This window comes from Lepidochelys kempii, chromosome 1 (genome assembly GCF_965140285.1).
Source record: "Lepidochelys kempii isolate rLepKem1 chromosome 1, rLepKem1.hap1, whole genome shotgun sequence".
Taxonomy (NCBI): Eukaryota; Metazoa; Chordata; order Testudines; family Cheloniidae; genus Lepidochelys; species Lepidochelys kempii.
In genome coordinates, this window is record NC_136380.1 from 253,048,576 (window position 1) to 253,304,736 (window position 256,161).

The 256,161-nt window shown below is 42.5% G+C and overlaps 1 protein-coding gene across 2 annotated transcripts; it reads left to right on the plus strand.

Moving 5' to 3' along the window:
- Positions 1-1,839: 1,839 nt before the first annotated feature.
- CHST11 (carbohydrate sulfotransferase 11) lies at positions 1,840-233,059 on the plus strand. 2 transcript variants are annotated; one of them, XM_073324017.2, is made up of 3 exons: positions 1,840-2,192; positions 114,952-115,037; positions 232,123-233,059. In XM_073324017.2, the coding sequence occupies exons 1-3, from the start codon at positions 2,090-2,092 to the stop codon at positions 232,975-232,977; spliced, it is 1,044 nt and encodes a 347-aa protein (XP_073180118.1). In that variant the 5' UTR covers positions 1,840-2,089; the 3' UTR covers positions 232,978-233,059. The 2 variants fall into 2 exon arrangements, with proteins under 2 accessions (XP_073180118.1, XP_073180108.1); XM_073324007.2 differs by having other exon boundaries at positions 1,842-2,207.
- The last annotated feature ends 23,102 nt before the right edge of the window (positions 233,060-256,161 follow it).

A 256,161-nucleotide genomic window follows, 5' to 3' on the forward strand; every position in this document is an offset into this window, starting at 1 on the left:
AAAAAGCTAGTGCCCCCCGCCCCACACATGCACAAAAAGCCCTCAATCATTGGTGATTAAAATACTTTATTTTCATTTGTGTAACTGAACACTTAATAAAGAAATAATAAACAATATAAATCATTGGGAGAAAATGGACTTCTAATAGGAGTACCTCAACCATATCTGATCTACCAACACAAATATTCAGATAAATTATTTTCTATCTTTTTGGTGAGAGAGCCCCAAAAGTGAGTGAGTGATTTGTGTTCGTGGGCATCCCGTTTGAAACATAATCTGACATTCTACCCCAGCTGGCTGCACTTCCATAGAAGAGGTTATAAATTTTGCTCTGTTGCACTTCTTCACTCCTACTGATTTCAGTGGGCCACTGTATAACAGAGGGCAGGATTTGTGCCTTCCTCTTCAAATGCCAATGAGTGTGCATGTATGTAACAGAGGTGAGGCCCTTCATTTTCAGTTTACTGACTTTTAGTGAAAAATGTTCAGGCTTTACCAAAAAAAAAAAAAGCTACAATTTGGTTTTTACTGATTTTTTTTTCACACCTAAATTTCAGACCACTCATGTACATGAAAATATCACTTACCTTAAGAAATCAGATCCATTACATTAAGTAGATGTGTTATGTTAATAAGTTAGTCTGTGTAAATAGGTTTAAAAAGTAGGGCAATGTAGGGGAAGACACACACATGTGTATGTCCTGACTGTTAATGTACAGTTCATGAAATAAACCACAGCATTAAACTGCTTTACTTTCAGTACTCTTACTTTTTTCTACATGTTTTTTCTGTCCTCCTGTCTGCTACTATTAATCCTAAAAAGAAAAGGAGTACTTGTGGCACCTTAGAGACTAACCAATTTATTTAAATAAATAAATTTTATTTAAATAAATTGGTTAGTCTCTAAGGTGCCACAAGTACTCCTTTTCTTTTTGCGAATACAGACTAACACGGCTGTTACTCTGAAACCTGTCACTATTAATCCTGGTATTTACCAAGAAAACTGTAGTTATTTTTTGCACTTTTTTGCTTTTTAAAATTTTTGTAATAATCTGATACATTTCCAGGAAATTTTAATCAAAATAAAGACTGTAAAGGAAGTGCCTGGAACAAACGGTAATGCTTAGTCCTACCTCCCTTAGTGCCCTTGAAGTCTTTAGGGGCTGCACTGCTGAAAGTCCAGGGAAGAGATGGCAAGGAAGGGAGGGGTAGTGAATTTGGAACGCTCTCCCCCTCTCAGTATGGTGCCCATCATCATCGTATCTGGATTCCACACCCTGGAATTTTATTTCCACTTTAGCTTGTCTGTCGCGGTGGGAATTTATTTGCAGGTGTATCCAAGTGCACTATCCCATATCAGCTGTCAAGGCAAATAGCTCCTAAGCAGGAATCTTCCCATTACCTCCCGCTCCACCAAGAGCAGCGGGTCTCTGGGCAGGGAACCACTTCCTTTCCGTATGTGGGGGTCTCCTCTTTCCACTCTAGGGTGATAATGGACTCCCCATAGCGAATCGTCCTTTTCTCCCCCTCCTCTCCAAATTCCCTCTCGCTGGAGATCCTTTAATCTCTCCCTAGAAGCTGCCAAGTGTTTGTCAAGCTGATTTGCCCCGCCCTCAGGGTAAAAAAGCCCCTCTTTAAAGGTAGGGGGACGGGCTCCTGTTTAACTTGTCCTAGAACCTGACCTGAACCCTATGGAGCAGGCGCAGATAGGAGTGGCTTTAGGACCGCGAGGGAGCCCGCAGTCTTGCCAAGGAGCAGCTGGAAGCGACCATGTTCTTAGCAGGGTAGTACGCTCCGGCTCTCTCCTTCCCTCTGCGCAGACAACTCCTCCGCCCTCCCCGGCCCTGGAGCGGAGAGTGGTAAAGCCCAGCCTAGGACTATCACCCAGCCCCATGAAGTAGCCCTTGTGCGCTGCTACCCAGGCATCACCCAGAGCAGCCGCGGGAGGAGGCGCCAGGCAGGCAGCCGGCCGGCCGGCTTCCAGGCATCTCCGTGCGCTCCGAGCTCCTTCCACACCCCCAGCTCCGAGCAGAGCGCGAACCGGCTCCCCATCCCCTGTGCTCCTGCCCCGCAGCCCCGGGACCAAGCCATGAAGCAGGCTCTGATGGAAGTCATGAGGATGAACAGGATTTGCAGGATGGTCCTGGTCACTTGCTTCGGATCCTTTATCCTGGTCATCTTCTATTTCCAAAGTATGTTGCATCCAGGTAGGGCACCGTCACTTGCTCTCCTGGTCCGCCGGCTGTGCCAGGCGGGGGGACTCGGGCTGGCGGACGGTGCGCTCCCCGCCGCGGGATTCAGGCTGCAATATTGACTCTCTTTCCTGCAGCCCGGATGGGCGATAGTTTTTATTCTTTTTGTGTCTGAGAGGGAAGGGGGGGGGGGGGAGAAGAGTGGTGCTGCTGTGGGGGGTGGTGGTGAGATGTGGGGAGGGAATTGGTAGCGGATTAGAGAAAAGGGGTGTTTGAAATACTGAGGAGAGACGATTGGGGATTAGGATATTGGGGGAGAGGTGGGGACGGGGGATTAGTAGGAGATTGGGATTTTGGGGGGTCTGGGGGATTAGCAGGGGATTGGGATATTGCGGGGAGAGGTGGGGACGGGGGATTAGTAGGGGATTGGGATATAGGGGGAGAGGTGGGGATTAGTAGGGGATTACAAAAGGGGCGATATTAGGGGATTGAGATATTGGGGGATTATTAGGGAATTAGAGGAGGGACATTATTGAGGATTGAGCTATTGGGTGGACGCTGGTTGTGATGGTGGAGAGATTATTTGGGATTGGAGAGAGAGTGACAGAGGCCTGGGGGGGGTGGGGCTGGTCGGTCTGTCTGTGGGATCAACTCGGGTTGTGTACAGCGCCGGGCGCCGATGCCGTGAAATCCGGGTCCAGCGCTGCCTCTCAGCCCGGGAAGGTGAGCTGCAGGCCCGCGGGCTCTCGAATCGCTCTCCCCGCTTCCGATCCATCCTTGCCATGTGGATACAGGGACTTAAGCAGCTCCGGGTTGCGCTGCCGCAGAAGGGCCGGGATCGCGGTCCCTGCTCCCGCCTTGCCTCGGGGGCTGAGGTGCTACCGGGACTGTTGTTTGGGGGGCCGGGCGCCCCGCTCCTCCTCAGCCCACGAGGATTGGGGCGGCGGGGACGGGGACGAGGTTTTGCTGCTCCCGAGTGTGCTCTGAGGCTGCTAGCCCCGGTCCTGGCTTCTGCTTCCCTGGGGCGAGCCTACGCTGGGGCTCGGGGCGCTCCGGGATGGGCGCGCCGCCGGCTCTTGCCGCTGGGGCCGGCGCTGGCAGCGCGCCGCTCGCGGGTGGGCCGCGTGCCTGGGGCGCAGCAATTGCTGCCGCTCCTCGCCCCTCGCTTTCTATCCCCAGGGTGCGGCAGCCGCAGCGCTGGGGCGGGGGCTGGGGAAGAAGAGGGGCGGGTGGGAGCGATGCTGCCCCGCTCTGTGGAGCGGCTGGCGGTGACCCCAGGGCAGGGCGTGTAGTCAAGCGTACAGGGGTTGGGTCGCGGGGGCACCCGCGGGCTGCGGCGCCCCCGCGCTGAACTTCCAGCCGCTGCCCTCCGAGCGAGCCGGGGATTTCCTCTCCAGAGCCTTTCGCTGCGGCATCAACCCCCCTCAAGATGTCCTGCTAGCGCTGAAGCCAGCATGTCCGTGTCTCCCTCCACTCGGAGCTCCGGAAAGGCTCCCCCAGCCTGCCTACATCCCCCGTCCCCCCCAGTGACGGGGGCCACGCATCAGAACTGGGGGAGCCTGAGAAATAATCGCTACCCTCGGCCTGCCACCTCCCGTTCCCCCTCCCCGGGTTTTAGGTAAACAGTTTAGTGCTACACTGGTGAAGTAAAACAGGCTTCCCTGTTTAATCCTCGCTCTCCTGTCTACAGAGGAGCGAACAGATGGGAAGATCCTACAGTGGATTACAAAAGTTATAGCATAATGTGCATATGAAAAGCCGTTGAGTGTCCCGTGCTGTCAACCGGCCCGATCCTGCTGCTGAAGTCAACTGGAAGTGTTACTAATGCAGCTCGGTGAGCGCAGGATCGGGCTCAGTATTTTATTCATCGACGCTTTACCGGTTGTTTTGAGTGGAGTCCTTTTCATCTGCCAGGTTTCAGAGTGGCAGCCGTGTTAGTCTGTATCCGCAAAAAGAAAAGGAGGACTTGTGGCACCTTAGAGACTAACCAATTTATCTGAGCATAAGCTTGCATGAGCTACACTTGATCGGATGCATTCAGTGGAAAATACAGTGGGGAGATTTATATACACAGAGAACATGAAACAGTGGGTGTTACCATACACACTGTAACCAGAGTGATCAGGTAAGGTGAGCTATTACCAGCAGGAGAGCAAGAAAGTCTGAGGAACAGGGGATAAACATGGGGAAATAGTTATACTTTGTGTAATGACCCATCCACTCCCGGTCTTTATTCAAGCCTAAGTTAATTGTATCCAGTTTGCACATTAATTCCAATTCAGCAGTCTCTGGTTAGAGTCTGTTTCTGAAGTTTTTTTGTTGAAGAATTGCCACTTTTAGGTCTGTAATCGAGTGACCAGAGAGATTGAAGTGTTCTCGGACTGGTTTTTGAATGTTATAATTCTTGATGTCTGATTTGTGTCCATTTATTCTTTTGCGTAGCGACTGTCCAGTTTGGCCAATGTACATGGCAGAGGGGCATTGCTGGCACATGATGGCATATATTACATTGGTAGATGTGCAGGTGAACGAGCCTCTGATAGTGTGGTTGATGTGATTAGGCCCTATGATGGTGTCCCCTGAATTGCACCAGCCACCACACAACAGAACCACTAACCCAGGAACCTATCCTTGCAACAAAGCCCGTTGCCAACTGTGTCCACATATCTATTCATTATAACATTCAAAAACCAGTCGGAGAACACTTCAATCTCTCTGGTCACTCGATTACAGACCTAAAAGTGGCAATTCTTCAAAAACAGACTCCAACGAGAGACTGCTGAATTGGAATTAATTTGCAAACTGGATACAATTAACTTAGGCTTGAATAAAGACTGGGAGTGGATGGGTCATTACACAAAGTAAAACTATTTCTCCAGGTTTATCGACCCCCCCCACCCCCCGTTACTCAGAGGTTCTTTTCAACTGCTGGAAATGGCCCATCTTGATTATCACTACGAAAGGTTTCCCCCTCCCCTCTTGCTGGTAATAGCTCACCTTACCTGATCACTGTGGTTACAGTGTGTATGGTAACACCCATTGTTTCATGTTCTCTGTGTATATAAATCTCCCCACTGTATTTTCCACTGAATGCATCTGATGAAGTGAGCTGTAGCTCAGGAAAGAGTATGCTCAAATAAATTTGTTAGTCTCTAAGGTGCCACAAGTCCTTCTTTTCTTTCATCTGCCAGTTTCTTTTCTCGATGCAGGGTTTACTGGGGCGACATACATAATCTCTGGCCTATACATCAGTAGATCCATTGGTTTTCCCTCAGCAAGGACTGCAGAATCTGGTCAATAGCTGCAGAAAAAATTTATGATCCAATTCCATTAAAATGTAGGCAGGTGTTTAATTCTAAACACGCAAATTGTCCCACTGAAATCAATGGAATTAAGCAGTATTTGAGGTTACGTACCTGCCTAAATCTCTGAAGGATGGGGGGGGGGGCTTAATATGGGGGGATCCTTCAAGGAAATAAATTAAAGTTCGTTGAACAAATGTATTTTCAAGGAATTGAAAGACGTGGTGCTTGAATTTTGGACTGACAGTGAAAGTTCCACTGTTAGAACATGAAGAGAAATGATTCCCTCTTTCGACTATAGATTGTGTTCTCCTGAACCCTTTATGTGTAACGTGTTGGTGTTTCTGCGACCATTAAGTAGCCAAACCAATGCTATCGAATGCAAAGAGAGCTGGCAAGATAGCCTTATAAATGGGGTTTGTACTCCTGTGATTAGAATAGCGGAGTGAAAGTGTTTGCCTTGACATTCTAAAGACTTAAAATTAACTTCAGGTCGTGCTCCAGTACAGAAAAAAAGTATTTGAGATTGACTCCAAATTACTCTTCTCACTCCGCAGTGAGAAGAGTATTTTGGAGATTACAGGCTGGAGGAGTGAAATGCTCTGTACGTGGGGCTGGATCCAAAGTCAATGACAGTCGGCGGAAAGGTTTCCAGCGATTTCAGTGGGCTGAGGTTTGGGTCAGGACCTGAAAGAGAAAGTCATCAGTGCTCTGGATGAGGCTGGAATGTTTGCACGACAATGGCTTGACTTTATTTAATTTGGTGATAGGGTCCTTGAAACTAATACACGTCCGAAGTGTTGCAGCTCTGTGTAGTTAAGCGTCTGGTGGAAACCCTCAGTAAAAATGCACCCTTCAGTGAAGTGTAGGAATGTGATGTATGTTGGGGGGCGAGGGGGCTGATCCTGCTCCCGCTGAAGTCGATTGGGAGCTTTGCCACCGATTTCAGTGGAAGCAGGATCGAGCCCTTGGACATTAGTACGGAGTGTGGCTCTGCAGCTGCTCCAGGAACAGACATTTCATTGGCTCCAGTGACCGTCCTACGTGCAGAGTGACTGGGGCGGGCAGAAGAACATCACTTGCACACACTGTGCTCTGATTCCCCCCCCCACCCCAGCATGAGAAACGATGGGGAAGCTGACATTAAAATACTTAGAAGAATCACTGAATGATAGTTCAATGAAAACACATGCGTTCAGCGTCCCGTCCCCCCCCACCTTTGACATTACCACTAAACTGAGGTTGGTCAAAATGACCTTCATTAAGGCTCTTGGGGTCACTAAGCATTTTACATTATGAACTGATAAGTATTTTATGATGCAGTTGATCTCGGCTTTTGTGGTGATACCTGGTTCTCCTGAATACCTCCCTACCTCCAAACTCAACTGCTGGCTTCACAAAACTTGATATTTGCCTGTTGAATGTATTCCATTTCTTCGCCCATCTGGGTTCATACCTGCCAATCTCCCTTAACTAATACAAATTTATTGTATCATATTTTTTTCCTATCTGCCCAGTGCTCTCCACTCCCACTGACTTCACAGGGAGTGCTCAGCACATAGCAGAATTGGGGCCCCAACTGCCAATCATGTATTGGAAGGCTTCAGAACACACTGTAGCCTGTCATTCACAACAAATGTAATTTTTGCAGTGGTTATATCCAGTGGGCAGTATATTTAGTAGGTTTATTCAAAGGTAATTGGTCACAGATTTATTTTTCCGAGCTTCAAATAAAATATAGTATCAAAACCCGGAATCTGAACTCTATAGGCCAGAGATGAAAATGCTTTCTGGAATGCATTTTTTGAATACCTCCAAAAAGTACTAAATGCATTTTGTAGGGACAGTTGTTGAGGATTACTGTTTATAGTCTAACTTCTTTTAAAACTACATTTAAGTTGAGATTTCAAAGCAGTACAAAGGATTTAATTTAGAGACTTAATAGAAGAAAGTCATATTGTAGAATCACTGTTGTTTGGATAATGTGAACCTGATTGCTGTTTCTTACAGGTTTAGACTGCTGTAACTGAATTAATATCAGTGGAGTTTCACTGATTTACACGAGCAGAAGTGCAATTGGAATTTAACCTTCTGTCTCCAAGGCAGTGGTTTTCAACCTTTTTTTCATTTGTGGACCCCTAAAAATTTTCAAATAGAGGTGCAGACCCCTTTGGAAATCTTCAGCATAGTCTGTGGATTCCCAGGGGTCCGCAGACCGCAGGTTGAAAGCCACTGCTCTAAAGTACCTTTATGAGTGCAACTGGTTCTACTTTGTGTGGTATATTTCTGTGATGTAAACTACTCTAGAACTTTCATAGACTTTAAACTAGGACCATATATACTAGGTTCCAAGCCAGGTGTAGAGAAATGAAAGTGTAATGTGCAAAAATCTATTGTTCCAAGAGTTACCATCTATTTGTTACCTTACCTTACCATAACATAACCAGATGTCTATCTTGTGATACATGTGCATACTAGCCTAGAGTTCTTATATAAACTTGTGATAAGAGTTTTTCAACTCCAGCGAGTTTGGTTTGTTAAGCAAAAGGGCATTGGGTAATTACACAAATATCATATTCTAGAGATATGGATATGAGGCGAGTTTCAGTGGAGTTGCACTAGGGATGAATTTTGGCTCAAAAAGTCCTCAAAGAGCATGGCTCTGGAGAGTATGTGTGGGGAGTTGGGACTGAAGGTATTAGGAGCTTTCAAAGTCTTGGCATTTTCTCTGTTTCAAGGTTTTTCTTTTTATGCGAAAGTCCGTCTGCCTGAGTTCATGCAACGAGAAGCCAATAGTAAAGTGACATGTCTCTTTGCACCATGGTTCATCTCTCATGTCACTTATTTATTTATTTATTTTATTATTACAGCAGTTGGTATGTTAGGGACCTCACAATTAGGGCTGGTCAAAAATTTTCCACCGAAACATTTTTTTAATGGAAAATTGGGTTCTCAGCTAACTACCATTTTTTCACAAAAAATGTCTTTCCATGGAAATTGTTAGTTTTCATCAAAATCTTCCCAATATCAAAATTTTCTGGGGGTGGGAGAGAAGGAACCCATTATCCCACAAACTCATAATACATATTAAAAGACACATTCCTTATCCTAAGAGGCTTTCAAGGTAATGCTAGATGTGATACAAAAGAGGGAGAAGAGGCTGGGGAAGCATAGGGGTGACAGCAATAATAGTCTCCAATTACTCAGCAAAGGCTAGCATATATCATTTTTCTTTTTTGAGTTTAAATAGAGTTCAAATTTCAGGTCTCAAATACCTCTATTTTCTGGAACCACAAGCCCAAACCCCAGCAGGAAAAATCAGCCCTTAAGCTGTCAAGATAGATACATTGAATTCCGTGATGTTTAGTTGTGGAGTTTTTGAATGAGACATTTAAAAATCAAGGTCATGAGACAGATCATTTGCCTAGGATGAGTATGTGAAAGCTACCACAGTAACAAGAGCTTTAAAACAACAACAAAGAAGCCCTAGGTAAGTAGGTTGGTCTCTTTTGTCCATGGAAGAATGCAGTTCATGTCCCCATGTGCATGGGGAACTGGGTGCATTGTACTCATCACTCTCTGCTCTATACGTCTCTCCTCCCTTGGAAGTCAATAGTAAACTGCTCCAAGTTAATACATGGTGACTCAAGGTTTTATTAACTTCGGCACAAAATCCCTCCTTGCTGTGGAACGTGCCCTTTAATGAAGCTTCCCAGGGCAGCTGCTGGCCAGGGAAGCTGAGCAGTACTGATGGCTGGGGAATAGCTGCAGGGGATTGTAGGGCATTGTGGAGGCAAAAATGCAGATGGCCCTGGTTTCTGGAGGATTCCTGACATGTGTGGTTTCTAGGGAGGTTGAACCCACTACCTGTTCCTCTGGGAGGAAACTACAGTCCCTGATGGAATGATCTGATGGAAACTGAGAGGAAATCTGGGAAATTTCCCACTGCCTACATGGATTTTTCTATGTAGCAGAGCCGTCTGCTCTCCTGACTGTTCTGTGTGGATATTGAAGATCACAGGGTACTTTTGTAACTGTTTAGGGTTTATTTGAGTATCCTTCTTCTTAAAAATGTCTCCTTTCTCTATTGTTGTTAAATGAACTATACGCCGGTTGACTTTTGCTCTCTAACCATGAGGTTGCTGCATTTCATTGCAGCTCTGTCTGTGTATTATCTTTTGATCTTAGGGTTTTCTACTGCTGCCCATCACCATAGTATCTGAACCACCAATTGCCCAGTTATTAATGTCACACTTTACTGTTGGTACTGGTCTCTTGCTTGAACAAATGCTCGGTCTTTCCTTCTTTAAATGTCAAAATCTGGCCCACCCTGTACCACTGATTGACTTAAGAGCTTTTTTAAAAAAAATCCCAAACTCACCACTGGTTTCAGTGGTGGGTTCTGAGCAGTTGTGCAATAGTCCCTCTTTCTTTTCTCCCCTGCTTTTGAAGTGGAATGAGGTCCATGATGGTCTCTAGCAGTGGAAGGGATGGGAATGTGCCACTCTGCAGAGAGACTCAGATTTTGTTCTACTTGGGCTATTTTGTAGTCGGAACAACTGGGGGAGCATGTTTATCTGGCATATATTAATTAAGAGTCAGATTCTAGTGCAATCACATGGAGTGAAATCCTGTCCCCATTGGAGTCAGTGACAAAACTTCCATTGACTGACTGCAGTGGGGCCAGGATTTCAGACACTGAGTAGCTCCCTGCTCCTTCAGCCATTCCATTGACTTCAGTGAGACAACTTGAAGAATTTAGTACTACTCAATGCGAGTAAGCTTGTCAGGCTGACCCTGTGTGTCAAGAACACCTGTAGTCTGGGAATGCACTGACTTGGGCACCTAATTGTCCTTTGTGCCTTTTGAGAATCTCCCTCTTTAATATTAGCCCTCACTTTTTAGAGGGTAACTTTTTCATATGTGTGGCTATGAATATGGCTTTTTGGAAAAAACACTTCCTATTTAACCTCCCAAAAAAAAAATTGTCTGTTATTTCTGGAAATGTTGAAACCAAACTTACAGGGTACCACCCATGGCTACTTTCCATTAAATGGTCAGAACATCTATTACTCCATAATAACTATTTCCAAAAGGTAGATGGTATAAGTTTTAAAAAATTTTAATGGTCTAAAAATGTTAGCTCTCATTAGTACAGACATTTGCAAAACACCTTATAAATATTGTGGAAGTTTGCGCTGACTTTCATAGTATTAATGCTCTGCACTACAGACTTAAACCTGTCAACATTTGGCTCAAACCTCATTTTTTCCAAGACACAAAAAAATTCCATTCACATTAAACTTTTATTTTTTCTGTAAGAAATAGACATATAAATAGATGTCTAAAACAGAAACGCACAGTGCAGTGTATAAAAACATTTATAGGCTTGGTTAAGTGTAACCAGTGTGTCAACAACTTCATGTCTGTGCTGGGTGGGCATATTTTCTGAATGCTTAAATTGTTTCCATTACTTTTTCGCAGTGACAGAGTGGCTTATCTTGTATGAGACATGTAACTTTAAAAGCAGTTCAGAGAAGTGGAAGAAGCTGGATCCCTGTTGGCTTTCCCAAAGCCTGCACTTCAGTACAGTATTTAATTTGATTTTTATATGTAGCCTGAGATACTGTATCAGATCCCTGTGTATGAGGACGCTTCATTCGTCCTTGTGTGAATGTCATTATAATAGTATCACGATTGCCTTTCTCTGAAGTCTTTTGAGCTAAAACATATGTATTACGTATCAACTCGAAGGTAATCCCGAGACATTTAAATAGAAAGATGGGGTTGGGGATGGAGACACAGCATCTTAAATTTGATACAGTTTTATTTGTAGATAGTTTACATGGCTTAAGGCAGTTGTTTGGGTTCTTATTTGATTAGCTTAAGCATGAATATTTTTTATGTGTACAGCATAATAGTGTGTATGCAATTTAAGAGCCTTGTCCAGAGCCCATATAGGTAAATAGTCTTTTTATTGACTTCACTGGGTGCTGAATCTGACTCTAAAAAAATATTTTTTTTAATTAGAATAAAGGTTTGTGGAAATCATCATCCCAGGGTTCAAGGCCAACAGACATTTCTAGGGTGTTAGATTTGATACTTCATTGATTTATAAGGATAAAGTCCATTAGAAAACACATTCCCTGGGGTTTTAGCCCACAAAAGCTTATGCCCAAATACATTTGTTAGTCTCTAAGGTGCCACAAGTACTCGTTTTTTTTTCCTGTTCCTTTTGTAGCTCAACTGTCCCGTCTCTTTGTGGGTGGAGTGGATTTCATCCTTTATGGTGGCTATTCAGATTACAGCGGTTTGGCTGATTCCCCTTTTCTTCTTCTTTGTATTTAGTCAAAGATCATGGCCTCATTTTCTAGGCACTGTACACACATTGAGTGAAAAAATGCAACAAAGAGCTCACAGTATACGTTGTAGATGATAAAACAGACAGATGGAAGGCTTCAGACCCCAGTTACTTCTGCACCATTCCTCCACTCCTACCCCTGAAGAGAGCAAGTGTTCTGGGTTCTCTGTTCCCTTTTTTGTGGATATAACCATGGGGGGATATGCTCTGACCCTTTTTATTGTTAGTTGTTTACTTTGGCATCTGAAAGCCAAGACTTAATGAATACATCAGAACTCCACTGTAGAGTCATTAACATGAGTATTCAGTATGACTTGCTGTACGAACAACTTCAATTCTCTCTCCTCTCCTTCCTCCCCGCTCCCCATTTCCACTGAAGCTAAATCTAAGCTTTCTAGATCAGGGTTCTGTTTTGTAAACTTGTTACAGGATTTAACTTAATGAAAATGGTTATAGTGACTCTATGGCTAATAAACTGCCCTGATTCTACTGATTTATAAATATAACTCACTCTCCACATGCAGTTCCCCTACAGCTGCTGTGCTGCCTTGGGGTACTGTCACCACATCAGTTGCAGTGGGTTTTGGGCCATTGGATCTATGTAAATGTTCATCCCCTGTCCTCCCCCTCTGTTGGTCTTCTTTGTGGTATTCTGCCCACTCAGTGAAGGCCTGGTATACAGCCCCTTTCTGGGGATATAGGGGTTACACAGGCAGACAGGATGGCTCCAGCTCATTTTCTCTGCACATCCCCTACACTGGTCTTAAATGGGGTACTAATCCCACACTGCCCAAAGGCAGAGCTTGAGTTGGCTGGAAGGCTTTTAGAATGGCCTCCTTACTTTCTGATATACAAATGAACTGCTTGTCTGTGTGAATCAGAGCCGTTCTACTGCGTTAAATAAACAAATGTCCTTACTTTAGGTTAACATGCAAAGAATTTTTAATACCTCACTTACTTTTACCCTTTAGCTCTTTTTGCTTGCTGTTTGCACTGCACTCATCTTAGACAATAAAAACAGACTATCAGTTCACTTTCATCTTTTATTAGTTACTTTTGTAGGCTGGTTCTTATGTCCCAAACGTGAGGCTGTAATGTTTAGCTTGTAGGCACCAGAAAGGAATATTCATGAATGACTGTATACATTGTTTCCATTGAACATTTTACAATAGTTTCCTGATGATATTTCTGCTGAGATTAGAACTGGCTGACAAAATGGTTTGGAGGTTTTTGGTTTTTTGCGAGGAAAAAAATAGTTGAAAACGTTGACCTTTTTTCACTGAAATTTGAAATTTTGATGACAAAACCTTACCAGAATTGTTAAAAACATCCAGAAATTGTCAATTCTAGTTAATCTTTTGTAAAAGGTTGGGTTTGTTCGTTCGTTTTTTCCATACAAAATTTATAATTTGGGCCGACGCAGCCCAATCTGCCAACCTTCAAGGTGCACGCTTTTTCAGGAGGGCTCCCGACGAAGCAAATATTGTTCAGGCATGAGGTGTTCAGGGAAAATGGAGTTTATTTTATGCTGGTTTGTTCTTTGGTAAGATCATGTTGTTTTTGGTTGTATTGTATTTTAAAAATATTTGTCACATCTGACTAGACTTGCCATTTTACTAACTGAAAGAAATTTATTCAGCAATGTTCCTTTTAAGCTAAATTTCAACTAGTCCATCTCAACATATGTAGATATTTGAAGATGAGCTGCTCAGAAAAATTAAAGGTGTTATAAATTCTTCCAAGGCAAGAAATGAGAGTGCAGTTTTGTAAATGACATTAGCTTAAGCAAGAAGAGATGGTGTCTTTCAGGGTAGTATGAATGTTGTTTGTGCCACATTATAGACAGTGAAGGATGAATTCGCATCCTTCTGCCATCAATCAGTGGAGCTGTGTTTTCACACTTGTGTGAAGGAACTGAGCAGCACATAATGGGAGAAATGGAAAGTGCAAACAATATATTTGAGCAGAATTTCTCACTGCTTTGTGAATCCACTGGTATATTTTGTGAGACAGTATCTGTGTCCAAAGTGTAGCGTAAAGGGGACTGGACTGTGGCCATGGAAGAATAGACATGTCCTGATTCTGCTGATGCTTAGGTCTGTTCTTAATTTTCCTCCGATGAGTAGTCCCATTGATTTCAATGGGATATTCATGTGGTTGAAGTTAAGTGTGCTTGTGTTTGCAGCACCTTGGCTGGTTCCTCCAGGATGTGAGAAAGGGGCTCAGTCTTTCTCAGCCATGCTGGTTCTGCAGACGAACCACTTCTCCTTTGAACCCTGTGCACAGGCTGGCAATCATTGTCTCGGGCTGAAAGATGCTGTTCTTCGTAATCTTCATATCAAAAGATTGTGCCTTTTTATGTTACTTAGCTGGGCTGTGGGAGACTATCGTTTTAATTGTAGAGTTCATACAAGGAATAAAAGGCTCTGTTGTGGTTTTAATCCATTTCTCAAACACATTGTGTTCAATACAAAGCAGAGAACTATGTTCTTTTACTTTTTTTTTTTTAAAAAAAACTAGCATTTGCCATTCATTTATAAAAGGTCCTATTACTGGTGCTTAAAGTATATCTATTCTAAACAATGAAAATTGGAATTTTTTTAGAAAAGGGTTACTTTTTTTTTTTTTAAGGGTTTTAATTCCCTTAACAGATGGTATTCTTTTGTAGCTGGTAATTCACATACTTCATCTTTGCCAACAAATCTGGATTCTGTAAGGTGGGCAGAAAGCATTTAGTGCTTTTAAAATGACTAACTTGTAGGGATTTGGGGATTATGGAAAGATAGTGGTATAATTAATAAGGTATTTATAATAGGATCCCTCAGATAATATCTACTATAATGCCTTATCTTAAAACAAAGAGCTCTAGGTATTTAAAATCCTTTAAATGCTGTTTGCACTATTGTACTCCAATTTTTATTGGTATGCAACTGGGCCAATTTTGTGTCTGTAAACCTAAACGGAATTGCATGTTGTGCACACATACTGTAGTACTAGGAAGCGATTATACACCGTTCTGATAATCCATCCTAAAACAACCCTTGCTGGATGTGGGAGAGGAGAATTTTGTATGAGCTAAGGGTGTGTGTGTGTGTGTGTGTGTGTGTGTGTGTGTGTGTGAAATGTTTCAAATATTAAGTATGATCATTAATAATAACTTACATGCTTTGGGGTTGTAGGCATGAAAGGGTAAAGCTGGGCCATTTTTAATAGTGCAATCAGTATTGGTTATGCATGGTTAGCTTTGAAAAATGAATTAGATTTGTATGTTTCTAGATGAGGATCAAACTATATTTAAGTTAGGAGCTAAAGTCTGAACAATGGGTTTTTTGGGTAGGGGAGATAGGGCAGGGGGAGGGAAAAGTGGAAAAATATCTCTCAAATGCGTGCACAGATGTGTTAGTGTTAATATTCACATATGATCTGGTTCTAAGCATTGCCATGTATCACTCCCTTTGATAGATAATTCCTGCAGGGGAGAGAAATAATATTCCAGGATATGAACAAAATCTCCATTGCCTGATCAGGGGTAATCATGCAGAACATGCCTGCTGATCTTTATCCTACATGTCCCCTCCGCATCCTTCCAGTCTCTGTTGTGGAGGTACTACAAAGTGGCCCCCCTGAGTTTGGAAGACAGAAATAGATTGGACACATTCTGTCCAGCAGTTTGCAGCTATATGGTTTTGATTTATTTTTTTGTCACTCCTATGCACAGTTTCACCCAAAAGGGGCCTAAGATTTTAGGGCTGTCATGAAAGGGGTATATTGATGGGAGGGTTGAGTTTGCTAGAGTGGTGACTATTGCCTAGTGAAGTCCAATTGAAAGACACCCATTGAGTTTTGTGGGCATGGGGTCAAGCCTTTGGGAATGGAATAAATGTTTCCTAAATTATGTATAGGGCACATATCTACTGTAATGGGTAAATTGCAAGACTGGGACAAATTCTGTTCTGTTTCACTGGTGTAAATATGGCAAAATTCCAGTGACTTCAGTATATTGATTCTGGACTAACACCACTATAACTGAGAGCAGAATTTGTCCCTTTGTGTTCTTGCTTCTTCTTCTCTAGTGACTTGTTTAATTTGCTTTCAGCAACATACTTTTTATTAGACCCCTTCTACATTAAAGTGAACCGTGGCTTTTTCCATAGAGGTATGTGTTTTAAAGTACTGAAAGTTGCACTGTCCTCTATTCATTTTGGTGGAGATAACACTGATAGATTAAGAATACGTATAAAGTCTGCACACAGGCCATCCATATTATCACAGTCCACTGGTCCTGCCATAAAATTGCACACTCCAGCAGAAAAAGCTATTAATATTTCTGGTATGACAGCAAAAGTTTAATTGCCTTTTAGCAAAAATTACAAAAAAATCTTCCTAGGCTACGATTTCAAAATATTAAATAGACTGAAATGGTGAATGGTAAGACAGATGTGACTTAATTAAAACAAGGTTTCTGATTTGTCAGTCTGGATCCTGTTTTGGTTTTCAGAATGCATCAGATTTTCTGGTGAGTCTTTCAATACTTATTTCATGCTTTCTAAACATTTTCCGAAAACATTCCAGAGTGGAGAAGGAAGAATTTTGCAGATGATGCCAAACATTAGCAACAGCACTTTTAACAAAACAAAAATATACACAAGGCCATTGTGTCTAAACAAGTTAGTAATACCCAAAGTGTATGCACTACAGGAGGCTGAAAGTCACTTAGAATGAACTATCTAAAGAATGCCATATAGCCAATGTGGTAGCACATTACTGTGAGAATTCTTTGTACAGCGAAAAATGTGCCCTAGTCCCCTTTTCTGTCTGGCACCTATGGGAACAGGCAATAATTCTTGCTTGTCCACACTAGCCTGGGTCATTACCAATCACCAGTCTCTGCACTGAGTTTTCTTCTTTCTTTTCTCTGTCCCTTTCAGACCCTTTGCATGCCTCCACGTTCACTGGGGCATGGTGTGAAAACAATCTGAAGGTGTCTTGTTAAACCCCCCCTTTCCAGCTACAGAATCTCTTTTAATTAAGATTATTATTTCAACCAATTTTGCTGTTACAAAATGATTTCTCCCCAGTGTATTTCTATGAGGCTGGGAAACATTGCTACATGTAATACAATGCGTGTATTTATTAGTGACTATTCCAATTCATTCCCTTCTCGTAGCCACTTGTTGCATGGCATTGGTCCTAAAACATGCCCATTTAAGAAGGACGCAACCATTTTAGAAATCCTCACTGATAGTTTTGCTTGAGTCTGAACAACAATCTGGCTCTTTAATAATAATTAATAATTAGACTTTTCATCCATGGATCTCAAACCACTATATAAAGCAGACAAGTACCATCACTCCCTTCTACAGATGGAGAAACTGTGGCACAGAAAGGAAAAAAATGACTTGTCCAAGGTCACCCAGTAGGCTAGTGGCAGAACTGGGAATAGAACCTGGGGTGAGATTCTGTGCTATGTCTCTATGGGTGGAGTAGGGAGTTCTGGAGTCAAAACTTTCTGTGGGCCAGTGCTGTCTGGAGTCTCTGCAGTGCTGAATGCTGTGCCTCCTCTGGGACACTGCTTCTGCTAGGGCCTTATGAGGGGGGTCTTTGGAGGGCAGCCTGGTGGCTGTCTTCTGCAGTGTTTGTGCCAGGAGAATCTTCCCCTGGCTGGCTTTTAGGACCCTGTTACACTGCTCTGACACAAAGGAGCTGGAGAAGGGATGAGGATCTTGTCTGAGTCTCAATCCAGTGCCCCTTCTACTGGGACAAACTGCTTAAACATGTCGTAGAGAAGGGAAACAAACCAACCATTCTAGTTCATAATTTTTCATTGTTGATATTTACATTTGGGTTTTTGAAAGTCAAATCCACTGTGATCTGTTTTGTATGCATGCTGGCTAATATTAAATATGTTTATTTGGATCAGAAGTAAGCATTACCCTTGAAAAATCAAGACTTTTAGCTCTCTAAATAGTTGGAAGCAGTAGATTTTTAGGTAACAACTTCATGCAGAACAGGAAAAAAAAAAGTGAGTCTTCTAGAAGTCAAGTTCCATGAAAGAAGCTTAGAATTAAGCATCAAAATATCAATCTTTTCAAGGGGGGTACAAATAATACATCTCACTTCTGATGGTGCCTTTAATCTCAGGATTTCAAAAGGCTTAAAAAGTTACATGTGCATTATTACTGGAGCTGCAGCATGATCTAGTGAATCTGACATGGGCCTGGGAATTAGGAAACCTGGTCTGTAGTCCCAGCTCTGCCAGTGATCGGCTGTGTGACCCAGACCAAATCATTTCACTTCTGTGTTCTGCTGTTTCCTCTCCATCCTTTATCTGGCTTGTCTATTTAGATTGTAAACTCTTCAGTGTCTTTTGCTATGTGCAGGGCTTGATGGGGAAATGGAAGTGTATTGAGATTAGGGCCTTGTCTATGCTTAAAAGCTCAGCTGGTATAGCTAGACCGGCAAAACCCTCCTAGTGTAAACAGTTATGCCAGCAAAAAGTACTTTTGCCACTCTATCTTATACTGATTTGGCAAGTAGAAGAAACTATGCTGGCAAAAACACTCTTTGTGTGGCATGACTGCATCTGCACTAGGGCTTTGGTATCAAAGCTATTTCATTTAAAAAAAAAATTGGTACCCCTAGACAGTGAAACCATTAAGTGTAGGCTTGACCTGAGGAAATTGATCTCCTAGTACCACTTTGCTACTGATTCTGTAATACTATGTGTATTACCATGCCAATGCATAATAGATAACTTAACCATAAATTAAAACATTCCTGATACGGGAAGACAGGTTGCTGTAAAATCCCTGCAGTTTTGCTAGTTCAGCTTTTCTGCAAGTTAAGAGCAAAAGTCTCCTGTCTAGGTTGCACTTGCTGATGTCAGACAGGTAATATAAATTAAGGATGTTATGAGTGAAAGACTTGACTGATGCTTTTACAGATTCTTCCATTCTCCCAGCTGTGCCCACCAGATCTGCCTCTCTGTCTTGTTTTAGATGTTGGTGCTTTCTAAGCGGATGCGCTAAGACAAATTCTTAACATACCTTGTTGCTTGGCATTTTTTTACCAGCTGAAAACAACACAAATTAAATCGGGTATTGTGGAAAAATCTTTCAGTTTACTGGCCTTCAGCAGAAACATAATTATACTTCAGGTAATGCCATTCCAAGATGTGAAATTGATCATTATAATTACAACTAATGAGACAAATGGAGAACATTTTGGCCTCATTCCTGAAAAGGCAGCTGAAAAACTCTCTGCATGTGTGCCAGCAGAAGGTGCAAGAAACCCTGAAGCTGGGAAGTGGGCAGCTGTGGAAGAACTTGTTAGAAAAGAAGCTTTTTCCTAGCCACACTCCTCCCCTATCAGTTAGCAGTTGGCTTCTTCCCAGAAGCGTGAAGAACTTTGCTCTGAGTGTCTTGAGATGTTGCTGATACTGGATTGCCGGTATATTGTAGTTGCATTTTATTGCATGATCTATTGATTCAATATTGATTAAATGTTCCCAATTAACACTCTGAAATGTGGTAGGTTCTTGTCCCAAGATCAGGCCCAGTATTCTCAGAATTACTGCTTTGGGAGCTCTGTAGGGCACAGCAATGACAACACTCACACTCCAGAAAGACCTTTTGTAACTGTAAAGTTTTTATTACTACAGTGATTAGTCCAATAAGTAAAACGAGTCAAGTGAGATAATGCCGCTTTCTGAGAGCGACCAGCACCATTACGCTCTACTCGCTCTATCCTTGGGGAGAGCTCTAAGGGTCGAGACGGAGCCCAGTTTGACTCTGGCATGCTGACGAAGAACTCCAGTGACTGTACCTGAGACCAGATGTTGTTGATTAGGCCTTGGTGTCCCTCATGCACATACATGCATAGCTCTTTTCTCCTTTACCATATCTTAACTTCCCCACCCTCATAATGTCAGGGCACCTTTATCCTATAGGTTAGTACGTTAATTACGTTATATGCATCAAGTGAATTAACATGGTTACCTGCAGTTAGGCATCTGCTGATGTTCCCCTCCACAAATATTGTAAATTGGTACAGATTGTGGTCACCTGTCAGCAGTTTTTAACACCTGTGATTATTACAAAATAATAAACAAAGCCTTGTGCCAACTTGTGACTTAAGGTCACTGTTAGTTTACTTATTTATGCTAGCTTTATTCAGCAACTGCTCCTGCTCAAGCTATAAGGTAACTGCTTAAGCTATTCTTATAGGTCTAGGCCTATAGATCTCTTGCATTTCTGCTATCAGTTCCTTGCTCTTTCATCCTTTAATTCCAACTAGGATTATTCCATGGCTACAATTTGAATGGTCAAGATGGACCACTTCATATGTTCAATTATTGCCTAAAAATACATGGAGATTTTTTTAAACTTCCTTGCTGAAAATAGCAGGGTTGTGTCGTGTTTGTCTTCTCTTGTAGCTGCAGGCATTTGTAAATGCTATATAGTTACATAGCAAACTTGAAAAATGTAGATCTGCCATTCTAAAGTGATGGCATATAAAAACTGTCCTACAGCCACATCAAACACCGTGTATGTGGAAATTAGAGGAGTTGCTTTTGAGCAGATAAATGATGTTTACCCCTCTAGCTTAAGTAGTAGCCTTTTTCATTCCCATCTTTTTCTTGTGCCCCAGGGCAAGTGGGTTTACCATTTTTAGCAACAAACCTTCCCCCCTCCAAAACAAAGGCAACCCCCCCCAAAAAAACACATTTTTAAATGCAGAGAGTCAGAGGTGGATTCTCCCTTGTTGTCCTCTTTGGGAGGCTCAATAAGCAAGGAGGAGTTTAGTGGAGAAGAGCCTTGCTCAAGGAAGGCAGAAAGTTTTCATCAGCTGTCTTCCTGGTCTACATTTATTTATTTATTTTATTTTTCTGTTTGGAATTCTGTCCCTTCCTCCCTCTCCTATGTTAAACAGTTATCAGCCTGATCCCTCCTTGTAGCTTCTGTAGTTTGTGTCCAAGCGATGCAAGAATTCACAGACGCTGAAGAGTTATTCACATCATACGGCATGGGGTCACATTCTGCAAGCACATTATTCTGTATTCTTTTTATGCCTCCATGGCTAAACTGTGGCTTTAACCACCACCCTCGGGAGGGGCAGGTGTGGAGGTGCACTTTTCACTGCTGCTCCCTGGGGTATTGGATCTGTCTGTTAAACCAGGGCAGCTGTTACACCCACTGCAGGGTGGAATACAAGCTCTGGCCCAAATGGGACCAGCTCTGTCAACTGAGTGGGGAGGAGAACAGTGCTACAGCCGTATCATCATCTCTGCTCCTGGCAGGGGGCCTTGGAACACCACAACACTTCCCTCTGTGGCCAATTTAAATTAAGCTGGAGCAAAGTGGCCAAAATGTAGGGGTGGATTTCCCTCCTGAGCAACTTGCCCAAGGCCTGACAGGAAGCCTGTGACAGAGGTGGGAAATGAACCCACTTTGCCAGTATGGCAGTATCCCCAATCCTGTGCTTGAAGCACAAAACCATCCTTCCTCCTGTAGTTAGCACCCCCTGACTGCTGATGTTGCCTGAAAGCTACTCTATTTGACTGAAACACTCCAGGCTTGATAGGTTGAACAAACCTTGTTGTGAATCTGAAGCAGATTAGTATTGAGACCAACCTGTACTCTAGTTTGTGATTACGTTGGAGCAATAAATCATTAACATGGTAGCTGGGTTTTTCTCGCTTTCGCTCATGTTTGGGCCAAAAGAGTTTTCACTTCCTGGCCAGAATTTCGCGGTGGTTGATGTGTTCCTTACAAGTTCATGATATAAGTTAGTTTGGGCTTGGTTTCCATTTATTTTTTATATTAGGGGAACTTATGTTTGTAACTCCATATATCTTACTTGTATAGCAGTGATTCATCAGCTTTTGAAAAAAGGGAAACTTTTTTTTGAAGGGCGCCGTACATCTCTTTGTGCTTATAAAAGAATCTAAAGGTGATGAACATTGGACAACAGGAAGGAATGTGCTGTGTAAATGATCTTTTCTAGAAACATGTCATCAACTGCACAGCTTCAGGTTTTCTCTGAGAATAAGGTATTTTCATTAATCTGCTGTGTTTTTAGAATCTCTCATTTTTGGCAGCTAAATGTTAAGATGTTTGAGAGGCACACATGGGTGACCTTGTCCTGAAACACCGGAGTACATTTCCAGCTGTTAAAGCTGGTGGTAAACACTGTATGTGGAATGGTTGCTTCTGCAGAGCTGAGGAAGCAAAGTTGGTTGGCATAATCCAATGAATTGCACGATGCTGTCATTGTCATGGAAGTGGGTAAAACCCTGATTTATGTGAGGGAATTAGGAAAGAGATGACAGTAAGGAGGTGTGTTAACTCCCCCCACCCCCACTCCCTTTAAGGAAGAGTGAGAACACATTCCTTGGTAGAAGCTAAATGGTAATAGTCTCCTTAGAATAAATGCACTACAGTTGCGACTGCTGTCCTCTAGATGAAGACTTATATCCCTGGAACATACAGTGAAGTAAATTCTGCCCTAATGTGCAGACACGTGGTTCCCATTGAAGTTACTTGGTGAGGTATGTGTTCATCTTTTTGCAAAATGCAATGTAATATAAATGCTTTCATTAAATAAATGTACATGGGTTTACACTAAAAATCTTAAGGGTGGGTACAGTGAGGGCTTTGGATAACGGTGCAAAACACAAGGTTAAAAGCATGAGAATCGTATTTGTCTAAGCTGGGAAATAGGGAAGAATATTAATCAGCCCCACATTTTCTATTTTGATTTTATTTGTATGTCAGGGTGACCCCCTGACCTATCAAATTCACCACCAACAGAATCCATTGGGTGTATTAGGGTACTCGACAGAGAAGTTGTGAAATCTTCAATAATTTGTGTTTTATGTCCTTTTACTTAACTTAGTAACTAATTAGGATGCACAGTAATCCCATACCCTCTGCTTGGAGTGTTGGCGGTCTACCAGATTTTTCTCTCTTTCAGTCCCAATCTTAATGTTGGATTATCAGTGTTAACAAATGCTTCAAATAAAATTTGGAGGCAATAGTACAAAGAGAGATTAAATACATTGATTTCCAGTGGTAAGAAAAAGTTCCACGTTGCTCACCATAAATCACATCATAAAGGAAATAATTAACCTCCATATTATGCACAGTTAAGTATACCTGACCAGTCACCACTGTTAGATATTTCATTTCACAATATCTTACTACTTATTGTTTGTATGTTACCGTTTACTTTCCACTTCTCTCTGAATCTGCAAGTTTTGGATGAAATGCTGGCTAAACTCTATTGTGCTGGCACCTGACCTCTTTCTTTTCTTTCTCTTTTTTTCTTTCTTTAAAAGACTATATTTACAATGGCAGTTACCTGTGTTCTAGGGATAACATTCACCCCGTGCAGAGAGCCAGAAAATGCCTTGTTAACCACTAACATCCCCTGTTACTGTGGCCTTAAGTGGGACGTAAGTGCTTTCCAGAGCTTGTATTGGCCCACAGAACAGAGATGAATTTCACTGTGTGGAAATTGTAATCTGATTTCCCTCCCCCCCCCCCACACATTTTAAACCCTGATTTTGATCATTAAATTAAGTCAGTCTTACTCTTTCAAGAGGAAGTTTTAGTTGTTTTAAATTGCTTTAAACATACGAATGGTTATGTGTCTAATAAAATTCTAGTTGTTTTGATCTTTAAAATTGTCTGATCTCGATAGATAAGTGGGTTGCAGTGAACTTCATAGAATTAATTGTATTTTGGGATTTTGGTTACAATTTGTACCAGTCGGAGCTTTCTGTTCTCAGCAGTTGTGGTGCTTCCAAGAACCACTATGGCCTTGTTTGTCAGGATAGGCAAAGAAGATTGGATAAAAATCAGAACTAACACAAGTCTTGGAGTTTAATTTTTTTTTTTTGGATATCTCTTCCCCTACCCCCATTTCATGTTATAGCCTTGGTATTTCTCGTTTGAGGAGAGAAACGGAAGAACCAACATACTGGAATATGGGCAGCTCTCAAGCTATTTTCAGTTTATCCAAAAGCAGGGAGCACCAAAAATTTGCAGGAGAGTCTGTTTGACTGAGATTCTTACCTAGTGGGACTGGTCCAAAAAAGGGATGTGTGTTGGTGGTGGTTGTTTGTTTGTTTTTTGTTTTTTTTTTTCAAAAATTGTTGCAAAAAGATGTCTCCTACTTTGTCTACACCACTGCTATTTTATATGATATGCCATCATCTGCCCTGGCGATGAGAAGTACTTGCCTAGGAGGCAACTGCAATCTGCTGAAGATACTAGCTCTGTCATGTCAAAGGGAGGTAAGCAGCAAAAGTAGGTATCTGTTACTAGGGCCGGCTCCTGGCACCAGCTTTCCAAGCAGGTGCTTGGGGCGGCATTCAGAATGGGGCAGCGGTCTGTGTCCCGCGGTGGCAATTCGGCGGCAGCTCCGCCGCTCTTCCCGCCGCGTTGTCACGGAGTGTGGGGGAGTCCAAGCCCTGCACCCCTCTTCCTGGGATTCACCGTGACTCTCAGCCAGCCAGTAAAACAGAAGGGTTATTGGACAATAGGAACACAGTCTAAAACAGAGCTTGTGGGTACAACCAGGACCCCTCAGTCAAATCCTTCTGGGGGGCAGGGAGCTTAGACCCCAGCCTTGGGGTTCCCTGCGTTCCACCACCCAGCACAAAACTGAAACCTAAATCCCCCTAGCCAGCGTTCTCCTGCAGCCTTTGTCCAGTTTCCTAGGCAGAGGTGTTACCTCCCCCCACCCCCTCCTGGCTCAGGTTCACTGGGGATGGGATACCTGAGAACCTGTAAACTCCCCTGCCACATTCCCAGGTCAACACTCCCCCGTCCCTACTGCGTCACATCTCTCCCCACTTCGAGACTGAACTAAGCGGGGTCACTCTGACCATTGACCTGGGAAGTTCAGGGCCTTCTCTCCAGGACAAGGCATCTGCTATCAGGTTGGCACTTCCCTTCACATGGACCTCGTCCATGTCATAATCCTGCAGGGGCGCGGCGGCAATTCGGCGACAGCTCTGCCGGTGTTGTGGCGGTGGCAATTCGGCGGTGACTGCTGGGGGCAGCAAAATTGGTAGAGCTGCCCCTTTCTGTTACCCATGTAAAGAAGAGACTGCTTGTTGTTCATCGTCCTGTAGCATAAAAAAAGATTCCACCCAAGGTTCCTGGAGGGCCTGCCTCAGGATAGTTATCCCTGCAAACTAGAAATGGGCAGAGATTATGGGGTTCAGAAGTTTAGGTTGGAATTTGGGGTTCTGGCTGAAGGCCAAATCAGGGCTAGGGTGAACACTGAAATCTTGCAGGGTGATTGGGACACAGAATGCTAGAAATTAGGAACACGCATGTGGCTTTGCAAGATTTATGGCCTCTTTTAGAGTGGGAACTGCTGGAGATGGTTTTTTGGCCATCTTGGGTCACATCTGAAATAGATCCAGAAAATAGGTTTCAGTTGTTTCGGACCTAACCCCAAAACAGACCTGTACATTTGGATCTGGGGATTCAAATCTGAATCCCACTTCTCTAGACATTTTGGGAGTCAGATTTGAGATTCTAGCTAAAGCAGATATCTACACAAATGGTCATTTCCAGTGCATTGTTTTAAACCCCCCACCATGTGTCTTAGGTGTAAAAAGACTGCCAGAGAAGATAAAAGGGGATGTATATCCATAAGCATTATAACAAGGGACCTTCATGGGAATAGGAAGTGAGTAAAGTTCCACAGAGAATTCTTGCAACAGTGAAAGATTGGCAGGGGAGCTGGGTGCGTGGGTCAGAAGAGAACAGCTTGAAGAAGAGGGATATTTAATTAGAAGTGGTAGTAGTTATAGGTAAGGCTAGCCTGCATAGTCTCAATACGTAAGAAGGGTGTTATGATAGAATTAGTTGGCCCTTGTGAGGAGACAGCAGATGCGAATTTAAGAGAAGAACAGGAGAAGTAAAAAGGGGAGTATTTTGGCAGAAACTGAAGGATATGGTACCTTGTTGCCAGAACTGGGTAACAGCTAAGAAATTTAGCTAGTAAATGCTCAAGGAGCATCCAATACAGAACCTCTTAAATGTTGTTATTTAGAAACAAATCTGTTTGTAAACTCTGGGTAAAACTATAAAAGTTTTAAGCGCCTAAGTCACTCAGGAGCTTTTGGAAATGTTTACCCTAGGTCATTTTTTCTATCCTTCTCTTGCTCTTTATTATTAATATCTTGTGATATTTATGTCTACAGCACCATGTACAGTGTGTGTGCATAGAGTTTGCTGTACAGGCACATAAGACAGGTCCCTGCCCTGGGGAGTTCCGTGTTAGGCGCTGATCCTGTGAGATGCTTGCCTTTATTTTCAATGGTTTCAGAGTAGCAGCCGTGTTAGTCTGTATTCGCAAAAAGAAAAGGAGCATTGGTGGCACCTTAGAGACTAACCAATTTACTTGAGCATAAGCTTTCGTGAGCTACCGCTCACTTCATCGGATGCATCATGAAAGCTTATGCTCAAATAAATTGGTTAGTCTCTAAGGTGCCACCAATACTCCTTTTCATTTTCAATGAAGTCCATTGACCGCAGTGGAAGTTGAGCGTGTCCGGTATCTCTCAGAATGGGGTTCTTACTTATTCTGACAGTTATTGTCTCCTTTGAAGCTTTACGCTGACTGTAAACTAGAGGAGTACAACAAAGCATGTTGCATATTGGTTAATTAGAAAGTAAGGATTGTTTATAAATTTCAGGGTAAGGAACAGCTGTGGGTGAAAGATTGATTTTTTTTTTTTCCCTTATGTATTCTTGGCAGGCTCAAATTGCCCAGGAAACATGATGAGTGACCCAAATTATACCAGCACTTCCACAATTTATGAGAACTGTGTGTTCTTGCAAGGGCGGGAGGGAGAAGAGAGAGGTATCTCAGAAGTGGCCCGAGTAAATTGAGGAGAGTCCTGGAATTCTGTAGGTTATGCAAAGATATTGGCCGTGAGCTCAGTGCAGCTGAAATGGGGAAACAAGGGTCACCTGTACATCTCCCCCGATTCTGGTGGAGGTTGGGGGTAGGAAGTTGGAGGCCAAACCCACTCCTGGCTCAAGTTGGAGCAGCTACAGAGCTCTTTTGCTTGCATCAACTAGAACAACCTCCTAGAGAATGTTCTGCAATCCAGAGATCGTTGGAGTGCACTCCACATTTCTTAGGCTCCATCTTATGCTCTCCATGCATTACTTGCAACACATCCCATGTGTTGATAGTAGGGAATTTTCATTATCCCCTGCAGGTCAGACTTAAGGTCCCTTTGCATTTCTCCAGCAGTACAAAGGGACATTAGTACAATGGGCAGCTTTGTATGTTGTATTGTTTAATAGCTATAATATTTGAGTGTTTTGTTGTAACATGACATCAAAAGCTTTTATTAGTTAATAAAGCAAGTCTCCCTTGTGCTTGTTCTTCCCTCCTCTCCTCTGCCTTTATTCCACTTTTATTCCTTTATGACATATATCTTGCTGCATCTTTTCCTCTGCCTTTTTCTGTGTCTTTTCCTGCATAGTACTTTTTCTTCAATATTTATTATTCTTCCCTTTCTCTACCCTCCTTCCCCCACTCTGTTCTGTATTCACCTCACTCCTCCTGGCCTGTTCTTGTTCGCAATGTTGTAGCCGTGTCAATCTGAGGATATTAGAGACACAAAGCGGGTGAGGTAATAGCTTTTATTGGACCAACTTCTTGACCTTTTCTTAGGCTGAAGAAACTGACCATTGCTCAGCCACGTGGCCCTGGGGCTGCTGTGACAGAAGTATTAGGCCAATCCAGCAGCCTGTGGAAGTCACCAACCTGCCATGGGAAAATGCCTAGTTGGCTGGCATCTGGTCACTTCTGATTTTTCTCTTTCTCTACACAATGGGCCAAATCATGGGTGCTCTCTTGTTGACGTCAATGGGGTCAGAAGGATATAACTTTGATAGAATATGGCCTGTTGCTTGAGTATTTGGAGAAATTTGAGAACTTCATACTTCCCCCCCCCCCCCCATACTTGTGATGGACAAGTGTGTTAGGCTCCGGGATGACCATTGGTTTCCCTGTGCCATTCCTTTCTACTATCTAGCTACATGAATTTTAAAGAAAATTTTAAAGGAATACATTGAACTGTCAGGACAAATGGTGAACATTTTTAAAACCATTTGTTTACTGGCCTCCTTTGCTGGATGTGTGTTGTGTTGCTAGGCACAGCAGAAGTTAAACTAGGAGTGGACTAGTGAAATTCACATTGTGACACAATGTAATCTATGCTGAACCCATTCTCTGAAGAAACATATGAACTTGCATTCAGGACTCCTCTTTATGTTGAATACTTAATTGCCAAAGTGCCAGAAGCCTGTTTACATGTTTATCACAAACGGAACGGATCAAAGTAATTAATTAAATGAAGTAATTTAAATTAGCATTGGGTTAGATATCTAATGGTGCTGATGAGGTCCAGACAGTAAGTCCTAGGTGGTGTAAAATTAGTGAGTACCTATAGGTATTCAGAGTGCTTAGGAATTACTAGATTAGGGCCTGATGCGAGAAATGCTTACACATGTGTGTAAATTTACTCTTGTGTGTAATATCTTCCATTTTGTTTTAAATCTCTAGTATGTAATATCTTAGTATAAGTAAAGTAAATTACATTGAATGAGGTTGTGATGAAGAACTAAAATATGATGCAAGTTAATTTTGTTGTTGGGTCTTACAAATAATTCCCATATCTGATACAGCACAGAACTAAGTAAAATAGTTCATTATTTTTTACTTAATCCTTTATATAGGATCAACAGGATGCTGGACATCTATACTGCTCAGTGGCAGTGATTCTCAAACTTTGGACCACATCAGATTAAGTTCTCCATGTGGACCCCCCTGCTTGTTTCCAAATTTCATGCCTGCCTCATAGTATCTATAGTGTGTAGGACAAAGTTCAGGAAAGAAGATGAAAATAAACTCTTCAGTGTGATGGCTGTGTGTGCTTGGTTAAGAACATTCCTGTTTGTATTTGAACTGATCATTTCCTCTCCATGGGTTTAAGATTTTACATATGAGTACTAAATCTGCCCTTGTTTCCTGCCATTCTCATTGCTGTGATCACTCTGAGTCACTTTGCAGTTTGGTTCTTGTGTGTATTTGCTGCTGTATCCATTTTGGTGTCATTTGCAAGTTTGATTGTAGTTGAGCCTCCGCTTAAAACAAAAAGAAGTACTTGAAAAAGAAAGGTGTTAGGCAGCCACATGGTATGTGGAGCTGTGCATGGTATAGTTGGGTTTTGTTAGACAATCCTCCACAAACCCTTGAAGCCCTAAAAGAGTCCTGGGTGGTGCAGTCACAGCCTGGCCTGGTCCTGCTTTCTGGATGAACAACAATTTGTAGTGAGTGGACCTAACCCATGTTTCTTTTGGATCCCATATGCTTCTATGCCCCCTGATCCTGGATAGTGACTGTCAGGGTACTCCCAGGTGCACACCTATGTCTGACACCCATCTGGGGCAGTGGACCCCACAGTTCAGCCACCTCACACCCCAGAACCGGTGCCACAGCCCTCCTGAGTCCCCAGTTGCCTGGATATGTTTCCCCCACGGTCCCACCTTGAGAGACAACATGGCAGAAAAGCAAGGAACTCCAGGCTTAGCAAAATAATTTCTTGTCTACAAACATGTTAGTCAGAGCAGAGTTTCAGATCTGTGGCAAATCCAATCCACTGGTCTGATCTCACTCCAGAAATTCTTGGGTGTGGCCTGAGTTTTTTAGGAGCTCTAGCTCTTCCTGCCTGCTTGGCCCGGTCTCCTTCCTTCCGATGTTTGTGTCAGCATCTTTTGTTTAGAGAAGCACCACTTTTAAAACATATTCTGTCCCTTGCTTTCCAAGTGCTGCAAGCTAGGTGGAGGTCTAGGCTTCCACCTTTCCCTGCTATCTGTTGGCTTCTCAGAGTCAGTGGCCCTGCTGGTGGAAAACCCATTGTTCCAGTAGAGGAGAGTCATTCACTGTTGATGACCTTTGATGGCTCTGCCACAGCTTCTCAGACATAGTCCACTAGGTGTCAAACCCTGCTACAAAATGAATACTCTAATCCGCAGTAGAGATTGTGGATCACAAATGGCATTCACCAAACAAAATGGCTTTCATAATTTGACACAGGCAGCTCTCCAAACTGTCACAGGTGCTACAACTAAGGATATGTCTGTACTTTGAGTTGGGGGTGTGATCCCCAGCTCAAGGAGACTTATTCACCCTCGTTCTGATCAAACAAGCATGCTAAAAGCAGAGGGTAGCTGGGGAGGTGTAAGTGCCAGGTGTGGCTAGCTGTCCTGAGTAGGCACCCATCTGAGACACTGGGTAAGTACTCCAGTTTGCCAACTTCGTAATTTAAAAACTGGACACTCCAGGAGGAGTGCCAGAAATTTTTCTGCCCCGCCTCTTCCTCCCAACTCTCCACCTCCATTTGCTCCTCTTCCTCCCCCCTCCTATAGGTGCTCTCTGCTTTCCCCTCTTCCTGCTCCCTCCCCTTTGCCTGGGTCAGGATAATCTTGCTGGTAGAGCTCGGGCTGGGAGCTGCATCCACCCAGGGCAGGTGGGAGGCGGCCCTGACTGATTGATTAGGGGCTGGCATGAGTGATGACCTCACGCCTCCTGGACTCACTTGGCTGCAGTAACCAGACTTCGGGTGTCTGGTCAGCAGATCTGACCTACTCTGTCAGGTCCCCTTTTCGACCAGACTTTCCAGTTGAAAACTGGACCCCTGGCACCCTAATTCAAGTACTCAGGGTAGCTGGCCTCTCTCACCAATTGTGCCACTGTGGCTACATTCTATCTTGAGCATGCTCGCTGGGTGAATGTGAGTATATGTCCTTGAGCTGGGAATCGCTCCCCCAGCATGAGGTGTAGACATACGTCTTATTGGGGTATCACTGCTAAAAGACTGATAGATGCTTCCTCATAGTTAAGGAAGCTGCTCCATAGGTCACTTAGAATTGCACTGGGGAGCGCAGTCTTACCACAGCTCTGTGGCAAAGTCCTGTCCTATGATAGATTGAAGGCAAGGGAGTGTGTCCTTATGCCCATGGTGTTGTGTGCTATATCTCTATAAACTCTCGGAAATGGTGCATTGTCTTAATTAAAAAAAAACAACCCACAACCTCATCTCCTAAATGATTTCTGAGAATAGCCTGTGGAATAAATGCTGTCTAGTTTCTGCTTTACTTCTTGATAAGCAGTGCTAAGGCTATTTCTTCAGGATGCTGCCCTCCCAGTCTATTGATTGCAGATTCCGTTGGAGGATCCTTCATCCTTATGATGAATGCTTATAATAGTTGTTGGAGTCCGATCCTTCCCGGGATGGATGGTTAGTAGTAGGGAGGCACACTATGTACTGCTGAATCAAAAGTATAAACAGTGTATGTTTATGTATTTTAGGGAAGGTGTTTATTTTATTTAAAAAACAAACACACACTCTGCAAATGGATCCAGCTGGGCAGGCGACCCCTCTGGCATTTCTGTTCTTTGGAGACTAGTTACTTGCTTACCATACAAATAAAACTTCCATCAAAGCCAATGAGAGCTTTTCTTGAACAAGAATGGCAGGATTAGGCCCAAAACGTACAGGCAAAGAAACAGAATGCAACACAAAGGGTCTTTCCTTAGCATGCCCTGTTAGAACTATTTCAGAACTCTCAAAACAGCAGGTGACTAATTTTTCAGCCTTTATTTAATGGTTGTATCAAAAAATGAGGGGAAAATACCTCCCTTTATATAAGTGGTGTGTGTGCGTACATATGTGTGTTGATTAAATAATATAAAAAAGCAAAACTAAATAACCCCTAGCCTAACCATCCGATAGCATATTGGGCCTACAGCGCCTTTACATGCTCTCCTATCAATAAGAAAAGGAGTACTTGTGGCACCTTAGAGACTAACCAATTTGTTTGAGCATAAGCTTTCGTGAGCTACAGCTCTGAAACCTGTCTCCTATCAATGTAACTTCTACAAAACTGCACAGTTCTGGGAGCTTTCTGTACATGTCATATAGGGGAGAGGTATACTGGAGCCAGTAGCTTTGTGTGATTATACCAAAGGGCCCATCACAGTGATGGTCCCACTGTACCAATTAATTTTGGAGCCTAAGCAGAGTGGGGAAGGTATACATTGAGAAACAAGCATAGTACAGAGTCAATATGTTTGAGGATTGATCCAAATCCCATTGAAGTCAATGGAAACCTTTCTACTAAATTCACTGGGGTTTGGATTAGGCCCTTAATTGCTGGGGAGCAAACATTCTGATTCACATTTTAACAGCATATTATCACAATAGTATTTTCATTTATGGGCCCACTTCCATTCCGCATGGAAAGACAGGTACCTTTTAACAGTAAAGGTCTCCCCAGCCCTATTCCTTCGTATCCTACACCCTCAGGTGACATCCTTTCATGAGAGTAGCTGCTGTTAAGGAGTCTTACTTTGTCACTTTTATATTTGGCTCTTCTTGTGGTCTTGCAGGTGTTACTGGAGACTCGTGTCATTGATCAGCCACCACCATTAATAACCACAACCACAGTGTTTACATCTTGAGCCAACGAACTATTGTTATGTTATAGGCGAGAGCTCATTATAAAAGAGAGCAACCTAATAGCAAAGGGAGTGGAATGTATTTTGCTATTACTGCTTTATGAGGCCATTCCATTGAAACGTTGGGTCATTTGGATCTCCCACAATGTCAGCAGAACTCTTAAAGGCTCCCGTTGAAATAAAAATACCAAAGTGCAGATCATTTTTCTTTTTCCCGATTTAATAAATGAAAAAGATTTGGATTGGCTTGAAGGTAATAATAAGAGTTATGTGAACGGAGGATCTGTGCACTATATGTCATCCCCATGTAGTTTGAGAACCAACTAATTTAAAGGTGAAACTAATACGTGGGGAGAGATGGGATGAGCAATAGGAAACAGTAACTTTTTCTCACAGATGAGAGCACACTTTTTTGATATCAGTCTTGCTACTCTGTCTAAACTTAGGGATGTGTTCCAGGCATATGGGAATTCTCAGGTGCAGGAACAGAGAGAGCTTGCTATTTGATCCAAGGAATATTATATTGACTTCCAGAGAGGCTGCATGGGAGAGGATAGAACACTGGACTGACAGTCAGGAGACCTTGGTTCTAATCCCTGCGTTGCTACTAACCTGCTGCTGTGTGACCTTGGACAAGCCATGTCACCTTCAATCTCTGTTTCCATGCCCATTCTGTCTTGCCTATTTAGATTAAATTCTTTGGGGCTGGGACAGTCTTTTACTATTTCTATGTGCAGAGCCTAGTTTCATGGGACCTGGATCTCTGTTGTCTTTGTGTCTTGCTCATTTGGAATGCAATAGAACTCTCTGTTTACCAAAAACTGGGGGAACAAAATGGTTGCTGAACCAAAGCTTAGCATACGTGGAGGTCTTGACTTTTCACTGCACCTTGTTCACCCAAACCTGGAGCATATTATTGCTTAATATTTGTATTGAGATTGTGCTAGGAGGCCCCAATCAGATTGGCGTCCCATTGTGCTAGACACCATACATGCATAAGGAAAAGATGGCCCTTGCCCCAAGTATTTACAATCTGAGTGTTGCCATGTTATCCCTGCTCATATTGAAGGCATATGCTGGCTGGCTTTCCCAAGGCTGACAGTGAAGGCGGAGCTGACTGGCTCTTCCAAGGGCAGCCAGCTGGAACTACGGGAGGAAGCCTCTGCTCTACATTTCCCAAGCCAAAAGCACCATGAAGAGCTGTGGATTTTCAAAAAGAATTCAGTGAAAAGAATGACAGCCTCCTTTGCGTACCAGGTTGCTTCAAAAGAATTGAACTACTTGATGTAAGTCAACCAGGCCTCTTTCTCAGTGTTGGCTTTAAGTAAGATGGCCCACGTCCTTTTGTGGCTGGCCTTTGGTCAACTGGCTAGCAATTCTTTGCTCTGCACCAGTGTGCAGCAAATAGAGAATTTTAACTAATTCAGACCCTTCTATGCTGCTAGTCTGCAAAACTGGCTGGCATACTTGGTGTAGTATCAACCCCAAGTGTTCAAAAATCATTAGTTAAGCTCCAAAAATCATGGTCGGCTTAACAATCGTGAGATTTAAAAAAAATTGGTAAAGTTCTGTTCTGTATATTTGCTTTCTGGTGTCTAGCTTATACTAATGTCAAGTTTTCAACCTTTTCTCTGCAACCATGAGGGCTAGAAATGTACTTTTTAGAGTACACACAGATTTTCACATAATTACTTAACTGAAGGAGCTGAACCCTCTCCCCCCACACCCAAATATTGAGATTCACAATAAAATCATGAGTTGGCAACCTTAATTTGTAGTCTAAATTCGAGCAGCAGGGATTGCATCATTTTGTGTGCATGTACCTGAAATGAAAATGCAGTCTGCATGCCAGTATTTCAGCCTTGGCATTCTGTCAATCTATGCCACATCACTGCTAGCTTGTGGTGTGCCACATCCCAAAAGCAGATGTGTTCCATGCCTATAACATGCATGCCACAAAATACTCACTCTGGATAAGCAATCTGTTCTTTTTTGGTCTTACACGCATGATGTTTAAATTTTTTTAGGAAAACGTTACCCATTGTGCTCATCCTAAAAATCTGATCTTTTACAAGAAGCTGGCACGAGTCCATGGTCGTTGCAGAAAGGGGCCTTCTTTGGCCAAACCAGAGCTCCTTTCTGGGTTCTGCCATCTGAGGATATGTCTACACTGCAAAACAAAAAATAAAAACAAAAAACAAACACCCCCGTGGACGGAGTCTTAGAGCCTGGGTCAACTAAGATGCCCAGGGTTCATGTTACAGGGCTAAAAATAGCAGTGTAGAAGTTTCTGATCAGGCTGGAGTCCAGGCTCTGAGACCTGGCAAGAGGGGAGAGTCTCAAAGCCTGGGCTCCAGCCTGAGTGGAGTCATTTGCACGTTGCTATTTTTAGACCTGTAGCGCAAGCCCTATGTCAGTTGAGTCAGTTGACATGGACTTCGAGACTTGCTGCTGTAGGTTTTGTGTTTTTGTTTGTTTGTTTGTTTGCAGTGTAGCTATACCCTGAGATGCAGAACATGAGTATAGACTTAAGCACATTTTGGAGTATACCAGAATCTCAAAGCTCTTTTCAGAGGTCTGGTTGTAACAGTAGGTTTCACCAGGGCTTAAATTCAGCTGGAGCTGTCCAGAGTGGAGCTCCGGTAAATATTTTCAACCCCCCCACCTTCCCCCCGAGTTTTTATAGCATGTTGCTGGGGGGCTCCAGGAAATACTCTATGAGAGTTTAAGCCCTGGGTTCCAAATGGCTATTAGGGAAACAACAATGATTCTTTGCTACTACAAAGATAGCTAAATAAATACTTACTAAGAAATAAATATAATACTATCTCTGATAGTTCAAAAAAGGATTTATTAGTTGTTTGTATTCAGTGTTCTCTGTCTGTCTCATGGCCTCGATCCCTTTCTAATTGGTCAGTCAAAAGGCTCCCATTGACTAGGGGTCTGGTCGAGTCCTCAATGGGCAGTTGTTTTAATAACAGAGCATTGTCCTTCTCAGTAGAAGTAGGACTGCGAGAATTTAAATTCCACTTGAAAGCATTTTAGGTTTAAAACTGGTTAATTTCACAGTTGGTTTCAACATTGTTCAGTTGAACTGATTTTCTTCTCAACTATAAAACTTGGTTTTAACATTGTTAAAATGACCTAATTTTTAAAAAGCTGCTTTTGAAAGTCTCTGCTTTGCAGTGAGTTCTCAATTCTGATCCTTGGCATGTAAGCTCTTTGGGGCAGGGTCTGTCTCTTTGTTCTGGGTTTTGTACAGCACCTAGCCCTGTGTGGCTCTGGTGCGGGTCTGATTGGGGTGCTTAGGTGCTACCACAATACAAATAATAATGATGGACTTTACCTTAATCGTGGACTTCCGGAGTCAGCCTTTTTGGTGGGATGAATCTTTATTCTTTAAATTTAATTATAGTTACTCTGTTTTCTTGGACCATAATAGCTGCTTATACATGACCATCTTATGTTACTGTCAACTTGTCTGTGACTGGCCATTTCAACATGATAGAGCTTAAGAAGTTGAGTCTTGTGAGACTGCAGCATAGTAGAGTAGTTTTTTAAATTGCTGTTCATCTTTCTTTCCCTTTCCATATGGCAACACAGCTAGTATGTAATTCATACTACAACAGGATATTTTAAGTCTTGTACTTCAGTTTATTAGTCCTTGAATTACAGTTACAGCCTTCTTGCCTATTTATGGTCACCGGTTCTGTGTATCTTTGAAACATTTCAATAAAGTGAAATTCATTTAAAAAAAATGTAGTCACAGAATTACATATCATAAAATAGGGATGTAAAGAGCCAACAATGAATTTTTTTTCCAGATTGCTCTACATCAGATTTTGTTATAGACAATATATTTCATTGCCCCCCTTCTTGTAAAAACTAAGTAAGCATCTTTTCATAACCCCACTTCCTCTGCTTGGGTCCTTTCCATTCGAATTTGGAGTTTTTCCAGTGAGATTAGGAGATTTCAGACATGCCCTGTCACTTTAAATGGAATGTAATTTGATCTGTGTATAATTTCATCATGGTGACTGTGGGTTCAGTCCTACTAGGTTCTGAGTCAATTCCTAGAGGTTCTGGGATCCTCTCTGAACTCTTAGGCTTCACTGGGAGCTGAGTGGACTAAGAGTTGCTTAGCACCTTGCAGGATCTCGCCTTGTATACTGGAGGCTACATGCCTAGGCTGAGGAGACTCCAGAGTTCAGATTGCAGAGAGGTTTGTCATTTGTCATCAAAACACTAGAGCAGCGGAGACACTGACTCATCTACCTCCTAATGACTCACAATATACCCCACTTTTACTTATATTACTGAGAAAAAGAAAACCAGCATTACTTTTTTCACCTAACAAATAGCACAGAGAGCTGGTTTATGCCTTGCAATATTTGTTGTGTGTAGCCTTGCAACACGCTTGTGAGCTAGGGGAGTGGTGTTCTCACGATGGGAAAGATGGGGAACAGAGGCACAGAGAGACACTATGAGCGTGTCTGTACTAGGAGCTGGGGGTGTAATTCCCAGCCTGAGGAGACGTACTTGCACTAGTTCGGATTGAGCTAACGTGCTAAAAATAGAAGTGTAACCACAGAGACAGGAAGGGGTAGCCACCCTGAGTCTTTACCTGGTGGCTGGGATGGGAACATGTTCCGGGTGGCTGGCCCCTCCCACGGCTCGCATTGTCACAGCAACACTCTGTTGTTTGCGCTCTAGCTTGATCAGAACTAGCAGGGGTATATCTTCTCAAGCTGGAAATTACATTGGGGTCACACAAGAAGTCTGTGGTAGAGCAGGGACTCGAACCTGGATCTCAGTCTAACCACTGAACTATCCTTCCCCTTTATGCATATGACTGTTTATTTTATATACACCAACATAAACCAGATGGGTGGAATCAATCTAGTCGTCTTCAGTTTGTCACATTTCATGGACCTGCTGTTATTGGCAAGCTATAAAAAAAAATAGGTGAATCTAGGGAGAAAAATGGAATCTCAGACCCAGTTGCTGAGCTGTGGTTAAGGGGCCCAGAGTGCTGCTCAGCATGGGGTGTGCACAAAGGTGGCTTTAAGACCCTTTTGGGTGCCCTGTGTTCTGGGTGGGTGCCCCAACATGAATTAGAGCCATTCGAGGAAACCTGGAATACTGTGTGCAGTTCTGGTCTCCCATGTTTAAGAAGGATGAATTCAAACTTGAATAGGTACAGAGAAGGGCTACTAGGATGATCCGAGGAATGGAAAACCTCTCTTATGAAAGGAGACTCAAGGAGCTTGGCTTGTTTAGCCTAACCAAAAGAAGGTTGAGGGGAGATATGATTGCTCTCTATAAAATACTGGAGAGGGAGAGGAATTATTTAAGCTCAGTACCAAAGTGGACACAAGAACAAATGATATAAACTGGCCATCGGGAAGTTTAGACTTGAAATTAGACGAAGGTTTCTAACCGTCAGGGGAGTGAAGTTCTGGAATAGCCTTCCAAGGGAAGCAGTGGGGGCAAAAGACCTATCTGGCTTCAAGATTAAACTCGATAAATTTATGGAGGAGATGGTATGATGAGATAACAACATGATTTTGGCAATTAATTGATCTTTAAATATTCATGGTAAATAGGCCCAATGGCCTGTGATGGGATGTTAGATGGGGTGGGATCTGAGTTACTACAGAGAATTCTTTCCTGGGTATCTGGCTGGTGAATCTTGCCCACATGCTCAGGGTTCAGCTGATTGCCATATTTGGGGTCGGAAGGAATTTTCCTCTAGGGCAGATTGGAAGAGGCCCTGGAGATTTTTCACCTTCCTCTGCAGCATGGGGCACGGATCACTTCTGGAGGATTCTCTGCACCTTGAAGTCTTTAAACCATGATTTGAGGACTTCAATAGCTCAGACATAGGTGAGAGGTTTATTGCAGGAGTGGGTGGGTGAGATTCTGTGGCCTGTATTGTGCAGGAGGTCAGATTAGATGATCATAATGGTCCCTTCTGACCTTAATATCTATGAGTCTATGAGGGCTTGTTTTGGCTGCCATTAACCTCTTGGGGTCGAAATTAGGGCTAGTCAAGAAACTGATTTCCTGTCCTGTAAGAATTTTCATGCATTTGACTAATTTTCCTGTCCCAAATCAGGATTAAAAAAATTCAAAATCTCAAAAAGATTCATGGACTGACAAACTGAAAAAAAAAATCTTGGTTTGGGTGGATCAAAACATTTTGTTTTGCTTTAGACTGTTTTTCTTCCCCTCTTTTAACCTTTTTGAGTCTAAAATCACTAACATTTTGAAACAGTCATTTTGACTAGAAAGACCTAAACTTGTATTGAAAATGTCTTGAATTGGGAGATTTGGTGAGGTCAGCCCTGTTTTGCTAACAGTTTTGGCCTCAACAAAACAGGATTTTTTGGACAAAAAATCCCACCCCGTTTAGTCAAAAATTCCTGACCATGCATCAAAGTACTCTGGGGCACAGGGAAGACTGGCTATGTCCTTTGTCCCATGGCTTTGCCTGCCAAGGCTGGCAGCTGGTAGGAGGGTTGATGATGGCCTGTTTGTTGTGCTCTGCTGCTGGAGGACCATCCTGTGCTGGTTTGTTTCTCCCATAGCTGGCCAATAAGTCTTTAGGACTGTTTTGCACCAGCATCATGGCACAAAGCAACTGCAATGCAGGGGACAATCTACCCCACGCCTTTTAGCTCCATTGAAATACACTGGCCTAGACAGAGGAAGCTTTGAGAAGGCTAGAGTGGAAAATGGTGAATACTTTGCTAAAGAATAGGAACTGTCCTTTTTAAACAGGAATGGGGAGCATGGATGCTGGTCCTGTACCTTCTAACGAATCAGGATTTCTAACTGGAACAACTTTTCCACTTGATCAGAACAGACTGCAAGGTAAAATAGCATAGGCTGATTTCATTCAGGGTGTGAAGGCTGATGCGCTGCTTCTGATTAGGTGCTGAAGTGGAACAGTCTATGAACTGTGACTGCTTGTTGACACAGTGAAGATGACTCTCTTGGCTTTGAAACCTCTTTCCCTTCCTACTCCATAGGGCTCTGATTCTCAGACTGGAGTGCCTTAACCTATTTTCTAGATCGTTAACTTTCTTTCATTATATGAATAGGGTATTTTCCCACCTTACAAAACAAAGTGTTTGTGCAGTAAAGATAGATGATCCTTACTTGCAGTAATTTTCTTGTCCACTTCATCCAGACAGAATTTTGTTTTCAAATCAATAGCTGATTTATTTAAGGTTTGTAATGTGGTATTGACTTTTTAGTACTTTTATAACTCCATGGTTATTACATGTCAGATTAGTTCTCACAAAGTTAAATGTTTTTCAATTTGAGTTTTCGTACATAAACCTTGCATCATTTCACTAATCCTGATCTTTTTTCTTAAGGGCTTTTGTTCGTTTATTTAGAAATGAACCGCTCCCACCCACAAAACTCACCTAGGAGTTAGTTTTCTTTTGAGTCTCTCTCTGTTTAATTAAACACATATCGGTGTAAGATCTTCTTTGTTTTAGGTGCAGCTTTTATCCATTTTAATTTATAATTGCCATTGAAAAACTTAACCCTCCTTTTTTTCTTAATCTCCAGAGAAAAGTACATCCAAAATAATAGTTGTTGGAAATACGATAATACATAATACATGTGGGGCCAAATTTTTCAAATGCACTCTAAGCCAGATTTTGACATGTTCAGCACCAAGAACTGGAGTCATATTTTTCCAAATGCTCAGCTCCTGTTTAGGTCTCTCCCTCTCTCAAAAGGATCAGATTCTCCAAAGAGTGCAACTCCTAGCATGATGAGTTATTTTTACAATCTGATCACTTATTGTGATGCCTAAATAGGAGCTGATCTCTCTTGAAAATCTGGCCTAGATTGGGTGTGTTGAGCACTTTTGAAAATTGTAGCCTTAGAGTCTCTTCCATCTGAGGAATTCAAAGCACTTTTCACAATAACCCTGTGAAATGAGGAAGTAGTTCGGGCTCCATTTTACAGATGGATAAACAGAGGCACAAAGTAACTGGCTCATCTTTAGATAGTAACCGGGACAGAGAGCTGAGAAGAGGACCCAGGCTTCTGTTCTAACCAATAGGAACCCCAACATGTAGTGAAATGTCTGTCTGTCTGTCTGTCTGTCTCTGTCTGTCTTTAACTTTATTTTATTTTATTTATTTTTTAATTGCACCAGTCCCCCAGATTCTCAGTGTGACAAACTGTATGTCATCTTTCTGACAGCCTCTCCACTAGGCTCTGCTCTACGCTCAGCCTGACCAAAGGGGGTGCGTGGGAAAGAGAGCTCCGTTTCTCCTCGTCGTTATTTTTGAGCCATGTTCAAGAAATAATGCTGAGGCTGAAATCCTCCGGAGCCGTAAATCTACAAGTTTGCACATTATCCATTTTAAATCGCTTCTTTACATAGCGGGAGGCTGAAGTGAGTGGCTGTCATGTAGTGTCATTGCTCGCAGTGCTGGAGGCAGAAAAGTCCCTTTGTAATGGGAGACGGGAAGGAGACGTGAATTACTCATAGCGTCACTTTCAGTTGACAGAGTCTACTCTGGGGCATCAAGGAGAAGTTAAAAATGACATTGCATTACACCATGGTCTGTGCTAGACTCATAGACTTTAAGGCCAGAAGGGACCAGCATGATCATCTGGTCTGACCTCCTGCACATCACAAGCCACAGAACCTCATCCACCCACTCCTATAATAGACCCCGAACCTCTGGCTAAGTTACTGGAGTCCTCAAATCATGATTTCAAGACTTCCAGTTACAGAGAATCCATCATTTACTCTAGTTCAAACTAGCAAATGACCTGTGCTGCATACAGCAGAGGAAGGTGAAAACCCCCAAGATCTCTGCCAATCTGAAAGGAGGAAAATTCCTTCCTGACCCTAAATGTGGCAATAAGTTGGACTCTGAGCATGTGGGCAAGACCCACCAGCCAGACAGGATTTTTTTTCCTCATTATTTCCTTCTCCTTTATCTGTGGTTCTTACCTCCTCCCCAGCCCTGAAAAAAACCCAAACCTCCAAATCCTCAGGCTGGGGCTGGCACTACAGACTAGCAACTCCCCATGCTAGAGATCATGTCCTACGCTCTTCAGTCTCTCTTGCTTGTGAGTGCCTGGCCAGCTTGCGTGTGTCCCAGCACTGTATTTGCTCTTGAGGGCATGGATGCACTGTGGGCTGGTTTGTGGAGGGTGGGGGGTTCTGGCTTCAGCTGGCAGTGTTGTAACCAGGCAAGTTCTCAAGCATCTCAAACAGGTTATTAAGAGAGCAGAAATCCTACAAGGAATGGAAGACGGGAGGGATCAGTAAGGAAAGTTACCTCTTGGAGGTCAGAAAGTGTAGGGAAAAAGTGAGAACTCCAAAAGCCAGGCAGAGTTGGACCTTGCAAGGGGAATTAAAACCAATAGTAAAAGGTTCTTGACCCATATGAATAAGAAGAAAACAGTGAGAGGGGAACAAAGATCTGCAGATGGCTTTTTAGGAGGGGGAACTCATTTGCATGATTTTCCTATCCACCCTTAGTTAAAAGGCATTGCACCCCAGTTCCATCCTTGACCTGTTTAAAACTGGTGGTTGTCCCAGGACCTAGCCAGTTTATGTGGTACTATGTAGACTCGCTGCTCTTTACTACTGTGGAGCTAGTGATTGGGACTTATAATACAGAAATTGGGGTCTCATTGTGCTAGCATTGTACCAAATGCATTGTCAGAGACAGTCCTTGACCCAAAGAGCTTACAGTCTAAGTAGTCAAGACAGAAGAGGCTGCGATAGGAAACAAGCACAGAGAGAGAAAGTGACCTGCCCAAGGGGATGCAGTAGATCAGTGCCAATTGGGAATAGAACTCAGGTTTCCTGAGTCTGTCTAGTGCTCTGTGCACTAGACCACACTGCTTCTTTAACTGTCTCTTAAGAGCTCGGCTCCCTAAGAACTAACTTCTATTTTAAATTCTACATAGAGCTTGATATTTTATTATTTTAGACATTATAGACTTTTTAAGAAGTTATGGGAAGCTGCATCGCAACTTGCTCATGAGTTTAATGCACTGCAATTTTAATTTTAGTGTCTGTTAAAGGAAACACCTTTCTGGAACATTAACCTTATTTTACTTCCTTTGAAAAGCAAAATAAAAAACATATGTTGTTAGAGCTGTCATTTGCCTGCATATTATTACAGTGAAATAAAAATCATGCTGGATTTTTGTCCTAAACTTACAAAGAAAATTGTGAGGGAAATGTGTGTTTAAAAATAGAAAAGTGAGGAGTATTCCAAATCTAATATGTGATTGACATAGATTTTAAGGCAGATTTAGCTGTTTCCTTGATTCAACAGTCTGGCATTCATTCTAGCCTCAGCTGTGCTACAGCTTATTGTGCCTAAGTGGCCGTGAGTCATATAGGGTCAGAGTGAGAGCCTTACTTACAATAGGTGGTACCTTCCTCCATGGATAGTCAGTTTTCATGCTGAAACAGATTTCTGTCTGGCCCATAGTTAGCAACAACAGTCCAGGGTTCAGAATAATCATTTCTTTTCTGCATTTACAGTATAAGTGCTTCAGACATAGCAATATTGGACATGCCTATTTGTTCTTTAATCTCCTATTAAGACTTTGTATCCCTTGTATTAGCAGTGAGTGTCAGATTTTCTCACAGTAAGCCACATTACCAGCAGATCTGCATGTCACGTGTGTTTACTTAGATGTCCGTGAATATAAATTACAAGCTACCCAAAACTCCCCACTGTAAGTCTCATTCTTAATAGACAATCATTTGTCATATTTCTGATTTCATCCTGCTCTCATGCAGTGCTGGCCCATAGTGCTTGGTTCAAATAGATACACCTTCATTCATCAAGATCTGCAGTGCTGCATGTAAATGCAATTGGGAAGCAATAAACTGAACTTAGAAAATTGTAGTGATCAGTGAGGGCATTCTCCCCTTTGAAGAGATCACTGCTAGCAACAGTGGCAGGTTTTATGGCAGGACATTTGTTATCTGAACAGACCTGCAGGCACTGGACAGTTGGTCTACTGCTCTTTGGCAGGCTTCCATAGTCACCAAGATATAGAAATAACATGTGTGATGCTCTCTGCTATACAGCATTTGATGTGGGGTTTGTGCAAGCAAGTGCCTGTCTCAATCTCCTCCTAAAAGAAAGTCCACACACTATAGAGAGTTTAAAACTCGCCCCATTCCTGGTGTTTGACTTTATTAACACAGGAAGTAAATCTCCTTTTTCCCAGGTGTGGTGGCAGCTGCTGCTGTTACACCTCTTACCTCATGACTACTCAGTCCACACCCCGCCTAGATCCTCTCTCCTCTAGAGAACCACTCCCACATTCATTATACCCAAGTAGGGTAAAAAGCCACCAGCAACCGTGATTAGCAGATTAATTCTTTTCCCAGTGGGCTGAACATTGTCTCACAGGATAGGAAACACTGCCAGCCTGTCACAGTACAAAAAATATCAGACTGCACTTAAGGGCCAAGCGTGTCATGTTGGCCCAAATATAATTTGTGTGCTCTGCAGCGTTTCTAACTCTAAATATTGCGGTCGCTGTACCAATGTGAACAGTCTATAGCCAAGTTTGACTACACCAGGAAGGCATATATCTCTTTGCAATTTAAAGAAAATAGACCAAGTTGTTTACTCTGATGCCAACATAAATTCAGTGTCTCCACTGTTGCTGTTAGATTTACACCACTTTTGCATCAGTGCAACTGAGATAAAATCTGACCAAGTAACTGTGTGAGAGGAGCCTCATTTACCTGTATGAATGAGGCCTAACATATACAAAGGGCCATGGTCATCACTGGTTAGTTGAAATATCTGATTGACAGTCAGATATTTACAGTGCTCCGTTCTGCTATGGTAACCTCTGGGTTCTAGGAAGAACAGAACAAGATTCTGATAACACAAAGAACAAGCCAGAAATCTTTTCAGCCTCCACTTGCGACCACTGTCTGCCCGGTCACTCTGGTTTATGATGCTAGTGGCTTTTTGTGTGTGTGTGTTCAATTTCTGACTCTGACATCTAGTGTCAGTAATTCAGGGAAACAAACACACTGATTATTACTCCTGAGGGCATTCTGCACCAAAAATTAGAAATTCTGCGCACAATATTTTAAAATTCTGCAAGTTTTATTTGTCGTCAAATGCAGAAGCTCCAGCATGGCAGTGGGGAGCACAGGCCACTGGCTGCACAAAGGTGGGAGATCACCCTGCAGCCCACCCAGGACACTGACTCAGCGGTGAGCCTGCATCTGACCCTGACACAGTACAAGGCCTGGGCCTTCCCCAGAAACACCCTGGGGCCCTGCCCCTCTGCACCAGGTGCTCCAGGTGTGGGGCAGGCAGGCTCAACCAGGCAGGATTCAATTGTGGAGGGGATCCAGGTGTGGGGTGAGAGGATTCTGTGTGGGACAATCTGGGTGCAGGCAGCTCAGTAGGTGGTCTAGGTGTGGGAGGATCTGGAAGCAAAGAGGCTCATTGGGGGGGTTCCAGGTGCAGGGGCAAGGGGTCTCTGCAGAGGCTTCCAGGTGAAGGTGGTTGGGGCTCAGCAGTGTGGGTGTGGTGGGTCTTAGCAGCGGGGCCTGGCTGCTGAGGGAATGGGGCTTGGTGGGGTAGGGGTCTTGGTGCAGGTAGTTGGGGGGTCAGTGGCATGGGGGTATGGATTTGGGGGCTCAGGGTAGTGCAGGGGGGTGGGGCTCATTAGGATGGGGTTTGAGTGCAGGGAGGTCAGTGAGAGGGTGGTCTGGGGTGCAGGGGTGGAGGTCTAGAAGAAGGGAGTCTGGGTGCAGGGGGATCTAGATGCAGGGATTGAGGTTCAGTGGGGTGGGGTTTGGGTATGGAGGGCTGGCGGGCTTCTGGATGTACCTGGTGAGGCTTGGCAGGAGTGTCTGGGTATGGGAGGTTTAGATGCACTGGGTTTGGGCAGATGCGGGAGCAGTTCCCGTATGGTGTCCCCTCCCCACACAGCTGAGGAGCGATGGGGGCATGAAGCAAGGGAGGATGCTGAGCTTCCTGCAGCTGGGGGAGGTTTGTGGAGTGGGTCTGACACAGCCCCAGCCACTCCCTGCAAGGGAAGAGGAAGTCCTGTCCGCTTCTGCCTCCAGCCTAGTTGGGACTAGCAGCTGATCCCGGCTCAGGGTAGGAGCCACTAGCTGGGGTGCCCCAGCCCTGCAGTGATTTACCTCTCCACCGGCTGCTCCTGGTGCCTGAAACGATGTGCCTGCACTGCTAGGGAGTGGTGCATGACTGCTCTTGCAGCTTCCCTCTCAGAAGCAAAGAAATATGGAATTTTTGTTCCATAGGAAATCCTGACATTTTGAGGGGAAACCATCGTTATGAAGTAGAAAGAAAAGTCAAAATTTCAAATCTTCCCACAAAGTGAAATTTCTGAAAAAACTTCATTTTGGGTCAATCCAAACACTTCATTTAGATTGTTTGTTTGTTTTTTATATTTTTAAAATTAGGTTTAGTCTGTGTTTAAATTATAATATAAAAATAAACATTTTTTTGAAACAAAAGATGAAAAACCGGAAACATTCCATTCTGATAAGGTTAAAACATTATTGAAATGCTATGTTTTTTTTATTTTTTTTTCCAAAATGAAATTTCATTGAAATAATGTGTGTTCCCATGGTACATTTCAATGAAATTTGACAAATTGGCATTTTCTGACAGAAAAAATGTCAGTTGGAAAATTTTCAAGCAGCTCCACCTGTCAGTGGGTCCATGTCTGGAAAATGACAAAGAATATTTTCCTCCTGTAGTGTGCATGGGCATTTTGCCAAAACACTTTTCTCAAGCTCTTCTTGTAGTAAGTCTCCTTACTTAACCACCAAGGAAAATGGGCGTTCTTAGTAGTGGGGTTCATAATTTATTCCAAATATTTCTCTGTGTTAAAATGCTGCAGAGTTTTAAGAATTCTGCTCAAGAAACTTACAGCAAACAAATTTGGAGTTGTCAGATATTTGTTGTAGGAATCAGTATTTTCCCCTTGGGAACTGTTTTTAGACTGACTCTTTTGTTTGCTTTCTTACCTCTTGTTAAAATCTTCCTGTCTTTTATTTTCTATTCATCCTTAAATCCTCTAACCTTTCCCTGTCACCTGCTCTTTGCTTGGAGTCACTGCCTGTGTGTGTGTGTGTGTGTGTGTGTGTGTAAATTAAAGAGGCTGTTTTTTCCACATTTTGAGATGATTGATTGCAATTAGGATGACCAGATAGCAAGTGTGAAAAATCAGGATGGGGCTAAAGGGGGTGGGGGGTAATGAGCGTATACATAAGACACAGCCCCGAATATCAGGACTGTCCCTATAAAATCAGGACATCTGGTCACTCCAGTTGTAATCAACAATCAGTGTCTGATCCTGTACTAGCAAGGGATCAGTTTGTCAAGATCATGTGAGCACTTTGCTAACAATGTACAACACTTGCTTAACTTTCTTTACACTATTGGCCTTTGTAGTGATGTTTATCCTTTCCTGACTCCAACTTCTCTCCTACTCTGACTGTGCTATGTCTATAATGGCGAGTTGGTATTTATTTATTTATTATGGTGAACATGATATTCTTTATACTGCAAATCTCTTTTTTCTTAATGAGTTGTTATGATTATATGTATTTAAATGTCATAGACTTATTCCTGTCTATATTCATGCAGTGAAGAACCAGCTCGTTACACACATTGGACCTTAACCTGTAGTCTTGTCTTTCTCAAAACTCCTGTTAGCTGCAACTGGTGGTTTTTGTCCTTGTCACAACTGTAGGATTGGGCCCCAGTTGTCTTGAGCCCTGATCCTATGAAGATCTAAGTACATGCTTAACTTTACACACCAAGAATAGTCCCATGAATGTCAGGGAGACTACTCACAGGGTATAATGTTAAGCATGTGCATAAGACTTTGCTGGATTGCGGTCCTAAATTCCTATCCTCCCTGAGCTCTATTATTGAGTTTCTGAAAGTAATAGACTTTGAGCCTTATCTTGGTTTCCTCTCCCCTGGTGTATCTCCACTGATTTCATTGCCTTACTCCCAATTTATGCTGGGGTATGTGAGGTCTGAATCAGGTACATTCAGTCTAGTTTGTGTGGTTTAGGGGAAAAGAAAGTTTGTAACCAATTTTAAAATCAATCTTTTCTTCCCCCCAGTCACAGCAGCAGTTCTTGTTACTGATTTTTCATTTAGCTGAATCTTATGAGGATAGAACTGCTTGTTAACAGAAAAGGGCTAAAGGACAATAGAGACATTGTCTAGCAGCCTGCTCCCGAAGCCGACTGACTTTAGTGGGCTTTGGATCAGGCTCTAGCAGTGCAGTTTCCCCCTGCAAACTCCAGTATGTTCTTGTTTAGGGGGAAAAGCTAATAAATAGGTGGCCAGATTCTCACATAGGTGTAACTTCTGAGGATCTGTCCCTCAGTGGTATGTGCTGATGTAGGAGAACAGGCACAAGGTAATAAAGGCTAAGGGAAATAACAAATTGACTAAACTGAAGTTAACACTTGTAAACACACAAGTAATTTCTTGTACTCCCAATTCAGTGGAAAGCTATTCTGTTTAGGACTGTAGTTGCTCTGAGGTGCATTTTCTCAGCTGAATGGAATATTTTACAACTCAGAGCTGGTCTAGACAGTTTAGCCACAACATTTTAACATTCTTTTGAGATTATTAAAATTTGCTAGTCACGTTTGAACAAATGGTCTTTCACCAAGCCCCCTCCCTAGCCTCAGAGATTTCTAGGAATATAACTAAATGGGTTTGGGTTTTGCTTTTTTTTTCTTGTGGGATAGGTGGCAGTGTACTGGGGGATTATCTTGCTTGACGCCTGCTTATTTATTAATGATCAGACCAGCTACAGCTCAGGGCAGCCTTGAGCAGATTGCCCAGACTGTGAAGGCAGTTAATGTGGTAAATCTGGATAACTCCATTGATGGTGATGATGATCCTGGGTGATGGAAATGGCATGCCTAGTGAGAAGTGGCTGATCCAGAGCAGGCAGCATATACATTGTGTCTGCCCTGGCTTTCAGTCCTCTGCCTAAATTTCAGAGTAAAAAAGAACTCGGCAGAAGGCTAGGACCCAATCCTGCAGATCCTCCCATGCATGCTTCCCATTCCTCTCAGTGGGATAATTCGCATGCTTGATAAGTGCATGTTTAAGCATTTGCAGGTTTGGGGCCTAGAAGAGGGCCACAACCCGCAGAGAATAGCAATGTCAAGTTAGGAGGGCCTACCCTCATTCAGATGACACCAACCTGTTTGGCTCCATTCATAGAAGAATAGTTTCAGTTCTGAAGTTAGCAACCATGACAGTTTTGGCAGACAATTTTTGAATACTTTTTTATGGGGGGGCTGAAAATCTCCCCCCATGAAAATTTAATGAACAAATATTTTTTTTTCCTGTTTTTTAACAAAAACAGCAAAAAGCTTTGATTTGTTCTCTCCATTCCACACCCCCCGCCCATATCCGTGACAAAATAGAAAAAAGGGGCCTGGCTGGGCCGGGGGTGGGGGGTGAAGGGGAAAAACAAAATATAAAAAAAAAATTGTGATTTTCTAGAATTGTTTTTATCAGCTGATTTTTCCCCAGAACTTTAACATGAAGAAACATGTCTTTTGTTTTGGTGTGAATTTTCTCCCCCATGCTCTCCAAGCAACATTATACCAAGTGATCATGTTCAAGGTCGGTAGAAAGTAGTTTTTTTTCAGACAAAGCCTGGGGCTCCTAAGCAATCACCAAGACTAACCCTGTGTGTGAGAGGGGGTATTATAGCCTTTTTTTTAATAGATGGGTAAACTGAGGCACAGGGAGAGCATTAGATGTTTTGCCCAAGACCACACAAGCAGTATGTGACTGAGCTGGGAATTGAACCCAGATCTGCTGAGTCTCAGTCAAGTGCTTTACCCACTAGACCCTTATTCCTAATTCTTGCAAGGTGTCCTTACTCACATGGGTAGTCCCACTGAAGTCAATGTGACTAGAGTATTTGAATGAGTAAAGATTTCAGATTTGGGCCCCTTGTTTAGATCTAGTGTATTTGAACATTGTTTGAACAAATCTAACAAAACTTAGATGCCTTTTTTTCCCCCCAGAGAAAAATATAGCAGCCTCTGGTCTGAAATACTTAGAATGCTAGGTTCCAAAGATAGCTTTAAGATGAAGGGTTAGCATATATAGTTTTATTTTCTATTTTCATATGCATTCCCTTTCCAGGAACATTCTGAAGACCGTTTGGTGAAATAACACATTTTTTATTTTTTCTGGGCTATGTCCAAAAAGCTGTGGCCAAAATTTTCAAGTACGGGTGTGTAAAGCGAGGCACCTGCTGGTAAACCAGTGGTCTGATTTTTTTGAAGGTCATGAGGACTTATTGTTGCCATTGAGTTCAGTGGGTGCTCAGCATCTCTGCCCTGGTCTACACTAGGACTTTAGGTCGAATTTAGCAGCGTTAAATCGATGTAAACCTGCACCCGTCCACACAATGAAGCCCTTTATTTTGACTTAAAGGGCTCTTAAAATCGATTTCCTTACTCCACCCCTGACAAGTGGATTAGCGCTTAAATCGACGTTGCCGGCTCGAATTTGGGGTACTGTGGACACAATTCGATGGTATTGGCCTCCGGGAGCTATCCCAGAGTGCTCCATTATGACCGCTCTGGACAGCACTCTCAACTCAGATGCACTGGCCAGGTAGACAGGAAAAGAACCGCGAACTTTTGAATCTCATTTCCTGTTTGGCCAGCGTGGCAAGCTGCAGGTGACCATGCAGAGCTCATTAGCACAGGTGACCATGATGGAGTCCCAGAATCGCAAAAGAGCTCCAGCATGGACCGAACGGGAGGTACGGGATCTGATCGCTGTTTGGGGAGAGGAATCCGTGCTATCAGAACTCCGTTCCAGTTTTCGAAATGCCAAAACCTTTGTGAAAATCTCCCAGGGCATGAAGGACAGAGGCCATAACAGGGACCCGAAGCAGTGCCGTGTGAAACTGAAGGAGCTGAGGCAAGCCTACCAGAAAACCAGAGAGGCGAACAGCGGCTCTGGGTCAGAGCCCCAAACTTGCCGCTTCTATGATGAGCTGCATGCCATTTTAGGGGGTTCAGCCACCACTACCCCAGCCGTGTTGTTTGACTCCTTCAATGGAGATGGAGGCAATACGGAAGCAGGTTTTGGGGACGAAGAAGATGATGATGAGGAGGAGGTTGTAGATAGCTCACAGCAAGCAAGCGAAGAAACCGGTTTTCCCGACAGCCAGGAACTGTTTCTCACCCTAGACCTGGAGCCAGTACCCCCCGAACCCACCCAAGGCTGCCTCCTGGATCCAGCAGGCAGAGAAGGGACCTCTGGTGAGTGTACCTTTTAAAATACTATACATGGTTTAAAAGCAAGCATGTGAAAGGATTACTTTGCCCTGGCATTTGTGGTTCTCCTAGATGTAGTCCTAAAGCCTTTGCAAAAGGTTTCTGGGGAGGGCAGCCTTATTGAGTCCTTCATGGTAGGACACTTTACCACTCCAGGCCAGTAACACGTACTCGGGAATCATTGTAGAACAAAGCATTGCAGTGTATGTTTGCTGGCATTCAAACAACATCCGTTCTTTATCTCTCTGTGTTATCCTCAGGAGAGTGAGATATAATTCATGGTCACCTGGTTGAAATAGAGTGCTTTTCTTCAGGGGACACTCAGATGAGCCCATTCCTGCTGGGCTGTTTGCCTGTGACTAAACAGAAATGTTCCCCGCTGTTAGCCACAGGGAGGGGGGAAGGTTGAGGGGGTAGTCACGCGGTGGGAGGAGGCAAAATGCGACCTTGTAACGAAAGCACATGTGCTATGTATGTAACGTTAACAGCAAGGTTTACCCTGAAAGAGTGTAGCCACTGTTTTATAAAATGTGTCTTTTTAAATACCGCTGTCCCTTTTTTTTTCTCCACCAGCTGCATGTGTTTCATTGATCACAGGATCTTCTCCTTCCCAGAGGCTAGTGAAGCTTAGAAAGGAAAAAAAACGCACTCGCGATGAAATGTTCTCTGAGCTCATGCTGTCCTCCCACACTGACAGAGCACAGACGAATGCGTGGAGGCAAATAATGTCAGAGTGCAGGAAAGCACAAAATGACCGGGAGGAGTAAGTGGCGGGCTGAAGAGAGTAAGTGGCGGGCTGAAGACAGGGCTGAAGCTCAAATGTGGCGGCAGCGTGATGAGAGGAGGCAGGATTCAATGCTGAGGCTGCTGGAGGACCAAACCAGTATGCTCCAGTGTATGGTTGAGCTGCAAGAAAGGCAGCTGGAGCACAGACTGCCACTGCAGCCCCTCTGTAACCAACCGCCCTCCTCCCCAAGTTCCATAGCCTCCACACCCAGACGCCCAAGAACGCGGTGGGGGGGCCTCCGGCAAACCAGCTACTCCACCACAGAGGATTGCCCAAAAAAAAGAAGGCTGTCATTCAATAAATTTTAAAGTTGTAAACTTTTAAAGTGCTGTGCTTAAAGTGTTGTGTGGCATTTTCCTTCCCTCCTCCACCACCCCTCCTGGGCTACCTTGGTAGTCATCCCCCTATTTGTGTGATGAATGAATAAAGAATGCATGAATGTGAAGCAACAATGACTTTATTGCCTCTGCAAGCGGTGATTGAAGGGAGGAGGGGCGGGTGGTTAGCTTACAGGGAAGTAGAGTGAACCAAGGGGCGGGGGGTTTCATCAAGGAGAAACAAACAGAACTTTCACACCGTAGCCTGGCCAGTCATGAAACTGGTTTTCAAAGCTTCTCTGATGCGTACCGCGCTCTCCTGTGCTCTTCTAACCGCCCTGGTGTCTGGCTGCGCGTAACCAGCAGCCAGGCGATTTGCCTCAACCTCCCACCCCACCAAAAACATCTCCCCCTTACTCTCACAGATATTGTGGAGCACACAGCAAGCAGTAATAACAGTGGGAATATTGGTTTCGCTGAGGTCTAAGCGAGTCAGTAAACTGCGCCAGCGCGCCTTTAAACGTCCAAATGCACATTCTACCACCATTCTGCACTTGCTCAGCCTGTAGTTGAACAGCTCCTGACTACTGTTCAGGCTGCCTGTGTACGGCTTCATGAGCCATGGCATTAAGGGGTAGGCTGGGTCCCCAAGGATACATATAGGCATTCCAACATCCCCAACAGTTATTTTCTGGTCTGGGAATAAAGTCCCTTCCTGCAGCTTTTGAAACAGACCAGAGTTCCTGAAGATGCGAGCGTCATGCACCTTTCCCGGCCATCCCATGTTGGTGAAACGTCCCTTGTGATCCACCAGAGCTTGAAGCACTATCGAAAAGTACCCCTTGCGGTTTATGTACTTGGCGGCTTGGTGCTCCGGTGCCAAGATAGGGATATGGGTTCTGTCTATAGCCCCACCACAGTTAGGGAATCCCATTGCAGCAAAGCCATCCACTATGACCTGCACATTTCCCAGGGTCACTACCCTTGATATCAGCAGATCTTTGATTGCGTGGGCTACTTGCATCACAGCAGCCCCCACAGTAGATTTGCCCACTCCAAATTGATTCCCAACTGACCGGTAGCTGTCTGGCGTTGCAAGCTTCCACAGAGCTATCGCCACTCGCTTCTCAACTGTGAGGGCTGCTCTCATCTTGGTATTCATGCGCCTCAGGGCAGGGGAAAGCAAGTCACAAAGTTCCAAGAAAATGCCCTTATGCATGCGAAAGTTTCGCAGCCACTGGGAATTGTCCCAGACCCGCAACACTATGCGGTCCCACCAGTCTGTGCTTGTTTCCCGAGCCCAGAATCAGCGTTCCACAGCATGAACCTGCCCCATTAGCACCATGATGCATGCATTGGCAGGGCCCATGCTTTCAGAGAAATCTGTGTCCATGTCCTGATCACTCACGTGACCGCGCTGACGTCGCCTCCTCGCCCGGTATCACTTTGCCAGGTTCCGGTGCTGCATATACTGCTGGATAATGCGTGTGGTGTTTAATGTGCTCCTAATTGCCAAAGTGAGCTGAGCGGCCTCCATGCTTGCCTCGGTATGGCGTCCGCACAGAAAAAAGGCGCGGAACGATTGTCTGCCGTTGCTCTGATGGAGGGAGGGGCGACTGACGACACGGCTTACAGGGTTGGCTTCAGGGAGCTAAAATCAACAAAGGGGGTGGCTGTACATCAAGGAGTATTTCAGGCAGGACTTCACGGAGGGTTCCAATAAGAAATGGTGCACCTAAGTTATCGTTCTTATTGGAACAAGGAGGTTAGCCTGGCCTCTGATTGATACATGGCTAGATTTACCTCGCTGCACCTTCTCTGTGAGTGACTGCAGTGTGACCTAGAGGAATGAGTCCCCTAGACAGGGGAGGAGGCAAATGAGTACAAAACAAATCTGGTCTATTTCTTGTTTTGACCCACTCCATCTATCTTTTACATCTTTGGCTGGCAGCAGACGGTGCAGAAGGACTGCATGCCATCCACATCTCATGGCTGCTCGGCAGAAGATGGTACAGTACAACTGCTAGCCATCCTCATCTCTTGCCTGCCTGGCAGAAGATGGTACAGTATGACTGCTAGCAGTCCGTATCGCCTGCCCGCTCACCATAAGATGGTTCAATAGGACTGACTGCAGGACTAAAGAGAGTGACCTGGTCAAGTCACTCCAAATTTAGTCCCTGCGCCCATGTCTGCCCAGGCGCTCCCAGCCGACGTGGCCAGGAGCACCTCGGACACGACGAGGACGACTACCAATCGTATTGCACCGTCTGCTGCCAGAAGGCAATGGGTTGCTGCTACTGTGCAGCAAAGCCGTACCGCGTCTGCCAGCACCCAGGAGACATAGGGTGATGGTTACCTGAGCGGGCTCCATGCTTGCCGTGGTATGGCGTCTGCACAGGTAACTCAGGAAAAAAGGCGCGAAATGATTGTCTGCCCTTGCTTTCACGGAGGGAGGGAGGGAACGGGGGCCTGACGATATGTACCCAGAACCACCCGCGACAATGTTTTAGCCCCATCAGGCATTGGGATCTCAACCCAGAATTCCAATGGGCAGCGGAGACTGCGGGAACTGTGGGATAGCTACCCACAGTGCAACGCTCCAGAAGTCGACTCTAGCCTCGGTACTGTGGAAGCGCTCCGCCGAGTTAATGCACTTAATGCACTTAGAGCATTTTCTGTGGGGACACACACACTCGAATATATAAAACCGATTTCTAAAAAACCGACTTCTATAAATTCAACCTTATTCCGTAGTGTAGACATACCCTCTGATAATCAGGCTGCTTTCATTTAGTAGATAAACATGGATATGCAAAAATGTGTGTTTAGTCATGGAGTGTACAGTGAGTGTTTGCATGTATTGTTACTGAACTAATCAGTTGTATTGATTTGACAGGCTTTTTAAATACTTAAAGATACCTTGTTTATCAATCAAGAAGAAAAGCAGGGCTACAGAAGCCTAACTATTTTCTACAGTGACTTTTCTGACTCCTGAGGAATCAGTGCCTCTCTCTCTCTGTGATAGAGTTGAATGTAACTTAGGCTGAAACACTTGTAAAGTATAACACACACAGAGAGTGGAGTTACTGCAACAGAACTGCTATTTTCTCTTTGAAGTATAAGAGCCCAGTGGTGCAGGTCTTGAACTCTGTTGGAGTTCTGGATGCATCAAGACTGATGAATTAAACTGTAATGTTTTAGGAAGGCAAAGTCATCAGTGAACATTCAGCACCAGTTCGGTAATAGTGATCTTTTTCTTATCTTTATTTAAAAAACAAAAAACCTACAGACCTGGCAATGCAGCCCCTAGAATCTCAAAGGATGCTACTATCTTCAAGTGTTATTACAAAAGGTTAAAATTTAAAAACCAACGAAACCCCAAGTCTATATTTCGGTAACTAAGTGGCCTGATTTTCAGAAAAGTTTGAACATCTGTAGTTCTCAGTGAAGTCAATGCAAACTGTTGTGTACTCAGAACTTTTGAAAGCCAGGTGACGTTCCTTCTTTCAGATGCCTAAATATGGACTTGGAGTTCTAAATGTGGACATCCATTTTTGAAAATTGTAGTCTTAATTTTTATTTTTGTTTTCACCAAACAATCTTTACTATTAATTTTTTTTCTCAAAAGCCAGGAAATGGCTTTCATTTTACACATTATAACTGCTGCATATGTTTACACTGATGTAGAAATGATTATCCTTGATGAAGGAGAATATTATGTCAGTATTTAATACCTGTGATACAGCATGGCCAGAGGGCAGCAGGAGAGTGTTAGAAGGGAGCCTTATTCCCTGTAGAGGAAAGAAAGTTTGCTATAGATTAATTAAAGCACCAGAAGCCAATTAGAGCATCTGAAGCCAGTCACATGATAAACCCCCCCTGTTTCAATGAGACAAGGGAAGGAGCTGAAGCAGAGTGGACTGGTGTTGGAGCAGAGAGCAGTTTGGAGGGAAGCAGAGGAGAGTTTGGAGAAGTGCTGCGGTGGGCTAAGAAGACCAAGACCCTAGGTAAAGGGAAACCTGGTTTGTGTAGAGGGAGGGTAGGAAGCCCCACAAGCTGAAGGGCAGGAGAGGGAAGTAGCCCAGGGCAAGGAACTGCTAGTTCAAGCAGTTTACCGCTATCCCTAGGGCGCCTGGGCTGGGACCCGGAGTAGAGGGCGGGCCCGGGGCCCTCCCTCTCCACTCCCCTCCTCTAGGACGCTAGTGGGGCAGTTAATACCCCAGTTCAGGGGGTGAGAAACGGTGCCCTGAACACTCCCCAAGCAGAGAGAGTGCGAGACCCATCAAAGTAGTGCTGGCAATTTGCCACATACCTTACAACCAGAACAGAAAGCAGACTAGCTGGTCCCTGATCCACAGAGAGTTTCTGTAATAATCTAAAAATTGCTGTGAAAGAGTCTCTCTTGTTCAGACACATCCAACAGCCTAGAACACAGAAGGAGAAAATTCTTAAAACACTGATACAGACCCTTAATAATCAAGCTTCTGACAATCTTTGCTACATGTAGCTGAATCTTGGGCTTGATCCTGTTGCTGCTTCAGGCTTAATTTCTACTGAAATCAGTTATGTGCCTCATGTGGGGCTGCAGGATTGGATCTTTTGTTCGTATAACAGTGTAGTTTTTACTGACTTTTGTATATGCTATACACACACAAATATATATAGTACAAACTGAGAGAAACTTGGCCAAATGTAACCCTCAGTTACACCCATGCAAACCCCACTAAAGCCAGTGAGATTTATACTGGAACAGGCTCCACAGCAGTTCTACAGGAACAGCTGCTATAAGATTGGGAACTACATCTGGGCACTGAGGCATACAATACTGCATATGTCAATGCAGAATAGAGAGGCTAGTGGTTAAGGCACTGGTCTTGGATTTAGGAGATATGGGTTGAATTGTTGACTTTTCCACAAACTTTGACACTTTGGTCAAGATAATCTCTCTGCCTCAGTTTCCTGTCCGAGAAATGTGGATAACAATACTTCCTTGGTCTGTCTTGTCTATGTAGAGTGTAAGCTCGTTGGGACAGGGACTGTGCCTTATGATTTTCTTTATACGGCACCCAATACAATAAGGTCACAATCTCTGTGGGGTCTTTGGGCACTAGCACAATACAGATAATATGTGAACGTTAAACGTTATAAACATCGGAGGTTATTTTACCATAAATACATTGAGGATTAGGGTTCAGAAGTCTGACACAATACACACACTGGATCACATTCTGTCCTCATTGATACCTGTACAAATTTCACTGACCCTAGTGGAATTTGCATGGGTGTAACTGAGGGTTACAGTTTTGGCCAAGTATTTCTCTTGGTGTACACTGAGGCCAGAAGGGCTGTAACTCCATTGTCCCCAACATAGTTGCACCAGTTTACATAAGCTCTGAATTTATCCCTGAACTAGATTCATCAGAGGTTCGAGTCTTTTCTATCATGAACTCTGTGTGCTAATTTAGGAGGTCCTACTTTTAGCTGCAGAAGTCCCCAGTTCAGTCACTAGCCATGGCAGTCATCACAAAACGCGGGGGCCTCTCCCACACTTGAACTGTTGTGGGTATTAGGCACTGGGGATGAGCTACCTCTGTCCAGGTGAAGAATGTAATCCTTTGTACAATGTGTGGTACATGTCTCCATCTGTGCCCAAACCACAGAGGAGATGCATCTGTTAAAGCCCAGAGCTTAAGTTAATATATCCCCACCTAACTTCCACGATTTTTGGAGTTAGAGGATGATTCCCAATGCTTGCCTGGGTTGTTGCTCCTGTTGTGTCTATATGTAGAAGTCTGGTTTGTTTGTTTTGTTGGTGGTTATGTCAAATTACTCATTTGCAGTAATAATGGATTTTGTAGCAGACCCAGAATCTGTGGAAAGGAAGAATTAGTGATGGGGGCTTATATGCATGTGATATGCAGTTTCTTAATACTTCTTTATTAAATACTTTTTCCCCCATGCCATTTTTTGTTTTTGTTTCTTGCTTTTCTCAGAACCATGACAGGCATAAACAATAGTTCAGCCAAGTGCCCAGCCTGGAAAACACATCAGAGCCACAGGTCAGACAGTAAACACAGGCACATCAAACGCCAGCTGCTGGAGGAAACCAAACACTTGAATATGAAGTAAAAGGAGTATGTGTGCATAATGAGAAAGCAGAGAAATAAAAACAAATACACACTACAACACCACCCGGAAGGGTTGTCTGTCTCTGGGATGTGCGGAGCAGTTCACGTTATCCTCTGGAATTACACATAAAGACGAAAGGAAATGTGGACTTTCCCTTAAAAACCAACCAAACAGAAGAACCCCTTAAGGAAAAAAAATCTTAACTACTGGATCAGCTTACTAAGGGATGTGGTAAATTCTGTCACTTGGCTTTAAATCAAGATTGGATCCCTTTTTTAAGATACACCACAGTTCTGTGTCAGGTTATTGGATTTGATGTGGGAATGACATTCTGTGGCCTGTGTTATGGAGGAGGCCAGACTAGGTGATCATCCTGGTAATTTCTGGCCTTAAAATCTCTGTATTCCAAAATCTAGAAAATGCATATGCGCTCCTCTCTGATTCCATCCTCTCTAGCTAGTCATTATTTCTGCTTCTCACTGGCTTTGTGAAGACAGGCTGTACATACATTTATACAGTGCTTTACATCTTCAAAGTACTTTCTCACTACATTGTTGTGAGGTAGGTAAGCAAATATTTCCATTTTACAGCGAATCACGCACCTTTAACAGAGTACCAAAACAAGCAGGCTAGTGCAGAGGTTGTCAATTTTTTTCTTTCTGAGGCTACCGCAACATGTTTTAAAAAAAAAAAAAAAAAAAAAAAAATTCCACGGCCCACCTATGCCACAGCAACTGGTTTTCTGCATCTATCCAGGAGCCTGCATTAGGGGGCACCAAGCATGGCAATTGCCTGGGCCCCATGCTACAGGGGGCCCTGTGAAGCTACGTTGCTTGGGCTTCGGCTTCAGCCCCAGGCAGGTGGGTTTGGGCTTTCTGCCCTGGGCCCAAGCCCTGCTCTTTGGTTTATTTTGGCAGATTCCTTGAAACCTGCTGGTGGCCCCCAAGGGGGGCCAGGGCCCCTATTGAGAACCGTTGGGCTAGTTCATGGTTGCCCACAGTTGAGGGTGCATATAACACTTTTTTTTTTTCTTGCCTGGGTGCACAGAAAAAAGTGTTAAACTTGTGTTGATTAATGGTCTTGTAGGCCAGGCTAGGGTTTTATAGTTGAGGCCGAGCTTGCTTGCCCGCCCAAGGTCTCATCTCAAGTCATTGTTAGATGCTGAAGGTGTTTTAGGCTAGTTGAAACAGCTTGGTCTTCACCGTACTCTGTAGAATAGTTGATTTGAACATTGACAATTTTACCATATGCCTGCATGCATAGTGCCTTTTGCTGTAATCATGTCAGGTCTCCCAAGTTAAGCAAGGTTCTCTTGAGTCCTATTCTGAGAGGAGACCCTTCCAAGAAGCACCTAGATGCTGAAGTAACAGGTGTCCAAGGGGTAAAAATTCTTTTTATTCCCCTTTGTCTTTACTGAGTCCTTGTCAGATCTCATAGTAGCTTTTGTAAGAGAATGAGTATCCCTGCCATGCTCCAGATTACGTTTGGTTTACCTAAATTCTCCCTGCAGCTTCCATTGGTAAAGGTTTTATTTACTTTCTGTGCTAACCTGTTGTGTCCTCTGTGAAACTCTGCCTAAATACAGGGACAGAGATGTCACATGCTAGTATTTCCCCCCTATATTTTCCTAATTATGAAGAACATAAGGCCAAATTGCAAGCTTCTGCCCAACAATCCTCTAGCACCTTTACAATGCAGCTAGAGAAGACAATGAAGTGCCTAGAGCCAACACCCACAGCAAGAGGTGACGTGTCTGATAGGTTCATTGTGGAAGTAGTGAGTCTGGAGTTTAATGATCTAGAGAGAAAACTCTTGTATGGTGCTGTTATCTCACAAAAAATTAAAATGGATTGGGACTCATTCATTAAAATGGCAATTCCTCAGGGCAGGAACTGTGTCTTTTCTCTGTAAATAATTCCATGCACACCTGTTGCTTTATACAAATATTAAATAATAATTAACTAGTGAAGAAGGGATTATGTGACTGTCACTTTCATTGTCCTAAAACCATATGCAACCAATTTACTGTTTTATTTTTAATTAACCCACATCACTTTCATCATCGAGCTTTTTTCCTCTCTTGTCTCAAATAAATGTCTCAGAGCTAGCTACTAATATTGATGCCCTCCTCTGGGTGGAGTGAACAACTTATATAAAATACAATAGTATTCTGACCATATCATTTACCTTCCTTCACACGTCAAGGCAATTCCTCTTAAAAGAGGGAAAGAGAATAATTAACAAAGCCAGGAGTGAAAGTAAAATGGTACTGTTACCTGTATGGAGCCAGCTCCATGCCCCCCCCAAGGGGCGGGGTCTTGGGCAGAAGGGGTGGGGCTGGGGGGGTCAGTGTCCCCCAGCCAGCCCTTCCTCACTGCCTGTGGCTCCAGCAGCAATTTAAAGGGCCTGGGGCTCCTGGCCCTTTTAAATCGCCAGCCGCGGGGCGGCTGCTTCTTTTGCACACACATCCCCTGGCCGCCGACGTGGGGGTGTGTGTGCAAAAGGGGCAATAACATTAAAGCGCTGCCATGGCAGTGCTTTAAAGTCAGCTGTATGGGCCGGTAGCACTGGCCACTTTTTTTGCCGGTTCTCCGTACCGGCCTGTACCGCCCACCCCTGAACAAAGCATAAAACATATTAGAAAACACATTATTTAATTCGGAGCCAAATTCTGATGTCACTTACAGCAGTGTAAATCTGGAATAACTGTTGAATTCAGGAAAACGCACCTTATAATGAAAGATTGAGCTCCTTTAGTTTATCCAGTTTATTAAAGAGAAGGTTTAAGAAGATACTTGAGCATGGTTTATAATTATCTACACAAGGAGAACATATCTGACAGTAAAAGGATCTTTGCACTAGCCGGCAATAGTTGGAAGTTAATGTCAGCAAAATTCAAACGTGAAAAAAGGATGTAAATTTAAACAGGGGGCAATTAGCCAGTGGAACAGATTACCAAGAGAGGTGGTAAATTCTCAGTCACTTGGAGACTTTATTCAACACTGAATGTCATTCTAAAAGGCATGCTTACATTAACCTTGAGCTTAAAGCAAAAATCACTGAGTGAGAACTATGTCTTGTTTTATGCAGAAGGTCAATGATGATCATAGACCCTGCTGGCCTTAAATTCATAGATTGCGGGTTGATTTTATGTAGTCACTGGAGGGTTTTTTTCTTTAATTTAAATGTATGCAGATGAGATCAGAATCTGGCTTTTGGTCTTCGATTCATAAATGGTAGTCGGAGGGAAGGAAAGTAAACAAAATAGCATTCATTGTAGGAAAGTCTGCTGGTTCGATGCTTGGTCTGTCTTTTAAAATCCTTTGTCTCATAAAATCTTAACTGCCCAAATCTCTGGGCCCAATCCTGCAGTCCATATCCATTGCTCTGTTAAAATTCCCATGGACTGTGAGAGGTATGTGTGATATGGTTCTATTCTTGGTCTGAAAGTGCTCAACTAAATGTGGTTCCAGAGCTTTGAGAAGTTTTGCAGCTCCTTGGCTATTTTTAGATTGATCTGACACTAAAGGAAAATAAAATTCATTTCTCCATTTGAAATAAATATTAAATTGTGAGAGACAAAGTTAATTATTCCTCTTGATCTGAAAGGGCTAAAAATGAGTGAACACTGTACAATTATCATGCAACACGGGCCAATGACTGAAGTTGCACTCATTCTACCCTCCTTCACAATTATAGTATTTTTCAGATGATTGTGGTGGTGTCTTGTATTAGTTGGTTAACTAGTGGATGGCTCCTGTAAAATGCTGAGCACCTTCTTCGACCAGTTTCAAGTCCCTGGGCATGAGCACCTTTCAAGAGAGGCCCAGTAGTTATGGCCCTAACCAGGCAATTGGGTTCAATTACCCACTCTGCGAGATACTCCGTGTGTGACTTTAGGCAAGTCACTAATGTCTTTGCCTCAGTTTCCCCCTCTATAAAATGGAGATAAGGGGACTCCCTGTGAGGCAGGGAGGATAAATGCATTAAAGATTGAGAGGTGCCCAGATACAGTAATGTGGACCATGCAAGTATCTCCGATAGATACAGAGAAGCATTTAGCATCTCTCAAGATCTGCCCCTAAAAGAGACGCATTTGCTTTTTCTAGATGAACTGTTATGTCGTCCTTGTCATGAAAACAAGGACCTTTTGTAAACTCTGGGAGAGAAAAATATAGCGTCTTTTACTCCTGCTCAGATGATTAGCAATATTTCTTCTGTGGAACTGCACTAATTTGTTCCATAAACCATGGAAGGTAATTGTCATGGAAATTTTAGGGGTAAAGCAAATCGCTCAATGAAAATGAAATGATTCCCCGTGGCAGATTAAGTAGCTTAGTATGGAACATTAATTAATATTTATGGAGATTGGTCGTGATAGAATAGGTTGTGAGAGCTAGTCTGTGTAACTTTATATCCGTTACAGATATAATTTGTTAGCTGTGTAAATATACAATAGCAGTGCATACAGGACATGTTAACACAGTTCAAGAGATAAAAATACCAGGCAGTTTTTATGCTTGTACAGTTTATTCAATCAACAATTACATCTTATTTTGGTAGTGCAGTGAAATAAGCAAAATGGGACCTATCCTATTCCTGTGGAAGTCAGTAGCAAAATTCCTATTGTCCTTAATGAGAGCAAGATCTGGCCCATTACCTACATTGTCAAATAATGACAGGTTTCAGAGTAACAGCCATGTTAGTCTGTATTCGCAAAAAGAAAAGGAGTACTTGTGGAACCTTAGAGACTAACCAATTTATTTGAGCATAAGCTTTTTGAGCTACAGCTCACTTCATCGGATGCATACTGTGGAAAGCGTAGAAGATCTTTTTACACACACAAAGCATGAAAGCTAAGCTATTACCAGCAGGAGAGTGGGGTGGGGGGAGGTATTTTTTCATGCTTTGTGTGTATAAAAAGATCTTCCACACTTTCCACAGTATGCATCCGATGAAGTGAGCTGTAGCTCACGAAAGCTTATGCTCAAATAAATTGGTTAGTCTCTAAGGTGCCACAAGTACTCCTTTTCTTATTGTCAAATAACCTTTTTTCCAGGTACCAATATAGTAAGGTTTATAATTTTTCTATTTTAATGCTCAGTTGAATTTCTATTATGATCACAAAAATACAGTTTTTAACAATTCTAGGTACATTCCATCATAATAAAGATGACACTTCAGTAATGGTTAAGTGGATTCAGCTTTGGATAGCAGCAAAAACTAAAACCAAAACGCCCGCCTGCCCCCCGCCCCCCCATAAAGGGACATTTAGATTACAATCCCTTTTATTGGATTTATTTAATTTCTATTTTGATCTGCAAAATCTACAGGAACTGAATGACATAACTCAGGCTATGTTTTGATTCTGAAGATTTTTGTTAATTTAATTGTATTTTGGTCTATCTTGATTCCCCCCCGCCTGCCCCCGCTCCAATGTGTTCTTGCTTTAGCTCTTAATTATTCTTAGCCCAGGCAACTAGTTTCTGGTTAGTCTTGCTTCCAGTTTATCATTATCTACTCCTAAATATGTAGGCCAAGATTTTCAAAAATAGGTGCCTAAATTTGGCTTCCAAATCCACATGTATATTTAGGAATCTAACTTTAGGCACAGGGGACTGGACTTGATGACTGACTTCTGGAGGTCTCTTCCAGCCCTACATTTCTATGATTCAGACACCTACCTGAAAGCTGCTTGATTTTTCAAAAGTGCTGATCCCTTAGGAGCAGCCATGGAAGCCATGGCAGTGACTTGTACTTAGACTTAAAGTAGGTGGGAACTGCTGGGTTGCCCAGCACTCTTGAAAATCAGGCCACTTTTATTTAGATGTCTAAATATATATTTAGGAGCCTAACTCTAGGTACATCTTTTTGAAAACCTTAGCCACAGATTGTACCTTATCAAGGGTTGGATGTTCAGAAACATCTTAGTGACTTAGGAGCACAAGTCCCATTGAGCGACAAGTGGAGTTGTATGCCTAAGTCAGTTAGGCATTTTTGAATATCTCAGCGCAAATAGTTAACTATAGAAAATATGAGCGAGGTGCATTAGAGTGGCTCCTCTGGACACTGTAGGTGTGCTTTATAGGAGAATGCCTTGCCCAGGGCCTGAAGCATACTAACCCTGGTGTACTGGCCAAAGTCTAATGAGGGTGATTTAAATTAAATTCAGCCTAAAAACATTTTCTCTGCAGTTTCAGTTGAAAAAAATATTCCTGTCCTAAATGATTGTGCAGATGACTACCTGATTTCATTCCCGAAATATACAAACAATAGGTTGGATTTATAGGTGACATTGCTGGGTCATTGAAGTCCCAAAATATGTGGACCATGTTTCCAGGCCCTTACATCCAACCCTGCAGTGCCCCCTCCTGTTGTGGATGGCTTGTAGGTTGGGTTTTTAAGGCAGCAAGGATGGGGGTGGAACGCTTCCTCCATTGGTTCCTTGCTAGATGCTAATTGTCGGGTTGCAAGGCATACAGAATTTGGCTTGCAGGGCTCAGATAAACCAGCTGTTGCAGGGTACAACAGTAGAACAAGTCAGAATCCTTGGCGGTGACTGAGTTTTTCCTCTTGCACATCACGTATTAAAGTAAATACTGTTCAGTAGCCAGAAGCCTTGTGGGACACATTAGTCCAGATGAAAACTGAATTATCGTTACAAGTGTGAACTTTTTGGCTCTCAGCATGGTCTTTATGTATTGCTTTACAAAATGGTGTGTATATGTTTGTGTGTGGCTTGTTAAAAGCTAGGTAATAAGGTACACAGAGGAAGCCATTGGCAGCATACAATACTTTTTATTGGGTCTACCATAACAGGAACTATGCTATGTGTTCTTGAGTGCCATCTACTGGCACTTTGTAAATCTGTAAATAGTTGTTCGAGAGTTCTCTTGTAACATGGACTGGAAACTAGAAGTAGTTCTTTTCCCATCCCTTATATCCATCTATAGCTCTCAACCTGCAAAGGCCTAAATGTGGGACACAATGTGTGACAGAGAATCTGGATCAGATCCACTATTAGCTTAATGGGGTGTGAGAGACAACAACGATGACACACGCAGAAAACAAAACTCATTCCTGAAGTGTAAATAATTCTATTACATCAGTTTCGTGATTCTTTATTTCTGACATAAATAATTTTCAACCTTCAACAAGGAGGGATGCGGGTACCAAATTTCTGTGGATTTAACATAGCACTAACATCCCATTCAAATTACAAATGACTCTAAAGGACTATTTAGATGATGGTTCTTAATACATGACAGCAAGGACCTTTCTCTAAGATTTCATTAATTTTACATGTACAAAACCTAAGTTTTCACAATGCTTTCCCCTTAACATACTAATAGATGCAAATGCATCTTATCAGTGCATTTAGTTGCTTAGCACTGAAGTCTGCATTTTCTCTTCCTCTGAAAATTGTTGTTTGAAACTATTTTGTAAGGAAGCATTTAGGTAGCTTTAACTGACTGTTGAAGTGTTGCACAAATTGTTCCTGTTTTTAAAGGCTTATGGAGAACCACAATCTCCAACAGCTATTTACGAGCCTAACTCAATGTATAGTATTTGATTCTTTGTATAGGAGAGCAACTGGGAGAATAATAAGAGAAAATGAATCTGGGGACTAGAAGGACAGAAAGATAGGTACAGTGTCTCCTATTGCCTTCAGCAAGCAGGCATCTGTAATAGCTCATCATTACAGTTGTTCTCACACAGATCCTCTGATAAGGTATTGAAAGATGGGGAGAAGCCATTTATAGGGCGAAGAGAGTGGAATCTAAGGAAGCAGATGCGAAGAAATTAAAAATAATGAAAGGGCGGAAAACCCTTTGTAAAGATCTTATTCTGTGTCATGCACAGTTGCTAAGAGTGTGGGAGATGCCAATCTAGGGCTGGTGGAACAAAGGATCCCACCTCCAGGAATTCCCACCATAAGTTCTGCCTGCATTCAGAATGGAAACAGCAGTTCAGTGCCCTCCTGCTTTCACTTATTCAGTTCATTTTTTGCTTTGAGACAGCAGTGAGTTTTTTAAAAAAAAAATGTTTAAAAAAAGTGGTTTTAATTTGGTTTAGCTTCCTCTCCCCCACTATAGTGTCTTCCAGATTCCTTGAAACTGTCAATTTCCTATCAGCATACCTTGGAGTGCTTTTTCCCAATCTATCCCTTTAGCCTGGTTCATGAGATCTAGAAATAACACAGTGCTTGGAGCACAGTTCTTCATCTCTGGATAGAAGATGTTAAACATTTATTCTGTGCTAAGAATGATTCTAATGTTTATGTTTAGCGTGGAGTATTCAAACAAGCACAGGTTAAAGCTGGATGTAACCCAAGTAGATCAAAAATGTAGGGCCCCAAAGCCACGCTCCGGAAAGGGTAGTGAGAGAGGCAGGGCTAGAAAAACCTCAAGTTGCGTAGGTGGGACTAGGGAAAAAAATACATTCCCTGCTCCTTGGGAGCATCGGCAACCCATTTCACCATGTATTCGGTGGGAGATGGATTTCTGAATTGGAGGGTGGCCAGCATGGAGCATGTAGGTTTTCCTTTCTTGCTGGTGAATCTTGACAAACAAACAACTTCAAGGTCCTGGTTCAGCAAAGGACTTAAGTATGTAGCTAATTTTAAGCACATGAATAATCAGGATGAATTGTATGCTTAAATGCTTAATTGCGTTGAGTGAAGTCCTCATTAAGGAAACTGAAGAGACCATTCATCTCCATAGAAAAGAGCCACACATTTCAGAAGAACTAGTGAGTATATGTTCCAAGTACTTCTGCCTATGTTACCGGAGGACTTCATGTTAACAGGCCTAGGTCTACATCTGCATTCATGATAAGTAGCACTTACTCATACAAGTAGTCCCCCTGAAGTCAGTGGAACTACTTGTATGAGAAAGTGTAACTCAGCATTAGGAAGGGGTGTGGAATCAGGCTAAAAGATTTTAAGTTGTTCAGGGCAGGGATATTGTCTGTTTTATGCAGTGCCATGTATATTTATGGTGCTGTATAAATAATGATTAACAGTTCCCTGCTGAAGTAATGAGCTGGGCACTTTGAACTATGGAAAAAGAGAAATCTTTCATTTTCCTTTCAGAATAATACTCCCTAAAATCTCTGAAATCAAAATTAATTATCCCTGACTGATTAAGTACAGATCCTGTACACTACATATTTGCCTCAATCTTCCCAAGCCGCTTCCTTATACAGGAGCATTTGTAGCTCTGTTCAAGACCTGTGAGAGTTCTGCTGATAAAGAGAATATTTAGGAAATGCAAGAAAAAGAAAAGTAACTAGAAGGTTGTGGCTCTTCGCTTCAGAATCACCATGTTTCTACACAGGGAAAAGAACCTGAGCATTCTGAAAAACTAGTCCACAGAGCAAGGAAAGACTTGTTCCAGTGGAAATACATGAGACCATGATTAAAGCTTTTGGTTTTCAGTCAGATGGGGAGGAGGAAAAGGAAAGAAATCAAGTTTTCATTTTAAAAATAAAAACCCAGTATGTTGCAGTGGGTTCCATTGCATTCCTCTGTATCGTTAATGCCAAGTGAGAACCACCAGATACGGGTTTATATCTGAACAGGTAACGTGCAGTTTTAAAAATAAAAAGGGACAAGTCAGACTGATGTCATCTAGTTCAGTGGTTCTCAAAGCCGGTCCGCCGCTTGTTCAGGGAAAGGCCCTGGTGGGCCAGACCGGGCTGGTTTATTTACCTGCCGCGTCCACAGGTTCGGGTGATCGCGGCTCCCACTGGCCGCAGTTCACCGCTCTAGGCCAATGGGGGCTGCGGGAAGGGCGGCCAGCACGTCCCTTGGCCCGTGCTGCTTCCCGCAGCCCCCATTGGCCTAGAGCGGCGAACCGCAGCCAGTGGGAGCCGCATTCAGCTGAACCTGAGGACGTGGCAGGTAAACAAACCGGCCTGGCCCGCCAGGGGCTTTCCCTGAACAAGCAGCGGACTGGCTTTGAGAACCACTGATCTAGTTCATTATAATTAATATAATAAATTGGCCTATTCCTCTTAGCAGTGGTGTTCTTCTAATGTCTGTAAGTACAGTATCAGAATTGGGAGGCATGATGGAATAAAGACAATTTCACATATTTCTCCAGGATAAAGTCTTCAGAACTTCACTGCACAAGATTTCCAAGATCAACTCTGTTTTACAGATCCCATAACGATTTATCTTGACTGCTTTTTTTTTTTTTTTTTGCCCTCACCCAAAAAAGTAAAAAGGCAAAATGTGGTATTTGGTTAAATGATGAGGATTCATTTACACCGTGCTAAATATTGTAGACATCTCAATTTCCTTTCACCCTAAATGTAAGGGTTATAAAGCTGAGAGAGCTGCTTGAGCCAGATGGCTAGAGTTGAATTATAGAAGCATGCGCAAAGCTGTGAGGAAAGTCTCCTTGAGAAATTAAATCCCATTACACTAGTTCTTCCTCTTCCTGAGCAGAAAGAACATGTGTGTCAGTTTGGCTCACTGTGCATATTTTCCCTGAACACAATGGGATAAATTGTGGATTTATCACTAGCTCTGAGTAAGGGACCGTGTGTATTTGTGCTATCCACTGAGCAGACCTGGACCAAATTGTAACTCAGTTGAAATTTGGTCCCTGACTCCTCTCTTACTCCAGGGGCAAATTATCAGTGCCTTCCCTTTTCATGGTGTAGATTACTGTAGTAGAGAGAGCCTGGAGCACTGGGCCTGGTGCAAGATCTGAGGCCTGAACCAGAGGCTGTGAACCAAAGTCAGGCCATGTATTCAAGTAGTTGTTTACAAGTTCACTGTCCAGTACATGAACTCGGCAAAGTTGTTGCTAGTGTACTAGGCACTCGATATTTACATAAAAATATTACAGCTAGTACAGATACATCCCAATCTAGTACAAGATAAAATGGTTTGACAACACAATGAATAAGGATGTTTTGTCCAAGATATCAGGAACAAGGGGAAGTAACAAACAGATGTCATGATATACATAAGGTGGTATGTAATTTGTTTGTTTTAGTCTATAAATGTAGGGGTCCTTTGCCTTTATTCTTTGCCTGGCCTGGGGACGGCAGAAACTCCCGCTGCTGACTGAGCCGTTCCATGCTACTAGGAGCTCATGCGTCATTGTACTTGTAACCACAGAGCCAGGGCACTAATACTGTGGTTAGGGGGCAATTAACCTGGCTGAGTGCCTTTGTCACTGAACCGTGCCTGTGGTCTTGTGTTATGAGTAAGATTGAAGTCTGCTGAATGAGCAAGCTGCATTGTTTGCTACTAATAACATTGAAACTCAAAGGATAGAAGCACTGAGCAACCTAGACAGCGCCACCAAGCCAAGGATGTTCCAGCTGAACCAGCTCTCTGTGCAGAGCTGGGGACAGCACCCGGAAAGAAAACACCCCATTCAAGCCAACTGACAACATTTACTTCCCCTACATGTTTGCTCATCTGTACAGATTAGCACATTTGGGGGTTGTCAAGGCTCCACCCACCTGTTTGTCTCCTAGGCCACTCCTCCCCTGCCCCTAGCTGCACAGAAGGGAGTGGTAGCCCAAAGGGCTGCTCTCCTGTCACTATGATGTTCTGTCTTGTTTGGACAGATAGATCACATGATATGTTTGTGTCCAGACCTAATTAATAGAATCAGGTGCAAATACTTGTGATTATGAATTCAGATTGTGCATTTCTGCAGCATTCTCCTCAAAATGTGCTGTTATCTCCTTCAGGAGAACATTTGTGAAAAATGAATGCAGACGAAGCATGTTTGTCATGGATTATTTTTTTTCAGCGTTCACCCAGCTTTATTAACGAGGTCCTATCTTTTCATACACTGCATACTACCATTTTATGTACTACAATCTCATAGCAGAGGTGGTTTTTGATACCTGGTGTCAGTCAGATAGATCTCCGCTTAAAAGAAAAATTTGGAGTGTATGAACGTGTGTATATAATAGATATTATCTCTTTGTCCCTCATGACTACTTAGATTAGATGCTTCGTTGCATAGATTGTCTACTACTCTGTTTGAACAGTGCCTACTGCAATGGGGTTTCTCCTTTGGTTGGCCATTAGTCACTCACTGCCATAATAAAATATTATATGTATATTTAGGTATATGCTTCTATAACACACACACACACACACACACACACATTCTGTATATAGTATAATGCAACCAAATGGCCAATATTTTGGTAATATGTATGCTTCATACAACACTTTGCATTACCAAAGTATAGATTCTTGCCAGGTAGTCAGCAGAGAACATAAGAAAGGCCATACTGGGTCAGACCAAACGTGCATCTAGCCCAGTATCCTGTCTGCCGACAGTGGCCAATGCCAGGTGCCCCAGAGGGAATGAACAGAACAGGCAATCAATCAAGTGACCCATCCCCTGTCACCCAGTCCCAGCTTCTGGCAAACAGAGCATAACACTTTTTGTATTGGGGCTGAGGTACTCGTTTGGTATCCGATAGAATGAGTCCGGCATTCGTTTTTCTGGTTAGTTATCAGTCTGCTACAAACATTTGAGATGAAGACGGAAAATTTGCAACCATTGATTAACTCTGAGAGTTCTAATCCTCCTCAGTACATATGAGTGGAAGGAAAAAAAAATCACTCTTTGCTTTCTTTTAATGAACAAACTTGGGGCCCTTCTGAAAATGGGGGTTTCTGCCAGAGGGCATGTACAATAGGCTGCTTCCTTTCTTTGTGGTCCAATGTCTGCTAATGATTGATGGGTTCTCCAAATGGCTTTATCCACCGAACTCCTAATGGTGGTATTTATTAGTACAAGCAAAACAAAGAGAATGTATCTTGATAACCTTTAATTTAGGTCCATTAATAAACCTCACCCAATCATCAGCGCCTTTAATTCTGTCAGACGTGCGTGATCACCCTGGCTGTACCTTGTTTATATCTCTTCATTCCTTATTCATTTTATCCTTTCACACTGTAAATGGGAAGGCCAATCATCTGTTCAGAACTCCAAAACTAGACCTACAAATTGCCTAGACACCGCAGATGCACTGTCCCAGCATGGGAAGGGTTTGCTTCGTGGTCTCAGGACTATTTATTTTGTGCAATAGGAATACACCTCCTAAAAATAGTGAGCAGTGGAGCTATGTTGACCTATATGATCTGAGGATTTAGCCCATTTATTTAATCTGAAAGTCACTTTTGTCCATGAATGGAGAGCAGCCAAACAAGAGGGGAGAAGAGAGGGAAAAGAGATTAAAACGAAGGAGCTGAGGAATCAGAGGAGAGGAAAAAAGACAGAAGGAGCAGAAATAGAGTAATGATTGTGTCGGTTCTGTAGAGACAGAGACTGAGTGTTTGAAAACTGAAGGGGAAACAACAGGGATATTTCTTTACCAGAAAAACCATCAGAAGGAGAGGCTGACAATGTGTTTTTGTTTTAGAGAGACTATGCTGGAGAAGGGCTTGACATGCTTTGTCTGTCTATGGCTGGAGGGCCTTTAGGGTTAACAAAGTGGATGTGTAAACACTGCTAGTTTTTTTATAAGAGAAAGGAAAACAAAATATTCACTCTAGCCTGGCAAAGTTGGGAGTGAAAGCCCCACGGAGATATGCTGCAAGTGGAAAGTTGATTCTTCAAACCAATTTCTATCTTCAGGAATTGAATGTATTTTTTCCATCAGTAAAACATTGTAATATGATTTAAAATGAGTGTTTATTTGTATGTGTTCCCCACAGCTAAGTAGGAGTGCAGGCTTGGGATGCACTCAGAAGCCTGAGAGAAGTGTACAGTCTTGCTCAGTCTGAAAGCTTCTGAAAGCCCTTCGCAGACCCGGAAGATTAATTTGAAAAAGTTAATAAAATTGACCCAGTAGCCATAATTTACTTGGATATTCAAAAAGCTTTATATAAGCAAAGCTCCCTGAGCAGAGGCTATTACAGAAAATAAATAATCACAGGTAAAGAGGCAAAGACTTGTCATAGATTAGGAATTGCTTAAGTGATAAGGGGATTAAAGTCATAATGAGCAAACAAACTAGGGATGTTAATGGTTGGTTACCATAGGGGTCCATATCGGGCCAGTGCTCATTAAAGGTCTGATCCAGCTTCCTTTGGAGTCAATGGGAATATTTCCATTTATTCTCATGGAAACTGGGTCATGCCCTGATACAGTAAAGATTTGAAATAGGAAGCAGACAGCAAGATGGCCAGGTTTGCTTATGGCAAAAAGTTGGATTGGCTAGTCAATACTTTGGAGGATTGTGAGAAATTCTGAAATGGTATAAATGCTTCCCAAAGGATGGTATCTATCATGATGGTGTATTAAATTGAACAGGGAAAAAGTAATGATTACAGGCAACAAATAATTTAAATTTCTCATGGATACAATTAGGCTCTGAACTTGCAGCAATATCTGGGGGGAAGTGAAAGATTTGGAAATCGTGAGTAGCTCACTAAAGATGTCTGGCTAATGTGAAGCAGCAGTTAACAAAGCAAGATGCTTGGGTGTCCCCTCCGCCCCTTTTTTTTTTTTTTTTAAAGAGGGCAGAATTTAATACAGAAAATATTGTGACATTATATCAAGCACTGTGTGTCCACTTGTCACTGAATTGTAAGAAACTTCAGCAGAAACAGAAATGATCCAGAGACAGAGGAAGAGAGAGTCAGCAAAGAGGTTTAAAGGTATGACAGGACATACAAATGAAAGAGAGAGCATGGGCAATTTTAAAAAAAAATCCTGGGAATAGAAAGAACTTGATTAAAGATCATGAATGTGACCTGTCACATTGAAGGCTGGTCACTTTTCTCCTGTCAAAGAGAAATCTTATGTGAAGTATTTCTAAAGGGTAATCTCTAGCATTCACTGTCCCGGGAGGTTGTGTAGTCAAATACTTTTGCGAGATTTTTAAAAGGGTTGTTATGATCACTAGAAACAACTGTAGCTGTGCAAGCTGAGATGATAAGGTCAGTCAGTTCTTGTGCTTTGAAAGACTGTGGTGGGAGCTAGAGAAGCATTAGAAATGTGCAGCATTGCCCATTTGGCAAGGTGCATAATTGGATATCTTTACCTTCTTCAGAAGCATCGGATGCTGGCCACAGATATCCAATTGGGCGGACTAATAATGTGCTTTTCTATGGCAAATTCTATATCCATAGCCACAATTTTGCGGGTCGTTTGTATGTTTGTGTAGCTCTCCTGTCCCTGTTATGGGTTGCCATAATTATGAGTGATTGAGATTACATTCTCAATCTGAACCTTAGTGAGTGTCCTTTTCTTCTTCAAAAACCTTCTTTTGAAGTTTCAAAGGCCTTTTGGATCATAGAAGTCTTCCTCTTTATCTCTGCTTTACAGCCTCTGTCCTGATGTACAGTATCAGGCTCCCCAGACCCCTTTGCCTTTGTACTATTGTACTGTAGCTGTGTGTGTGTCTATTGCCTGTCTCCTTTTCATCTGTGCATTCAAACTCTGCTTCCTCTGGTGTGATGTCTCAACATGTCATTTCATTCCATAATAATGACAGAGGGCTTTTTTCCATGGTTCTTTTTTCCTCTGTTTCTGTTCAAAGGTTGTGATTCAGAGACACTGAACGTACTTTTCCTTTCTTTGATCTCTGTATGTTCACTGAATTTGTCCTTGCCTACCTTTTTTTTTTTTTTACATACACCTCAGTGGACATCTCTTCTCTTTGCTACTGTAAGCTTTGTTCACCAATTTGAAGACATACTTGCTCACATTTACAGTCCAGTCCATTCCTTGTATGCTAGCTAACTCCATCTTATTCTCCTTGACTGTTGTCTTCTCTTTTTCTGTGCCTTCATTCTTTTGCTTCATCTTTCTCACAGGCTTTCTTGTGACTTTAAAATAGCTAGCGGAAGAGAGAAAGAGATGCCTCTTGTCATTTCTTCTTCCTGGACTCTCTTCATAAACTCTTTCACAGTAGTTGCAGTTAAGCCAAAATGGGTAACAATGGTATCTCTCATGCTATGGAGTAGTACATTTCTGGTAAAAGCTGACTTTTTAATAGAGACCACTAAAGAGCTTGACTCATTAGTTAGTTAATGCTACAGATCCTTCATGGTCTAGTTCCTTGAATGACTCGTGTGTCTAGTCAGACAATTTCTGTGGAAAAGCTTAATCCAATTCCAATCATGTACATGCTGAAGGCAAAATCCTACATATTTCTATTTCCCAACCCGTATGAACATGATGGCAGATTTTGACAAGGGAAATTAAATTTAAAAATCATGTATTTTAATACACTAGTTTTCCTACCTAGATTACTAGTAACATCTCAGATTATTAAAAGTGTAAGAAATTTAAAAATCTTATTTTTTGCTGCTTATGCTGTGGTTTACTCTTTACATTTCTCTCAGTTTGTGCTATGGAAGTCAACAAAGTCAGTTTCTTTCTGTTCAGGCCCTGACTGAAAAGAGTAGACAACATTTAAGCACACGCTTATCTTGAAGCACACATTTCAGTGCTGTACTGAATGAAGGCCTTAGTCATTTTCCTTTTCAAATTGGTAGTGCTTCCATGTTTGGCTTGCAGGCTAAAGGAGAATGTGTTTGTCTTGGAACAAAGTGGATCGTTTTTGTTGATCCTGGGTTTTATAGAAGCTTGTTTACAGAGAATCTAAATTTTGGACCAAATCTGAGTTAAGTGTCCCATTAGCCTATCCAGCTACATTATTGATATATATCCTGCCTCCAGCACCTCGGCTGATTTACTAAGCTGGGTTCTGGCAATATCTGTGAGATCTGTCCAACACACACGGAATGGGTCCCATTGACTTCAGTGAGCATTGGATCAAGACTCCCTCCGTGGGGAAAAAATCCTGACCCCAAGTCTTTTGGATGGAAGTAGAACCACTCCGTAGCTGTACCTCTAGCCTGATGGCTCTGTGATCTTGGAACCCCATCTGAGGGGAAGGGGAGGTACAGAGGATCCCTGCTGCAACCTACCCTCCTTCCCTATCCCCAAAGAACTATTGTGTATGGCAGTGCCAGGATCCTCCAGGAGCTGGGCTTCACACCATGCAGGTGATGTTCACCCCATGAGAGGTCTCCTAACATCCTATACCTCTCTGCTCAGCAGAACCCCGGCAGCTCCACTGTGCTATGAGCTCTCTGTGAGGAGTGGGCAGAATTTTATTCCAACGTAAATAAGTTTTTGAAGGACCGTTCTACCCTCCATTGTACATGTGTGTTTTCATTGATTAGATTTCAACTGTTACGCTGTATCCTGATAAAAGCATGATTTACATAACCTGTGTGATGCTGTAATACCTAGGAAAGCTGGCATTAAGAACAAGTTTATAATTGTAACTTTTGCCTTTGTCACTTTCTTACAACCTTAGTGTTATTTTGGAGGCATTTTTTTTTGTGGTGTTTAATTCACCGTGGGTATCCTATTTATGGAAATTAATTGGAAATTTCAAAGTGGGTGAGAATATCTTTTGTTGAACCAAGTTCTGTTGGTGAGAGAGACAAGCTTGTCTTTCACAATAGATGTTGGTCCAATAAAAGATATTACCTCACTCACCTTATCTCTCTAATATCCTGGGACCAACATGACTACAACTTACACTGCATACTGGAAGCTTTAGTAATCAGTGGGACTTCCAAGAGAAGCTGTGCAACCCTCGCCTTATCATGTGTGTTCTGTCATCGTGGTTTCTGCAGCCTTCCAAATTAAAAAAAAAAACCAAATCCTGATGTATGTTATATTTTCTAAAGACAATTGTCATGTATTCTACCTATCGCCCGTTTGTCTCATAATGATGTCATCAGTGTGCTTGTTTTTCATGTTAGCATAACAGTCAGGTTGTTTAGAGTGTGTGAAACGAATGGATTATTTAAGTAAAGATGTTATAAGCTAGATGGGTGGGCTTGGTAATGGGGCAGAAAGGCCAAGGTTTTCAAAATTTGGCTGCCTAAGATTGGGCTCTAAGGTCCTGGTTTTCAAAAGTGTTCAGAAGCCCCAAGAGGACCAGACTTTTCCAAGAGAGCTCAGCTCCCTCTTAGGCACCTAGGTGAAGTAGCTAGGTTTTCAGAAGTGCTAACACCCAGCAACTCCTGCTGAGAATAAAAGGAGCTGGTGGATGCTGAGCACTTTGCAAGTCTGACCCATTCATTTAGGAACCCAGCTACAGGCACTGGGTTTTGAAAATCTTTGCCAGTCTCTTAATGCTAGGATACCAGTTTAAACTCCATGTAGTAGCTGAAAATCATTTCCATTTTACTGCTTTTAGGCAGTCCCAAGGAACAGGTTGGTGGCCTCAGTCTAATTCCTGTTTGACAGCTATCCTTCTCACCACACCAGTTGCCACAATTGACAACTTGAACAGAGGGTCCAAGGTTGAAATGGGCATAGAGACTGAACTACCTCCTCTCTACATTGGCCTCTTAATGATAGGGCTGAAATGTTTTTTCACAAGGCGGTAGGTAGAAAGCTTATGCTTCTGTTGGCCATGCTATTCCTTTGTTGGATGGATGAGTTTGATCCTGATAGGTGCTTGATTACACAGCCATCAGGAACACCAAAATCACTAAAAACTAATGTTAATTGGCTTGTGTGCATATGTAACTTCTCTCTCATTTTATGTTTTAGAATTTTCCAAGGAAACGTAGGCACAAGATAAGATACACAAACTATATGTTGTCAGTATTGAAAGGGATTAGTAATAAATATTTTGTCTGCTTATGCCATATCACACATGGATGTACGTGTTGGAGTAGGGGGAGGGATACTTTTGATCACACTCGGGTAAGAATAAAGGAAAGTTAGTCTGGACAGTATTTTCATGGAGCAGTACTGGCTGATTTTGAAATGGGATGTAAAAATTACAATGTTAATTTTTAATTGTTAAAATTTAGGGGGTAGATCCTCGGTGTAAATCCATATAGCTGTGTTGAAGTCAGTGGGATTTACACGAAGTGAGGATGTTTTTAGATGTTCTTTGTTTTTAGATAGTCCTGGAAAGGAATATTTAAAAATAAAAATCCTTTTTTTCCTACACAAATACAAGCACTTGCTCACTTTTTAATTAAAAGGAAACCATTCCTTGCAGTTAGAATCATAGACTTTAAGGTCAGACGGGACCATTACGATCGTCTAATCTGACCTCCTGCACAATGCAGGCCACAGAATCTCACCCACCCTCTCCTGTAACAAGCCCCTAACCTATGTCTGAGCTACTGAAGTCCTCAAATCGTGGTTTAAAGACTTTGAGGTGCAGAGAATCCTCCAGCAAGTGACCCGTGCCCTACGCTGCAGAGGAAGGCGAAAAACCCTCAGGGCCTCTGCCAATCTGCCCTGGAGGAAAATTCCTTCCTGACCCCAAATATGGCGATCAGCTAAACCCTGAGCATGTGGGCAAGACTCACCAGCCAGAAACCCAGTTGACCCATGGTGCCCAAAGTGACCAAAAATACAGAAAGCTCAAACAGTTCTTTGCTCCCTGCAGTGATGATCAGAATTACCCTGCCAGTGGAGTTACTCTGCTGCTCCATTAAACAAGTGTCATGGCAGAGCTCTTGGCAAATGGCTCTTCCTGAAGCTGCCAGTAAGGCTGTTGATGCAGCATAGGTCACTCAGCAAAGGTTGCTCCAGTGAGAGGTTAACAAACACCACCTGAGCAGCGTTATCAGATCACTGCTCCCAACACTATCTCCTAGCCCTTACACAATGTGTGTTAATGAAATGCACATTGCTTTGGTGGTGTATTGCTAAAGAAATTTCAACAAGATGGGTATGGGGGAAGGGAAATCTGCCATGATTTACTATTTATGTTATGCTGTTGACTTCAGTGGAGTTGATCAGGGTATAAACCAAAGCAGATTTATAGTATGTTTTTTTGCTGGAAGGCTAGTGCACTAAGCAAATTTAGCCGACACCAATATTGCAAGGGAGAAATTGTTTTTCCTAGATCAGCCGAGCTTACATAGGTTTGGTATATGTTGCTCTGAAACAATCTGTAAGTAACATACACCTATATCAGCATGAGACTATATACCTATTGTATATGATTTTACAAAGGGTGTAAAGATACAAGGATGTAGTGAACTTTTAGCCATTGATTTAGAACACTTGAAAATACTACAGTTTTGCCAACTCAGGCCTCTCGGAATGTAACTGTTATGGTGAAAGGGGCTAATGGTTGCAATTAGGTGAGTCTTTGATCCACAGATTTAGGGCTTGTCTACACTGGAAATTCACTGGCATAGCTACTGCAAAATAATTATTCTGCAATAGCTCTTCCAGAATAACTCCTCATGCTGAGTCACTGTTCCAAAATATGACTTTATTCCAGAATAGTATCTATCAGGGGAGTTATTCTGGAATAGCTATGCTGATGAATTTCCCAGTGTAGTGGTGCAAGACAAATGGGAGCTCAGAGATAAGCTGTGTGAGCTGAGAGGTTTCTCTGATTGCTGAGACAGGGGCTAGGATATTGGTTTTGCTGCTTATGTGTGTTAGAGGCAGAAAACCTGGACAAGCAATTATGAGCATGATGTTGACAAAAGGGAGTGGGACAGAGCTGCTTGGGAATAGAGCTCACCGGAGAGGCATATTTGGGAATTTCTGAGCAGCAAACTGCTTGCTGTTTGATTCTGCTGTGTTCAGGGAAAGAGGACTTTGTGTACATTCTTTGTAAATAATTAAGATTACATCAACAGTACACCTGGCTTGTCATAGAATCATGGAACTGGAAGGGACCTTGAGAGGTCATCTAGTCCAGTCCCTGCACTCATGACAGGACTAATTATCTAGACCATTCCTGATAGGTGTCTGTCTAATCTGCTCTTAAAAATCTCCAATGATGGAGATTCCACCACCTCCCTAGGCAATTTATGCCAGTGCTTAACCGCCCTGACAATTAGGAAGTTTTTCCTAATGTCCAACCTAAACCTCCCTTGCTGCAATTTAAGCCCATTGCATCTTGTCCTATCCTCAGAGGTTAAGATAAACAATTTTTCTTCCTCCTCCTTGTAACAACATTTTACATACTTGAAAACTGTTATCATCTCCCCTCTCAGTCTTCTCTTCTCCAGACTAAACAAACCCAATTTTTTCAACCTTCCCTCAGGTCATGTTTTCTAGACCTTTAATCCTCCATATCTCTTCTTATAGAAACAGCTTTGCAAGATCTCAAATACTGGCTAACCTCTTGGGCCAAAGGGTCAACCTAATGCAGGCCCCTATTTGTACTCAATCAAGATCTTTTCCCTACAACTCCACCTACCTACCTCCTCATTTATTACTAATGAAACAGACATACCTATGAGACATACGTAATTGTAGTGGGTGGTTTCCATCCTTTACAAGTAGGTACTAAGAAGTGATTATTGTCATCCTTTCACTGTACTTTGCAGCTGGTCTCTCTTGCATATGGGTAGTCCACTGACCCTTATGTTAGTTGTGTAGGTATTGCTGGCAATAATTTATACTGTCGTGCACATAGAAGGGAATGCATCATTAGAAATGTGGACTGTTTGTATCTTTGGGAAGTGTCTGTTTGATAGAAATACTGAAGGTTGGCATCCTTCTAAGAGACCAGTGATTGCTTAATGGTGAATAATGGCTGCAGATGGACACATATATTGGTAAAAGAAAATCCTTAAAATACAAAAGTGGTACTAATGTGATGTAATTCATAACTGGTTGCTGTTATCAAGAGTCCCTTTAAGGCATCTGACTATCTTCTTTTACCCCCACTGCAAGTGATTTTACTTCGATGGGTAATGTACCAAAGGTCCCTGATAGGAGTCAGGTGGTTTGTCTTACGTTGGCTGGTCTGCATCAATTCTCTCATGCCTTCACCTGGGAGAGCAAAATAAGGCTGACTGGGCTAAATGCATTGTACAAATGCTTTTGTCAGGGTACAGAAGTTCAGATATTAAAAATTTATTTCCGTGGAGGATGAAATAGCATTTTAAAAATGTAAATGGGTCATTTATGTAAAGGGAATGCTGATTGCTTCATAACATGATCATTTCTCACAATTTGGGCTTAACATTTTCATATCCAATTTATCTAAAGCGTCTATTCCCTGATTATCCCTGTTCTCTCACTTTAACTCTCTGCATTAAAATATTTTCTCTCCTGTAAGCTCACTGGTTTGTATACTAAACTAATTACAGTTGTCCATCATATCTGATTACTTGTTCCTATAGTCAGTGCTTTTGAATGATATGGAGGGCAGAGGCTAGGAATTGTAATATGAGCTTTTGGCCAACAATGTAACAAACAATGACAGCACTAAAACAAATTATAAACCTTACCAGATGATTCAGAGCATAGGTGCTGGAAGTAAATGGTTGTGGGGGTGCCACCACACCCTCTGGCTTGAAGTAGTTTCCATCATATACATGGTTTACAGTTTGGTTCAATGGCTCTCATCACCCCACTATAAAAATTGTTCCAGCACCCCTGATTCAGAGACCTGGCTGCTTGCAGATTAATAACTTTGTGTATTAGCTCAAGTGAGTATTGTCTAGTGGTTAATAATCGAGACTTGGAATCAGGAGATCTGTGTTCTGGTTCCAGTTTTCTCCCTGATTTGCTGGGTGACCCAGAATAACTCACTTAGATCTTGATTCAGCAAGATACTTGTATTTAACTTCATTAAGGGCAACTCATATTCTTAAATTAACACATGCTTAAGTACTTTGCTGAACTGGGAAATTTGTGGCAGAACCCACAACAGTCCTCAGCTCTCCTGTGTCTCAGTCTAGTACCTTAATCATGAGATCGCCTTTTCTTCTTGTGTAGAAATTTTGCCTTGAGCATCAGGCCCATTAACTCTTGGAGAAATGTGTACAGATTAAAATCACTATACGTTATTCTCTGGATTCATTTTTATCTTTTATAAAACGTTTAACTCTAATTCAGCCAAACATACAAGTTGGGGTTTTTTTCTCCCCCTTTTCTTCCATCATTAAATCTTGCCTTACGTATAGGGATTTTTTTCTGTAGGAATAAAGAACAGACAAATGATGGGGGGAATTTATTAAAATTGTTTTAAAAAATAGAACACCTGGAAAGTGCTTTAAAGTGAGTTGCTGCTGTTGAAGCTGCTCGTGAACACTCCAATTTAAACAGAGTTAAAACAAACCATATTCTTTTATATTTTTAAATGCCGGAATCTCTCTTCATAGATACTTTTCAATAGAGTAACTTACTGCAAAATTCTACTGACACAAAATAAAATGTGTTAATTTCACTTGACTAAGAAAAAAGTGAAGCGATGATCGTTTCGCTGGGGTAATCTAAATATGTGTGAAAGTAAAATAACAATAGTGCTGCTGTTATTTGATACTTCTTCAGTTCCTTCCATCTGAGGATCCCAAAGAACTCTGCAAACATTAGTGAATTGGGCATCTCAGCCCCCTTGTGATGTAGTTAGGTTTTCCCATGAGGCACAGAAAGGTTGTGATCCTCCCCCACAAAAAATCAGAGGGACAGCCAGAAATGCCTAGTGGTGTGTTTCTGTTCTGTGCTTTTGCCTATGCTACTAGAAGTAACCCCCCACGCTAATTTTGTAAGGTATCTTGATTTTTGGATTAATCTTATTGCAACAAGTAACTTTAAGGAATGTAATTATTTCAAATTGACAGGTAATTTTACGCTCACCCAATTAATCTTCATTTTCACTTATCAATGTGCTGACTAAGTTTGATCATGACTTTCACCAAAGTAAATTGCTCCTGCATTCTGTACAAACGTCGTCCCTCACCAAAAGTGATGGTTTTTTTTTAATGCCATCTCAGGTCTTTGCAATGATTTCTTTGGCCCTGAGTCAGATTCTAGACATAATTTGTGCATTCAACCAGTTTCTTTGGAACAAGGCTAAGAACATTTGCAGACACTAAGGAATTTGGCTGTGCCCTCAGTAGCTGCCTTGGCACGTACAGTCCCAATTGCTGCAGTGTCATGCGCTCATTGTTTTTCCCCAGTGAGACTGCGTGTCCCTGTGAGACTCTGCTTCATTGGGCCCACTTGGTTATCTGAGTGGTCCTATTCTGTATGAAGCCGACTGACTCAAGCATGTCATAGCTTCAGGGAAAGTTGTGATAATCTTTGTGTGCAGCAGTGATCTTTTGGTACTTACTTATCCCTGTGCTGTGTTTAAGGATTCTGGAAAAGGGAGTAGTCTCTGGGAACAGACAAAGATAGAAGCCAGCTTGTTTTCTTTTGTTCTCTGCTACTGTCTCTAGTAAATGCCTTCACTTTAAAGACTGTGGCTCTGTATATTATATGACAGAAGACCCTGCATGCTGCTGCTGCTTGCTATGTAATTGAATTTTAGAGCAACAGAATTACTTCTTCAATTCAGTTGGATGCCACTTGTCAACATAGCCAAGTGGAACTTTGACAGCATCTTGTATCAAAGTAGGTTGAGTATTGTAAAGGAAAATGCATTTCATTTTTGTCCAAAGCACCTAAGGTATTGGACTGGCACTTTTTTATTTGTAGTGTAACTCAAAACGAAGAAAGACTAGAGATAAAATCTTCTCTGGACTCAAAATCTGCGTTGAGTATGTATGTACTCCCAGTACCTCTTTGTCACTCTTGTTGTTGAAGCTGCTATATGGATTGACATCCTCATTTTTGCAGATGACATGCATTTGGCTCCTAACTGAGGAGGGCTCTTTCATTCGGTGACAAGTTGGATAACTAAGGTAACCTCCTTTGTACGACTGCAGATAAACTCAATGACTTTGCATAATGTCAGTCCAGTGACTTCCGTGACTTCCAAAGCTAAGTGACAAAGAATATCCTGGAGAGTGGGTGATTCTTTAGTACAGTAGTTGCCTTAAAGAGTAAAAAGTTGGTTGAAATTTGGGGGGGGAGGTGTACAACTTTTTTTTTTTTTAAGTTTTCATTTCATTCAAAATTTGGTGCTACTTTTTGTTTATATTTTGGCAAAAAAATCAGAAGGAATGGAAATTTTTGAAATGGCATAGAAGTCTTCACTTAGAATAGTAGTATTTACATTTTTGTCTTGTTTTTCCTCTCTCTCTTGCTTTTGTACTCCCCCTCCCTTTTTTCCCCAGTGTGGGAAAAGAGGAAGAAAAACTAGTTTAAAACAAAAGTGAGAAGAAAAACAATGGGATCAATGGAGTATAAGTGGATACAATGTTTTTGTCCTCACTTTTTTTTTTTTAAACTGGTTTTCTTCCTCTTTTCCCCCATTGGGGGGAAAAAACGTGGGGGAGTCAATGAATATCCTAAGAAGCGCATGGTTACTTTGGTATGCATTTTGATAGGCACTAAGGGCAACTGTGGTGGGTCTTATTTTTATCATCAGTCCTGCCTTGTATGTTGAACTTGATGTGGCCAGTACAAACCATTTTGTGCTTCAAACAGTTTTTCCCGTTATTTCCTGCACAACCTGTCTTTAGGATGGAAATCGTGCTATTTTGGAAGTGTATGGTAGAACAAAGGGGCTGTTTCTGTGGAGTGAGATTCCCTGGCTTGGATAATTGGTGCTCAGCTATTTCCATGTTATGACCATGGGTGGTGTGTGACTCCTCCACTGGGGAGGCTGGGCATGCTCAGACCATTCTCCCGTCACGAGCACCCCCTTCCTCTCCCCCCAGCCTCTCATGCCCCTTTTCCCGAGGGTCCCACTTGGCCGCTGCTTGCACCTCTTTGCTCCCTCCCCTGAGGCTCCCCGTGGGCAAAGTGGAGACGGGAAGCGCAGCGCGAGGGTGGGCCTCGGGAGGAAGAGGATGAGAGGGAATGGTGCCTTGGGGTGGAGTGTGGGCGAGGCCATGGACCCGGTGCCCTTTCAGCACACTCCAAAGGCGGCGGGCTTGCTGTTTGGGGAGGCTTAAGCCTTCCCTGGCCTCTTATCCCTGCCGCCCATGGTAATAACTATTCACTTTCACAGTTGGTTGGAAAAATACTGTTTGGGTTTGGTATCATCACTTTGGTAATATTAAATCTGTCTGAATATTTTATCCTCTTGTTTAAAGGAGGGAAGGAGAAGTTTGTTATGCTTTTGTCTGTGTTGAGCAAACAGACATTACTTGAAACAGTAACTATTCCTTATTTACTGTCTCCCATAATCTTTTGAAAGTCATGTGGCTTTCTTCCAGCGCTGTCATTGCTATACAAAACCATTATGTAACCGGTTGGTTGGTGATTGGTTTTTTGAGAAGGGAAATTATTTGGCAAAACCCTTCTCCTGCAAACACTAACTCATGTGTATAACTTTACTTTTATGTCTTGGGTGTAAGAATGGCTCCAGGATGAAGGAGAGAGCTCCTTACACTTGGTTAGTTTTTATTATTTTTTGTTTTGTTTCCTTCTCCCCCATCAGCAAAGTGTTTTGGTAGGGTTGACTTGGTGATGGGAGTTGGGCATGTCACTCCTTTCACTCCCCTGGATGATCTCAGACCAAGTGAGCTGTGCATTGCAATCTGGGAGATATAAAGTCAATGCCGTGGCTTGGGACTAAGCTGTTTATCAGGAAACGTCTGCATAACAAAGCAGAAGAGTTTAACTAAAGACACGGTTAGTTCAAAATATATTTGACTAGGGATTTCCTCATTTGGGCCAGCTCTTTTCTTTCATATTTTTCTCTTAAAGCTCACTTTGCTGAGGTGCTGCACATCTTCAGAAAGGCTCCGGAAAGCCTTGATGCTCATAATGGCATATAGAGGCCTGGAGGCCTCTCTGCACCTGTCAGGGTTGGGCTGCACGGGTATGCAGCTCTTGCAGAACGGAGAGACTTTTCAAAGGCAAAAGCAGGTTCTGCGAAAAAGACTGCTGACTTTGCACAATCCAGCTAGACAGATGCTTAGCAACAATGGTTTTGTTGTTGAAATTCTATGAAAATGGGAAATGCACATGCCATGCATACACAATAGAACCTGAGTAGTGCAAGACAATCCAATGATATTTATTTCCAAAATTAGAAGAAAACAGCAAGTGAAAACATTCAGATAAACTGACACCAAATACGTAACTGTTTGTTAATTCCAGGGGCTTGAACTATGTTTAAGGTGAGATAGTTTATTTGAATACCAGTGCTACGCATATAGTATGGTGATGGCCATAGTAAGAGTGCTACACGTATGGTAAGATGATGGCAGTAAGGCAATGTAAAGACTGGTAGGTGTGGAGAGCAGAAACTTTAAAACAGTGGCTCTCAAGCTTTCCAGACTACTGTACCCCTTTCAGGAGTCTGATCTGTCTTGCATATCTCCAAGTTTCACCTCACTTAAAAACTACTTGCTTACAAAATGAAACATAAAAGTACAAAAGTGTCACAGCCACTATTACTGACAAATGGCTTTCTTTCTCATTTTTACCATATAATTATAAAATAAATCAATTGGAATATATATATTCTACTTCCAATTCAGTGTATAGTACACAGAGCAGTATAAATAAGTCATTGTCTGGATGAAATTTTAGCTTCTGTGGACTTCCCTGGGGCTTTTTATGTAACCTATTGTAAAACTAGGCAAATATCTAGATGAGTTGATGTACCCCTGGAAGACCTCTGCCTACTCCTAGGAGTACCGTACCCCTGGTTGAGAACCACTGCTTTAAAATAACCTCTTTCTCCACTTGAAACAGGGGGGGAAGCATTTCTTAAAGGAACATTCCTCAGCCAGACAAAAGTTAAATGAAGCCTCTGAAGTACTTGTGTTCGCGGTACAGCTCTCCGAATGCTAACTCATCAAAGCTGTTCTACTGTGTTTTAGAATGAAGTAGCTGAGGTCAGACAGAAACAGTTAAACTGTCTTGACATATTGAGCAGAGTACATAGCAAGCCATCCTACACATTAATTTCCCCATAGTATAAGTAGAATACAAAATGAACATCTGTGGAGCATGGAAATAATTCAGTTCATGTAGGAGCATCTAAATACAATCACTGGTTACCGTCTCTGTTCTCGTATTACAATTAACTTGCTATGCGTGAAGACACAGATTTTTCAGATTCTGTTTTATCCTCACCTATGTATTCTCTATTATTTTTGGAACAATTTTTTTAAAAGTGGGGTTGACTAATCTCTCTGGCAGTAAAATTATGCCCTGTCAGTGCTCTCCTTTCATTAATTTGCTAAGTATCTGAATATTTGACAGTTACAGAAAAGTTGTGACAAATACTTTTTAAAGAAATAAAAAGAACCTTGCTGATGAGACCTCATTACATGTGTTCGCCTTTCTCTGGATTTGAAAGACTGGGGAATCACTCAGCAAATTAAAGTAGTCTGGTGAGGGTGCCTCTGTTCCATAAAGACATTTAAGTTACACAAACAGATACGATCCCAAGAGAAGAATGAGTCTGCAACAGGTGATGCACAGAACACTGGGTATTGTGCTATCAAGGCTGGTAGGTCCATTATTTCAGCAGGCAAAGAATTTGTTTGAGAAGGTTATGAACAATTGAAAAAGGGGCTTAGAATGGAAAATGCATACCTATTTCTTCTAGCAGTTGTGTGCATTACTAGCAACTGCTGTGATTCAATGGAGATTACTGCTGGTCATCACAATTTTTGCCCCTTCCATAGGCATCTGCCCTGTCAAGGCACTGCTGATTACAAAGTCATAATCCTGTAAATCTCAGATCTGTGTTGGAATGGTTCCTGTTAGGTATGATGATCAATTTAGGCTGAGTCACTTATCAGCTTATGAGAATCTTTTTATACCTCAGGAATGAAATGAAGATTTGATTTCAGATTTGCTTTACTGTGGTCAAATTGTAGTGGAAATACTGATTACAATCTCCTAAACTGTACTATACTCCAGGCATAGGTATTAATATGGCCCATATCTGAATCAGTTTGTATGAACTATTTGAAGGCAGATAAATTGAAAGTGTATTTTATACATGCCAGACATACAGTACCTGGTTTGTTGTACACATGTCTGTAATATAAATGAGTAAAATTGTAATAACCTGCCTCAAGGGGTGTGTGGGTGGTGGCTTTCCTAATTAATGTTGGTAAAATACTTTGAGATTCCTGGAGAAAAGGCATTACAGAAGTATAAAGAGTGTTTGCTGCTGTTTTAAACCCACTGCTGTTTTGTTAGTGGTATGGTATTTCATGTAAAGAGTGGATGAGATTTGGCTGTTCTGCATATTGATTTGTTGCAAAGGAAGCCCCCCCCCCCCCAAGTATATGTTTTCTAAAAATAGAGACAATCTAACCAATGAAACTGTTGCCATGATTTTGGGGCCAAAGCCGGGTTCTTGGCCACAGCTCTTGCAAATGGGCCGTAACCAAGGAAGGTCCAGGAAGAGGAGGAAAGGATCTTCTCCCCTACGCCTCAGAGTAGCAGCAGAGCTGTTACCAAACTCCATTCTGAAGAAAGGATCTGTGGCTGCTGCACTAGCCCCTGCTTTCATCAGTGGGGATCTGCTGAGTGGCATGTTTATCAGCCTTGCCCTCCTCTCCCCTGCCCCTGAATCCCTTCTCGGTGCTACAGCATATGAAGCCTCTGCAGAGTCCTCCTGCAGAGGAGCTTCATATCCTGCCACCTCACTCCAATTACAGCAAGACTAAATTTTTAGTCACTGGTGTTGGAAGGAGACTCAGGGCCAGTGAGGGACCCTTCTCCTGCCTTCGAAGTAGCCCAGGGAGCTTCTGCTGTGGAATGTCTCTTTCTAGTAGAGAAACTTCCTCGGTCTCTCTTGCCACCTGCTGAGCTCAGCACAGCCCCGTCAAGGCGTTGCCTTCTGATACTCGAGTGCAGTCCATGAGAAGAGTCAGAAGCAAGTGCAGTAGGTTCTTGATTCTGTTTCTGGCTAGCCTTGCAAATTAATATTCTCCCTGGTTCACGGCCAACACGACCTACAAGGAAGGTATTTTTGAAACTCTGGTCCCTTTCCTACCTCATTTTGTCTCAAAGCAATGAAGTAGAGGATGCTTCTCACTTCTTTGCTGTGGGCGCCACGTCAGTTTTCTGAAAGCTGCCCAGTGAGTTTATGCTGAAAAAATTCTGTAATAGGAGGGCTGCTCAAATGTTCACACATAAGAGCCAACTCCCTTCAAACTGGCTAAAGAAACTCCAGCTCAGTCAGCAGCAGCTTAGCTAGCTTCATCCAGAAAAGTCACTTCTTCAGGCATCTGCCTGCTTGTTTTAGGATTAGTTTACCCCACCTGTGCCCCTAGTTCTTCACACTTCACTTTCCTCCCCTTCTGTGTCCGTGGAGACACTCACACCACACAACTGGTGTTTCAAAACTAGAATCACCTCAGGTATATTAATAAATGCCACAGTCTGCTCAACCCTTCACCCTCTGCTCATGACTCCCCCGTCTCCCCTGTATCAGGGCCACTGCTAATCTGTTTTCCTGGGCTCATGTCTAGCTCCCTTTCAGTGGGGAACCCTGCCATTGCAGGCAGTGATCCTTTTGCATGGTGCTGTGGAGAAGCCCACAGCAGACTTCCCCAGTCCCCCACTTTCCCTTGATAAAGCAACAGGGTCTGCTTTTTATTTCCTACCTTGTATGTACGACCAGTCACATGTTCCACATGAGTGTCTGGGTGCAGAGTGCAGGTACCTGTGGCTCTTTCTGGACAGAATAATAATAATAATAATTTCCCTGTCAATCCAGGGATGGGATCTGGCACCCTGTCACAGTATACGCTTGTAATAGCACTTCAGGGCTAAATCAAGCCCAGGTTCGTTAGCATCCCGCTCACTAGTGATGCAGGACAACCCTGATTTAAATCGAGAATAATGCAGTATTGATCCTGAATTGGTCTATTTGTAATGGAGGGGGATTGTTTTTATATTTATGAGAATGTCTGCAATGTGTTAAGATGTTTAGATAGTTGTATTATACACTGCCTACCGCTGACTTCAAGATTATCACAGTAGTCGAGATCAATGTAAGTTTTTAATGAATATTTAGATTCACGTTTGTGGTTAACACACTCAGCAAAGGCTACAGAAGCTGTACAGTTATATAGCAAATGATCTTCCAAATGTAATTTCTCCCCTTAGTTTTTATATAGCTTCTTGAGAAATAAAACAAATGGCCCCACTTTATTGCCATATCACATTGTCTCTATTCTATTCGTACCTCTTTGTGATTGTGATGCTCATCAAAATTTTCCATCACTGACCTCCAACCCTGTCCTCTTTCCCAAGTCCTTGTTAATTAAAATAAAAACAAAGCAGCAACTAAACACTAACAAGATACCTAACGATAGGCATGTCCCATGGTGTCTGTACTGTATCTTGTCCTCCCCGGCTGCCTCTCACCCTTTTGTTCTTCGTCCTTTTTTCCATCTGTTCTATCTCATTTCGGGTTTAAGCATGGATGAGGTTGTTGGGAGGGGAGGAAGGTGGTTCACTGAGTAGCAGTGCCTGAGAGAGGCATTTTTCCTCTGGATGCTTGCATGGAAGAGCACCACTTGTTGCCTCTGTTGAACAGCTGAAGCCAGCATTTCCTTTAGCATGGCCATCCTTGCATGGGCCCCTGGACCATTGTGCTGCTCTCTACTTCTCTAGCACTGAGTACACTGCTGGCAATGCTAGCTAACCAGTCTCACCCAACCCTTGTTCTCCAAACTCTTGAGAGCTAGGTGGAGGGGGGATTTGATGGGGATGGTGATCAGGAAAGTAGATGAAGGGAACAGAAGTACAACAAGGTGCAAGGGAACATGAGGTAGCAGCAGAGAACCGAGGAAAGATAGAGGTGTGTATGTGTGTGTAAGGGTAGGACCAGAGGATTAAGGGGAATAATTCAGGAACTGGGGGATGGGGAAGAAAAAAATAGGAGAAAAATTTAGAGATGGGAGGGGAGAGAAATGGTGACAATTTTATTAAATTGAAGAGGGAGGAAGAATTGGAAAAGAAATGGGTTCTGAAATGAAAGAGTATCTGAAAAAAGAAAGGTGTTAGAGGAAAAATTAACATGACCTTTTTAGAGTACTAACAGTTAGAGGTGAAAGAGCCTGGGAAAAGCTGCAATAAAATACACTGAAAGAAGTGTGTGGGGGGGAGAGAACAAACAAAGGAGACCATTAAAATGTATATTTCAAAATGATGCAAAAATAGAATGATAAAATACAATTGTTTGATTTCAGATATATAGACAAGACAAAATATGTTATGGTATATACGGATGCCACTCAAAAGGAAATCTCTCACTAAAGTGTCACTTTAAGTTGTAGTATTTACCAGCTGTCAGATAGAAATATTATGGTGAAATAGATATTAACTCAATCAGATTTATATTCTGGACAAAACTTTCAGAAGTAACTAGTGATTTTGGGCACTCATCTTTAGATATTTTTTAAGGGGCCTGAGCTTTTTAAGCTGAGCATCTGCCCCCTAAAAATCCCCCTTTAAGGTGCTTCAGAAATTGAGGCATCCAAAATCACTAATCAGTTTTTAAAATTTTGGCCTCTGGTAATAAACAAATATGGTACTATGTTAAGTTAATGTCAATATAATATCAACATTCCCTTCAGAATTTCCACTGTGTAACAACACATCAGCATGTGCGCTATCGTTCCCAATGTGAATGTTAGTCATGCTGCTGCTGAGGACTTATGTGGGAAATCTCAACAGATCCCTCCTTTGACAAATTGAGAATCTGGCCTGGATTGTCTTTGTTTAACCAACAGAGATCCATTTACTTCAGTGGAGCTATACTGATTTACATGAGCTGGGGATCTGGTCCATAATTTATAATGTGAAGTCAAATACATTTTTTTCATTTGAGAAATAACACCTAACACAGCCTTTCATATGTGTCTCCCTGACAACCACTGATAAATATTTAATCAAGACAAATGGAATTTTCAGCATAAAATGTAAAGATTGCCCAGAAGTGATAGACTTATGAGACGGCTATTCAAAGGTCATTTATACCTGCCATTCCTGTCAATGGCTGACATAAAGCACTAATTAAAGAGTGATTTTTATTATGTTTTATGTATTTGAGATAAAACTGTACACTTCTTTTAAATTAAATGTAGTTTTCTTATTTCAACTCATAAGGACTATGGACAAAATCAGCCCCAGTGTAGAGCACTGCAAGGTTTTCTTATGCCACATAAGATTTTAGGAGAAAATCCTGCCCACGCATAAGTAGACTTGGAAATTTAGAGACAGGTAAATAGTGCAAAACATTTTTTTCCACCCAATATTCACTCACATTTTAAAATGAATTCCCCTTTCCCTTGTTTGTATCCCGCTTTGTGTTAATGTTTCTGGAATAGTTGAATGGCTGAGTGTTAATGTAAATGGTTGTGGAAGGTAAATTTCAAAGTCTGCAAGTATTTTAAGAAACCAAAAGTGAAGCTGGCAAATGCATGTACTTAAACACTTAGCAACAGGGCTTTGCAACTGCTAAGGGCTTTGCAGTGATTGGGCTGACAGAGAGATCTTCTTTGTGGACTCCTTGTCACTGATCCGACTGTTCTACCGCTGGCATTTGGCATGTCACATCTCCTTTAGGCTCTTCTGAACAGGTTCCAAACTGGCCAACACTAAGTGCAGCCAACTCTGCACCTGGGGTCCGCTCGAAGATCCACTTTGTCAATGAGGCCTCCTTTAGTCAATGGGGCACGTTGTCAATGGGTGTCACCTAGCCAGACTTCATGGTGGCTTTAGGGCCCTTCATTCTGCTGATGAAGCTGCTGTCAGGTGGCTCGGCAAGCACTGAAAACGCAAGAAGAAGCGTGAGGAGGAGCAGGATACAACTGTTTAGCCACTAAAGTGAGGATAGAGGTGAGGTTGAAAGAAATAAGGCAGGCAGATGTGTACAGGTGCTCATGGTGGATGGATACAGTCCAAATCACTGTTGCTCTGCTACCCCTTCTGATTTGGTGTAGTTTTACAGGCATGTTGCACAGGTTACATGACTACACAAGGTGAATGGCATTGCTGAACTGAGCCCACAATCCTAAGCTGACTTAAATGATCCCAAGTAATAGGAAAATTATACTTGGGGAACTTGTACGCTGCAGCTAGGAGGTATGATTTCCAGCTTTGGTAGAAAGATTTGCACTAGCTCAGCTCAAGCTAATGAGCTAAAAATAGCGAGTATGGATGTGGTGGCACGGGTGGCAGCTTGGACTAGCCATCCAAGTCCAAGCCTGCCCGACCCACTGGGTCCAACCTCAGGTGGTTAGCCCAAGCCACTGCGGGTGCTGCAACATCCACACTAGTATTTTTTAGCGTGGTAGCTTGAGCTAAGCCAGCACGAGTCTGTTTGTCCATTCTGGGAATCCCACCTCCCAGCTGCAATGTAGACATACCTCTATGGAACCTGTTCTCTCCTTTCTCTTCTGCAGTGGCTCAACACATATGGACCTGGACTTGCATGCATTCTAGACTATCTTGTAGTGGTCTTCATGTCTGTGTTAACTTAATTTGGGACAGATGAACCAGCTGAGATGGAAAAAAAACCCAAGGTGAACCTTCCTGAGGGTTGAAAGTATTGAGTTTCCTTTCCTTTCCTCTCCCTGTTTTTCATTCACTGTGCACTTCCTGCATATTGTCAGGATGTAAAAAATGCAAGAAGGTCACAAGAGAGACTAGTCTCATAGTACATCTGGCTTGACTGGGATCAAGGAGTCCTTTCTGATAATCTTATACAGGGGAGGAGGAGAGAGAATGCACGCCTGTTCCCATGGGATTTATTTGTTAAAGTTTATACAACACTTTTATATAGCAATTTATATTTTAAGTGCTATGTCTTACTGTTAGTTTTGCAAAATTCTGCTTGCCTGGGGTGGGTAATCCTTTTGGATGAGTGAGGAATATATAATGAACCAAATCATTCCTTTGCTTGTGAAAACCCACAGGAAGGGCCTTTTTGGAAGGAAATCTCCCCAAGGGTCTCCTTGCAGAGATCCCCTCCGCCCATCCACCCTCCTCTCCCCTCCCCTCCCCGCAGCATTTTCACACTAAATAGGTAGAGTTTGCCCCCCATGGGAAAAGCCTGAGGGCCTGGCCCAAACCTGAAGGATCCTGGCTAGGCTTGGATCATCTGCCCAGAGACTGTTTGCCAAAGCAGCAGCTTTACTCAATCCCCTGGTGGCGTGGCTCCATTGGAGTCAAATTGCCAGGGACTCACCTGGCAGTTTAATGCTTCAGGATTCACTATGGGGAAACAGAAACTCCATGGAAAGGTTAATGAGGGGCAGAGCTGTGCTATTTTTTCCAAAAACTTTTTTTTTAATGGGGGTGGATGGAGGTCAATGCGAGTCTGTCCCAGATCCACTCATTCCTCCCACTGCCAATACATGGATCCTAGATGCCCGGAGAGGCATCTTGAAGGGTCCAGGCATGTGGGTGGAGAGGCAATGTTGCAGAAGAGGCTGAGCCTTCTTTCAGTGCCAAAGGGGGAGAGCCACACATCTGAAGGCCTCTTCCACATATGGATCAGAGAAAGGTGATCTTGCCTAGTTAGATTTTGAGGTCAGAAGGGACCATTATGATCATCGAGTCTGACCTCCTCCATAAAACAGACCATAGAACCTCCTCTAGTAATTCCTGGATCTAGCAAAGTCATCCATCACCCCACCATCATAGCAAAGAGGTGTTTCACAAGTTGGAGGCACTTAATGATTTTTTGTGTGTGTTAACATGACAAAAGTATACTAATAATGAGATGTGAGTAATTCAAATGAGGTTTGGGTTGGTTGGTACCCATACTTTCTAGTGATTAGCAAACTGAGCCTCCAAAACCCAGAGAGGTTCCTCTGTTGCTATTTAATGCACAGGAAGCCACTGTATTTAAGCAACTCCCTTGCCTAAATTACCATGGGGAACTTTGATACATAGCATGTATCTGAGGTGCAGAATAGAGCCCTCCGTCAGTGTCAAATTCAGAATCTATCCAGCACCCAACTGGGGTTGATAGCAGAAAATGGGCCTTTCGTGATGGCCGCTTTTGTGAATGGTCACGTTGAAAGGAAAATAGCTGGAAATGCTTTCAGATCTCATTCATTTATTTATTTAATCTCAGTGGTGCCTTCAGGACACAGAATGATGTATTTAGCCCATCCATTTATGTGCCTGTAAGATATATGATAGTGTGGCATCTGTGTCCAGAAGGAAACACATCACAAGATTTTAATTGAACTCATTGAAATGAAGGGGGCAGGGGAGGTAGATAACGAAGGGAAATAGAATTGCTGAAAGATAAGCAGGCACTGAAAGCTAATGCAGTCTGGGAAGGTGTAGCTCTGAATGGTTTTTCTGTGTTTTTTGCAGGGTTCCCTCCCCCCCAGAAAAACAGATCTTAAGTGCTAACTCCATCATCCAAGTACAGCAATAAGGCTGTGTCCCATAATGGAAATACAAATTATGCTCAGTGAGATGAAATTTTATAGTGCTAATGTCTATTTTAGTCTTTTATGCACTGAAGTGCACTGTGAATCTAGGGAAGTTGACAATGTGTTATTCATATGTAGAATCTGTGGTTTGGAATATTTCAAAGCTGCTGCATGAGGGGGAATCCATGATCTTACATATGAAAACAATATCATTCTGTATATGGCTGGACGTTAAAGCAGACAGGGGAGAGTGCGAAAACATCTTCCTCATCTCAAATTCTGAATTTTCAGGATCTACTGGAATAAACTAAGAGAATTAAAGAGCTTCTGGTGTATTGTAAGGGGGAAAAGAAAAGCATATTAAGTCAAATCCCTCAGCTGGAGTAAATAGATGTAACACCATTTTTGAGTCCATGGAAGTATGCAGATCTACACCAACTGAGATTCTGCCTCATTGTATAGAAAAAAAGTTCAGTCTTCACTTCATATAGGGTTTGATCCTGCAAGGAGCCGAGTGTCTCTCACTGTCTATTGACTCCTTGGTGATAATGGAAGTTGATTGTGCTCAGCACCTCTTAAGTGTTCAGCTATCCCATGGGGCTGAACATGGTTTAAACTCCTAGATGGAAGGTGCTGAATCTCACAGGATCAGGATCTTAATTTCTGCGGCCCTCTTCTAATTCTTTGATATCTACATTCGGTTCTAACATTAGCGAGGAAAATAGGATCCTTGTTTCTTAAGAGTTCATCTGCTCCTGCTGCTTATTCTCTAAGCTGCAGCCATAATCGTCTTTGACATAATGAATGATTGCTCTGGGAATGATTACTATAGGATTTAATATTTTATCTTTCTGCCTCATGAAATGTTTCATTGTTTTAAAAGAAAATTATTATTATTATTATTATTATTATTTTTTTACTACAGTAAAACATGGAAAGGTGTGAGTGCACTAAAATACCAGAGATACAACATTATGTTTGCTATGCCTTTATATATCTGAATACATTGCGGGTGTGCCATTATTATTGAAGATACCTCTAGTGCCCCCATTTCTCGTTTTGCTTTACAATAACGTCCGATGAGCAGTATGTGCACTTTGGTTAGAGATCCTGTCTTCCTGGACCTCCTACCAAAACCAAAAGTTTGAGGACCTGGCTCTGGCTTAAAATTGCCAGTGCAGCTTTATTCCCTTTTCTCTTTGACTCAGGAGAAGCCCTGCTGGGCCTTTTAGTATCACCGTGTCAAATATGATGATTCCCGGTTTCATCTTGGATTCATATCTGTTGAGAGAGAGCACAATGTAGTAACTCAAATAGGATGCAGCTGGAGCAGCCATCTTTCTCATTTTGACCACATTTCAGGATGAATGCTTTTAAAATTATACTTCACCAAAGAAACCCTCTTCCTTTAAAGTTTCCCTCCCCTCTTCTTAAGTGAGCCCCACTCATTATATTTTATAGCCAGTCTGGTAGTTCATGGTGATTAATGATTGCTGGGGAAGGGGGAAATGAAACATGCAAAACACTCTCTCTCTCTCTCTCTTTCTCTCTGTGTTTTCAAAGACCCGGGGCCAAATGTAGCTGTTGTAAAAGTGAGTGCAACAACGCTACCGATTTCAGATGAATTCTGTCCTACACCAGCATAGAACTTGGCTCACAATGTTTATTGGAATTGATGTTGCCAAGATGCTGTATAATGTTTCTTTATGGAGTTGAAAACTCTTGCTGGATATCACTGATAAGAACAAAACAAAATATTCAGCACTTTGTTGTAAAAAGATTCTGCAGGCACCTTTGTCTGCATTTGCTAGTAAAAAGTACCTGGGAAATTTAGAAAGAAATGTGTAGAAATCTATGTGTCTCCAATAGAAATTTTCATACCTGTCTGTATTGTTGGACCTCTGTGCAGAAAAACAAAACAAAAAATTGGCTTGTGCTAGCTTGCACTGAGCAAGTGGAGACAAACTATAAGGAACAGAAAGGGAATTTTAGTTTATACTTCTGATATACCAGCAGTACTCTGACTGCAAATTTGTATAATTTTGTGTCTGTCTGTATAATATATAGATGAGAGCTAGCTGGAAAATAGTTTTTCCCTGCCATGAAAAATATAGAATCTTTGAAAAAACTTTTATCCTGAACAGGGACGAAAGGTCAAAAAGTTGACTTGTTTTGGGAAAACAGAGAAATTTTCAGTCTGCTTCCGCGCTGCCTTATGCCCCAAGGATGCAGCTTCCACAGAAGTTGGGGATGTTAGTGGTTGAGTGGACAGAAAAGCAGGCCGTTTTCTGTTTCTGAAAGTTTAAATGAAGTCGACATGTTCCCACAGAACCTGTTGATTTAAATGAATTGGTGTTTACAAGGGAAAACTTGTGACTTGCTCTAATATAGGTTACATCCAAAAAACTACATTAGAAGAACATTGTAGCCAAGTCAAGCACTCAGTAGTTAGTAAATGTCCAAATTAAGGTAGGATGTGTCTGCTCTGTGGTATAGACCCTTCTGTTCCTATGCCCTAGTCCAGGAGTTCTCACACTTTATTCCACCATGACCCCCTTCTGACAAAAAAAAATTGCTACATGACCCCAGGAGTGGGGGGCCCAAAGCCAAAGCCCAAGGTCTTCAGCCCCAGGCGGAGGGCCTGTATCCTGAGCCCGGCAACCCAGGGCTGAAGCTCAAGGGCTTGGGCTTCAGCTTTGAGTGATGGGGCTCATGCTCAGGCTTCAGCCCTGGGTGGTGGAGCTTGGGGGGCTTCAGCCCTGGACCCCAGCAAGTCTAACACCAGCCTTGGCAACCCCTTTAAAAAGGGGTTTTGTGTCCCGACCCACAGTTTGAGAGCCACTACCCTAGTCTGTGTCTGTCCCATTCTGCTCCCTACCCATGTCCTCTATTTCTATCCACCTCCTACTCCTTCCTCTGCTCCTTCCATTCCTCCACTTCAGCTCCTACCTCCTTCCCATTCTGCTTGTATCCATCCCTCTCCCTCCAACCTGGTGCACTCCCCTTCCACTTCTATCCACCACCTATCACTTGGCTCCAGGCGTCCTCTCTACCTGTTTTCCCACTCCTACCCCCATTGCTGACCCCTTAGCATTTAAGTGAGGCTATTTCCTCCTTCCCCTTCCACACGGCCGGGGTGCCAGCAGGGAGAGCTCTGACACTCTCTCTGTTCGTAGTTCTCTGGTGGCCAGGAGGAGCAATTACAGGGAAAGAACTGCTCTGCCCTTCAAGTCTTGGGCTGGAGCATGCTTGTTTGCTCTATGACGATGCTGCATGTGCAGTCCAGGTGGCTCATAGGAGCAGTGAGGATATGGAGCATGCTCAGTGCAGACAGAATCTCTGGAGAATTTAGCTGCCAAACTTTCAAACAAGTCTCTACTAATTGTGTGCAAACTGAGACCTTTTGAGGCCTGTAACTTGTCCAAATTTGGCCGTTTCTTTATGATGACAGCAAAAGACACATTTTTGACACCAGAGCACTCCCCCTGCAGAGTTTCAAATCCCTGCTCCACAGAATGGGGACGTTAGGGCTTCTGAACAATACAGTTGAATTTTTTTTTGTTTTTTTTAATATGGGCAAAACATTTTTTCCCCTAAGCTCATTCTTGAAAATGGCTAAACCATTTTAGCTCAAACTTCCCCCCTACAAATAAATAAATTAAATTAAATCAGCATAAGGCAGACACATGGCATGGAAAATCTTCAGCCTGAACAATTTAAGTTTGGCAAAATAAAAAGCAACTGCAAACAGGTCTTACAACAGGATGTGTTAGACAACCTTAATAGTGTTACCATCCCTGCCTATAATATATATATAGCTTCCCAACAGAGGGCTTTATAGGATGATATTATGCTTATGTACAGGGTAACCATTAGGAACTCAGAGAACTCTACTTTCAGGACTGACTAATAAGAGAGGACTGTATGTGTGGAGGCAGGAATAAAGCCTGAATGTTGCACTGTTTTAGGTCTCTCTCTTCTTCTATCTGAACATTGTGTGTGTGTGTGTGGTCAAAAATTACTGGAAAACTTACTCAGGAGTCATTGTTCATTTAGCCACAAATGCTGTGTTAATTTATACCACATGCAAAGCTGCATAATTTGACCCATAGAAATGAACTTTCCCACTGTGCCTAAATAAATCTACCCCCATGCAAATCTTAGAACAACACAGGATAAAATGCAAATTAATTTCTGGAAAAGCGGCGAGGGTGAAAAGCAATTAAACAATGCTTTGTTCTTTGGCAAGTGGTCAGAACTGGCACTCAAGGCTAATAGGGTATATAGGGCTCAGATCCTGAAAGGTATTTAGGCAGCTAATTCCTATTGATTTCCATGGCAGCTAGGTACTTAAATACCTTTGAGAATCAGGGCCTACTTGACTTACTTGCTGAATGACCTTAGGCAAGTCTCTTAACCTCTTTCCCATAGTTCCCAGTCTATAAATTGGAGTTAATAAATGCCCCTCTCATATACAGGTTGCAAACCAAACTTAATGACCCTGCTACTTATATCAAATATAACTATTTCACTAGTACCTTGTACTCCCTTTTCTTCCTTCATTTTTGTTGTCTTTTGTCATACACTAAGATTGTAGACTCTTGAGATTGTCTCTTTTGTTAAATGGACGTACAGTGTCTAGCACAAGGGGGGTTGGTCCCTAATTGGGGCCTCTAGGCACTGTTGCAATACATATAATAATAAATAATGTTGGCAGTACTTTGATATATTTTTGCCCCCCATTCTTACAGTGAGTAGTACCTTACTCCTTGGGTGGTAAATCACTGTTCATTGTGAGTAAGGATGGCAGAATCTGTCTCTATATAAATGCAGATTAAAAGTATAAACTCACTGTGATGGGTTGGATCACAGAAACCCCCTTGGGAGCTGCCACCTGATGTGCCAAGACTACTTCTGCTCCTACTTTCCTACTTTGTCGGCTTAGGACTTCAGTGCCCTGCCTGGTTTGAGCCACACCCGCTAGCCTGCTGCAAACCCAGACCTAGGTCTGAACCACGTCCCCTAACAGCTGTAGGCTTAACTGAGAGCAGCTTACAGAAGTGTGCCTGTCTTTAATACTCAGATGCCCAACTCCCAATGGGGTTCAAACCCTAAATAAATCCATTTTATCCTGTATAAAGCTTATACATGGTAAACTCATAAGTTGTTCACCCTCTATAACACAGATAGAGAGATATGCACAGCTGTTTGCCCCCCGCCCCACGTATTAATACATACTCTGGGTTAATTAATAAGTAAAAAGTGATTTATTAAATACAGAAAATAACATGTAAGTGTTTCCAAGTAGTAAAAGACAGAACAAAGTGAATTACCAAGAAAAATAAAATAAAACCTGCAAGTCTATGTTTAATAAAACTGAATACAGACAAAACCTCACCAGTTCCAAAAAGAAAAGGAGTACTTGTGGCATCTTAGAGACTAACCAATTTATTTGAGCATAAGCTTTCATGAGCTACAGCTTACTTCATCAGTAAGCTTCCTTTTACAGACTAATGTCCTTCTAGTCTGGGTCCAGCAATCACTCACCCCCCCTGTAGTTATTGTCTTTTGTTCCAGTGTCTTTCAGGTATCCTTGGGGGTGGAGAGGTTATCTCCTTAGCCAGCTGAAGACAAAATGGGGGGTCTCCCACAGGCTTAAATAGACTTTCTCTTGTGGGTGGAGACCCCCTCTTCTCTCCTATGCAAAGTCCAGCTCCAAGATGGAGTTCTGGAGTCACCTGGGCAAATCACATGCCCATGCATGACTCACAGTTTTTACAGGCAGAAGCCATTGCCCACATAGTATCTTGAATGTCTCCAGAAAGACTTCTTATGTGGATTGGAGCATTTCAAGATGCATTGTTCCTTAACTAATGACAGGTTTCAGAGTAGCAGCCGTGTTAGTCTGTATTCGCAAAAAGAAAAGGAGTACTTGTGGCACCTTAGAGACTAACCAATTTATTTGAGCATAAGCTTTCGTGAGCTACAGCTCACTTCATTGGATGCATGGCATATGTAGCATAGAATATATTCCAGTTATGTCATATATATTCATAAGCATGTTTCCATAAAACCTTATCGGGGCACCGTCACACTCACTGTATGCCTATAACACTTTTGTATGCAATGCATACAATAAAAAATGCTTTGCTCTACAAATACGTCTCTCAAGTCCCAAGAAGCAACTATAGTACTGCCTTAAAAAAAAACCGGCTAGACAGGCATTTAATCATAAATACTAGCAGCTATAGTTTCCAGACCAAGGACCAATAGTTTTGACTAAAATCGGCGATTAAATGTAACAAATCACAAAGACCCAAGATTTTATCGTTAATAAATCTTAGCAAACCGCTGCTGAATTATGAAGTGCTCAAATTCATTGTGGGGGAAAAACAATACAAAGCTATGTTACCTTAAGCATTAAATGTATGTGCAGTAGCAATACTTAATGCATTTGGTCACAATGCTTGAGATTCCTGTTACAAAATAAACACTTTAAAAATGTTCAATCCTTAACATCATGTGTTTGTAAGTGGGCCCTGGGAAAGTAACAAAGCTTGAAATGAAGGTGGTCTTTGTATTGGTTAGCTCCTGACTTCCTTACTGGTAAGTTTCAGAAAATTCTTTATAGTTGGCTACCAACCAACTAGACTGAAATCTTACAGAACAGTTTGACATGTTTAGTGAATTATTAGGGAACACTTGTGTTTTGCTGCAGCAGAGAGCCAGCTACTAATGGCACGTTTGTTCAGCACAATTTTAATTTGAGAGACAGAAGATATCTACAGAACTGTCTAAAATGCAGTATATTCAGCCCTTGAGGCTCTAACAAACTTTCTGGGAAAATTTCAGTTCCTGTGAGACTTCTTTTCAAACATTTTGAGTTTCAGCTGTGCAGTTTCAAATGTCATGGGTCTTATGCATGCAGAGTTCTGCAGGATTGAGCCCCATCGATAGGGTTGCCAACTTTCTAACTGCACAAAACCAAACACTCCCGCCCCGCCCCTTCTGAGGCCCTGCCCCCCCCACACACACTCCAGCCCCTCTCACTCCATCACTTGCTTTCCCCCACCCTCACTCACTTTCACTGGACTGGGGAGGGGGCTGGGATGCAGGAGTGGGTGAGGGCTCCAGCTGGGGGTGCGGGCTTGGCATTAGGGTGCAGGCTGGGGTTCTGACCTGGGGCAGGGGTTTGGGATGCAGGCTCCGGCTGGGTGGTGCTTACCTCAGGCAGCTCTTGGTTGGCAGCGCAACGGGGCTAAGGCAAGCTCCCTGCCTGCCCCGGCTCCATGCTGCTCCCGGAAGCAGCTGCTATGTCTGGCCTCTAGGTGGAGGCATGGCCAGGTGGCTCTGAACGCAGGTGCCACCCCCGCAGCTCCTGTTGGCTGCGGTTCCCGGCCAATGGAAGCTGAGGAGGTGGCGCTTCGGGTGGGGGCAGCACGTGGAGCTTCCCTGATCGCGCCTAGGGGCCACAGGGACATGTCAGTCACTTCCGTGAGCTGCGCAGAGCCAGGGCAGGCAGGCAGCCTGCCTTAGCCCTGCTGCGCCACTCACTGGACTTTTAATGGCCTGGTCGGCTGTGTTGACTGCAGCCACCAGTGTCCCTTTTCAACCGGGCGTTCCAGTCAAAAACCGGCGCCTGGCAACCCTACTCATCACTTTGTGCACACTGTGAAGCTAAATGGATGGCCCTTGAATCTGTATTGAAAACAGTTAATGTAAACCCAACAGCAGAGTTGTCAATACCATTTCCAAGAGAGAGACTGAGACTTGTGGAAGTTGTGGGTGGTCAGCATCTAAGAATCTGTCTACTTATTAGTATTAATTATTATTAATATTACAATAGCGCCTGGGAGCCCTAATCATGGACCAGGACCTCATTGTGCAAGGCACTATACAGTAGGTGAATGTGGATTTCAGTACCTTGCTTTAGCCATCCAAGTTTGAAAACCTTGCCTTGGCTTGTTCAAGGTCACAGTGGAAGTCCTGTGGCAGAACTTGGAATAGAAACCAGCTCCATGCCTTAACCACAAGAGCATCCTTCCTCCCTGACCCATCAGTGCTGGTGTAATTTGGGTGTTGTTTTTTTTTAATGTTTAACCTGGTAGTAATTGATGAATAAATGTAGATTGTGCCGCTGAAAACTTCAGTTACTTTCTTGATTCCTATAAACATTTTAATGCCCCTGGTTAGTGAAGCCCAAATTAGGAACAACAAGTTGAACCCCTGGACTGGTAGAAATCCAGTAATCCAGATAGTTGATCTCCAGGGCTAAAACACTAACCTACCTTCTCTTCAGCAGCTGTCAATGACTGTTCCACAGAATGACATTAACGCTGACCATGAAGAAAAGGGACTAAGGCAGTAATGATAGCTGGGAAGAGAACCTCCTTGCTACTAAATAAAAAGTGCTGCTAACTTTCAGTATTTGTAGAGTGTTCAATGCAGTAAAGAAATCCTTCAAATTGGCCTACCTTGATTATTTCCCTATAAAACTGACAGTAGGACCTGATCCAAAGCCTCTTCAGATCCACTGAAAGACTTCCATTGTCTGCAATGGGCTTTGGATCAGACTGAATCATCACTTATTTGCTGTTCATTCAAACTTGTGTTGAGGATGCATTTTCCCCTTGTAGATAATCACACTAGATTTAATAATTTTCCTTCACTAGATGAAGTAACTTGTATTCAATACAGATTTAATAAGTGAATGAATTATGCATATCAGTTTTAACCAATGCTGTCTTAAGATATTTTGACATTGTACTTTGAACCAATTTAATGAAAATTTAAATATTAATATTTTGTTGAACTGTTTTCAAATGTTTGTAATATGAGATTCACTTAATTTAAGAAACCTCAAATAGTGATAACTTCCTCACATTTGTTTTGCTTTACGTTGCAAACAAATTACTCAGACATTACTCAGTAGAAAAAAGTCACTAGATAGTAGTGTGAGAATTGGTACTCCACAGAAGTCTTGAGAATGCCAACATTTGACATTTACAGCACTATATAATGGGGGCAACATAAGTGGCTTCTGAATGCAGGAGCACACTATTTGAAATGTCAGTTGCTCATTTCTATAACTGCAATGGTAGAAACAGTAATGATCTTTTTCAGTTGTTTTGCGATGGTATCCTTCTATCACCTGATCTGCAAAAGGCTTTTGACAAATACACATCATTATTTTCACCCATCTTTCTGACATTTCACAAGGAGGTGGACTTTTAATTTTATTTTTAAGATGCTTGTTATTCCGTTTCCTTTTATCATTTTTCTTTTCATCTCTAGATTTTCTTTCTCTCTCGTTTTGTTTCATTCCAATTACTGGCATAGGTAGGATTAGAACTCAGGAGTTCTGGGCTTCCATCCTATAGGCCATGTAGTCTTTCTGGAAAGGCACCACCTACCATTTCTGATTCTGCTAGCTTTTCAAAAATGCATAAGCGTGAAATTTGGAGTTGACATGGCTTTTTGTTTTATTTCCACATCATTTGTATTGTGGAAAGTGCTGGGGGCGGGGGAGGGGGTCCCATGAAGTGCTTACACTCTAAGTAGTTTCATATACTTCAATATGAATAATTTTCAGTTTTCCAAAATGTCTGAAGATTGCATGAAGCAAAGAAAAGTATTACTTCACCCAAGTATCTGCCAATTTTCTCCCTATGTTCATCTAACCATTCTTAAGTTCAGCTGTTTCAGAGCTAATTGAACATTGGACACATCTTGGAGGCGACACAGTTAGGTTCCCACCGAAGGTACTACCTGGAGCACTTTTAGCACCCTCTGCTGAGAGCTGATCATGTGGCCTAGTAATTTGGAAGCAAAGTAAATTGCCACCCTTCCAACTTGAGGAGGAGACTGGCTGGTAAAAGCATTAATTATAGGATTATAGGAGCAAGTCCAAGGACCACAGCTGGCTTGGCATGTGAACCATGGTATATCAAAGCTTTGAATCTTCTCCCTAAGTCGGTCTTCCAAAGTGTGTTTTTATTTGAGGGATGTAAATTTTAATTCCCAGTCATTCTGGCAGAACCTTGCTACATTAAATATCTGCATGCTTTCTGCATAGATACTAGAGCATGCTGGTACGTTGAGGAGTACTATCTATCTATATATGCTCAGTGAGAGATATCTGAGATCAAATCGCTGCTTTTAACACCAACATGTCTGGATATATTTTCCTAGAAACTATCAATGAATTCTCCTAGTCTGCAATAATGTAAGGAGACATTATTTTTGGGTCATTATTGTACTGGTGCTCTTTCAACTCAGAGATAAGGTTTGTTTATGAGAAGATAAGAATTGCCACAGTGGTCAGAGCAATGGTCTATCTAGCCCAGTGTCCTGTCTCTGACCGTCAAAGGTTTAGAGTTGCCCCAAACAGGTGGCGTCCCTGCCCATCTTGGCTAATAACCATTGATGGATCTGTCCTCCATTAACTTATTTAGGTCTGTTTTGAACCCAGTTATACTTTTGGCCATCACAACACCCCATGGCAACAAGTTTCACAGGTTAATTGTGCATTGTGTGTGGAAAAAGTACTTCTACTTGTTTGGGTTAAACCTGCTGCCTGTTAATTTCATTGGGTGATCTCTGGTTTTAGTATTCTGGGAAAGGGTAAATAATACTTCTCTATTCACTTTTTCCACGCCAGTCATGTTTTTGTGGGCCTCTGTCATATCCCCCCTTACTCATCTCTCTTCTAAGATGACCAGTCCCAGTCTTTTTAATCTTGCCTCGTGTAGAAGCCATTCCAGATCCTTGATCAATCTTCGTTGCCTTTCTCTGAACCTTTTCCAGTTCCACAGTATCCTTTTTGGATGGGACAACCAGAACTGGGCACAGTATTTAAGGTGTGGGCACACCATGGATTTGTATAGTGGCATTATGATATTTTCTGTCTTATTGTCTATCCCTTTCCTAATGGTTCCTGACATTCTGTTTGCTTTTTTTTGGCTGATGCTGCACAATGAGCTGAAGTTTTCAGAGAAGTATCCATGATGATTCCAAGATCTCTTTCTTGAGTGGTTACAGCTAATTTAGAAGTTGTCATTATATATGTGATGCTAGAATTATTTTTTCCAATGTTCATTACTTTGCACTTACCCATGCTGAATTTCATTAGTCCTGTTGTTCAACCAGCTTTGTGAAATCTCTTTGCAACTCTTTAGAGTCCGCTTTGGACTTAACTATCTTGAGAATGTTGTATCCTCAGTGACCTTTGCCACCTCCGGATCATTAGAGACTATGTTGAATAGCACTGTCCCAGTACAGATCATTGGGGGACCCTGCTATTTATCTTTTTCCATTGCAAAAACTGACCACTTATTCCTACCCTTTGTTTGCTATCTTTTAACCAGTTACTCATCCATGAGAGGACCTTCCCTCTTGTCTCATGACTGCTTACTTTGCTTAAGAGCCTTTGGTGTGGGACTTTGTCAAATGCTTTCTGAATGACCAAGTATGCATTCTCATCTGGATCACCCTTGGCCAGATGCTTGTTGATACCCTCAATCACTTCTAATAGATTGGTGAGGCGTGATTTCCCTTTACAAAAGCCATGTTGTCTCCTCCCCAACAAATCGTGTTCATCTAGGTGACTGATGATTCTGTTTTTTACTATAGTTTCAACCAATTTGCCTGGAATTGAATGGTGTGGAGCTAGTGAATAGGGAAGCGTTATTTACCGCGTCACATAACACAAGAACCAAGAGTTATCCAATGGAATTAATAGGCAGCATGTTTAAAACAAACATAAGGAAATACTTCTTCACACAATGCATAGTCAACCTGTGGAACTCATTGCCAGTGGATGTTGTGAAGTCCAAAAGTAAAACTGGGTTCAAAAAAGAATTAGATAAGTTCATGAAGGATTTGTCCATCAATGGCCATTAGACAAGATGGTCATGGATGTAATCCCATGCTCTGGTGTCCCTAAATCTCAGACTGCCAGAAGCTGGGACTGAATGACAAGGGGATGGATCACTTGATAATAGCCATGTTCTGTTCAGGGCTCTAAGGCAGGGGTCTCCAAACTATGGCCCACGGGCTGGATCTGGCCCAGGACTTCCATTTGTCCGGCCCTCCAACCAACAGGGGAGAAGCGAACAGCTGAGTAGGTATGCCAAGCAGGCAGGGGGAGGGGCCGCTTGCAGCAGCTCACACAGGGCGACAGCACAGCTGAGCTGTGCAGAAGGGTGAGTGCCTCTGGGAGCCAGTGTCCCACCCAAAAGGGGAGCCAACTTAGGGGAGAGTTGCTGCTGCAGCCGAGCAGGCACGGACCCCTGCCTTAGAGTGAAAAAACAAGCCAGATGCTTAATTACATCTCCAATAAATGGAATAAAGAAGATGGAAATTAACAATTTCATAATGGTTAAATTTTAACTACAGCACTAATAGAACCAAGCAGTCCCAACCAACAATGGGAACCTGGAGCTTCTCTTACCAAAGTGCAGCCAAACTTTCAATCCTTGCATCCAATGAAGTGAGCTGTAGCTCACGAAAGCTTATGCTCAAATAAATTTGTTAGTCTCTAAGGTGCCACAAGTCCTCCTTTTCTTTTTTTCAATCCTTTGTCATTTTCTTCAGCAGAACAGGCACGCCTAGCAGGCACAGGGAGAAGAGCAGACCCAAAAAGGGGAGCCTGATTTAGAATTTAATGGAATACTGACACAGTAGAGTAGTATTTTTTTTAATGATTTTGCATATATTTACATATATTTAATTTCTTTCACAGTCGCTTCAGCCCACGAAGCCCCTTCAAAAATCTAATATGGCCCTCATCTCATAAAGTTTGGAGACCTTTGCTGTAAAGCATCTGGCACCAGCCACTGTCAGAAGACAGGATACTGGGCTAGATAGACCATTGATCTGACCCAATGTGGTCATTCTTCAGTTCTTGTTCTTGTGAACCAGCTTATAAAATGTGTATGAAGAGTTGAATTTCCACAAAGCTTTGGTTCTGAGGTTTAGTTGGGAACCATCTGTAATTAGAGGCCCCTAAACAGCAAAGCACATGCTTAAGTCTCATTAAGTTCAGTGAGATTTCAGCATGTGCATAAGGGCTTTGCTGAATAGAGATGGATTTAAATATATGCTTAAAATTAGCACATGCTTTGCAGATTTGGGGTTATACTGATAAAATTATAACCTTATGAACAAATGCATTAGCTTGCCTGGTGCTTGATATTCAACAGTGCTTTCTTTAATGTAATATGCTGGACAAAGTAATGCTGCTTTTTGTGTAGAAGGGGCAAGTGGAAATTTGTTTTGAGGATTTATTGTTAAATTATCTTGTGGCTCATTAATAGGAGGATGAAAGGGAGGACAATGTTAGTGCAATAGACCATTGGGATAAAAATCATGAGTAAGCCATGTGCTACGTACTCTACAGTGTAAAATGTTTGTCTTTGGTTAGTATTTTTTATGGCAGTTGGCAAGTTTTTTTGTCTTCATCTGGTGTTTTATTAGAGCACTGTGAGATATCAGTTTCTACTGAATCGGCTTTTGCTTGTTAATCCGAGCTTCCAGCTGTAACTAGTGCAGTTTATAGAAAGATATCTAGTAAATCAACAAAACACCTGATAAAGATTAAGGGCCTTATTTTCATTTACACGAAGGCCTCTTTATACTATTGCGACTGTAAAGGGTGTAACAGAAATTTAAACCCAATTTAAGTCCCCTTTGCACTTCCAGAGCTGTGTAAAGAGGCCACAGTGTCAATGAGAATAGGTCTGAAGAGATTGACACACATCATAAGAAATGTTGCATCAAGGAAATTATAATGTTATACACAGTAGTAGATATGTGTATTTGATCATGTTGTGCCAACTACAGCAGGGATGGACTTGTCCTTTAATAGATGGGGTGATTGCTTTGGGAGATAATAGCTAAACTTGGGGTAAACCATGTTTATATTTCCAATTTCTTGTTGTGCTTTTGGTACAAATACACCTCTTGTGAAAAAGAAACATTTTAAATATATTTGTAGCTATAAGAGCAACTCCCATTTTGCCACTGTCCAAATGTGGGACAAAGACCTAAACTGAGGGGATACTGTCACACTTCAGGGGTGCAATCCCAATCAAAGCCATTGGACTTTCAGATATAATTAGACAGACATACATTTTGGTATCCATCACTAGACAGACGCAAGGAACCAAAGCTCCTGCAAGCTCAGAAAGATGGGTCCTTCAACCAAGGTGGGGTGGAGGGGGGTGGGCTCTGATGTCTCTAGGAACTGCATATAGGTGAGGAGCTGCTTAGGCAAAGATCTTTCATCTGGGTCAGCACCTTGTACTCCAGTGGAAGGTCCGGACTATGGGAAAGTCAGACGTGATTGGGAAGAAGAATGATTGGTGAGAGAAACCATCTAAAAAGTCTAAAACTTAATCTAGCAAGGTACAGGCCTTGTTTCAAGAGGCCGGAAGACCTCCTGCTGTCCTGTGGTCTTCCCACCCTCTTGCTGATTTCAATGTAAATAGGGCTTCTATTGTTTTTGGTCATACCTTGCTTAATTTCACTGGAGGCAGGCAGACAGCTGCTTTCTCTCCTGTGTGGGAGAGACCTGTTTTTCCCTTTCTTTGGAGACAAGACTGTAAAGCATAATATTAATGAGTATCCATGTAACAGGGTTCAACTCATCACCCAGCGCCTCCCTCTGGCTGTCCTGGGAATTAGCTCTCGGCCATTCCAGTGCACCTTCAGCTAGTGGTGTCATGCCTGCCCTCACTGCTGTCTACACTCTTTGGACCTGCATCACTTCCCAGACTGCAGTGTCCTCTTCTGGGCACAGTCCTCTGGCTGTGCCTCCACGCCGGTATCTCCCCGCTTCCAGGGGACCAGCAGTCCTTAGTCCCGCCACTTGCCTCAGCAGCCAGCTGCAGTCCAAGGTCCAGCCCCTCACCTCAGGGGCAAACTGCAGTCTGGATACTGGCCACTCTCTTCATTGGCAAGTGGGGTGCAAGGGGAGGGGGGACCCAGGCCCGCCCATTACTCTGGGTCCCGACCCAGGGACCCTATAGCTGGCAGCCACCTACTGCCCTCCTCCAACCTGCTGCCTATTTTCTCTGGGCCACTTCCTCCATAGCCCTAGCACCTCTCAGCCCTTTATATATGGCCCTTGCTGGCCCTGATTGGTTGCTCCAGAAAACCTTCCTTCTATTGGTGGGCTCAATAAGCCCTTTCCTGATTCATGGGTTCTGCGCAGCCTCCCTGGTGCTGCTTTTAACCCCTTCTTCTCCCTGTGTGGTGAAGCTGCCCCCACCACAATCCATTCAAGTGAGCTGTAGCTCACGAAAGCTTATGCTCAGATAAATTTGTTAGTCTCTAAGGTGCCACAAGTGCTCCTTTTCTTTTTGCGGATACAGACTAACACGGCTGCTACTCTGAAACCTGTCCTTATGCAGTGTTAATACATACAGTTCACAATGATACAAAATATCACATTCGTTATACTTTTATAACACAGGAATATTGTATACAATCATTTGATTCAGTTGCTCATCACTTGAAGTTCAGATCCCCTGTCTTTATAGCTTAGATAAAGTTTCTCTTCCCTGCTGCAGTGTAGACACCAAACTGTCTCTTCCCATGCTTGTTAGCTTGATAGCTTTGTTGACCTGATATGTAAATAGACCTTTCTTTGTCTCTGCCTGAGTCAGAGAAGCAAAACACATTCCTTTATCTAGGGCAGACCTGATTGCCAACTCCCCCTGACATGCCTGGTTTAAATACACTTTAGTCATAATTACAGCATATATCCAGAACTCGTAATGAACACCCCATACACACATCACACAATGATGTTAATAATCAGTGAGTTATTAGTTTTCCAATTATATATTAGATACAGATGTTAACATCAATGAATTGGGGTATATTGAACTGGTCAGGCCAGAGGAAAACCGAGAAGTCTGCTGCTTGCCAGGAGCTAAGATTCGCGATGTGATGGAGAGACTGCCGAGACTCATCAAGCCCTGGGATCGCTACCCCTTCCTGCTTCTCCACGTGGGCACCAATGATACTGCCAAGAATTACCTTGAGCGGATCACTGCAGACTACATGGCTCCGGGAAGAAGGATAAAGGAGTTTGAGGCGCAAGTGGTGTTCTCGTCCATCCTCCCCATGGAAGGAAAAGGCCTGGATAGAGACCGTCGAATCGTGGAAGTCAATGAATGGCTACGCAGGTGGTGTCGGAGAAAAGGCTTTGGATTCTTTGACCATGGGATGGTGCTCCAAGAAGGAGGAGTACTAGGCAGAGACGGGCTCCACCTAACGAAGAGAGGGAAGAGCATCTTCGCAAGCAGGCTGGCTAACCTAGTGAGGAGGGCTTTAAACTAGGTTCACTGGGGGAAGGAGACCAAAGCCCTGAGGTAAGTGGGATACCGGGAGGAAGCACGAGCAGGAGTGTGTGAGAGGGGCGGGCTCCTGCCTCATACTGAGAAAGAGGGGCGGGCTCCTGCCTCATACTGAGAAAGAGGGGCGGGCTCCTGCCTCATACTGAGAAAGAGGGGCGATCAGCGGGTTATCTCAAGTGCCTATACACAAATGCACGAAGCCTGGGAAACAAGCAGGGAGAACTGGAAGTCCTGGCAAAGTCAAGGAATTATGATGTGATTGGAATAACAGAGACTTGGTGGGGTAACTCACATGACTGGAGTACTGTCATGGATGGATATAAGCGGTTCAGGCAGGGCAGAAAAGGTGGGGGAGTTGCACTGTATGTAAGAGAGCAGTATGACTGCTCAGAGCTCAAGTATGAAACTGCAGAAAAACCTGAGAGTCTCTGGATTAAGTTTAGAAGTGTGAGCAACAAGGGTGATGTCATGGTGGAAGTCTACTATAGACCACCGGACCAGATGGATGAGGTGGACTAGGCTTTCTTCCAGCAACTCGCAGAAGTTACTAGATCGCACGCCCTGGTTCTCATGGGAGACTTCAATCACCCTGATATCTGCTGGGAGAGCAATACAGCAGTGCACAGACAATCCAGGAAGTTTTTGGAAAATGTAGGGGACAATTTCCTGGTGCAAGTGCTGGAGGAACCAACTAGGGGCAGAGCTTTTCTTGACCTGCTGCTCACAAACCGGGAAGAATTAGTAGGGGAAGCAAAAGTAGATGGGAACCTGGGAGGCAGTGACCATGAGATGGTCAAGTTCAGGATCCTGACACAAGGAAGAAAGGAAAGCAGCAGAATACGTACCCTGGACTTCAGAAAAGCAGACTTTGACTCCCTCAGGGAACTGATGGGCAAGATCCCCTGGGAGAATAACATGAGGGAGAAAGGAGTCCAGGAGAGTTGGCTGTATTTTAAAGAATCCTTATTGAGGTTACAGGGACAAACGATCCCGATATGTAGAAAGAATAGTAAATATGGCAGGCGACCAGCTTGGCTTAACAGTGAAATGCTTGCTGATCTTAAACACAAAAAAGAAGCTTACAAGAAGTGGAAGATTGGACAAATGACCAGGGATGAGTATAAAAATATTGCTCAGGCATGTAGGAGTGAAATCAGGAAGGTCAAATCACACCTGGAGTTGCAGCTAGCAAGAGATGTTAAGAGTAACAAGAAGGGTTTCTTCAGGTATGTTAGCAACAAGAAGAAAGTCAAGGAAAGTGTGGGCCCCTTACTGAATGAGGGAGGCAACCTAGTGACAGAGGATGTGGAAAAAGCTAATGTACTCAATGCTTTTTTTGCCTCTGTCTTCACGAACAAGGTCAGCTCCCAGACTGCTGCACTGGGCAGCACAGCACAGCATGGGGAGGAGGTGACCAGCCCTCTGTGGAGAAAGAAGTGGTTCGGGACTATTTAGAAAAGCTGGACGTGCACAAGTCCATGGGGCTGGATGCGTTGCATCTGAGAGTGCTAAAGGAGTTGGCGGATGTGATTGCAGAGCCATTGGCCATTATCTTTGAAAACTCATGGCGATCGGGGGAAGTCCCGGACGACTGAAAAAAGGCTAATGTAGTGCCCATCTTTTAAAAAAGGGAAGGAGGAGGATCCTGGGAACTACAGGCCAGTCAGCCTCACCTCAGTCCCTGGAAAAATCATGGAGCAGGTCCTCAAGGAATCAATTCTGAAGCACTTAGAGGAGAGGAAAGTGATCAGGAACAGTCAGCATGGATTCACCAAGGGCAAGTCATGCTTGACTAATCTAATTTCCTTCTATGACGAGATAACTGGCTCTGTGGATGAAGGGAAAGCAGTGGACGTGTTGTTCTTTGACTTTAGCAAAGCTTTTGACACGGTCTCCCACAATATTCTTGCCAGCAAGTTAAAGAAGTATGGGCTGGATGAATGGACTATAAGGTGGATAGAAAGCTGGCTAGATTGTTGGGCTCAACGGGTAGTGATCAATGGTCCATGTCTAGTTGGCAGCCAGTGTCAAGTGGAGTGCCCCAAGGGTCGGTCCTGCGGCCGGTTTTGTTCAATATCTTCATAAATGATCTGGAGGATGGTGTGGATTGCACCCTCAGCAAATTTGCAGATGACACGAAACTGGGAGGAGAGGTAGATACGCTGGAGGGTAGGGATAAGATACAGAGGGACCTAGACAAATTGGAGGATTGGGCCAAAAGAAATCTGATGCGGTTCAACAAGAACAAGCGCAGAGTCCTGCACTTAGGACGGAAGAATCCCATGCACCGCTACAGACTAGGGACCAAATGGCTCGGCAGCAGTTCTGCAGAAAAGGACCTAGGGGTGACAGTGGGCGAGAAGCTGGATATGAATCAACAGTGTGCCCTTGTTGCCAAGAAGGCCAATGGCATTTTGGGATGTATAAGTAGGGGCATTGCCAGCAGATCGAAGGACATGATCGTTCCCCTCTATTCGACACTGGTGAGGCCTCATCTGGAGTACTGTGTCCAGTTTTGGGCCCCACACTACAAGAAAGATGTGGAAAAATTGGAAAGAGTCCAGCAGAGGGGAACAAAAATGATTAGGGGACTGGAACACATGAGTTATGAGGAGAGGCTGAGGGAACTGGGGATGTTTAGTCTGCAGAAGAGAAGAATGAGGGGGGTTTGATAGCTGCTTTCAACTACCTGAAAGGGGGTTCCAAAGAGGATGGCTCTAGACTGTTCTCAGTGGTAGCAGATGACAGAACAAGGAGTAATGCTCTCAAGTTGCAATGGGGGAGATTTAGGTTGGATATTAGGAAAAACTTTTTCACTCAGAGGGTGGTGAAACACTGGAATGCATTACCTAGGGAGGTGGTGGAATCTCCTTCCTTAGAAGTTTTTAAGGTCAGGCTTGACAAAGCCCTGGCTGGGATGATTTAATTGGGGATCGGTCCTGCTTTGAGGAGGGGGTTGGACTAGATGAACTCCTGAGGTCCCTTCCAACCCTGATATTCTATGAAACTCATTACATGATACCAGTGAGCCTCTGGCATTAGGAGGCTTATATGGTCACAGGGACACACAAAATTAAAATTTAAAATCCAGTGGGGATTTCTTCTTCTAGTGCCAAGGACTCTTTCTATAAGCTCAGTTTTGTCATTCTTTATTTCTGATGTTAATATTTTTCAACAATAAAATTGAAAGGGACACCAAATTGGAGGCACATTGCTTATTTTAGTCCCATAGTAGCCTACCAAAGTTGGGAGGGACATGTCTACAAAAAGTGTGTGTTCTGTTTTTGGTAAAGGAAATATTTTACGAAGCGAATTGTTGATTCAGATGTGAAAGACCAATCCCAAACAGGTATGTCCAAGGTGCGCATAAACAGGTGTGTATATAATCCCACTCAGCATGAGCATGTCCTGTTACTGAAACTGACAAACAGGGAGTTAAGCCCTGTGTTTAAGATGCCACGTTGCTGTGCTAATTCCTCAGCCTCGGTTTAAAGACTTTATTGGAAAAATAAATCAATTAAATAATATTGGGACTCACAAAATAAAGATTTAATGGTTTCAGTGGCTGAAGCCCCACTGGCATTTAGCAGTTGCTTGGGAGCAAAGTTTTTTGTGGTTGTTTGTATGCATCTGGGAATCAAATCTTGTATGATGTGTGAATAATTTTTGTAAGCTTTATGACTGTTGCTGCTTCCTATAAGGCGTTGCTGTGTTAAGATCCGCCTGTTAAGTGAACCAGGCAGGGCGACTTGTAAGTGTTTTACTGTTAACCATAATTAATGGAAATGAAAAATTAAGTAATAAATTAAAGAACAGCACACTGCACTTTTTTTCTGTCCAGTGCGAATGAAGGTTTTGGAACAAAGAATCTGTGTCTCAAACGCTGGTTAATCAAAGTCTGATCACTTGGATACATTGAAACATTCTCTTCCCCTCTGCTCCTGTATTATAAATATAAATGAAAGTAGAATAGTGAAGGCATACACTATTTCTTCTATTTGACTAATAGTTTAGGGGCCCAAATATGGGTTTAAGAACCTAACTTTAGGCACCCAGAGAAATGTTGGCAGACGCTTTTATTTGATGGGGAGGGAAAGGGATGAACCCCGTTTTCGTGGATCCAAGCCCAGAATATTCCAGCTGCACTCTGCTCTTAGATCTTTGCTAGGGCAGGTGAAATGGATGTTTTAAGAAACACAGAATCATTTCTGGAATTCCCTGGTATTTCTGGAAATCCCTCTCCTCCATATATGTATTCTGTTTTCTTGTCTGTTTGTTTTAATTCAGCCTTTGCTAACCTGTATTAATTTCCATTTTACCTTGTAGTAATACGTAGGAATCCATTTGGAATGGACATCTGTTGTCGGAAGGGGTCAAGAAGCCCGCTCCAGGAACTGTACAGTCCCATCCAGGTGAGTGTATCCACTTCGCAGCCCATCCAACAAACACAGCCTGTATTTACTTGCAGAGTTTTGGGTTTTTCTTCCCCACAGCATAATCGTGTTCATCTTGCAGGGAGGGGAAGGGGTGGACCCTGGGACCTGCACAGCTTGAGCTAAAGGACTATGTCTCCTAGCTGGAAGCTATAGCAGGGTTTTGTCCTCTGTAGATCAGGTGACAGTGGGTTACAATGGCACTGCTGTAAGACACTTTTGTTTTAGAGTTCTAATGTGGATGGACTTCCAGCTAGCCCAGATGGCTTTTCAGTCACAGCTGGTTGCAGGTATGCAGTCCAAACAAACTGAATATTTTACAGAGCAGCAGATCATGATATCTTTACACTGAATGCTACGTCATGCCATGATTAGTCCCACTGAAATCATTGAGTCTACTTGTGAGGGAAGGGACTACTCAGTGTGAGTAAGGATATCCAGAGTTCTTCTCACTGTGACACCCAGAGCGAAAAAGCATCTCAATTTCAGGTCTCCAATTTCTGCTACTTCTCACTTAGTCCCCATGTGCGTGCTGAATTGGCTTATTCAAGCACAGCACTTCCTGTTGGCAACTGAGAGGAAGTGCAGCCACTGCGAGAAAATGGCAGCTGACTTTTAAGCATACAGTATTTATTAAGGTTTAATAGCTGCCTATTTTATATTTATACCCCAGTTAATACATTTTGTAAAAGAGAGCTAGCTATTAAGGAAAGTGAGGTTAACTCATTAGATTTAACAAGGCAGTAAATGTTTCAAATACTTGTTGATTACGAAAAGAATCGGTATACAGTACACGAAATAAGTGCCAAGTGATTTTAACACATTTATAAAGTATTCTCAACAATCTAAAGATACAATATCTATTATGCAAAGGAGTAAAGTGCAGGCATCCAATAATCTTGTATTTATTAGCGTACATTAGTTTCCTAATTAAATCTCAATTCTACATGTGGCGGAGAACACGAATTTACCAACTTTTGTAATAATGCTTGATACAAGTGATGTACAATCAATGTTGCTAAATGGAAAGTGCATGCTCCATAAGAACAAAGATGCTGCAAAGGAAAAATAATAAACTCTTGAAAAGCTTTTACAAAAGGGCCAGTGGGGAGAAGAAAGTTTTGTCTATTGTGTCTGGGGTCTGCTGTGCAGCAATTGAAATCTTCTTGCCATTTAATGGTCCCATTGCCAGAGGTCATCCCGTAAGAAAAGAACAGAGGAATACCTCATAGCGTGTTAATCTGATGCCTTGCAAATTTGGTGAACTACAGGTTTTCTAACCTTTTGCAAGCAGTGAACCCAGCTGGCAGCTCCCCCTCTTCCTTTCTACGTCTTGATCAAGAATTCTGTCAAGCATTAGAATTCCTTCCCAATCTCTCTTGTGGAGGGAGCCCGAAAAGTGAACGTTTGAATGAGTTCAGCATTTCTTGCAGCCAGTGTTGAACTAAGCCGATGACGTTTTTCACAGGCAAAAAATTTCCATCAGTACTTTGGCCTCTTCTGTTCTTAGCATGTAAAAAAGGCAGAATATTCCACTGCTTTTTGGACTGGATTTTATGTGCGGCACGTGGTTCAAGAGTATTCCAGTAGACACTTTACTGTTAGCATGCAGATGTATATATTTCAGGGAAATGATAACGGCAAGAGACAGTGGGTGAAGGGGGAGATATTAACAACAAGCTGATTTGGGGGTCTCCACTGAAATATTTTATTTTATTTCTTTGACACACGCACCCCTCTCTCCCCCCCTCCCCTTAAGTCACAGTTACATTCGTATCCATAAGAAGGAAAAACATACTCTCTACTGCCTAGAAGGTAGCAGGATAGGAAGGCAGATCATGGTTTGGAGCAGCGGTTCTCAAGCTGTGGGTCAGAATCCCCCAGGAGGTCCCCCAACCGTTGTCAGGGGAGTATGAGCGTACTCTTATCCTTTCTCTCCAGTCCTCTGCTGATCAGTGACTCACAAGTGGGTATTCACCCACAAAAGCTCATGCTCCAATACTTCTGTTCGTCTATAAGGTGCCACAGGACCCTTTGCCACTTTTACAGCTACCCCTCTGATACTTGACATACAACTCAGAAGTCATGATAACTGGGGGAATAGAAAGTTTTGGCCAAGGACAGCAGAACAAACCTTGTTCTCTTATGAAAAATACCATTGGATGTTTACTACTGTCCAGGTATATCATAAAGGATTGCAGGTGTTAAGGGCTCAGCCAGAAAATGACACACACGTGCACACAAAACCACAGTAATCTGTTTGGTATTCAGTTTAGCTACCTTTGTAAGATGAAGGGCTATAGGTTCTTGTAGCTCCAGGGAATCTACTCAATTCGAACACCAGACTAAACCACTGAAAGAGCCCCTGCAGCAGTCTGGCTTTGGCTAGATACGGTTGTAATTCTTTCAGTGTATGCAACTTTAAATATTTAGTTTGTCCAACTAATGTTTTTATTACAACTGCATGTTCTAATAATCAGAGAAACCCACTGGCTAGTTTGCTGCCTTCACCTACAGAATGCTAAAGTGCAGCTTTCAGAATTTTCCAGCCTCTGTTAGCTAATATTGTACCTGGTACTGCTCTCAGAGTTGGTGTGAATGCTGTCGCCAATGGAAACAGAAGCAAGCAGGATTGAGCCCTCTGGTAATAAGAGCGATAACTTTACTATTGGGTTTAGATAGCATCATAATCCATGAGAGTGATATTCCCGTAGCTAATACAATCATGCCATTCTCAAGAAAGTTTTCTTGTTATATGTTTGGCACAGAGGTTGTATTTAAAAAGCCCGATGGAGATGCATTGATTTACACCAGGTGAGGGTCTGGCCTGTAGTATCTGCTATTCAAACATATACCAGTGTATTTGGTCTGCTCTTTTCTTCTTTTATGGAGTTGCTAGCAGATGCTGTGTTTTCTGTTGAATCTTTCAGTTCAATAAATGATTGTAAAAATAGTTTATCTTGCTGGTTCAACTCCAGAGGGGACCAAACTTTGTTGTTGTCTAATGGATGTCCAGTGGCCTACGCAAACTGAGTTTAGAGGTTTCAGTCCAGTGCTCAGTGGATAGGTGCCCTCATCACAAAAGATCGCCACTGTAGTGGGCTGTAATTGACATCCTTTGTTAATAGCTTCATAAGAGAAGTAAAAGATTGAATGGATATAGATAGAATGAAATTCACCGCTCAGTAGAGGGGCCAGCTCAAAGTCCTTGCCTTACTTAAGTGGGTGCACAGCCTTGTACTGGTCCCACTGCGCAATCCCACAGATAGGAACAGGCTTCTTGCCCCGACACATGGTCCCTCGGTGTCAGGTTTGAAGTGTAATAGGAGGGCTATATGTGGGAAGTTTGCCCTCCCTGTGCTGTACGTATTCTGTGGACAGAGGACTTCATTTTTGGGGGGCTTTCAGTGAAGGACTTTCACATTCACGAGTACCACATTAAGGCAGTATAGTCAAACTTTTGATGAATTGACAAAACAGAAAAGACTCATTCTGTCACATGGCTCCAAAGGGAAGAGGGAAAGGGTCCAGCGTCAGATGACTAGTGATATTGCATACTCCTGGGGGAATTCTGCACCACTGCGCAATGCCGAATTTGTGCAGAAATTATTGTTCTGCGCAGAATTTCCTCTCCCCCCCCGCCCCCAAAATGGGCTGCTGTGCTGCTGGTCACCACTAGAGGCTGCTGGACCCAGCAGAGCGCAGCTCATAAATAGAAGACATTGTTCGGGGGGAGGGAAATGGAGCTGGAGGTTCCGGGTAGCTGCAGTTCCTGGCACGTCCTGAAGGAAGGAGGTGGTGTGCAAGAAACTCCACACAAGCCTGGAACCCAGCATGAGGCTATTTCTCCCTCAGGATCCCTGGGCTCTGGGTGATAAGGGGATGCAAGTATCTGGGCTGCGGGGCTCACAGTAGGGCTCTGGGAGGTAGTGAGTGCAAGTGTCTGTCTGTGGGGCCCCATGGCTGGGCTCTGAGATGTAGGGTGTGTGTGTCTGGCCCACCAGCTGGGCTCTGGTGGTGGGGGGCAAAAGGGCAGAGAAACAGGAACTGAGTTGTCATAGGAGTTTAACTCTCTACTCCTGGGAGAATTTTTTGTGTGTGTCTGTATTACAGATATAGTTGCTAACTGGTATTTTGAAACAAATTACCAAAATAATTGCAACTGGCATGATTAGGTGTTACTTTGACAAATAAAATATGCAGGATTTTAAAATATTGTGTGCAGAATTTAATTTTTTGGTGCAGAATACCCCCAGGAGTAAGTTGCTGCACTATGAGTGTGTCTGGGTGGGGGTGGAAACATAGGCGTAACTGAACAAGGACTAAGAGCCTTGCATGAATGTGGCATAAACTCACTTTGTAGCTTGTTCTTTGTATTTCAAACCCCAGGACTTTTAAAAACATGGGTAAACAAATATTTGCAAAGCATATTCTTAGAAAAATGCTACATGCCACAGTGTCTTGTAATTACATGACTTTGTCCAGCCCCAGTGCTCTAAAAATAACAGTTAATTGTGGATCAGCCCATTGAGCTCAAGTCACTGAAAGTTCAAAATGAGCCAACAACATATTTGGGCTTGAGCACATCAGTGGGTGACACTGATCTGTTCAGCCCAGTTGAAAAACAGTACCAAATTGTGAGCAATTAATAGCTAAAATGGACAAAGTGTTAATTGAGGGGAAAATGCAAGATAGGGCCTATGATCTTGCACTTTTGTGTAGGCAAAAATTCATACTGAATTCTAAGGGAGTTTGGCCTGCATATAATCTCCTCCCGCTATCGGCATTTATTCTGTACTCCTCACCTACAGAGAAAAGCACTGGTCTACGTAGAGGCTGCAGGATCAGGTCCTGGACATTTCTATGCTTCAATTTCTAACCTTAAATCTCCCAACTTTCATTTGAGAATCATGTGTCTAGTTAACCATGGGTCAAACCTTCAGTGATTTTTGTTGTTTTCAAAAGATGAGTCCATCCATTAAAGAGCTGGACTGCTAGGAGGTTATGTTTTGGTGAGGCCTGAGCTGAGTGCCCAACCATAGCTTCATCCCCAAAGCTGATGAAGCTATGCAGCGGTCCCAACGTGGACCCCACACTGCTTTGTGTCCTGACATTTTGTTGGACTACTGTTAGAGATGAGCAATTTCTTTTCTTTTTTGTTGTTCTTTTTATCACATCCTGCTCAATGGCCCAAAGAAAGCAAGCTGATGCCTTTGAGACCATACCGTGATTATGCAGCCTCGCTTACCTCAGACCTCAAGTGTTCCCTTTCTACAGGTGCTACATCATCACCCCTGGATCTGGCTCTCTGCATAGGATCAGTGTATGTCAACCCAGACCAGCCATAGTCACTTCCATCTGAGTTGATAATTTTCTGTTCTTCTCTGGCCCACCCACCATAAGGTGACTCCATGGGCACTCATACCTGTTGCTGGATGGATGATAGCTTAGTGATCGAAGCTTCATTTCTAGTAATACCGAGTTGCCGTGGAACTACGGGTTCAAATCCCAGCGATGTCAACTCAGCTCATCATACTTCTGAGGTAGATGCATTGGTTACCCTATGTAGTTTACTGTGTGTGATGAGTTTGGGATCTTAAAAAGCAGGGTTTGGAATCTGAAACCCCCCGCCCCACAAAGTGCTTGTGATATTTGAAAGATCTCTTGGTACTTTTGGTGAGAGGATGGAGTTGTGTCCATGCCCTCAGCCAAAATTTTTCCTCTCCTCACTTGGCTATGGCGTGCTGTGCACATGCTGGCTGCCATATTCCACCCCATGGGTAACTGTGTGTCAAATCTTATTATAAAAGCCCAGAGATGGGTACTGTGCAATGCAGAAGATTACAGAAGTTCCTCTGTGTGCTAAAAACCAAGAAATTAGGTGCTGCGCATCAATAGGTTCAAAGACAAATTGTTGTAAATGTGCACATGAATTTGTTGTGTGTAAGCTTTTATATGCCCTGCTTTTTACCAACAGTGCTAGTAAGTAGAATCACAACGTGTGCCCATAAGACACAGGACAACCTCTTACTCCTGTTTTTACATGCAGATGTGCTCTTGCAAATAACAGTAACTTGGTGAAAGCAGCTCATAATAGCTATTGTTGATAGAGAACATATAAAAATTCAACAAGGGGCAAGAATGGGGAGCTCATAAAAACAGACAGCATACTATGCCAAACGCTGGTCGCTTAATCCTATCGCTACAGACCATCAGGTAAATGATAGCAGTACATCTAATTATCCTATGCTGATGTAGCAGATGTCCACCAATGAAGGAATAATTAATTGATTTACTCCAAGGATGACTCCTTATGCAAATATATTACTTACTGTCATGCTTGCAAGTAGTAGAATACAGCTGGCTGGCAATGAAATACTATGTTAACCTTAGCATAAGCATAACATTCGTGAAAGTACTTTATTATTAATTACAGATTACAAATAAGAGCTCATTTTAGAAGTTAGGGAAATCACTGGGGGGTGTGTGTGTAATGGCACACACCTCTTGCACACACCTCTTGCACACACCTCCCCTTGGCAGAGCACATGTGCCAGTGCTTTCTCTCTGCCTAGCAGTGAGTCTTCAGCGACTCAGCCCTCCGGCTGAGTCTCACATAGTCCGTATATTGAAATAAAAAGCAAACTCCTTCCAGTGCTACAAGTCCAACAGGCATCTCTTTCAGTGCCCTCTGTAACATCTCTTTATCTGCAGCCCGATCTCTGGGCTTTCTCCTCTATCAGTCCAATCACAACTATACATAGAAAATGATAGGGTCTAAATTAGCTGTTACCAATCAAGAAAGAGATCTTGGAGTCATTGTGGATAATTCTCTGAAAACATCTGCTCAATGCACAGTGGCTGTCAAAAAGGCTAACAATGTTAGGAACCCTTAGGAAAGCGATAGATAATAAGACTGTAAATATCATAATGCCACTATATAAGTCCATGGTATGCCCACACCTTGAATATTGCGTGTAGTTCTGGTTGTCCCTTCTCAAAACAGATATATTAGAATTGGAAAAGATACAGAGAAGGGCAACAAAAATGATTATGGGTGTGGAATAGTTTCCATGTGAGGAGGGATTAAAAAGGCTGGAACTGTTCATCTTGGGAAAGAGACGACTAAGAGAGGATCTGATACAGGTCTATAAAATCATGAATGGTGTGGAGAAAGTGAATAAGGAAGTGTTATTTACCCTTCACATAACACAAGAACCAGGAATCACCCAATGAAATTAATAGGCAGCAGGCTTAAAACAAACAAAAGGAAGTACTTCACACAATTCACAGTCAGCCTGTGGAACTCCTTGCCAGAGGATGTTGTGAAGGCCAAGACATTAACAGAGTTAAAAAAAAACCTAGATAAGTTCATGGATGATAGGTCCATCAATGGCTATTAGCCAAGATAGTCAGCAACGCAACCCTGTGCTCTAGGTGTCCCTAAACCTCTGACTGCCAGATGCTGGTACTGGATGATAGGGGATGGATCACTTGATAATTGCCCTGTTCTGTTCATTCCCTCTAAAGCAACTGGCATTGGCCACTGTCGGAAGACAGGCTACTGGGCTAGATGGACCATTGGTCTGACTCAGTATGGCCGTTCTTGGGTTGATTTACCTTTGGGACTATTGCAAATGTCCTAAACACAAAAGCTGCCAATTGCTGACATGAAGACAGGTGTTTGTCACATCCTCCTCTCTGCTCTGTAATAAGTGCTCCAGTACCGCCAGCCAAATGGTTGCATCCCAAGCCCATCTCCCAGCTCAGATCTCTTAACTGTTCATACTATAACCTCTCCTGGTTTGTTTCTGGCAATGTTCTCCATGGTATCCGGGAAATGAATTGCATTTGTCAATACATCTTCAATCTTCTGTAGTTTTGCTAGACAGATGCTTTAACTCTATGCTGCCAATTCATAAGTCTCATGCAACAAGGAAAAACAATCCTCTCTAGCTCCAGAGAGTCTAGCTACAAACTACCTATCCCTAATGGTCTGTAATGTGTCCTAATAGGCCCTATTAAGAAAACAAGGGAAGAAAGACATTCAAAAACTATCTACTGAGACTTGCAATTTGCAGTTATCTAACTGAATTTTGGTATTAAAGATTAAAAACATTAAAGGTTAAAATTGCAGTTTTGTCCACAATGTCTGATTCCCCAATTCCCTTTTTTTTTCCATAGATGTGTCACAACTAATGTGCAACCCCAGGGGCTGAGAGCTGACCTTTCAGATTAATTGATAGACTTCTTAGCTCTTTCAAACATCAGTTGTCTCAGTAATATAGCCAGCTGTGTCTGACTCAATATCTCTACAGTAAACGTGAAGCGCTAAATATATGACCTCTCCTTTGTAAACACTGCGGACACAATCAAGCTAAAATGTTGTTGTCAGTGACCCCACAAACTACATGGCTGCAGAAGCTGCTGTGTATTTGGCAGTACTGTCATATGGAAATAGGTGGTATCAGTCTGGGGTGGACTGCATCCAGAAGGATGTCTGTTTTCATTGATTTCATTTTAAAACTGCTGAATCATTTTCTTTGAGGAATACACAACAATTACCTTGTTTTCCATATTTATCCATCCCCATCTTTCCAGCAGCCTGTTCTACCGAAGAGGTGGGAAGTAACCAGAGTGGGGTGCCAGAAGCTGTTACTCCATGTTACTTAACTGACAGTCATTTTAAATGCTGTTCCCACTGAAACAGGTTCTACCAAGGTTTCCAGGGTCAACGTGGACCATGTTAGAACCATTTTTCTTTGTGAGTTTCAGATCTAGATTCCTAGTGAACTAGAAAAGTGAGATGAAAAATCTGTTTCAACCTAGTTTTAGCCCATCCCTACTATGTGTGAACCCGATTTAGCAAGATTTTCAAACATGGTTCCTCTGCAAATGCTGACTGAAATGAAAGGTTCATCTATACTACAATAGCAACCAGGAGGGCACCTGGTTAGAGTACTGTTGTCCCCAACATGCTTAAAACACAGTTCTGTCCCATACTGGGATGGGATCTAATCATGTTTTATCTGTGTCACCAAATTATGGTACAGTGTTGGACAGAATAGGGTAGTAGTGGAGTTTAGTGGCATTGTTAAAACAAGATAGTCTCATGTATACTCCAAGGAAGGACCATGTTTTAATTGGGGGACTGTCAAGTTGCAACCTTAATTTCCCAACTTGTCTATTCAGATCATAGTGAGAGGGAGACAGGAATGGAGGGTGAAATCCTCACCCACTTGAATCAGTGGCAAAACTTCAATGGGGCCAGCCTTTCACCCAGAGAATCTAATCAGGATCTCCCATCTGACACATGACAACGCTAAAGACTAATGGGTGTTCATTACAGCAGTTACTTTGCCTTTCTTTTTCACAGTTCATGACATACTGTTGCACTAGAAAATGTTGCAAAGTTTAATTCTGATGCTGAAAAGGCTCCCAGACCCCCTCTCCATAGTCAGATTATTATAGCCAAACCAAAGAGTTGGAATTTACAATGCTCTGACGCTCATGGGTTTTTCCAGGCACTAGAAATACACATAGAGGGGTGTTACTTTCCTTCAAATTTTAAATCACCTCTGAGCAGCATTCAGACTGGAAAGTACTAAAGTCCATCACAGCAAATCAAAATATTATGTTCAAGTTTTGGGATGCATTTAAAGAAATACAGTATTACTGCAGCCAAAATTACATTAAGGGAATGCACAGTCACACAGCAGATTGGCAAGGACTCTGAAGTTAACTAGCAAATTGATACCCTATTGTAGATATATCTCCTCCTTCTTGTAAATGCGGAATGCCACCTTTAGATCATTTTGGACAAGCATCTGGGGATAAGTAAAAGGAAATGGGTGTTAATTCAATTAGATGATAAAAGACAAATACACAGGCTGCCATGGGGAATTGACATCAGTTGCTGAAACAAGAATTGAGTTCTATATCTGGGAGAAGACTTTTTCATCTATTCAAGTCATGCTTGGCTTTTGCCATGCATATATTTTACTTGTGAAACATCAGTTGGCTATTTACATAGCAATATGGTTAAATGTCATATTTTGGGACTGAAGCCTTGATGTCAGTAGATGGATGGAATGCTAGAGAACAGATGCACAGTGTTAGCTTTCAGCTCATTTTGATACATTAAATATTCATAATCAGCACCGGTGAGGGAGAAAAGAAATGTTTCATTCGACTGGTACATTGAAAGATAAAGCCGTGGAACATTTCCAAAGTATAACATCTTACTTTATGTAAATTGAATGAAGGTCCCTGCGGTGAAGGTGAGACGCAATATTAGTTCGTTCTACAATTGCTGCTTTGCTGGATTGCGTTGCCAGTGACATCACTCTATAAAATCATAACTAAGAATTTACTGTTCTGAGTCACTTATATAAGCAGAGCATAATTTTATTTTCATCGCTTTGGACCTAAAAAAGGCACCCCATGCACACTTTCATACACTCTAACAGACACTTTTAAACATTCTCTGCAGTGCACATATTTATAGCCAAGGAACAAAAAACCCTTCCCCATCCCATGTTTCAAACGTGGGCACCCTAATAAGATCGTTTTATTCCATATTTTTGGATGCTCGCATCAGACCTTTCCCATGTATATTTCCATTTTACAAATGGCTTGCTACCTATGTGAGAACCCAAATGCAGGATGGAGAGGCCTTATCAAGCACCTGCCTTTGACACGTGTCACCACACTGTGTGTAAAAGATAAATGGTTTGTACATATAGATGTGTGTCTGTGCGTTAATGCATATGAGTATTACAGGTGGCATTCTCAAGGGTAAATAACATCCTAATAAACCACAACAGGGTTTGCACGAATAGGCTATTGGTGTATTATGAGGAGCAAGGCCAAGTTACATCAGACACACACAAATACCCTGCTAGTGCCCAACAAAGAACTTAAGCAAATGCTTAACTCTAAGCATGGGAGTAGTCCCACTGATTTCAATGGAGCTATACTGACCTACACAGCTGAGGGCTAGGCTGTAGTGATTGCAGTAGATGGTGCGTTAAAAGAGGCAAGAAGGCCACAGACTGTTGTTGAATAGGCAGCTTTGTGGCAGGGGACAGGTTAAAAAGGTCACTTTTTCCTTCTGGCCCCTGCCTCTCTTTTCCTCAACTTTGAACACTGCCTCTGTTATCGTCCCCAGCCCCTAACTTTTTTCTCTCCAACCATTTAGCTGACTAGGAGTAGATTTTTTTTTGTATTTATTTTTTGGCGCTAATGAGGTGCCAGCTGTGCATAAGGGTGGAACATCATCAAAATACTCAAGCAGCCAATGAGGGAGTGACTTTTGACAATGTCAAATCAAGTAGGGGAAGGAGGGGATTGTCCTTCTCTAATGTGATGGTCTTGGGTTTTTAAAATCCACCAGTGCAAGAACAAACCAGACACACAGTTTTTATTGTATCTGCTGCGTAAATAGAGCTGTGCACCATACTTTCTTTCTGCCCCACCCTCTATCCCCTGTTCCTTTCCTGTGGCTTGTGGAAAATGATGTAGGTTTTACTGGGAATCTAGCAAAAATTATGCCAAGAATCTAACTATAGTTTGACTCTCTGTGACATACCAGGATTATAATTCAGACTAGTGAAGGGCCGTGTCACCCCTGCCCTGCAACCTTGTGGTGCTTTACAATGCCTTGCTGTAGCAGTTCCCAGCTGGGCTGCTCACAAACAGCCTTCCAGCAGGCGAGCTACACCCAGAGTATCTGTGTGTAACTGCAGCCTGACAGCTACACACTGGCTCTCACCAGTCTTGGCTATGCTGCAGGGTAACCCCCAACACACCCCCAGTTGTGGATCCTTCCTAAAAATGTATATCCTGTACTGCCCAGCCCTCTCTTGTACTGTACAAATATATTAAGTCTATTATTTCTTTAAGGGAATAATATGCCATTTTATTATCTTAATTAGTTACTTGGACGCTTCAATTTAAACACACTGGATTAGATAAAACAGTAAAGCAAGTTTATTAATTACAAAGAGATTACTTTATACTCACTTAAAAGCTATGAAGCATAAAAGTTAGAAATGGTTACAAGAAAAATAAAAATGAAAACATTTACTAGGATCTGTTTAAGAAACTATCTTAGTTACAAAGCAAACATTCTCACCCCATGCTCCAGCATTTCACTGACCAAACTCTCAGGTCAGGATCCCTCCCACGAGAGTCAAATGGTTGTTTCCTTTTGTCTTCCCGGGTGTGGAGAATGAGGTGGGCAGAGAGAGAGTGAGAGGGGAGCCTTGAGGTGTTTGTCCCTCTTTTATATAGTTTTGTCCTCCTCTTGAAAAACATTTCCAGCTGAGAACCAGGAGACAAAGAATCAGTGTAGAGGGACATTCCCTGCTGGTTTTTTTTCACCTGTTTGAACTTCCTTTGTTTTCCCTCCCTGCTTGATGACTCTGTTTACTGCTTAAATGCAAATTAAGGCAAACACACATTTTTTTCCTTTGTTTAGGATAATCCTGACTTCTGCCTGGGCAGGGCTGTTGGGTTTGGAACATGTGTTAATAACATCATACAAGGGAATCTTATAACTTCACATACAATATTGCCACACATATTTTATCGGGACAATATTGACTAGCAAATTATGAGTTTATTGTACAAACGTTATTACTACAGTGTGCAGGGTGTGAATACAGGAGTATATTCCATCATACCTGCCTTTCCGTAAATGTAGTGGAATTTGAAAAATGACCTGCATACAATTTGTGACTTTGCTCCACATTTTGGAGGTGGCTGTTGAACACTCAGTTTTGAGAGCGGAAATGTAGGCACATTAGAGAGCACAACACAACACATGTTCTGTATGCAGCCCTCTTATGGCCACACGACCCCACGTTTGCAAACATGCACACAAGTTTGTACATAGAACTTGGTATTTATGGGCCTGATCCAAAACGCACTGAAGTTAATGGGACTCCAATGGGCTTTGGATCAGACCCTTATGTGTAAATACCAGAAAAGGGAAAATGACTGCAATTACTGCATGGGCAAATGCAAGTTTTTTCCTGTATTACTGAAGCTACGTTGAGCTTGTGTAGTGCGTTCTATTTAAGGAAATCAAATGGGATTAGACATGTTAATGAATTGAGAATCAGACCACCACTGTGTGGTAGATCATTATTATCGTCCTCATTTTGCGGATGAGGTTAATGAGGCAAAGCGGCCCCTGCACAAGGTCCTTCACACTGCCTTACCCTTCTGAATCAGCCTTAATAAGCCAGCTTGGAGGGGGACATTGGGTAGATTTATGGATGGGCTTTTGGCTCTGTGCTTGTGTGAATCCAGTAGCTCAAACTCATATGTTTATGTGGGAGAGTGGCTTCAGGCTACAGAACTGTTCTCTGTCACATGAGTTCAGGGGGTGAATTCTACCCTGAACTTGGCTTAGTCACTTAGGCAAAGTTCAACTACACTGTCTTTTTCTTAGGATGGGCGAATTTCACAAGGAGAGAGTCTTAACCGAAGTCAAACAGGGGAAGCTTGTGGCAGAATTGTGAATAAACTCCAAGACGCCTGACTCTCAGTCCTCTTCTTTCTCCACAAACCCATCTTTCTTCTTTTTATATTTGCTGGGTACACTCACAATTTTGCAGGCACTCTGATTGTGCCCTGTTTTGACAATCATAGTGTCCAGGACTGGCAGTGCCACTTTAATTTGGGCTATTTGTGTCAGTAAGGACAAAAAATATTGATGTTAAAGAAAATAATTACCTTCTTACTGAAGCATAAATGATCTTGAAACAAAATACGCAGGCTAAAAAGACCTGAATCCTTAGTCAGGTTTAATTAATTATTAATTCCTACTCCTTCTGACATTATCAATGTAATTAAATTTGTGGCTGAAGAAGTGATAAGATACTCTCTATCTTCTGTTAAGATACTGAATCTCTCTAAACAGCCAGTGGCAAAATACTGCCATTTGTTATTAGGAACTAGCCTACTGATGTGCAACTTCAAATTCTATCTTTTGTTAACAAGCTGATGCGACACAAAAAATAGGGCAATAAAAATCCATATATGCATCCAGCTATTTGAATGCAAAAATGCAGATCTTAACGAAATCCAAAAGAAACTCACTAAGGTCTTGGGTAGTTGGCTGTTCAGGAGCTATGTATTACAATTGTGTTGAATAATAGCTCTAGACTATGAGTTTGTACAGTCAGGTCCTTCAGGACACAACGTATAGCTCCATATTTATGTGACTAATCAAGCAAAAATGATTATTGTGCAAGGTATTTGCAAGAGATTGATGACTGGTTCAGAGGACTAGACAGCTTGAGTTGCTACTGAGGGTCATTAAGCTCAGTCAGTCACTCCTCCCCAGAAAGTGCCCTGTACGTCAGTCAGTCATTGCTATTTTAAAAGCATGTTTAAAATTACCTTCTGTTAGCATAATGGAAATTAAAGAAAAACAAGCGAAAACTTGTGGATATAGCATGCTTGTGACATCAGATTCTAAGACCTAAAGAGGCCTCAACTGCTTGGGATTTGAAGAGGATGGTGAGAGTACTTTCCATTCCATGATACTGATAGTGTATAGGAATACTGTATTATCCCTTTAAATAGTTTGTGAGCACTGCTGTGATGCTCACTGTGTTCTCTGTTGTATAAATCACAAGAAATGTATGCAGCAGCAGTATGTATGGAGCTAGGCCTGGCATGTTTGTGTATCTTTAGAAACCATAGTTATTGGGACCCAACTGTGCCTGCATGGTTTCTTGCTATTATTTTTGTTGTGTAAAGAGGCCAAAAAACCTCTGAGTTTTGCCAATGAGGATGGGATCCTAAATCAGGAATGCAGTGGAATAGAGAGTGACTGGAGAGGCCAAGTGAAACTAAAAGGAATCTGCTGCCACTGGGACTGTCAGTAAACTGCTCATTTAGGAACAAATTATAAATGTATTACTATCAGTACCACCAGCACTAAATGTGCAGCATGTTACAAATTACATCTGAGAGCTGATTAATGACTTTCCTTTGGATAATGTCTCAGAGGCATCACAAAAATATCTGTAATGGTCTATACATCCTGGCAGCTTCAACAGCATAGAACAGTGAGTGTCATCGGATGGCTCACAAACTATTTAAAGGGATAGTACCCTGTTCCTCATACACTACACTACTAGAAGGTTTTCACTGTGAGGCACGAAGGCTAAATTATATTCTGGCAAAGGTATAGGTCATTGGGTCTGATCCAAAGTCCTATGAAAGTCAGTAGGGTCTTTCCTCTGAGTTTAGTGGATGCTGGTCAGGCCCTTCATGCCTTGTGCAACAGGAGCTTGATGCAAAGGCCATTGAAGTCCTTGGAAAGATTCCAATTGATTCAAATGGGTTTTGCGCCCAAAATGATCACAGCTGAGGAAGTTTTCCATTTGTGTAGTTTGTATTTATAATGTAATAATGGCTGCTGCATTGATCCTTAAGAACTAATGGGCGTTCACTCAGGTTTAGTCATATGTAATGTAATATAAATCCTTTAGTATTGAAATGTTAATGATTTAATTGACTCTCAACTATGGTAATAATAATAAAAGCATTTTTAGCAGAGTACAGTGCGGTTATGCATCTTATTATTAATTATGGCTGTCATCAGTTATTGATATTACCAAAAATGTTACTGTGAATAAGTAAGTGTAAACCTCGTCTTAGGGCTTAATAGAGAAAATTAATTGAATAAACTCACAAATGACACAATGAGGTGAAGAGAGAAAACAATTTGTCCTTAATTGTGTCAGGAGGCTTTAAAAATATTACTGCATGGGATTGGGTTCCACAAATGGCAATTTAGATTATCTGAATGAGATTCTAATGCTGGCTTTGCCTCTGAGTCATTCTGTGGTCTTTATCAAGTCACTTCACCTGTGTCTGTTTCCCCGTATGTAAAATGAGGATAATACTATTTACTCACCAGCCTCCCATGGGAGCAGTGAAGATTTAATTAGTTAACGTCTGTACGGTGCTTTGAACTTAGAAAGCACTATTAAAATGCATGTCTAATTATGGTTCTGGGTATAAAGTGCATATGTACCAAAACTTAACAGTTGACTGCCCTCTGGGTGTGTCTCTAAGTACCTTATTTGCCTGAATGAAGGCCAAACATGTGGGACTTGGCATCATGAATAGATGTCAAGTGGTGCCTTCTTCTATATTAGGACACATATCAACGTCATAGCACCAACCAATCAGTCTCTGAAGAGGCTGAGATAAATGTTATTCTAAGTAACATTCTGAGGCGGGCAAAATTAATCTTGTGATTATTAAAGACTTGGACAAGCACTACAGAGTTGGATATATAAGGGAATACACTCAATCTACCTACAGGTTTTGCACCATTTGTGTCCAGACTGGAAAATATCAACAAGTTGGACATTCTTGAATGAAACCTGGCAGCCTCTACTCAGCTTGTGCTAACATAGGTTGATGTAAAGCGCTATGAAGTTCCTAAAATAAATAGGTTTTTGAGTGTATTCATCTACCTTTGATTTTTGTCATCTCCTTTAGTTAAAATGTCTAGTTCTAATGTCAAAAACAATGCTCTAATATATACCCAAAAATGTGTGTTAAATGGAGCCTGACATTGTTTAACAACAGAACACGTATCACCTGGCTGGGTATACAGGCTGGCTTTGTTCTTGTAGTGCTCCAGCAATCCAGCTTTGAGCTGGAGAAATACTTCTGAAAAGAGAGAAGAATTGTCTCAATTTTAAAATTAAGTGGCTAATTGATATTCATTCATTTGGTATGAAGTGCAATAATGTTAATCACCATATATGAATTGTTCATTAATGTGAATGTAATACGTGCTCTATTAAAACTTGCTAATTAATGTATGTAGTGTTATTTGTGAGGTTAAGAGACTGCTGTTCAACCCTGGGATACTGTTCAGCAAAATGTGGAAATGTCTGGTGCTGTGAGATTATAGATTAGAGTACTAATGGCTAAGGCCCTGAGTCAGGAAAACAGCCTTTAACTTTAAATGCGTAAGTGCTCTCCTGAATTGGGGCCCAAGAGACTGCCCTGTTCATGTTTATCTTGCATGGAGGCTTGTGATTTCGGTGGCCACAGAGGATAATCTTGGTGGAGGAAAAGTAGTTTGCCTCATGAAGACAGACTTTTAGGCTCTGATTTTTCAGAGGGATGTCTGATGGTTCTAAATCAGGTTGTAGAATCAAAAGTTGGGCACCTAAACATTGATACACCCCCAAATTAGAGGTCACTTTTGAAAAATGGGCTCAAATGTCTGTTTCAGAAACTTGTTACAGAAGATCACTTAGTTGCTTTCTTCTACATTGCAGCTGTTACTGAATCAGTTTGATTTGTAAAATGAGAAACATGCCTTGAAAGCAGTAGCCTTAGGCATCTTGGGGGATTAACCCCGGTGTATTATATCTTTGGTTTCATTAATCTTTATCAAAACACCTGGGGCCAAATCCTATGTGCCACAGAGATCTCTTACTCTCAAGGAGGGGAACATCAGACTGTCCTAATCTAAGTACACTCTGGCTACTCTGTGGTTGGGACTCTTAGATGCTCAGAAGGAGGTGAAATTGGAAATGGTTTGGAAATGTTAGCCAGTTCTGACGCTGTGTGGGGAGGGGAGAGTTACCCCTGTGCACCTCATAATTCACCTGGAACCCAACTGCCATATAACAGCTGATGGTAGAATCATAGACTATCTGTGGTCAGTGTGGCTATGCTCTGTGCCTACAGAGAGAGGGAGGATCAGCAGACAGCTTGTGCAATATATAATGGTGTTACCTAAGAAATATTTTCCCCCCTTATTCATGCAAAGCTTTCATTGACATCAATGGAAATTTTTCCAGAGTAAATAGAGCAGGATTGGACCCCTTTCATTCTCTCTCCTTCTAAAAATAATTTTTAAACATTTTTATTTATTTGCCAAATTCTAACAATTGAGTCCTTCAAAATTTGCAGATTTGTGTTTGGGGGGGACCCTACAGAACAGTTAAATCGATTTAACAGCATGAATGAATTGCATTGATTTGCTGTTCATGAGCATTCTGGTGGATTAGATTTTGGTCACATGAAGTTTGGGGGAATCTTGCATATGTGCAACTATGGATCTTCACATGAGAACATATTTATGTGCTGGAAACATGGGACCTCAACTTCATACTTCGATATCTTAAAAGGCCTCCCTTTGAACTTTTGGCCACCTGTTCCCTTCTACACCTGTCTTTGAAAACTACATTTCTAGAAGCCATTACTTCTTCTCAAAGAGTGGGTGAGATAAGGGCTTTGATGGCACACCTCCCCTTTGCAGTCTTCTTTAAGAATAAGGTCACGCTGCAATTGCATCCCCAGTTCCTTCCAAATGTGTCTCCCACTTGCACATAAATCAACCTATCGACCTTCCAGTTTTCTTCCCTAAGCCACACCAGATAAAGGAGGTGTGACATTACATACACTCAATGTCAGGAGGGCATTAGTCTTTTACTTAGACAGGAATGAGCCCATTAGGAAATCTCCCAGATTATTTCTCTCCATTGCGGACAGAACTTAGGGATCTCCAATTTCCAAGCAAAGACTCTCTAGATGGATATCTGGCTGCATTATCTACTGCTATCAGTCTCATGATCTTCAGCCTCCCCAGAGTATTAACTTACTCCATGAGATCCCTCTCTGCTTCAACAGCTTTTCTTAAGAACATTCCCATCGCGGAAATATGTAGAATTGTGACTTGGATGTCCATTCATACATTTGCTGAACACTATGCAGTCACTCGTGCCTTAGCTTCTGATGCCATATTTGGCTCTCCTAATCAATCTTCAATCTTAGCCTTGACTCCAAAGCCCCAACCCTCCATAGAGAGTACTGCTAGATAGTCACCTAGAGTGGAACATCCATAGGGACACTACTCAAAGAAGAGAAGGTTACTCACCCTATGCAGTTCTTCCAGATGAGTGTCCTATGGGTGCTGTGCTACCCGGCCTCCTCCCCTCTGCCTTGAAGTTCTTCACAATGGGCTCCACATTAGAGAAGAACTGAGGCTGGTTCGCCCACACAGCTCTATATAGCTGCAGTGCAGGGCACAAGGCTGCAGGTGGTGCCAAATGGATACTGCTACCTAAAATCACCGATCTGAAGCACATGGGGTGCAAGTGCACCTGGAGTGGAGCACCTGTAGGGAGAGAGATCTCGAAGAACCACAATTACTGCACTATAAAGGGTGAGTAACCTTCTCTTATAACAACTGCACTATAAACACTAACTAATTATTATATTTACAATTGAAACTTGTATCAAATTTAAGGTTAAATATGACTTCGTATCATTCTCCATGTCGCTGGGTGAGCTCTGAGTTGATAAATAATACCATCTAGTATGTTTTTTATCTTTTTTGCATTGAAGGTACATATTTCCTTTCCTCTCGTTCTGTGTATTCTTGCTCCTGACAATACTACTCCAAAACATTTTCTTTGCAGGCTGTTGTAAATTACTGAAAATATGGGTGACATAACACAAATGTTTTTAGTAATTATTATTTGTTATTCTTTAACAGTAATAATTGTGACATATTGCCACCTCATGCAGCATCTTTGGAACCATATTGTATGAAGAGTATGAATAGTTTGTGTGTCACTCTGGGTCAGGGATTGTACTCAACTGCAGGGGTAGAGTTGCCCTCGCTGTACCAGCAACTAACAGTGGGGGAGGGGAGGGTGTAACAAAGGTGAATTATTCAGATTGTAAACACCTCTCAGGAGGTAGGACTCCCAGAGGAGGCTTGCATAGACGGGTTCAAACTGGGTTTTCCAGAGACCAACAGATAAAGAAAGGGCTTTTAAACTGGCCTTCTTAATCCAGCAAAGGTCAGGACTTTTTTTTGGCCAGTGGGGCCCTAACCCTTCCACTGAATCTTGCTTATACTGGAAAACTTCTGACAATAATATTACAATCTTCCTGCGTTTTCAAACCAAATGCACAAAGTTCCCCAGACTCTTTTGACAGGTCTCTGAAATAGAATATACATCATCTTAATTTGCTTTGAAGAGAGATATTCTCTGTGTCATCCTTTGTTTAGTATCTCTGGGTGCAAATATACCCTGTTCATATATCAGTCTCCAGTGTTTCCTTGAACACCCTGCTTTCCACCTTTCTTGACCTTGTAAAACGTCCCTCAAATGATTACCAGTCAAAAAGCTTTATATGTATTCTTTCAGTTCATTTCCCCAAATTGCAGTCAAACAACATCTGTGTAATAAAAATGGGAAGAAATGACTAGCTGGAATATCATTCTTTTATTTTTATTGTTGAAAAATATATTAATATTTCATTAACAAATATTTCCATTCACCGAATTATTCCTTTTTCCCAAAAATATTTTCAAAAAAGGGGATACCCTAAATATGGTTGGCAATCTAGAACCATTATTTAATGATCATAAAGGAAAAAAGTGCTTGATTTATTTTTTTGTGATAAAACTGGATATGAAACATAAAAATCTGTTATGATTGGCTTATTTGTGCTTGCCTTAATTTCATTTAAGCAGAGATAAAAGATTACATACGCTTTAAGGTATTACAGCATATGAGCTGGATTACCATTTACATTAAGGCAATATAAAGGGGTCTTACTATAAATATGAATAAGGACGTGGGTAAAATTTTCAAAAGAGTTTAAATGACTGAGGGGCCTATGTTCCATTTTCAACAGTAATGTAAGCAATTAGGAGTGAAAGTGATTTTCAGTAAGACTTGGACTTAAAAGTCACTTTTGAAAATGGACTTTGGCTACTAAGTCCTTTAAATGCTTTTGAAAATGTTTCCCCCTCTATCTGCATCCATGTCAAAGGAAACTGAGGGCTCAATCACATCTAATACTGTTGAGCTGCTCAAACACTAGGACCCAATCTCCATTGTTCTAGGTCTTGTTGTAGTCATTTAAACCTGTGGAAAAGGGTGTAAAATGCGACCAAATCCGAATGGTGGTATTTTGAATCCACTTTGCACTCACTTTACACTGGTGTGTAAAGGACTTCTACCATGGTCCAGGCCAATGGAGAATCAGGCTGTCACAGTCTTGGCTGAGTTCCACCTTGTAAATGCTCACCAGGCAGCAGCTGGATCCATGTACTTCTGAGTTCCCCTCCATCAGGTGGCACCAGCCACGATCTCTTGCTCTGGCCTCTCAGGCCCATTTTCCTGGCACTGACTGCCTAGTGCCACTTCAAGGGAATGGGACCATGCATTCTGGCTGCCCTGGATAGAGCTGGGTGAAACTTTTCAGTTGAATAGTTTATTTGATGAAAAATGCATTTTGTCATCTTGAAACTGTGAATTTTGACACAAATAATTTCAATCATTTACAAAATGGCCAGAAGAAGTGGTGGTGCTGCCCTTCCCCATCCCACTGTCACAACCCCAGGGGTTGCCCTGGGGAAGGCAGATCAGCATTGTATGTGACTAACACTATTGCAAGCATCGCAAAGCATTTCGGGGACGGTCAAAGGTGTGTGAGTGGAGAGTGGAAGTTTCCTTTGCAGAATACGAGAGGCCAGGGGGGAGAGAAAGAAGAAGAGCAGAGAACGGGTTAACTCAACACTTCAGCTAGCTCCATTAGAAGATAAGACACTGGCCCCGGCCCAAGGTCATGGGCTCGACAAGAAAGCAACAGCTGCCCAGCCGTGAGAAGAGAAGAACTAAGCTGAGCAGAGCTGCAGAGATAGCAGCAAAACCAGTGAGAGCAAATAAGACAGCGACAGCAAAAGCCAGTAGAAGGAAAAACAAAGTCTCCAGAGCCGGGATGTTTTGGGAAACAGAGGAGGTTACAGCAAGCTGGTTTGGACTGGCACAAAAAGCACCAGAAGCAGAGGTCCCTGAGTGGAATACTCCCACCCCACCCCCCAAGGAGCCCAGGACTTAAAACCCTCCTGTGAGCTGATGCAATTTGGAGTTCAACAGCGGATCCTTGGACGACCTGGGCCCAGGACAGCACTCCCGTCCACCTTCTCCCCCATTCTTCTTCCGACGTTACACCCAGACATGTCCAGTCTGGGTCATGCGTGCGTGAGTATGAAAGTGGGTTAGAGCTTGGGGCATTAACGCTTTCTTTCTTCCCCTGAGTGATGTGGGAGCATTCCCAGCACTCTCTGCTGTTGTTTTATTATTATATTAATAAAGCTTTAAAATTTAGACACTTAGTATGCCTCGTCATCTCCTCCCCAAAAAAGATCCTGTGGCCCCAGCCTGATCAACTGTGGCCCCAGGCAGATTGGTAACAAAAATCTGTCACACCACACACACCCCATAACCGTTAGCCTAGTGGTTAGTGTGCTCACCTGGGGTGCAGGAGACCCAGGTACTGCCCACCTGGAGTCCAAGCTGGAAAAACTGGTTTCTTGCAGCTCTGAGCACACTCTTTAGCATACACGTTGTATTGCCAGATTAGAGTCATTCAAAGATAATGACCCTTCATTGTATGCGCTGTGTCAACATCCCTTGGAATTTTAGTCCAAGATGGAGGTAAAAAGACAATAGGAAAGGTGCGATCCAGTCTTAGAATCAAAATGGTCCTCAGAAAATAAAGTGGAGTTTGTAGTTTGCTGCAGACACATGGTAACATAGTAAATCATCACACGAGCACTAAACTTTGAGCAGCCCAATAGTAATATTTTAATCCTGGATTTGCAATGCCTCACTGTCAGGAAGAAGTATTAAGAATTTTGATTATAGGTGGCTTAACTATTAAAATGATGTAAGTAATTTACCCATAATTCTAAAAAATTTGGAATTTTTTAATAAAGAGTTTGGAAAAGGTACAGAAATGGAAAGTGATACATTCATTCTTAGAATGTTGGACCTAACTGTAAGGTAATCCTGATTCAGCGTCAGAGTTGATAGGTTATCCGTAGGAGTTCATAGGTGTAAAACAGTGGGAGAGCCAAAGACATTGGGTCAGATCCTTAAACTGGTGTTAAATGTGGTAGTGAGGTCAGTGGAGTTATGCTGATTACACTAACTGAGGATCAGGTCCATGTCTTCAGAGTTTGAAGTGTTTGAATCTGGGGTTTTGCTTTTGACCCACCACTACATGCTGTAGCCCTTAGGTATTCAGGGTGGTTGTAGCTGTGTTGGTCCCAGGAGATTAGAGAGACAAAGTGGGTGAGGTAATAGCTTTTTATTGAGAAGATGATCCAATAAAAGATATTACCTCACACACCTTACAGCTCTTAGGTGACATTTATATACAGTATCAATTTGAAGCTGAATGGAGTAGAACAGAATAGGGAATCTCCATTTATAATAGTTGAATATGATAAAATGGCTATATGTGATGTCTGTGGCTCATCTGCCTGGTCTGGGGGAAAAAATTAAATCTTTTTTGGGTTTAAGAACTTTAACTAGAGGAAGTGCATAATTTTTTCAAAAGCACCCAAGACCTGTTGACTTTCAGTGATTCTGGGGCTCCTAAGTTAACTAAGTTATAAGAACAGGAGTACTTGCAGCACCTTAGAGACTAACAAATTAAGTACTCCTATTCTTTTTGCGGATACAGACTAACAGGGCTGCTACTCTGAAACCTGTAACTAAGTTATGTAAATGGGACTTAGGATTCTGAGTCATTTAAGTGCTTTTGAAAATTTTACTCAGTGGATCTGAGTGGCGGAGTTCGTTAATGCATTAGCCTCAGCATAGTCCCTGATGATGCCCAACAACAACATACAACCAGCACTATAATTTTGCACAGTTAGCAGCAGTCTACTTAGATGAGACCCATAACTAGCAGGGATGTTGCAGGATAAGATTCAGATATTTGCCAGTTCTGTATGGGGGTAGAGTATATAGGACATGTCCGTACTATAGGACGTGTACTGTCATTGATCCACAGCAGTGGGAAACCTACCTGCGTATTGAGGGCAGTATTTGGCCAGATACGGCACATGGTTCTAGTTAGTACCAACATTTAGATGCTTTTATGAGCACCAAAACTTTGAAGAGAACAAAAGGCCCTTTAAGATTTACTTTTCTGTATCCAAATAACCAGAAGCATAAGAAGATACAAGAGTATCTGTAATAACTGAGATTTCAAGACTGTTTCATTATCTGAACTATCACACATGCTTTATTTTAATATGCCCCTGCAGGTACATGAAAAAATTCACACACAAAGACAACAGTTTTGGGTGAATACACTATGAGAATGTTAAAATATGCTTGGACTGTTAGCTACTGATAAAATTAAAAATCTGTGGTATTCAGTAGCTAAAGAAAATACAGGCACGACAGTAAAAATCCTGCTAAAGCACCCTTTTAGAACAGAGCTAACATCAATAATTCTTGCTTTGCCCATTAAGTTTTAATGTGTTGACAGACTCTCTGTGCATAGCAGAGGGTCTCTGGAATCATCAGTGAAAGCTAATAAATGCCTGCCATATGAAGAATACATTAGCTATAGAGAGCGAACTAAGTGAATCATTTAGTTCTCCTATAACCATTAGCTATTTTCATTAATATTTTTATCTATGATATTAGCCACCTAATATCAAAATGATGTGCAACATGTGTTATAATTTGTACATAAAGATTTCTTCCAAAATCCATGGTGGATGCAGGGATTTGATCTTATTCAATGGTCTGTGCTTCAGTTGTGATCTCTTCAGTGTGTCTCTTACAAGATGGTACAAATCCAGATGGTAAGAGAAATAAGTTCATTACATGGCTTAGGAATTAGCCAGAGAACTGTCATTTTATGTTAACAGGAACTGAGTAGTAGTAATCATGCTGAAAGTGAGTACCAAAATAGCATTTTTAGAAAGGGATTTCTTCCAAATTTTCAAATGTAACTTGCAAAAAGGGTTAGTCCTCTGAAGACATTAGTTCCTGTTGTTGCCTGTTTCAGCCAAATCCTCTTGAGCTGTTGACCTTGAAAGCTCCCACATACTACGTAGAATTGGAAAAGGTGAGTACCTAAATGGAAGAACTCCAAGGACAACCTGCACCAAATAGTGTTGATTACATTCTTCACTCTGAGTCACTACTCGGCAAATGTCTACATTGTGGTGTAGGGCTGTCTCTCTGGATGCGATGTGAAGCTGAGCTATTGACTATCTGTGGTTATTTTAAGAGCCTGTGGTACTTTTGTCAAGAATATGGGTATTTAGCCCCATATGTCCTGGCTAAATTTCAGTCTGGATTACTACCCCGGCCTACTTAAATTCCTTCTTCCATTTCAATTTATTATTCTTCCTCACTTGCCGTTCTAAACTCTTACGTTTTGCAACATGCTGTTTAACTGGTTGCTGTGTTCACCTACCGTTGAAGTTTAACCATATCTGTGGTAGATGCAATCCCTGTGCATAGACAAGAATCTGTAAAGCATTTGGGGGTCATTACACTTTCAAGTTTAGTTTATTAACATAGTGTCTTAGCCATAGGTCATTTTGCATAGATAATTAGGATAAAAGGTGCTACATGTAAAATGTTATAGTTCTAAACAATAGGATATTAAAATGTTTTGGCGTAAATAGACCCAAACAAGAAAGTAGTTTAATCTCTTAGTAACAAACTATATAAATATTTATAATGGAAGTCCTGGGAAATAAAGGTATGATTAATTGTATTTTGCTGTATGTATTCAATAGTATTAATCTTTAGTTTGAACACGTGCATTTATGAAAGTGAGGGAAAAGGTAAACTGTGTATTCCAAAATAAAGCCATGTATAGACATGTATTTTTAATGTACCATTCTTGGGATGGTATTGGAGAAGAGGAAGTGTTGGACTTGTACTGCTCCACCTATTTAAATGGTATAAAGATTTGTCAGCATGAGTTGGGATTGCCACTTTGCTCACAACTGAAGTCAATAATGTTTCACCTGTAGAGCCTTGGAGGGGTGGAGAGAAAAATTATAACTAATAAAATTGTGAGAAACAACTACAAATCACCTAAAATAGTTTGTCCATAAATGGCAAATTTGGGAATTTGATGTCCAATATTGCAGCAACAGCCAGAGCTAGAAATAAGTGCTGTGGTTCTCATTTGAAAGCTGAGAAATCTCCCCTTTCAGTCATTTAAAGTGCCAATTCCTAGTCCTGATGAAGTATCAGATCTTAAACCCGTCATTTGTTCAAGACTAAAGTTTGCCTGTACTCCATCTCAGATCAGAGTAATTTTGGGGGTGGGACTGTGAAGAAATCCACATTGGGGGGGAAGAATGAAACACGAATGAGCAAACTGTCCGCACTGATATTTTTGTGTGTGAATTTATTTTATCACCTAAATTCCAAAGATTATTTTGTCCGTTAGCAAATTTTATGTTAAAGGTGCTGATTCGACAGCACTGGAAACTGAAGCCCTGGATTTATCCTCAAAACGGATAGTGTCAGTTCAAATTTCCCCCTACATGTTCCTGTGCTATGGGGATCCCCGCCAGGGGAAAGAAACCCATTCACTCATCATCCTCTTTCAAAATTAGGTTTCTTTTCTGGGAATGTTTTAAAGGGTGCCAGTTAGTGCTCTGTTTCTGTGATAGGGACACATGTCCATTGGGAGCTGGATTGCAACTGCCCAATTTATTTTACACAGGCCACTGCGTGGCTTTCAAAAGATAACTGTTGATGTGGACTGGAACTGATGGCCTAAAGATGTAATGAGGTGCAAGGCCTTTCTACTCCTCTGAGCCATGTAGGCCTCTTGGTTTTGCTGTCAAGAATTCTAGATCCTTTTTTATATTTTAACCATTGACAGCTGCATCAGAATGAACCCACTTGAGTGCTGACAGCTCCCAAGAACGCTGAAGTAACATTTTAAGGATAATAAAGATATCTTCAAATCTGGAAAGTCTTGGATGACTTACAGCGGGAGAAAAACCTCAGGAAGAAAGTGGCATCTCTCTCTCTCTCTCTCTCTCTCTCTCTCTAGTTAAGTGTTGTGTTCAAATTGTGAGGGATTTTATGCAACTGTTGCTTTAGCACAATGTGTTTGTGTAAAACCGCCTTTACGTGTTGTATAATGAGCTCTGAACAGGTGGACCACAGAGGCCTATTGAAGCCAATGGTCCTTCATGTGGACACAGTACAGTTACTGTGCAGAGCAATTTGTAGAATAGGTGCATAAATCTTTGAAGGGGTAGGTTAAGGAGGGCAGGTTATGGAATTGTACAAAACTGTAGTCCATCTATAAATAAGACAAAACTTAAGAGAAATGAATGGGGCACATAAATATTCCTCCTTTTCTTGTTGTATCTGAATATTGACTATCCAGCACCAACATCTTTATTTTTAATGAGGAGAAATATTTCACAATTCCACAATCTCCAGGGTTTAATTTTTATAAGTGAACTGTTGATGGTGATTCATAAGTCTGCCCTGCAAAATAACAAAATAATAATAAAATAATTATTGAATGGCAATAATTCAGGGCTCAGAACATGTGTCTTAACTATCTGCTATTTAGCAAGTAAAAAATTATACTGAGCTGTGCATCAGTCGAAAAGCAATACATAATTTTTTCTAATTATGTTTTGGAAGCTAATATCAATTTTTTTAAACTCTCTGATTTCGAATTTGAGAGTTTTCGGTGGCAGGTTGTTTGTGACACATCTATAATTACTGTCCACATGTTTTTATGATTTTTTTCATGGCAGCATTTTCTCTCAACCTCTGCAGCTTCTGGAGGGTCAGGCCTGGTGGCAAAGTCATCATGAGTTTATTGCTGCTGATTTCATGAATTGTGTGGCTACATCAAATGTGTTTATTTTTTGTTTGTAAAGTCTAACATCTTTTCCCCCCCTTCCCTTCTATCCCCTCCCTCATTTGCACACAAAAGAAGGCAGGTGGTAACAGTGATTTATGCATTAGGTAAGTATTGCTGTTCCAAAGCACATTGTAATTGCCATTATCTGGGTCTCCCTAGACTTTAAAAAGTTCTAAGCTGCAGGGATTTGCACCAGCCAGCGAAAATGTAGTCTATGGTGCTAAGGCTTGCAAGGAGGGTCTGCGTTTTGTCAGCAATGACAGTTTTAGCACCACTCGACTTAATTTTTTTAAATCCAGCAAATTACTCTGTCCGGCCCGAGTGTCTGTAGCATTAATGGCTGCACCCTTATTCTTTGGGCAATGATCTTTTTCCTTTTATAATCTAAAAAGGGCATGAGCTAATCTGTGTTTGGATGGGAAACCTCCAAGGAAAAAAGATGTCCGGTGGTGGTGTTGATTCAGCAGGTGGCATTGTTCTTTGTACATTCCAGTCAATATTGAACCAATGTCCCAGCACTGGATTGGAGAACACTGAGATGCTTCAAGTGCTGTGTTTCAGGTGAGAAAGCCAAGGTCCTGACCACTTTTTCCAGCTATGTTTTTATGATTACTCAAACAATACTCCAACCGAAAGACTGGAATGTGTAATATGAAAGTGTGGCTCTACTCTGAAAAAGAGACTCGGTAAAAATGCATTGTGGGGTTCCATTGCATTGAGTTCAGTTGACAAAGAAAAATATGTCATCCTTGAAACTCAGCCTGAGCTCTGACAATCAAGCTGGTCTCTTTACTTCTTTTTCCTCCTCCTCCTCGACATAATCAGAAATCAACATTCCAGCAGGGCGAAACTAGTTCCTCAGTGACACCTCTACAACCCGCTTGTCTTCAAATCATGCCTTTAGCTTCACTCATGAGATAGTATTCTCTTCAGATTATGACCTCGGGGACACTTATGCACTTACTGCCTTCAGCGTGTTTGCACAAGTACAACTGTTCAACCCTGAAATTCCATGAACAGTTCAGCTGATGATGGGGAAAAAAAAAAAAAAAGAGGACTAGAATCCAGCTTGTTTCTTTCTATCTGTGCTGGATGCGCAGGGATAACAGGAGTAAAAAGCAGCAAAAGCATTTTCTTGTCACTAATGCCAGCAAATCTTGACTACATGCAATGAGCAGATCTGTTTTATAATAATGTGCCATATTTACATAGTCACTTTGCATAGAAGCAGCACATTTTAAAGAAGGGAACACCTTACCCTAGGAATTGGTTGCTTTTATTTTTTGTAAATGCATCAAGATATTGCCATGATTGGGGTGATATACAGTGATCACAATTAAAGAGCCTTACATTTACCAACTGTTACTTCACAGTGATATCAAACACTGCAGTGTTGTCTTGCAGAACATGAAATAATTGTGGCACCTCAAATACTGTTGTCTGGTATCTGGTGATGTTTGTAGGTTATTAAATACATGTATCTGGCAATGTGTGATTTATCTAGAGTTCTCTATTATGACAATTTTGATGAAAATCCTTGTAAAAACATTGGCTGGATACCATTTTGCATGTCATTGGCTGTGTTGTTTTTCACCCCCCAAGGACTGCAGACATCCTGGCAAAAATAAAATCGAACTCCTAAAAATTGTATTATGCTGTCAGCCACCATGTCACAGGAGTACAATAGCTTTCTTTTATCATTGGCAGCTGCTACTGTAAGTAATGACTACCAAGCTAACCCCCTAAATTTAAGCAGTTTGCAATAAATTGTTCATCCTAAATCACTTTTAAATGAAACCAGCAGTGCTGAGATCCTCGCACATTAAAAGTGAGACTAGAAAGGGATTAATAAAACCTAAAAAAAGAATCCATTGTGGCAGCTGTAGTCATAAACAAGCTTTATAGTTATGTCTCTCCACCAAATGTCAAGAAAGCTCTGAACGTGCAGTGTGGTAATTTTCTGTCTTGTTTTTTCACATTATAGAAATGGGATTCGATTTGCCAGGTGTTGTTTCTGCTGTCTGCTTCCTGAAGTCTCTTTTTTGACCCCTTTTTTGATGAGATGATTGCTTGTAAGACAACTGGCAATTACTGTTCTTTCAAGAGCCTGGGTGCATATTAACAGATTAGAAGTTTTGGAGATGTGCCACTAGGTGATTAGCTATGTGCACTACAGAGCTATTGTGATCTATATTAATGTGTAAGTGTCATGGGGCATGGCTCCTCTCTTGCCTTCTTGCTGCAAAAACTGCACAGACTCCCATGGTTGTGCCTTTACCATGTCCTTTTATTATGTATTCCCTCCACCACTTTCACAACAGTCCCTGTGCAGCATTCTGTTTACAATGTTAACCTACTTTTTGGCCCTTTCATCAGGGCCTTAGGGGAACAGAGATCTCCCTGCTCTGAGCCTCTGTGTGGCGTGGCTGGGCTGGACTGGGATAGCCCTGTTCCTCTCTTTCTCTCTGCCCTTTGCATTGCCTTCCTGTGCCTCTTCTTATCTACCTGGGCTGATAGGGTAATTGACTCAGCCGGCCATCCTGATCGACTAATTACCTCCGTCAGCATTCTTCAGGAGAACTAATTAATATTAGAGTGATCAGAGTGCAGGTTCCCCTGTTTGCACCCTGCACTCTGTCACAGTCAATAATAAAAAAAGGTGTCAGTCTATAAAAAAAGAGCACCGCATTTTAATGTTGTCCTATGAAGTGTAAAAGGGATAGATTTGTGGCTAATGTGCTGTACCTGTGTTAAACACATGATGCTGTATTAAGCTGAAACCAGTAGCAAGGAAATTGAGTCAGTCCATTTTAAACATTTAGCTGAATTCAGAGGGCACTGGTGCTTATAAATTAACCTCCCTCAAATATTTTGATTTGTACCTAATGTAGTACAGTACAATGGGACCTTGATTCAGCTAAGTACTTAAGCAAATGCTTAAAGTTAGGCACATGCTTAACTTCCTTGCTGAGTCTGGGCCTGGAAGGGGAGTGCTATACCTCTGAGGTTCCATCTGTTACATAAAATGTTAGAGGTCCTGTCTGCCAGTCTCTGGCTGTATGGGTGAATGCTGAAGATGCAATGGTTAGAGTGACTGAACTATCAAGTATTTCATCCTTAACTTGCTGAGTTTCAATATTCATTGAAGCTGTTGTTTCAGTCATTTTAATAATTATTTACATTTCTCTACAATCTTATATCAGAGGATCTCTAAGTGCTCTCTGAATATTAATGAATTAACATCCCTATACCTAATTCTGGGCTGATATACTCTTGGTGCAGTGTCTGACGACAGTGGGATTGCACAGGGTATGGCAGTTGTGGGTTGGCCCCTTTAGGCTGAAATCCATTTAGTAAGTGCATCTAAAGGAGTTTCAGGTGGCATACCTTATATCCTCTTCTAGGACTTAAGTTACACTAACATAAACCACTCCACTTTAAACTCAAATCCCACTTACCAGTGTGTAATTTACACGCTTGCCACATCACTTCTGAAACTGGTCCACTGTCCCTAACCAAGTCCAATGGGATCTAAATGGGCGTAATTTATAAACCAGAGGTTAGAGGAGAAGGGTGTAGGAGGAAATGCAGTTAACTGAGGAGCTTCAAAGTAGCTTCAAGACCAAAAAGAAAGATTTCTAAGTTTAAAGTCTTACACTTGCACCTTCCTGTTAGTTGTTTTTCCTCCTACACCCCTCTCTTCTAGCCTGTCAGTGTGTAAATTACACCATCTTAAATTCCCTTAGGCTCAGTTAGGCCCAGTGGACCAATTTCAGAGGTTATGTATAAGGGGGTTTATGTTACACACTTGTAAGTGAGATTTGAATCTAAGAGAATCCAGTTAGTGTACTTTACATGTTGAGAGGGCCGGAAGAAGGTGTAAATTACACCAGCTGAGACTCCACAAGGTTCACTTAGACCGACCTCATGACTTTGCTCATAGTCTCCTCATTTAATCACCATACCTGCTGTCATTCTAATAAATTCATTTCTCATCTAATAAACCCAGAAAGCTGGATCCAACTTCTATATTTTGAGATGAGATCCACAGGTGAGAAAGCAGCCCAGCAAATTCTAACCATTAAAAATCCCTGCAATTTAGATCAGTTTTATATACGGCACAGTGCTGAACTGCAGCTGATAGGATATGACTATAGCTGAGATATTAAACCCTGAAAACTGGAGTTTGTATTGGAGGAGTTAATCCAGGTTTTTCTTATAGAAGAACTACTCATTCCATTGTAATGGATGTGGCTGTTGTGTGGATTTAATTTCTGGTGTGCCACAGGAGGGGCATAATCCAGTAGCAGAGAATAGGTCTGGAAACCAGAAGTCCCTGAGTTCTAATCCTGGCTCTGTCACTGCCTCTCTTCTCTTTATTGCATTGGGCAAGTCATAACCTCTTTGCCTGACTATTTGTATTTACATCCCTCCCTGTGAATGATTTGTGGATTAATTGGTTAAAGTTTGTAAAAAGTGTTGAATATTAAATATCTGATTATTACCTAATGTGGGAATATAGGATCTGTTCCAGTAGCTACAGAAGTCAATGGGAAATGTTCTAATGACTTCAGAGGCCTTTGGATAAGGGCCATATAGCCTAATGATAGGTTTGGATTATAATCTCATACTTCAGTGAGAAACTATATATGGACTGTCTGAGTTCAGTTCAATAGAGTTTTGGTCATTCACCCCAGCATAGAATTTGGCCTGCTATATCGAATCCAGGTTTACACTAGTTTAATTCCAGTGACATCAGGAGAGTGTACCCTGGATTTACAGAAGTCTTAATTGAGAGCAGAGTTTGGTGAATAATCTGTCTGCCTCTCCACCTGACATTTTACTTCCGTTCTATGGTGACCCTTGCTGTTTTTTCTTCTAGAGGCACATATTGTACAAATGAATGTGCCATCTTGTTATTTCCCTTCCTGCCTCACCTTTTTCTGCAGCAACCTTTGCTCAGTGCCCTGTTGCATGACAGTTTAAATGCTACTCTCATACAAATCTTAGAGTTGCCTTAATCAAATAAGATACTTCCTGATGTCACATTGATTGAGATATATCCCCATCTTCTTGGTGTTGACCACAGTCAGTTTGCAAGGGGATGCATATAGTGATTCATTAAATGCCTGATGCTCACTAGCCCTTTCTGAGATTGATGAAATAGGTATGGTGAAAATGTCAGTAATCTTCACTGTAAATGTCAGTCACTTTCCTATCAGAAGGGTGCTGCATTCAGCTACTGTATGTGTCTCTTCACTTCCCCGCACGCTGCTTTCATAACCTAGGAAAGTTCAAGTACTTCCTGTAGTTTTTGTTTGCCATTTTCACACGGGAGCTATCACTACTTCATAGTTTTCTTTTCTGAAGAGGTTGTGGCTAACAGCCTGATCCTGCTGTTACTCGTTGGGTTAATTCTGCAACTCTTCATTCATTCCTCTTGAAGTCAAGGGGACTGCAGGATTGGGCTCCAAGGGCCAAATCCTTCCCTTGAAATGTGCCTGCTGTAGCCATAAACCTGCAGTGGTGACCCCCTAGTGGCTCCACTAGCCCTCTTTAGCTTGAGTATAGAGACAATTCTGTCCCCTCCAATCCCAGTGAAACTTCCTGGTTCAGCCACCCCCTGCCGCCCATTCACAGGTGCTGCCTGCAAGGACCAGGATTTTGCTCACCAGGAATTATGGATGTGGGTTCTATCACATCCTATTGGTATTCATGTCTAGGGTGGCCAGATGTCCCGATTTTATAGGGATAGTTCCGATATTCGGAGCTTTGTCTTCTCTAGGCGCCTGTTATCGCCAATCCAATTTTTCACACTTGCTGTCTGCTCACCCTGTTCATGTCCCAGTGCTGAGTTTGGGGTTCTGTGTTGTTTTTTTTTTAACCTCCTACAATATTAAATGAAGACATCACAAACTGGTCCATCACAGCAGATTTGTATAGTATAGAAGCAGAAGCTGAATGCAATGACTGCCTTCCTCCAGTGCTGGAAGTCTTGTGCATGAAAGGAAAATGTGATTGTAAATAAAATAGTTGAAATGAAATGTGTTCATCAGCTGTCTTGAGTTCTGAAAGAAACCCAGCAAACACTTTGTAAGTGGCAAACCTTAATGTAAAAGGTACAAGTCACTGTAGTTCTATTTTTGTCATCAGTTTTGCATAAATCTGCTACTCACCAAAACAGATACAAGTAAAATAAAATTACCATTAATAAAAACTCCTTATTGTGGAGGTTTCACAGCAAAACCAAACAGTGCCTGGAGGGGTTATCATTTTTGCTTTCACACGTATGCATGACTCTTGCTTTAACACTGGGTTTTGTAATCTCCTGGAAACTGTGGGCCAAATTCTGCCTTTTGGATGCATTTGTATGAGTCCTCCTGATGTCAATGGAAACACACGTGCATGTGAGGACAGAATTGCCTCCCCTCATCCTCCCATAGTTGTATTGCGTTACTGCAGTAGCTAAACTAATATACATTAGTGAGGAGTAAATATTAAAGGGTCTGTCTCAGCAATTTTCAAGAGGTCCATGAAAAAAAACATTTGAGAGCCACTCAGTGGCTCTCAAATGTTTTTTTTCATGGACCTCTTGAAAATTGCTGAGGGTCTCAGCAGACCACTTAATGATCTTTCCAAACGTTGTTTGTACCGTTAGCTAACTATTGTAAAGCGCTTTGGATAAAAGCGCAATATTCAAAAAAAACTTAAACATTTTTTGTTCTACAAATAAAAGCACACAACTCATATTTTAATATCAGTAGTTTTACCTTTCTAATGTGTGGATGTGCCCTCTCTCCCCTGCTGCGGCAGCCCCCGAGCTGGGCTGGGAAGGAGGGGGGTCTCTCCCCTGCCGCTGCAGCCCCCGAGCTGGGCTGGGAAGGAGGGGGGGTCTCTCCCCTGCCGCTGCAGCCCCCGAGCTGGGCTGGGAAGGAGGGGGGGTCTCTCCCCTGCCGCTGCAGCCCCCGAGCTGGGCTGGGAAGGAGGGGGGGTCTCTCCCCTGCCGCTGCAGCCCCCGAGCTGGGCTGGGAAGGAGGGGGGGTCTCTCCCCGGCAGCCACAGCTCTGGATCTGGGGAAAGTCACCTCTTTCTCTGGCTGCCACAGCCCTGCATGTCCCAAATTTCCCACACCCTCTCTTCTCACCCCACTGCCCCCTCCCACCTACCCTCTATTCTCACCAAGGCCACCACCTCACCTTACATGTGCATCTCCTCCAGGGTCCAGGCACCTAATTAGTGGAGCCGCGCCTGCACGGCTCCACTAATTAGGTGGATTGCCCTTCATTCTCTCGTGTGTGGCTGCCTTAGAGGGAATTATCCGCAGACCACAGTTTGAAAACCTCTGGTCTATACCATTACTTGTTCTGTAGCCAAGACTCCTGTCAGGGGAGAGAGCTTTGTCTGTAGAACAAGTACAGGATATGTGCTGAAGTCATAATATATGTTGGTAACATATGCTAATTTTGGGGGCATACCACCTATCCAATATATAGATCGCAGCAGCTTAAGGAGGAGGAAAGCATAGACCAGTGGTTCTGAATTTATTACACAGTTTGGGCCACATTTGCGGCCCATAATATGTTACCTGGGCCCTGGGGGCCAGGTGGCAGGGCATCGGCAGCCCGGAGCGTGATCCCTGCCACACAGCTGCCCCAGACCCTGGAGCTTGCGGGGCCAGCTGTCTGTCCTGGAGCTCATGGGGTGGGCCAGGAGCCCTAACCCCAGACTCACACCACATGGGGCAGGCTGGCAGCCCTGCCCCCACCGCACTGGCCAGCGTGGCAGCCCAGACCCCTCTGCGCCAGGCAGCCGAGAACCTGGTGGGACCCTGGGCTGCCTGTTAGCACACAGCTGAGCTGGGCTGCAGCTGTGTGCTAATTTGGGCCGCTGGTTGAGAACCGCTGGCTTAGACCCTGAAGTAAAATTCACACTGCTGCCATGTTATTTCATCCCAACCAACGGAAAACAGCCAGACATGCATCAGACATGCTCTACATTGGGCAGAGGGAAAGGCAGGCAGGCTGTTTTGGTTAGAATAAGCATGGCCACTGGGGTGTGCTGTTCTTCAGTCATGTTGTTGGATGCCCATCTCAGAATTCTGGTTTTCCTAATGCATTGGAAGAAAATAAAGGCAAGAGATGTCAGCTAGGAATGAGTCCAGACACTTGCTTAACTTGGGGTTCTTCGAGGCTGTTGCTTAATAGTAGGTAGATTGTTTTATATCATGTGAGATTTTATTTTCTTCTGATTTTAAACATGAAGGAAAAAGGGGCAGCTTCAGGAAACTCATCCTGTTAGGTCACATGGAATGTAATGGCTCACTACTGTGGAACACTGCAGCTGCTACAAACATAGTAGCAAGGGTTCTTGCAGTTTCTCTTAGCATAAGAATTAAGAATGCCTCTCCTAGGCTTCCAAACAGGGCGGCCCCTCGTTTGCTCTGGAAAATGCAGTGAGTAGCAAATGAGGTGCCCACCCGTTTCCAAATGTGTATTGTTTCAACCCCTGATTGGCCTATTGCTATCCATAGCATATGCTACTTTGTTACTTTGTAGGGATTGGTTCTAAGAAGGCAGGGTATCAGTGCATTGTTGGGAGCAGGTGCTTTTCCCCCAGTCAGTTCTAAAACAAATTCCACACCCTGTGTAGAATCAAAAACTCGCCCACTTCCTGAGGTTTGACTTAATTTCTCTCTTGATAAACATTAACGTAATATAAAAACTCAGCTCAAGCCTTTGCCCTACTCCAGCTGTCTAAAGACAGCAGCTCCTATTGCCTTTATATCAAAGTGGGGTAATGAGACCCCCTAGGAGTTCCTCTTAACTCCTTCCCAGCACAATCAACACCTGCTATGAGGGTCGTGTGTGTCCGGCAACCACCACCAACCTATTCCAGTGGAATTACAGAAGAGTCAAGAATAAAGAACCACATGCTCAGCTGGCATAGATCAGTGTAGCTCCATTGTAGTCAAAGTGTAGCTGAATGCAGAATTTGACTTCTGATTTTATGTTAAATTTCCCCCAGACCGTGTTCTACTCTCCTCTATCCCTGAACTTGGAGCATTTAACATGAGCTGTCTGCCTGTCTTCTTTATTGATTTATTATTAAGGTATAGTTACATTATAATAGTTTAGTGCTTAAAATGTTCAGATGGAAATCAGGTAGAAACATGCTCAAATCATGGAAAATGTTGCATTACACACGTGAATCAGAGTTTAGGCAAGAGCAAATTCCACATGTGATGTGGCAGGCAAAATTTTAGAGGATTCTTTGAAATTTGGGCTTTAACTATTTTGCTGAACTTAAATTTGCATAAAACATTTAGTCCAAGCATGTGCTTGTTGGTTTATCTGGCAGCTGTTTCATTTTAATATGCGCCTTTATAGACACTGGTAAAACTGCAGGAGTTAACACAAAGCACTTTTAAAGTCTCCTCTCTCATTTTCGTCCAGATCTGCTGTTGAGGGTGACCATTTACTGCCTTTCAGAGCAACCATATAAGAAAACCATAGGATAAAAACCTCAAAGGGAGCACATAGAAAAAGTCTGATTTTGGCTAAAACGTGCCTCTGAAGAAAAGGTTGGCTTTAGGTCTCCACTCATGCATTTAAACACTTGTTTAGGAGACACTAGAGCAGGAATCTGCCATGCTTTTCCTGGCTGAGAGTTGTATTATTGATTGCTCATATATTCTTGATCAGAAGAGCCACATAAATCTGAAACCTGCCTTCACTGAAGTCAGTAGGAGTTTTGCTGTTGACTTCAGTGGGAGCAAAATGGGTCCATGGTTTTTAGATGTCCTGAGGCTATGGCATTCAAAAGGAGAAGTTCCTATAAGTCTTCCTGAAAGCTAGTAGAGGCTGAAATGCAGCAGGTGGAATGGACAATGATAAAAAAAAATTACAGGCACCTGTCCTAGATCCAACCACTTTCCCCCACCTAACCTAGGAAAGATTAAAAACCATAAATAAAAATGATAATTAGTCTCCCAAAATAATAAGAAAAAATAATCAGATTTGGTAAGCATGGTTACCTCTTCCCTGATCAATAATAAAACAAAATTAAAAGTGAAAAATAACCCAAACAGTCCCTTTTGAAAATAAGGGGGAGAAATGGAAATTAACTCCATCATTACCCCCCCCCCCAAAATTATAGGGGAAAATCAGAACCTCCCCTCCAGGAAACAGACAAAAATGGCAATTAAACCAGATGATCATTACAAAGTGGTAGGCTGAGTGAGGAATAGAGTGGAAGAAGCAGGCAGATGGTGAGCGCCAAGGTGGTCAGGGATGATAATGGAAGGATATAGAGGATGTGAAGGTCACGTTTTGGTCTAAACTAAGTTACTGAGCTATGAAGATGTCTTTGAAGAGACCTACATGGATCCTATGCTGTGGGCTTGCTCATCTGTGTGTTGTTCTTTATATTAGAACAGCAGCCAAGCATCAACTGAGATCAGGGCCTTGTTGTGCTAAGAGCTCAACACACCTTACTAAGGCCTGGTCTACACTCAGGGGGAGGGTTGATCTAAGTTATGCAACTTCGGCTACATGAATAACGTAGCTGAAGTCTATGTACTTAGATCTATTTACTGCGGTGTCTTCACTGCGGTAGGTTGACTGCTGATGCTCCCTCATCAACTCCGCTTACGCTTCTCGCTCTGGTGGAGTACCAGAGTCGACGGGAGAGTGCTTGGCAGTCAATTTATCGCATCTTCACTAGACACGATAAATCAACCCCTGCTGAATCGATTGCTCCAGAGGTAAGTGTAGACACGCCCTAAGAGTATACAGCAGCTGGGAGCGCGTTTCCCAGTGCGGGTGGACAGACGCACTCTAGCTCTGCTCATGCTAGTGCTCCAAACAAATCAATGTGGTTGCTGCAGCAGCCCCTGCCAGTTGGTTAGCCGCCAGAGTGCAGTCCCAGCTCACACCCTGTGTATGTACTCAGGCAGCTTGCCCGAGCTCTACACCCACGCCACTCCTGCCACCGTGCTAGTTTGAGAGCTCTAGCTCAGGCAGAGCTAGTGTGTGTCTGTCTACTCATGCTGGGTAGCATGCTTGCAGCTGCCTTGTCAAGGTACCCTAAGAGACATTCCCTGCCCTGAGGATCTTACCTTCTGAGTAGACGAGATAAAGGAAATGAGGCACAGAGAGACTATGCGACTTGCCCAAGCTCACACAGGAAGTCAGTGGCAAGCTAGGGACTGAACCAAGGTTGCCTGAGTTTCAGCCCAGAGCTTTAACCACAAGTCTGTCCCTCATCTCTAATTAGGCATCAGAAAAAAGTGGTGGCATCCTAAATGATGTATCAGTACGAAAGCATTCCCAAGCCCTCCTCTTTGGAGGGATGTCCAGAAGAGAAAACAGAACCATGAGATGTTTAAAGACACAATAAATGGAAATTATTTTAAGGAGCTTAGTAAATAGTTGAGGGAGAAGAATTATATTCAATGTAGTGGGAAAATGCGGAAGTTATCACCTTATTCAATTATTGCATGAATGTTACTACTAATTTATTAACCATGCTTCAGTGGCTTTCTGTATCTGAACACAAAACTAATTGTGTTGGCAACAAATGTTACATCTAGCAACGGAAGAGAATGGAATGTTTCTGTTGTTCTGACTGAGAATAAATGAAGGTCATTTCCCTATGGCTTTGTGGGTGGATGATGAGAGCATGTACAAGTGCAGTCTACAGCAGCTCTTCCCTGGCTATGCACCCTCTTCCCTCTCCCTCCCCCCTTCCCCCGACAAAAAAAGGGCAAGAAGCCCTGACCAAACAGTGAGGCTAGTGGGTACTGTGGGGATGATGCCACTTAAGGTATGTCAGCACTGGAATCTGAGGGGTGATTGCAGCTCAGGTAGGCATACCTATTGCTAGCTTTACCTACCCTAGCACAGCTGCAAATAGCAATGTAGAGACGTGGGGGACACAGCTGTCAGTGTGGGATACCCAGAGTTCCCTGGACAGCCAGTGCTGGAGCCTGTGCCACCATAATCATGCTGCTGTTTTTAGCCGAGCTGGTATGTCTGCCCACGCTGCAGCCATACCTTAGACTGCAGTGTAGACATACCCTGAGGCTCAACACCACCCTTCTGGTCACTTGAGAGGGTTTTCAACTTCTTTCAAGCCCTCCGGGGCTAGACTCGGATTGTCTGATTCTCGATCTGTGTGAACTGGCACCATTGTTTGGCATTTAGCATTTCATAAAGATGATACTATGGGAGTGGGTGAAGAGAGGAACTGGCTGCTGGATTTTAAGTGTGTTTTTGTGACACATGTTAATAGGCTACTTGGTCTATTTTATTGTCCTGTCTTTTAAATATTACTGTAGGCACCAGCAGGATTGGCTGATATTCACGCCAGAAGGCAAATAAAAAAGGCAATTAATGTCAGTATAATAAAATGTAATCATTTATAATATATGATGCTAATAAAAAAATGTACTACAGCTCATGTCAGTTGAAGATTGATTGATTCTAGAAGACCATTTCATTGTTATGCTTGCAGAGGTTTGTACTGCAAAGCGGTATCTCTAGTCCGGCACTGAAGAAGGAATGAATTTAGGAGGATTATGCACCAATAAAACTGCAGTCTTCTAACTTCTCAGCTGATGAGAATGTAGGATGGCCTTGTGGTAAAGCTGGGCTGGGAGAGAGGAGTTGAGCTGAGTTCTTGGCCTTGCTACAGATTCTTGCATGTCTGTACCTCAGTTCCCACCTGTAAACTGTTGATGATTAAGACTTCTGTTGTCAGTCCCTGCCCCCAAAATTTTACAAGACAAATCTTTTACTGTACAGTGCCTAGCACAACAGGACCCAGCTCTCACTTTGGCCTCTAGGCACTACTATAATATAAATAATAACTTCATATTGACTTGTTAGGTGCAAAGAGCCGAGACTTTTCAATCAATACCCACTGGGCCATCTCTTCAAACTCAACTTTTCCACTGTGTGTCATTTCCATGCATGACCGGCAGTCTTGTCCAAAGAGACGTTCAGGACTGAAGAAACAGGAAGGCTGAATCATCTGTTGCCTGTATGAAGAGTAATCCTTACAGCTGGGGCTTCATTAGTCACTACTTAGTCATTGATTTCAGAGGGAGATAGCCTGTGTTAGGGCTATGGGATAGGTCCCCTTGTGTGTGTCTGGCTTTTTCTTAGCATATAAGAACAGGGGAGGCTGATAAGTAGGATGCTACCAAATTCATGGTCCATTTTGGTAAATTTCATGGTCATAGCATTTTAAAAATCTTGACTTTCATGGTTTCAATTTAAATCTTAAATCAGACATGCAGTATGTTCTTAATGAATTTGTATTGGTTTTTCAAACACATACACTTCTTGTATGACTAGGTCAGTGAAGAGTAATGGGGTCAAGGCTGATTCCCCACTCTGGCACTTTGAGTGCAGAAGATGGGGGCCCACAAGGATTTTAAAAATTAATACTGTCCAGTCCAGGCTGGTATTAAACTCCCAAGATTACAGCTTTTCTCTGACCTTGGATTGGTAGATGCTGCCACCACCCAAGTGCAGAACCCCTTTGAGAGCCTAGGAAGGTGCACTTGGGAATTCCTTCCTGTGGGGTACCCCCAAGCCCTTTCACCCCCCTTCCAAGGGAGAGCTGAGGGGAAAAAAACAAAACCAAAGGAAATCAGCTATTGCCACCAGCTAAATTAAACAATGTGCACAAACCTCTTAGGACACAAAAACCCATTCCTGTTCTTAAAAAAGGTAAATTTTATTAAAACCAAAAAGAAAGAAAATACATCTGGAATGTAGGCTTTTGCCAGATTTAAAAAAAACCCTTACAAAATTTAAACATCAAGAATAACCTTCCTGAGGTCCAGCTTAAAGGTTACAAGCAAAACAAAAAGCATTTGGGGTTAGCACAGAGGAGTCCACAAGCCTTACAGAAAATAAAAGAAATAAACCTAATTGCGTCTTTCTACACATTTCCTGATCTACTTACATTTTTGGGTAGCTCTGGGTATAATCTGATGATTTCCATACCTGGCAAAAAGCTTTTTACAGCATAGTCATAGCCCTGACTTTGTTCTGTTCTCTCTCTCCAGAGAACAACCACAGAACACAAAGGGAAAGACTTTTTTTCCCAATTTTAAAAAAGTTCTAGCCCTCTCATTGGCTCTTTTGGTCAGGTGCCGACTCCTTTCCTTTTACCTGTGGGCTTCTTAATCCTTTACAGGTAAAGCAAGTAGAGAACCACCACCAAGAGGGATTCTATAGCCAACTGGCTGGCAGGGTGTCCACAAAAGGGAGCTGTCCCCCCTCTCATTTATCACAAATGGTAATATACAAAAATAAGCAGGACAGAAAAGGAAACTAGAGGCAAATCCTGAGAGGGCCTCAGCAACTTTAACTCCTAGTTTGGGCTTTGGGACAGTGCTAGCTGTAGCACCCTAGTCATTTAGGTAATTGCATAACAGATAAAATCATGGCTTTAAGTGGAATCAGTTAACCTGTAATGGTGGGCATTGCTGACACTTGGAGGGTAATGATTGAGCTAATGAGATAATTAGCTCAGTTGGGGAAGATATATAATTGGCAGGAATAGGAAGGAAAGGGGGAGTTCAGGGAGTGAGCTGGGTGTGGTAGAGAGAGCTGGCTAGAAGGTTCATCCCAACATATATGCCTGTATTATGTTCTGCGGTGCTTGGAATCTAAAGCACATGGGGAAAAGAACAGACTGTGTGTATGTTGTGAATAGGAGGCCACCCAAATAGGTCAGGAAGCATGGTACACCAGGTTGCTCAGGGAGACCCCAGTGATAAGGATTTTCTTAGCTTCTCAGGAGGTCAGCTTGGCATTTTGCAAGATCAGGCCCTAAAAGCACAAATGAGAATAACCCAGAGCTGCAGGGTTTTTAACCTGGTGACAAAAAATAAAGGCTTGATGTAAATCCGGTTGAAGTCTATAGACAGTCTCCTACTGACTTCAGTGGGCTTTGGATCAGGCCCTTGATGTGTTACTGAGGAATTTAGGAAACCAGATTCACAGTCTTAATAGTCGCGATAGCTGCTTCTGATAGCAAACATGCCAGGAAGTCAGTGGTACCACATTGTGGGATTTCTCAGTTGTCCAGATACAGTAGGTGGTTGATGTAAACTAGAGGGCTGAAGGCACAATGCACTTTGCTAATATCTCTTGAAATATTCAAAACTATGTCTCTGCAGTTTGTATCTTCTGTTTTTCTCAGAAGACAACACCCCAAGAGATTTTTTTGGGGTGTGACTGTTTTTATTTTTTCTTGGTATGTCATGGGATGCTGTGGTTTTTTGTTTTTGTATCCATGTGATTTTCTTTCCCGACACTGATTTTGTAAGCAAGTAGTTTTTAAGTGAGGTGAAATTTGGAGCTACGCAAAACCAATCAGATTCCTGAAGGGGCACAGTAGTCTGGAAAGGTTGAGAGCCGCTGTTTTAGTGCAATAGGAACAGGAATGCCTTTTGAGTCAAATCTCCATGGGGTGGGGGGAGGAATCACAAATTTGGGGTTTAAAAACATCCTGTTTGTTCAGATTTCTCCATTAAAATAATTTTAAAAAACCATACATCATGTGTGATAATGGAAGTCTAAAATGCCCAAATACTTTGGTATTTTTCTAGCTCAGGAATACTTTCCACATGAGTGAACAAAAATGAATGCTAAAATTAATCAATTTAAACTACTGCAGTTTGGGTTAATTTTTGTCTTTTCTTGCCTGTTAGCTCCAGTTGCCTTGAAACCAGGCCCTGTGTATGAATAGTTCTAACGATTTCTTCCACTGTATGTTATCGTACGTTAATAAACTTTGAAGTTCATCTACCATCGAGCTGCCCATTCACCTGGCTTAGTTAGTGTGGAAAGTTGTAATTATTTGCGAGGTGGTGACCACAACAGATTCTATTTTCTGTGGAAAGCTGTGGTGCCAGAGTCTGAACCCGATTCTAACCTCAGATATACAGTTCCCATTGGGCTTGGATATTCTGGGAGGATTTGGACAGTTCACATTGAAATGAATGGAAGTTGTGCATCTAATTTCCCATGGTAGCTTTAAAAACTTTTCAGGCTTTGTGTATCTAAGGGCAAAAATTGGCCCATACGGTGCACTGGATTTTCAGAGAAATTACTAGCAAAATTGGGTATAACTGCAGGGCCAACACCAATCTGCCCAAACAGTTGGAAAGTTCAGATTTCCATCCTGAATCTTCAGTTAGAATAAAACAGGTCACTCACCTTCTGTGTGAATGGACCTAAGCAGAGTCTCCAAAGCCAAAATGGAGATCTTTTTCACTCACTGCAAGGCCACCCAGTACCATGAACAGCAGCTAAATGACTAGCTGTTTGTTCATCCTCCTGGCTGGGGAAGTGAGATGAGGGTAGGAAGACAGAAAGGGATGAAAAAACTCATGGATGCAGCTGTAACTCTCTTTCCACCCTAGACTGACCAACGTGGGCAAGACAGTTTTACTTTGTACAGCACCTCTGGCATATTCTGACTCTAAAATGGCCTTACCCAGCCAATGTGGAATCACCCTAATTAAATGCTGATCATGCAGTGCTGCAGAGCTGACATTGGCACTTGGAACTGGTTTGGGGGGTGGGTGGGGGGAGATTCCAAACTTTTTTCTGATTTAAAAATGGGTTTTGGACTAAATGGAAATCTTCAGGAAAAATTTTCAGGCTTTTGTCAAAAGCTGAACCATCTCCCCCGTCTCTACCCCACCCCCAAAGTTTTGTAAAAAAAAGCCAAAACATTTCTGGAAAAAAACTGGACGAAAACAAAAAGGCTAACTTAAAAAAAAATCACAGAAAATAAAATGTCTTCTCACCAGCTCAACTTGTGCAACTCCCTGCTGCCTGCATAGCAGGGAAACGAGAGAGTTGCTACAGAAGAGTGGACACAATCAGGACTCATCAAAGCCACAATCCTGGCTGCTAAAAGTTGGTGTGAATTAGAACAGCCCTTCGGATGCTCTAATCTATCAGAGAAGGGATGGGCATGCGAAGAGCAATCCCATGATTGGGTCGATACAAAGAGATTTACACCACCGTTGTGTACTGCTGCCTGACTTGAGATCTGTGGACCCAATCGCAACAAAGCATGTAAGTAGGTGCTTGAGTCCATTCATATTCAGGAAAGAACTTAAACACATGCTTAACTTCAGACACATACTTAAATTCCATTGGCTTACATGGGACTTAAGCATGGTGCTTCTCTTGAAGCCTATGCTTCAGTGCTTTTCTGAATTGGGGCCTATCAGCGCAACTATAGAATGATGCATCTGGGGAAGGGAAGGTTATATACTGATGTGTTAATTTTCAAAGCAATATGTGGGGCAAGTCTAACTGATTTAAATGGGTGTTGAATGACCAAATTGCCCATGCAGTGCCTTGAAAGTTAGTTCCTGATGTCCTAGAAAGAATCCCCACAGGGAAAAGGAGTGGACTATAATAAATGTATTCTTTTTAAAAACAAGTGAATGCTATGGAAAATAGAGTTCCTATGCCCAAAAACTGCAGAAAGATGTTCAAATGAGTATCCTCGGTTATGTCATGCCTGTCAGTTTCCAGTGATCCATAGCCACCCAGTACAAATGCACTGCCAGAGAAAGTAGAGCATAATCTCAGTCATTGTGTTTGCATTATGAATTCAGCAACAAGCTATAGAAATGACACAGGACTAAGTCAGCAGAATGTAGGGGTTTGCTAGTCATGTGTCTTTTGGGACTCCTCCCCTTTGTGGAGGGGACATGCCTTCTGATTTTCTTGTATCAATGCAGCAGGTATTTGAGTATTGCCATACAAATATGTTTAAAACAAGTACCCAAGATGTCATTGTAGTAATGTTTTTGTACAGCTCTTAGCCCAATGAGATCCCATCCAGATTGTGGGTCTTTTCGCACTACTGTAATGTAAATTTAAGTAATTCCAGCTACCTTAATTGAACAGCTTGCTAGGGAATCATGAAAATGCTACACAGTGGCTTCACTGCACCACTCCTGGCCAAGAGTCAGCTGTAGGGTCATTGGGAGAGTCTGCTGGCCAGATCCTCATCTGATATAAATTAGCGTAGCTCCAATGAAGTCAGTGGAGTTATACTGATTTTCACTAGCTGAGGATCTGCCCCTGGAAGTTTTCACCTTCTGTCTGAGACCTGACGTAGTACTGTTCAATGTCTGATCCATCCTCTGTGTATGGAACTACGCAATGCACTTGCGTGGAGTTCATTACCCTGTTGTAATAGTTCTTCTCCAGCTCTAACAACTATGAATTGTTGTTAAAATAGAGAAGGTGGGCCTCATCCACCATTCTAGTGGTAGATCTGGCACCTGGGCTCACAGTGTGTATGTTCCAGGCTCTCTGAGACTGGCAGCACAACACAACTGATGCATATCCAGGGGATAAAGTGCCTCCTTATGCTCTGTAGTGACTTACTGATGGAATGATGTTGGAAGGAGCTGCCTGCAGCCCTCTTCTGCTGGAGGGTACATTTCCATAATCCAGGGCCTTTGAGGAAAGAGAAAAATACGAACATTCTGGAGGGTTGACAACCCCAAAGGAGGGTAGAACCTGGGCAGCATCTACTTCCTGAATTGGTATTGTTTAAGTTCTGAAAACCCTGTACCAGTTGCTAGCCTGATTCAGTCTTTTAAACGTTGATTCTCACTTATTTAAAAAGAAGAGAGACAATAGTTTTGGCAGATTACACTGATTACACGGGCATGATTTTTTTTTATAGGTGATTTGGGTTCTTCATTAAATATAAAAGCTGCTTGTTAGCTATCTTTTTTAAAAAGTCTTACACTTTCCTTACCCTTCTATACTGTTGTCACTGTTCTTGTTTAAGCACTCAGTCTCAAAAGGAAACATGAAAAGGCATTGCAAATTACCGGTGTGTACAAAATCTCAATGATATTTTGGGAAACTAGTAAATGTTTCAGATTAGTTGACACAAAGATCCTTAACTGATTCTCCTTCAAGTCAGTTCTTGTACTGGATGAAAGAACTTGCTTTATTGTAAGCAACTTTCTGACTGCTATACTCAAATTCTTTTTTTAAATACATAGCCCCTCACTGATTCTTTATACTGTCTTCCACCTCATAAAACATCTTTTAATTCTTTCCTGTCTTCTGCTGTCACATATTCTTGAACATTTGTTGTGTACCTTAGATTTTTTTTTCCTTGACTCTGAATGAATTCCCGTCTCATTCTCAGACATATTTATCTGGAAAACAGCCAGCCATTTTCTCTGAAACAGACAGGCTTTGATTTTCAAGGGTATACAGAGAGCAGTGTGAGGTACAAAGGAGTGGGGTCACATAGCTTTTACTTCTGATTCACCTTTCTCTGATTGTACCTGCCCTGTGTCAGACATTTTTCAGTCACAAGCAATGACATATTTTTATATTTTACAGACCATGGGACCAATTTTCAAATATAATTGCTGTAATAGAACAGAAATTCTGCAACTGGATGCTCACTTTGGCAAACGAAATGTATATTTTACAAGTCTAAGTGCTGAGCTGAGATTCTGCTAGTTGCATTTGAATGACCTGTTATGGGGCCCACATTTGTAAATGGAGGCTCTGAATAGGTTTTGCTGGAAGGCCAGAAGAATTATGCACTCACGATTTAAAATAGTGCTGAGCAGATAGTGCCTGATACAAAGCCTACTGAAGTTGATGAGAATCTTTCCATATACCTTAATGGGCTTTGGATCAAGTGCCTGTTCTTAAGATCATTTAAATATATAGTTAGGGTCAGATTTTTTAAATGGTGCTCATGTTTTTTTGCTCCTGTATTTTGTGGGCACCAGTAATTGCAGGTGGAATTCAGGTCCTGTAGGTGTCTCCAAATCAAGTACTTAGACATCTAACTAACCTAAATTGTGCCACGTTAGTTTGCATCCATTAAAAATGGAAGTCCAGTTCTGACCAAGCTAGAAATCAGGTGCAAACTCATCAGTAGAACACAACTTCTTTTAAAATGAGTTTACTATTATTTTATAGAAAACAACCTAGCAAGAGAAGAATAGGCCCTGTATGGTATTGGGAACAATACACTCAACAAACATAAATATAGGACTTAGTTTATTTTGTATTGTGTTTCAACACAGTGTGTGGGTAGATGTGAAATAATGCTTAGGCTGCTTTTATTCTCCTGTCTGCTAAAATGCTAGAGAGACTGCCTCCCCTGGAGTGCTACAGATGCTGTAGCTTTACTAGCCGGATCCCCATAAAACATGCCAATAAGTTTCTCTGGGGTCAAAGAAAATCACCAAATGCATCACCAATCTGCATCACAATGTTGTAGATCTTTCTGATGCAAATGGGTTTATTACTTTGCCCACACAATAAATTTACTGGAAAAACAACTCCTCACATTTCTTGTGCTTTTAACCTCACCCCTTACTGCAGAAAATGTTCTTTATTTAATGCTTCAGCTTTCCTGGAACTTGCTTCTCAGCAAGGTTATGAATCCGCACAGTCAGGAGGCACTTGAGTACATGATTGTGCTACATTTAGGGTCAAATTTTCAGTGGCCATAAAGATTTGTGTGCGTGCAGGCACAAATCAGGTAGCTAGACAATGGAACTGTCAAGATTTATACCTGAGATTCCAAAAAAGGCAGGTGTATTTTTCTTTCCCTGCAAGCACAAACTGCAGGCAACATCTCAGCCACCCAATTTGTTGATCTTGACTTGGATATTCTCTCTGCCCACATGTGTGTGGAACTCTTTTTAATAGCGATGGTTTTTAATATGCAGAAGAAACAGAGTACCACAGATGGGATCTGGAATGTGGATGGCAGAGCAGAATTTTGTCTGTTGCCTTCATATCTCTCAGCTGTGGTTATGGTCAAAAAGAGGGAAAATACACTTAATGTCATTGACACTCTTGTGGGGGTGCGGGGAGAGAGGTCAAAATTCAAGAAAAAAAATTCAATAACTTTTCTTAGGTGTGACTTTTACAAGTGAGGTTAGTTGTTTTAAGTCCAAATTTATCTCCTTCCCATGCATACTTGATGTGTCTCTTTTAATCTTTACAGCCTTTGTATTGGAAATGTTAAATAGTAAATAAAACGAATGTTATATAATAAAACTGAGATATGAGGCAATACTTATGTTAACAAAGGCTACATCATTTAAAGTTTCCTGCATCACTGTTTATCTTGGGTCTCTCCTTTTCATCTTTGTTTGGGCTGTGGCAAGCTTAGTGCTAGGAAATGTTGTGAAGGTGAAAATAAGTTTACATTTTTCTTTCTCTCTCTGAATTTTCATGAGGAGGGTGTAATCTAATGGTTAGATCAGAAAATGGAGTCTAAGTTCCTTTCTCAGTTCTGCCACAATGTGATGTTAGACAAATCAGTGAGCCCCCAATCCCTAACGACCTGATTTTTAAATATATTTAGGTACCCACCATGTTTTTTTCCTTTTCTTTTACTTCTTTTAAAGGTGGGTTTTATCTTTAGCTTGTGACCATCAGCGTAGCTTATTAAAAAGCTTAATTTATATAGTGGATTTCAGTTTGCCGGGGTATTCTGCATCCCACACAAGAGAGAGGATGTGTATGGAGAGCTAACAATAGCAACTACTGTGAGAAACTAGACACAACGCTTCACATACATCCTTGGAATCTGGGGGTGAGATTCTGTTCTGTGGTCTGAGAGGTAGGTGCTGCACAGAACTCCCAATGCAGGAGAAGTGGGAAGTAAGGTCCTTTCACCCACCAGATACTGGGTTGCTCAGTCTTTCAGGGCTGTCAAATTACACTGTTCCAGCCCTCCTAGGGCTCCTTGTGGGCACCAGTACTACTCATAATTTCTGCAGACTTTTTTTCCCCTGTACCTTTTCCTCCACTTTCTTTCCCTTTTTCTCCCCCACCCCCCAGTCTTTGTTACTGGTAACGCTTTCGCCCAGCTCTCATTCTTATTCAAACTAGAAGCCCCACTGATGCCCTTGGGACTCTCCATGTGACTAGTCTATTTGTATAAGGCTTACACAATGAAGCCTCTGCTACTGGCAGAGCATGTCTCAACCTTCCAAGGCCTGAATGTTGGAAGTAACGAGGAGTGACGACCCCAAATTAGGGAAATGACGACAATTCTACATACAGGAAATTTAAAATGCTGTGGGATTCATTCCCTCGTTGTCAGTAACTTTTTGAAGCTGTAAATAAATTGCTTTTTTTCTTCTTTGATTCTGGTGTAAATAATTTCAACAGTAAAGTAAGAAGACACCCAATTTGCATGGAACATGGGTAATTTTGGGACTCAAATGAGAAACTTGCTTATAACTGAGGGACATTTGATAGGCATGGAGCAGAGCCTTAGATAACTTAGCGTTCTTGGGATAGTCTTTCATCCCTCCTCTCTTCTCTCCCCCTGAGAGAGAACCTGTCCACTCTGCAGCTCCCACAAAAGCTTCTTTGCTTTGGATTTATTTTTAATTATTTATTTACATAAATCATCTTAAAAAAAAACAGGATGTGCTGTGATCAAACCTATGTATTTTTAAAGAGTTTTAGCTAATTTTCCTGTGTGAATGATGAGATTGATTAGAGGAGGAAAGAGCTGTTAAAGGAGAGAAGTATTCATTAACACACATTCCCCATAGTGCTCAGTTTCCAGTGATAAAGAATAAATGAGATACCGAGCTGTTGTAGCTGGAGACACAATCCTCACTTTTATGCTGGTGTGGACAGTAACCTGTGTAATTTAACAGGAGCCCCAAACACCTACTAGTATTTTACAGGTTCTTCTTTGACGGGTGATACTGTTAGAGATACATGAGATACAACTGACATAAACAACTGGCTCCATACTGTTCAGTTTTATGTTAGGAAAGAACAAAGTAAAGTTTCAAATGCACTGTATTAATTAGTGCACCACGTAACTGAGGAAGATTTAGCCATCCATTATGTTTCAACAGCTATTTGGGATTTTTAGATATTTATTCATGGTTAAGGGTCTGGAGGGTTCCACTGTAACCTGTAGGAAACGTGTGGGAACCTTGCTCAATAAGCAATCTGTGACTGCTTTGGCTTAAGGTAACATTTAGTATCCAAGTGAGGCTGTAGCAAAATAAAGACATTCTTTCTTTCGTCCTCAGTTTGGAGAGTCTGATTTGGAAGGTAATGGTGGAACAAAGTTAACAGTGTTCTTTGACACCAGACTACCTCCCCATTGGTAGTTTTCCACCCAGGCAGAATTGGCTGAGCAATCTGCAGAGGAGATGTAAGCTTTTTAAAAAAATCAAGTATCTAAAGAAAATAAGGCTAGGGAGTGGCTACCAGGCTTGTCTCCATGATATGCCATACATTGAGTCCCCTGGTCAGCGATGTGTAAAGGACACAATTTGTCAGACTCAAGCATTGTATTTGCTTTACCTTAGTACAAATGATCTGTATGTAACCTTAAGGGGCCCGATCCTCCTTTCCTTGTCCAGGCATCTTTATATGTCAGTGGGGAGTTTGGATGCATATGTGATGTAATTTCAGTTTCTGGGCCAGATCTTCAGCTTGTGTAAATGGGTGTCACTCCACTGAAGTCCATGGAGAATCTGATCGTCTCTCTTAGGTAGCAGTTGTCATCAATTACAATTAATTCGTCAAATTACTTAAAGCACTCGTTTTAATTTTGCAGATCTCAGGCATTTGGTGCTAAGTCTGCTCTTCTTCCTCACATGGATTGGCAGCTTCTCTGGGCTCTGCAAGATAGCTCACTACCCACTGCTGTACATCTTTGTGTATGAAAGGAGGTGCCTGAACTTTGAGTGCTTCCTCGGAGCACAGATGGGGTGCACAGTGTGCTTGGATTTATTGGCCCCGTTTTCTTGGTGATGTTGGCAGTACCTGTGTTTGGCACAGGTGAGCACTTTGCTGAATGGATGGTCTTGATGCCTCTGCTGCAGCCTCAGACAGCGGAGCTTGCTGTTTAGCGGGAGGAAAACACACTGTGGTAGTTTCTTCTATTTTCGGTGCGTCATTGGGGCCAGCTCAACACAGATATAATAAAAGAACACTTTATAGTGGAGAGGAAACGACTGAAAGAGAATACTGTTGCAAAAAGAGCATGAAGGAAATTTCCACTCGTTCCATGAGCCCATCTAGGTATCAGCCTTTAAGCATGTTGTTCTGCACTGTAATTTTTTAAAAAATGGTCAATATTTATGTGGTTTCTTCTTTAAAATCAGGAGGCTGTGGGGGTTGTTGATAAATACAAGAAACCAGGAGTATAGTTTTCTCTTGGGATAAGCGACACAAAATAGGAGCTTTTTAGCGTTCGACCCAGTACATTTACCTGCCCAGGGTCCTGTCCTGCCCACCTGCGGCTGGCATGGAGTGGAGCAAAAGAGCCGAAACGCCAAAGGGAAGAAAGGCTAAAATGACACAAGGTAGAGAGTGTCCAGTATGAAATGGGGCTCCACTGGTTTGGCATGTGTAGTTCTCTTTACGCGATGAGCACAGGGCCAAGGGTGTCATGCTCCCCAGGGAACTGGCAGATTTCTCTGCAGGCATCTACCTGGAAGCTGTTGCTGACCAGCACAGCATTTGCGGCTGCTCCTTGGCTGAGGTGCAAGAAACACAGCAGCAGAAGACCCTGTGGTACTTTGGCCGCTGAGCCCCTGGGGTCAAGCTCAGAATAGTGCAAAGAGGGCAGCCATTCTGCATGGGTGAACCAATATCTGCAGAACTGAGCCCAGGAGCCTCTGTGACTCATCAGGCTCCACACAGACAATGCCTGTGATTGAAAACCCTTTGGTGTTTTGTAGATTGTATCAGAGTTGTTCTCTGCTCCCAGGAGCTGCTATTGATGGGATGAAGACTACCAATCCTAGGGAGAAGAGCATTGAGGGTACGGAGAATATTAGGTAGCAAAGCTCTGTTGTTTGTTTCTATCCTTCATTCTCTTTGATTTGGGAACAACAGCTGGCGATGGCTGAAAAATCACTGTAAAGCTTGTTCATTTCCAGACCAGATGGAGATGCTGGGATTTGAGGCAGTGTTTAGTAGACAACATGTCTATAAAGGCTCCTCCTAGTAGTAGGTATGGACCTGAGCGAATGAGCTGACCCTTCCCAAGGTGTTCTGAGATAGTGTTAACTATGGTATCTGCAGTCCAGCTTAGCCAACAGTTCAAAGTAACTGCCTGGGTTACAATGGGATTCTGAGATGTTTCACAGAAACCATCCCCTGCAAGGTATAGTCCCTGGACAAAACCACAGAACTTTAAAGATGGGTAAGATCTAGACCCTGATTCTCCACTGTACGCCAGAGTAGCTCCATTGGCTTCTAAAGAGCTATATTACTGGGGTTACACTATTCCATTAAAGTGGCCTCTGGCCTTTCCCTACTAATGCAAGATTGTTCCCTGCACGACAACTTCTAGTACATCCTTCACTCTAAATATAAATGTCCCTATTCATGGGATTCCAAGCAGTTCTTTCGAAAAATTATTCCACCATTAACAAAACAGAGGACATGCCAGATGTTAAACTCATCTTACATTTAGGTAACCTGCCGTTTTGCTGCTCTTGAAGCATGGCATTACCACTAGATCAGACAGAATTTGGCATTAACCTGCTGAATAGTTTGAGAACCCTTTTTGTTTGGAGTCGTGGGGGTGATCTTTCAATCTGCTGGAAGAAAAAGTTTTTTAAATTCACATTTCCCCCCAACTCTTCCCCCTCCCACCCCACATTCTTCTTCTTTTACTCTAGTCTATACGATCAGTTAAAAATAACCCTGAATCTCCCCTGCACTGGCTAAACCAGTAGCTATTCTAAACTAGAAGAAAAAGCTCCTTTCAAATTGTTGATATGCAATGTTTGTTCAATTTCAGTAAGGCTTTCTAAAGGTGTAATGCCAGTAGAGTTTATTACTACTTGAGTCTTTAATTGCTACACTAATATTTTTTACAGCTCCTGTTTAAGGGTCCCCAGACACTGTGATTTATTGGCATTGGTGAATGACTGATAAACGATTTAGGTTAAACAGAAAAACTGGAGGCATTGTATAAAGCATCAGTGGTGCCAGAATGACCATGCAGGAACCACTAATATATTTAATGTGATGCATACTATACTGCTGATGCTAACCACAGCCAAAGCAACTACAAAAATAGACTGTTCCCGGGGGGGGGGGGGGGGAGTAATGACAATAAAGAGGTGTTTCTGCTGATCAGGATAAATTGAGTTTGTTTCACTAAAGTTGAGCTTTTCATTTTAATATCTGATGACGTTATCAAATATCATGATGAAATAAAGATTAAGGTTGGGATTTTTAAAGGTGCAGAAGGAAATTAGGCACCTTATTCCTATTGAATTTCCATTGGAGTTGGGTGCCTCTCTCTCTGACTCCTTTGAAAATCCTTCTGTAAGGACCCAGTTTTGCATTTCTTGTGCATGCACAACTCCTATTGACGTTAGTGGGAATTTTGCTTGTTTGGTGACTTTGGGATCAGGAGCTTAATGCATGAAAAAATAAAGTTTCTAACACCTGAACAGTTTTAACTGAGCAATGAAGCAAAACAACCGTGTCATAATGGATAAACGTTGAAGGAACTCATTGAGATGAACACTTCTACTGATAGCACTTTAAGGATGTAATGCAGCATATGTGCTTCACCCACTTCAGGTCATTAGTGTCTCCTGATATCTTATAAAACTCTGAAAAGTGCTTGCTTCTGGAGGGGAAAACACGCATACACACACACACAGAACACCTCTATACAAGTGTGAGCTCTCAGATATACTGGGAAAGTCGAACTGTGAGCTCTCGCTGTGTGGTTTTGAAATGTCCACAGCTTTGGTAATTTCCAACCAGCTTTTTTTAAAGACAGAAACGTTCTCACATCGCACATCACGTTCAGCAGTTTGAGTTATCCACATGAAAAAATTTGGAATTTTTTTCATAGCAAGGGAAAAACGTATGCAGTCATAGTACGCAACTAAGTGAATGCTTTATTAGTCAAGCTTGAAAAACCACCACTGTTTTCAGGGAACAAACCTGGTATGTTTCACCCTCAAAAGATAATTTTCCAAAAGTTATGAGTGAGAGTAAATAGGGGGTTAGAATGAATTTTTTTTCTGAAACAAGCCAAATGCTACAAAAGAAAAAAAAAAAAAGAAAGTGTGTGAGTACTCTTATTCTTTTTACTTTCTGTGCAGATCAGACTGGAAAGGACACAGCACCAGATCCTCAAAAGAAATAAATTATCATAGTTCAGCTAACTTCATTGGCATTATGCCAATTTATATCAGCTGAGGATATGGCTACCTGACATGTCTAAAGTAAAAATACACAGCTACAAGTTGATGGACCCAATGCAGGAAACACTTGGTGAAATTCTGTGCCCGCTGCTTTGCAGGAGGTCAACTAAGTGATCACAATGATCTTTACTGACCTTTAAATTAGGGTGACCATATTTCCCAAAGTAAAAACAGGATACTGCGCAGGGCCGGTCTGAGCCACCCGGTGTCACTGCTCACCTGAGCCCCCCCAGCATCGCCTGAGCACCGCGCTGCCTGGGGCTGGGGCTGACTGCTCAAGCTCTGCCATCCGGTGCCTCGCGTCACCACTCTCCCCCCCCCCCCCCCCGAATGTTCCTCTGTGCCTGCCAGGGGGCACACCCCACTTTTTTAACAAAACTGGGTATTTGTTCCATTTCCTCTTGCCAACTCGTGATCCTCACTATGAAACAGGACAAATGCCCATTTTTGCCAAAAAAAAAATCATTATGTCTGGGACAGGGCTTAAAAGGGCAACTCTCCCGGACAAAACGGGATGTCTGGTCACCCTACTTGAAGTCTCTGACTCTTCGGAACCTGGAAGACTAGCTGTTACTTTGGGTGGATGCTCAGTTACCTAATCTTTAGGGGATGCTTTATCTTCTAGCAGTCTTGTCACAGTTGTGTTCCAGAATTGCTTTATTCAGAATATCATCTTTATCTTTTTAGAAAGCAGTTTTATAGCACTCAGAATAAAGAATGGTTAACTTTGTTTCTGTATTAATAACAAGGGCCAGATCCACTTGCTTATACAGGCGCAGGGCTCCCATGATTTCAGCTGGCCAATTTGTATGTGGTTAAGATAATCATGCCTTGAGGAGCGTTTAGTTCACCTAAGGCAATTTCTTCTGAGCAGGGCTTGGCTGCTTAATGATTATCCCCTTTCCAGCAATTTACGCAGAGCAACTGGTTTCTCATATTCCTATGGTAGGGCTAGATTCTGCCCTTGGATGTGCAAATTGGGCTCCCATTGATTTAAGAGTGGGAAGGAACAGACTTAAGGCGTATATACTTCTGTGAGCTTCATAAGTGAGTGACAAAACATGTAGCAATTTGCTACAGATTCAGCCTCAAACGTGTGAGCACCGGCTCAAACCTCCTGCTTCCTCCAATACTTGTAACTGACAGATGATTGGTAAACAGCACAAAGTGGGAGTATGGCCTATGGGAACATGGGATGAGCCAAATCAGAGCCAGGTTACTATATACAAAGTAACTCATTACAGAAAGGGCAACAAGTTAGAGGCAGCAGTAATTTGCTATTGGTAACCACACTGACCCCTTGGTGGTACATTATTGAAATGTCTTGCTGGCTGCTTTGAATGCAGATGCCACTGGAAAACACTGTGATTTTCATCCTAGATTTCAAGGAACTTGAAATTCCCCACCACATATTTCTGCGCATCCTAGCCCTCTGTTACAGTTGCAAGGCCCCTCTGGACACTTCTATGGGTTTAAGCTGTCTCTAATAACTTTTCATGGGCATGTCGTTTTCTTCATCATGGCTCTCAAATGACACAGAGAACACATACTGCATAACGGTTCTGCAGAATATTTTTGTGCCATTAGGTATCTGCTGGCCCTCTTTCCTAGGAAGCAGGTAGCTCACAGCTGGGATAGAGGAGAAAAGAACAGGCTGACAGTGAACGGGAGGGCGAGAGGGTTGAAAGAGGAGCCCAGTTTATGCATCCAAGTGACAAATTTGACCCTGGAACAACAATGTAAGAAACCAAACTGTTAGAAACTTTTCTGCAGCATGAGAAGCTTTGGATAAGTGGAAATTGTTAAGCTGCTGAGCACTACTCAGAGTCAAGCCTTAGATAAATTAGCCACTCTTGAAGGCACAATTTTGTTAATGGCATACAATTACATACTTTGTTTTTACATTAGGCCAGCTGTGCTGAATGTTCCTATGCTGCTGGCGCATTTTACGTTTTTTAATGGGCTGGTACTAAACCCCCACAATCAGGAGCTTGTTTTTAAGTCAGAAAAAGTTCAGTGTGTGATCTTTAAAATTAACTTGGTAATTTTAGATATTCAGCATTATTTGCAGGTTTTCTTGGTTTTTTTAGTTTTTTTTTCTTCCTTTTGGTTTTTCAAGTAACATTTGGGGGGTGGGGGTAGAGGAAGGGGTTAGGTTATTTTTATACAGCAAATGGTTGCTTAATCTAGGGTTGCCAGGCATCCAGTTTTTTGACTGAAATGCCTAGTCAAAAAGGGACCTTGGCGGTTCTGGTCAGCACCGCTGACCAGGCTGTTCAAAGTCCGGTTGGCCGCCTGCAGCGGGGCAGGCAGGGTGCCTTCCCAGCTACGCACAGCTACTGGGAAGCCACCAGCATCTCCCTCTGGCTCCTAGGCATAGGGGTAGCCACAGGGGCTCTGCGCGCTGCCCTCACCCCGAACGCCAGCACCACAGTTCCCATTGGCAGGGCCAGCGCCCAGAACCGCGTGGCCGTACCTCCGCCTGGGAGCCAGAGCGAGATGCCAGCAGCTTCCCAAGAGCCGCCTGAGGTAAGCACCCCCTGGAGCCTGCACCCCGAGCCCTCTCCCATGCTCCAACCTTCTGCCCCAGCCCGAGTGCCCTCCCGCACCCAAGCTCCCTCACACACCCCAACTGCCTGCCCCAGCCCAGATCCCACTCCCACACTCCAAACCCCTCAGTCCCAGCATGAGCCCTAGAGCCTGCACCCCCAGCCAGAGCCCTCACCACCTCCCACGCCCCAAACCCCTGCCCCAGTCTGGTGAAAGTCAGCGAGGGTGAGGGACAGTGAGGATGGAGTGAGTTGGGGCGAGCCTCAGAGAAGGGGCGGGGCAGGGGCAGGGCAAGAGTGTTCAGTTTTCTGCAAATAGAAAGTTGGCAACCCTAGCTTAATCCAAGGAAAAGATGCTTCTTGTTTGGATTAGTCAAGATCTGTAAAATTTACTTGTATAAATTTGGAATATTAAATAGCTTGATGGGGTGTCAAAATAGGCCTCCTTTGCTGATCAGGTATATACAGTGTAAACTAACTTCTTCCTTCATTTACACTGCTGCAGTCACTGCAACCTCTACAGTGCATGAAGTTACCTACCTTGGGTAAGCAAAAGCAGGAATTTGCCTGCACACCCATTGTTACCATCGCTAGGGTTGACAATTTTGGTTGGATGTATTCCTGGAGGTTTCATCACACGACATAATCTTTAATTAAAGATTATATCTTCAATTCCTGGAGACTCCAGGAGAATCCTGAAGGGTTTGCACCCCTAACCATCGCTGAGAATGTGGATCTCAAAATCCAGGAGTTGTGAATATATGCAGTACGAAAGTTGCTTTCCTTCACAATAAGGGACAGTGGCTTAAAAGGGAGGAGTTAAACCACATAAGCAGAATGTGACAGACTGACAATATCCAGCCATATCCTGCACAAACCTTATGGAGTTAAGATAAACTTTACTGAATTCAGTTAAGCCTTACAGAATTAGCTTAACGCCTTTGGGGACCATTGTATTAAAAATGCAATTGTGTATCTGTTACTGTGGAATTATATGTAAGTCCTCTAGGAGGAGAGAGGGAGATGCTAATATAATTCCTCCATTACCTAGAGTGACCAGACGTCCCGATAAAATCAGGACTGTCCTGATTTTTAGGTCTTTGTCCTGCGTCCTGACCGGGCCATTTGTCCCGATATTGCGGCTTTGGCCAACAGACAAAGAAAGGATTTTTGGATAAATAGCCAAACAGGCTCAGGGCCTTCTTCCTGAACCAGCAAACAGTTGCTATTGGAGTATGTTAAAAGTAATGCCTGTATGCAATAAATATCATTTTACCTCTAGGGCTGGTAGATTCAGTCTGTCATTTGTATCTCCTGGTGGTCAAGCCCCCGCTTCTCCCACAATCTGCACCTCTGGGTGCAAAAGTGGCAATGGAATTTTCATCACTGCTTTATGCAAACACAGTTGTGACTAACTGAGGACAGCTGTGGACTATGAATTAAGATTCAAAGATACGTTTGGTCATACTGCCCTCGTGTCAGGAGCATGACGCCAAGAAAAGGTGCAGGTCACCTCTGATTTTTAGTTTGCAAGACGCTCACAAATAAAATAGTTAGCTATGCAAGCACTGTCATTGAGCAGATAAAGCTGTATTGTATACAGTACTAAAATTAGGGAGTTGGAAAGTACCGTGGTGTAAAGCCCTTTGCCTCAGGAAAACCAAGTTTAAATCCAGATTTGGCTCACAAGGAAAATGAGCTTGGGATTTACAACTTAGTCACCATTCGTGCACGAACCAAAGCTACTACAGAATTTGGCATGACTGGCAGCTTTGTGGTCTAGAGAGGTTTAGAACTGAAGTTTTGATCTCAATGTGTGTAACTAAAACACCCATTGTGACCTTTTTTTATTGTTAATCACAGAGAGGCCAAGGACTGAATAGGTATGGAAACTTAATTACCCACTTATTTCTAGAATTAATGCCTCCAGGTGATGGTAGAAAAACAGTGGCTTGGTAGTGCAGGGAAGTCTGCATTGCTCTTGGGCCTCTACTGTAGGAAATTGGAGGGTTTCGGTCTCCAGGACTAGCCAGCCCTGCACCACTCACAAGAACTAAGTCCATTCAAGAAATGTATATGAAACTGATAATCCGTTTAACGTCTGGGTGCTTGTCCATACTGGAAAGTTGGAGCTTCACTCCTCATCAGAATGACTTTCATGACTTTATGCTTCATTTAAACCTTTTGGTTTAACATCAGACAGGAGCTGGTGCTTTTTACTTCTCTATATTGCATTTGTTGCCTTTCTGACACCCTCCATAAATTGAAGCACACTACGGGCCTAATCCAAAGATCATTAAAATCCATTGAAAAAAATTGCATGGACTTCAGTGTGCTTTGGATCAGATCCTGTAACTTACAGTATGTTACAGTCAGAAAACACTGCTTTACTACTGTTGGAAACCGCTTTGCACTTGTATTGTTTTTAAAGTTGCCCTCATAAAATGCTCTACCATGTCACAGGAAAATGGAGAAATCATCTCATTGAGTAAGAGATCTCATTTGATGTATAGCCATGGGAGGACATGTGCACATCTAAGCTGACAAAAGCAACCACTGTGTGAATAATATCTGGCACTCATTTATAATGTATAATAGAGCACAAACACTGGAAAAGCAGTACCAGTTAAAGGGAGCTGATAGATGAATCATTGTCTACTAGAGCATGTAAACCTCAACCCTGGAAACCTTTTAAAATGTTTATACATGAGGAAATTTTCCTTCCACTCCTGTTCTGTAGTGATCAGTCTGTTTATCTATTGATCTGCTTGGGGTAAGGCACGTCACTAGAACAGAATTGAAGGGACAGCTTCCTTTTTCAGATTTAAAAAAGGTGTAAAAATGTATTCTCTCTTTTTTTCTGTAACCATAATGTGCAGCATCTGGAAATGCTCACCTGAGATCAGAGCACGTTCTGAAGAAATGTTCACACAGGACTTTTTGCATCCCATATTCTGTTCTCCTAACATGTACAGGACTGTCAGTCCTCAGTTCTACAACACGGACTCAATCATGAAGTGAGCTCTGTGCTGGTCTCTGTGTCTGCAGGGAGCCCTGTTTAAGTCAATGGGGCTCTCCATGGCACAGAAGTTGCACAAGCTCATTGCATGATTGGTGCCATGGAGAAAGCAAAATATTGGAGTGGAGATCCACTGCGTGATCCAAGAACTAAGTTTTTTTTTCTTAGGGAGTCACATACTGATCTCAACTTTACCAGTATAAATCTGGAGTAACCCTGTTGATTTCAGTGGAAAAATCAATCTGGCCGTAAACATTTGAGAATAATAAAATCCTGTTCTGTTCACTGGAGCCAGTCTTCCCTTTCTATGGCTTCCACACTGCAGCCGATATTTAACTGTTTGTTGGACAAACTCTAGTGACCTTGTCTCAACAAACCTTTTACCCACCACTTGCCCCCTCCACCATTCACCTCAGAAAGCTAATCTTTAAAGATTGAGTTTCTTTGAAATGCAAAAGTGTTTCCATGTATGTGTGAGAGGGAATTGAATCCTCTTTCTTTTAATTTCCTTTTGTGGCAGATGGCCTATCATCAATTCTCTGGTAAAGGCACTAAATGATGTTAATATTGCTATCTGAAATCTTGTTTACTGTGCCATCAGTTAAATCACCACTTTCATGTAGTCTCTTTTTTCACTGAGTAAATAGATATGTAAAACTCTATGCGTAGCTCTTTTCTCTGTATTTGGAATTTGATTTTGAGAATATTCCATAATTAAACTTATTTCATGCATAAGTTCTGTGTGGTTTTCAAGTACTGTACTTCTGTTTCTATGAAATTTTATTGGTTTTGCATCAGCTCTCTGATCTAGCCAGAATACACTAATACTTTTGAATATTCTTCTGTTTATTACTTTTGTAACATTATATGTTCTTTATAGGTCTGATCCAAAGCCCACTGAAGTCAATGGGAGTTTTTTTACTGTGGGCCTTGGATCAGGTATGTTTGATATGTTTGATACCTATATGTTTGGTACGGAAGCATGGCCTAGTGGTCTGAATACATTACTAGATGCCAGAAACTCTTGGGTCCTAGTCCTGAATTTAACACTGATTTTAGGCCTGATCCAAAGTCTCTTGATGTTAATGGGAGTCTTGTTTTCCCCCATTGATTTCAGTGGGTTTTGGATCAGGAGCTTTTTGTGCAGCCTTGGGCAGTCTGGAGCAACTTAGGAGCTCCATAGTTGCATGCACCATGGAGACCTCCGTCCCACTTCTGCGACACTCCCTGCCCACCTGTGGTGGCCAGTATAGAGTTACCCACAACAGCTCTATGCTGTGTCTGTGCCAAGGGGATACTGCTCCAGCCCCTGTATGTCACCGGAGTGGTGAGTGGGAGAGAGTGTCTTCTCACCACAACTCTGAAATCCCACAACCTCTTTCATGAGTGGGAATTCTGCACCTAGCACAATGGAGCTCTGATGATGGTTCGGTTCCTCTTGGGGCTACTGTTATGTGAATAACCATCACTGGCATCAGGTTTCAGAGTCTTTCACATTTGAAATCATGTAGCTTAACATACAGATCTACCACAAGCTAAAAGGGCTTGGGAATTATTTTGCTGCTTGTATCCCTGGTTGTTCTCAGACTATATAATTTAGTCTTTATATTACATATCCCGTCATGTACCAGAATCTCCTTGTGTTCGGCACTGTGCAAGCACAGAACAAAGGTCAGCCAAAGAATTTGCAAACTACCTATGTGCTATTTGGTTTTTCCACCATTTCAGTTTGTCCTTTCTAAAAGTCACATTGCTTTTAATTAGTAATGGTTTAGTTTTGGAAGTACCTTCTCCCACTCTGTTAATACCATATTTTACCTCCTCTTCAGCCTGTGCACCATCCTGTTTGCTTTCCCATAGAAACTGTTGAACTGAGAAGTCATTGCCTCTCATTTGTAGTCTGGAAATGTCACTGAAGCCTGCCAGGCATCAGATTTTGCAGGGATTTGTTCAAACATTTATCTCACTGACCCGCTGCTCTGGGGGCAATCAGAGTTTAGCTACTGTTGGCAAAAATGGCACTGGCAGGCTGCCCAAGTCTACTGAAAGCTGCAGTCTGGAAACGTCCTTTGCTGTCTTCATTTGTGGACTTCAGCATCCCTCCAGTTTACCAGATCTATCCCTGACTAATAAATATTAGAAATTCTCTGGGATTTGTGTCCGCTCTTTCTGTTTCGATAGAGTTGTTTAAGCCACGTTAGAAAAAGTCCTCAGAAGCAGTCCTGAAGCATGGTCTCCCCTGTTGGAAACTAGCCCCTGCCCCCCCGCCTCCCCGGGCGGGACTGTACTTTTGCCTGAGATCTGGTTCAATGTCAGTGTAATATCCGACAGTTCCTCGGCAGGGGAGTAACAGGTCTCTTCCCATGGGAGGCATTGCTGTTTAGTGATCTGTGCCAATTCTGATCTCTAACCATAGCTCCAGCAGTAACTTTAGTGTGTGTGGCCTTGGGCAGCAATCTCTGTGCCTCAGTTTCTTTATCTGTAAAATGTGGATAAGAATATCTAACTTAACGGAAGTGTTGTGAGAATAAATTAATGTTTGTGAAGTTCTCTGAAATTGAAAGATGCTATCTAGGTATTACTCCTCTGAGCTTTAACTATGTTATGATTCTGTGTATGTGCTAGGTATTATTTTATTATGAAAGTCTTCAATTGACTTTCCTAATACATTATCAAGCAAATTGTATGAAGTTTTATGGTTTGGGGTTTTTTTTCAGATTTCGAAAGTAACATTGTTTCTCATCACTGGTGAGAATCAGGAAGGTCTGTAGGTTGAGACTGGCAAAACACCTAGTGGATTCTTAATCAGACAGTAGGATGTTATAGTAATAATGCTATATATCGTTTATATAGCACCATAATGAGAGGAGTTGAAAGAGTTGTACCCATATTGATGAATGATGAAGCGGTAGGCAAAGGTTATGATTCTATAGCTATGGAAATGGAAGCACAGAGGTTGTGACTAGCCCAAATCCCACTGAAAATTCTGGTTGACCCAAGAATTAGAACCCAAAGCTTCTGGCTCCCGGTCCTTTCCTTTAACCACAAGAGTATATATAGTGAACAGCCTCTGCCCCAAAATGCTTACAGATAAATGTATCAGTTCCCGAACTTTTCTCTCTGGTTAACATGTTGCCATGTACAAAACTAGCTCTGGGCAAAGGCCACTTTAAACCGCTCCTTGGAGAAGTGCAGCAATCCGGTTGTTCTGATTTGTGTATATTGGCATGGTAACAATGGTCATTTCTCCTTTTACTGGTTTCAGAGTAGCAGCCGTGTTAGTCTGTATTCGCAAAAAGAAAAGGAGTACTAGTGGCACCTTAGAGACTAACAAATTTATTTAAGCATAAGCTTTCGTGAGCTACAGCTCATGCTCAAATACATTTGTTAGTCTCTAAGGTGCCACTAGTCCTCCTCTCCTTTTACTGCTTCTCTTCCCCCCACACACACCTTAACTTTGTGCCGGTAATAAAACGTGGATTGAGCCAGGCTGTCACAGCTCTGGCATTAGGAGATGTGGTAGCAGATGTACAATAGGTGCTGTAAGCATCTCCTAGGGTACCCATCTCAGGAGCTCTCCAGAGGTGAAACCAATAGAAGATTTATCTCACTCCAGTGTTCACTTGCTTTCTGGGGAAATGAGCCGTGCGGCAGCATTCTTGAATCACTCCCTACTGCCTCCTTCTCTGTTTGTACGTGAATTCAGTGCTGTTGGGAGTTATGCTTTAATAGCTGGCTTGAGTCAAGTGTAGTGTGAGCAAGCACTTTGTCTCCTGTCTGGCACACAAATTAGCCTCATGCTGTCTTAATACTATACAGTCAGTCCTCATCTAGCCAAAAGCCAGAATTCCTATTGTATAGGACAGTCATTTCCCCAATGTAGCTGCAGAAACTGCCCTAATTTATGGTAGTTTTCGGCCTCTTCCTCCCACGCACCCCCCCCCCCCCCGAGCTCCTCTGGGCTGCTTTGCAGACAGCCACAACAGAGAATCCATGCAGCTGGGTATGCTGTAGGGACATTCCTCTTTCATCCTATACCAGATCTTACTGGGGGCAGAGGGGTATGGGTTGGGCAAGGCAGCCTACAGCTGTCCCAGGCATTGCCTGGGCTGGGGAAATTCTCCACCAGCAAGCTGAAGAGGTTTTACCATAAAGAAGGCTGTTGTGGGAAGGAGAATCCCTCATGAGTTCCCTTTCTAACTCTCCTTGCCCGCTGAATTCTTCTTTGGGTCAGGTAACCTCAGGCCCAGATCTTCAAAGATATTTAGGCACCTCACTCTCACTGATTTCAATGAGAGTAAGGTGCCTAAATATACTTTGAGGCTCTGTTGGCTCTGAAAAAACAAGAAGCTGTGGTACAAGTTGGTTAGGGGCAGACTGTAGAGTCACATATTGCATCTGTTGCATAAAATATTCTGTAATTGGTATGAGGAGACTTGCCTCTTCCAGGGTTCTCTATTGATCTTCCAACAGCCCTTCCAGCAGTCTCTTCCAAGATAGCCTCTTACTCCAGCTTCCCATTCCACGTTCCTAGCTTTGTTAGACCCAAGTGTTCAAAAATCATGATTGATTTAAAAATCATTAGATTTTTTTTTAAATAAATGTTGTGTTCTTTGTCTTTGCCTTCTAGTTTCTAAGCATTTAGGGTGCTCTTTCTTCACACTTTCAAACTTTTCACTCCAACCACGAAGGCTAAATTTTTTTTTTTTTAATGAAAGCTGAAGTACTCAAGTCATCACTTAACTCAGCCACTGGGGCTATAAGGAAAATGTGGTGTATTGCAAGACTCGCCAATAAATCGCAAGATTTGGCAATGCTGTGTTCCCTGTGTGAACCTGACCATCACTTAGGGATTCAGAGTGAGACTTGCATTTTGCATGCTTAATTCAAACCCAACTTCCTCAGACTTCAGGAGCACGTATGAACTGGTTCCGGGAGAGAAATAGTCTGTCTGTCTGTGGCTGGAACTTAGAGGGAATCCCACAGCTCTAGGTGCTAAATTACGACAGCTTATTCTTCTGAACCTATCCACACAGCGAGCTTCAGCAACAGTATTGAGTTCAGGAGGGTTACATTTGGTTTTATTTTTTGGTCTGGACAGGCTATGTGAAAGAATGACCCAGTTTGAAATGGGTGGATCTTTAATTCCCCAAACACAAAAACACGTTCTGTATGCAACCCTAGACAAGGTCAAGGAAACAGAGAACCAGAGCTCCATCTTGCACCCACTGAAGTCAGTGGGAGGTTTAATACGGATTTAGAGGCTGTTCATGCAATTACACCTCTGCAAGAGGATTGCTGTGTCTGCACAGAGCTCAGCTGAAGCCAGTGGAGCTCAGTGCAGGCTCAGGGGTCTGCCTGCATGGATATCATTGCAGGATCAGGCTCTCATGGGGCTGCAGACACTACAGAGTGATGCATCAGAACATGAATGTACTGCAGAGTATTAGGTGCTGATGGAGTGGCATTTGCTGATCTTTTGGATTCAAACAAGTGACCCATTGAAATCCTCTGAGAAGAAAGATTTCAGACAGTCTTGCTTCTATTTATTTATCTTTTTTTTAAAAGGGATGTATTTTAGTGCTCACGAAAGCGGGCATCTAGTAGCACTGAGTACAGCCAGGCACAGTGCTGGCAAGCGCTGTGCAGATTTCCTCACGCAGCTCAGCCAAAGCACCTCAGGCTTTGCCTACAACATCGCTACTATTCCCCTCTTATGCCTCTCCTGAGCAAGACCTGTGAATTGCAGTCTGCCTTTCTAATATATAGCATGTACACCTCAGAGTCTCTCTTAGCCAAAAAATAGTAATGAAACAACAAAGAATGAAGGTTTTGTTTTAGGGAGTGTTGTGTTAAACAAATGACCGAGTCTTCAGCGGGAGGAGTAAATAGTGGTTACAGAAAGCAAGCCAGAAAATGTACAGAATTGCTTTAGAAAAATGGAGACGGGGGAAACAAAGAGTTATTCAGCTGACCAGGTGATAGGTGCAAACACAGGGGGCACTGGGTGGAAACCATGTCAAACAGTATTTCATTTTAAACACCCTGGATTAAACCTGTTTATTGGAAGGGAGTTTATATTAAAAAAGGCAGGATATATTACTGTACCTATCAACAGTGACAGGGCATAAAGAGCAAGACTGTTTGATCAGGCTTTCCGAGGTAATGTAATGTTTCCACTAGGAATTAGACATACATTTTTTGTTTTATAATGCGGGGGGCAGAAGGGGGGGAATCTATAACAAAGAATTCCCTCATGGTTGTTCAAAACTGAATGCTGCCTACTGAATATAGATATCTGCAGGTCCAGGTCCTCAGTCAGTGTAAAGTAACATAGCTGCATTAATGACAGGGGATGGATCACTAGATGATTACCTGTTCTGTTCATTCCCTCTGGAACTTCTGGCATTGGCCGCTGTCGGAAGACTGGACTAGATGGACCTTTGGTATGGCCATTTGTACATTCTTATGGATGCAATGTGCCAATTTATAACAGTTGAGGATTGGCCCCACATTGTGTCCAAATAGTCTGGGTTTTTTTTATACTTCTATTTGCCTTTGAAGCTTTTTGAATAGTCTAACTGTATTGTTAGTATTAATAATGCCTAGCTTTTATACAGCACTTTTTTCATCTGTAGATCGCAAGCACTTCACAAAGGAAGTCAGCACCATTATTCCCATTTTACAGATGGGGAAACTGAGGCACAGAGGCCATGTGCCCAAAGTCACCCAGCAGGCCAGTGGCAGAGCTGGGACTAGAACTCATCTCCTGAGTCCCAATCCAGTGTTCTATTTTCTACTAGACCACACTGCCCTCCTTTGTAAAATAAAGACTTTTTAAAAAAAATTCTCACATGAGTGATTTGAGAATAAATCATTGCTTGCTAAAGGGATTTGAGATGCTTGGTCAGAGGCTGTGACAGGAATGTAAAGCATTAATATTGTAAGTAAAACATTGTTTGCTTTCGCTGATGATTGATGCAGGTTTTAGAATAACTTACTTGTTTAATTAACAACAAGGAATAGCAAAGTAAACAGATTGCTGTAACGATTGAACTAGGGTGACCATATTTCCCAAAGAGAAAACGGGACACCCCCAGCTGCTTGCCCGAGGCCCCTCCCACCTCAGGAGGCTGTTGCCCGTGGCTGGAATCCTGTGGGAACCCCCGACCCCCTGCATTCTGTAACGCTGCCTCCCTCCCCCAGTTTTGCCCCCCCCCCCACAGGAGGCTGGCATTTCCGCTCACCCTGTCTGCACTGCACCCCACTTTTTTTTTGACAAAAGTGGGCATTTGCCCCGTATTACTCTTGCCAACTGATCAAGGACAAATGTCTCCTTTTTGGGAGGGGCGGGGGGTGTCAGGACAGCCGAGACAGGGCTTTAAAAAGGGACTGTCCCAGCCAAAATGGGACGTATGGTCACCCTAAGCCTGGCTGTACTCTGTCTTCTGTTCCCTGTCTGGGTGTGTGGGAGAGCCCCAGGACAGAGTGTTCCGCTTTGCATGGCAACTTCAAACTTCCTGCTGAAGCTTAACCCTTTAAAGCTCACAGCCCTGCGTTGTCTCTGCAGAACTTTGCAGATCTTTTCTCCACTCAGCTGACCTAGCACCTACCCTGCTGGGTAAATGAGTGACCTCTATACTGTGGTCAGTGTTGCTGGAGCATGGGGTCTGCTTATGGGGGAAAGGTAGCTTAAATCAAAGGGTCTGACTTTCCCCATGTCAAGACTTCGTTCTCTAGGACTAACGGTGACTTCAGTTGTCACCAGCACAGTGCACGCTGGGGCAATGGAGCAAAGTGAGATCTCTGACTGCAGGTGGAGTAGGGGGGGCTGCACTTTGCAGAGCTGGGAAACAAAAAAGCAAATGAAAGTTACTTTTGGGCTGACCGACCCATATTAATCTTTGTTCCAGTAACACTGGGTAGTTCTTAAAAACATTCTGGTTGGCTTTTAGCTCAGGATTTCTTTTCCAGTTGAGGTTACTTGACTAGAGGGAAGCATGGCCTAGTGGTCTAAGCCCAACATTTGGAGGGAGGAAACCCTAGGTTCTAACCCTGGTTCTGACATAGACTCCCTCTGTGACTGCAGGTAAAGCAATTACCTGAAGGTGAGCCTGAATCACTTCTGAATGCCTCTTTGGATTCAATAGAAATCCACATCTAAACATCATGTCTCCGGCCTTTCTCAGGTCCTCAGTTACCGTGGAGATGAGCTTGTGTGTGGGGTTTTTGGAGGGGGGTGAGGGAGTGAGAGAACCTGGATTTGTGCTGGAAATGACCCACCTTGATTATCATACACATTGGAAGAGAGTGGTCACTTTGGATGGGCTATTACCAGCAGGAGAGTGAGTTTGTGGGGGGGGGGAGGGTGAGAAAACCTGGATTTGTGCTGGAAATGGCCCAACTTGATGATCACTTTAGATAAGCTATTACCAGCAGGACAGTGGAGTGGGAGGGGGTATTGTTTCATGGTCTCTGTGTGTATATAATGTCTACTGCAGTTTCCACGGTATGCATCCGATGAAGTGAGCTGTAGCTCACGAAAGCTCATGCTCAAATAAATTGGTTAGTCTCTAAGGTGCCACAAGTACTCCTTTTCTTTTTGCAAAGACAGACTAACACGGCTGTTACTCTGAAATCATGCCTACATAGATAACCTTTCTAATACAGGCCAAATCTGACTATCCTCAAATGTTGGAGAGCTTGGATCAGCATGTGGATCGAAACTATGTAGCCCATACCCGCGTCTGTATTTACCCTCTCTCTGCTTCAGTTTCCTCAGCTGTAAATTGGGATGATAACATAGCTACAGTACTCCAGGGAAAAGGTTGGGAAGCTCAAGTAGCTGCCGATAGAATGTAAGTAGTTTGGTATGTTATTAATGGGCATTTCTACGTTGGTGTTAGGGCACCATCTGGGTTGCCAAACCTCTCTTTTGACACTTGCTTATTAGCTAAGATTTTTAAGTTTAAGGCCAGAGTCTTTGACCAGGCATTTGAATTCCGTGGAAGTGTTTTGCAAGGAATTCTTAGCTAATCAAAGTCACTTACCTACAAGTGGAAAAAAGCAAAAATGAAGAAGTTCTGGAAGGAGGTAACTGGCCACAAGTTAGGAAAGAAAACCAAACGCAAAAAGCTCTAGTACCTCAGTCCAGGAAATCAGCAAGACACTTAACCATGGACTTCACTGGGACGAGTCTCGTGCGTAAAGTTAAGGATCTGCTTAACTGATTTGCTGGGCTGGAGCCAGAAGAAAAAGACCTGGAAGGGGAGGGTAGCTGTTGATGGGGGGAAATTTAAAACTCTTTTGCCTCAAATGGAGTCATAGCTGTTTATATGCACACACACAAATGTAAGAGGAAAGTCCTGCTGAACAGGAAACAATAAGCAAAGCCCTAAGAATTACCACACACACCAACTGTGTTTATTTAGAAGAGCCTTTCCACACATCCCTGTCTCCTAAAATCCACTCATCACTTTTCCATTCTGCCCTTGTTTAAAAAAAAAAAAAAGTCCAGTAGAGTTAAAACGTATGTCCTTAGAGTTAAAAGGTATGTCCCTGCTTTGCTCTCCAAAGAGTTATATTTTTAGTTTACGAAATATTGGCAGGTGTGAAAGATGTAGACTGCATTACAAAAACCAGCATGTTGTCATCAGCCAGCGACTGCTCAGAAACCTTAAATTAGAAATGTTACTCACTTGTGACTGCCGAAGATTAGGTCTGGAGCAGCTCGTACTAGGAATTCTCAAGCCATTTCTGTTTCCCTGGAAAATATAATGCGTTCAGTGTCCAGTCCAGGCTGTTCTCTTTAATGAGAGGATACAGATGGATTTGAACCATTTCCTTTATATCATCTGTGGATTTAAAACAATGAACAGCCAATATGTGCAACCCAGATTCCCACTGAAGTCAGTGGCTCTCTCTATTAGCTGAGAGGTCCACCTGCACAGCTCCAGCTACAGGATCAGGCCTTAGTGTTGATTAAATAATCCTAGCGCTGTAAGAGTTTCCAAAGCGTGTCTGGGGAGGCACTGCATCATTTTTAAGACCTGATTTATTTAGATTAGAAACTTAAATATTTTCCCTTTTAAAAAAAAACAAAAATGCCACCTGCTTGCTAAAAAGAATAAAACATTGATATTCCAACACCCCTGGTTCATCTGTGTTTTAGTGAGTGACTGTCCTCTTGTGGAGTGTACAAAAGAAAAGGTATATAGTACATGCAGAGAGACGCTCAGAGCTCTCATGAAAGATATTTTGTGTAAATGCTGATGCATGAAAATCAGCAAGCTTTGAAGTGGAGTGGAGGGCAATAAATTGAATTTAATATGAAAATAAAAAGCAACAAGGGATACTATATAAATTGTAGTGGACTGATGCAAGGGAGAGTGGTGGGTGATGTACCACATAATTCTGGGCTTCTTGCTTCATAATTTAGATGGGGAGCTGGTTTAAAAAAAATTGAAATTCAAAATTTCACCCAAAAATTCAGGCATGTAATTTCTGTGAATATTGTATCTTGTCTTTTTTCTCCAACCAGCTCAATTTAAGTCTATTGTATGGCATAGGACATGGGGCCTTGCTTATTTCATTTTATTTCCATTGATAAAAACTAACCATTTTAGAAGGACAGTTCTAACATTGTAGGCTAAGCATTGAAAAAAGAAATGATTTATAATTCTCAAGATGACAAAATTGTCTATTCCATAACTTCTGACACTTTTGCCCCCACTATAAGTGAAAGTTTTCCATTAGATTTATTAAGTGTACTTATTTCAGAAAATCCAGCATTGTACCATTTCATGTAAAGATTGCACCAGAATGAGTGGAAAATTAACTAGTGGTTTAAAGTTCAGAGTTAAACCCAGTATTGCCAACCCCAGACACACACAAATCATGAGTCAAGCCCCTGAAATCTTGAGATTGACTGACTTAAAAACCATGAAATTTAAAATAATAAATGTGGAGTTGTTTTTCTTTGCCTTACACTTTTTGAGCTTTTAGGGTGCACACTGGTCTCCCTTTCAGGCCTTTCTCTCTAACCAAGAGGGCTAGAAACTTTTTTTTCCCCCCTGAAAGCTGACATTCTCATATAATCACTTGCCTCCTGGAGCTGAGGCTTTAAGTAAAATATCAAATATCACGATACTTGTGAAAAATTTGTAAGAGTTCACAATGCTGTAAAACACTCAAAACGACTGCTCCTTTGCAGGGTGAGAAGTTCTGGATTGCTACCAAATCTTGGGCAGGGGAGAAGGGGGTAAAGGAACGCTGCTCTGATGACCAGCAGTGCACATTATAACTGTTATTCTGCCAAGGGTTTAAACTTTAAGCCCTATTTAGTGAGGGGGAGGGGAGGAGAAAGCAAACCATGAGACTTGGGACATGTTTTCAGGCCCCAAAACAGACTATCACCTTGGACAAGAGTATGATTCAGCAATATGAATAGGAGATTGTTCCTGCGTTTATACAGATCAGTGCCCCTAGTCCACTTCTTACAGCATGGCAGAATAAATGATGCTTGGTCAGGTACTTATGTTTAACCTTTTCCCTGCACTGTTAATATTTCACAGCAACCCCCTGTGCTGCAGAAATGTTATGATTTGAGGGCTGAAATATGTCAGAATGTTAACAGCTCTGTGGTCACCTTGGAATAATTCAAGCAAACTGTATATGGATTAACAGAGCATGTGCCTTGTCGTCTTTTAGGTTTTATATAGCGCCAAGCACACCATGTGGGCTTGACAGATAATAATTCTACCACTTTTCCCAGCATGCCTGGCAATTTAATTTGGTGCCTATGTTGTGTGAATATCGTACTATTCTATTTATTTGTATTGTGGTAGCACCTACGGGCCACAAACACGGACTATGACCCCATTGTACTAGTTGCTGTGCAAACACAGAACAAAGAAACAGTCCCTGCACCCAAAGAGATGAAACACTTAGGTCTGGTCTAGTTACTGGTTTTTGTACCAGTAATAACAATTTCAGTTAGGAGGTGTGTTGGTTTTGTTTTGTTTTATCAGACTATTCTACTAGTGCAACCCCTAGTATGCAGAGCGTCCCTTGGGTATGGCGAATCGGGGCTACCGCTACAGGCCCTGCACTTTGGGGGGCCCCCATGCATGTGTCGTCTGGGGGTGCTATACCGGCCCAGGAGAGGTTGGGGTTAAGGATTCAAGGGGCAGGCTGGCCCGGGCAGTTAGCAGGGGGCCTGGTGCTGGCAGAAGGGGTTGCGGAAGCGTGCATTGTATTTCTTTTTCTTGCTTGGCATCGTGGGGCTCAGGCTCAGTCTCCGGCAGCGGCAGCAGCAACCCCGGCCTGCCCCACCCCGCCAGCTCCCGGTGTCGCCTGCCACCACACAGGCTGCCAGCATCCTAGCGCCACCGGAACACGCCAGCGCCAGGCTGACTCCATCCATTTCCCTTCCACCCTGGACCCCTCCCTTTTCCAGGACCCGCCAGCAGAAGGGGCTCCCTAGCTCAGATGCCACCCTGTGACTCTCCATCTTCCCTCACTCCCCAGCACTCGTGTCCCCTTCCCACACCAGATTTCGTCTGTATAAAAATGTTAAGGGGGGCCCATACAGGCTGATTTGTCCCGGGCTCCGCACCCCCCTAGGGATGGCCCTGCTAGTATGGATGCAGTTATACCAATATAAAGGGGCCTTACTGGTATTGTTTGTTCCCCTTCCTGTATGGGGATAGCTTTAGGAGTTTAAAGTGCCTTTATACCAAGACAAATATAATTAAAGTGGTACCACTTTTATGTATAAATCAGGCATTCGCCTAGCCCCTCAACCAGTTTTCAGTCTTATCAGAGAAACACAAAATTCCACCCAAACCGTTAACAAGTTTCAATATGTCTAGCTCAGTGAGCAGTAGATATGGGAAATATCCTATTTTAATGTTGTTGCTGCACATTAAAACCTGGACATTTCTAGACCTTAATTCTAAGCCTTTCTCAAAGATCCCCAGAAAAATATAATAAAAGTGTATTTGCTTAAATCACATTAAGGACTTTTAGGTCATTCAGTTTAAGCCCATCAAAGGGCTCAGTAGGTAAAGTTTCCATTTAAAAAAAAAATCCAAACTATGACATTCAGTGTGCAACCCCAGAAGGTATTGAAGGTATTAAAAATCTGTTGAGCATACATGTGTACAAAACCAAGGGTACTGCTTCATCCTTCAAAAACCAAAAATTGGAAAGCAATGACTCACAACATGCTGATGTTTTGGGTGAAAAAACATTAAAATCATTGATACTGAGAGAATTTTACAAGCAGAAAGGGAGCCTGGGATTCATCATTGATTGGTTTTACTGATGTAGAGATTCCAGGTTTATTAGTGATGGGCAACAAGTGTAATTTTTAAAAATACAAATATATATATGTGAACTAAATCTACATTTTGTCCAACAATGACATTAAGGATAGAGTCTGATCCTGCACCATTGAAGTCCATGGGAGGGTTGTCATTGACTTCAGTAGACACAAGATCACAGCTTTATAACAGTGAAGTGAGGGCTTATTTGTAATCTCAAATAGGTCTATGTGCAGTTTGCCATATCCTGTATACCATTTGCACTATCACTATGGACTGCATGTGCTTTTTCCTACCCCCCCCCCCCCGATGTTCTGGTTTAACTTGGATTTAAACTTGGAGAGTGGTCAGTTTGGATGAGGTATTACCAGCAGGAGAGTGAGTTTGTGTGTGTATGGGGGTGGGGGGGATGTGAGAAAACCTGGATTTGTGCTGGAAATGGCCCACCTTAATTATGCACATTGTAGGGAGAATGGTCACTTTGGATGAGCTATTACCAGCAGGATACTGAGTTTGTGTGTGTGGTTTTTGGGAGGGGGGTGAGGGGGTGAGAGAACCTGGATTTGTGCAGGAAATGGCCCAACTTTATTATCATGCACATTGTGTAAAGAGTTGTCACTTTGGATGGGCTATCACCAGCAGGAGAGTGAATTTGTGTGGGGGGGTGGAGGGTGAGAAAACCTGGATTTGTGCTGGAAATGGCCCACCTGATGATCACTTTAGATAAGCTATTACCAGCTGGACAATGGGGTGGGAGGAGGTATTTTTTCATATTCTCTGTGTATATATAAAGTCTGCTGCAGTTTCCACGGCATACATCTGATGAAGTGAGCTGTAGCTCACGAAAGCTCATGCTCAAATAAATTGGTTAGTCTCTAAGGTGCCACAAGTCCTCCTTTTCTTTTTGCATGTGCTTAGTGTCTGAGAATACGAGTATAGCATAAGTTCTGTGCTCTTACTATGTGTTACAAGCCTGGGGCATGTATGTGGCACTCTTAGTCTGCACTTGTTTGCTGGATAAATAAAATTCACTTTTTAAAAACTTCCTAAATGTTGAATTCTACATCTCCCACCTACGTGCCTGGAACAGAAAGGCCAAGATTTGGAAAAGCAATGAGTGACTTTGGGTAGCTCAATTCTTGGCCACTCAACCAGAGATGTCCTAAAGAGGATGGATTTTCAGACAGTATGAAAATCAGACTCCTTTCAGGTGTCTCAAGTTTAACACCCCAAAAAAAATGAGGTATGTAAAAATCATTGAGTCACTTTTGTAACTCTTGGCCATGTAGCCCTAGACATGTGTCTACCCAGTTAGCCACAACAATTCACCATATCAATATTTTTCTTTACAGCGTGCCTATATATACAGTCACATGCTATGCCATAAAAGAACCATTTCAGTCTGTCTTATCAGATCTCAAACCAGTGCCATTGCTAGGAGTGTAAATTTGGGTGAGCCTCAACTTATGGTGGGCAGGCAGTGACAGGCTCGCGCTAGCATAAAAATAGCAGCGTGGACATTGCAGCACAGGCTAGCCATTCGAGTCCAAGACCGCCTGGTTCTGAGGTAGAGAACAAGCAGGGTAAACTGAACTGGCTGACTGAAGTGTCTCCTTCCCCCGCACCCCCCTGCCCCCGGTATGCATAGCTATGGCCTTTGGGAGAGAAATGCAGGGTGCAAGATGCAGCTTGGGCCCCTTGAGGCTGAAAACGGAGCTGGCCTGACTCCTGCATGGGGCAGAGCAGAGGGAAGATTAATGGCATAGGGCAAAAGAGGTGGAGCTAATAGTAATAAGCACTGGACACAGGCATGCTATTCCAGGCCTATTTCCACGCTTCACCTCCTAACTCTGGGCTCAAGGAACTTCCTCCCCAACCCTAGGCTACCACAGACACTCCAACCAACAACCCTCTTCCTCCACCCCAAGTCTTCCACTAGTTAAAAATGTCTTTATTTTCCAGTTTTCTGGTGGTTGATTGTTTGGGTTTTTTTTCATACTTCCAGAAGCTAATTTTTCATTCCTCATTGAGACATGCCAGGGCTGAACTATTAAAATTAGGATATTTTGAGTTAACAGAGTGCAAAAATGTCTGGGGGAAAAATGTAGGGTGTGTGTGGTGTGACACTAAAATTCACCCTTGGGCTGAGAAACAATTGCAGCCCAAAGAGTAATTCTTGTAGAAAGTTAAAAGCCTCTGAAAATAGCACCATAGTATGAAAGTGCTTCATTGAGAATAACTACAGAGTTGCTACAGTGATGCAGTAAAAAGATGATAATTGATACTTAGCCCACCATAAAGCTGTTCATTTTTTCCATGGAGATGTATCAAGTGTTAGCATTAAAATTAGATCCAATTTTTGCATTATATTTCATTTATCCTCTTTTCTGAATGCTTTTCCATTCTGTTCTAAAGTGATGTGACACACAGACAAATGAAACCCCAGCAGAGAAGGCACTGAAACAAAGTAAATTGATCAGCTATCTGATCTCTCTTAAATCTTCTGTGAGCTGCAGTTTGATGCCATGTTCTTACTTCCAAGTAGCTCCCACTGACAGCAGCAAGCCTTGGGTGGAATAAGGCTGAAAGATAAGAGCAATGGCTCTGTAAACTGTTTACAGCATTGTGCAGCTTGCAGCAGACATATAGCTGAGAAGAAATCAGAGCTGTGAAATTCCACACCTTTCATTTCAACAGGGTCGAATTGAGCTTCTATCCTCTTTTGTAATCCCTGCAAAACTGTATTTTGTGAGACACTTCACTACCTGTTTTTTAAAAAGCGTAGGTAGGGCAGTAAATATTCCATTCTCTTCAGCACATTTTTGTATCTCTAAAAAAAAAAGTTAACTTTACTTAGTGCTTCATTTTTTATTTTATTTTTGCTCCCTCAGCATCACTTCAGGTCCAAGTCCTGGGCTTTGGAATGCAGCACGTCACTTCCTAGACTCTTGTGATTCTATAGACTATATTTTCAGGCCAGTATAGCTTCTCAGTCATCTGTGCTGCAACTAAAACCTACTTAGCTGTCTGCCCCAGGTATAATTAGTAAACGGCTCTGGTTTTGTACCAGCTGCATCTCAAGTATAATTCTTGCTCTTGGCTACGGCCCAGTTGCATTGTGGATTATTCTAATTTCTCTATCAAATAGCGTGTGTAGTTTTGTGGTGCTTTCCTTAGACAAGTGAAATGATATTAAACACAGACAAGTACTGTATAATATAATTTGCTTTTTGCAAAGAGCCTGGACTATGCACATCACAGTATAGACAATTTTGTATAAACCCGAAAGAAAAATATATCCTTGTCTCCTTAAAATTAAGGTCAATCTGAAACTGGATATAGAGTCCTTGTCTTTGACTCTCTCCATGTTGACTTTGGGTTAGAGCCATTAAAGTGCAACAGATATGCCTCTATATGTAGAGGGGATGCCTCTATCCCCATCTAAGAAGATTCTGTGTCTAAGCAAGTCATCTGGATCACATGCTTCAAGAAATGATATAATTTAATTTTCAGCCATTTCAAGCCAGGAGCTAATTTTATGGAGGGTAATTTAAGAAGCAGCTGCCTGATGCCATGAGCACATGAAATGCTAGGAGGCAAATGAGCATTGCTTTACAGCTTTGAATGACTTTTTACAGCTTTGCTTCAGAACAATTATTGGGCCAAATTCTTTGCTGTGGTAATGTCACAGGTGGGTTTACGGCAGGAGAGAATTGGGCCTATTATATTCTTTTTAAGATAGAAAGAAACTTAGCGCTGGTTGGGAATATTTGTTATTTCCTTCATAATACTCTAGTAATAAGGAGAAATCAGAAAGTAAAGAAAAGTAAGATTTTTCATATTCTAAGTCAGGGGTTGGCAAACTTTTTGGCCCAAGGGCCACATCACGGTTGCGAAAGGATAGGGAAGGCTGTGCTAACCCGTGTCCCCTCCCACTTCCCGCCCCCTGACTGCCCCCCTTAGAATTCCCAACCCATCCAACCCCCCTGCTCCTTGTCCCCTGACCGCCCCCTTCCGGGACCCCCCCATGCCCTGACAGGCCCCCCGGGACTCCCACGCCTATCCAACCCCTCTCGCTCCTGGTCCCCTGACTGCCCTGACCCCTATCCACACCCCTGCCCCTAACTGCTCCCCGGGACCCCACCCCCATCCAACCCACTCCGCGCTCCCTGTCCCCTGACTGCCCCGACCCCATCCACACCCCACCCCTGACAGGCCCCCCGGGATTCCCACACCTTTCCAACCCCCCCTGTTCCCCATCCCCTGACTGCCCTCCACCCCCTGCTCCCTATCCCCTGACGCCCCCCCCCCGGAACCCCTGCCCCTTATGCAACCTGCTCCCCACTCCCTCACCATGCCGCTCAGAGCGGCAGGAGCTTGCTGCCCGGCAGGAGTGGCGGGCCAAAGTGCTGGTGTCGCGGTGAGGCTGTGGGGGAGTGAGGACAGCAGGGGAGGGGCCAGGGGTTAGCATTCCCGGCCGAGAGCTCAGGGGCCGGGCAGCACGGTCCCATGGCTGTAGTTTGCCCACCTCTGTTCTAAGTGGTAAGATAATGATGGCTTCTTACTATTGATGAGCCACTGAGTGAAGGATTCAAAGCACAAGAGCATTACATGAGGCTTTTAAGGGTTTTTTATGCTTTCCTCCACAAATTTGCATATAGCGTATTGCTCAAAGTATGAAAAGCTATGTTAAAAATGTATTATGATTCAGACTTAAGCCAATGAAGGGCCATATCCAAGTCCTTGATGCTAATGGAAAGACTCCCATTGACTTCAGTGGGCTTGGGATCAGGCTCACAAAGCAGAAAATGCAGATATAGGTCTTCCTTAACATATCCCATTCTTCTTGTTACAGACTGGCATCTCGAGGGGGTATAAATCAGAGCAGCATTCAGCCCTCTGAATGGAAACTGATGCAGCTTTTTTTTCTTGTCTGCTGATACTCAGACAGAAACAATATCCCACATTCATCTGTGCTGCAATTCCATTGACTTTGGTGGACTTATAGTTCTTAGAGAGAATTTGGCAAATATCTCTGAAAACTGTGAACTGCCTCTACTTATTTGAATAGAGTTGTTGATTCTGAAACATAATGATGGCAGATTAATAGGAATAGTAATTGTCACTGCTAATAATTTAAGCAGAAACATCAAGTTATCCTAATATTGCAGGCTAAGTACCTTCACACACACACACCCACCCACCACCACCACCACTGCATCTGAACTTTCTGGGAGTTACAATACAGATTGGTAGCAATGGATGCAACTACAGACTATGCCCAGTCATATGGGTTAATAGCTTTATTTGTTTCTTAAACGAAAACTTAGTCCTACAGAAACAGATGTGGCCACCTGAGAAGATACTAATAAGAGGTAACATCAAGTATCATCTCAGGACTGGCCTACACTAGAAAATTAGATCAACCCAGCTACATTGCTCAGGGGTGTGAAAAATTCACACCTCTAAGCAATGCGGTCATGCTGACCTAAGTCCCCATGTAAGCAGTGCTAGGTCAACAGAACAATTCTTCCATTAACCTGGCTACCACGTCTTCGGAGGGAGAACTCCTCCCATCAGCATAGGTAGTGTCTACACTGAAGTGCTACAGCGACATAGCTGCAGCTGTACCGCTGTAGCATTTCAAGTGTAGACAAGCCCTCAGTCTGACTCCTGAAGCCAGGCAGAATCAATAGATACAATTCTTCTTTGCCTGTCACTTCGTGTGCTATGGCCTTTCCATGTACATATAACTAAAATTATCGTTTTATGAAGAAATCATAGTTACAGTCTGCTCGGAGCATTGTCTTGCTGTGATACAATCAAATTATTCATTTAATTTTATGTGTATGTGAGAGAGAGAGAGACAGACCGTTGGCGTTGGCGGGGGAGACACTCTATAAATGACAGGTTTCAGAGGAACAGCCGTGTTAGTCTGTATTCGCAAAAAGAAAAGGAGTACTTGTGGCACCTTAGAGACTAACCAATTTATTTGAGCATGAGCTTTCGTGAGCCATCCCTCTCATTCTGGAGAAAGCAAACACTTGAGGAAGAGAAATCATCTGAAACCTATTTGTTTTGCCTCTGCCTGATAAGTCCTTCTGAATAGGCACAATGTAATGTTAGATTCCTTGAGAATCCCTTGGAAGTATGTTAAATAGCCATCTGCATTTTCCTGTTTCTTCCCCAAATGCCCCACTGAGTTGCACTGGTAGTGTGTAGCGTTCCTCTCTGCTTTGCCTTGATGAAAGTGAGTTTGCTTTGCAAATGACCACCCTGCAGCGTGGCCTCTCTGCTCTCCTTTCTAGGCTTTGAAATAAAATCATACCTCAACATTTATAATGAATGCTATCGGTCGCTTTTGAAGTTTGAAAAGTTCATCCTTGTTAAATGTGTCTGAAGCTGAGGGAGCTGAACTGTTGCCTTGCTAGGGGATTATATCTCTGGGTGAGGCTGCAGAAGCCCTCTGTGAATCAGCAGCTGAGGAGTTAATTCCCAGCCCTGATACCGCAGAGGAATAATTAATTAAGCTGGTATGGGGACTGAAGACCAATCAGGTATTCAAAGGAAAGCCAGGAAACTCAGTGCGGGAAATCCCCCCTTGTGCAGGTAATGCCTACGCCCATTTAAGACCCACAGAAGCCCTATGTTGTGTGACTTAAATAGTGCATGTGTCATGTGCTGATCTCTTGCGCATCTGAAAATGTCGCTGCATAAAGGAATTTCCCAGAGGGGACAAGAGCTTTTAAGGAGGCAGAGCCCCCAAATCCTCATGTTTGAAGACCAAGATGTAGCATGGGCTGGGAGTCTTCTGTTTGCTTCTCTGGTTTCATAGATGCTTCTGCCCCCTTTCTGTGTGTCAAAGAGCTCAAAAATAAAGCTTGGGAGGGTGGAGGGAATTCACTTGGTAAAAAATTTTGCTGTTGGATCACATGGCCCAACCCACCAGCTCACAATCTCCTTCACTAGAACTCCCCATCTTACTGAGCTGTTTTCTTTTTCACCACTTGATCTGAAAATGGGAGGTGGGGAGTAACTTCAACCCCTTTCTGTCCATGAGAAATGCCAGGAGTGGGGCTGTAATGTATTGGGAAGGGAGACTGTCCATGGCCAATGTCTACCTCTACCATACTCCTGTATGTCCCATTTTTAATTTTATTAACAGGCTTCCTTTTGCAGCAATTCTTTCTTTCTTAAAAACAAACAACCAAATGACGCCAGGCTCCCTGCAATTGGCAGCATCAATAGACACTCCCTGCACTCAGAAAGGGCTTCCTCAGGCTCTGCTTAGGAAACATAGCCTGACCCCATCCACCATAAAGTGGTGCACAAGCTCCATCAGTCAGCTCGGGATCTGGCAATTGAACAAGAGAAGAGACGCCAGAGTCGAGCACCTATCAAGGAGAATGACCCATCTCAGTCCCAGCAGCAAGCCTGACTTGGTTCAAACTGGTTCTGAGTTTTTCTACTCCTGATTCTTCTCTCTTTGCCACCATTTCTTGCTAAGGGGTGGATTCTGCCACCTTATGTGTACTGAGTAGTACCTTACTCTAGGAGTAGGCTGATTGAAAATAGTATGATTAGTAGAGCAGAATCCTACGAGTCTGAGGGCATGTCTACACTGTCCCACAGTTCCGCCTACAGGGGCGTGAAGAGCAGTGCACACCAAAAGGCTATGCTGTAACTCCCCCAGGTGGATGCTGTGGGTGCAAAGTAAAAGGTTCCTACTTCATATGTACGTAATCCTGTTTGAAGAGGTTTCCATGAATGTGAACTAGGAACCTATTTGTTCACACCCACAGTGATCACACGGGGGAGTTACATTGCAGCACTCTCATGCACACTACTCACACCCCCATAATCCAAGTTGCCGGGGAGCATAGACAAGCCCAGAAAGAACTTTAAATAAAGCACTTGAAGAAATTACACAGACACACACTTGAAATAAAGCACAGGCACAACTAGATAACTAGATTGAAGCCAGTACTGTTGCACTAGGCATTAATTTGGTCTGTTCTCTCTAAGGACCAGCTCCTGCCCTGTGCTATGTGTGTGTGTGTTAGTCATGGGAACAAAGCACAGAGACAGAGACCCTCGTACCCACCCACTGTCCCATGCAAAAGGCAGGCAGGATTGCTATAATTCTTGAGAGCTCAGTTGCAAAGTGTACCAGCTACCTAGCCAGTGCCCCCCAGCCCAAAAAGGAGCGTTCCAGATGGGGAGTATAGTTAGGCCCCCATCAGGCTAGTGTGAATACTGCCCCGGGGTGTGGGTGTAGCATGTGCTAGTCTTAAGGGGATGATGCTCCTTTCTGGAGCCACAATAGGACATTTCAGTACCATTTTTGGCCATCCCACACTGTACTGGCGTTTGATTCTAGTCCCACATCAGGTGTCTCTGCTTGCTGTGGGATGAGAGCAGAACAGGGGCTGATCTAACTTGAGCCAGCTAGCATATGGTTTAGGGAGCTAAACAGAACATGATGTGCTCCCGCTATTCTACCTCCCGGCCTCCAACATGCCCCCTTGCGCTGGGAGCTGTGGGACCTGGCCCTGCCAGCTGTACGCCTCGTGGGCATTTCTCCACGTCTGGGCTCTCCCCTGCAGGGGAGTTATGGGAGGTGTCTGCTCCCTTTGTGAGTCCTGAGAATCTGCCCCCATTGTACTTGAATGTATTGAGAAGATGCCAAACAGCGAGGGTAGAAAACAGCATCCAGCATTATCCCTTTCTCCTTCTCCAGATAAACAACAAGGCCTATTTTTATAATGTGTAAAGCATGAAGCAAGTTTAGTGTTTAGGGAGAACCTTAGGACAAGGGTAACCCATTAATAACTGAGAATTTTACCCCATCTCATCCATATCCAGTATCTTTCGGAGCCCACAAGCATGAATCTAAGATTAACTATAAATTAGAGAAACTGGTGAGCTATAAACGCATCTGAAATATGTATCTGTTTGAAACTGACAACATTGCTTGTGCTTCCTTCCCTCTGAGGAAGCTAACTCTTGATCTACATATGGAAATTAATTCTCGTGTTAAACTTGGAATTTTTTTTCTATGTAGAATTCAATTGTGTGGGCAGGGGGACAGCCACAGCTCCTCTCTCAGCTGTTAACAAAGCAGCTTTGTCTAGTGCAGTGGCTCCCTATCTGTGGTCCACAGAGCACCACTGATCTGTGGAACACTTGCTAATAGCCATGGAGAGCTCGCTGGTCACGTGGTGCAGGCTTTGCCCTTGTTTCTGGCTGTTAAAGGGGCATTAAAAAGAAACTAAAGCTTCATGAAATACTGTCCTAACTTTACTTTCCCAATATATTATTTGCTCAATATATTATGTGTAGATATAGCAGATGTTTCAAAAGCAAAAAGCCTCATTTCTGCAAAGTACTTAAGCATGGATTTAACATTAACTATGTGGTTAAGTGCTTTGCTGAATAAAGCTAGTCGGTTGAATTGGGGCCTGAATGCATTATATAAAATAGGTGTATATGAGAAACTCTTTTAATATGTGATCTGTTCAAACCATACCTCAAATCAATTGAACATCTAGCATTGGAGGCATGTTCTGAAACAGACTTCACCCTGTAAAATCCATCCATACAAACAACTCTCTTCTCTTTCCTGAATGAATGGAGACGTCTCTTTCAGTTTATGGGGTGATGCCAATTGGAGCAATGGACATCTAAGCTGGAGCTGTGTGACTGACTGCGCCTCTGATTTGGTTCTAAATCAGTAGTTACTGAAACAATTTACCTTTCAGATAAAGACTCTAAATGAAAATCTATAATTGCTCTTTGTAAGTAAGACTGAAACAGAAGCATAAGCAGTAAAGGATTGAATCTTGGAGTGACGGCTGCTTTCCCTGTGAGAGCTTGGATGGAATTTGTACTGATTGGTCTACAATTTGCAGAGATTTCCTGGGAACAGAAAAAACACAAACAGCTTGTAAAGTGATTAGTCTGTAAGGTTGATATAGTATGCTAAATGTTACAGTGATTAGGGCAATTTAAAAAGAAAAAATTCAATTTTTTAAATTTTGTTGACAAAAATCCAGTTTGAACGGGAGCATTTCATATGTTATTTTGCCAGACAAGGCACATAATGGTAGACTGTATATTTTTTCCAAGCTGTACCCAGTAGGTTGTTCTAAACTTCTTGTTACATTCTTTTCACTTCAGTTATCTCAGAGCAGCAGGGGTGCTTCAGTACAGAAGTGGGACGAGTACTACTCCCCATTCTATAGGTAAGGAGGGCCTTGTTGCAGAAGAACAGACACTGTTGCACATGAGGGTAAGATCTAGGAGCCATGCAAAAGGTTCCTCTCCGTATGTGAGGCAGTGCTCAGTACTAGGGGGCTCCCTGCATGTTGCTTGTACAGTAGGTTTAGAGGCGAGGTGTGAAGAATATGCCACTATTTCATCCTTCAGCCTTCTCTCACCTTTGTGGATGGGAGGTGCCCTTGGGCTACTCTGGTCTAATGGCTGTGACCATGTCCTCTGCTACTGCATGACAGAGGATTCCTCCCTTTCCCCTTCTGATCTCTCCATTAGCCATCCAGGGCTCTCACACTGGCCAATATATTTTAATATTTCTTTTTGTGGACAAGAACCCATTTTGATCAGGAGCATTTCACATGCATTATTTTGCCAGACAAGGCACATAGTAGTGGGCTGTGGATACTGCTTCATGCTCCATGACTTGGGGTGGAGGATTCTGTCCCTTCCCTATTTCTGCAGAGAATCCCTGGGCAAAGCCACTTAACTCTGGCTTTTCACCAGGTTCAGGGTCTGGGCTACTGTCAGTTCTGTGATACTCCGCAGGAGGAATATGAATGATCAGACATCACAGTGGGGTGACAAACCAGGAGCAGTGAATGAGCTGTGTCATAAATATAAAGGGAAGGGTAAACACCTTTAAAATCCCTCCTGGCCAGAGGAAAAACCCTTTCACCTGTAAAGGGTTAAGAAGCTAGGATAACCTCGCTGTCACCTGACCACAATGACCAATGAGGAGACAAGATACTTTCAAAGCTGGAGGGGGGGAGAAACAAAGGGTTTGGGTCTGTCTGTGTGATGCTTTTGCAGGGGACAGAACAGGAATGGAGTCTTAGAACTTAGTAAGTAATCTAGCTAGATATGCGTTAGATTCTGTTTGTGTAAATGGCTGAGAAAATAAGCCATGCTGAATGGAATGGATATTCCTGTTTTTGTGTCTTTTTGTAACTTAAGGTTTTGCCTAGAGGGATTCTCTATGTTTTGAATCTGATTACCATGTAAGGTATCTACCATCCTGATTTTACAGAAGTGATTCTTTTTTACTTCTATTAAAATTCTTCTTTTAAGAAACTGAATGCTTTTTTCATTGTTCTTAAGATCCAAGGGTTTGGTTCTGTGTTCACCTATGCAAATTGGTGAGGATTTTTATCAAGCCTTTCCCAGAAGAAAGGGGGTAAGATTTGGGAGGATTTTGGGGGGAAAGACGTTTCCAAACGAACTCTTTCCTAATAATAATAAATACCAGTTAGACGTTTGGTAGTGGCAGCAAAAGTCCAAGGGCAAAAAGTAAAATAGTTTGTACCTTGGGGAAGTTTTAACCTAAGCTGGTAAAAGTAAGCTTAGGAGGTTTTCATGCAGGTCCCTACATCTGTACCCTAGAGTTCAGAGTGGGGAAGGAACCTTGACAAGCTGGCACAATGAAACTCAGGAAAGCAGCAAAAACCAGGCCTTTTGTTCTGCTTAGTTTAAAAATAAACACTCATGGTGGAAAGCTACAATTCAGCAGTTGTGGATCAGTCCTCGTTGGTATTCACTGGCATGAGTAAGCCTTGGATACAGTAAATTGCAGCTTCTCGATTGCAGTACGTCAGTGGTTAGCTTTTCCACCTGCCTACAGAAGGAAGCGGTAATGCTGAGGCATTTTTTAATGATGAAACAGAGCTCGGAAGAGCACTCAGAAAGGAGAGTGCTCTGTCAGCAAGTGTTATGTAACTGTCATGGATTGATACAGATGGTCATGACAGTTTTTAAAATAAACCGGGACTAGAGAGCAACATGAGCCGATCTGGATCATTATATCATGTAGCGCCTTAGGCGGTGCAGTGAGATGTCCCAACACTTTTTTCCCAAGGGCAGCTTGTCCAAGTCAGTAACAAGGTCACTGCAGTCAAAGTCACATCTGTGTGAGAGATCTAATGCAAGTAGCATGGGAAGTCTCTGACTTGACTAAGTGGGCTGAGACATTCTACTACATATTAACACACTGTGCAAGAGACTGTTGACTGCCTACTACATGGGATTCTTTTTAACATCCCAGGCCTCAGTCCTGCAACTGCATCTGTGCAAGTGGACATCTGATGGAGTCAACGGAGCTTTGCAGAGGCTCGGGGCCCTACCTGCATGGAACCAGTTGCAGGATCAGAACCTTACTATTTAATCTGGCATTGAAACAGGATTAACAATTTTGTGTGGCCCACAGAAAAAGCAACTGAGAACTATTTGTAATAGTAATTATAGAGCGTGTTTTTCATTTTCAAAGAGCTGGACAAACATTGATTAATTCCTGTGTTGAATAAGTAGGAATCATTAACTATATTTTATACATAAAAAAAAACTGTGACCAAAGGTTAAATAACTTGCCTGAAGCTACACAGGGAGTCAATCAGAGTAGGATTCAGAGCTCATGAATAATCCTGACTACCAGTTCTGTGCTCCAACCGCTAGACCAGGCCTAACAAATTCAAATGGAGGGCTTCCCAAGTTTTTAACCACATATAGCTAGAGTCCCAAATACATTTTGTTGAAGTTAAATACCATGTTGCTTGTACCTGGCCTGTTCATTAAAAGTTCCCAATGTGTGTTGTAATTTTGGTCACGTTTTTTGATGTGTGTCCAATTAAAAAACTGATTGTTGATTTGCAGGACAAATCAAGGCAATCCCAAAATGGACACCTAATGAAATACTGGAATTATTGCATTCATGCCATTACATTATACACTCTCAAAATGAATGGGCTTTCCTATCTGAGAAGTGAAACTGGAGCCACTCACGGTGAGCCAGCCTCATCACGCGGCAGCGTTATGAAGAGTGCAGCGAAATCCTCTCCATGCTGTATGTGTCAGAGGTCTTTGTCAAGGCGATCAAGTGTAATATTTAGAAAAGAATGCCTTGTTTCACAGTATCAGTGATATCTCAGTTGATATGGCTCCATCAGAACTGAGCTGCATTTATGGCTACACTGGAATATCTCTGCATTTATTTCAGAGTTCAGCACAGTGCATGTCATTTTCAAGTTGTTTCTAATTTCAAATAACAGTGTTGTGACACCACGGTTACCGGTGTTTAGTGACCCCTCTGAAGTTAGCTAAATGGACACAAGGTACCAATTTTCCACATTGGTGTGGAAAGATTTTTATTACAACTCTGTTTCTAAAGAAATGCTGTCTGAGTTAGCTAATGCCAGCTTCCCCAAGCATGTCCAAACAGCATTTTTGATTTTGCCTTTTGAGGTTGTGATTTAAAAAGGACTCTGGGCACCTCATTTATTTAAGAATTCTCAAAAGCTGAGACTTGATAAATTGACTTTGGATAATAAGTCATTGGGGTTTGTACTCCAGTGCGATATGCTGGGGTTAACTAGCTGGAACCAGGGAAGTATTCCACGTAATGCTTCAGTAACTCCCTTGACATCATTCCCAGCAGTGTGACCGGCAGTGATTTACAGCCATGACTTATTCACAATGCTCCATAAATCATGCCATTCCAGTCCTATGTCCTCAAAGGCCTTCCAATAATACTTCACTTACTCCCTGCCACCCATTTCCTTAACACCTGACATTTGCAGGCAGGCAGAAAAGTTAAAAACTTCTCTTGCATTCCTGCAGCTGACGTGTCTCCCAGCAGGATTCATGTGGAAACCTGCTGGATTCTGAGGTAATCAGAGCCTAAAGCCTGCAGTAAACTCTAGTTATTTTGTAACCAAATTAATTACTTTTTAAAAATTCAAGAACAGTCTAGTCAGCTTAACCCAGTAATCGAGTTGCTTTTTGCAGATTCCGCATACTTTACCCATGCATGGAATAATTTGATTACAACTCCCAATGAGCTTGAATCCAAGATCATTTTTATATGTTATACTTCGACACAAAGCAAGCTGAGCAGATTTGGATATTTATTTACAAACTTTTAAAATGGTTCTGGTGCACTTAGTGCTTAATAAGGCAAGGGCTACCCCACTCACTGCAGTGGGAGGCACTACATAGGTTCTCTTGCACACCTTGGTCAAAGTCCCGCAAGCCTGATCTACAGTGTGCCTGCTGTTACAGTCCTGGGCCTTTTGTGAACAAAGATTGCCAGTCCTGCCACATAGAATGGTCACTTTGGCATGTGGATAAGTATCCAGAGGGAACGGAGACCACCCAAATTGTGACTCAGTCAGGATTTGAACCAATGGTCCACAACTGAAAGATTAATACATTAATCTACTGAATTACACAGCTCCACCAAACTTTTACCATATTTAAAACAGTAATGCTTTTAGCATACCTGTGGTGTGGCCATGCATTATATGGCATTTTGGTCAGGAAGTACCTTTCCAACCATTTTTTTTTCTTTCCTTTTCATGGGAAGAGAAAAATGGTATGTAACTCTCCATTTATCTCAATTTTGTTTATATTACTGCATCATTTTAATATAAGGAAATATCACAGGCATGTAGTGTGTGCATTCTACCCACCTATTTATACTAAAAACATACACGTAACCGGTTACAAACAGCGTTCAATATTGTTCTCAAGCAGCTGAAATTCACGATGAATACAAGTGGTCTTGAATCAAAAGTTGAAAGAAAAGTTCAGTTTTTGATCAGGCACTCAGTTCCTATAGTGATGGGCAGCAGTATAAACCCGTATGACAGATAGATTTATTTTGTTATATTGGTGAGAAGACTCTGATAAAGACAGCTAGCAAAGCTAAGTCTGGGGAGACTTAGGGCACAGCAACCTAAGCCAGAAGGAGACAAAAATAAATGAACACAAACATTGCAATATGGCCATCACATCTCATTGATGTTTCAATAATTTCTTGTGGTCCACTGAATGTTGACCTATTTGGCCCTAAAGAAAAAGGGATTTAAGGGAGTCCATTTCCACTTTTTTTGCCTGTTTCTCATCTTTTGTTTTTTCTCATTCTTCCCTTTGCAAATTAATGGAGTTTCCTACCAAAACCAACTTCACTTAAATGTCTGTTTGCCTACCTGTTTTGGCAAGTAATGTTTTAGGCAGCTGAGCAAAATATAATTAGTGTTTCCTTTCATTGTCCTCATGTCAACGGTGGGTGAATAGATTTTGCATCTGTGTTGGTTGCACCAGGGTTGGAGCAGTTTCACGAGATTTTTGCAAACACAGTTCCTATTAACGTTTGCAGGAGTTGCATACGTGCTCTCAGGAGTATGGTTTGGTGTCTATTCCAACATGTTTTTGCTTAAAATAATCAAAATTGTGTCTGCTATATGTCTAGATAACTGAAATGACTGCACATTTATATTTAGCTTTCGCCATTTGAACCCGACAACTTCTGCTGGATTCATATTTTTACTAGATGTTGAGTCCCCCAGGAGATGAGACTGACTGTTAAATGTTGCTTGGGTTTTAGATGGACTAGAGAGATTTTAATCTTGGACACATTGACCTAACTTTTTAAAAGTGACGAGTGATGCCTCAATTTTAGGTATCGAACTTGGGACAACCTTAACGGGCCTGATTTTCAGACAGTGGGTGCTTTTTGAAACTCAAGTCCCTTTAATATAACTCAAGTTAGACACACACAATCATTAGTCACTCTTGAAAATGTAGGTCATTATCCCTTGCAGGGTAAGCATTGTGGAAAATGTCACATTTAATATAAAACTGTGACCTGCCTTCTCAGTCTTTTATTAGGAGTTTCACGATTCCTAATATTTTATTCAAGATATTTGTTTGTTGATTATTCATTCAGGATATTTATTCAGTGAATGCCAAGATAGTCTGACAAAGTCAAAGACTAAATGCTCTGTGCCTCAAGTGCAAATAAAAAAAAAATAGATGGAAACACACTTTGTACGCCAAGCGCTAAGTGCATTATTGGAAGGTAATAAGTGCTGATGCTTGAGGGCGGTAGCCATTGTGTGCAGTGGAGTGAAGACCCACGTTGTAATGAATCTGTGTGTGATTTTAACTGTTATAACAAAAATAAAAATCAACAAATAGGCTACATATCTGCCAAGGACTTGTTTACAGACCCCATTCAAATGAGTGGAAGTGGAATAAGCGGTCAGTCCTATCAGATGAATCATGCCACTAGCTCAATGAGCTATTGCATTAAAAGTCCAGCATTTATTAGTTGCTTCAGCTGTCCTTTCAAACAGCTTTTTCTGTCTGCGTGACCTTCCCATCAGAGGGAACGCTGCCTGGACTTGCTTTATTATCGCTGAAGATCAACATATGTGGTTTCCTCAGTTGAAACGGTAATGGAGCAAACCTACGAAAAGGGAGAGAGTAGGATTTTCATAAGGGCTAGGCACTGCATTAATTCTGCGTCCACTGAAGTGAATGGTAAGTATCCCATTGACTTCAGTGGGAGCAGAGTTTAGGCCAATGCTGAGCACTTTTGAAAATCTTGCCTACAGAGATGGCATATTCTAAAGACTACATAAATCAGCCGGTAAATCCTGTTGCTAAGTAATATGAGCAAGATAGGAATTGCTAATAACAGGTCATTGAAGTCACTGGTGATTTTTCCGCTCAATAGATTTTTGGTCATATTAACGGCAGTAATATTAACTTATTCTCTCTCCTCTTAACATTGCAGTTGGGTGTTAATATAAATAATACATAGGTGAGGTCTACATACTTCCTATTAATACGTTAGCTGCTATGATGCAAACTACTCGGGTAATCTGGCAATAGGGATCTTATGTACTTAATAGAGATATACAAGCAGTGGTGAGCTGGAGCCGGTTCGAGCGAACCAGTTGTTAAATTTTAAAGCCGGTTTAGAACCGGTTGTTAAAGGGGTGAGCAAACTCCGGCCCAAGGGCCACATTCGGCCCACGGGACGGTCCTGTCCAGCCCGCCTGAGCTGTCAGCTGGGGAGGCTCCCCTGAGAATCTGTTTTTAATTTTTACTCACCCGGTGGCGCTCCGGGTCTTCGGCGGCATTTCGGCGGTGGGCCCCTCATTCGCTCTGGGTCTTCCACGGCATTTCGGAGGCAGGTCCTTCAGTGCCGCCAAAGACCCGGAGCAAGTGAAGGACCTGCCGCCAAAGACCTGGAGCGACTGAAGGAACCGGTTCTTCAGCTTTTGGCAGCTCATCACTGTATACAAGTATACAGGTTGGGCCTGAGTTTTCATTGCTTTGCACCTTGTATAGTAGTTTCTGCCTTTGCAAAGTGGGTATATAAAACGCTGTCATTCTGATCTGGTAGCACTTGACACAGATCTAACCACTGAAATCAGGCCCCACGACTATGAAATATTCAGCAAAGAGACTGATGATGGCATCAACCAATCATTTTCATCAAGTTCTTTTCAAACGTCAGGGCAAAATTCTATTCTCCGATCTGCACTGCAAATGAAAGTGCAAGTCTCTCATCCTTATTCTGTATTCACTCCCCAGGTGGTATTCCTGTTGATACTCACTGATATTCTGTATGTTATGGATCTAAATGCAGAAATTAGTTGTTGCTTCAGCTGTCCTTTCAAACAGCTTTTTCTGTCTGAATGGCCTTCCCATCAGAGGGAACGCTGCCTGGACTGTAATTGCTGCCTCAAATTCTAAGGCTATATGTAGCTATGAAAATATGATAGTATAACACGACTTTATAAAAACCCATGTTAAAATCAATAGCCTTTTGATTCTGGTTCCCCATTGATCAGCCATCCAGTGGATGTGATGTGGTCATCAAAAACCAGACTGATTTGTACATTCTTCGATGAGATGCCCAGGGCAATAATCCGTAGAACAAGAAATTATGTGTAATAAGATGGACATTTCCAGCCATGCAGCTTTTTCCTTGTGTGTTGTGGATGTTGAAGAGTCTGCTTTTTTAAAAAAATGTGTAAGTGCTCTGTCTCATCTGAATCTAAATATACAGGCCAAGCAACTTACATTATTTTCTCCAAAGTCCAAATTAAAATGTTCCAGAGAATTGCTTTTTAATTTAAAAAAATTGCATACTTTCGAATGGTATTTTACAAGGTGCTGCAGTATATCAATTACGTTGAAGTATATGAAGTGCAGCGACACAAATAGCAATCGACTACATTACCAGATGTCCACCTTATAACAGTAAGTTAAAAACACATGTCAATCTGCTAAAGGGGGGCGGGGCATAAATGATTTAAAACGAAAACATATTGGGTTGTTGGCTTCCTTGCCCTGTAATTAGAGGTCTGCGTGGCCATATGAGGGACGCAAGATTGAGTACTTAGTCCCTTTGAAGTAAATGGAAGGAGACTCACTGAGGATATCCTCAGATATGGTAGCACCCTGATCAATTTTATCCTTCTCCCCCGGCCTTTTATGTCAGTTGTATTTTTAGACTAAACTCTTTGGGGGCAGGAAACGTATCGTCTTATGTTTGTACAGCACCTGTTACGATGGCACTCCAGTCCTGGGTCTAATACAAAATAATCAGCTACAGCAGTTCTGGAGACAGCACGCTGCTTCTGATGGGGGGGTGTAGAGAAAGGAAGGTGCCGCTTCTTGCTTTATAGTAAGTCTTCTGGCTACCCTTGGAGCAGTGCTGAAGAGCTCCAAAGGGAGTCCCATCCATCCCTGGTCAAAGAAAAGTCTGTGGCAACTAGGAGAATTAGGAGAGTGGGGTATAAATTGGGGCGAGGGAGGATCCCCTCATACCGCCCAAAATGAAAGCCCCATACAGACTCGCTCCAGATAGCTGGGTAAAGAAATGGGGTTGTTGACACAGGTACAAAAATGTTGTGCTGACCCCAGATGTCCCCTTTGTTCTCATGCAGACAGAAAAAATGACACGTGAGGATGGAAAAATATATTCTATTCAGAAATGTGCCAGACCATCAAAATCTGTGCGTGTGTATGCATGTTGCCTGCATGCACTCAGATCTTCCAAGAAAAAAAAAAAACTAAAAGAAATTGCAGCTGAGCTAGATGCATTCAGGGATCAGTGTCAGTCTGTTGAACAAATTATCACTTTTTTAAAAACAACCCTGCAGTCTTCACTCAGGCAAAACACCATTTGAATTCACATGAGTTTTGTCTGAATAAGAATTCCAGCACTAGGCCCACTTTTAGAAAGCAGAATCCTTTCCCCAGACATTTAAATCCTTCTGAACAGCACGAAAACTGCCCAATAAATCAAGAAAAAAATACCTCTGACCTTACATTCTCCATTCAGGTTAGGAGATCATCTGTTTGACCTTGCACTACAGAGTATGGTGCAAAAAGACAGTTTCCAATTCCAGATCCTAGTGGAACATTTTAATCAGATGTACAGAACAATCATATGAGCAACGATGATAAAATGAAGCAATTATGCCAAAGCACATGGTCTTGGAGGATCTGTAGATAAAATAGAGCACCCTTTGTATTTCAGCACTACAAAAGTTATGGCTGTTCTCACAAACTACTGCTGATGCACAAGCTGAAGCCTTTTAGAAATGAATTTTCATCCTGTAGCAAGTCTTAAAAGGGAAACATTTCCACAAAAAGAAATGCACATTGCCAGTATTTGTCTATCTTGTTCATTTTCTTTGTTGTTTAATTGGGGTCTACACAACCAAGCTTCTCCTTTACTTATTATTTGTATTGCAGTTGCATCTAGGAGCACCAGTCAGGGATTAGCACCCTATTGCGTACACACGCACACACACACACAGACAGCAAAATCCTGACCTCATAGAAGTCAATAGGAGCTTTGTCATTGACTTGAATGGGGCAAGGATCTCACCCATCATCTTCTTGATCCAGTGGTGAAATTACATCCTGTGAGCAAACCCTTCAGTCTTTACTCACACAAAACTCCTAATGAGGCCACTGGGAGTTTTGTCTCAGTAAAAATGCCAGGTGTGGCCCCTTTTGATAATGAAAGCATCATCTGTTGTCACCACCTTTTCCATGATGTCATATATTTAGCATTATGATTTAATGGCAGGATGAAATAGGAGAAGATGAGCTGTGAGGGAAGAAGTGCTTGTTTACCACACAAAGGGCCAAAGTCTACTTCTGGATTTGTAAACATCCCTCTGTATTGAATTCAATGGGAATTAAGTGCACATGTGAGGGAAGGAGGTGGATCAAAGAGTAGAACTGTTCAGAAAATGGGCTTTTCTTCCCCAGAATATTTGACACTTTGGCTGAAAACTCAAATATTCTGGTTCGGAAATGCTCTGGTTCGGAAAATCATGACGCCTCATGGAAGTTTTAGTTCAGGCACTTCATGCTCCCATTGTTCTCAGTAGGGCAGACTCTTTGCCTAGACAACATCTCCCATGATGCATCACAGTCTGTCCTCTTGGGGAGTTATGAGCTGCCTCATGGGGCATAAACATTTCTGTTTTCTGGTGTTCGGTGAGGTTTTTGACCAAGTTAACGTTCTGAAGTTAGGGGACACTTTTCATGCAAAATTTCATTTGGTGAAAAATCCAATTTTTCTGTCAAAAATAATTTTGACATAAGATTTTTGACCAGCCCTACCAAAGAGTTACGCTAAATGGTAAGCTAGATAAGAAAACCGAAGAGTATGGCCTGCGGTGAAATCACAGGATGGGGAGGTAGGACCTCGTAGGTCTGATTCTCATGTCACTTTATGCCAGTGTAGCTTTTTTGACTGCAGTAAAGTTACTCTTGATTTAAACTGCTAGAAGTGAGAAAACAATGGAACCAGCCCCTGGCTCTGCCACTAATTTACCATGGGAGCTTGGCCAAGTCAATTTCACTTTGGATTAGTTTTCCAATTTGTAAAATGGGGATAGTATTTACCTACTCCACGGGGACACTGAGATACCATAGTGGTGAGGACCATATACGTTGCTTGATAGAATGTCTGTTGCTTTGAGATATTTGAGTGGAAAGCATGATATAAAGACACGAGCAAACTGGATTATGTGGAAGTCGGCTGTATTCTTATTGGTACACTCCTTTCTGAAACGTCCACTTCCATGCTGAGTGCTACTCCTTAACTAGAAGGATGTCTTTTCCAGAATCTGAAATTATAAAAATAAATACATTGATGTGTTAGGGTAAGTGAGTGTTGTGTGGAGTGGCATTGTGTTATTAAGGATCCATGCTGGGAACAGTCTGTGGTTTGTCTAGTTTGTTGAGCCTCAGAGGAAGAGAATTTGCATCATGTGTGGTGACCACAGCTATAACCGGTTGAGTGGTTTCTCTTATATAATTAGAGATTGCTTTTAGTTTTAATCAGTTGCTATTTAAAGGTCCATGCAGTAACTGATTTACAAGACGTTTGAGAACGTTGCATCCAGCTTCAGTAGAGCCACAAATAAACAGCAAACAGGGACCATATGAAAAGTCAAATGAACTTATCAGAAAGTTTTTAAAGTCAATTCATGCAGACTCTCACCCAAAATAACATCCCGTTCTTCGTAGCACCCAGAATAATTAAGTCACTTGTTGAATGACTCCAGTGTCCTCCTCTCCATGTGCTAACTTTTCCTTAACATCCAAAACTTTGCTTCATTGACTATTGCAGACAAGTAGCTTGTTATAGTGCTTGTAGAGTGTGTTAGTCCTGAACTTATTTAAACTTTACATTCTATGGTGCTGAGTTTTAAAAACCTTATAAAACTCAAATAAACATTATCTATCCATCTGCAGTCACACAGATTTACACACCCATACATTTGTTTATTTTTTTTAGTAATTGGTTTAATATGGAGACTTCAGACCCAGAAGCAAAATAGTCAGATTGACAGGAGCTGAAGAAGCCAGATGGTAGAACTGAGCAAGAGAGAGTGAGTCAATTTCTGCCCTGATTTTCTCCATGAACACTATTGGGGTTGCACAGCATTTAGTCCTTCCTATTTAGCTGAAGAGAAGGGATCAGTTGTTACACCCCATTCCGCCAATCCTGTGGCTAGCTCGAGGCCAGTTCAGCCTCTGGCTCAAGTTAGAGCAGCCTCAGGATTGTTCTAACTTGTATTGACTGAGAGTGGCCCTAAAGGGGCCGTGACACCAGCCAGGGATCGCCAGCATGCAGCAGCATCTGGTCATACTCTCTCCTGAGCCACATGCTATATGTGAAAGTAGGAGGGGTGGAATTAACTCAGGGCCATCAGGGATTGCCACACTATGGGAATTCTCAGCTGGCTGGGCAGCCAAAGTGGCACAAAGGAGCTGTGGTGGGAGCTGGCCAATTGTGACCAAACAGGAATAACTGAGAACTTTCTCCTTCTTTGCTAGACCAGATGGATAGGCCTGTGAGCTGAAACAAAACCTGCCTTAAGCGTTCATTTCGGTGTCCACCTATCAGTGTGCAGAGGTGTAAAGCATTCATTACCCAACTCCAAAAAACAAACAAAAAACACTTCGGTGAGGAGTTGAGTACAGTTTGTGGATTTTCTATAAAAACTAATTATAGACTTTATTACTAAGGGCCACATACATTTCCCCCTCTTCTGGGAGTCATTCAATAAACTTTATGTTCTGAGGTTGAGCAGAATGGCTGCAGCTTAATGCTGTGTTTTATTCACGTTCCCTGGTACTCCAACGCCTGGTTATTGCTAGTGTCCCTGTGTGGATTTTTTTTTCCTTCTGAATTTATATTAAAAAGCCTGAGATGCTGCGTGAGGGGGTCTTTCTTCTTAGAGAAGAAGCATATTTTTTTCAAAGCAGGTTTATAACTGTATCATGTTATAACTGGATTGGTTCAATTTGGGGATGGGTGCAGTGCAGACTCAGTCCCCAGACTAAGGGCTCATTCTGAATTGCAATAAAGATTGATCATTTCCAGGCAAACCAGCTGGTCAGCCAGTAAACGTAACTAGCATTGCAATCACCTACGCCACTAGAGAATAGGCTGAAATCTGGGCAATAGCTGATAGGAAAACAAAGACAAGGATGCCATTGTTCCTTAGATAGTTTTGAACTGGATTCTGCAACCCTTGCTCACGAGACTAGTCCAAGTGAAGTCACTGGGACAGCTTGTGAGAGTAGGGACTACTCACATGAGGAAGGGTTACAGAGAAGAAACTATTTCAACCTGTCTGCAGCAGCTGCCAGTGTGTGTGCTGACAGGATCCTTTGGCTGAAACACATTCTTCCCTTTGAAGATCAAACACTCTTCTAAATCTATGCTCTGGTGCAGAGAACACAGTGATTTACATTGTTCCTTGAGCCATGGGTCTGGAGAACCTATTTTCTACGACATTATCAAGAAGCTTTTCTCAGTGAGGTTCTGTGAGGGAGGAAATGTAATCCATCAGCTGAAGTTTTGAGATCCTCAGCATCCATATATACAGCTCTCTCATAGTAGCCTTATGATTATGCTGCTGCAATTCAGCAGGGTCAAAACAAGAGGAAACCATGTCTAGAAACAAAACATAACCCTGCCTCAAACTAAAGTCACATCCAAGAAATGCACCCACAAGGAAACAAATTCAGAACTGAGGCTCTCACAGTGGTTTTGATTTAGCCCTTTTTTATCTGAGCCATTCCAGCATGTAAGAACTTCTATCCACAGAGCTCGCTCTTTAATGGAAATAAATTAGGAAAGAGCCCATTTAGGATGAATATTGGGGAAAAAAATCTCTTGGCAGTGAGATGTATTAGGCTGTAAAATGAGCTCCCAAGAAAAGTAGTGGGACTTTTAAAAACAAGACTAATCAGCATGCTAGAGATTGTACAGTAGTGCAGGGAGCAGTGCGGTATGGCAGGGAGTTGGACTGGGTGACCAAACAGGGCTTTTTCCGTCTCTTATGGGGGAGATTTTCAAAGGCATAAAGGGCAATTAGGCACCTAACTCCCATGGAAAGTTGAGTGCCTTTGAAAAAATCCCCCAGTGATTCTATTAGCACTTCTAAAGCATCCATTCTCACACTATCAAGGGTCCCCCACCACCCATCAGGATTCCATTCTGTTGAGACAAGTACCTGTTTCACTACTTTCAGAGTAACAGCCCTGTTAGTCTGTATTCGCAAAAAGAAAAGGAGGACTTGTGGCACCTTAGAGACTAACACATTTATTTGAGCATAAGCTTTTGTGAGCTACAGCTCACTACTGTCAGCTGAATCTGTGGAGTTATGGAAAGGTATTGTGCATCCAGGCTGTGGACAATCTGTCTGTTTGAGGGCATGGCGGAGAGTGCTAGCCCCCAAATCCTATTAGAAGCTGAAATTCATATAGGGTTGGAGCTAAAGCCCTCTGAAGTCAATGGGAATCTTTCTGTTGACTTTGGATCAGGCCTATAATATATATTTTTTTCTTCTTCGTTTGACATTGCTTGGTGCAGAGACCTCAGAGAGGGGAATCACTTTCTTGACAGAATAGACAGACTGCAGGTTTTACATCTGCCTTCACTCAAATCATCCTCCTTTCATAAGTTTGTGTCAGCATTTATTTTACCATAGTCTTTTACATTTCATAAATATTAATTCCCCAAATATTCCCTGTTATTTAATAGTTCACATCTATCACAGGCATTTCTGCTTTCTTGTCACACACAGATGTCATTCTCTGCCATCAAAAGCATGAGCATTTTCAAAAGAAGCTGTTCAGCCCAGAGATAAAAGAGCAATATTTTACTGCACATGTTATTTATTGTGGTTCTTTATGGTTCTTTCCCTTCATTTTCTAATGCATCCATCCATCTGCCCTCTGAGGCTCTTGTTCACCTGCTTCCTTGGAGGGGACTGCTATGCTTTTTTAATCAGTTAACCAAATCCTGTCTAGTAGGCCAGCATTTCAGAATATTTCACGGTATGTGCCAGCATCAAAGTGACATAAAGGACATTTTTGGCTAGTTGCCATTTAAAGCCAGATAGTTACAGGCTGCCTGGGAGCAATTGGATCACTATAACTTTCTCACCTTCTCACCTACAATGCATACCGTGCCTTAAACCCATTTAGAGATGTTGGTGTCTGGATTAGTAAAAACCTGCATGTTAATTTGGACTGTTGGTAGTATTTTATTTTGGCCTCACCCACCGACATGCTTTGTTTCTCATAATTAATACTGGTTCTCTAAGCTGGCCGCATTTGGCACAATGTTTCTCCCTACTATTCCACAGAAACTGTATCCCTCTTGTGTGTCTCTGCTTCTTACGAAACATGTAGTACTTTTCCAGGAAAACAACACCACCTTTTACATTTAGCCTGGTAAGTACACATGCATGAGCCAGTTATTTTCCCTGTAACGTACTGGTTGATTTCCAGTGAGGCGCTAAATCTTCATTTAAATTCTTACATTTAAACAAACAAACATGAAGCTGCTCTTTGTTCGTGCGTACAAGGTTCCATGATTTTCTTCCATTGCAAAACATCTGGGCACTGACGACTTTCACTGAACTAAAGGGTTTGCTCAGATCTCAGTGATTCAGAAAGTTTATGATCTATCAAACCAGCTATATGTACTGCTAGAATAGGCGCTGTACATTTTAACAGACAGATAATGCCAATTGCCGACCTGTTAAGTTCTTCAGTGTCACTGATTTAGCTTGGCAATTAAACCCAGAGGTGAGTTCTCAAGAGCTGTGGTGAGAAATGAACAAGTGACAATGAAGGTAGGATGTGCATCCAAGCAATAACTTTTGGCCCCTTGTCTACGACCACTGAAACCCTGCTCACATCTATCATAGGCCCAATGTAACTAGCATCATTTCAACCACAGATTCTGATTCATTAAAGCAGCTCTACTCGGGAAAGCATTTCAGCATGTGCTTAAAACCCACTTATTTCAACAGCACTCTAAGCATGTGCTTTAAGTGCTGTCCTGAATTGGGGCCATACTGTGGAAGCAGCCTTGGCAATGTTTTAAGGCAAATCCTGCCAGGGTCTCACTCCCCAGTCTCTGCTGCTGTGGAGGGCCTGACAAGCCCCACCGGTAGAACAGTTTCTCTGTGCAGAGTGTGTCGCAGCATGCGAGGAGCCCCTGCGGGTGGTTAGCCAGTCCTGCCAATCCCAAGAGTTCAATAATCAGGAGTTAGGACCCAGTCTCTGGGGTGTATCAAGCAGGAGAGCTAGAAACTCACCCAAAAAAAAGGCTGAAATTCTCACACAAAACACATGGTTTTTGTCTTACAGTCCCAGCTCCCAGAGTGAAGACAGATAACCAAGTTGGGAGAGCGGCCACACTGGGTTAGCATGCCTTGCCCAAGGCAGACCTGTGCTCTGTAGGGGCTTCTTCCGTGCTGCTGGGCATGTGTGGAGAGAGAGGCTAGGGGCAGGGCTTGACTGGGTGGCACTATGACAGTGTGGCTCTGCTGGCAGAGGAGGGGGAGTGCAGCAGTGTGAGAGCACCTCTCTGTGGCTCAAAAACAACGAGGAGTCCTTGTGGCACCTTAGAGACTAACACATTTGTTTGGGCATAAGCTTTCGTGGGCTAAAGCCCACTTCATCAGATGTATGGAGCAGGTATAAATACATGAAAAGATGTGAGTTGCCTTACCAAGTGTGAGGTCAGTCTAACGAGACAATTCAATTAACAGCAGGATACCAAGGGAGGAAAAATAACTTTTGAAGTGGTAATCAGAGTGGCCCATTTCAGACAGTTGACAAGAACTGTGGCTTAGTTCTGTGGCTCAGTTTCCACATCTGGAAGCAGGGGAAGTGTCAAGGACTTTGATGTCTCCAGATGAAAAGTACCATATGAAAGCTAAGTGTTATTTTTATCCCAGCCCTCAGTCTGCAAGAGTGGCTGCAGATGCAGCTTCAGGAGGAGGAATCCATCCTGTCACCACCTGTTGTGCTTCCTGCCAGAGGTCTATTTACTGGAATTTAAAACTGCAACTAGGATTTATTCCTATTGTGTGTGTATATATCTGCTACCTCAGACCCTTATATTGCAGTTCACACCTACTATCTGCCCAGATTTTAACATTCTTGGGCCTGATCCAAGGTGCACTGTATTCATGGAGAGACTCCCATTGACTTCAGTGGGCTTTAGGTCAGGCCCATATTTGGGTTCTTAAGCATTATTGGTACAATCGACTCTCGCATAGAAAAATCAATGAGGGGTGGCGGGGGAGGTAATAATTCCATCTAAAGTGTTTGTGTGGAGTGAAGAGGAAACTAATTTAGGTCCATAGGCTGCAGGGGTCAAAAGAAAATTCAGCAAGAGCCATCTCTGAGCTGCAAAAAAGGGCATCCCTTTTCTCCATGTGTGGGCTTTAAGTCTCCTGGCTGGCTGTTTAGTGGCTCATCTCGGCTCAGCTAAGCATGGCAAGGATTCTCTCTTCCTCGCAATGGGATAAACTAACCTGCTGTTTAGCTCCACTCAAGTGTTTCTTTTCTCATTGTAGATGCAGGCAAGAGACTGTGAATCATTAAAAGCTAAACAGGAGCAGATGTTCTGTATCAGGTTTAAAGTAGCAGTGTGTGGTAGTTGCTTTATCTTAATCTTCTAAATAGTATGTATGTTTTGGAGCAGCCTCTTATCCATTCTGTTTAATATTTGTGCCTTCCTTAGAAAGCGTTTGCGTCTTTTTTTCTTCTTGAACTGTGGGATTGAAAGTTCAACTGGACTGTGAACCCAGGACTGGTAGAGTTCTGCACAGGAGAAGTTTTAAAAAAGAGCAGCAGAGGCCAGAGTGAGAACAGCTAGTGAGACACTACAGTGAAAAAAGTCAGAGCAGACAATAGGAAGAATGAAAAATAAATGCAAACCTTAAACTATCAAAATCCTATAGAATTCCAATGATCTCCGGGCACGCCTCCAACCTCTGCCGACAGAAGTGCTGGGGCTCTTCCAGTGCAGCCAAAACACGGTGGGATTGCTAATGTGAGAGGAAGTGCTTTGGACCAACACAGTGTTTTGGTGAAAAGAAAAGAGTGAGAGGGAAAAGAGAAAAATGAATAAGAACCAGAGTCCATATACTGTGAAGCTCCCACACTTGTATCATTGTAGCTCTGGAATGCGGGCAGGCTCTTCTATTCCGAACATGCGGCACACATTTCACGTTAGCTAGGAAAACAAGGGGTTTGGGGATGGTTGTTTTTGTCTTTAAATGAACAAATCATTGGGGGTGCTGAGAGGAGGTGGATCTGGCCTGCACAACCCTTCTTGCTGGTGAGAATGCATGAAATGGAAAAACTAACAAGCTGTGACTTTTAGAGCTCCAGCTGGAGTTTGCAGGGCTGGAAGTCAGGGGTAGGGGTTAACTAAGGTGCCACAAGTCCTCCTTTTCTTTTTGCGAATACAGACTAACACGGCTGTTACTCTGAAATATTTCTACTTGTCACCTGAGAATATTTGCTCTTGAAATCATTGAGACATGACAATGGGTGAAACCTTCCAATGCCATCATCTTGGTCTCTCTTGAATGTGGAGCCATATTTTAAGGGCTCAAAGGGAACTGGGGGTAGAGAGTCACACCTCCCTAGCTAGAACTCCTGGAAGCTTGTGCCGCCCTGCGGTACAATGTCTCCAGGGGCAGACAAGGCAGCCTCTCTGGAAAGCCATGTTTCTGGGTTTGCTAGTTCCTGCAGCAACAGTGGTGCATAGAAGCCCTGGCATGCTGGAGAGCTGTTGTGCCTGGTTCTTGTCTGGTTGCATGAAGAGAAGTCTCCTGGTGCCCTCCCCACCTTTTGTGTGGGGAGTAAGCAGTCTCATCTCGCCCTAAGTCAAAAACGGAAAGTGAGCAAACACAGAATCCAAAGTGTCTCCAGACCAACAGCGTGAGATGTCCGACTGACAGAGAGCTCAACTGGACTCAACCCCCATTTGTGAAATGCTCGCAAAGGGAAGGATTGATGCCTTGCCCTGCTGCTGTCTTTAAAACAGTCTGTGTCATCACAGGTTTAGAATTCACTAACTGTACAATAGCCCCTTGGTCTGGAACTGCTGCATCTCCGATACAAGCATGCATTCGGCTTCTTTTTCTAGCAATGAAAGATATTGTAACTCCTGGTCTAAGCTCATGCATTTATTTTAATGTAATAGGGTCACCCAGTCTAAACCACTATCAATAATTTAAACAAGAAAGGATAAACATCCTGCCAGTAAATCTGTTTGCATTTTAAATTAAACATGAAAGGTATCTTGAGGCATTTTATGCCCCTGTTATTTTATATTGCTAGGTCAGCCACCTTACAGTAGATGTATTAGCATCAGTGTTCAAAGGGCAAATCCGCCGCCTAGAAATTCACTGTGCTTTGTGCCATAGCAACTCTGTGGGACCCTTGCAGAGGTTTCATTGGGCCTCTGCACCTCCTTGTGTACTGGGCAGGAGGGATCCCACACTCAGCAGCACAGAGAGGGACAGTGCAAGTGAGCCAGAAGAAGTTGCCACTGGCTCCTTACTTATGTGAATCCAGCAGTTGGAAATCCTACATGGAGGGTACAGAGGCACACGTCCTCCAGCTGCAGCCAGTAATTTAAAGTGTGGCCTTTGCTAGCAGATGGACCACGTCTTCACGGTTTGCCCTTTTTATCTTGTAAAGTAGTGTGTGAATTTAGTGCTGGGTTAAAGTATCATACTGCTAGCCCTAGCTAAGGACATTTTCTATTCACTCACCTTACCGGTGCAGCCTCCACCCTGCCCTACCAAAGTGTTTCAGTCCTGCCCTGGAAGGACCATCTCCAGGCATGAGAAGGCAGATCAGCCTCCCTGCCCTCTCAGTCCTTAGGCATGATCTGAAATATGGTCTTCTGCTCTTTCAAAGCCCATCCATTGCGTATGAATTTCATTCTTTTCCATGTTACTAGCATTCCTTGTTAAACCAAGAGAAAAAGAGCCATTTCCCTTGAAAAACAATGACAGGCAAGTAAAAAGAAACCCCATTCCGTACGCATAGAATTATAGTCACGTTGAAGGATCTCTTAACCTAGTCCCTTTCCAAGGCTATAATGTAGGGGGAAAGTGCAGCGGGTTTAAACCACATGATACTAATCTCACCTGCGTTGAAGGAGAAGCTCCAGATGGTACCACTTTACGGCAACAGGCACCACCCTCCCATTAGAGAACCACGCAGAGGATGAAGGGAAGGGTGCTGGCTGTTCATCTGGGATGGAAGCCATTATGCCTGGGCTGGGCAGGCTGGCTCAAGGTGGGCAGCTTCGAGGCTATGCCAGGCATACCTTGCTGCACCATTATAAAGAAGGCAAGTGCACCTCCATCGAGTGCATGCTGTTGACCCCAGTCATACACACAGCTGAGTGTCTAGACTTGCCCCTGGCTACAGACTGTGCCTCTCTTGGGCCATTGTATTGTAGCTAGCCCCTTCTCCTACCACTTTTTGGGTCCTGCCCTGCTGTTTTCATGGGAATAGGAAGGACCTAGCTGTTTAAGGGTTTACATCCTGACAGCTACAGCCTGGCACTTATTTGAAAAACTTATTGCTGGAGCTCTGTTGCCTCCCATTCCTGATGGAGTCTTCAGGCAGCCGGCGGAGCAGGACAAGGCTGCGAATGCAGCAAAAGGGGAGTCAGCGTTTTAACCAGATCAGTGGAGGGGAAAAAATAGAACCTGGCAAGTGTTCAGAATCCATGAAAGGAGCATAATGCAAGGCAAGCAGCCATAGGCTGCAGCCTGACAATTCAGGAGCAAACAGAACGCAAACCGTAAGAGTGGCTTCCCACCCCGTAAGCTTTTCCCAAGGAAATGAGCTAAGAGTGAGAACTTTGAAAAAATAGAAAGGAGCGAGTAGGTTTTTAAAAAAAAAAAAAAAACACCCTAAACTAGTTTAAAAGGAAAAATCTGTTGATTTTACTGTAAATTAAAATTTTGCACCCTGCCCTAAAAATAGATGAACTATTATATCAGTTATCAGGTGAGACAAAACTCAGACAGACAGGAAGGTAACAAGATGTTATACAGTTCATATGAATTATTTTTAAAATTTCCCATCGATTTTAACGTCAGAAGGCTTTATGTGGCAATTTAAGGGGCTTAAAAATGTAACAAGGAACTCGCTGAATTAGTTCTCACGTGGTTATTTGGGAATTTGTGTGACAATTGTTTTCCTGTTGTGCTTAGACCCAGGGAGATGCGGCCTTTTCAGAAAGTGCCTGGTGGTCAAATTTGCAGAGCATTAAAATGGTGCCTTGTGTATTTTTGGCATTGTTGCTGGCTCGTGCTGGCATTAATGGGAAGGGGCACTGAAGGAAAGCAGTTGCAACAGCATTGTGCCAATCAGAGCTGCTACTTAAGAAAGCTTGCGGTGGAGTTGTTTGCTGCTTACTACTGCCAGTGGGTTTCTCTTTGTGCACAGGAACTGAGATGGCTTGGAGGGAAATTTTCATTTCATTTACAACCCCTCTTCATTGCATATTGTCATTATCCGGTCTTGCTCTCTCTTTGGGGCTCATCCTAAGAGGTGTGAGAAACCCCAACTCTGCTTTGGGTCGGAACCTCTGATATTTGTCTTTAATCAGAAGAAAACAAAAAGTTAGAAAGAGGTAGAGGAAGCCCACTTTTCTCTCTAACCTAGTAAATGATATTGCTGTGCAAGTAGATTCTACTGCAGAAATATTTGCTGGAAAGTCCTATTGTCTTTAAGTTTATAAATGGCTGATAGCATTTTAATAGGAGATTTTTTTAAACGTGTGGAGTCACACTGTTCTTTTGCTACCTAAGTAGGAAGGTGAAAAAGCAGGATTTTGGGCTTTTGGTGTTGCTATATATGAAATGCCCACCCACACCCACTTTCCCTCGCCCCCTCCCTGTCCTCATTCAAGACTCTCAAGACGCTTTTCTTTCAGAAAGGCTACAGTAGGGAGCTAACAACATAGAACAAAACTTCAGGTTACTCCCTCTGCTTGGTGTCCTAGCACATCCTTTCTTCTCTGTAGTTATCTTAAAACATGTCAGCCCAAGCCCAAAGAACTTATCAGTGCTTTGTACATTAATTTATAATAACTCATAGTTATTTAAGAGATAAGTGGGAGGGCTGCAAGGCAAATTAAGTCAGCTGCTCAAAAGCTTGTGGCTTTTGTAGATCAGTGTCTAATGACTCAAGGCCCAATTCTGCAAGCCCTCCACCTGTCAAATTACCATAGACCTTAGTGAGAGTTCTGCACACAGGGGGTTTACAAGATCAAACTGAAAGGTCTGTTTTAACTCACCCATTAGGTCCTGGATTTGACTCCTGTATCAGGATGCTCATACTCCTCATATTGCAGTGTACCATAGACATGAACTGGTGATAGCTGTCCACAGCATGTCTGAAACAATGTGGCAGTCATACCATCAGGGGGGCAATATACAGTGGCTACTGGGGATATTCCCCAAAGTGAAATGATGGGAACTCTCAAGCCCCTGCTGCGAACAGCTTTGGATGAATCTAGGCAGATTGCAACGTAACTGCATTCCCCTTGATTCTTTCCAGTTACCGCGTTGGGAACCTCTTCCTTTTTATGGAAATCAGCAATGTGTTAGCAGTGTCATAACAGATACTGAAAGTGTATGGTGACCTCAAGCAATGCAGGGGAGAGCGCAGGAAGGTTTTTCATTTTAAATTAAATTCGTAAATGGTAGGAACTTTTAGTTTTTAATATGAACAGTGATTTATGATGGTATGAGCCAAAAGTGGACAAATTCATCAAACATACTGTCTTTTTTTTGTCATAGAAGGACCAGATCAAAGTCACATGATTGTTAGACTTTTGGAGCCAGATCTCCAGTTGGTATAAATGCGTGTAGCTCCACTGCCTACAACAGAGCGACACCAGTTTACACTAAGGGTTTAGCCTTTGGTTGCCTTGGTTTCACTACTGTTTTATGAGACAATGAATTGGAAATCTGCCAAATTAAATTCTTTTCCTTTCTACCAGCCACTTTATAACACTGAAAATATTATACAACATGCTTTTAGTACATGCAACCTGAGACCCCAAGTTTCCCTTCTGTATGTTAGGTCCCAAGAAATGCTGCAGCACTAATATTCCTCTTCAAATTATCCTGGGTTCATGATCTTTGTCCTTCCTGAGGCTCCCGTCTGTCCTCCAAAAATACTGTATTTAAATTGATTATTTTAACCGCACCTTTGTCGCCATTGTTCTCTGTTGTTGCCAGTCTAGGATACTGCCAGAATGCTTATTTCCAAGTTGTATTTAAAGCAGGGGTGGGCAAACTTTTTGGCCCAAGGGCCACATCTGGGTATGGAAATTGTATAGCAGGTCATGAATGGTCACAAAATTAGGGGTTGGGGTGCGGAAGAGGGTGAGGACTCTGGCTGGGGGGCACGGCCAGAAATGAGGAGTTCAGGTTATGGGAGGGTGCTCCAGGCTGGGACCGAGGGGTTCAGAGGGTGGGAAGGAAATCAGGGCTAGGGCAGGGGGTTGGGGCACAGGAGAGAGTCAGGGGGGTAGGCTCCGGGTAGCGCTTACCTCAAGCAGCTCCCAGAAGCTGCAGCATGTTCCCTCTCCAGCTCCTATGCGGAGGCGCAGCCAGGCAGCTCTGCGCACTGCCCTGTCCGCAGGTACCGCCCCTGAAGCTCCCATTGGCCACAGTTCCTGGCCAATGGGAGCTGCGGGGGAAGCACTTGGGGTGGGGCAGGGTGCAGAGCCCCCTGGCTGCCCCTACATGTAGGTGCTGGAGGGGGGGACATGCCGCTGCTTCTGGGAGCTGCACGGAGTTGGGCAAGCCACTGACCCCAGCGGAAACTCGAGGGCCAGATTAAAACGTCTGGAGGGCCGGGTGTAGCCCCCAGGTCATAGTTTGCCCACCCCTGTTGTAGAGACTCAGGCTGCAGCCAAATTCAACCTTGACTTTAGTAGAGCTAAACTTTAGTAGTCTAGCTACAAAAGATGGATTTTAAGTGTCTAATATTTACAGATTTGTCATGGGACTAAATAAAGCAGAGTTCTGACAATATCTCCAAATCTATTGGGTTACCTTTAAAATCAAACCCCCAGCTAAATTTATTTCAAGGCACAGTTCTAAATTATTGACCTACAGTACACATTTCTGGTCCAAAATAACGTAAAGTCTTCACTACAACAGATATTCTTTTGTGAAGGGCAAATTGGGAGGTTAACCAATGCTGAGGTATTTGAGGAAAATCTTTTTTTTAGTGACATACGGGTATTTCCTCACTCCCCCATTAGGGAAATGCCTTAAGTGCAGATATCTAATGAACTGGAACAAGCCAAATACCCATAAAGCCTGAAGTATAACACACTACTTAAGGAAATGTTTTCAATTAGCAGGTCAGATTCTGAAGATGCTGCTTGACCACGAAGCCAGGAAAGGCCCTCAAGGATTAGCTCACCCTGCTGTGCTTATGTACCCAGAAGAAAATACCTCCCAGCTCATTACTGTAATTTATCCTCTAGCAATAAATCTGTAGTTCTCTGTGTTGAAGGTTGATGGCTGTCAATTTGTCAGCAAATGCAGGTCCCAGTAGCATATGCCCCTGCAGAGAAACAGCACAAAACCATGACACATGCCTAGCTCTGGGCATGATCCAGCAAAGAGCTGAGTGTCCTGAAGAAAAATAATGGATGATGATCAGCAACTCGCAAGAGAAGCTCAGCCCCTCCCTGGATCAGGCCCTGACATTGCAAGGCACGGGATGAGCTTAGCAATAACACACAGTTTCTCTTTTCTTTGAATTTAGCCATGCTTTAGGTATTCCATCTAATGTCACTTAAAGATAACTAAAACTAATATTCAGCACACGTACCCTACCTGACAGTTTCTACAGAAGTCAAGAGCATGGAAAGCAGCTGATTTGTTAACCCTCAAAACATTAAAGGATCCATCTATGTTACACACACACACACATCCCCAGGTGAGCAGAACCCTTAAAAAAACAAACAGGTCTCTTTTCCTTTGTATTTCATCTGAGGTCTAAATGAGGCCAGCACCTCTATTAGTAGCTATTTCTGGTATCAGACTGTTGGCTAATTGTTTGTTGCTGCTGGACCTGAGATTGAGAGCTGAAGAAACTATTTGTGGTGTGTTGTCCTGCTTCACCCTGATGCCACATCAGGAGAGTGAGAAACTTTTCCGTTTTTATATGGTCTTTTATCTGTCTCAAAGGTTACCATGCCAACAGGAAAGAAACCGTGACTGAGGGTCAGTCTCATTAGGGTAAAACAAATGCATTTTAGCATGTCTTCAAAAACTGTAAGCACTTTCCTGAATCAAGGCCTAACTTAGTGAATAAACTAAAACATGTGTTGATCTTCCTCTCCTGCTGCCCCCACCCCATCCCCACTCTTGACTTCAGTGGGACTTAAACACATGCTTAAAGTGCTATCCTAACCAAGGATGGATTTAAGTGTTGCTTAAGTACTTTCCTCAATCAAGGCTGCAATTAATTAACTCTAGCAGTGAATTTATCCAAACCTAAGAACAGGGTCCACATTATCCTTTCAGTTACATTTCCATAACTGCTACTGAAGCCCAGCATATAATGACTTCAGTGGGAAGTATGAGCACGTACTAGCTGTTTGATTTGCCTCTCACCCAATCCATGAGTGAGATCCAATTCCACTTGTTATTTCAGCACCCAGAGTAAATTGTTCAAATAACCTCTGGGTATATTTTCCTTTGCTTTGCACTGACATAGCTAAACTTAGAATCACAGGCATGTCTTTAAAGGAGACTAACTGTGCAGCTTTAGAAAAAACAAACCTGCAAGATCAAATTCATCCCTAGGTTAAGAAGATGCAGTTTCAGAATCAGCAGCAGATTTGCGTCTCTTTTCCACGTTGAGCCAATGAAGTCAATAAGTGACTTTGTCCCTGCACAGAATATAGAATGAAATGCTGGTTCTGGGCCACAGCACAAGAAACTTCAGAGTTAATATTTTAATATACTTATTTTAAAATAAGAGTCAGGGCACACTTAGGATAATATACATGCAATTTTAATAAGTCCTGGGGTAGACAGTACATGGAATATAGGTCAATTTGGCAGGAGACTGCTTGGTATCACCCTATGAATTCAGTCAGTGGCTGCGTTACCTTAACTGACCTCTGGGCTGCACCGTGAGAGTCCTTTGATGTCTCCCTCCACTTCAGTTTGAGACCCATAATCACCTCTTATCACTAGGTGAATACCAGCAGTGTGCTCTTCCTGTGGATAGAGAAGACGACAGCTGCTTCCTAAGATTCATTTGATATGTGGGTCAGCCATCGAAGAGCATTTGCTTTACTAGTGGGGAGCGAACCTGCCTATAAATGCCAAGAACAATGCACCTGCTTCACTTTGCCTCAGTCTTTAATAAGGCTAATGAGGATCTTAGGGGATAATGGTTGCATGACAAACGGGAATGAGGATATGGAGGTAGATATTACCATATCTGAGGTAGAAGTGAAACTCAAACAGCTTAATGGGACTAAATCGGGGGGCCCAAGAATATTAAATAGTCATCCAAGAATATTAAAGGAATTGGCACATGAAATTGCAAGCCCATTAGCAAGAATTTTTAATAAATCTGTAAACTCAGGGGTTGTACAGTACGATTGGAGAATTGCTAACATAGTTCCTATTTTTAAGAAAGGGAAAAAAAGTAATCCGGGTAACTACAGGCCTGTTAGTTTGATATCTGTAGTATGCAAGGTCTTGGAAAAAATTTTGAAGGAGAAAGTAGTTAAGGATATTGAGGTCAATGGTAAATGGGTCAAAATACAACATGGTTTTACAAAAGGTAGATTGTGCCAAACCAACCAAAAGTAACAGAGTTTTTAGACAAAGGAAACGCAGTGGATCTAATTTACCTAGATTTCAGTAAGGCATTTGATACCGTGCCACAGGGGGAATTATTAGTTAAATTGGAAAAGATGGAGATCAATATGAATATTGAAAGATGGATAAGGAATTGGTTAACAGGGAGACTACAGCAGGTCATACTGAAAGGTGAACTGTCAGGCTGGAGGGAGATTACCTCAGGGAGTTCCTCAGGGATCAATTTTGGGACCAATCTTATTTAATCTTTTTATTACTGACCTTGGCACAAAAAATGGGAGTGTGCTAATAAAGTTTGCGGATGATACTAAGCTGGGAGGTATTGCCAATTTAGAGAGACCGGGGTATCATACAGGAAGATCTGGATGACCTTGTAAACTGGAGTAATAGTAATAAGATGAAATTTAATAGTGAGAAGTGTAAGGTCATGCATTTAGGGATTAATAACAAGAATTTTAGTTAGAAGCTGGGGACGCATCAATTAGAAGTAACGGAGGAGGAGAAGGACCTTGGAGTATTGGTTGATCACAGAATGACTATGACCTGCCAATGTGATATGGCCATGAAAAAAGCTAATGTGGTCTTGGGATGCATCAAGTGAGGTATTTCCATTAGAGATAAGGAGGTTTTAGTACCGTTATACAAGGCACTGGTGAGACCTCATCTGGAATAATGTGTGCAGTTTTGGTCTCCCATGTTTAAGAAGGATGTATTCAAACTGGAACAGGTACAGAGAAGGGCTACTAAGATGATCCGAGGAATGGAAAACCTGTCTTATGAAAGGAGACTCAAGGAGCTTGGCTTGTTTAGCCTAACCAAAAGAAGGTTGAGGGGAGATATGATTGCTCTCTATAAATAAATCAGAGGGATAAATACCGGAGAGGGAGAGGAATTATTTAAGCTCAGTACCAATGTGGACACAAGAACAAATGGATATAAACTGGCCATAGGGAAATTTAGACTTGAAATTAGATGAATGTTTCTAACCATCAGAGGACTGAAGTTCTGGAATAGCCTTCCAAGGGAAGCAGTGCGGCAAAAGACCTATCTGGCTTCAAGATTAAACTCGATAGGTTTATGGAGATGGTATGATGGGATAACATGATTTTGGCAATTAATTGATCTTTAAACATTCATGGTAAATAGGCCCAATGGCCTGTGATGGGATGTTAGATGGGGTGGGATCTGAGTTACTACAGAGAATTCTTTCTTGGGTATCTGGCTGGTGAATCTTGCCCATATGCTCAGGGTTCAGTTGATCGCCATATTTGGGGTTGGGAAGGAATTTTCCTCCAGGGCAGATTGGAAGAGGCCCTGGAGGTTTTTCGCCTTCCTCTGTAGCATGGGGCACGGGTCACTTGCTGGGGGATTCTCTGCTCCTTGAAGTCTTTAAACCATGGTTTGAGGACTTCAATAGCTCAGACATAGGTGAGAGGTTTATCGCAGGAGTGGGTGGGTGAGATTCTGTGGCCTGCGTTGTGCAGGAGGTCAGACTAGATGATCATAATGGTCCCTTCTGACCTTAATATCTATGAAAGGTAGCACAACTATTGATTTCACCGCAGTTACACCACCTTGCAACAGCAGTGAAGCTAGTGCGCTCTTCAAGAAATCTGACCCAATAGGCAAAAGTCTAGAGTGAAGCTCCCAGTCGCAGGTCTCCTGCTTGGTGTTGATTGTCTTCCATGCTCTGGGGATGGCTGAATAGTTCAAGTGCTGTAGAGTGTATATTAAATAGAGTGGTTTCAGAGTAGCAGCCGTGTTAGTCTCTGAGGTGCCACAAGTCGTCCTGTTCTTTTTGCAAATACAGACTAACCAATTTATTTGAGCCTAAGCTTTCGTGAGCTACAGCTCACTTCATCATTTTCCACTGAATGCATCCGATGAAGTGAGCTGTAGCTCACAAAAGCTTAGGCTCAAATAAATTGGTTAGTCTCTAAGATGCCACAAGTCCTCCTGTTCTTTTTCTTAAATAGAGTGGGTTTTTAAATAGTTAGTGAGCCCTCTAGTGGTGCTCATTGTATTCTGTGGTTTAGAAGCCGCCAGACCCAGAGCAGTGGTATATAAGTAGCTAGGCCTGACATATTTGTGTCTTTTTAGTCTATGTGGTAATTGGGACCTAACTGTGCCCGAGTAGTTTCTTCATATTGAAAGAGCAAAAGGCACAATAAGCACCAATTTGGAATGTGCCCTTTAAAGAGTGAATTCAATGGTGGGCAACCCAGTTTAGTTGCAAACCAAAATGGGACATTATTCTCTTTTGCCTGGCTATATTAAATTCCCATTAATGGTAATGTGCATATGCCCCGAGAGGAGAAACTCTAGGACTAATTATATGGAAGGGGAAGTAAAAAGTATAGCACTGCAAAGATTCATTCATAAATTTTAAGGCCAGAAGAGACCATTACATCATCTTCACTGATTTCCTATATAACACAGGCCATGGAACATCTCCCAGTAATTCCTCTATATAGTCCAAAAACAGAGCCACAAGAAAACACACACATTAGAATATTGCAAACTTTAGAAGTTGTTCTGAATCTGGAAGTAAAATAAGGTACTGGGCCCTATCCTGCTCCTACTGCTGTCAACGGAAGTCAATTTTGCCATTAACTAAATCAGGGGTGTTTCTACCCATATGAAGAGCAGTGTTTTGTTCAGTACCATGGGCAAAATTAATCTCTTGTGTAACTCCAGTTAATTTAATGGATAATGTTGCTCCTGTAGGTTTGTGAAGAGAATACCAATTTCAGCTGTTGAATTTCTTATTTCTTTCCCCCCTATCCTCAGAAAAGACATTTTCTTTAAACAGCAGTGTGATCCTGGACAACAGCATTTAGACATCCTACGTACAAATTCCCTGCTAGTCGACTTCCATAGGACATGGGAAGCCAACTGTAGATTGTTCTTCCCATCTCCAGGACTGTAACATCAAACTGCCCTTTAAATGCGCCTGGCCAACATTCAGAGGAATGCCACACACAGGAGATGATCCAGATTGTCTACACTGCTTGTGTTAGGCCATTGTGTATGGATTAAAACTCTGGGAAAGAGGCAAAGAAGGTAGAATGGCTGGTTTTCATTTTATTTGTATTACAGTAATACCTGGTGACCCCAATGAATATCAGAGACCCATTGTGCTCGGCACTGTCCAGACACACAGGGCAGGGGCCAGGAACAGTCTCTGGCTGACATCTGAAAATCTGAACAGATAATACAAAGGGTAGGAGAAGAAACAGGTGCAGAGAAGTGAAGTGAAGTGACTTGCCCAAGTCACACAGTGGATTAGGAGGGCTAGGATTAGAACAACAGTCTCCTACCTAGTTCTGTAATTTTTTGCAAAGCCGGGATTTTTTCCTGTAATAAAACAATTGAAATATTTAAATAGTTGTTTGCTTGATCATTAATATTTTAAATGAATCACAAAACCAGCTTGTCTCCTCTCCGTAGACACTAAAGATTCCATAGTACTCTGTAAACGGGTCACCAACTGCACTTAAATGTTCAAACATTGACATATTAATCAGGGCCAAGCCTTGCAGAAGTAGGAGGTTAGGCTCCTAAATCCCAATTTAGTCAACTAAATGAGCGGTCCGCTTTTCAAAAGCGGCAAGAACCCAGCAGGTCCCACTAATCTCAGTGGCTCAGCACTTGGGGGGAAAACAGGCCACTTAAGGTGCCCAAATAGGGATTTAGAAGCCCATCCATACCTCCTATTTTTGAAACACGTGGGTCGCCTGAGGAGGTTGCCCCTCCTTTCCCCATTGTTGTGGAGCATGCCGTATGCCTGTTGTTGCCACCACTCATGTTGCAAAGGTGACAGCATTTCAGTGGTGCTTGGGGATCCTTCAGGGTGAAATTCACTGTGTAAATGTAATAATGTCCTAGCAACTAAAATTGCAGTGTAGGGTCACCCGAATGACATGATCAACTCTGAGAAAGTTACCTTGTCCTGCAGTAGCTAGGATGGTCTTTCTAGCAAAAAGCAGTAATTTTCTCTCTCCTTATGTATTTACATTTGCAGAGGCTAAATATACTTGTGCCAAAGTTAGGCCCTGATGCTTAAATCCATTCCTGTTCAGCAAAGCCCTTAAGCACATGCTTAACCAGGGACATTGAGCCAGACCTTCTCACATTAACAGTGTGGGTCAAGTTTTTCAAAAACAGGAGGTTTAGTTGGACTTTTAAATAGTTCTTCTATTTAGGAGTCTGTCTAGCTTAAATGGGACTTAAGCAAATATGTGAATGCTTTGCTCAACTGGGCCTTAAATGCAAAAAATTTGGGACGTACCAAATCGGAGCTCCAGTCCCGATTGTGGCAGTTTCCTCTCCAACCTGCAGCAATTGAGAGGGAGGGAAATTCTCCCCTATGCAGAGAGCTAGCATAAGGCCCATTCACCACTTAGCTTATGCACCACTGAAGCCTAACTGTGTCCTTTGTGCTGGCCTTCTGCACAGGGGAGAGTTTCACCAGCTAGGCCTTGTATACAACAGTATCACCACCCCCAAATATTCAATGTTAAAAATATTCTCATGATTCAGCCAAAAGTCAAGTTATTGGCCTTCTGATTATTTTTTTTTTTAACCTTTAGGTTGCATTTGGGTCACATTTTCAACCTTTTCTCCCCAACCATGAAGGCTAGATATGTTTTTAATGAAAGCTGAGAATCTCACGCATAACGCCAGGTACCGGGGTGTCAATATAAGTACCAAAGTTTGTAAAACTTGTAGTAAAGTCGCAAGAATTGATAACACTGCTGTACTATGCAGAGCAGCACCCGTTTAAATGAAAGGTGTGATTTTTAACCTGTAAGGGTGATCAGATAAAGCAAGCCTAGTTCAACCTATAATAAAATTGCCTAGGAACTAAACTGCAAAAAAAAAAAAAAAAGCCCCCACTCCTAAACCAACCTAAAGGGAATTGCACCAGCTACATCAATTTAGTTAAACTGACATAGATCCAAACTAGCACTGGTTTAGTTGAACTAAGAGTATGTCTACACTGCAATCGGGAGCTGTGATTCCAGCATGCATAGACATGCACAGACAGTGGCCACTCAAGCCTGTGCCCTGTGTTGTGGGCAGGTGGGCTAGCCTGTGCAGCCACTTGTTCTGCCATGGCTTTACTACCTCTATTATTCAAGTTAGCTTGGGTATGTCAATGCCTGCTGCAGTTACACCTCCTGACTGCCACGTAGACATACCCTAAAGCATTAATGTCACTGAGCGGGATTTTCTAAAGCACCTACGGGAATTAGGTGCCGACTGTCAATGGAGTTAGGCACCTGTGAGCTGGGTGAGATTTCAGTGCTTAACCCAAGTGTCTCGTATTTCTCCCATCTGTAAAATAGAAATATTAATACTTAACTACAGTACAGCGCAGGGAGGGGAGGGCATTGGGAGGCTCAGTTAATTAGGATTTGTAAAGCTCTATGAAATCTTCAGATGGATATTCCTTCTAAATATGCCAGAAAGGCACCTAATAGCATTCTATGTGTATGATATAAGTTAATTGACAATAGCAGCTAGCCCCATCAACAACCCACAACAAAACTCTGCCCACAACAATTAAAAAATTAAGAAACTTAACAAAATAATAAAGGGTAACGTGTTCGCAGTACTAGTGTGTTAAAAGGCTGCATACTCTTCACCACTCTCTACTAAACACAAATCAATAGGTGGGAAGTTATAGTTAGAATTCTCTTCCTGCTCCTCGAGATACCACTTCAGTGACTACTCTCCTTGGAAAAGCAGAAATCTCCCTGGGTTTTATTTCACATGACAAGGTTATAACCAAGAAATGAGCTGAGATTATTAATTCTGTAGTGTGAAAGACATCTGCAACAAGATCACATGCTGTTTTTGTTTTGGCAAACTGTCTGACAATGGTGTTCTCCAGCCATGTCTCAGCAGTAAAGGTCAGGCTGGGTTCTGTACTTCTATAGAAATGAGTCTGACTGCAGTGGTCAGAAGAGATTCTTTTTCTATATCTAAGAAAAAAACGATATTTCAGGAAAATTGCATGGCAAATAAATGTGCTGCCAAGAAACATAGGATTGCACAGTCCCTTGCCGAAGGGGAAAGCAGTAAAATATTAATGACCACATTGGTACCAGCTCAAATCAAGAAATTTGGAGGTAAAAGGTTATCCTGCAACTTTGGAATTACTGCATTCAGCCAAAGAATTAAGTCTTTCAAATATGGTGCTTGCAATGGTCTGTTTTTCTACAAATGGAGCAGTGGGGATTAACCTAGTAAGTAAAAAAAAACAACAAGAATTTCCCATGTGTACTGAATTATTTGTATCTATGTTTTCTTTCCAGTTGGAGTTGTCTAATACAGCAATCCTTCATCAGGTTAGGAGAGACCAAGTCACAGATACATGTCGAGCCAACAGCATGTCTAGCAGGAAACGCCGTGTGCTGACACCCAACGATCTCAAACATTTGGTGGTGGATGAAGATCATGAAATGATCTATTGTTATGTGCCCAAAGTGGCCTGTACAAACTGGAAGAGAATCATGATGGTCTTGACAGGAAGGGGCAAATACAGTGACCCCATGGAAATACCAGCCAATGAAGCCCATATATCCTCAAACCTGAAGACCCTCAACCAGTACAGCATTCCAGAGATCAACCACCGTTTAAAAAGCTACATGAAGTTCCTGTTTGTCCGCGAGCCTTTTGAGAGACTGGTGTCAGCCTACAGGAACAAGTTCACCCAGAAGTACAACACCTCCTTTCACAAGAGATACGGTACCAAAATCGTGAGGCGCCAAAGGAAAAATGCCACCCAGGAGGCTCTGCGTAAAGGTGACGACGTGAAATTCGAGGAGTTTGTGGCATATCTCATTGACCCACATACCCAAAGAGAAGAACCTTTCAATGAGCACTGGCAAACTGTCTACTCCCTCTGTCACCCCTGCCATATCCATTATGACCTCATAGGAAAGTATGAGACACTTGAAGATGATTCCAATTACATCCTTCAACTTGCAGGAGTAGGCAGTTACCTGAAGTTCCCCACCTATGCAAAGTCTACGAGAACTACTGATGAAATGACCACAGAGTTCTTCCAGAACATCAGCTTGGAACACCAAACACAACTGTACGAAGTCTACAAACTTGATTTTTTAATGTTCAATTACTCAGTGCCAAGCTACCTGAAACCGGAATGAGAGGGAGAAGGAGGAAAGAAAGCCTGTTTTATTTAAGATTTTTATTTGTCATAATAAATATGGAGAATTGTTATTTTGTAAATTAATATTTTCTTTTTGAATGATGCTGCGAGCAGCACAGTCGAAATTATTTAAATCATCTGTAAGAAAGGACAGTTCTCTTTGCGGGGTAACAGGATGGTGACGATCTCGCTTTAGAAATGAATATTACTGCTACACTGTTTATAAACGTTAATTGTGTTCTGGTGAATTTCATTTATCTTTGCATTCAACAAATTCTAATTAATGTTATTTATACTTATTTAAAACATGGTCTCTTGGTAGGTTTCACTTTAGCAGCAGAAATACGACAATATTTGGACAAAGGGAATCTGGTTTATGCTTTCCTCAGCTGAATTTATTAGTTTATTGTTACTAGCCAGATGTTTTGGAAACCCTAGTAGAAATAATTTCTTCCAAGGTGATTCTGCACTTAAAGCAAAATTAGAAAGTTATCTTCCCATACCTGAAAGAAAAACATGAAACACGTTTTGTTACACACAATAGTTAAAATCCAGGACTAAAAGAAATTGGATGTATCCCTTGAAGAAAGCAAGCATACATTTTTCTTATCTGGACATGGTAATATCACCAATATTGTTTGTGTCCCAGTGCCTGGCATTTCCAAGCCTGTCAGCCCAATGAATGCTGACAGGGATTTGTCCATATTACATACCAACAAAATATGGGCCAAGAGTTTCAAAACTAACTTGAGATTTTGAATGCCCAACCTGAGCCACCTTAATGGAGGCCTGATTTCAGCGAGTGGGTGCTTAACACTTCCTAAAAAGTCAGGCCCTTTTAAACTATCTCACTTTGGGCACCCAAACTCACTAGGCACTTCAGAGAATCTTGGCAATAATAAGTTTGTATATATTATATAGGCATCCAAAAAGATCACCTTCGTATTGATCTGAGCATACGGGGCAATAAAAGAACTCCTGTTTCCTAAATACATGTTGGTTTCATGGCCTCTCGCCTCCAGGGGTAGCATTGTTTTCCATTTATTAGTCAATATTAAACACCATTGGTGAGCGTGTTTCTAATTTCCAGCAATTTAATATTGCACCTGAGCTAAGTCTAGTATGAGAACATGACCCTTTGATGTAAGGTGAATGTTTCAGTAGCAGTTGCTCCGTATATAATGTTTGTTGAAATGGCATATTGTGCTAGGAGGAGGAGATTATTTCGTTATCTGGAGAATGTTTTGAACAAACAAAGTATGGATAATTTAGTCACTATAAATAAGAAAAAATGGTATTCTAATCTAGTCCTATCAGCAAACTCAGTGAGAAGAATACAGACTTCTCCAACTGCAAAATTTGTTTAATTTTATCTGAGTTGGATGTAAATGGGATCTACAACTAAGATGGCAGTGGGCATGCTGTTTATGAAATATTATGTACTCACTACCGAGCTGTCTTGACCTGGAGAGGCAGCAGAGTGAACTAATTCAATACATTGCTTTACCACTTTCTTCTGGCTTATTTTCCTGTAGCTGAAAATGGAACAGAGGAATTTGTCAGAATCAGGTGTTGATAAAGTACATTTTACTTGTCAAAGTGGCAGCCTAGATTCTATAGCCTTTATGGTAATATTTTACAAAATCAAAGATTGCTATTGATTTTTGCAAACATTCATTGGGCTGGCATTTTGTTTTGCAAAAAAACAAAGTGATGGGTAAAAAACTTTCAGAGGTGCCTATGTGATTTAGGAGCCTACATGTGATGCTTTTTTACTTCGAGTTGTCCATATCCATCTCTCACTATAATCAAATTCCCAACGTTCAAACAGTTGTGAGGAGGGTTAGATAAAACAGCGCTGCTCTTGATCCAATTTATCAGTCTCTGGGTTAGACCCTGGAATTACACAGATTTACAATTGTCAGGCACCAGGACCCACACAGACATTGTTGACTTTTAAAGGTGACTAGGCCTTCGAGGAAATAGGACTTGGTCTTATTTTGCAAAGCTATTGCTGGACAAAAATCTCAGATGAAGACAAAGGACAAAGTAACACAGCTAACAAGAAGCAACTACCATACTTTCACAGCTGAAATTTGGCCTTTAAAAAACCCAGCCCCCCTCGTCAATTCTAAAATGGACATTCTATATATAAAATCCAGATATTATTTGGGAGAGAGGATAGCAGCAGGGCTAGATAGTATGCAATTGGCTGTTTGAATTTATGAATTCCTAAGTGGCTTCTGACTGCCTACTCATTTTTTACTTGAAAGCAGTTTTGTCTTGGACAGCATGCGTGAGGATCTGGTGCAAGTGCCTATCACAGTGTGTGCCCTGTCTTTCTTTTATTATGTAGTTCAATGGTTATATATTTGCTTTTTTAAAACCCCATCTACACTTATGGTGGATTTTTTCTACAAGTTATTTATCGGTTGTATCTGCTTGCTCAGAGTTGTGCCTGGCAGGATTAGTATTTTGGTCCAATTTTCTCTATCATTCATTGGGTATTTTTCCCCCCCTCTACGGGACGTTATTTTAAAATTGTCATGGAAGAGAAAATGCTGGTCAGTACATTTTTAAAAACTAAGGAATGATGCACTTTCCCCCTGTCTTTTTGTTTTTACTCATCCCTTGTCATCACCACAATTTCATCTGTTCTTATATATTCTCATTCATTTGACTGTTTTGTGGACACGTTTTATGTCATGGTTTTTGGTAAAAAGCACTTGGTGAAGGAGTCTGGAAAATGAGGAAATTGCATCCTATTTAAAGAACCAAGATTTTCAACTGCAGCTGGGAATTCAGATGCCTAAATTGAGGCACTTTAAGAAAGCCTGATCTCAGAAGGCAGATGCTCAGCACTTCTGAAAATCCTCATAAAAGGTGTCTCGCATGGGGCACCCAGAATTGCTTTTTGTTCTTGAAAGTCTTGGGCCTAGATTATCACAGGGTGTTGATTTAAATAAGGTAGAACAAGTTTTTAAAAAAACAATTGACAAATAGACTATGGTAACATCCTGCTTCCTAATTGGGACTAAACAAGAGGATCTACTTAAAACTACGGGCTGAATTGATTTGACTGAGCCAAATTTGCTTTTGCCTGAACCCATAGAGATACGGCTCTGAGGATCTTCCTATATAGTCAAAAAGGCACCATCCTTTCACAGTGAAAAGACTGCCAGAAAACAAGATTTCTCTTTTTCTCCCACAATTTCCCAAACCCAAGGTTAAAGATTTAGTCCAGCAGTGGAATTCAGAGCATCCATATGACAGAGCTAGGACTAGGACTAGGCCCCTAGCCCTTGCCTCACAACCATTTATCTTGTCTCAAGAAGCCTTTTAGAGTAATGCTATTAGTTCCTCCATAAGGTACCAGTGAAAGTAGAGTTGTCAACTGTTCTGATCCTTAATTCCACTACCACACCACTCTCAACTAATATTTGTTAAGACCAATGCAAACTTCACAGAACAGAGGTTCCATAAGTGTAGTTTGACTTAAATATTTTGGTGGAGGGGAAGCAGTTTCAGTCAGGCCAACAGGGCCATTGGCAGGGGCGAGAAAATCCATGCCTGCCCAAGGTTTGCACTTTCGGAGGGAGCAGGGCAAAGTGGCCAAAGCTGAAAAATGAGAGTATAAAACTAAGTACACAATGTTGATCCCAAACAGTACATACAAATCCTGAGTCCATGTCTTCATGCTCTAGTAGTTATCAGTGTTGATAGATACAGTGGATCCAAACCTGTAAGCTTGTGGACTCCAAACTATACTTAGTCCACATCATGAAATGTCATCTAGTTAGAGTTCTCAGAAATCTGACTTCTTCCATGCTTCAGGCTCCTAAGAAACTTTTTGAGAGACCTTTTCCGAGACTGTCTAACCAAGTCTTATACACTGCAACAGCAAAGTGCTTTTAGAAGTAAATTGACCCCTGCTGTTTTACTGTAGTCTGCTGCACTTTTCAGGTACAAAAAGGGACTGTCCTTACTATTACTCTTGTTACAGAGAGTGTTATTTTCTTACATGCATGCACAATACATGTATATATAATTTAACATCGATGTGCAGTTTGATTTTTTTTTACCTATTTGTATGCAGTAGAAGGCTTGTTGTAGAAAAGTATCTCCTCATATCTGAATATACTATTAATAAAACAAAAAAAAAAAAGCTAACTTATACATTGCCAACAAAAGTGTGAACTGCTCATGAATCTTTCCCTGAAGAGAAAAAAAGCTATTCAAGCCTGATTATTTTTCTAAGTAACTTCAATTAAATTGAAGAAAGAGTTTCTCTGTGTGTTTTATTTCTGTCTTGCATTCTAATATACAGATTAGGGTGGGGTTTTTAAAGCAAAAAAAACCAAAAAACAAAAACCCACCCACACACTTTGAGGTAAGCAACAAATTGTATCAGATAGTAATGCCAGACAGGACCATGATGCTCATCTAGTCAGTCAGATCTCTTGCATAACGGACCATAGAATCACACACTAATTCCTGCACCAACCCCATAACTTGTGTTTGGGCTACAGCCAATCTCTTAGAAAGATCTGCAGTCTGGCCTTCAAGATTGCAAGTAGACTTTTGGTCTCCAGCATGGAAAATAGGGCTGCTGTTGGCAAAGGCCTAAAATTAGTTTTCACCCCTAAATTAGGGGTAGGAGTAATGTGAAGGTAATTCCCCCAGGGAGGAGAGCCGGACTGCAATGTTTTTGACACTGACAGGTTCTGAAACCAGGGATTGCATTACAAAGGATCCACGCTCGTGGCCCAGTTCTCATTTTCACTAAGGCCCTTTGCGCCATTCTGGCAGTGTAAAGAAAATCAGTAGGAGTTAGATTGGTACCTGAATCCTACCCTAGGAGTGCTTTACCAGGAAAGTGTACTTTGCCAGTAGCATAGTGAACGAAGCTTTTACCAGCTCTCCCAAGAAAAACAAGTTATACTGCTAAATGCATAGTTTGGCCGATATAACTGCATCTGTACTAGGCTCTTTGGCTGGCACAGCTGGGTTGGTCACAGATCACACCCTAACCGACACAGCTATGCCAGCAAAAGTTTATATTGTTAGACATTAGACATGGCCTTAGTCTAAATCAGAAGAAGGCCCTAGAGATGTAAAGCAGTGGGAAGGGGATAAAAGTCCTGACATTTCAACCAACACACAGGGCTTCTAGCTGAAAGGAAAGGCACACAACAAACAAAACCTACAAAAGGAAAAATTAAACAACAGAAACCCTGAAGACTAATATTTCAGATAACAGTTAGCCAATGCTTTGTTCTTAGGCCCACTTTTGGTCTATATCATCTGTTGCTGAGGGGAGAGATGGTATGCTAAAGACCCTGTGCCAGCAGCCCAAATGTAAAGCCTCCTAAAACTATTCTATTTGAGAGACTGTGCAATGGCATACAATGAAACTACTCATTAGGCATGTCTACACTGCAATTAAAAACCTGGCTCAGGCTCAGGCTCCGGGGCTGTTTCATTGCAGTGTAGACTTCTGGGCTTGGCTTGAGCCTGGGTTCTAGGACCTGGCCAGTAGCATGGGAGGGTCCCAGAGCTTGGGCTACCTCCAGAAACTGCCCTGCAGCCTGAGCCCCGCAAGCCTGAGTTAGCTGGCATAGGCCAGCTCCGGGCATCTAATTGTGGTGTAGACCAGTGGTTCTCAAAGCTGGTCCGCCACTTATTCAGGGAAAGCCCCTGGCAGGCCGGACTGGTTTGTTTACCTGCTGCGTCCACAGGTTCGGCCGATCGCAGCTCCCACTGACCGCAGTTCGCTGCTCCAGGCCAATGGGGGCTGCAGGAGGGGCGGCCAGCATGTCCCTCGGCCCGTGACGCTTCCTGCAGCTCCCATTGGCCTGGAACGGCAAACCGCTGCCAGTGGGAGCCGCGATCAGCTGAACCTGTGGACGCAGCAAGTAAACAAACCGGCCAGGCCTGCCAGGGGCTTTCGCGGAACAAGTGGCGGACCAGCTTTGAGAACCACTGGAGTACATATACCCAGACACAAAACACTAATGGGGATTAAGCAAGTGCATTTCTTAACCACAGGAAACGTATCAGCGATGTGAACATTTCAGAACACTCTACAAGCTACACTATACACAGAGGGCCACACTGCCTTAAATTCACTTCTGCGGTGAAAAGCAGTAGCTATCCAACAGCACACACAAGAACTGCGTAATGTACTTTCAACTAATGTTAATAAATTCCACACATCCTCTTCATGACAACATTCCCTGGAGGGGAGCCATTTCAGTGTTAAAAGATAATGGAGTCAACCTCAGGTATGGCAAGTTTTCATCAGAAATCCAACTAAGCCTCCTGATAATGTATGGATGGACCCATCTCCTCAGCCCTCAAGGGCTTTTAGCTGCAGGAATGCGCTAGCATTCACACCAGTAGTTATTTAAAGTTAACTGACTCTCCCAAATTTATTCTTCAAGTTCCTTCTCTAATTCAAAGGGTCTGGCCACTGAATGGAAGCCAGCAACATCACCTCAAGGACAGATTATACTGACAGTACATGCAGCAAATGTCTGGGCTCAGTGCCAGGCTCCATCCCCACAACATGCAATGTGGACAGGATTGGCGGGCCCGGATCAGGAATAGAAAATGCACGCAAACACATCCCTGCTTTACATCACCCCACTTAAAGCAGTGCTAGGTTTCTTTAATATGATAATTATAACACCGCCTGCAATTTAACATTTCTAGCCCTAATGAACTAGTAGTAAATGTTTTAATTACAAGTTACTGCCGAGAATAAATAAATGCAACATATGATAATCAATACAAATAGCCCGACACACATGGGGCTGGGCTAAAATGAGGACTGGTAAAGTCTATTGAAGGCAGGTATCGACTGAGCTCCATAGCTCAGTCACCTCTGCTACAGTCTACTTCCTCCTCTGTTTCCAGGACTGGTTTAGTTTCTCGAAGTACCACTGGGGGGGTCTGAAATGTTTTAACATTCTACAGTGATAGACCATGCTTCATCCTGAAGACTCTCAAAGTATGTTTACTTCTGAGCCCATTGGCAAAACTCTCCTGCTTCACTGGGAGCAGGCCCAGGCCCTATATTTACAGAAGAATTGCTAACTCCACTACTGAAACAAAACTACTTCCAGGATGAAACACAGCAGCTGTTTAAGAGCATACGGCAACACAACACCTACCTTTAGAGCAAAACACTGAAGAACAGTCCAACTGAAAGTTCTTGGTGAGTTTATAGACTCATAGATATTAAGGTCAGAAGGGACCATTATGATCATCTAGTCCGACCTCCTGCACAACGCAGGCCACAGAATCTCACCCACCCACTCCTGCGATAAACCTCTCACCTATGTCTGAGCTATTGAAGTCCTCAAATCATGGTTTAAAGACTTCAAGGAGCAGAGAATCCTCCAGCAAGTGACCCGTGCCCCATGCTACAGAGGAAGGCGAAAAACCCCCAGGGCCTCTTCCAATCTGCCCTGGAGGAAAATTCCTTCCCGACCCCCAAATACAGCGATCAGCTAAACCCTGAGCATGTGGGCAAGATTCACCAGCCAGATACCCAGGAAAGAATTCTCTGTAGTAACTCAGATCCCACCGCATCTAACATCCCATCACAGGCCATTTGGCCTATTTACCATGAATGAAAGAGTTCAGGTGAGCAGAAAAGAAAAACAGTTACTAACCTTGCATAACGGTTGTTCTGTCAGATGTGTTGCACAGGTCCATTCCGCTCTTGGTGGTGCCAGAAATGTTTTTCCCCCTCAGTGTCACCTGTCAGAGGGGCTCAAGTGCCATCTGCTGCCATTAGAGTTGGTCTAAAGGGCCCAGCCGACCCAGAGTCCCCTCAGTGCCTTCTTTCCAGAAATTCCGCTGCGGAGGGGTAAGACAGCAGGTCCTGGAATGAACATGTGCAACACACCTCAAAGACCAACTGTTACAAACGGTTAGTAACTAGTTGTTTTCTTCTTCAAGCGATTGCACATGCACTCTTGGTGACTCCCAAGCAGTTAAATAGGTAGAGCAACTGGAGTTCCTGGACACAGATTGGGGTACAGCTCAGGCAAATTTGCCATCCTCTCTTGAATACAAAGTGGTGGAGTAATGGGAGAGAAAGTGTGCGCCAGCTACCAGGCTGCTGCTTTGTAACTGTCCAGAATAGGGATCTGCTCTAGGAATACCTTTGAGGATACTTGGGAACTTGCAGAGTGGGCAGGCAGCTTGTCTGAAGGAGACATGTCTGCCAGATCATAATGTGTGGGTACAAGAAGTTATCCAAGGTGAAGTTCTCTGTGTGTAGATTGGAAGATCTTTCATTTTGCCTGCAACGGCCATGAACAATTGGGTGGATCACTGAAATGGTTTGGTCCTGTCTATGTAGGACACCAGTGCTTGTCTAATGTCCAGTGTGTGGAGCCATTGCTCATCCCTATGTGTGTGTGGTTTGGAGTAAAATACAGGCAAGTAAATTGATTAATATGAAAATCTGAAACTACCTTAGAGAGAAACCTCAGAGGAGGCCATAAGTCCACCTTATTTTTAAAGACGATTGTGTATGGTGATTCAGATGTGAGGGTGTGCAGTTCAGAGACTGGTCTGGCAGAAGAAGTGACAGCACTTAGGAAAGCCACCTTCCAGGAAAGATGCAAAAGCTTATATGGTGGTCTCATAAGTTTAGGCAAAACTAAGTTCAAGTCCCAAGGGGAAACGGGTTCCTGTAGTTGAGGGTACAATCTTTCCAGGCTCTAAGGAAAGTAATTATCATGTCATTAGGAAACTGTTGGGGACACTGGGGCATGGCCACTAGGTAACTCGAGGGGATGGAAGACGATGAGTGTCGATGAAGCCTCCTCGCACTAGGCCCAGGTGTCCTTGGCACCCCCCCGCCTGGAAGCACTCGCAGCAGCTCTGCGTACTAGGCCCAAGTGTCCTTGGCCGCCCCGCCTAGAGGCACAGACAGCAGTTATGCTGAGAATCTGCAACACTATGTTGCAGAGTCAGACTGCCTGAAACTAAGCAAGGCCACACAGGGGAGATATGGAAGAACAATGCTGAATAAAGCAGCTTTATGTATAGTTTAACAAATGATACAGAGAACCAGGGAACTAGCTGGGAACTGGATTGGCTGGCTATATGGATACTTAGGGCAGCTTGCTATTGGATAAGTATGCTGGGAAAAAGGATGTATAAAAGTCTTATAACTTCCTGCTCTGTGTACAGGATTTGAGATTCAAATCTCCCTGTACCTTTTTGCAGCTGCAAATAAACTTTTCTGCTTCTCCACTCCATTGTGATTATTGGGTGTAGCACACCGGGTAATGAACCAACTCAAGCTGTTGTTCAGCCTCTCGGCACTGGGTGCCGGCAACAAAACAAAAACAAAAACAATTATCCATCCATATGAGGGTGGAAATCTGATACTGCTGCAGGTGGAGCTTGATAGAGGAAATCGAAACAGCAAGGTGTAGCTGATGCAGCAGATCTTCCAGCAAATACTTGACTGACAAATGCATCGGTGAGACTCCAGTTTGACAAGCCCAGTTAGGGAACCACTTCCATTTTAACAGGTAGGTGGCCCTCATGTATGGCTTTCTTCTAGCTAGAAAAACCTGGTGAACTTGCTCTGAGCAAGCCTGTTCCTTGGGATTTAACCACGGAGTTTCCAGGCTGTTAAATGAAGGGATTGCAGGTTTGGGTGGAGCACCTGACTACAGTCCTAGGAGATCAAATATGGGTGTAATGGGAGTGAGATTGGAGTCACCACTGAGTGATCCAGAAGAGTGGAGAACCAGTGTTGGTGGGGCCATGCCCCCCCTTAATATGTGTAGCAATGGGATTAGGGAAAAAGCATAACATAGTTTTCTCATTCAGGGCAGCAGGAAGGCATCTGTGATGGAACCCTGACTGTGGCCTTGCAGGCAGCAGAATTGGTGACATTTTCTGTTGTACTTGTTTGCAAACAGGTCTATTTTGGGAGTCCCCTACTACTGGAAAATGCATCTGGCTATATCTGGGCAAAGAGACCACTCATGGTGACTAGAAAAAGATCTCTCAGGTGATCTGCTACCTTGTTCTGAATCCTTAGAAGGTAAGAGGCCTCAAGGTTGATTGAATGGGCTATGCAAAATTCCCATAGGTGAATTGCTTCCTGACACAGGAGGGATGATCAAGCTCGTCCCTGCATGATGAGGTAAAACTTCACTGTGATATTATCCATAATTGCAAACCGGTTTCTCCTCCTGCTATGAGGTAGAAAAGCCTGACAGGCAAGACGAATCGCCCGAGCTCTCTGATGCTGATATGAAGAACAAATGCTGTTGAGGACCAAAGACCCTGAGTTTAGAGGGCTGCAGGTGAGCTCCTCCCCCTAGAGCTGATGAATCTGAGACCAGAGTCATGGATGGTTGAGGGCAGAAGAAGGGAACGTCTATGCAAACGTTGAGAGGATTCAACCACCAATTCAGTGAAATTAGAAGCTGCGAAGGTATCAAGAGCACAGCATCCAGATGCAGATAGCTTGGGGAGTACACTGAGGCCAGCCATGTCTGAAGGGGTCTAAGGTGCAGCCTTGTGTGAAGCCATGTGCCCTAGGAGCCTCATACAGTTTCAGGTTTTTGTGTTCAGATGAATCTTGAGGTCTGTCACATGAGATTGAATAGATTTGGAATCTCAACTCTGTGAGGAATGCTCTGGCCTGGGTAGAGTCCAACACAGCCTTTATGAACTCTATCCTCTGTACTGGGCAAAGGACAGACTTGTCTGCATTGATCAGTAGTCCTAAGGCCTTGAAAGCTGAAGAAGCTGAACACTGGTTATAACCTGAGCTTTGGACTGGCCCTTGATTAGCCAGTCATGCAGATAAGGGTATAGCTGCACTCCTCGTCTCTTGAGGAACACTGCTACCATGGCCATATATTTTGTGAACACCAGAGGAGCTGCAGGTAGCCCAAATGGAAGCAATGTGAATTGGTAATGTGAGCTCTTTCCTACAAATCAGAGGAACTTTGTGTCCTTGGTATACTGATACATGAAAATAGGCATCTTTTAAAACAAGGGCAACATATCAGTCTCCAGGATCCAGAAAGGGAATAATGGATGCTGGGGTGACCATGTGAAACTTTATATTTTGGAGATAGCTGTTGAGCTAATGCAGGTCTAAAATAAGCCTGAGATCTCTGTTGGATTAGGAAATAATGGGAGTAGAAACCCTTCCCTCTTAAGTTCTGCAGAACTTCCTCTACGGCTCCCATCTAAAGGGGAAATTGAACCTTGTGGACCAGAAGTTCTTCATGAGAAGGTCCCTGAGGAGAAATTGGAGGGTGTATTCCACTTCTACAGTGCTGAACAGCCAATGGTGCATGGTGATACAGGACCAAGCACTGAGGAAATTGGAAAAGCAGTTTGCAAACAAAGGAAAAACAGGGTTAGGCATCTTAGGACTTGATACATCCTGAGCATCCTATCAAAATGCCTGCTTAGAATGCCCAGGATGTGTAAGTGGGGCAGGCATTGAAGCTGAGATAGAAGGAGGAGATGGTCTATGCCTATAACCTCCCCCCAGGCACAACAGCAGTCCAAAACAAACAAAATAATCTTGCAGCCCCCCCCAAGCAAGGGCACGCTTTTCAAAAGGCAAAAAGTTCCTGTGAAGGGGGCTTGGTTCCTAACCCCTTGAGTGTTTGGGGGCCCAGACTGGGTACCCAGTGAGATGCAAGGCAAATATGGTGTCCCTCTACCCTCTCCAGAGGGCCAAAGCAGAAGAGACTCTTAAGCAGCTATCTGTGTAAGTAGCCCCTGCTCTGTGGGGGCAGGGAGCTCTAGCTCTGCTTCCCTCGGAGTACCACCCCATTCTGGGCTTGGATCCTTCCTTTTAAGGAGCCACCCCTCTCCAGGTGCAACAGGCCTCACAGATGCATCAGGTTGGGGCTGATTTTGCCCAAAGGAGCTCTATAACCTCTGCCTGACCACCACACTCTCCTCCCCCCCCCCCCCACCTTGTGGTACGAGGGCTTTAAAGAGCTCAACCAACACAAAGAGTTTATTGAAGGTATTTATAGCAACCATCACTGCAGGCACCACCAGATTTAAGTGTGTGTGTGTGTGTTGGGTATATCAGTCACCAGGATGGTACTATTACAATCACCTCAACCACTAGAAAGCACTTTCTGGTTTTTAGCACTTCAAAGGACACAGCTCAAGAAGCCTAAAAAGTGCCTTTGCTTAGCTAAGAAAAAAATATCCAGAAGTTTCCAGATGTATCTGTTTCTTTTTAAAAAACAACCTGGCTATCCTTTAACTGGCTGATAAAGAGCAATAAATGCCATGTAAAAATCTTCTCTATGCCACGCAGCTGAACTCTGAGTGCAGATCTTTATTGTGTGTGCTCTACAGTCACTCTGCATATGGGACTCCCATTGGCATCAACAGTAATTTTGTACCAGAGTAAGGATGGTCTTGTGGTTAAAGGCACTGAACTCAGGAGATCTGGATTCAATTTCCGCCTCCATTACAAACTTCCTGTGGAACGTTGGGCAAGTCTCTTACTCCAGCTCCTCATCTGTGTGTTGAGGATAATAGTACTTCCTTTCCCCTCATGCTTTGCCTGTCTTGTCATTTACATTGTCTGTGCCTGGGGCAAGGACTGCCTCTTAATAGATGTATGTATAATGCCAAACACAAAGATTAGAGCATTTTGGCAATACTATAATAAAAATAGTAATGTACGTGGAAAGACTGTAGAGCCTGCAGTAGGGATCTGTGCTCCACATCGGAGAAAGGCCATGTGGATGACAGACATTGTTGCGGGCATTTGTTGCTCTTGGTCATGAACCAGTGAAAGGAGTGAAAGACTGTTTCCTATTATGCATCACTGAATGTTCCTCTTTTACTAAGGAAAGAGGCAACCTAACGCTTATGGTGTTGTTAAAAGGAGCAAGATCTGATTGGCTGTATTATGAACTGTTCAGAGGTGGGGGCCAAAGCATGCCCATGACTGATACATTCAAAGAAAAACACAATAAATAGATGCAATATCCTAGGGTGATGCACTCAGAGATAACTTTAGCAAACCTGAAAGTGCCAAATGGGTTTTATACAATTTTTAAAGGCAACTTCAAAACTAATTTCCATGCTGAATGCCACCCCACATAGCCTGGTTAGTGGGACCTATAACAATTTTCATTTTAGTTTTCTAGTGCACCTTTTAAAGTTGCATTAACAGCAGAAGTATGGCAATATAATTCTCCAGCTGTAGCACTAAAAAATTTTAATACTGAACTTGCAAAATACCACGATTCTATTTCGCTGCAGCCTCTGTGAGGAAGAGAAATAATTAAGGTGATCTAGTTGATCTGTGCAAAATGTAACAATAAACTATACCTAAGCTCTAGCTGCTATACCAAGTACTTTGCCCAATCTCTCTTGGCAGTTAAGAATGGCATGGATTACATTACAAAACAAAGCATCTGTGTGTCCTGTCAGTATAAAGGTCAAAGAAACCACCAATCAGCTCTGTAAGTGTCTATCACTTTCAACATCTGCAGTCAAAGATAAATTGCAGTATTACACAGAGCTAGAGGTAGGAAAATATTTGCACTGTATCAAGCTCAGATGAGACAATACGTACACAGAAAATAAACAGGCGCAGTTCAGTTGCATGTTACTAATAATGTAGAGGGTGATCTGTGTCTGACTGCTAGATCACCTGTCGAGTCTTCATTTAACTTTAATGTCAGTCTGGTACATTGGTTTAAGGACATAATTTGCTTTATATCCCCTACATAGTGAGGATTTGGGTAGCAATTCGGAAAACAATCATCATCTGTAGAAGACATAACTTGATAGGGCAGTCTAGGATATAATGCTGAATTAATAACACGTGCCATCAATTTGAAACCCTTCTTCTCCATGCAGGGGTGTGCACAGGAATAAAAATTTGGCCGCTTTTGGAAGGGCACTTTCTGTGCCCCCCTCAGCCAGAGGAGCTTGCTCTCCCCCTCCCTGCTAGAGAAGAGCTAGGCGCTGGCCTACACTTCCTCCTCCCCAGGGCCAGAAGACCTTTCATCTCCTGCCTCAGCCAGGGGCTGAGGAACTCACTCTCCCTGCCCTAGCCCTGGAAGAGTTCTGTACCCCTACTGATTGTGGGGGGTGCCCCCGCTTCCCCACACATGCCCCTGGCTCCATGGCTATGTGGATCCCTGATCAAAACTCCCCATATAACGTGAATAGCCTCTCTTATAACCTATGGGCTAGAACGTGGACTGTCTTGCTCCCATGCAGTGAATAGGAAAAGCAGATTCTGCTCCCTGGACTTCCATGAAGATATTGCAGGACAAAGTAAACCAGGCTTTTCTGAAGCAGGGATGAGCATTTGTCCCTTTGTCTCTCCGTTTTTGTTTCATTAGAGGAAAACTCTGTAAAACCCCTCATGGCTAAACACGTTTACTGTCATATAGCATGCAATTCACCCCTGTGCCGAGGGCCAGCAGTAGGTCAATGCACTACTTAACCTCCACTCAGCATACCCTCGGGCAGTCAGTACTCCAGCATATCAGCTGCTGCCCCAGGTGGGGAGTGTTTTGATTAGTGGCTCTACTTAGTCATCAGTCCACTGGCCAGAGCCTTCCTCTGATCTTCCCATCTCCATAGCCTTTCTTCTGCACTGCCATGAGGCAGGGATGTGGGGCACTGCACAGGAAGTGTGAAAACTATAGTAGTTTTGCTCCATTCCAAGGCTGCTACACCCACTGATAAGTACCAGGATCTGAAGTTATTTAAACAACATATAAATACTGCAAAGTTCAAACAAAGCACGTTCCCTTCTTCATATGAAGATGTGTATGCTCACTGGAGCTAGTCAAAAGCCCCTCTCCTTCCCAACAAAAATTTGACTAAAAAAAAAAAATTTCATTTCAAGTTGGTTTTCAAAACCTCAAGATGTAGAAAAAAGGGAAGGTGAAACTAACTTTGCAATTTTACAATAATTTCTCAACTTTTGAAAAAAATTACCAAATGGCAAAGTTTAGTAATAATACTGGAATACTCTTAATAATACCCTTATATAGTGCTGGTCATCAGCAGGTCTCACAGCACTTTATAAAGGAAGGCTGCCTCAGTTCACCTGTTTGTAAATGGTCCTCAGAGAAGTGACATGACTTGCTCCCAACAAGCCAGCTCTCCTGCGTGCCAGTCCAGTGCTCTGTTCATTAGGCACACTGCCTATAACCTAGAAGAGTGTGTGTGTAATTCCCTTTTTCCCAAAAGGTAGAGAAATTATGAAAAGTGAGAGCAGAGAATTGTAAAATGAAAAGAATTACTTTGTAATTATGGATATTTATAATACATAGAAGTGTCAATTTATTAGGTAAATGTTAATAAGGATAAACATCTGTGTTAGGAGTTCTTATTGTCTCAGTTCATGTGCAGTAACTTACAAAAGTAAAAAGTTCTAAAAAGAAAATGTGAAAATAGACAGTTTATTAAATTCATTGGCAAAAAAGAAAAAATGGTTTCAAAGGTAAACACTAAATTTCAGAAAGTTTCAGGATTTCAGCCTTTGAGAATCAAAACAAGATTTTTTAAATGGGAAGAAAATAAAAAACAAAACAAAAAAACCCGCCAACAATGATAGCCTCCCCTTTTTTTAGTGGAAATATTTTGTGTTGCTCTATTGCTCTCAATTTCTAGAAAGCTAGACTTGACTTTTTGACAATTTGTTTGGTTTTGCTAATTGTGGAATGTTTTTAGATATGGGTGGAAAAATATAATGATCCACTTGAGGAGAATAAATAATATGGAAATGTATTTACTCAACAAGAGGTGTCAAAATATTTTCACTTTTGACATTTCAATAAATTTTTTGAAAATAAATTTGGAAAAGGTCAGGAAAAGTGTTAATGAATTGTTCCTTCTGCCTCATTTTTTTGGCCAAATAGAGCTCTGGGATAAAATTTTCAAAGACATCTTACTGACAATGCAATGCAGGATCCTAAATACCTATATCACTACTGAAAATGGGATAAACACTTCTAAAATTTTTACCCTGATGAAATTAGAGTTAAAAAAAAATCACAACAAACAGAAAATAATTTCAGGAAACATTTGTGAACAAAGCTAAGTGAATAACTGACTTTTACGTTTAGCCCCTGAACTGAAAGATTCCCTTTCCCCCGCCACAAGTCAGCTGCACCCAAAATAAATGTTTTTGTTTTTCACGTGTGGTCATTTTAGAATGTTTTAAACACAAATACACACACACACCCCTTTAAATTTAGCTGATTTTTTTTTTAAATAAAGAAAAGGCCAAAATGTTTTGTTATGGCCAAAACATTACTTTTTTGAAATCTCACCCACCTTTTTAAACCAGCCAGAACTAGTCACTGAATTCACAAATAGTTTTGGTGCCCCACAAAGTGCATTTTGGGGCAAATTTACTATTCACTAAAAATATTCACCCAGCTTTATTCATGGATGCCTTGCCCCCCTCCTCCAGCTCAAATTAATTGGGGATTGGTCCTGCTTCAAGCAGGGGGTTGGACTAGATGACCTCCTGAGGTCCCTTCCAACCCTAACCTTCTATGAATCTATGAAATAAAACCATCTACATTACTTGGATTTGAGCTATCCATTAGACTATACCAAACACCGCTATATTTGGTGTTTACAAAATAACATTGTACTGTGGGGTGTTTAACTAGAAAGAGGGGTCCCATGTTGCTATTAGATAATTATATTAGTGTAGCACCCAGAATCCCAAATCCACAAAATGCCCTCTTGTGCTACATCCTGTAAAAACATAAATGAAGGAGAGTGCTGGCCCTTTAGGAAGAATTTCACCCACACATTACCCAAACACACTGTAGCTTAGTGGATCGAGTGAATAGTCCTTTGTAGTTCAAGGCTTAAACTTGTATGTTTCTTATTTTCTATTTACTTTGTTCCATCAATGCAGTCAGTTTAATTTTTGCTATTTTTCTAAATTAAAAAAAAAAAAAGCAGACATGCAGGAAAAAAAGTCAAGTCAGAAAGCATAGTGCAGCCACATAGCGATGAGCTCTGTCTACAAATAGGATTTTTTTGGTGCTCTCTCATGTAGCCATGCATGATTAAGATGTTTGCCTTTAGTCAGATGGAAGGATATAACAGCTCAGCCATCATGCATTAAATAAAGGATGTACATTAATACATGACTATAAATGTGTTATTACAATATATGCAGTAAGATTTTATATGCAAATTGTATCACTTCCATAGCAGATGCTTCTAACTCCCCATTGTAATTTTATTTTTCTTAATGAAAAGTCCCCAATTATTTTTTTAAATTGAAGTTCGCAGCCTATGGGTTAGAAACAGGAGCAAGAGTGTGAAATTCAACCAAGTAAAATTAACTAGAATAATAAGGGGGAGGTGGGAGAACCTTCAAGCTCTGAGAAATATTAGGCTGTGAAAGTCTCCCATCAGAAGTGTTGGAAGCTTCATTACTGGATGGTTTAAAATAAGACTAGAGAAAACATTTCAGGACACAGTGAAGTGAATAATCATGCATTGACCTTTAGAACATGTCGTAGGTCACCCGAGGAGTCTTTTTCCGGCCATATTGGAAATTTATAAGCGCTATTAATTGGAATACAAGCATTTTGAGACTGAAGAGTAGGCAGAGTGTTGAGGGGCGAGTGCAGGGGCCTAGGAGTCACGACATCAGGGTTCTGTCCCATACTTCTTCAGTCGGTGCATTTGGAAAGCTAGACAGTTTGTGCAAGTGGTGCAATATCTTGATTTGTATATTAAATATGCATTACTTTGTTTACATAAATCCCTATGAAATCCTTTAATTCCCTTTCTCCTCCCTGTCAAAACCTGTTATTGCCCGCTAGAGAGAGAGTTTCCTCTTCGTTCCCCCACCCCATCCCCATATTCCCCCCCCCCTTTCAAATTTCTCCCCCTCCTGATCTTTGGCTCCCCTTACTTGGATTTCCCCCAGCCCTGAGTCTGGTGCTCCCCTACATTACCCACTGTCCATCTCCACATTTCTGGTCCATGTAAGCCTCTCCCTGTCTCCAGCTTCTTCACCTAGGGGGTGTTCCCCAATGTGGCCTCATCCACAGGGATGGAACACCCTGCACTACTCTGCTCAGCACCAGTCTAGCTGTATCTCTATACCTGTGGCAGGTAGAGAGCTATGCTCTATTATAAGAGTCTTCCAGCTCAGGGGGGTTGCAATAGTTACCGTCACTCTAGCTAAAGAAGACTGTCTAGAGTGCCTCTTTCTTAGGTTTGCAGCTGCTCAGTAGCCGAGTAGGCTATGTCTTCAATTAACAGACATCTGTTCTAGATATCTGTTCTACAGATTCACTGTATGGCCTTGGGCAAGTCACTTGGGCCAATGTTTTAAATACATTCACTAATTTTGGGTGCCCAACTTAAGACACCTTAGCCCAGATTCTCAAAATGCACTTAGGCACGTATCTCCCATGGGAATGATTAAATGACTTGGAGGATGCGGGCTCCTGGGCCTGATTTTTCACAGTTGTCAAGGGACCAAGTGAAGTCAATAGGAGCTGTGGGTCATCTGCATCTCTAGAGAAAAATAAATAAATAAATAAATTAAAAAAAACCCCACACCAATAGCCAGACCCTTGTGTACTAACCAAAGGCACCAACTAGGTATTATTGGCATTTCTCCCTCACCACAATTCTGAAGTGCTCTTACTCTCCTCTCGGGTTCGTGGTGATTTCCAGTCAGTGGGGGAAGGATAACTTGCCTTCCAGCAGAACATTCCACTAGAACAGTTCAACCACGCGTGTACTCACGCTTTAAAATAAAATAAAAAAAAAATTAGATAACCACAAATAAGTGATGATAATGCAGGAAGATTTAAAAAAAAAAACACAACAAAAAACCAACAAAACCCCAAACAACTGAAGATACCAATTGAAAAGAACGCAGTTACAACGAATAGCCTCATGCCACATCTGAAAAAGAAAGCCTACTCACATGGTTTGTATACTAGTGACAGTGTAGTAACATGTTATGAAGCATATTCTTGCCAGCAAGTTAAAGAAGTATGGGCTGGATGAATGGACTATAAGGTGGATAGAAAGCTGGCTAGATTGTCGTGCTCAACGGGTAGTGATCAATGGCTCCACGTCTAGTAACAAGGCCTTATCAAGTGGAGTGCCCCAAGGGTCGGTCCTGGGTCCAGTTTTGTTCAATATCTTCATAAATGATCTGGAGGATGGTGTGGATTGCACCCTCAGCAAGTTTGCAGATGACACGAAACTGGGAGGAGTGGTAGATACGCTGGAGGGTAGGGATAGGATACAGAGGGACCTAGACAAATGAAGGATTGGGCCAAAAGAAATCTGATGAGGTTCAACAAGGACAAGTGCAGAGACCTGCACTTAGGACGGAAGAATTCAATGCACTGCTACAGACTAGGGACCAAATGGCTCGGCAGCAGTTCTGCAGAAAAGGACCTAGGGGTTACAGTGGATGAGAAGTTGGATATGAGTCAACAATGTGCCCTTGTTGCCAAGAAGGCCAATGGCATTTTGGGCTGTATAAGTAGGGGCATTGCCAGCAGATCAAGGGACGTGATCATTCCCCTCTATTCGACATTGGTGAGGCCTCATCTGGAGTACTGTGTCCAGTTTTGGGCCCCACACTACAAGAAGGATGTGGAAAAATTGGAAAGAGTCCAGCGGAGGGGAACAAAAATGATTAGGGGACTGGAACACATGACTTATGAGGAGAGGCTGAGGGAACTGGGGATGTTTAGTCTGCGGAAGAGAAGAATGAGGGGGGATTTGATAGCTGCTTTCAACTACCTGAAAGGGGGTTCCAAAGAGGATGGCTCTAGACTGTTCTCAGTGGTAGCAGATGACAGAACAAGGAGTAATGGTCTCAAGTTGCAGTGGGGGAGATTTAGGTTGGCTATTAGGAAAAACTCTCTCACTATGAAGGTGGTGAAACACTGGAATGCGTTACCTAGGGAGGTGGTGGAATCTCCTTCCCTAGAAGTTTTTAAGGTCAGGCTTGACAAAGCCCTGGCTGGGATGATTTATTTGGGGATCGGTCCTGCTTTGAGAAGGGGTTGGACTAGATGACCTCCTGAGGTCCCTTCCAACCTGATATTCTATGATTCTATGTTCCATATTTTCAAGAGCTGCTTCACAGATGGGAATCATTTTAAAAGCAGGTGAGAGTTCTGTAACTACTTCATATTACCAAATGACTGTTACAGGTGTAGCAGAGCAAGAGTGGCTCACTGTTGTATTAGCAGCCCCAAACCCACAGTCCTTATACTCAGACAAACTACTGAATTCAGAGCAATTTTGATGAAGGAGTCAAGGCCACACGTTTCTCATCTTTTCCATGAAAGGAATCAAAATGTGGTCAAGCTGGTATGGAGAAGACTGGCCCTGTGGCATGCTCTCTCTTCTCCACACCAAATGCATGGGGACTGGACTAGAGGACTGGAAGGGACATTGAGAGGTCATATGATTCTATGGAAGCCCCTCTCCAGGTATCTAGATCTGCAGGTGAGGAAGGCATGGGGAGCTTATAACTCTGCTACACTCTTCCTCCCCAAAATCCACTGGGTAAACTGGGCCATATACTGAGACTAGAGTTTGAAGTATGCCCCCTCCCACCCACATTACCATAGATCTCCTCCAGCTTCTGGGGAATAGAGTGAGAGAAGGGTAGAAAGGATCCAAGCTGTCCAGGGACAGCAGAAAGCACTGTGGAGAGACAGAGACAGTGGACCTTTCTGGATTTAGAGGCAAGATCCCTAGCCCCATCCACACGGCTGCAAGCCCTGCCTTCCCAATAGAAGAATTTAAGGGAAATTTGAGGGAGTTTCTTCTCCCTCATGTTGAGTGTCACTGCATAGACAAGAATGGGCCCTGAGTAAGGACTACAGGATTTGGTCCATACTGAAGAGCTTCATTTTGACTGTCTGAGACCATATTTGAGTGCCTCAGATGGTCATATCCTAGTTTTCACAGGTGCCCTACACCTCTGAAAGTCATGTAATCAGAGACTAGCTTAATAACTACAGTTCATCCGATGAAGTGAGCTGTAGCTCACGAAAGCTTATGCTCAAATAAATTTGTTAGTCTCTAAGGTGCCACAAGTTCTGCAGTACTGCATGTAAGATGGGTTTAGACTGGCTGAATTATTGTTAGCACTGATCTCAATTAATAACGGCCAACCAGCCATCTGATTAGCTGAATTATCACTTAGTTTAATTTGTACAAAATAAATACATGCTGCTGGGCTTATGGGTGCCAGAAATGCTCAGAGCTGCTTTATTACTGTTCAGAAGATGACGCATTATCCCAAAAGGTATAGTAATGGATATGAGCACTCTGAGTGTAGATCCCATAGCTGTTAAACATGTAATGTAATGGTCTCCTAGTTGAAAAGGTTTTTAAATATTTACACATCTTAATAAATATTTTAAATACAGTTTTAATACCAAAACTGCAAGCATACATTTAAACACCTTTCACTACATCCAATAAGACGCTGCACTTGAGGATATGGAGAGCCCTGAAAGCAGTGGGATCAGTGTCCCTCCCTCACATGAGGAGGGAGACAGTATAGGAAAGCCCAAGCAGTGGTAGAGCACAACTCCACAGGAACTCTCCGTCCATAGCTATGCCTGGAGACAAGAGGTCCCTGGAGTCAGGAACAGACTCCAGTGACCCCATACCAGAAACATAATAGGTATAAATGCCCCTGCCTTGATTCTATAGCAGTAGCTGGTCAGTTGCCTAAGGTGGAGAATTCCATTTCTCCTCCTTAGTGCCAAGCCTGTTTATTCCAAGCTTTGTGCAAGGCCCAGGATTTAGTCTATACTAGCGGTAGGACATAGTAATAGCTCTGTTTAATCCTTTCATCACCACCCTTGCTCTATACCTTCAGGCACAAGCAGACATGATATTGTAAGTGGGCAGAGTTTAATGCTACATGGCGTGTTATGCTTGTAATGCCTTTTAAGAAGACTTTGTAAAAGAGACAAGTGAATCAGCATTCTAGAGCAGCACTCAAAGGCCATTTGGCAACGAAACCTAAAAGGGAAGACCTCCATTATCTTGATTGCTGTAGAAGTGTTTCCAGATTCTTTACACTGCCTCGCTTCAGTTCCATAAGAGGGATGTAGATTGCATGTGCCTGGTATTATTTGTACTGCAGTAGCACCCAGAGGCCACAATGAGCTGTGAAGCTACAACCTAAGTGAAAATCCCAGCCTAGAGAGTTTACAATTTAAACTGACAAACCAGAGAGTGAAAGGGGAAAGAAAGGCACAGAGAAGTGAAGTAGCTTGCTTATGGTCACACAGCAGGTCAGTGCAAGGCTGGCAATAGATAAGAGGTATCGTGTTTTCCAATCCAGTGTCCTACCCACTATACCACCTTGCCTAATGATTGGTGTAAATAAGGAACCAAATTCTACCCTCAGATCATCCAGAGTAACTCCATTGACTTAAGTGGAGATAAAGCAGCACATGTAAAAGGTTGATTCCTCTTTTAAAGACATTCCAGGTTTCAGAGTTATTCCCTGTATGTAACAGGAGTAGTATCAGTAGCATCTTTAGAATGGAATTAATTTTGCGTGTGTGTTCACTGTACTCCAGATTTACACAATTGAGTGGAAATTGATTCAGTCTTTGTACAATTGCTATGTAATGTCTTCTTCTACTGTGATAACTTGGATCCTATAAAAGAAAGCTGGTTGCCTCAACAAAAAGGAGAAACTGAACATGTGTTTTGGATGTTTCAAGGTGAAACTTCTAAACAAAAAAAATGGAATACTGTAGTAAACGAGATAGCAGCTTAACTATACAGCAGAGTTAGTCTCTAAGGTGCCACAAGTACTCCTTTTCTTTTTGCGTATACAGCAGAGGTAAAAATTCAGGGTGCAACTTGGTCATAAAATGTACATAGTAGATAATATTTTACAAGAAAATTACACCACACAAATGCATTATAAAGCTCAGAAAAGGATTTTTTTTTTTTTAGAGTTGTAAATTACAACTTGGAAATAAATTACAACTTAAAACTCTAACCATTAACGTTAAGACCACAGGATGGCAAGCATACAGCTGGATTCTGAGAAAATGGTGAACTATGGTCAAGAGCTATTGCATGTACTTCTAAGATTTATCAAGCATGGAATATGCAT

Coding starts and splice junctions, on each gene's coding strand:
- CHST11 (XM_073324007.2), top strand. CDS start 2,090: ATGAAGCAGGCTCTGATGGAAGTCATGAGGATGAACAGGATTTGCAGG. Junction 2,208..114,951: donor CCAAAGTATGTTGCATCCAG/GTAGGGCACCGT, acceptor TTTACCTTGTAG/TAATACGTAGGAATCCATTT. Junction 115,038..232,122: donor AACTGTACAGTCCCATCCAG/GTGAGTGTATCC, acceptor TTTTCTTTCCAG/TTGGAGTTGTCTAATACAGC.